Source organism: Brassica rapa, chromosome A01 (assembly GCF_000309985.2).
Source record: "Brassica rapa cultivar Chiifu-401-42 chromosome A01, CAAS_Brap_v3.01, whole genome shotgun sequence".
NCBI lineage: Eukaryota > Viridiplantae > Streptophyta > Magnoliopsida > Brassicales > Brassicaceae > Brassica > Brassica rapa.
The window spans coordinates 12452908-12693470 of NC_024795.2; the positions used below are offsets into that span (position 1 = coordinate 12452908).

General features: G+C 34.1%; 30 protein-coding genes, 3 long non-coding RNA genes, 5 other non-coding genes and 4 pseudogenes across 61 annotated transcripts; 16 read left to right on the top strand and 26 right to left on the bottom strand.

The window, feature by feature from the left end:
- Positions 1 to 3539: 3539 nt before the first annotated feature.
- On the bottom strand, positions 3540 to 6453 carry LOC103872231 (probably inactive leucine-rich repeat receptor-like protein kinase IMK2). Its single transcript, XM_009150568.3, has 2 exons — positions 4425 to 6453; positions 3540 to 4329 (listed from the first exon to the last, which is right to left on the bottom strand). The coding sequence occupies exons 1-2, from the start codon at positions 6217 to 6219 to the stop codon at positions 3707 to 3709; spliced, it is 2418 nt and encodes an 805-aa protein (XP_009148816.2). The 5' UTR covers positions 6220 to 6453; the 3' UTR covers positions 3540 to 3706.
- A 422-nt stretch (positions 6454 to 6875) lies between these two features.
- Positions 6876 to 8677, top strand: LOC117132673. The gene is made up of 2 exons (XR_004456226.1): positions 6876 to 7491; positions 7925 to 8677. It is a non-coding gene; the product is annotated as an uncharacterized LOC117132673 (long non-coding RNA).
- Positions 8678 to 10018: 1341 nt separating this feature from the next.
- On the bottom strand, positions 10019 to 14274 carry LOC103872241. 3 transcript variants are annotated; one of them, XM_009150578.3, is made up of 10 exons: positions 14075 to 14274; positions 13516 to 13767; positions 13164 to 13349; positions 12919 to 13011; positions 12477 to 12659; positions 12290 to 12398; positions 12019 to 12204; positions 10887 to 11872; positions 10456 to 10820; positions 10019 to 10371 (listed from the first exon to the last, which is right to left on the bottom strand). In XM_009150578.3, the coding sequence occupies exons 2-10, from the start codon at positions 13735 to 13737 to the stop codon at positions 10314 to 10316; spliced, it is 2388 nt and encodes a 795-aa protein (XP_009148826.1). In that variant the 5' UTR covers positions 13738 to 13767; positions 14075 to 14274; the 3' UTR covers positions 10019 to 10313. The 3 variants fall into 3 exon arrangements, with proteins under 3 accessions (XP_009148826.1, XP_009148832.1, XP_009148841.1); XM_009150584.3 differs by having other exon boundaries at positions 13516 to 13764; positions 14075 to 14270; XM_009150593.3 differs by lacking the exon at positions 10019 to 10371 and having other exon boundaries at positions 10568 to 10809.
- A 6430-nt stretch (positions 14275 to 20704) lies between these two features.
- LOC103872263 lies at positions 20705 to 23253 on the top strand. The gene is made up of 9 exons (XM_009150605.3): positions 20705 to 20957; positions 21039 to 21101; positions 21169 to 21224; positions 22000 to 22093; positions 22193 to 22253; positions 22457 to 22538; positions 22662 to 22717; positions 22819 to 22882; positions 22963 to 23253. The coding sequence occupies exons 1-9, from the start codon at positions 20805 to 20807 to the stop codon at positions 23024 to 23026; spliced, it is 693 nt and encodes a 230-aa protein (XP_009148853.1). The 5' UTR covers positions 20705 to 20804; the 3' UTR covers positions 23027 to 23253.
- Positions 23254 to 25674: 2421 nt separating this feature from the next.
- Positions 25675 to 26441, top strand: LOC103872277 (non-specific lipid-transfer protein 5). Its single transcript, XM_009150626.2, has 2 exons — positions 25675 to 26091; positions 26214 to 26441. Exons 1-2 carry the CDS (start codon positions 25748 to 25750, stop codon positions 26221 to 26223), a joined length of 354 nt encoding a protein of 117 aa, XP_009148874.1. The 5' UTR covers positions 25675 to 25747; the 3' UTR covers positions 26224 to 26441.
- Positions 26442 to 32991: 6550 nt separating this feature from the next.
- On the top strand, positions 32992 to 33892 carry LOC103872288 (non-specific lipid-transfer protein 12-like). The gene is given in 2 exon segments (NM_001302121.1): positions 32992 to 33337; positions 33610 to 33892. Coding segments are annotated over 2 exon segments (360 nt in total). The 5' UTR covers positions 32992 to 32996; the 3' UTR covers positions 33629 to 33892.
- On the bottom strand, positions 33725 to 36421 carry LOC103872761 (annotated as a pseudogene).
- Positions 36422 to 41310: 4889 nt separating this feature from the next.
- Positions 41311 to 44808, top strand: LOC103872330 (receptor-like protein kinase FERONIA). Of its 2 annotated transcripts, none has more exons than XM_018655160.2 (2): positions 41311 to 41764; positions 41853 to 44808. In XM_018655160.2, the coding sequence occupies exon 2, from the start codon at positions 41873 to 41875 to the stop codon at positions 44570 to 44572; it is 2700 nt and encodes an 899-aa protein (XP_018510676.2). In that variant the 5' UTR covers positions 41311 to 41764; positions 41853 to 41872; the 3' UTR covers positions 44573 to 44808. The 2 variants fall into 2 exon arrangements, with proteins under 2 accessions (XP_018510676.2, XP_009148931.2); XM_009150683.3 differs by having other exon boundaries at positions 41312 to 41764; positions 41849 to 44808.
- Positions 44809 to 45735: 927 nt separating this feature from the next.
- On the bottom strand, positions 45736 to 47805 carry LOC103872340 (diacylglycerol O-acyltransferase 2). 2 transcript variants are annotated; one of them, XR_004449118.1, is made up of 10 exons: positions 47476 to 47805; positions 47326 to 47400; positions 47165 to 47250; positions 46948 to 47054; positions 46705 to 46860; positions 46490 to 46576; positions 46315 to 46412; positions 46147 to 46234; positions 45808 to 46026; positions 45736 to 45776 (listed from the first exon to the last, which is right to left on the bottom strand). XR_004449118.1 is itself a non-coding variant. In XM_009150695.3 (9 exons), the coding sequence occupies exons 1-9, from the start codon at positions 47631 to 47633 to the stop codon at positions 45925 to 45927; spliced, it is 957 nt and encodes a 318-aa protein (XP_009148943.1). In that variant the 5' UTR covers positions 47634 to 47805; the 3' UTR covers positions 45768 to 45924. The 2 variants fall into 2 exon arrangements, 1 of the variants encoding a protein (XP_009148943.1); XM_009150695.3 differs by having other exon boundaries at positions 45768 to 46026.
- Positions 47806 to 48304: 499 nt separating this feature from the next.
- On the bottom strand, positions 48305 to 49264 carry LOC103872349. Its single transcript, XM_009150706.3, has 3 exons — positions 48851 to 49264; positions 48639 to 48755; positions 48305 to 48552 (listed from the first exon to the last, which is right to left on the bottom strand). The coding sequence occupies exons 1-3, from the start codon at positions 49169 to 49171 to the stop codon at positions 48475 to 48477; spliced, it is 516 nt and encodes a 171-aa protein (XP_009148954.1). The 5' UTR covers positions 49172 to 49264; the 3' UTR covers positions 48305 to 48474.
- Positions 49265 to 49553: 289 nt separating this feature from the next.
- LOC103872358 lies at positions 49554 to 50283 on the bottom strand. Its single transcript, XM_009150716.3, has 2 exons — positions 50128 to 50283; positions 49554 to 49985 (listed from the first exon to the last, which is right to left on the bottom strand). The coding sequence occupies exon 2, from the start codon at positions 49981 to 49983 to the stop codon at positions 49669 to 49671; it is 315 nt and encodes a 104-aa protein (XP_009148964.1). The 5' UTR covers positions 49984 to 49985; positions 50128 to 50283; the 3' UTR covers positions 49554 to 49668.
- A 2362-nt stretch (positions 50284 to 52645) lies between these two features.
- Positions 52646 to 55823, top strand: LOC103872367 (monosaccharide-sensing protein 3). The gene is made up of 5 exons (XM_009150730.2): positions 52646 to 53187; positions 53263 to 53829; positions 54005 to 54936; positions 55003 to 55190; positions 55272 to 55823. Exons 1-5 carry the CDS (start codon positions 53109 to 53111, stop codon positions 55729 to 55731), a joined length of 2226 nt encoding a protein of 741 aa, XP_009148978.2. The 5' UTR covers positions 52646 to 53108; the 3' UTR covers positions 55732 to 55823.
- A 318-nt stretch (positions 55824 to 56141) lies between these two features.
- On the top strand, positions 56142 to 58512 carry LOC103872371 (probable protein phosphatase 2C 47). The gene is made up of 3 exons (XM_009150744.3): positions 56142 to 56668; positions 56749 to 56913; positions 56984 to 58512. The coding sequence occupies exons 1-3, from the start codon at positions 56492 to 56494 to the stop codon at positions 57743 to 57745; spliced, it is 1104 nt and encodes a 367-aa protein (XP_009148992.2). The 5' UTR covers positions 56142 to 56491; the 3' UTR covers positions 57746 to 58512.
- LOC103872374 (phosphoinositide phosphatase SAC7) lies at positions 58372 to 62862 on the bottom strand. The gene is made up of 21 exons (XM_009150758.3): positions 62673 to 62862; positions 62439 to 62575; positions 62272 to 62355; positions 62065 to 62192; positions 61887 to 61978; positions 61653 to 61710; positions 61468 to 61524; positions 61337 to 61370; positions 61159 to 61239; positions 60681 to 60787; positions 60457 to 60543; positions 60295 to 60372; positions 60105 to 60175; positions 59920 to 60018; positions 59744 to 59843; positions 59554 to 59662; positions 59389 to 59461; positions 59167 to 59260; positions 58985 to 59077; positions 58819 to 58885; positions 58372 to 58740 (listed from the first exon to the last, which is right to left on the bottom strand). The coding sequence occupies exons 2-21, from the start codon at positions 62572 to 62574 to the stop codon at positions 58604 to 58606; spliced, it is 1785 nt and encodes a 594-aa protein (XP_009149006.1). The 5' UTR covers position 62575; positions 62673 to 62862; the 3' UTR covers positions 58372 to 58603.
- Positions 62863 to 67387: 4525 nt separating this feature from the next.
- On the bottom strand, positions 67388 to 68928 carry LOC103872381 (protein STRICTOSIDINE SYNTHASE-LIKE 5). The gene is made up of 4 exons (XM_009150771.3): positions 68479 to 68928; positions 68080 to 68390; positions 67873 to 67996; positions 67388 to 67788 (listed from the first exon to the last, which is right to left on the bottom strand). The coding sequence occupies exons 1-4, from the start codon at positions 68878 to 68880 to the stop codon at positions 67510 to 67512; spliced, it is 1116 nt and encodes a 371-aa protein (XP_009149019.1). The 5' UTR covers positions 68881 to 68928; the 3' UTR covers positions 67388 to 67509.
- A 1170-nt stretch (positions 68929 to 70098) lies between these two features.
- On the bottom strand, positions 70099 to 74518 carry LOC103872391 (protein STRICTOSIDINE SYNTHASE-LIKE 5). Its single transcript, XM_018653290.2, has 5 exons — positions 73413 to 74518; positions 73058 to 73106; positions 72428 to 72689; positions 72220 to 72343; positions 70099 to 72097 (listed from the first exon to the last, which is right to left on the bottom strand). Exons 1-5 carry the CDS (start codon positions 73809 to 73811, stop codon positions 71822 to 71824), a joined length of 1110 nt encoding a protein of 369 aa, XP_018508806.1. The 5' UTR covers positions 73812 to 74518; the 3' UTR covers positions 70099 to 71821.
- Positions 74519 to 80145: 5627 nt separating this feature from the next.
- LOC103872413 lies at positions 80146 to 81850 on the top strand. Its single transcript, XM_009150812.3, has one exon. It carries the CDS (start codon positions 80928 to 80930, stop codon positions 81762 to 81764), a length of 837 nt encoding a protein of 278 aa, XP_009149060.1. The 5' UTR covers positions 80146 to 80927; the 3' UTR covers positions 81765 to 81850.
- On the bottom strand, positions 81760 to 87745 carry LOC103872397 (protein S-acyltransferase 10). Of its 4 annotated transcripts, none has more exons than XM_009150801.3 (11): positions 83699 to 87745; positions 83516 to 83630; positions 83371 to 83445; positions 83215 to 83289; positions 82962 to 83078; positions 82872 to 82905; positions 82677 to 82786; positions 82485 to 82568; positions 82311 to 82394; positions 82175 to 82240; positions 81760 to 82048 (listed from the first exon to the last, which is right to left on the bottom strand). In XM_009150801.3, exons 1-11 carry the CDS (start codon positions 83769 to 83771, stop codon positions 81883 to 81885), a joined length of 999 nt encoding a protein of 332 aa, XP_009149049.1. In that variant the 5' UTR covers positions 83772 to 87745; the 3' UTR covers positions 81760 to 81882. The 4 variants fall into 4 exon arrangements, with proteins under 4 accessions (XP_009149049.1, XP_009149040.1, XP_033145629.1 ...); XM_009150792.3 differs by having other exon boundaries at positions 82962 to 83102; XM_033289738.1 differs by lacking the exon at positions 83699 to 87745 and having other exon boundaries at positions 83371 to 83473.
- Positions 87746 to 87978: 233 nt separating this feature from the next.
- On the bottom strand, positions 87979 to 90112 carry LOC103872431 (probable protein phosphatase 2C 46). 5 transcript variants are annotated; one of them, XM_009150831.1, is made up of 5 exons: positions 89804 to 90106; positions 89325 to 89740; positions 88875 to 89242; positions 88530 to 88766; positions 87979 to 88440 (listed from the first exon to the last, which is right to left on the bottom strand). In XM_009150831.1, the coding sequence occupies exons 2-5, from the start codon at positions 89641 to 89643 to the stop codon at positions 88216 to 88218; spliced, it is 1149 nt and encodes a 382-aa protein (XP_009149079.1). In that variant the 5' UTR covers positions 89644 to 89740; positions 89804 to 90106; the 3' UTR covers positions 87979 to 88215. The 5 variants fall into 5 exon arrangements, with proteins under 5 accessions (XP_009149079.1, XP_009149091.1, XP_009149083.1 ...); XM_009150843.3 differs by having other exon boundaries at positions 87984 to 88440; positions 89913 to 90112; XM_009150835.3 differs by having other exon boundaries at positions 87984 to 88440; positions 89325 to 89724; positions 89804 to 90050.
- A 245-nt stretch (positions 90113 to 90357) lies between these two features.
- Positions 90358 to 94610, top strand: LOC117133465. Of its 2 annotated transcripts, XR_004457299.1 has the most exons (3): positions 90358 to 93314; positions 93720 to 93768; positions 93976 to 94610. It is a non-coding gene; the product is annotated as an uncharacterized LOC117133465 (long non-coding RNA). The 2 variants fall into 2 exon arrangements; XR_004457298.1 differs by having other exon boundaries at positions 93720 to 94610.
- A 1076-nt stretch (positions 94611 to 95686) lies between these two features.
- LOC117128521 lies at positions 95687 to 97345 on the bottom strand. Its single transcript, XM_033281138.1, has 2 exons — positions 96557 to 97345; positions 95687 to 96178 (listed from the first exon to the last, which is right to left on the bottom strand). The coding sequence occupies exons 1-2, from the start codon at positions 96903 to 96905 to the stop codon at positions 95862 to 95864; spliced, it is 666 nt and encodes a 221-aa protein (XP_033137029.1). The 5' UTR covers positions 96906 to 97345; the 3' UTR covers positions 95687 to 95861.
- A 1855-nt stretch (positions 97346 to 99200) lies between these two features.
- LOC117129250 lies at positions 99201 to 99395 on the bottom strand. Its single transcript, XR_004452895.1, has one exon. It is a non-coding gene; the product is annotated as a U2 spliceosomal RNA (small nuclear RNA).
- A 2656-nt stretch (positions 99396 to 102051) lies between these two features.
- On the bottom strand, positions 102052 to 103901 carry LOC103872481 (oleoyl-acyl carrier protein thioesterase 1, chloroplastic). 7 transcript variants are annotated; one of them, XR_633696.3, is made up of 7 exons: positions 103566 to 103897; positions 103147 to 103479; positions 102957 to 103070; positions 102804 to 102873; positions 102611 to 102701; positions 102467 to 102535; positions 102052 to 102388 (listed from the first exon to the last, which is right to left on the bottom strand). XR_633696.3 is itself a non-coding variant. In XM_009150902.3 (7 exons), exons 3-7 carry the CDS (start codon positions 103176 to 103178, stop codon positions 102368 to 102370), a joined length of 327 nt encoding a protein of 108 aa, XP_009149150.2. In that variant the 5' UTR covers positions 103179 to 103277; positions 103373 to 103479; positions 103566 to 103778; the 3' UTR covers positions 102052 to 102367. The 7 variants fall into 7 exon arrangements, 2 of the variants coding, with proteins under 2 accessions (XP_009149150.2, XP_009149143.2); XR_633698.3 differs by having other exon boundaries at positions 102804 to 102852; positions 103566 to 103896; XM_009150902.3 differs by lacking the exon at positions 102804 to 102873 and having other exon boundaries at positions 103147 to 103277; positions 103373 to 103479; positions 103566 to 103778.
- A 2207-nt stretch (positions 103902 to 106108) lies between these two features.
- LOC103872510 (rac-like GTP-binding protein RHO1) lies at positions 106109 to 111171 on the bottom strand. 2 transcript variants are annotated; one of them, XM_009150925.3, is made up of 6 exons: positions 111056 to 111171; positions 110873 to 110960; positions 110673 to 110782; positions 110521 to 110584; positions 110295 to 110425; positions 106109 to 110208 (listed from the first exon to the last, which is right to left on the bottom strand). In XM_009150925.3, exons 1-6 carry the CDS (start codon positions 111152 to 111154, stop codon positions 110107 to 110109), a joined length of 594 nt encoding a protein of 197 aa, XP_009149173.1. In that variant the 5' UTR covers positions 111155 to 111171; the 3' UTR covers positions 106109 to 110106. The 2 variants fall into 2 exon arrangements, with proteins under 2 accessions (XP_009149173.1, XP_033146266.1); XM_033290375.1 differs by having other exon boundaries at positions 110673 to 110960.
- Positions 109257 to 109452, bottom strand: LOC117129251. The gene has a single exon (XR_004452896.1). It is a non-coding gene; the product is annotated as a U2 spliceosomal RNA (small nuclear RNA).
- An 817-nt stretch (positions 111172 to 111988) lies between the features above and the next one.
- LOC103872520 lies at positions 111989 to 113263 on the bottom strand (annotated as a pseudogene).
- A 201-nt stretch (positions 113264 to 113464) lies between these two features.
- On the bottom strand, positions 113465 to 116735 carry LOC103872527 (serine/threonine-protein kinase rio2). Of its 3 annotated transcripts, none has more exons than XM_009150947.3 (14): positions 116552 to 116735; positions 116272 to 116372; positions 116114 to 116160; positions 115962 to 116032; positions 115752 to 115865; positions 115489 to 115664; positions 115309 to 115397; positions 115063 to 115180; positions 114861 to 114934; positions 114709 to 114756; positions 114435 to 114603; positions 114078 to 114209; positions 113863 to 113961; positions 113465 to 113785 (listed from the first exon to the last, which is right to left on the bottom strand). In XM_009150947.3, the coding sequence occupies exons 2-14, from the start codon at positions 116353 to 116355 to the stop codon at positions 113636 to 113638; spliced, it is 1371 nt and encodes a 456-aa protein (XP_009149195.1). In that variant the 5' UTR covers positions 116356 to 116372; positions 116552 to 116735; the 3' UTR covers positions 113465 to 113635. The 3 variants fall into 3 exon arrangements, with proteins under 3 accessions (XP_009149195.1, XP_009149212.1, XP_009149203.1); XM_009150964.2 differs by having other exon boundaries at positions 113863 to 113955; positions 116552 to 116732; XM_009150955.2 differs by having other exon boundaries at positions 116272 to 116367; positions 116552 to 116701.
- A 13-nt stretch (positions 116736 to 116748) lies between these two features.
- Positions 116749 to 116820, top strand: TRNAD-GUC. Its single transcript has one exon. It is a non-coding gene; the product is annotated as a tRNA-Asp (tRNA).
- Positions 116821 to 116875: 55 nt separating this feature from the next.
- Positions 116876 to 116949, bottom strand: TRNAV-AAC. Its single transcript has one exon. It is a non-coding gene; the product is annotated as a tRNA-Val (tRNA).
- A 35-nt stretch (positions 116950 to 116984) lies between these two features.
- Positions 116985 to 119502, top strand: LOC103872549. Its single transcript, XM_009150976.3, has 2 exons — positions 116985 to 118597; positions 118718 to 119502. The coding sequence occupies exons 1-2, from the start codon at positions 118522 to 118524 to the stop codon at positions 119365 to 119367; spliced, it is 726 nt and encodes a 241-aa protein (XP_009149224.1). The 5' UTR covers positions 116985 to 118521; the 3' UTR covers positions 119368 to 119502.
- A 55-nt stretch (positions 119503 to 119557) lies between these two features.
- Positions 119558 to 123987, bottom strand: LOC117133655. The gene is made up of 2 exons (XR_004457588.1): positions 121362 to 123987; positions 119558 to 121196 (listed from the first exon to the last, which is right to left on the bottom strand). It is a non-coding gene; the product is annotated as an uncharacterized LOC117133655 (long non-coding RNA).
- Positions 123988 to 124001: 14 nt separating this feature from the next.
- Positions 124002 to 126751, top strand: LOC103872794 (F-box/LRR-repeat protein At4g14103-like). Its single transcript, XM_033275453.1, has 3 exons — positions 124002 to 125525; positions 125610 to 125955; positions 126006 to 126751. The coding sequence occupies exons 1-3, from the start codon at positions 124750 to 124752 to the stop codon at positions 126186 to 126188; spliced, it is 1305 nt and encodes a 434-aa protein (XP_033131344.1). The 5' UTR covers positions 124002 to 124749; the 3' UTR covers positions 126189 to 126751.
- Positions 125955 to 128783, bottom strand: LOC103872805 (F-box/LRR-repeat protein At3g58980-like). The gene is made up of 4 exons (XM_033290471.1): positions 128102 to 128783; positions 127514 to 127834; positions 127254 to 127397; positions 125955 to 127170 (listed from the first exon to the last, which is right to left on the bottom strand). The coding sequence occupies exons 1-4, from the start codon at positions 128723 to 128725 to the stop codon at positions 126856 to 126858; spliced, it is 1404 nt and encodes a 467-aa protein (XP_033146362.1). The 5' UTR covers positions 128726 to 128783; the 3' UTR covers positions 125955 to 126855.
- Positions 128784 to 133895: 5112 nt separating this feature from the next.
- On the top strand, positions 133896 to 135237 carry LOC103872569 (GDP-mannose 4,6 dehydratase 2). Its single transcript, XM_009150998.3, has one exon. It carries the CDS (start codon positions 133982 to 133984, stop codon positions 135062 to 135064), a length of 1083 nt encoding a protein of 360 aa, XP_009149246.1. The 5' UTR covers positions 133896 to 133981; the 3' UTR covers positions 135065 to 135237.
- Positions 135091 to 137412, bottom strand: LOC103872558 (annotated as a pseudogene).
- Positions 137413 to 137435: 23 nt separating this feature from the next.
- Positions 137436 to 137508, top strand: TRNAE-CUC. Its single transcript has one exon. It is a non-coding gene; the product is annotated as a tRNA-Glu (tRNA).
- Positions 137509 to 137701: 193 nt separating this feature from the next.
- On the top strand, positions 137702 to 149416 carry LOC103872574 (annotated as a pseudogene).
- Positions 147576 to 161290, bottom strand: LOC103872584 (crooked neck-like protein 1). Its single transcript, XM_009151018.3, has 2 exons — positions 159307 to 161290; positions 147576 to 155692 (listed from the first exon to the last, which is right to left on the bottom strand). Exon 1 carries the CDS (start codon positions 160280 to 160282, stop codon positions 159326 to 159328), a length of 957 nt encoding a protein of 318 aa, XP_009149266.2. The 5' UTR covers positions 160283 to 161290; the 3' UTR covers positions 147576 to 155692; positions 159307 to 159325.
- Positions 161291 to 169669: 8379 nt separating this feature from the next.
- LOC103872593 (protein FMP32, mitochondrial) lies at positions 169670 to 171635 on the top strand. Its single transcript, XM_009151027.3, has 7 exons — positions 169670 to 170175; positions 170455 to 170586; positions 170675 to 170734; positions 170869 to 170945; positions 171024 to 171080; positions 171171 to 171237; positions 171311 to 171635. Exons 1-7 carry the CDS (start codon positions 169939 to 169941, stop codon positions 171428 to 171430), a joined length of 750 nt encoding a protein of 249 aa, XP_009149275.2. The 5' UTR covers positions 169670 to 169938; the 3' UTR covers positions 171431 to 171635.
- An 8059-nt stretch (positions 171636 to 179694) lies between these two features.
- Positions 179695 to 181264, bottom strand: GATA1 (GATA binding protein 1 (globin transcription factor 1)). Of its 3 annotated transcripts, none has more exons than XM_018659875.2 (4): positions 181150 to 181264; positions 180974 to 181047; positions 180629 to 180862; positions 179695 to 180550 (listed from the first exon to the last, which is right to left on the bottom strand). In XM_018659875.2, exons 3-4 carry the CDS (start codon positions 180857 to 180859, stop codon positions 179921 to 179923), a joined length of 861 nt encoding a protein of 286 aa, XP_018515391.1. In that variant the 5' UTR covers positions 180860 to 180862; positions 180974 to 181047; positions 181150 to 181264; the 3' UTR covers positions 179695 to 179920.
- A 347-nt stretch (positions 181265 to 181611) lies between these two features.
- On the bottom strand, positions 181612 to 198023 carry LOC103872624 (probable methyltransferase PMT27). The gene is made up of 7 exons (XM_009151059.3): positions 196150 to 198023; positions 195921 to 196070; positions 195160 to 195541; positions 194910 to 195084; positions 194523 to 194795; positions 194233 to 194427; positions 181612 to 194158 (listed from the first exon to the last, which is right to left on the bottom strand). Exons 1-7 carry the CDS (start codon positions 197629 to 197631, stop codon positions 193951 to 193953), a joined length of 2865 nt encoding a protein of 954 aa, XP_009149307.2. The 5' UTR covers positions 197632 to 198023; the 3' UTR covers positions 181612 to 193950.
- A 4141-nt stretch (positions 198024 to 202164) lies between these two features.
- Positions 202165 to 215954, bottom strand: LOC103872632 (protein SHI RELATED SEQUENCE 1). Its single transcript, XM_009151068.2, has 3 exons — positions 214260 to 215954; positions 210354 to 213777; positions 202165 to 205298 (listed from the first exon to the last, which is right to left on the bottom strand). Exons 1-2 carry the CDS (start codon positions 214924 to 214926, stop codon positions 213371 to 213373), a joined length of 1074 nt encoding a protein of 357 aa, XP_009149316.1. The 5' UTR covers positions 214927 to 215954; the 3' UTR covers positions 202165 to 205298; positions 210354 to 213370.
- Between the last annotated feature and the right edge of the window lie 24609 nt (positions 215955 to 240563).

Sequence of the window (240563 nt, forward strand, 5' to 3'; positions counted from 1 at the left end):
ATCAAATAGCGATAGCTAGAAGCGGAAAGAAAGCAAATATCATGACGCAACACCTGTAATACAAGATATCTTAGCTCTAGCAGGATTGAATAGATTTAGTTTTCATCAAGTACCTAGAAATTTGGTTCAGTATTGTTGATCATCTAGCTAAGAGAGCCAGGTATAAAATTCAAGGATATGTAATAACCTAGTTTTAAGTATAAGCCATTGTAAAGGAATAAAATGGTAGCAAAAAAAAACGACTGGGAAAATATATAGCATAACTAGTGGCGGAGCCAAAATTTATTTTTATTGGGGTCAAAATTTAAATATTGTTAAATTTATTTATATTTTAATAGTAATATAAATTTTAAAATATGAGATTTAAAATCAATGATGAAAAAATACCATTGTAAAATATATATCATAATTTGCTATTATTTTCTATAAAATTAACAAAATGTAAAAAGTATAAAAATATTATTTTAGTCATTGTATTTTGATTATTTAGTTATATGTTTATCAAACAAACAATATTATACTAAATATGATGAATTGCGTAAAAATATTTTAACTTTTTGATGTAATATAAAAAAATGTTAGTATATCACTTCAAAACAATTAATTCTGCAAAAAAAAATTATAAATTTAATTGCTGCAATCTATTTGAAGATTAGAATTAAAATTTTATAAGCTTTCTACGTAAAAAATGAAATGTATTAGTACAAGTCTTTAAGATACCGTAAAATATCATATGGGTCCGTATGTATCACATTTATTAATTAGTGTATAAAGTAAAATTATACAAATGATCTCATTAAACAAAGAAAATTGGTAAATATATTTGAATTAGGGCTATTCAATATGGTAAAACCGAACCGTACCGAACCGAACCGAACCGAAATAGACAATATGGTTTGGTTTTGGTAATACCATATAAACCGAATGGATATAATATTATAAAAACCGTAGGATTTGGATATGGTTTGGTATATAACCGATTAAACCGAATAAACCGAACAAAACCGATTAAAAGTAGAAACACGTAAATATGTATCTATTTTATAATAATACATAAAAATCTATTTGTTACATAAGTTAAATTTGTGTTAATAACTATTACTATAATTTTATAGTAATAAAGAGCCTTAATTTGTAAAACACTTGAACTATAATTAAATAACAATACATCGCAATTTAGACATCTTATTTTCTAAGTCTTCTTTTGATCTTTTTGGTTTATTTTAGTCTTCACTAAATTAATATGAAGATTATAAATTTGATGGACAATAATTAATGGAAAATTTTTACAACTTTTTTCTTATCTGTAAACAAACAGAATTTCATGTTCAATTGAAAAAGCATGACTTTAATGAAAAATAAATAAGAAAGAGTGAAAAAACTTTTCTTTCATATTTCTGTTTTGTTTCATATTTTTATTTTCAAAATTTCAAGCTTTGATTTTAGTTATAGATTTGATTATTTTATTTGATGGTAGAAGCATTTTTACTTTTTTGTTCATTTATTTGAACATGTAATATATTTTTAATAAATGACTATGTTGACAATATGACTCTAAAATTCATATAATATGATCTCAAACTAAATAATTATGTTTTTTGGTATAAAACCGAATAAACCGAAAATCGACGGTATATGAACCGAACCGAACCGAAGTAAATATGGATTTAGAATGGTAGTTATATTTTACTAACCGAAATACCGAAAACCAAAAAAACCGAACCGAAACCGAACCGATATCCAGATTGAACACCCCTAATTTGAATACACAAAAATTAGTTAAGAAAAAAGAAAACCGAACAAAGAGAAAATGTACTGGGGCAAATAAGATATTTGATATGGAGGCAACAACTATTTTACTCAATAATCCCCTATATATTATTTGAGAAGCGTTGCAACATTTTTTGTAGCCATATATCATCACAAGAATGATTCTTAGAATCCTTAGAGAAATATGTTGGTCCATCTAAATATATAATAAATTTTTTATTAAACCACAATAAATACTTTATTAATGTGCTTCATTATTTCCTTAAATAAGATTACGGAATTGCCTAATGTGGCTAAAGTATATATGACAATTAATGATTTTAAATAATAAAGATTTGATAAAAATAAGTGTGTATTATAATTATATATGTTTAATTTTAAGCCATTAAAATAAATTAAACAATCATAGTAACCATATAATAAAAATTTAAAAAATAATTTATATATTATATTTTGAATTTTTAAAAATGAGTATAAATTACTAAAACTGTTAAAAGTTTCACATTCAAATTTTGTGATCTATGATTTAAAACTTTTGTTATGACATGATACAAATAATTAAAAAATATAAGTTGAAAGTCTCATTTAATAAGTATCAAAAATAAAAGATATATAAATATATGTATCATTTTAAATTAAACTATATGCTATATAAAAATACATAAATATCTTAATTTTGAAATTTACTTTGAACATTTTTTGATAAAAAATTGAAAAAATATTGACAACTAAAATTTTTAAAATATTATAAATTACTTAAACAATTAATCTCACAGTGAAAATTTTGTTATCGAGACTTTTTGCTATAACAGATACAAATGATAAAAAAAAATATGAGCAAAAAACATCATCTAATAAATATTAATATTAAATATATCATATATATGTTACTATCATTTAAACTTAATTATATATCATATCAAATAGAAAAAATATTTTTTCGAATTATAAAATTTATTTATATGTCCGTACCAATTTATTTATATAAGTAGTAGATAATGACTTTTTAATTATTCAATATATATTTATTATTTCATAATATGTTATAAATACATAATATATAAAATAATTTATATATATAATGTTCATTCCGCGCAAGGCGCGGATAACCTAGTATGTACTAAACTAAAAAAAATTTTGGGGGCAACTGCCCACACTTCTCAACGTACGTGTCTCCAGGTAACATCTTCCAAAATATTTGAAAAACACTTCACTTTGATAAAATAAAAGTGTCGTGGTTTTTTTTTGGTAAAAAGGTGTCATTGTTATTTTCTTAAACATGGTGTTTCTGTTGTCATTTTCTCTAATTACTCTTAACATGTTGCAGAAGAACATCATGATCTAGATAGCTTTCAAAGGTGTAGTGGCTCAACAGAAGAGCCAAGGATCGCATAAGAATGTGAGAAAAAATCGGTTGTCCTTCACCAGCTTCAGAAGAACAAGAAGCTGACCAGAATCCAAATGAAGAAAGTGACCACAATCCAAACGAAGAAGATGATGAACAAGAAACCAACAACACCGAGCCTCCATGTAGTGGGTGGGTGTTTTGTTTCACACCTGATTAAAGTTGTTCGGTGGGACCCATTATTTATCAGTAATGGAAGTTCCTGCTATTTCAGATTATTTGATTAATGAAAAGATTTGTTGATTAAATGTTTCAGTGTAATTTGCAAAATATCTTTTAGTATCTTCCAGTATTTTTGTAAGTAACTTAATAAATGCATAATAACAAATTAGCAACACATAAATAAAAAATCACGGAAATTAAGTAAATTAAAAAATATTTATTGTATTACTTCAACCAAAAAATAGACATGATTATTCCAGTACATTACTAACACAAGAAACTTCAAATCATGTTGTATAAACAAATTAAATGAATAATCAAAGAATAATTTCATGATATAATAAAAGTATGTTTTAAAAGTATATATTATTATATGCCTTCTTCTTCTTCTTTAGCTCCATCACTGCCGGATCCAATCGTCGTCGTCTCCGTCTCCGGCCTGATCTCCTCCAACTGATTGACCACCTGAATCGCTTCTGGCCTCGCCGCAGGCGACGGATCAACACAATGCAAAGCCAATTTCAAGGTATTGAGAAGCTCGTCACCAACGGTTTGGGTCTCCCTCATAAGCTCAAGATCGAACACTTCATTGGTCCACTCCTCCTTCACGATCGACGCCACCCACTGAGGCAAATCCATCCCGCTCGTCGGCTCTCCCGGAGATTTCCCCGTCAAGAGCTCCAGTATGATGATCCCTAAGCTGTACACGTCCGTCTTCGTGCTCGCGTTCTTGATCTTCGAGAACTCCGGCGCTCTGTATCCGAGAGTTCCGGCGGTTGCGACCACGTTGGTGGCGGCGGCGGCAGTCATGAGGCGGGAGAGGCCGTAGTCGGCGATGTGTGCGTTGGTCTTCTCGTCGAGGAGGATGTTGCTGGCCGTGAGATTCTCGTGGATCATGTTCTCGTTCTTGTGAAGGTGAGCTAAGCCGCGGCTGATCCCTTTCGCTATCTTCATCCTCGTTTGCCATGGAATTAGGGTTTCTGGTCCTCGTGCTGTTTTATTTTCAATTCCCAAATTCAAAATCAGAAAAAAAAAGTCCCCAAATCAATCAAAGTTAGGTTTTTTTTTTTTATGTTGTTGTGCTTACCGTGAAGAAACGCAGAGAGGGAGCCTTTAGACATGTAATCGAAGACGAGGAGCTTCTCTCCTTTAGGTCCTAAGTAGTAAGCTCTTAGTGCAAGTAGATTGGCGTGTCGAATCTTGCCTAAAGCTGTGACCTCTGCTTCGAACTCTTTGACCCCTTTGGTTGTTTTCTCTCTCAGCCGTTTCACAGCGACCTCGTTTCCGTCTTCCAGTGTCGCCTTGTATGCTGTGCCGTAAGTGCTTTTCCCCATGATCTCAGCCGTGGCGCAGAGGAGGTCGTCGGCAGTGAACACAAACGGACCATCGAAATGGACTAGCTTTCCTCCCATCTCACCTCCTGCTGTTGCTGCAGCAGTTGCGGTTGCTGTCTTTGCGGTGATCTTGTCCTTGCCGTCTTTTTGTTTCAAGGCTGCACGTTTCTTGATCAGACAGCAGAGTAATATGCAGCACAAGAGAAGGAGAAGGGCTAGAAGAGCTCCTATGGTGATTAGGATTATATCTTTGACCGAGAGTTTTCTGTGGTGTTTTCTTGGTTTTTGTGGTGAGGTAGGTGAAAGGGTGGGAGGGTGATGAGGTTTAGGAGAAGGGCAGGGAGTCGAGGAACTGTAGCCACAGAGCTGAATGTTTCCCACGAAAGAGCTTGAGTTGAACTTTCTGGAGAGGATAGGCGGGACAGGACCAGAGAGCGTGTTGAAGGAGACGTTGAATGAAGAAAGATTCGCCAGGTTGGCTAGAGAGGGAGGGATTAGACCTGTGAAGTTGTTTTCAGACAGATCAAGTTGTCTGATTCCAGATATGTTCCCGATTCTCTCTGGGATGGGACCATTGATCTTGTTTCTCTTGAGGTTAAGCACTGTCAGGTTGTGCAGTCTATCGATGGCATCTGGGATGGTTCCGTTGATTGAGTTGTAAGACAAATCAAGGCTCTGAAGGTGTAGAAGAGCCCCACATTCCTTGGGAATGGAACCAAAGAGCTGGTTATGGCTTAATGAAACCTCTTCCAGCATGCTCTGCTTGCAGAGGGACAAGGGAACAGCTCCAGAGAAGAGATTGTGGTCTAGGTTCAGCTTTTTGAGAGGGTGAGAGCCATTAACTAAAAAGTCTGGTATGGAGCCAGAGAGGTTGTTATGCCCAAGGTCAAGAAAAGTGAGGGTATGTGATCTGGGTATCATAACCGGAAGGGGGCCGGAGAGTAAATTGAAGCTGAGATTGAGCCTATAGAGCCTGGTGGACTCAGCAAGACTAGCCGGGATCATACCAGATAGCTGGTTGTTGCTAAGATCAAGATTCTGGAGAAGAGGACAGTTTCCAAGTGAAGCTGGGACTGAACCAGAGAGACGGTTGTTGAAGAGATAGACTCCATGGAGGTTCTTGAGATAGCCAAGGGAACGGGGAACCGAACCGGCGATGACGTTGTCGTGGAGGCTAAGTTTTCTGAGATTCTGAAGCTGTCCGATCTTCTCAGAGATAGTGCCACCGAGTCCTTTCCATGGGAGCTGAATGGCTACCACTTGGCCTCGAAGGCATTTGATTCCAGCCCATCCGCCGGAGCAAACACTGGTGGTGGAAGAGTCGTTCCAGCTTCTGAGAACTCCGGTGAAGTCGATGAGTTCGTGTTTGATTGCTTGGAGCGCCTGATAGTTTCCCTGAGTCACCACGATCCCATCCCAGGAGTGACCACCACCTCCACCACCTGCAACAGCTTGAGCAGACAAGAGTAAGAGACACAAGAAGATACTCGTGCAAAAATGGAAACTAATTTCATAAATCCGAAATGGGTTTTTGTGAAGCTGATTCATTTCTAAACTATCAAAGTAAAAAGAAAAAAGAAGGAAAAAATGAAAACAGAAGAAGAAAGATGAAAAAGAGCAGCAGAGTTATAGTTCTTTGTTGTCTTCTTCTTTTCGTTTGTTTTTGGATGACAGCAAAGAATGAGAGTTAGAGAGAAAGAAGTTTGATTTTTAGTGAGAGAGGGAAATGAATTTGTGAATGAGTGAGGTGTTGAGGCCAAGAGTAATTATGGTGAGAGTGGAGGAAGAAGAAGACAAAGACATAAGTTTTGTTTATGTTTATTGTAACGGCTAGTTTTACTTCTTCGGCCAAACAAAAAGAAACGGGAAGCGAGAGAAACATGACCAACGGCTATAAAGCCATTTCGACCGTTTTAATCTTAATGATTTAATTAAAATGTCTCGATAGTCGTTGGATGGTACAGAGATTGTGACCGTGGGGGTCGTCCTAATAATAATTGTTCCAAACTCGCTAATCTATAATTCTATTTTTATGTTCAGACAACAACAAACTAAAAAGATTCTATCCTATGACTCGGTCAAAAGTTTGACACTTTTTCGGCCACATCAACACTACCAGCAATAGTAAACACATATGTATACACGGTAACATTCCAAAATCCATAACGTGGCCCAATTCAAGCCCAACTCCATCGGCTTGAAAATTCGGTGATTCGGAATAGGATGTCAAATTGGATTTTCCGGAGTATATCCAGTTGATTTGTTCGAGTGAAAGGTTTATGGTTGTATAGTAAAAGATTGAAAAATTTATACTTACAGACACATTCTCACTTTTCATTTACACATAAAGACACTTTCTGCATGACACACATTTTTTTTAGATGGTTTGTCATTTCTACCCTCAACTAAGCTACCAAAATACATTTCTATTTTCCTAACTAAACACAAATTGTCCGGTTACCAAACAAATAAAGTAAAAATATACAAAAAGATTTATTCTCTCTCCTCTTTCGATTTACGATTGACTTTCAAAATCACTTTCCCAATTTTATGAACCCTAATCGTGACAATTTCTTTTCTTCCTCTCCTTCCTCTCTATGCGCTCTATTGACGTCACTGGTAACGGAGGCGTCGTCGCCGTCAGGATCTGTTCTCTCGAATCCTATCTTCATCAACAAGCTCTTCTTACCTCTCGTTCCATCTCTCAGCCATGGAGTTACCAAATCTCGTTCGTCGAATCAAAAGTGACGTCTCCAAAGTCACTGAACTCACCTCCATCAAACCCTTTGAGCTCCTCCGTGGATACTGAAGCCAGTTTGGGTAAGTGATTTTCATCGAAATCGGTGGCCAAATCCCCTCCTCACACTACACCTTCAGCTACAAAGGTTTTGGGTTCTTTGGCTTTCAATTTTTACGTATCAGTCGCTGAAGCTTTCACTTTGAACATCTTCCCCATATTCTTCTTCTTTTTTTCATCCATAAAATCCAAAGCACAATGGGGTTGTGATTCTGTTTTGTGATTCTGTTTGCTTTAAAAAACACCAGATTCTTCTTCTTCTTTTTTTCACACAATGAGTTTATGGATATGCTCTGTGATGTTTCTATTAGAGATTTTACGGATGATGTAAACTCTTGTTTGTTGACTATTATAAATCCTTCATGATTTTTAAGTGTTTACATAAGAGCTTCGTAATACAATCGGCCCTTCTCTGTTTACTGAACATGCTATTTTTGTTTGGTTAATTGGATTTAGGATGTGTTTTCACTCATGAAAACAGAGGAGAAGAGACAAAAGTTCACAAACTCTAGAATTTTTTGTAAGTAAATCCGGAGAGATGTTGCATCCACATATTAAAACAGATATTGTGTTGCTTTGTTCTAAGGACACAACAACTCTGCAGATGTCCGTTCATACTTTTTTGTATCAATGTCCACAAATTTAGTCATACTGACTAAGGAAAGAAAAACCATTAAAAGCTTTGTTGGACAAAGTTATAACCTCCAACCTCTTAAAACAAGTTCTCAACTACGAACACAAACAATTTTTGTGTTTGAGTTTTTCAAAGTTTTTCACATTTTTTATCCATCAATGTCCACATCTTTTTTTTGTTTATATATTTTTCCTATATGTTTAGATTTTTCTCATCCACACTTTTTATGTCCATGCATTTATTTATATATATTCTAAAATATATAAAAAATATGTATGAAAATAGATCTTAAAATATAGAAAAAAAGAAAATATAATTTATTGTAACAATTATATTTGTTTTGTGTATCGTAAAATCTGAGAAAAATCAAATCAAAAATAGATAAGGAAATGAATAATAATAAAAATATAAAGCAATGGTCGTAAATTGACACTTTATCCTGTACATCAACGTTAATAATTTCAGACGCCTAACTAGATAGAAAACTCCAGATGTCTAACTAAACAAAATAAAACAATTACACTCATTTGTTTTCTGTCGCTGAGAAAATGGTATTCATGTCAAAAAGACATCTAGAAAACCGTGAATGTGTGCCTCCAGCACATTGTGTCTTATAGTGTCAAAAAAGATAAAAATGTGTCTTAAAGAGAAATCAACTAGATTTAAGGACTCTTCTTGCCAGATAATAAATGGAAGAAACATCTTATGTGACCAAGGATCATGGTTGCTTGGTCCACAATTAATCTGGCTAAATACGCCGCTTCGGTGATCATGCAAACTCATAGTTGGAATCAAACCGTTTGTAAGTAGGAGAACCAACCTAGTGTTCAAGAACAATCTCAGAAATGAGAAGCAAATCTGATAGGGACATAAGTAGAAAGTGAATAACAAAAGGGAAGCTCCTATCAAAGCTAATACTTATTAGACATTGCTACTACAAGCAAGCATATGACGGGCGGATTTAAAAACGTTTCTAATCGGGGGCACAATATTAGAGACAGTAAGAAAAAGCTGTGATGAGGGCACATTTTCAATTTTCTTCAGTAAACTAACAGTAGTTCATCAAATTAATTTATGTTACTTAAGAAAAAATAAAAATTAGTAGGGGCACGTGACCCGTGCCCTTGTTAGTGCATCCACCTGCATATCTCCAAAAACAATTCTAAGGTTTTAAAAAGAGAAAATGACTAGGATAAATATAGCCTCTAAGAATAAAAATGACCAAAATAGCACTTAATGTTTTATCAAAAGAAATAAATATACACTTATACTCCAATGGTAAATTAATTTAGACGTTAGGGTTTAGAGTTAAGGGGTGGGGTTTAGGGCTTAGGGTTTAGAGTTTAGTGTTTACGGTTTACGGTTTAGAGTTTAGGTTTTAGGGTTTAGAGTTGGGTTTTGGGAATAAGATTTCAAATTTTGAAAAATAAAATAAAATTAAATTTTTCAGAAGATAAAATGTTATTTTGGTCATTTTAGTTTTTGAGAGCTATTTTTGTGACATAAACTTAGAAAGGTGTTATTTTGGAGATTTTCCCTTTTAAAAACCTATGGCCATGCTTTGGATTAATCATCGACGTTGATTCGGATTTGAACATAAAAAAAGGAATCAAGAATCAAATTTTTTTTAAGCTCCTCCCTCTTTGTTGAATAATTGTGTTACAAGTCAAACGAGATGGATTAAAGTTAAAATGGTCTGCTTAACCGATGATTGCATAATGGTTAATTTACTCGGGAATAATGGTCAGATCGACTAACTCCGCCAAATGTAAACACATTTTGCTCAACTTTTTATTTACCAAATATTTACACCCAAAAATTTAATACAATCTATATCCTCATCACTGAGAAGAATAAATCAACTCGGAAGGCATCAACGTGAAAAACCATGAGTTATGACAATAAAACAGGGAACGTTGGAAAAACAGATCCTATAATACACTCACAAACCTGTCTAAGTATAAAATACAAAGCTCTTCAAAGGTTTTGTCCACGGAGTTTGAGACTTCGATGATAAAGTTACATATAGATAAATTCTACAGCAAAAATAACATACAAGAAGGAAAGAAAAAAACACAGCCCAAAACAAACAAGTTCCATATATATTTTTCTTCTGTGGGAGAGAGCGTAGGAGATAAAACAAGTTAGAAAAGCTATACTTGTTCCTATAACGATCTAAAGAGCATGTGTTTTTGCGAGATCAGATCAGAGCTACAAGGGAGGGAACTCGTGATCATCCGCCAAATAGTATGACTGCAAAGGTGTTCCCCTAAATATACATATACCCACAATGAGTTAGACACAATGAAGTGGATTTGATGAATAGCCAAATAAAGGTAATAAGAGATTGTACCGATCTTCCTCCGTGGAGGAGGGTATAGATGTTGGGCGATGTGACTGATTATAATAACCTTCAACGCTCAGGTCACTCTGACTACTGCCCTCGGGAGGGGAGCGTAGCTCAGCCTCCGTAGATCTAAAATCTGGAGCCATCTCATGTTGATGATTTACAGACCCATTGGTATCAGAGAAGCTTTCAAACGAATCAACTTGACTCATATCACTAGAACCATTTGCTTGGTTGGAATGATGTTGATGATGAAGCTGTTGACGACGATGGTCAGAGTGAAAATGTGCCATGCTACGGCCATTGTTACGTGGCGACCTAGTTTGGTTTGAGTTTCTTCTTGGAGGGAACGGTCTATCTCTGTAAAAGTTCTGCACAAAAGAGACATTAAGAGGCTTGTTCTGACATTGTCAAAAACGGAAGCATAAGTAATTTACCGCATTGGGAAAGTACGTCCCAGTTCCTCGTGGCTTGGGCAATTCCTCGATACCAAAATTAGCATTTGGAATCATCTGAGGGTTCATATGAAAGAAAACTTGTCTCGGAACAACTCCGTTAACGTTTACTGGTCCTCCGGGGGCATTCCGTCCGAATGGCAATGCGTGTCGAACTACTTCCCATGAATTGTTGTTCGGAAGTCCATGAGGAGATAGTGGAGACAAAGGACCGTTTTGGACATATTCAAACCACCAACGCCCATACCGTAAACTGTTAAGCTGGCTCTCATAATCTCCTGTGAGGTCAGACAACAAACTTGGGGTGTCCGAAACAGAATGACCAGAATATTGAAGATGCATATCCTCTTGTATCACAGCTACTGGATCCATGAGTGAGGTGTTATGCACTGAACCTTCATGACCAACATGGTCGTTCACGTTCTCATTACTATGCACCCTTTTGGAAAAATTCTCCACCCCTTTTCCATTTAATACTTCACCATTACTGATGTGATGATGTTTACCATTCAAAGGAGAGACACTTTCCATAGCATCTTCGGAAATTTCAAGCTTTTGAAAGCTCACACTAGCCAACTCTTCTTTTGCATCTCCAGAAGGGGTTGTTTCAACATGTAATCCGCTTACATCAAGCCTAGATGTACTCAATACATTGGGTCCTCCTGCACACAACAAGTCTTCCTGGTCATGTCTACCATTCCCAGCAGCAGCAGCAGCACCAGATGAACTAGAAGATTCCGATTCATAAGCCATTTGACCATCTTGGAAATGGTTGGCAGCAGAAGCATGCGACCTATGGAACCTTACGTAGGGAACAACATCAGGCCTCTGGCCACTTCCATGTCGGTGTAGCATGTTTGAGAAGAACTTACGAAGCTCAAAACTTATGTCTTCTTCTGACTGCAAAAAGATTTGCCCAAGCTTTCGAGCACCATATGTGAATGCACTTCTTATGCGATAGAAGTTACCTGAAGTAAGACAAAGTAATAACCATCCACCTTACAATTTTACCGAAACAGAGTATTCTAGATCATAAAACTCCACGGACAGAACATACTAAGTTTAACGATTAAAAAATCTAGTGATGGTTGGAGAAAAAGAATTAGCAGTAAACCTTTGCTAACGCTGCGGCCAAGATTGTTATTTTCCTTAAGTGGATCAATTATATTGAGATGCCTCACTGGAAACACACGTGGGTTTGTCTCAAATCCTCTTGAAGGTACAGAGTACAACTCCAAACATTCCTTGAGGAACTCACTTGTCAGCAGTAGATCTTTCCCGCCATTTTCTGGAGTCTCAACTACAATAAGAAAAAAGAAAGAAATGCAGACACTGAAATTAAAAAATAATAATCTCAGTTTATAATAACTTGTGGAAATGCTTACCAACGATTTCTGGTAGTGACAGTGAGGAAAGGATGACTGGACCACTCAGGCTAATGCAATAGTTATCCCAGTCAAACTTGCTGAAGTAGTCCAAAAATTTGTATAAAACCTATAGAAAACAAAAGCTTTTGTAAATCAAAGATGAGACTTTAACCATGATTCCTCTCTTCAAAATGTACATTCTTACAGCTAGTGGGCCATCCAACGATGAGTGGAAGAGATGGAAAATATATAAGACCAACGTCTCCAGAGCATATGTTGAGATCAATCCATGTAGAGCACCGAGAATACGGCTCTCATAGTAGCACCAAGCTTTGATGAGTATGATACTTTTCTTGAAGAGATGGTCCTTTGCAATGAGGTGATCGATCTGCGTAATCAAATCGTCAACGTCAATCTTTGGCTTCTACTATTGCATCCTATGAAAATGCTCTTTAAACATGTTATTACACGCATGTGACATTGCAAAAATTTAGAATATTTAAGAAAATCTATTGAGTTAACAGAAAACCATTCATGCAATTGATATATTGAACAGATAATAAAGCATTAATCTATATATTTACCTTTAAAAAGGTTAGTTAAATTTGTTAGACACAGCATGGTGATACTGAAGAGGGACATATTACCTTCTCGAGAAAGCACAAAGTACAAATCCCACCGAGCTGATTGAAAGAGATATCTACCACAATGTTCTGCACCAGACATTTAACAAGCTTAACCTGCAAACAAATAAGAAAGGCTTGCTACTTAAGAGATTACCAACAAACAAAAAAAGAAAAGATCAACATGCATAAACACTTAACTCACGACAGAAACTAGTTTATATTTTAAAATATAAATCCTGAATAAGACAGAGAGTTGATAAGCGAACCTCAGCACGTATTAACTGGACATCCTTAATCATAAACTGAGCACCCACATTATGTTCCTCCCTCTCAAGTACAGTGAAAACTTGGTGGGCCAAATCTTCCTCGTGACACGGTCCACCAAAAGCTGTGAGATCAATATCTCCATCAGGAAGATACGTTTTCAATGGGACTGATCCAAAAGAATGTACCTGAAACACACACACATACTACTAAAGTTATACAAAGAAAGCCATCAACATAAGAATCACAAAACACAGTATACTACATGAATACTGATAAGAATCCACATGTCAATGCAAATACAGAAGCCAATGTTATAACGATATTAACAGAGGAGGTTTCAAGAGAATGAACCTCGCAACCAAGAGTCATTCTGATTAGTCTTTGCATATAATCAATTACATCTCTTCTTCGATCCTCTGACACAAGTGTTGGATGAACATGCTCTATAATTTCACGGGTAGCTTCCTCAACTCTGTTCCAGAACTCGGGCTGAACTGGGAGAGACCGAGGAGGCGGCTGAAATGAGGATGAAGTCTCTTCCAATACAGACCAATCATCAAGATCCGCCGCCATGAAAGAGTAGAACAAAAAAAAGAAAACCTGCTACAAAAATGATACCAAACACAAAAACTAATCATTACAGCATATGATCACTTAAACTCAACATCACAAAATAGATGGAAACTCGAATAAACACCCATTGGTTTTTCTAAACTTGCATAGATAAAACCGCTACGAGTTCTAACACGAAATTAACAAATAATTTTGGAAAAGTGTGATTTGAAAATTCAATCCGATTTAACATAAGGATTCAGTTCAGATAAGCGCAAAGACAAAACTGATGATGGCAGTTTACTTTTAGTTTTTTTTTTTTGGCAAAAAAAAAGAGTTAACAAGGAGAGGTCACTACCGAAAAGGAGAAGAGAATCGCTGAATACGGAGAGTTGCCCAGCAGTACGAGCACACCAAAAAAAAAAATCGAGGGATTTATATGTCCGGTGAAGATGAAGGCATCAAAACGAGATCTAGGGATTTATTGGTCTGATGAATTGATGAACGCTTCGCAGAGAAAGAGGGCAGAATATTTTAATTTTATTTCTTACTATTTCCTTGGGCTGGGCCCTTTAAGCCTCTAAAAAGGATTCTCTATTTTGTGACACATTTTGTTCAACTTTTTACATGAGCAAATGAGGAGAGAACAGTGACATTGAAACTATGTATATAAGAACATACAAACCTAAGTATAAATTACAAAGTTCTTAAAGAAATTGTAAGGATTACCAAGATCACAAGTTAATAGCCCTATTCTATAACCCTAGAGTGCATATTATGACATGCATGCTTATTTGTTTTATTTTTAACTTAGAATATCACAAACTCATCATATTTTTTACTTTCGTAATAGTATTTAAAGGTAAAATCATTTCAGTTCACCTCTATTTTTGTTTCTAAAACAGAGGTTGATATATTTTCCTTTATTTGTAAACGAAGATACATCATTCTTCTATATTTTACTCTATATTTATAAATTTGAGTTTTAAAAAATACATTAGAGCAAAATTCATTCTTATTATAATTTTTTCTATTTTAAAGATAAAAATATGGGAATATATTGGAGATTTTCTTAATGCATGCTTATTTGTTGGTGAAGCGTAATCTAGTATACATCTATTTAATGAACATGTAATGTGAGGAATTAATTAGATACTAGATAATAACCCGCGCGTATGCGTAGAGTGAGTTTTTTATATAAATGTTTGTTCATTAAATGGTTTTAACATTTTGCAACACTAAATTATTTATCTATTGTAAAATGACAAATACAAATTTTTGTCTCTTAAATGTATTATCGTTGTTGAAGAGTTGACGTATTACAGCTCTTCTATATTATTAAAACTGAAGTACATTTTGTTACTTTTGAAAACTTTGATAGTAGATTAAATGAAAGTTGTTTGGAAATAAAGATAACAGATTAAATATATTTTTTTCCATATTTAGTCACCGTATTTTTTTCTCATTTATAGATTCTGTCGTTTGGAAACTTGGATAACAGATTAAATGAGAATTGTTTGGAAACAAGGATAGCAGATTAATTATTTCTTTTTATTAGACGAATGATCAAATCTCTCATTTTTCGAACAAAATCAAAAGAAGATGATTGGAATCTTGTCATGATATTTCATTAAAAGCTTTTTAGGAATAAAAATCAAAACTAAAATATTTAATTTGAATAAAACAATATATATATATATATTGTTTCCAATATTAAAAACCACTTCAATTTGAAAAAGTGTATTTTTGGGATTATTAAGATCAAATAACATATTAGAAATCATCTATTTAAAAATAATTTACATGCATAAAACTATATACATTAGAGTAAACACATAAATCAAAACCAATATATTTTGTTTATTTACAATCATGTTTTTCGTAAATAAATCAAAACAGTTATTTTACTTACTTTATATGGTAAATAATTAAACTTTAGTGATATTGACATAGATATATATATAGTTTTTAATATAAATATTTATTATTGACACTTCCTATTCATATGATTTTATTAACATTTGTATATTTGTTGTAACAAAAATTTAAATTATTAATCACAAATTTTTTAATGTGAGATTTTTTAATAGAAATTTCAAAAATTAATATATTAAGATCACAATTATTTTTCAATGGAAACTTTAAAATTAACATAGTAATATATTTTTATATAGTATATAATTTAATTTAAATTATATTAATATAAATATATGAATATTTATTAATGAGACTTCATATTCATACGATTTATGATCATTTGTATCTTACTTGAACAAAAAACAATTAAACCTCTTATCACAAAAGTTTCAATGTGAGACTTTTTACCATTTTTAGTAATTTATAGTCGTGTTTAAAAATTCAAAATATAACATATAAGAAAAAATCTAATTTTTTATTATATGTTTAATGTGATTGTTTAAATTTCTTTTGATAACATAATTTTTTTTATCAGATATTTTTTATTCATAATCATTTATTCTGATATATATGTTATAATCATATTAGGTAATTCCACAACTTTTATTTAAAAAAGAATTGAGAATATTCTTTTGTACACTACAAATCATTTTGATAGTTAGTTTAACAAAAAATATAATATATATTTATATGTACCAACTTATTTTTCTAATGATTTTAAGAATCATCATAGTGATGACGCGTAGCTATGAATACATGTTGTAATGCTCTAGAATTAATATATAAGGGATATGAATGTTCATATTTTCAATTTCTGAATTTTAGGAACGTCTAATCTATGGATGAGAGATCCTTGTCGACTTTGCGTTATAGTGGTTTAGATAAAAAAAAATATTTTATAGACGACAGAAAAGTGATAAGAGTTTATTTTTATAGAAATTATATCAACAGCTCAATTAGATTATATGATATGCAATGTGGGTTTATATCATTGCTGTGTGTACTCAATTATCTTCTATCTATCTATCTATACTATTATTTGTGAAGTAAAGTTTCGAAATCGAGCTCTCACGTTAAAAGTTAGAGTGGTTAATAACGTTTATACCCTTAATGAATAAAATGTATAACTAAATTAAAAATAAAAACGAAATTTTAATTTATTTGATTAGATAATTGATTAAAATTAATAATAGTAAGAATTATCCAAAATCTGAAAATATAATTTAAAAAGAGAGATAATTTTTGTATATATTGTATTGTTATCTGAAAAAGTCTTTTAGAAAAAAGTTAAAAACAAGAATTATATAACTAAATATTAATCAAATAAAATGTATAACTAAATTAAAAAATAAAAACAAAATTTTAATTTTAATTTATTTGATTAGATAATTGATTAAAATTAATAATAGTAAGAATTATCCAAAATATGAAAATATTATTTTAAAAAGAGATAATTTATGTATATATTGTATTGTTATCTGAAAAATCTTTTAGTAAAACGTTAAAAACATGAATTATATAACTAAATATTAATCAAATAAAATTCTTAATTATATAACTAAAAATAGAATATTGAATTATCCAAAATCTAAAAATATAATTAAAAAAAAAGAGATAATTTCTATATATTTATATATATTGTATTGTATCTGAAAAAAATATTTTAGTAAGAAGTTAAAAACATAAATTACATAATTACGTATTAATCAAATACTTTTTTAATTATATAATTAAAAATATAATATTAAGTTATTTTAAAATTTATTTTAGTATAATGAATATAGTGTACAAAGAACTTTTCGAAAATTATGAAAATGTTTAAACCTGCATCACGGGCAAAACACCTAGTACTAAATAAACTTGTAATAGTAGAAACTCGTCATATATGAATGTTTATAGAAATTATCTTAACTATATATATTTTAGGAGGTTGAATCCAAACTAATGAAGTTTTTCTAACATAAATTATAGCGGTTATTTAGGATTTGTTTTTTAATGGATTACATTTATTTCAGGAGGACAAACATTGGTGTTGTGAACAGTGACAACTGTCATATTTTAAATTTAATGAATTTGTAATATGAATGTAAATCCATATAATAAAAGCATCTCCTAAAGAGAGTTTTTTGATAAGTATTCAATGATTAAATAAAAAAATAAAAATTAAGAAAAATGTAAGTATGGATTTCATTTGAGCAACTTTCAAAATTTCAGTAGAACTTTTTCTTCTATCTGTCAGCATTTAGCTATTTAATATCTAAAATAAATCTAAAAGAGAACTAGCTGTCTGATTAATGTTTTAGTTTTCTTTCTTGAGAATTTTTTTGGATATCTGACCGATAATCCTTTTCTGACAAAGGATGGTAACGTGTAGGACAACTGCGGAATAACTGCGGTATAGTTCTAATAGTAATAAAAATATATAGATATATAAGTATGTGTAATTTTTTTTACTATTAACGCGGAGCGAAGCGGTGCAGTTCGTCACCATTCAGAGCATATAGTTTGAGTGGTTAATAGGGTGCAAACACTGATTTGACCACCCTAACCCAATCCCAAAAAAAATTAACAATTCACTGAGGGCTTGACTGATTTTTCTGATACCATCTACAAACGCATCTTTTGTGGGTTATTAGTAGCTTTTGGTGTTTTTCAACGATCAGAAAAACATTGTAAATTGTTTCAAACTGTTGTAAACCTCTTAAAATCAAAATTTGATATCTGCTATCGTTCGTAGTTGCGAGCGATTATGGGTGAATAAATAAATATATATTTTTAAAAAAAATCTTCTAAAATTTAAAATTGAAATATTTTTAAATAATATATATACATTTATATTTATATTTAAATTCATTAACAGCATCATAATTTATATTATAAAACCTTTAAACAATGAATATTCACTATAATTTTTAAAAATCAATATATGTATATATATACATATATAGAGATATATACATATATATATAAACAAAACAAAATATATATTTTAAAGTTCTTATATGAATCTTCAAAAGAAATTTTATTGAAATAATAATTTTCATCTAAACTAAACAAAAAAATAAATATCAATATTAATTATATTATATCATAATAGTATATTTTTTTATATTTTTATATTGTTATGGTACGTTAATATCTATAATTCCTTATATATTAATTGAGTAGGATTACAACATGTTTTGGTAGCCACATGTCATCACTAGGATGATTCGTAGAATTCTTAGAAAATAGGTTGGTCCATCTAAACATATATTATACATGTTTATTAAACTAACTATCAAATTGATTAATAATGTACAAAAGAATATTCTCCATTCTTTTCTCAGATAAAAATTACGGAATTGTTGTTATGATTAATACATATAAAATACATAAATATGTTAATTTTGAAAGTTGCATTGAAAAAGCATTGAGACTTTAATATTTTAATTTTGAAATTTGCATAAAAAATCTCATATTGAAAATTTTGTGATTAATATTTTAATTTTTTTGTTACAACAAATATACAAATTCTAATAAAATCATATGAGTACGAAATCTGAATAATAAATATTTGTTTTAAAATATACTATATGTTTATGTCAATATCATTGAAATTTAATTATATACTATCTAAAATAAATAAAATGATTGTTTTGATTTATTCCAAAACAATTATTGTAAATAAACAGAAAGTATTATTTTTATTTATGTGTTTACTCTAATTTAATTATATACATAATACGTAAATGAAAAATAATTAATAATATGTAAAAATTATTTAACTTTGTACCATTCATACAAAATATTTAATAACTAGATGGTGGCCCGCACACTTGTGCGGACTAATATATATCCAACTAATTCAAATTTTAACAAATTTTTAATTTCAGTCTAAATTATTTAATTAGTTTCAAATATTAAATTAATTAGAGATATAATTATCTTTTTTTTATTACAAGATAACATAGATAATGGTTTGGTATTTGTAAAATCTTTTATTTATTCTATCACTAAACCATACATATAAAAAGTATCATCATTATAATAAGCTAAAAAAGTTTTATTATTACTTTAAAAATAATATAAAAGATAAATCTATAAATAAACCATAATTACCAAATTATCAGTGAAGCCTATGAAATCAAACCCCTCTTCATCAAAGTCTTAATTACATTTTATATGAATTTCTTTTTCATCGGAGTTCATATTAATACCTATTAACAAATTTACAATAATTAAAAACATTCTTCTATTTAATAAAAGTATATATATCTAGTATAAGGTGTATTTTTTTTTAATTTTTAACAGCGAGAGATTGTATTCTTTGGACTCATATTTTGATTGATAAGATAATTCGGTGGTATAAAAGAGAAGCAAGCTTCATTTTAAAAATAATAAATAAAATATTATTTAATATTAAAAATTAACATAAGATGAACAAAACTATAAAATTAATACTCATTAATAATATTTATCCATGAATATATTGAAAATATTCATTAAATAATCACTAAATACGTTCAAAACTAACAATTCAAAAAGTTATTTATTAAAACTAATGACTGAGCCTAAATTAAATCATGGAATATGACAAATGATGTTCTAAAAGTAAAAAGTAATAAAACATGAAAATAATAAAAATAGCCTAACTTATGGATAACATGACAAGTAAGCAAAACTAAAATTACCACCTAAAATTATTTTAAATATGATAAATAAATAAAATTACTACATAAAATTATAAAGAACATAAGAAATAATAAATAAACTAAATTATGGAGGATATGGAAAATAAGAAAAAGTATAATTATTGAAAACATAACAAATAAACAAATTATCTAAAATTATAGACAATATGACAAATAAGCAATAAACAATGATAAATAAATAAAAATTATGTAAAATCATGGAGAAGATGACAACTAAGCAAAATCACTTCATAAATAATAGTATAGATGCTGGAAACGGAAACTACCTATATCTGTAAACTTCCACAATCGCATCGGCAGTCATTGTGTTTCAACAGGTCAGGCCTGAGTTAACGTGTGTAGTTGGACCAACTTAGAAAGTGGGCTAATGCTTGTGGCCCAATAACAAATGTGAAGAAAAGACTTGTTACAATTGCTGCTGGCTCATCATCTTTCTTTCCACCTCCGAGCAAAATCACCGGCGGAGAAACCTCACCGATGAAGCAAGTTATGGCGGGCATGGTTACGCAGGCACCATTGAAGTCGTTAATTCAAGCTCTACTTCTGATATCATTATCATTTCCGCCTCTCTCCAGCGCTTACCGACCAGGAGATATCGTGGCGATGAGCAAGATGGGACAGTACCATTCGGTTCGAATCTCTCTTTACATATTTAGCTGAGATTAACTTAGAATTTGACGTAGACTAAGGATCTGTTGATTCCATGTGCAGTCGAGAACGACTTGGCATGATGTGATCGGAAAGCATTGCCCGATCTTCGCCGTTAATCGCGAGGTACTAACTGTCTGTGTATATGATATGTTCCTGGGAAATTAGATTGAATTTTCATGCCGATTTGCAGGTGCTGATCCCCATAGCGAAACCAGTTGGCTACACTGGAACAGATCCTTATAAGATGTGAGAGTGTTTGATTCCTTTAATTGAGATTGATCTGTCTTTAGCTTCTCTGAGGTTGTGAAGATAGATTCACATCTCATCTTATCTTCTTTGATTAGAGTAGGAGCCATTTTGTTGTTTGTATGGTGTAGTTAGTTCTACTCTGTTGCACTTTGTTGTGTTCTTCTTACTCTGCTGCTATGGCAACATCCTTTCTTTCTTTAGATAAGTATCTAGCAGTTTCTCTTGTTGTTGGCTCGAATAGGAGATAATGAATATCGATTCATATCTCATCTATTTTATTAGAGTATGAGTCATTCTTGTGCGGTGTATTTAGTTCTCTTCTGTTGCAGATTGTGTTCTTCTACTGCGCTGAACATGATGTACTATGCTGATACAGTGACATCTTTCCATTGTTTGTTACATTAGTCATATACTGATTTGGTGTCTGATGTGTGGTTATGGATCCTCTTACATGCAGAAATTTCTATTCGTGTGTCTTTAGCTTATCTGCCAAGTTCATTGCTGCTTTTAAATAAGTGTCTAGCAGTTTATATTGCTGCTGCTTGAATAAGAGATGGTGAAGATAGATTTACAACTTAACTACTTTGATTAGAGTAGGAGCCGTTTTTGTATGGCGTGTTTAGTTCTGTTCTGTTGCAGATTGTTGTGTACTTCTATTGTCTTCTCTGCGATGAATATGGTGTGAAATGCTGATAGGGCGACATCTTTTCCTTGTTTGTTACATTAGTCGTATGCTTATTTTGGTGTGGATATGGATTGATTTTACATGCAGAAAATTCCAAGTTGGAAGTGAGAAATATCTGATACACTGGCTTTTGGTGATAAACCGGAAGAGTTCAGAAGTTCCAATGATCGATGTCAATTTGGTATGTATTGTTAGTTAGCCTTGGGTTTTGAGTCGTTTATAAGCTTCGACTGATTAGGTGTGTGTGTGAGTCCTTTTGAGTGTGGGTTGTTTTGCACAGAGATATTCTGGAGGAGATTTGCTTGGAGTAACAGCTCAAGTTGTCGATATGCCTCTTAGCTGTACGTAAAACTCCATATCTTGTCTCTTTATTATCTGGTGAAAGTTATAATCTTCTTTGTGGCATTGGGTGCTAATATATAAATGTAGGCAGTTTGTTTACTAGTCTTTATTTGTTCTGCTGTTACCTTTATGTCAATTATACAGTAGGCTGATACTATCCATCAGGAGTTTTTGTATAAGCTGAGATTTTATCCATGAACAGATTTGAATACACACCCGGAGATCCGCAAGCAGTTCTGGGATCCTCAACACTGGCCGAAACATGTTCTTGTTCGATACACATGGTACGCTACGTTTCTTGACCACTTTCAACTCTGTTTTACCTCTCTCCTTCCTTTGCTAAATAAGATTTTGGATACGGTCGAGTCGCGATATTTAGCTAAGACACTATATTGTGATGCATGCAGGAAGGAGCAGTCAGAGATTGATGTTTCCTCTGGATTTTATGTCCTCTTTGGCTCAGGTAAATCGTTTTTTTTTTTTGGTTCTTGCTGATTAAATAAAACGGGAAAATAAATTCATACACTTAATTATTATTATTTTATGTTGTGCACTTGTGATCAGCTCTCACGTTCTCTTTCGTACTCTCCATTTACGTCTTACAATCTTCACGAGAGAAGCTGGCGAGGTAAATGATCTTCATGTCCTCTCAAGTTCAAGTGTATATCTTCCTTTTCTTGAACCTAATTCTTGAAAATGTTGTTGTAGGTTTGTAAGAGAGACGGTTGTGGAAAGCAGCTCGAATGTTGGAGAGTTTGGCAAGGTTGAGTGAGAGTCATATAGTCAAAAGCAGATATGTATGTTGTTGCTGCTGCTGCTATAGATGCTTGGACTTGATTGGTTAAAACAAAAAACAATTCCAGAAAAAGGAGATTTGATCGAACTTGAATTAGTCGAAAGCAAAGATATCATTCTGTTTGTTCCAAACCAAATCAATCAACTTGTAGATCTTGCAAAACAGAATGAAAACTTAACATATAATATGACGGCTTACTTTTATTCGAAGTTTCTCACTAAACAAACAACAAATGAAAAATCATAAACCAAAATATATCTCCAGATGCCTTCTATCTTAACATTGTTGGTGGCGGCATGGTGTGATCATGAGGATTATTAATTTATAATATGGGTTTATTAAATATATCCAACTCATAATCAATTGATAATAAATGTATTAGTTTGTACTATTTAATATATTATTATTTTCTTTCATCAACATATCTCATCTCACATCTCTCACATTTCATGTTCATACACAGGCTGTGCCTGACTTTTGGGGGCTTAGATGCAAAAAAAAAAAAAATTATTTCGCCCTTTAGTATAGCATTTGGTAAAATTGGTATCGAGGAAGAATCGAATCTATCAATAAATTGAACAAACTACTAGCCCAAAGCCACTGAATCAATCAATTTTTTTCTCAAATTAACCCCTAAAATATATTTAACTATATCGACTCTGAAGCACATATTTGATGGGATTGTACTCAGGCACGGCCCTGTAATCATACGTAAACATATTATCATCAACAAATGGTTCTAACGACTTCTACTAATAGATGGGTGGTTCCGATACTATGTTTAATTTTGCATTTTAGGTCAAAACCAATTAAGTAGATTGACTTGTGACCTTTATAAGTTACTACTAGATGATGATCCGCGTGCATGTGCATGGTGAGTTTTTATAATAATGTGTTCATTAAATAGTTTTAACATTTTGCAACACTACAATCTTTATCGATTATAAAATGTCAAATATAAATGTTGGTCTCTTATATGTATCATCGTTGTTGAAGAGTTAACATATTACATCTCATTTCAAGTATTTTTAAGATTTCATATGCACAAAAGAAAATTAAGTTTTGCAGCTGACACAAATCACCAAATCCAAATAGGCAACATCGAGTAAGATGACGAAAATATTAGGTTTTCTGCTCTCGATTTATTTACTATTGACTCTCCATAAGTGATTTCATTTTCTACCACTATAAAATTGTGATTTCGTTATTTTCTGTGTTTCATTGATATATATATATATATATATATACATATCAAGCTCTTGTTTTTTGCATTAACAAAAGTTGCATCTAAAATGTCAAAATAACAACTAAATTAGTGTCTTTCTATAAAGTTTTATCTTCAAACCTATTAATAGTTTAATCTTTTAAAAATTAAAAAACCAGTTAAGTTAAAAATATATTTAACTACAAAAAAACTTAAAAATGAATAATTTATTTATTTTTTCTTCAAAATTTAAATATCTGAACCCAACCAAAAATATATGAACCCAAACATAAAATACCCGAACCCGACCCAAAGTGTAGAAATCCGAACGGTTTCTATACCTTTATACTGAAATACCCAAAAATCTTAAATACCCGATACGAACCCGAACGTGTATCCGAACGTCCATCCCTACAATATATGATCATTTGTATCTTTCTTGAAAAAAAGAAGTTAGACCATTGATCATAAAATTTGCAATGTGAGATTTTTACCATATTTAGTAATTTATAGTCATTTTTAAAAATTTCAAAATATAGCATATAAGAAAAAATATAATTTTTTTATTATATGTTTAATTTGATTATTTAATTTTTTAATATAATATAAAATTAAACAAAAAGAGAGAAGATACAAAAATTGTTATCAAATATGCATTATTCATAATCACTAATTGTCATATATATGTTAATCATATTAGGTAATTCCGTAGCTTTTATTTAAGGAAATAAAAAATATTATTTTGTATACTACTAATTAGTTTGATAGTTAGTTTAATAAAAAGCATAGTATATGTTTATAAGGACCAACATATTTTTCTAAGAATTTTAAAAATCATCCTCGTGATAAGACGTGACTACAAAAATATGTTGTAATGCTCCATAATTAATATATAAGCGATATCATTATTGATTTTTTTTTCATTAACAACTAGAGTTTTTGTTTACATGGCTAAGATATCCAGTATCAACAATCTAAATTCAAAAATGAACTCAGAATGTTTCATGGTTTTATTGTCTTTATAAGGTTTTTTCTTCGGAATACAAAATATAATCATCTAACCGAGTGATCATCGAATGGATGTGTTTTGCTCCGTTTGAAATAACATCGTTAGTTAGAATATGTTGAGTTTTAAATGAACACTCCAAATTTCTAGGTGACACAATTATGAATTCTACTTTTATCTTCCAGTTTTTCTTACCTTCATGACGTAGTTTATAGTATACCAACGTTGACAAGTCATTGAATTGTATAAATGTGGAGCAATGACTGGTCTTTTATGTGCATACAAGAATGAACTACAGTTTTTTTTATAAGAGGCAATGCATTAAATGAAACCTACCACCAACTAACCTAACACAGTCTACTCTTACTTTATGCATTTGCCCTTTTGGCTCTTTCTATATAAACACAAACTCTATCAGCTCTCTTCATCATAAAAAATTAAACCCATTACTTACTTAAGCAAAAGAAAAAGAAAAAAGTTTAAGATTATGGAGGGCTTCATAAAGCTGTCAACATTGTTGATTGTGTGCATGTTAGTGTCAGCTCCAATGGCAGAGGCAGCAATCTCGTGTGGCGCCGTCGCCAGCAACTTGGGGCAATGCATTAACTACCTGACCAGGGGCGGATTCGTTCCTCGAGGATGTTGTTCGGGTGTTCAGAGGCTCCACAGCATGGCTCGGACCACACGTGATCGGCAACAAGCTTGTCGCTGCATTCAAGGAGCAGCTAGAGCCTTGGGTTCCAGACTTAACCCAGGCCGTGCTGCTCGTCTTCCTGGTGCTTGCCGTGTTAGGATCTCTTACCCCATCAGCGCAAGAACCAACTGTAACAAGTAATCTAACTCTCACTCTATTTATCTCATTTTACTTTAGGTTGTAATAATTTTATTTGGATTTTAATGAAGTGTTACTAACCATATATGATAATGTGTTTAATGTATTTGGTTGGTTTCAGCATCCGGTGAGCATGAGAGCATATATACGTTGAAGTGTTTTAATTTCCATAAAAATAATGTCACTAGTATAATTGTGTATCCTTTCAATGTTATGTGTTGTTTTCAGAATTGGTGTGTTTCATTTCTTTCTTTATATACGACCGTCCATTTAAGTGGCCATCTCTGTTATGTATTCCTCTAAGGCGCTAATGATGTATGGAATTACTATATGTATTGTTTCCCTGCTCTTGCCACGGTCTGCTTTTAGTGCATCACTTATTCGGCGCGGTGTAAATAAACTAGGACCGACACTAGATTTTGTAATACAGATATGATCAAACTGACTACTACTTACGTATTGTGGTAGAAATATTTTTTTTTTAATTTATAATCATTATTAAGATAGTCCAATAAACTGATAAGTATGCTTTAAGAAAATAACCATAATTGGACTTCTGATAATCATTTGATGTCCCCGACTCTTTACCATTTGATGTTTTTGTCCATTGGTTTCTTAATTGAACCATTTCCATTTTCTTTTCTCTTTTTCTTTATATCCTTGAACTATCGCTTGACCACATAAATTTCGGACTCGCACGAGTGTCCTCATATATCGTGCTTGGCCCCCTTGTTTGACATGTCCAAGTAATGTAGGCCGAATACATTAATCATATTGTACACTAGCTTAAGACCCGCGCAAGATGAATGTTATATATAAAAATAATTTTATCTGTTATTATTATTTGTATTCATTTACGTATTATGTATATAATTAAATTAGACTAAACACATAAATCAAAACAAGACATCTTGTTTATTTACGATATTTTTTTAATAAATAATTCAAAACAATCATTTTATTTATTTTATATGGTATATAACTAAATTTAAATGACATGGACATAGATATATATACTTTAGGCAATTATCAATAATAGCACCTTTTGAGTTTTTGTTTCAAAAATAGCACTAGAAGGAGAAGTCACAAAAATGACATTCATTAAAAGGTAAAATATCCCTAATACCCTTGGTTTAAAATTAAATAAACAAACAAAAACAAATAAAAACAAATAAAAAAATGAAAAAAAAATTATAGTTTCAGATTATATGTTTTTAGATTCGAAATTTTTTATAATTTTATTTTTGAATTTTTTATTTTTGAATTTTTTTTTTTTTTTGAATTTTTTTTTAATAATTCAAAAATACTTTTTGAAACTTTTTTAATTTTTAATTTTTAATTTTTTAGTATTTATTTTTTATTTTATAAAATTTTAAACCCTAATTCCAAAACCCCACCCCTTAACTCTAAACCCTAAGGTTTGGATTAATTAACCCAAATGTATAAGTGTATATTTACCTCTTTAATGAAACCTATTTTTGTGACTTTGAACCTTGAGTGCTAGTTTGGGAACAAAAACTTGGTTTGGTGCTATCGTAGTCTTTTTCTCTATATTTTAATATAAATATTTATTATTGAGAATTCATACTCATGTGACAAAATTTCTAATGTGCGATTTTCTGAATGCAAATTTCAAAATTTAAATATTAAGGTTACAATACTTTTTCAATACAAATTTAGAAATTATCATATCTAAGTATTTTTCTATGTCATATAGTTTAATATAAACTATATTAATATATAATATGAATGTCTAGTAAATGAGACTTCATATTCATACGATTTATTATCATTTGTATCTTGTTATTACCAAAAAAGTTAAACCATTGATCACAAAATTTTAGTGTGAGACATTTAACGTTTTTAGTAATTTATAGTCATTTTAAAAATTCAAAATATAATATATAAGAAAAAATATATTTTATTATTATATGGTTAATGTGGTTGCTTAATATCTTTTAATAATATAAAATTAAACAAAAAAGAGCTAAGATACAAAAATTATCCTCAAATATTTATTATTTATGATCATTAATTGTCATATATATGTTAACCATATTAGGCACTTCCGTAGATTTTATTTAAAAAATGTGCGAAAATATTTTTTTGTACACTATTTATCAAATTAATAGTTAGTTTAATAAAAAGTATAATATAAGTTAAGATGGATCAACCTATTTCTCTAAGAATTCTGAATTTCATTCTCATGGTGACACATGACTACAAAACAATGTTGTAATGTTTCTCAATTAATATATAAGGGATTTCTAACTGAATAATTTTACTTTTTCTAAAAATGATCTTTTGAAATTTTGTTTGATACATAATCTTTGGAATATTCATATGGTTTATTCCCTTGTTTATTATTACTGAAAAGTTTATAATAGAAAAAAAGAAGAAATGTTTATAGTCTCTAATATGTCGAAATATATTTTAGTTCCTATTTAAATCGAGGGGTTTGATGTTAAATCTGCATTTTTAATCATTACTAGATGATAATCCGCGCGGAGTGAGTTTTTATAATAATGTTTGTTTATTAAATGGTTTTAAAATTTTACAACATTACAATCTTTGTCGATTATAAAATAATGAATACAAATGTTGGTTTTTTAAATATATCATCGTTGTTGAAGAGTTAACATATTACAACTCATTTAAATTATTTATAAGATTTCAGATGCACAAAAAAAAATTAAGTTTTGCGACTGACACAAATCACTAAAACCAAATAGGCAACATCGATTGTATAATGGCGAAAGAGAATAAGGTTTCTGCTCTCGATTTGTTTACTATTGACTGTCCATAAGTGACTTCATTTTCTACGTCTATAAAATTGTGCTTTCGTTCTCGTCTCTGTTTCATTGATATGAATTTAGTTTATTTTTAACATCTTCTATGAATTTGGTGAATTACATAAGTATCAATTTAAAAAAAAAATGGACATCTCTAAAAATTAGTTCTACTCTATATACATATCTAAGAATAAAAAAATTGAAGAAAATCACCGGCAGACTCTATTAACATGTTAGTTTTCAAATCAAATATATCAAGTTGTAATAGTATATATGTAGAGACTCTAAATATAAATGTATGTCAGTATATATTCACTAGTTCGGTATAAAAATCGTCTAAATTCTAGAACAACAAACTACTTATATTATTAGCCAACACTTTTGAGGTTTAGTTACTTAAGAGTATGCAAAAAAAATAATATATATTACTTTACCATTCTAGTATAGGTAAATTATGTATAAACTAAGAACCGTTTAATTTATTAAATGATAAACTAGAAAACATATAATAAATAGCTCATATCTCTCATTCTTACAATTATAATAGCTAGATAGGGTATTAAGGAGAAACAAATATTAGATGAATGATCAAATCTCTCATTATTCGAATAAACTCAAAAAGAAGTGATTGAAATCTTTCATTAAAATCTTTTTAGAAATAAAAATCAAAACTAAATTATTTAATCTGAATGAAATAATATATATAGTGTTTCCAATATTAAAAATCAATTAGATTTGAAAAAGTGTGTTTCTCGGATTGTTAGGATTAAATAAGATATTAGAAACCAGCTATTTAAAAAATAATTTATATACATTAGAGTAATCACATAAATCAAAACTAATATTTTTTGTTAATTTACAATCACGTTTTTGTAAATAAATTAAAACAATAATTTTATTTAATTTATATGGTATAAAATAAAGTTTAGTGATATTGACATAGATACATAATATATTTTAATATAAATATTTATTATTGACACTTTCTACTCATATGATTTTTTAACATTTGTATATTTGTTGTAATAAAAATTAGCTGTATATTTGTACATTTGTATATTTGTTGTATGCATAAAAGCATATACATTAGAGTGGGCACATAAATTAAAACCAATACTTTTTGTTAATTTACAATCATGTTTTTGGTAAATAAATCAAAACAATTATTTTATTTACTTTATATGGTATAAATTAAACTTTAGTGATATTGACATAGATACATAGTATATTTTAATATAAATATTTATTATTGACACTTCCCACTCATATGATTTTTTAACATTTGTATATTTGTTGTAATAAAAATTTAAACCATTAATCACAAACTTTTAATGTGAGATTTTTTAACACAAATTTCATAATTAAAATATTAAGATCTCAATAATTTTTCACTACAAATTTTGAAATTAACATATTAATTTTTGAAATTAACATATTAATTTATATACTTTTATATTGTATATAATTTATTTCAAATGTTATTAATATATATATATAAGATGAATATCTATTAATAAGACTTAATATTTATACGATTTATTAGGTCTGTGAATTTTATCTGATACCCGAACCCGTGTCTGAATTCCAGCCAAAAATACAAACCGAAATAGCAAAATACACGAACGGTTATTGAATTCGGATAGATTGGATATCCGAATGGGTAATATCCAAATCGGAATGTATATCCAAAAATAACCAAACATAAGTATACTTAACCCTATATTTTTAGTTTACTTCTCTCATTTTATTCAAAATATTTATATTAATGATGTACATTGCTCAAAATTAGATTATATACAAATAATTATGAACAAAATCATTTACTACTCACTTAAAATACACATCGAGCTCTTGTTTTTTGCATTAACAAAAGTTTCATCTGAAATTTCAAAACAACAACTAAATTGGTGTCTTTCTATTTTTAAAGTTTTATCTCCAAACTTATTAATAGTTTAATCTTTTAAAAATTAGAAAGCCAATAAAGTTAAAATTATATTTGAAATACAAAGAAAAAACTTAAACAATGAATAAGTTATTTATTTTTCTTCAAAATTTAAATATCGAAACCCGACCAAAATATCTTAACCTGAACATAAAACACCCGAATCCGACCCGAAGTGTAGAAATACCCGAACGGTTTCTATACCTTTATACTGAAATACCCAAAAATCCTAAATACCTGATATGAACCCGAACGGATATCCGAACGCCCACCCCTACGATATATGATCATTTGTATCTTGCTTGAACAAAAAAAAGTTAAACCATTGATCACAAAATTTTCAATGTGGGACTTTTACCATTTTTAGTAATTTATAGTATTTTTAGAAAAATCAAACTAAAAATTCGAATTTTTTTTATTACATGCATAATGTAATTGTTTAAGTTCTCTTAATAATATAAAATTAAACCAAAAAAAAAGAGGATACACAAATTATTATCAAATATGTATTATTGATAATCATTAATTATCGTATCTATACTATTAAAGTAGAATTCATGACTTCTTTCATGTGTGATATTTTAAATGGGCCATCCCCAGAAAGTTACTTATACTTTTTTTCTTTATATTTTCATGATAAAATCCTAACAACCTATTTAATTCTCTTTTTATTACAGCAATATATTATTAGATGTACATAATTTTAAAAATATAATATTCCATCAATATATAATTATATTTGCATATAACCAGTTATAATCTACTTAATAATAATAAAATTTAATTATTCTAGAGTTTATACTTTTATATGATTTAATTAATATTAATAATAAAATTTATTATGCAAATACAATAATGTTAGAATTTTACCTTGCAAATAATAAATCGAATCAAATGTTAAAAATCCTAACACTATTGTATTTGCATAATAAATATTATTATTATTAATTATATTTTACAAGTATCAATATTTATATAGGTACTGTATTAACAAACATGTATTAAAATATATTATATTTTAAAATACAATACTATAGATTCAATCATATACTGTTTTTATAATAAATTGCTTAATATATATATATATATATATATATATACTGTTGTGATTGAAATTTTCATGCGTGATTTCATAAATTTTAAATATGTATAAATTTAAAATTTAAAATAAAAATATGTAAAGTAGTATTGTTACATAATAATGTTTTCAAAATAATTGTTTGTACAAAAATACAAATTTATAGTAATAATATATAAGCCACATAAACATAGCTATTATAAAAATACATAATATAAAACACTTAATTGCATTAAGTTATTTGTAAATTTTGTTATACTCCCTCTGTATACAAATATAGATGTTTTAGTTTTTTTTCTTTGTATACAAATGTATGATGTTTTACTTTTAACTAATGAAATTTTCTTTAAAAATAAAATATTAATCAAAATGTAAAAATTTAAGTGGTTGAATTTTTATTGGAAATCAAATAATACTTTAAACTAACTAAAATAAAAACCAAAAAGTAATAGATAAAAATAAATATTTAATTTCTCTTAATATGTGTTAACAACCTTACACATCCTATATTTGTATCAAGAGGGAGTATAAACTAAAATATTTAAGTATAGAAATAAAAAACCGCACTAATTCCGTAGCTTTTATTTAAGGAAATAAAAAAATATTATTTTGTAAACTATTAATTAATTTGATAGTTATTTTAGTTAAAAACATAGTATATATTTATATGGACCAACTTATTTTTTTAAGAATTCTAAGAATCACGCTCTTGATGACACGTGGCTACGAATATGTTGTAATGCTCAATGATTTATATATAGGGGATTTTTCCCATAAGCAATTTTACTTAGGTTTGACCATTTTGTCAACAACTTATTATAACACATTAACTTTAGTTTCTGGAAATATTTACATTCTTAGGAAAAAAACTCAAGTAACCGAAGATCGGGGAAGCATTGCATTAACATGGGAATATGTGTATTTTTGATGTTTAATTCATAGTAAATCCCGTTATTCATCAAATTTGCATGCATGCGAAGCTAAGCATAATTTACGGGTACACATGACATTGATGGAGCTTTCCCAATTATAAAAACCGCACCGACGACCTCAACAAAGTAAAACAATCAATTAAACACAATTAAAAAAAAAATGACGTTTGCTTCAAAGATCATCACATGCCTCCTCGTCCTTACGATCTACATTGCAGCTCCAACAGAGTCACACATAACGTGTGGGACAGTGACAAGCACAATGACACAATGCATCAGCTACTTGACCAACGGTGGTCCATTGCCGTCAAGCTGCTGTGTGGCAGTCAAATCATTGAACCAAATGGCTCAGACCACACCAGATCGCCGACAAGTATGTGAGTGCCTTAAATCAGCCGGTAAGGAAATTAAAGGCCTCAATATCGACCTTGTGGCCGCACTCCCTACCACTTGTGGTGTTTCACTTTCCTACCCCATTGGTTTCAACACCAATTGTGACAGGTACTTGTCCATATATAACTTTGTTTTTGGTTTTATATTAGATCGTTTTGCTTCTTTCTAGATTATCGATATAATTTTCACAGCTGTTTCCACAGTATATCTTGAAAGCTAGTTCTCGATCTACTTGACTCCAAAATATATAAAAGAAAATGGATTTGGACTAATTAAACTACCAGATAAACACATAGTTCACTATAGTCGATAGTATATTGTTGTATGGTTTGTTACCAGTGACATGATACATTATTGTTTTGTTTTTTGGAATGTTACAGTATATCGATTGCCGTGTGAAGGAGACTAGAGACGTACGAACGAATAAGAAGAGTTGGCCCAACTTTAACCTAAACAATAATTATCCCGCTGCTATTTTCTATTTTATGACTTGAGTTTCTTATTATGTAATCATCCATTTCATATGGTAATAAGTAATAACGATAAAGGAGCTCTCTCTCTCTTTATCGGCGCTTTGATGTATGTACGCCTAACATACCATCAGGAATAACACTTTGTCTTTCTCTTACATGTAATATATATGATCAAGAGGTTGCATGAACTAATGAGCTTTTACCTAACCGCATATATATAAAGTTATAGCATCCATGAAAAAGGTTTGGCATATAAACATGTTTTGCAAGGTCAATACAAAGGATATCGTTTTAGTCTTCTAAGAATGTAAATTTCATTACTATTGTATTGTATGTTTGATACAAGAGAACCTGAATCCAAAGGATATCAGACAAAATGGGTATTCGATATCAGACCACCGGTTCTACATGTATGTCAAATATTTGTTGTGAGTGTACGTTGTTTGGATTAATTTATATATATATACTAGTGGTATTCCGGCGCTACGCGCCGGGTTCATATTTTTTTATTCTTTAATGAATTCAATCATTTGCTTATAGAAATAACAGTTTTTGCATATCTTCTTGATGTTTAGTAATTAAGTTTGGGGGATCAACTTGGGGTTCCGTTTGCCAAACTAATTTATCAATACGTTTGTGCTGTTTATTAATTTAACAATTTTATTTGTTTTGTTTGGTTATTTGTAGGTTTTATTTAAAAATTAAGCTACTGTTTTATGCATTTGTATTTAGCTGGATTTTTCTATGTTATGTGCATGTGATACTAAGAATGTTGCACTCAGACAGTTTGTACCGGCTACTTATGTATTATAGCTACTATATGTGGCTTCGTATGTCATTTGGGGGTCTTAGTTATGGCTTAGCTTAGGTTGGGTTTTTTTTGACAGACACAATGAAAAAAGAGTTGTCCAAAAAAAAACACAATGAAAAAAGTTGCGATAGTAGTTAAAGTGAAAACAGAAGCAAAAGCTCAAGTAAAAAAAAACAGAAAAATTTCTAGGGAAAACTGAAACAATAGCAATGTACCAACAATCCCAAAGAAAAGTAAAAATTTATAAATATTAATTAGAATCTATATATTCGATTTGAAAATGAGTAAAATTTAATTAGACTTGTAAATATATATAAGATTTGCGAATCAATTAAATTGCATAAATGATTGACACCCTTAAACTCTTGATAAAAATAAAGTAAAAATCAAAATTGAGCAGCAAACATATGCAGAGTCGCTCTATGTAGAGATTTTCCATGGATCCATTTTTAACTCTTGAAATAGATTTAAAAAAAAAACATAAGTTTCAGAACTGATAAGCAAACTTAAGCAGCATGTTGGCCAGCGAGCCTCTTCGTGGCTTCTTCAATGATGGTAAGCTTAACACCCTAAACCTTGCGAAAACACCCACGGCTTTGACCCTTTGCCTAGCGTGAATTCCTCAACCTTGTTGCAAACTCATGTCCTGTTGAGTCTCGGATGTGGATAGTTTCAAAGCTTCACTTATGCTTCACACTGTTTTTAATCACACTAACACGCCCTCTGTTTGTACCTCCAGCCACCATGACAACATTGCCGACAGCAAACTTGATGAACTCAACAATCTTGTTCTCCTCCATGTCGATCTTAATGGTGTCATTACTAATGTGCGACCATCGTATGTGTTCAGGAAAGGGATGCCCTTTTGTTCGAACTGTATAGTTCGAACCTTAACAGAGCTTAAACTGTAAGAAAAGAAACAAATCTTGTTGGTACACATACATGTCAAGCATTAGTCTAAATTATGACAAGAGCAAGAGAGATCAAAACCTTAGCTTCCTCGTCCCTGATGGAGTGAACACGGAAACGTCCCTTGGTATTATAGAGAAGACGGAAGTTCTCGTAGCAGAAGATATACAAATGCACCACCAAGTTTGTCAAGCATCCAATGTTTAGGAGCACTGAGCCTCTTCATATGCTTATTTAAACCTCTCTCCTGTGTAATAACTAATAACCGAACATGACATAGAGCAGTACAAATGATATAGCCAGTGATAGATGTTCCATTAAGATCTAAGTAAGCCAGATCTAAGGAATAATATCCACTAAATGATCCCAACACCAAAGCCTTCTTCTAAAAGTCTTCCCTGTAAAGGAAAGAAGTATCCTACAAAACCAGTATGATGTAAGGCCAATCTAACATTTTCAGAATGAAGTCAAATAAAGATACTGGAAAACAACAGACACTCACTTTTGCAAATGATATGCAAAGCCAACCAGCAATCATCAGAGACTGTCCAAGAAAACACACAGTTAAAGGGTTGAGTAAAGCAAGGAAGATGTCACTGATCAAGATTCAAAACAGAGTAATTTAAAACTCGAAAACTAAACAATACCCCTTTTCGTCCAATATAACACATGGACAAGAGATCGAAGTCAGGAAAATAATAAACCAGACAGTTCTAGACAGAAAGATCGGTTAATTGCCTCACATACAGTTAAACTGAGATCTTTCGTGATTGCAGCTTTTGTTGGAGAAGAATAATCACACTGGACCCAAGCGATACAATCAGTCACAACTTTCTACAAATGGAAAATAAATAAGTTGAAAGGGTTGGATTTTCCTCTTACAGTGAAACCGAATTGAATATAACCAAGAGCAGCGATCAGAACACATGCAAAAACATAGATAGAGCTGTTTCTGATAACTTGAGACGAACACATCGTACTCGACTCTCTTGAACCCATCTGGTACCAACTCCCTGTGAGTACGAAAGGTCATCCCAGGGCCTCACTCTACACTCTTAATCGTAATCTATATATTAGCTTCAAGCTTTAGCTTCAAGGCCTGAAAGAAAACTCTTTTGGACTTTCTTGTTGGTATAGAGGATCTAGAAACTGGGTTTACGATGACAAAGCTTGGATATGAACAGATTAAGAGATGCCGTCTTATATAGAAAACCAATGAAATCACTTAAATGATTGGATTAATGTAAATGAAAACGGAAACTGGAAACGTCAAAGAAACGTTGGGATATGGTGAGTCCCGAAGGGGCACGGCGACGCCTCTTCGAACATGTATTGAAAGAAGCCCTTAATAAATCCTGGTTTAGTATGAGAAACAAAGTAGTGGGCCGCTGAATGACACTCAGAAACCGAAGCCCACTGAAACACAATAGAACATTGATCGAAGAATGTATGCCACGTGGCAAAAAATGCCCCATGCATATTGATGATGTGGCTTAATAAGGAGAGACCCAAGTCTCGTTTATTATATAAGATATATATATATAATCAAACACGCGGGTTCGTTATGAAAACAATCGTTAGTGAAAAAAAAACAGAGAGGGAGGAAAAAAAGAGGAAGCCATCGTCTCTCCATCTTCTCCATGGCGTCTGGCCGTTGGTAGCGTAAGAAAGTGGATACCCTTTCTTTCTTGTTTCAATCTGTTTTAACTTTTAAGTCTTGTTTTTTAGTCTAGAGGGTTTCAGATCTGGTCGGAAGATTTGGTTATTCGGATTGAAGCAGAGAGTCTCAAATAGGACTTCTTCGGATCTACGGTGTGCGGCGGTGGATTTATGGTTACCGGCTTTTTTGAGAAGAGCGTGTCTTGTAAGTTTTAAGATGGAAATATCATATTGAATACGGATTCTGTATAATCAATAACTTGAAAGCAGACACGGGAAACGCAACGGTCGGGAGGAGAAGACTAGAAGAAAGCTTGAGGACTTCTAGATACTTCCTAGCTAGGTTGGTCCGAATGGTTAAGCTTAGGACGTTTCCATGTTCCAACGTCTGTTCTCATCCAAATTTAATGGGGTTTGAAGCATGGGATTTAAATATCTATATTATTAAAACTGAAATATTTTTTGGTGATAGTTGAAAACATAGATACCATTATAAATGAGAATTATTTGAAATTATGGATATCAGTATAATATAAAAAGTATATTGTCTTTTTAGTAATTTCATTAATATAATTTCATTAATTATCTTTTCATATTTCACTCAGTTTAATAATTTTATTAATTGTATTACTTTAACAATATATCACATCATTAATTATATTATCATAATAATAATAGTGCAGATTTTTATTTAGTTAATCAACATTAATTTTGTGCCAACTATAAAATCAAGAATGTAAAATAATTGGGTTTTGCATATGGATAAACGTTCGGTTTAGTTTGTTTAAAAAAAAAAAGTTTAGTTTGTTTTACTAAATTTTGTTTTTTAATTTTAATTTTAATCGGTGCAAAATTACGTAGCCAAAAACATAATTCAAATACATGTTTTTGTGAATAAAATAATAACTTAAATCAAAATAACAAAAATATACTATATTTATTGTCACTTAATTTCCCACTCCATATAATTATTTTACTAAATAATTTTTTTTTCTTTTAATTTAGCCAAACAGATATGAATACTCATTTTTATTAGTTTATAAAACCAGTTAGACATGAACATTGTCTATCCATTTAGATATCGTTTTTTAATTAGGTCCTGTTTGAATATTATAAATTTATGTGTGGGTTTTGAGTTGGGATCTTCTGGATCTGAATGAGTTCGGTTCTGATGTATGTAAACATAAAAAAATATCTAAATAACAAATATATCTGAAACAAATTCGTATATTTGTACCAAAAATAGCTATATTACCTTGATTCGCTCCATGTCTTTTGAATAAAATTAGTTATATTACAATTCATCTAAAATATATAATTACGGAAAACAAATATCAATGTATAAAAATGTAAAAACCAATACTCGCGCGGATGTGCGGATCAATCGTTAAGTATGTTTTAGCATAGGTGAAGAATGTATATTCGGATTGAGATTAGTATTTTTTTTTTTGCGTTTTTGTTAAGTTGAGATTAGTATTTTGATGTTGGAATTGACCGTTTTGCTGAAAGAAGGGTCTAGTAGACGTATGTGACACAGTTAATGGGTTTTAAAAATTTAGGGCCCAAGATTTTGTCCTACGGCTCCTTGGAGTGGAGATGAATTGTCAAACTCAACTTGGCTCTCAGAATTCAGTTCCAGATACAACCAACTTGGCCATTGCAGAGGAGACGTGTGCCGGCAAGTCTAACTGAGAATTCATTGGTGGCGTTGATGAGTATATAAGCTGAGCTGGCACAAGAAGGCTCTTTGAATGAAGCTGAGCTGGCAACCTGAAGAAAGAAGAGACTGTATAGAGATGTTATAAATAGACTTCTTTACCTTTACTGTGAGATCATCTTGTAATTGGGATCATTAGGCATATCAGAGGAGTGTCTCTTCACTTGAAGCAAGTTCAGAGAGGTTTCTCTCTGGATTTGAAAGATCTTGGCGTTAGGGTTCATAGCCTTCACGTCTTGGTATTGTTACGGTTCATACGATAAGCAATAAGAATGACTTTTCCATCTTAGAGTTTTATGAGGCGTGCAATTTGAGCATCCTAAAAGGTACATCTCTGCCCTCTTGTACTGCTAAATTATTTTGATTCAGTTTGTGGGCACTGTTAGTGTAACATTTAAAAGTTTTGAGCTTTCGATGAAGTTGTTTAAAACGTGTTTCTATGCTGGTGACAACGAGTAGTGGAAATGTATGGTTTTTAATTCAATCACTAACTACATGAACTAGGAGACCCCTACTCAAAGCTATTGGTTCCAACTTTTATTCCAAATGACATCTCTAGCATATCATGTGCTTTGATAATGATAATGATATTGATATCCATCAAAGTTAGTCGTCTTAGCTTCTTCAGTAATAGCCGTATTGGGAAGCCTCAGCCACAGATATTAGCATATGTTTGACATTATTAGTGTGCTGTGTTAATTTGTAAATGAGTGTGATTTCAGCGACATGAAACAATTTTCACACATTATATTCCCTTGCAATTTGTAAGGTCTATACTTCATCTGTTCTGTTGTCTCCAGTAGGTTTTGCTGTAACTGTTCGTTGCTAAGCTGTGTTTTTACTGCATGTTCTTCGAAATGGTTGATTCTAGTTCAAAGCGAAGGTGAAGAATCTTTAAAAACAAAAATTGTTCTTCCAGTGAAACTCTTTACCAGAGCTGACACTGAAAAAACATCAGAATCAAAGGGTACGTGCTCTATGTTCTTCTGTGCAGATCAGATCCCATTGATATAAATAAAAATAAACCGTTATCATGGACATTTCTATCTCTGAAAGTCTGAACTACTTTGTGATCTTTGATTGATAAAACGAAAATGTTACTCTAGTGGGGATGCAACCAAAATCATAGTAGAAGCAGGGAAGGGAGAGTGTGTGCTTCACATCTATTCATCAGAAGAAAGCACACTATTATTAATGATGCACCTTCCCTCGTATGAAAAGCTAGTGACTCCCATTAACGGTTCCTCTTTCTTAATAGTATCCGTCATTATATTTGGTGGAGCTTGGGGATTTTGTCTATTTCGGAAGAATGGCCGTGCAGGCAATGGAGTGCCTTACCGTGAGCTAGAGAATTGAGCGGAGGGTCCGGGTTAGAAAGCGAGTCAGTGGTCGTCCATGACGTTGAGACAACGGACTGGGACGAGGGTTGGGATGATGATTGGGATGATAAAAATGCAGTGAAATCGCCTGGTGGTGCAGCAAATGGCTTAACAGCGAGGCGGCTGGGATCATGACTGGGACGACTAGTATATTTGTATATATTTGATCAGTAGATAGATAAACTAACTATTACTTAAAAAGAGTCATAACCACATGGATACAGATTCTTGCATACTTAAAAAGAGTCATAACCACATGGATACAGATTCTTGCAAAGAAGACAACACAGAGATACAAACAAGGTTTGTTGTATAATACCCAAATCGCTTATACGGTAACTTTTAATCTTTTTCTTTGTTGGGTTTGTAGTTTATACTTGACTCTCCCAACCAGCAGCTTTGTGTTCATGTATACCAAGGCATTCAGTTTTGTACTTGCCTTCCTTTTCACCTTTAGCACCCTCTCTGGGTTTTCTTTGAACCAACACTTAATTGAGTGGAATCTTTATGAACAGAACGGCAAGATTATACTTTTTTTTTAACAAATATTTCTAGCTTAAATCTGTATGTCAACTTTTATATTTAGAGTAAAACATGATGAATCTTTGAATCATTATGTCTTCCTCTTCATTTATATTGTTGTTAGGTCTACACTGCTGGTGATGTCAGAGACCGCCCATTGGTTCAAAAGGTGCGACTGTCTAAGCTCATCTCCCCTTCATGTTTAGGAAAATCCCTATGACTTCATTGCCTTCCTGGTTAGTAAGTTATCAAATTCTTATTAATTATGAGAAATTTCTCATTTTTAGTTTATTTTTACAAAAATAGCTCTCAATGAAAGATGACCAAAACAAGTTTTATTAAAGGGTAAAAAAGGTTTTGAGGATAGAATTTCAAATTAAAAAAAAATAAAAAATAAAATTTTAAAATTTTAAAATATAAGGAAATTATTTTAGTCTATTTTTGTGAATTTTTTTTTTAAAAAGTTATTTGAGAGAAATGACATTTTTATTTTTCAGGAAGGAAATGTAGTTTTGAGAACTTTATAAAATAAAATAAAATAAAAACAAAAGTTTCTCTTTCAGCTCAACTCTATGTTCTTTGCATTAGCCGATCTGGTACATCAATACATGTTCCTATGCCCATTCCAATCTTGTCTTATGAGTAGTTGGTCACCACCGCAGAGAGAGATAAAAATACGCGTTTTAAATTATCTTTACTCCTTAAATAATTTATAGTCAGCAATATCCTCTGACGATTGGGGATGTAATACCATTACCAGCTGTTACTCTAAGCGTAATATCGTCAACTCCACCTCTTTCTCAAAGCCGGCTTCGATGCCTCTGATTTGAGAGAGATTAATAAATTACTCAAATATTTTTAATTAAGTACGCGTTGAATCTGGCAACAAAAACATAGCTGTCTGTTGGCTTTGTCGTCTTAAGTCTTAACTAATACCCAACCTCTCCACTCTCTCTCCTCTTTAATTGTTTTTTTTTCTTCAACTCTCTCTCTCTCTAACTCTGTCTACTCTTCTCCGAAACTCACCGAGTTCATCGACAAGGGTTCTTCACCGACTCTTTTAAGGTATGTTCATATCTCTAAGAACATGTCATATCTCTGCGAGCTTTCCATTTTTGATTAAGATCTGTTTGGTTTCTTCTTTGGTAGATCAATCAAGATTCAAGAAAATCGATGGAGGGACGATGCCGTCTCTCCCTTTTGCCTCTTCTTCTTCTTCTTCTTCTTCTTCTCTTATCTGCAACTACTTTAACCTCAGCTGCTGATTACTCTCCCACCGACAACTTCCTCTTGAACTGTGGTGGTTCTTCTGATCTACCCGACACAGACAACCGTACATGGATTCCCGATGTCAAATCCAAGTTCTTGTCTTCCTCCGCAGACTCCAAAACCTCTCCCGCCGCCACACAAGACCCTTCCGTCCCCGATGTCCCTTACATGACAGCTAGGATCTTCCGATCTCCCTTCACTTACTCTTTCCCTGTATCATCAGGTCGCAAGTTCGTGCGTCTCCACTTCTACCCCAACTCATACGACGGTCTCAACGCCACGAACTCCCTCTTCTCCGTCTCCCTCGGGTCCTACACCCTCCTCAAGAACTTCAGCGCTGCTCAGATGGCTCAGGCGTTGACTTTCTCTTTCATCGTTAAGGAGTTTATAGTTAACGTTGAAGGCGGAGCATTAAACGTGACCTTCACGCCAGAGTCAACACCTTCTAATAATGCCTATGCGTTTGTGAACGGGATTGAGGTTACTTCAATGCCTGATCTTTACAGCAGCACACATGGGTCTTTGACGGTTGTTGGATCTTCTGGTGGAGTCACCATCGATAACAGCACCGCTCTCGAGAATGTTTATAGACTCAATGTTGGAGGGAATGATATCTCTCCTTCTGATGATACAGGTCTGTACAGGTCATGGTACGATGATCAGCCTTATATCTTTGGTGCGGGTCTTGGAATCACTGAGACTGCTGATCCAAACATGACCATCGAGTACCCTTCTGGGACGCCTACGTATGTTGCTCCTGTGGATGTTTACTCCACTGCTAGGTCGATGGGGCCAACACCTCAGATCAATCTCAACTCCAATCTCACTTGGATCTTCAGTATTGACTCCGGGTTTAGTTACCTTGTCAGGCTTCATTTCTGCGAGGTTGCTCCTAATATTACTAAGATTAACCAGAGGGTGTTTACAGTCTACCTCAACAACCAAACGGCTGAGCCTGAAGCTGATGTTGCTGGCTGGACGGGAGGACAGGGGATTCCGTTCCACAAAGATTACGTGGTGAATCCTCCTGATGGTAAGGGACAGCAAGATCTGTGGCTTGCTCTTCATCCAAACACGAGGGAGAAGCCGGAGTACTATGATGCTCTTCTTAATGGTGTTGAGATATTCAAGATGAATACTTCTGATGGTAATCTTGCTGGTCCTAATCCTATACCTGGTCCGAAGGTGACTGCTGATCCATCTAAAGTCTTGCGCCCACGTACTAGTCAGTCCAAGAACCACACGGCTGTTATTGCAGGTGCAGTCAGTGGTGCAGTTGTTCTTGGACTTATTGTTGGTTTGTGTGCAATGATTGCTTACCGGAGACGTAACCGTGGTGAGTACCAGCCTGCAAGTGATGCAACGTCAGGGTGGCTTCCACTGTCTCTGTATGGAAACTCACATTCTGGTGGCTCTGGAAAGACAAACACAACAGGAAGCTATGCCTCTTCCCTTCCTTCAAATCTTTGTCGTCACTTCTCCTTTGCTGAGATCAAAGCTGCTACCAAAAACTTTGATGAGTCCAGGGTTCTTGGTGTTGGAGGTTTCGGTAAGGTGTACAGAGGAGAGATTGATGGTGGGACTACAAAGGTAGCCATCAAGAGAGGAAACCCTATGTCTGAACAAGGAGTACACGAGTTCCAGACAGAGATTGAAATGCTTTCGAAGCTTAGACACCGTCACCTTGTGTCTTTGATTGGATACTGTGAAGAGAACTGTGAAATGATCCTTGTGTATGATTACATGGCTCATGGGACAATGAGAGAGCATCTCTACAAAACACAAAACTCTCCTCTTCCTTGGAAGCAACGTCTTGAGATATGCATCGGTGCAGCTAGAGGGCTGCACTATCTACACACTGGTGCAAAACACACCATCATCCACAGAGATGTGAAGACGACAAACATTCTACTTGATGAGAAATGGGTGGCCAAGGTCTCTGACTTCGGTCTGTCAAAGACTGGTCCTGCACTTGACCACACACACGTAAGCACGGTCGTGAAAGGAAGCTTCGGTTATCTTGACCCAGAGTACTTCAGACGGCAGCAACTGACGGATAAGTCCGATGTCTACTCCTTTGGAGTGGTTCTGTTCGAAGCCTTATGCGCACGTCCTGCGTTGAACCCGACACTAGCGAAAGAACAAGTGAGCTTAGCTGAGTGGGCACCATACTGCTACAAGAAAGGCATGCTTGATCAGATCGTTGACCCTCACCTGAAGGGCAAGATCACACCTGAATGCTTCAAGAAGTTTGCTGAAACCGCGATGAAGTGTGTACTAGACCAAGGCATTGAGAGACCGTCGATGGGAGATGTCCTGTGGAACCTGGAGTTCGCGTTGCAGCTTCAGGAAAGCGCAGAGGAGAGCGGGAAAGGAATATGCAGTGAGATGGACATGGATGAGATCAAGTACGATGATGATGACATCTGTAAAGGGAAGAACAACAGCGAGAAAGGCTGTGATGTGTATGAAGGGAACGTGACAGACTTGAGGAGCAGTGGAATAGACATGAGCATAGGTGGTCGGAGTTTGGCAAGTGAAGATTCAGATGGACTCACTCCAAGTGGTGTGTTTTCTCAGATCATGAATCCTAAGGGACGTTAGAGAGAGTCTTAACCGGCTCCATCCAAAGGAGACTGGTTCGTCTCTCTTTCTATTTTTTTCATTGTTAACTATTCATTATTACTGTTCTATTTGCCGTTATTTGCTTAGAATTTTGGATTGTGTATTTGATACTACTACTACCACGATGAAGAGTGTAAAAGATAAGTGTATTCTTTTGTTTTTTTTTTAACAAAACATTAAACATGAATCCTTTCGGTGTAATATTTGGTTTGTCATCTGTAATGCTTTTGTAGTAGGTGCAACCTTTATAAGCCATTACAGAGTCTAAATATAAACCAGACCCACTTAGGCACTTATGACTTATGACTATGAGGTGTTATGTTTTGCTGAATTTACATTATTCCGTGTGGTTCTTCCCACTGGTCTACCAAATGCTAGAGTGACTATTTCTTTTCCTCTTGGGGTGTGTAAGGTGTTGCCAGAACTGTTGGGCGTGATGACACAGACATAGAATGCACATTAGTTCTACTTAATGGAGAGCTGTTATATCTGCTGCAGTCAGAGGCTTTGAATTTGGACCCAACGATCTTGATCTTTGAGCGTCTCCAAAATCTCTCTTTTTTTTTATTTTTTGAAAGTAGTAGTTGAAGTAGTAGTACTGATTCTTTGAAAATAGTAGTAGTTGAAGTAGTTGTACTGATTCTTTGAAAATAGTAGTAGTTGAAGCAGGGCCGGTCCTGAGAATTTAGGAGCTCTAGACCATTTAGTAAAGATTTAAAAAAGTTTGGGATTTAAACTTTTTAAAAAAATTTGAAAATTTATTTACATATAAAACTTTTCAAAACATTTGGAAATTTAAGGCGAATGTTTTATTAGGCTTTGCTTAGAACCGGCCCTGAGTTGAAGTAGTTGTACTGATTCTTGAAGGGAGTTGTAGAATGGTATGGTGTTTTGCGTGATCCGGCTAGCTTCGTGTGATTTTGGATTTCATGTCGTTTTCTTGCAAATTTTATTGGTTTTTCAGTATTTTTTTATTTTCTTTTCCGAAAGCTGCTTACAACACGTGTGTCAATACTATCTTATGATGTGTGACATGACTCATGAGTCATGACGTGTCAGAATATGATACACATGAAGAAATTAGTTATCCAACTGTTAGATCTTTTCTGAATAACAGTTCTTACGTGTGTAACACCACCATCTATCTGCTCTACCAATAATATTTAGATAAGAGTAAATGGATCTTTATAATCCAAAGTTTTTTTTTTGGTAATCTTTATAATCCAAAGTTGATACAAACGTATAAGACATACATAGGTAAATCCAAAGCCACCTCCAAGTTAACGACAAATAGTTCAGGATATTACACAAAACCATTTTGACAAGTTGATTCAAAGAATATTCAACTGCAGATCAGAGAAGCCTGCTCTGGCCTTGTGCCTCTCAAACAGATCCTTAAGCGCTTCCACAAACTGTCCATGTACCTTAGCAATCTGACATGCACCATAAACACCACAAGTTAACAACATTCAAGGAACCATTCTACACAGTAACATCTTACAAGAAGCTAGAAAAAAACAAATATCCAAGAACAAGAGGGGGGGAACTAACACCTCTTCATCAGTTGGCTGCAGAGTTTTTCTAACTTCTATTGGTTTCCCAACCACAACATGCAGAGGGTGTCGAAATGGTATTGGGGATCTACAAATGAAAATGTGAATGGTGTTTACCTCTTTCCAAGATTTTATACTCCCAACAAAGACATATATATACACACTTACCCAAAAACACCCCAGAAACAGATGGGAGTGAACTTGATGGCTCTTGATAGTTTAAGGTAGAGGTTCCAGTCCGGCTTCCACCACTTGTACACTCGTGACTGCGGAAGAAACAAAAGACATGATGAAACAAAAAGAAACAGGAAGATAATTAAACAAGATTGTTGTATATACTTACCTGACCAAAGCAGAAAACTGGAACGAGAGGTGTCCCATGCTCCATGGCTATGCGCACAAACCCCCTTCTCGATGAAAGGAATAAGTTCTGCAATGTCAGAAACAGTTTTCAATTAAATAAACTAAACAGAGATCACGAAGTATTAACCTTATAAGTAAATCAAAAACAAAATGATAATGATCAAAAGCACAAGTGAATCCCTACAAAGTAGCTACCTCAACATCATGTTTCATGTGAAATGTCTCCTGGACACCACCAGGTACGAGGATACAACTATAGCCAGAGTCCAAATAGGAAGCGAAATTCTTCCTAGAAGCAGGGGCGAGCCCTAACCACGTCCATATTTGCCTCAGAAACGGTGTGTAGAATACCTAACCATCATTTTTTTTAGAGTTTTAAGGACACATGATTACTTACACAAAAGGCATTTCTCACATTTTTTAGAGACAGAAACTCACAGCAGTACTAGCAAGAACTTTGATGTTAGGAAGAGGCATGAACCCTGTAAGATCAGCAAGTGCAACAGCTCCAATAGGCCACACCGAATGTGGTTCATAACCAAAAACTTTAAAATGACAAGGAGCATAAGAGAAAAGGTCAAAACGCTATCATAATTAAAAAAAAAAAGAAAAAAAGGTTGGAACTTTGGAGAGTAATAAATAAAAGGAGAGAGACCATAGGCACGAGTAGGCTGGAAAGCTTCGTAATCCTCGACATGGAGAGTAACAGGAAAATAACTACACGCGTGTTTACATATGTACCTTAGCAAAACAAACAAGGATGAATTCAAGAACATGACATGGACGATGGAACAGAGAGATAAGGAGAGACAATACCTAGCGAGCATTCGACCGTATTTGCTACGATCATCGATGGGGATGAAGATTAAGAGAAAGAGCAGACCCAATACCCTGCAAAAAAAACAGAGGATTTCAAAAAGAGTAAGAACAAAGGGGGAGAGAGAGAGAGAAGGTGTGTGGATATACAGGAGGGAGAGAGAAGGGGGAAGGAAAATGAGGGAGGAGAGAACAATAGCGACGTTCAGGTGAACGGAGCCAAGCCAGATGACTATGGCGGTGATGGAGTGGAATATGTTTGAGGAGGAGGAATGTTGATCAGCACCGAACTCTCTGAATCCACCCATGTCACCTCTTTTCTTTCTTTGGTTTGTCCGCTTCTCACAGACCAACGAACAGATGTATAGAGAGAGAGATCTGTCTCTCTTTCTCTCTCTCTCTCTCTCTCTCTCTCTCTTGGGAGTTGGGAGAGAGCCCAACCATCCAACCAACCAAATCTTTAACTAACCCAGAGCCCATTCAGTTTTCATTAGTACTGTGTTAATCGGCGTGTAAAGTGTAAGGCTTTTGTTTAAAGATCTCATTAAGTACATCAGACTACTGTTGGGCCAATGTCTTGTAATATTATGTAAGCATGGTTCACAAATTTGCAGTTGACAGCTGACATTCATTTCATATGCTTTAGAAGTTTTTCCCATACCACTTAATGGATAATCTTTCACTTAGCGCTTGACTTAGTATCATCAGCTTTTCACACAAACCAATTTAACAGTGATTTTGCATGATAATCTGATTCCAGTCTCCTACCAACATTGAGAGCACCCAATATATTTCTACAACCAAGGTTGGGTCTGTACTGCTACACATTGAACACACAGTAGTAATATTACTATCATTCTCCAGCATGCAATTGTTTGTTGATCCTTATCTTTCAGAGGGATGAACAAAAGAGAGGAGCATTAAGTTGCAGGCAGCTTCTACCACTAGTTTACTCGTCTAGCTAGCTGCTGCAGTAGCATTAACTCCTTGGAACTTGACATAATAGAATTACTAACAACAATTCAAGCATAGTTGAAGTGAACTGTGAACAGAAACAATCTCTATTTAACAATGCATTAGCAGAAGTATCTTCATTAAGTATGTGGAGGAGGAGAACAACAACAATCACTTTATCAGTTGCAAAGAGTTTTAACGATATCCATCTCTTTTATCTTGTTCCGCAGCTTCCTTATTAGCAGCTTCAACTGATTTGAACCATAAGAATACCTGCCCACATATAACCCCCACTCCACTTGTTCAACTAATGAAACAACACCATAGATCAAATTAGGAGACAGAGACAAGGAACTTACAGAAGTGGGGATTCCAGTAAACGCAAAGAAACCAAGCACAGGAGTATAAAAGATACTGTCCGAGTCCAACACCCCGAACACGGGATTCTTACTCGAGTACTCAAAAACAGAACCGATCTAAAGTCACCACCAAAAGATGCATAAAGTTAACATCTTTCATATATGAATCGGTGATAAAATATAGCACAAAGTAGAGGGAGAGGAAAGCATACAGCAGCAATGGCAGTGATCGCCGAGGCTAGCAGATAAACATAGAAGGGAACCTCAAAGCTCTCTTGTGATGTAGAAGAAGGACCTTCGTTTCTAGCCCAAGGAGGTGGCTCATCCGAGTCAGGATTCGCCCATGACGGTTGACTTTCTTTAGATTTTCTAGATCCTTCAGTCGCAGCCGTCACCACCAATCTCCTCACTGTATTACGCGAGTGACCCATTAGGTTCCTCTTCACGGCAAGGGCATAGCCATGGGTGAGTGAACGCTTGCAAGACTCATCACCATGGCTAAGACATAAAGTGGTCGGAAGAGACGCGGCCATTTACAGTTTACAAAGAAGACCAAAGCACTAGAGTTTTGTCTAAAACAGATTCTCAAGCGGTGAAACGAGTCTCAGCCACACGTCTGCCGTTCTTGAAAATCTATTTTATCTTATATATCTAGCATCCTAGTATGGATGAGAGCCACGTGGTGCCCAACAAGAGGATCCTTTTGATTAACATGAAAAGACCCAAGAAGTGAGATCCACAGAACAACTCTAACCAGAAACATAAGCTACACATGACAAGACAAGTTGGCTAGCTTAAGCATCGATTATCGACTAAACCATCCATTACAAAAAGTTTGTCCGCAAGCTGTAACCATAAAGTTGTTTTGTACATAAAGTAAACATGAATGATGATTAATCAGAGGAGACAAGTTGCTAGCTTTGCTTAAGCATGACTGATCAACTAAACCTTCCATTACAACGGGTTTGTCCAAAAGATATAGAGTTTGGATTGTACATAAACTACACATGAATGAGCTAGGTTAAACCGATCAAGGATCAACTAAACCTTCCATTACAACAAGTTTGTCCAAAAGCTCAACTTTCTCATCTTCAAGTGCTTTAACCTCGACTTCGACTTCCTTCAACTCTCTCTCCAACGCGAAGCTTTCTTCCTCCAGCAGCAAATAGTTCCGCCTCAGTGCTCTATACTCGGACGAATCTGAACTAAACATCTCAGGCTGATGGGACGGTTTGATCCTCGTTGAAGCCTTTTTCGAGATTCGTGATGGCAAGGGATGCTGCTTTGGGTTATGAATCTTCTTTCTCTTCGATTCAGTAAACGGTGGGATCCTCGAGTTTTGCATCTCTGACAAGATCAAGAGAATTAACAAAGCTTTTGAGGCTTTCGATACAAGATCCTAACCATATACTAATTCAACTCAACTATATTGATCATGTATTACGTGTAAAATTGAGATCTCAGCGGAGATTGTTGGAGTGAGATTTACCTGCTATCGGCGTTTAGGGTTTCACAGGAGAGAGAGAGAATTGGGAAAGCAGATTGTGTAGTTGCGGGAAGAAGATCGAGTCGGTTTGGGTTTTATGATTTGATCTAGAACCGTCGACGTCAAACCGTAACTACCGGTTAAAATTCAACTCCCACAAATAACCGAATAGAAAGATTGGTTTAATGTCTGGTTTGATTTTAAGAACATTGACAATTCTCGGTCAGGGGCAATAAGTAGAGGTCAGTGCAGAGGGTGAAAATGTAATTAGCCACCAGTTTGTTACTCGAATGTTAGGCGGGTAAGAGCATCATTAACCTTAATTTTTTTTCTTTTTCTTGTTATTTTCTCTGATTAAAAAAAAAAAAATTAAAAACAAACCAATCGCGCGGACTGCCATGTGATAGTGGGACCCGCGAAACAGTACTAGCACAGGTGCTTAATTAGGCAGAATAAACACAGGTGCTTAATTTTTGTGTGGATCCCTCTCACTATTATATTAACTAGAGCCCGTGTCCGCGCTTCGCGCGGATTACATGTTTAATTAAAGAACAGTTTAATTAAAATTAGGAGTTTTGAAGTTTCTTAAAGTGTAAGTTAAGTTTTGTTTCTTTTATAATGCGAAGACGTTGGAAGCGGTGATCATTTTTTTTATAAACTAAAGTAAGTTTGAATAATAAATTATGTTGATGAATTTAATATTCGTAAGAGAAAATAGTATTGGAGTGTGCCTATTTAATTGATATAGAAAGCTGTAACGTAAATTTTAAAAAAGTTGACTGGTGTCATTTGCTATGAGGCTTAGGATATCAATTTATTCCTCTTTTGGAAGCGTTGTATGATATCAATATCGTTGTCAAAGTAGAAGCGCGATCCATGTGTGGTTGTGAGTGATAGTTTCTCTGAAAAAGTGAAATATTTGTAAGCATTTAGTTTGACATAAACTTTATGTTTAGTTTATTACCTTCATGTAACCGTAGAATGATACTTGTGATGATTACGATTTGGTTTTTCCTGGTAGATATGTGATTTAACTCCCTGAAATTAGACGTCTCCTTGTCCCATAAAGTTAAACGTACCAGTTTGGATCTACAAATTTTTATTGTATTATATTTCAAATTTTTTATATTTTCTATATATCTAGGGTATTAAGGTCATTTTGGGCATTTTGCTACATATCATCTCTACAATTAAAAAAATAAACATGAGACGGATAATTTTATTTAATGTTGGTAATATCTTATGCATCATCTATAAAATAAATATATATTCATATATAACATTCCAGATTTAGTAATATTATTATTTTTATATAATTATACAATTTGTATTACTAAAGCTTTTAAAAATATGCAATTTTTAAACATCTAAATATCTAATCGTATGATATTTAGTTTCTTATATATCTACAAAATTTTAAAAATATTGTTTAGGCCAAATGTTTGATAATTATACAATTTTATATCATTTTTATTAGTTTTATACAATTTGATATAATATATATCAAATCTATATTAAATTTTATTAAGATAATAGTAAAATCTATAACATTTAATAAAATTTATTTTTAAATATAAGTTAGAACAACACTAAGAACCTCAATTGAAATAGCATAATAATGGAATGCGTGAGAAGCTTTGTGATTCAACACGCCTCTGGTCACTGTGGCAAAAGACTAAACAAAAGCATGTAATTTCATAAAATAGAATGAGCTTCTTAGTTTCTTGGTATCATATACCGTAAATGGATATTGGGCTGACTTCAGTATTGACTGGGATTCAAATAAATTGTTTGGGCTTCGTAATTGACATGGATATCAGCGCAGTCTGAGATGAGCTGGTAGATTGATTGGCCAGGAATTTTCTGCCTATGTAGTACACCTTAAAAGCCCCCAAAATAGTTCCTTTTATATAGTAGGATTTTTCCCTAAGCTCTCCTCCTCTAAGCATCCCATTAATGATGCTCTAAGTTCTGGTTCAAGTACAGTATATCAAAATAAAACGTGTTGTGTAACCAAAACATAATGAAAAAGATACATATTCATAAAAATGATTGGATTTGTTACAAAAAAATTGTAGTTTTCAAATTCCTTTCTCCCTCGATTTTATATAATAAGTGTCATTTTTTTCTTGTTACACAAAAAATATTATTTTAGAATTTCAATGCAAATTATACTTATTTTCAACTGAAAATTAATTACAAACTGCATTAATTTTATAAATTTTATTTATCTAAAATACTATTGGTCAAAGATGTATAGTTAATAACAATTTAATTATATTTCAATCATTTTTTTAATGTGTGAAAAATGTCTTTTTTTGGGACAACGTGTGAAAAATGTCAAAATGACATTTACTAAGAAACGGAGGGAGTAGTATACGAGTGTGTAAACTGTAAACGATCATTTGAAAAGAAGAGAAAATATACTGTGTAAGTGTGAAACATATCATATTCTAGACTGTTTTTTGTGAAGTATGTGTGTGTTTTTAAGATACACCACAAACTATATAATCTTTTCATAGCAGTTTTGTAATTATAAGATACATATATTTACTACTGTGTTGTCGGATCCTGAAAAGCAGATATGCATCTATATTTAGAAAATTGATTATGGAGACAATCGTGTGAGATGAATCTTACCGTGTGGGGATATTGCAGAAAGTATAAAGAGTCGTAAGTTTCGTGCACAGAAGAACCGATCAAAGGACAAGTTTGTTGTATATAACCTTCCCCCTTTTATTTCTCCTATTGACCAAACTAACTTTATCTCGCCGTTATTACCGCCTCTCAAATGCTGCATGCATGCTTCTGATTAATCATCACATAAACAACTCTTGTTATCTTCCTCCCCCCCTCTCTCTCTTTCTTTATTTCTGAAAAAGAAATGATAATTGAACATTTAAGGGAGAAACATATGATGTGTTGTAAACTGGATTATTGATCAGAGGAAGTAATATCGCATTTAAAGTCACAAAAAAAAAAAGATGAGGAGCGTAGTGCTTGTTGCTTTGGCTGCTGCTATAGGGAACATGTTGCAGGGCTGGGACAATGCCACCATTGCAGGTCTCTTTCTTCTCTTTTCTTCTTTACATTTATACGAAAAGCGATGACTGATGTTTGATTGTATATTGGTGGCAGGAGCTGTGATTTACATTAAAAAAGAGTTTCATTTGGAGAAAGAACCAAAGATTGAGGGACTAATCGTAGCCATGTCTCTCATCGGAGCCACTATGATCACAACTTTCTCTGGTCCTGTCTCTGACCGAGTAGGACGCCGTTCCATGCTTATACTCTCCTCTCTTCTCTATTTCCTAAGCAGCATCGTCATGTTTTGGTCTCCAAATGTATACGTTCTCCTTTTCGCAAGGCTTCTTGATGGTTTTGGTATCGGTCTAGCCGTCACTCTCGTCCCCATTTACATCTCTGAGACCGCACCTTCTGAGATCAGAGGTCTGCTCAACACTTTCCCTCAGTTCTGTGGATCTGGTGGCATGTTTCTGTCCTATTGCCTTGTTTTTGGAATGTCCCTTCAAGAATCTCCGAGCTGGAGGCTCATGCTCGGTGTTCTGTCTATTCCGTCGATTCTCTACTTTGTACTTGCGGCCTTCTTCTTGCCTGAATCTCCAAGGTGGCTTGTCAGCAAAGGCCGCATGGAAGAAGCTAGACAGGTTCTTCAGAGACTTCGTGACAGAGAAGATGTCTCTGGTTCGTCTTTTATCAACACTAAAAATTCTATTCGAGTGACAGCTGATACGAAACTAATATTATATGTTGTGGTTTCGGGTCTTGGGGATTACATGCTTCGTCCGAACCTCCTGGTATTAAAAGAAGAAATATACTTTGTAATTAAACTAACTCTGTGTGTGTGTGTGTGATCTAGGTGAGCTTGCTCTGCTGGTTGAAGGGCTTGGGGTAGGAAAAGACACGTCCATAGAAGAATATGTGATTGGTCCGGACGACGACGAGGAAACCGAGACCGGACAAGAACTGCCGAGGAAAGATCAGATAAAGCTATACGGTCCAGAGGATGGACAGTCATGGATGGCTAAGCCAGTGAAAGGACAGAGCTCTCTAGCATTAGCGTCGCGACATGGAAGCATGTTAACGCGCGGAGGATCCATGATGGACCCAGTTGTCACTCTCTTTGGTAGCATTCATGAGAAACTTCCTTATGAGAACATGAACGCTTCATCATCTCGCAGCATGGTCTTTCCAAATATGGGAAGTATACTTGGACTTATGGGAAGGCAGGAGTCTCAGTGGGATCCGGAGAGGAACAGTGATGACAGCTCTGAACAAGATGAAAGCCTAAACAGTCCTTTGCTTTCTCCGCAAGCCACTGAGACGGATGAGTTCAACCAGCAACCCGCTGGGACCATGCACAGGCGACAGAGCAGCCTGTTTATGGCTAACATGGGTGAGAAGGCAACAGCTACAAGCATAGGCGGTGGATGGCAGTTGGCATGGAAGTACAACGAAAAGGTTGGTGCAGATGGTAAGAGGGTAAACGGAGGGTTGCAGAGAATGTACATTCACGAGGAAACTGCCAACAACAACCACGCCAGCAACATGGGGTTTTCGAGACGTGGATCGCTTCTCTCCTTCCAGACAGAAGCTGATGCTCCAGCTCAAGAGAATGGATACGTTCAGGCTTCTGCACTTGTAAGCCAAGCTTCGATGATACCTGGGATTAAAGGAGAGACTGCAATGTTGCCACAAGAGATTAAGGCTGGTCCTGGCTGGAGGGAGCTGAAGGAACCTGGTGTGAAGAGGGCTTTGATAGTTGGAGTTGGGCTTCAGATACTACAACAGGTAATGCTTTTTTTAATTGATTCTTTATAGAGTAAAAGTCATAAAGGAGAGGAAGCATGTTTGCAGTTTGCAGGAATAAATGGAGTAATGTATTATACACCACAAATACTGGAAGAAACAGGTGTGTCAAGTCTTTTGACAAACCTTGGCATAAGTGCAGAGTCTGCATCTCTCCTCATAAGCTCTTTAACTACACTCTTCATGCTTCCTTGCATTCTTGTTTCCATGAGGTTAATGGATGTATCTGGAAGAAGGCAAGTTCTCTCTCTGTTGTCCTTCTCTTTTTCTTTCACCTGAATGGTAATAAATGTAACAGTACCAAAGTGTGATTGCAGGTCTCTGATGCTTTCCACAATCCCCATTTTAATACTATCACTGATAACGCTGGTCATAGGAAGCTTGGTGAAGCTTGGAGGCACAGCAAACGCATTGATATCGACCGCTAGCGTTATGGTTTACTTAAGCTGTTTCGTGATGGGTTTTGGAGCCATTCCAAACATCCTATGTTCAGAGATCTTCCCTACCTCTGTGCGTGGCCTTTGCATCACCATCTGTGCACTCACTTTCTGGATATGTGACATCATTGTCACTTACACTCTTCCTGTCATGCTCAAATCTCTAGGCCTAGCTGGTGTTTTTGGGATCTATGCATTTGTTTGTGCAGTAGCGTGGGTTTTCGTGTACCTCAAGGTACCGGAGACAAAGGGAATGCCACTTGAAGTTATCTCTGAGTTCTTCTCTGTTGGTGCAAAACATCAAGACGCTTCAGCTTCGTTTCTCTCTGATGATGACTGACTTGTCTTTTCTTTGTTGCCTTTCTCAAGTTTTCTTGCTGTATTTTGAACAAGTTAATTAATAACAAACCATACCATAGAGGCCTTCTTGGATTTGTGATTCTGTAGCTGCAAATTGGGAGATCTTTTCCCTTTTGTAATTATGAGATGAGAACCATAGTTTTTATACTTTCTGTTGTACATCTTCAGAGATGTTAATCAAGATCACCATGAGTTTATTACATACATACAGAGTTTAATCTCGAAGTGTTGTAGCAAGAAAGAGGATTTATGAGACTTCTCTAGTGCATTGGATTTGCTGGAAATACTGAAGCTGCAAGGACTTCAACCATTAACTTAGCTATTAGGAGTGTGCAAGTGCAGTGAAATGACTGACCCCTTGAACGTTATGTATTGTGTCCTATAGAGAGCCAGCCATTGGTAACAATTCAAACGTAACCAGTGCTCATACACTAAGCAACATTGAACACGTCTAGGCCCAAGATGAAAGAAGCGTGAACAATAATGATCCATGACTCACTCAAAGCTACCTTAATCAGCAAGTTAGTGTGATCTTCTAGCAGTTTTGTATGAGATTCTGCAACGCTTCTCAGCTAACCTATCTCCCAAGGCAGCTTTGGCTATAATAATAAAGATCCAATATTAATATTCAAATAAATAAAGTTGAAAAGGGAGAGCACACGTGGAATCAAGAGAGCTAATTGGTGAGTAAAATAAGGAGGGAGAAAACTATTTCTATATTTAGTAACTAAAAAGAGATTATGATTCTGAGAAAGAAAGCAAAACTGGAAATGGCATCGTTGACCGAAGTTCCGCCGATGATTAACAACTTGGACGTCGGAGATGACAAAACGGCGCACCTGAGCTCCTCCGGCAAGCCTCCAAGAGACCTCTCTTCAATGCGCCATTGCAACAGCACTGCTTGGTTGATCGATTCCGTTGGTTCATCTCATCTCTTCTTTCCTCCTAAAATGTAACTTGATCGGATCTCTTTACATTGTGAAATGAAATGGCGCAGGAAGGAGACCAGAGATGTTGTCCGGAAGGAGACAACACCACGTTCCAACTTGTATTCAGATCTGGAAGTTGGTCGGATAAAGGACCGAAACGGTCCATGGAAGACGAGTTCATCTGCGTGGATGATCTCACAGACCATATCGGATCCACTGGAGCTTTCTATGGGGTATACATACATACACAAAGTCAAACTAGTTTAAGATTCTTTGAGATCTTATCAATGTCTTGTAATGAAGGTGTTTGATGGACATGGAGGTATTGATGCTGCAACATTCACAAAGAAGAACATTCTGAAGCTTGTAACGCAAGACAAACACTTCCCAACAAACACCAAGAAAGCTACAAGGAGTGCCTTCGTCAATACGGATCATGCTTTAGCTGATGCTCCTTCTCTCGACAGATCCTCAGGCACAACCGCACTCACTGCTCTCATCTTAGACAAGACCATGCTCATCGCAAACGCCGGTGACTCCAGAGCCGTGCTTGGGAAACGAGGCAGAGCCATTGAGCTATCAAAGGACCACAAACCCAACTGCACTTCCGAGAAGCTACGCATTGAGAAGCTTGGAGGTGTTATCTACGATGGCTACCTTAACGGGCAGCTCTCGGTGGCTAGAGCTTTAGGAGATTGGCATATTAAGGGAACTAAAGGGTCGCTTTGTCCGCTCAGCTGCGAGCCTGAGCTGGAGGAGATTGTGCTTACGGAGGAAGATGAGTTTCTTATAATGGGATGCGATGGACTTTGGGATGTGATGAGTAGCCAGTGCGCGGTGACGATGGTGAGGAGGGAGCTGATGCAGCATAATGACCCTGAGAGATGCTCTCAAGCTCTCGTCAAGGAAGCATTACAACGCAACAGCTGCGATAATCTTACTGTAGTGGTTGTATGCTTCTCTAAGGAACCGCCTCCGAGGATTGAGATACCTAAGTCGCATAAGAGGAGGAGCATCTCTGCCGAGGGGTTGGATCTGCTCAAAGGTGTTTTGAATGATTTGTGAAGGAACTGATCAAGCTGAAAAGTAAGAAGAGACTTGCTTTGTTTTGTTTTTGTTTTGTTCCTCTGTTATAACAAGAAAGGTCAGAGATTCCAAGCTGTATTCTTTTTCTCTGGTTTGTTTCCAAGTTTTGATTCTTTTTGTAAGGAAGGTTTAACCCATTTTTGTACTGTAGAGCTTACTTACCATATCTAAATGATTTTAATACTCTTTGCATATGAATAAAATGACAATTGAAGCAACTCTCTCACCTCTTACTCCCACAGCAGACAGCAACATGGATTTGCCTCATTGAACTGCTTCCTGAAGAAGAAGGCCTCTTTGGTTTGACTGGAACCTTTCCTGCTTCCTCCCCTCTTATCAAGATAGAGAGTGGTACAAGGAAAACAAGTTTCTCAACAAAGATCAGCTAATTATGAGTCGTCAAGGAGGGTCGTCTTGTGGGCTAAAACGAGAAAACGTCTTCGATATTTGTGCTTTTAGGAACCAAGAATCATGCCATTAATTTTGAGATAGTTCTACTAATGTTTTGCTCCCATTCATGCTGGTGAAGTTGAATTTGGGAGACTTGTGGTGGGTACAAGAAGTAGACATTCGAGACCATTTATCAGCCTGAGTAAACATAGAAAGAAAATAAAAGAACGATGTGTAACTGTAATTATACCGAGTTAATGGTGGCTGTGAGAGGAGTCTTAAATAGTACGGTGTCACCACCTGAGACAATTGACTCTAGATGGAGTCACAAGGTCCAACATTGATACAAAAAAAAATAACAAACGTAAAAAACTTTTGGCTCTGACTTGAGCCCCGTGTTGTAGTTAGTGATCACAATGGCCACCCCCGAATGGAGAATAAGATGAATCAGCCCCTGGGCTTGTGGAGACGAGGCCGGTTGCAGAAGATCCGCCCATTGGCCCTAACCAGTGCTGCGACGCCCACACATATGCCCGTCCACAGAAGCGAGAAGAACAAGTGCTTATGCTTATAATCACTCCCAGCTGGTCAGCAATGTGCACAGATTTAGACTAAATTTGAAGGAAATATAACCATCCCGCCAAAAGATAGATCAGTCTTACCTTGTTTCAGAGACATTGTTGCAAACCAGAAACTGATCAGAACCACCGCCAATGCCACAGGGAAATTCTGAGAAATCAGATTACTTATGTTGTTAGACTATGATTCCTTATATGCTGAGAAAGTGGGGTGGGCATAGTTTTAATTCTTAATTGATGGAATGCTTACGGCTACAGCCTCGAGGCCTCCCTTTTGAGGCACAGGGGCCATGTCTCGGCTCATAGCAACTATGTAGTGCCCTTGCAGGAGATCAATCGCATCCTTTTGCACACAGCCAAAAACGAACTAGAGTCAGGACACATTCCAGATTCAGGGACAAGTGTAGTTACTAAGAATGAAAAGCCACTGACCTGTTTAGTTCCATCAGCAAAGTTATTCAGGTAATAGCGTACGAGGGAGCTCCAACCATCTTTAAGGACACCTTGGGTAGTCCGATGCCCATACCTACAATTTAGCCCGTTTGAGACACATTAGTGGCTTGTAGCATAAATACACAAAACACTCCCTTCTTAAATTGACTGCATATTTCCTTTAAGATACGACATTTTCAGACCTGAGACTAAACATTTTACCTGACGAAATCTCCTTTAAGTGCAGGAGTACCAGAGTATTGAATGCTAACGTCATCACCGTGATTAGCCCATACTGAAAGGCGAAAGCGCATAAGCAAAATTTCTAAATTTACATCTATGTACTCTGGTGCAATATTAGATTTCCTACAAAGACAAGAGACTGACATATTTTATAGCGTTCGTCAAAGTTCAGATGCGAGCTTATGGTTTCTTCAGCGCCAAAAACACCGATCCTTTTGAGTTGAAGTTCTAACATCTTTCGACCAATCATGCTCTGCACATGGCAGGAAGTGTGCAGCGTGGTTGAACAAAGACCAATGAGTTAAGAGCAGCAGCATCATATTATATGACTAACCTGGGTGACATTTGTACGGTCTAAGCAATCTATGCAGTTTGTTCGGACAACACCCAGCTGCTCCTTCATTTTATCACCCTTTTCATTTACGAGAAAGTACCTGATAACATGCCAATTTTTAATAACTATTAATATTTCAAAATTGTATAACTAGATATGTTTAAAGAAGTACATACCCATTTTGTTCAAGAAAACCCTCAATCTGCTCGTACAGAATTGATAAGCGCTCAAAATGAACATGCCCACAGATGCGGTGGAAATCAAAGTGCAGGTATCTACAGTAGAACGCAGTTCTTTTAATGAGTTCAAGCCAATATGATATAAACGATCTAAGAAGCAGATTAGACAACATATTAACTACCTAATTTCATCCCCAGTAATGTGCTGCATAACACTAGCAAACTTCTCACTTAAGCGTCCCTCACCGCCATGCTGATTAGAGAAGAAGCAATTGAGGAATATAAAGATCAAGAGCTCGCAAACATGATGTGTACTACATCTTGAGTCGCATAAATCCACAAATATTCATGTCAATTTAAAAGAATATGTACCTTATTAACAAGATCAACTGCCAAAACTGATCCATATTTTTTCCTTAGGTCCAAAAAGTGACGCTCAGCTATACGCGTCTGCAAGAGAAGCACCCAATGCAAGTTAATTAAAAGAAGTAAAGAGCTAAAAGAGCACATTTTTAATTAGAAATTAGAACTCACGGCTTCTTCAGGTTGAACAATCTCAAACTTGGGCTTGTAAGTCAGATCTACAATTTGCTCCCACATAAAAGGCATGGATCCTCTGACCTGCAAATGGAGGACGTAAAAACGATAATGGATTGAAAAGAATATGCAAAACAAGAATGTGAATGGTATTATATAAACTGATCAAAGAATTGTAGCATAAGGGAATTCACAATATGAGAGCATGGTAAAAAAAACACCTGAACAAATGATGACGAATATCCATTCATCTGAACAATTTGCTCAGTCTCCACAAAATTAGCAACGTAGCCATCAGGATCAGCTCCTCTTCGCCACATACGCGTACCTTGTATATGATCAAAGACAAGAGGGAAGACACAATCACAACGCAATGCGTGTCATCTAAATTTCCTGCAGGCAATGGCATATACTTCTCCTATTTATCTATAAGATATAAGCTCAAAATGATGCTAAGGTGCCAACATCGGGATTTCCCATTCTAAAACAAGTCCCATCAAGTTCTGTTGAATTAGTAATCTACGAGAAAGATCCTACTATTCAAACAAATGACTGAAGTCCCAGAGACCTACTTAAAAATTCACGCTAGACATCAATACAATAAAACCTATTGAAACTTTCCCACTCTTTTGGATTTTTAGCCTCGAACTACTTAAAAGCGAAGATGTACAGGTAAGAATAGCAGGGAGAAATATGTACCGTTTCTCCGAGTGCATCTTCTTGCAATCAGAGTTATGTCAACAATATCTTTTCCAATAGCTGTTTCAAAACTATTAAAACGTGACTCAGGGTCAAGGAAAGATTCATTCAATAATAAAACGTAGTCACGTAGAGTAAACAGAAGACAAGGGAGAGAAACAAGTGATAAAAAGGATATTCCCTTGAATTACTGGAAGCAAGAACTGGTCAAGCTGCAAACGTAAGAAAAAAAAAAAGATAAGCTATCCTGCAAGTACGAAAACAAGGAGCTGTAAAAATAAGATTAAAGAACTTCCAAAATACACTCACCTTGTTATCGATAAGAACTTCCAACATGTAATTGTTCCAAAGAAACCTCGGCTCAGCCTGTATAAAAGGATACAGCACCAAAAGAAGTTACGTTATGTCACAAACTAGCAACAATGAATGACTGACTAATTAATAATGTTTATAAGGAAAACTGATCAATTTCACAAAAGTAGCAATATGATCACCTGTCTCCACAGAGGAAGCGACTTAGACTCAGCACCCAAATCATGCAAGCGTTGTGAGCTGAAAATCACAGAACAAATGATTAAACTAAAAGGAAAAAAAAACAACGGAATCTTTTAAAAGGTAGCATGTTAGAATATTTTCATATAAAATTGTTTCGTGCAAGCCTTAGAACAGTACTACAACATACCTATGCCAACATTAATATCATAAGGAAGAAGTTAGAAACCATTTACCTCAGTGTCAAGTTAACTTCATATGAGAAATAGAGACCAGTTGTCTTTTCTGCGACGCTAAGCAGCTTGGAGAACTCAGTCTCCATCTTTTTCTGCCCCAGAAATGGTATGGTCCATTGAGAGTCGAAATCCATCATTACTACTAATACAAAAGTGGAACAGAGAGTTTTTTGCTTACCTGTTCTTCAGGCGAGTTCTTAAGTGAATGGTCACAAGGAAGAACTTTTAACGATGTAATTTTGAAAATAGGATGGCCCAGAAACGACCCAACACGCTCAGTCTCCGTCACAACCACCAAGTAGGATCCTGAATCGAAAGAACATCGCAATCTAGTAAAACTCAAGATCTATTGATCCAATATGATAAATTGATTATATAAAAAAACCTGCAAGAAGCTTCAGCATCCCAACCACACCAGAGATGGAATGGATTTTAGGAACACGCAAGGATTTGCACTCCGAGACTTGATCTGAGAGACGCAAGGAAAGAGGATTAGAAAGCAACCATTGATTGATTTCAAGAAACGTTCGGAAGAGACGAAGACGAACGAACCGATGAGCTTCATGGAAGCGTCGACGCGGCTGATATCCAAACACGGAGCGCCTGAGCCATCAGCTGGCTCGATGACGTACTGATCGGGAAACTCCCATAGACGTAAACGGGAATGCAATTTGTTCCGAGATTCCATACTGAAATCAACATGGGAGATGGACAAGATTCACGAATCTTTGTAGAGGAAATCTAAAACCAAAGGAAGATGATCGAAGACGAGAATCGAAGAATCACCTGAGATCTGAAGCTTTCGCCGGGAAACGTCGGAGAGGAATTGAATTATGGAATATGCGTGTCCGAACGTGAAATGATTCTGCCTTAATCAAGTCGACCACCTCGTATTTTTAGAAGGCAGCTGCCCTGGGTTCGATTCCATCACGTTACCAGGTTGACTTTTTGATATTTCATGTTATTCCTTTTAATTAAATTCACTAGATTTTGACCCGCACGCCCGTGCGGGTGTATTTCTTTTTAAAATATGATACTATTTGATTTTTATGTCACTATTTAGGGTTGGGCAAAAAACTCGAACTCGAAGAATCAAACTGATCCCAATCCGAATAAGTAGTACTAAATCCGAACCGAAATTGATTAAATATCTAAATTATTCAAAATTTTGGTATTTGAAGAAATAAAACCTAATCCGATCTGAACCGAAGCATTTTGGATATCCAAAATAGATTTATATACTTATATATATTAATTATTTTTAGATTTAATATATATAAAGACATCCAGAATATATATGATACTTTTAAGTTTGCATAAATGTTTGAAAATATATAAAAATAATGAAACGTAAATATTTTAAATAGTTAAAAAAATACTCAAAACTCCAAAAATACGTAAATAATTATTAATTCTATATTCAATTATTTAAACCAAACCTATTTAAATTGGTTATCCAATTCCGAACCAAATCCTCAAAGATCTAAACTGGATACGAAATCCCAAAAAGACCCGAAAATGAACGCTCACCCCTAATCACTATTGTATATATATATATCCTATATGTGTCCTCATAGGTTACAAAATATGTGTTATCATATAATTAATCGTATTTTATATGTACCATCAAATAAGTTTTCTTATAATTAATAATATTTTATACATACAATCATATAAATAATCACATATATTATATTTTAAAATTTAATGTGAAATATAAAAACCATAATTTAAGTTGGTGTTTGAAATTTGGCTTTTTATTGTATTTTTATTATATATATTGAAAACATTTTTATAATAGTTTTTGGAAAATATGTTAGTAAAAATCAAATTTTGAATATATGTATATTTTTGAATGAATTTTTTATATAAATCAATTTTAAATTTTTATTTTGATTTGAATATATATATCAAGTAACATAGACCCATTATTTTTTAATATAATGTAATGGACTTTTAAATTTTTAGTAGCATAAGCCCATTATTTTTTTTTCTAACTTACTGATATCCATGTTTCCAAACAGTACTATTTTTTTAACTAGTATCCATATTGCCAAACAATCTCAATTTGTACTTCAACTTTAATAATATAGATGGGATAGAAGGGCCGGACATCATTACTTGTTACTCGACTTATACTCGTTACTTGATTCATATCCGACTCGAAAATTTAAATACTCGATGTTGTTAAGATAAGTAACAAGTCGATAATTTAATACTTGCAAGACCAAGTCAAGTATAAGTATCATTATTATTTTTAGTATTTAACTCTTTACGCCACCTTTATTTACTTCATTACTTGATATTTGTTACATAATCTATTAATTAATTATTTATATTTGTCTTTTATTTTACTTGCATTTAGGATTTAACACATATACTCATTACTCTTCTTGTACTTACTCGTATATGTCTTGATTTTTAAATATTCGTCGTCATCTAGTCAACTATTATATAGTAACAAGTATTTAAACTTTAACTACATGACTTGTTATTACATGTTACTTGTTTGTTTAGAGAAGATATTTTGTCATCATAAAAATTATACAATGTTTATAGATCGATAAATTCATATTTTTTTTTAATTTTTCTTCTTTATAATATAAACAAATATTTTGTTTAAAGTAATTTGCATGTTATGCTAAGTAAAATAAATAAAATAAACTTTCATGTCCATTTTTAATAGATTATTATTTAGTAAGTAGTTTTTAAATACTCGGAAAACCCCGTAAATAGTTCACAAATATTCGTAAATAATTCATAAGTACTCGTAAGTAGTAAGTAACAGAGCAAAGCAAGTATAATTTATTTTTAATAAAGTACTCGAAATAACAAATACTCATTTTTAACAAGTCAAGTACAAGTCAAAAATTTTATTACTCGTACAAAGCAAGTCAAGTTGTAAGTACATGCAAAATAGCGAGTACTCACCGTATGCCCAGCCCTGCCCCTTGTTTCAAATTCGATCCAAGCACTTGTCTTTTCTTCACAATACCAATTGGCAATTGATTTGAAAGTTTACTAAAATACTCTACTAGAGTGGTCTTTTATCACTTTGTGGGTGTATGCATGCTGGTCATGAGGACAGCTGAAAAAACATCTCCCTATGCTCAATATATATATTTTTTTATTTTTTTTGGTCAAACGTTCATTATATATATATTATTCGTCCTTCAAACTGTATTTGTTTCAATCTTCATTAGTCTTAAAACCAGTTTTATAGGTATTAAAACTGGTTTAAAAAGTGGTAAGGATCAGTCAGGTTCGGATCTTTACAGAAAACCGAATGGGTCGTGATATTGGAATAACGGGTCAACGGATCCGATCAAGTTTAATCTGAAAGTAAAAACCCGAATGACTACATTCCATACCCGAACGCAAATCATTTCCTAAATATTAAGGAGAAATTACATGTTTATTGTCGGTGTTGATTGAATCAAACGATGATTTTTACTCAATGTTCTCTCAACAACATAATCAATTCCTTCCTATATAATCTCAGAAATATTTAGGAAAAATGATCGCTGAGTATATGAAATATTGACCATCACATGGCTAACTATGCGAACTAAACTAATGTATGTCTAGCCACATGAAATATATGTTATGCATGACAACATCCTTCAACTTTATGATATTATGTAGTTAACATCATAAGTTTAATTTTATTCATCCAAAAACTGATGTGGATGTTATTATGTTACAGATCGTTTAAATATCTTGTTTCAACAATTAAAATATAACCGATCCGACTATAATTTAACTAAAATTAGATTTTAACCCACATTTTAACAGCGTAAGAATATTTTTAACAAAATCTAATTTACAAAATCAATATGTTTTAACATTTTTTGATAAGTAGTGTTTTAACATTTTTATTTTAGTGTATTTTTAAAACTATATAATTGTATTATTTTTATTTATATTAATCTGTTTTGTTATGAACTTTTAATAAGTAGTGTTTTAACATTTTAATTTAGTGTTTTAACATTTAAATTTTAGTATATTTTAAAACTATATAATTGTATTATTTTTATTTTTATTAATCTTTTTTATTTTTTTAATTTTTTTAATCTGTTTTGTTATGAACTTTTGATAAAAAAAATTTAGTTTCGTTTGATTAATTGTATATATATACTTCTTTGATAATTTTTTTAATTATAAAACTTATTTGCTGTCAATTTACTGACTCTAATATTTTATTTTCTTAAAACTTATATGATGTCAACTTAAACCAAACATAATCTTGCGTATATAATTACAAATTACATACTTTTAAGAATAAAAATAATCAAAGAATAAGATCTAATATGAAAGTTTTACAAAGTTTAAATGAATGGAATTTTTGTTTATGAAAAAATATAAAAAATAATTCATTAACTTAATAATTTCATATTAAACAAATAAAATGTTAGAGTCAATAAATTGACATCAATGAAGTTTTATAATATTTTTTTATCAAATAAGTATATATCACACAATTAATCAAACAAATTACATAATTTTTTATTAAAAGTTAGATTTTTATTAAAAGTTAGATTTTGTAAATTAGATTCTTACGCTTTAAAACACGGGACAAAATCTAATATTGGTAAATTACCCTTAGATACGTCACATTTTAATTGATGAAACGAGAGATTTAAACGGCCTCTGACATACACATCATTTTTTGGATGAATGAAATTAAACTTGTGATGTTAACTATATAACATCATAAAGTTGAGGGATGTTGTCATGCATAATATATACTTCGTGTAGCTAAGTACACATTTGTTTAGTTTGCATGGTTAGCCATGTGATGGTCCATACTTCATATAGTGAGCAATCATTTTTCCAAATATTTATTCCACTTCTCACCATATTTCTTTGGCCATTTTGAATTTATACCCCTAAATTCCTCATCTTTATAATCTTGCTTCGATTCCTCACAATGAGAAACCTCAATGAATCATTCTCATGCGTTCAATTTACCGGGTTCGATGTATTTTCACTTCAGGTTCATCGGATTTGGTGTATTAGCACATAGTTTTGATTTTGGTTTTCAAGTTTTGTTGTCATTACTCTCTAATTTCATTTATAAAAAAATTACAACATAACCAAAAAGAGTCCTGATAAGAGCATTTCTCCCTATTCAATTTTTTTTTGGTCTTTATTTTATTGGATCCTTATTTGGTTTTCTGGTTTAACTAAGTACAAACCAATATTTTAGAACCGAAATTCTGATTGAGATCCCAACCCGATATTCTATTGGATACAACCATTTTTTAGAAATATTATATGACTAAACTTGAACCAAATCTAAATGAACTTTTATAATATCCGAATGGGATTGAAATTCATAAATCCAAAAATCCAAAACCCAATTGCGTTTGGTATCCCGAATGCCCACAGCCCAGCTCTAGGTATTAGAGTGGGTCTTACACCGTGTACGTGTTTCGAATCAATAATTCATGCTACTAATAATCGAAAGAGAAAGAAAGTATTATCACCATTCGAATATATAAGTGTTCAAAAAAAAGTATTATCTCAATAATTTCATTATTATCATGACAAAGTGGGTTTTAAAAATGTGACAGCTAAGATGATGTATACAAACTTGTTTATTTTCCATAAACTTGATGTTTTAAAGACTTTTTTGGGCAGGATACTTCAGGAGATCAAGTCTGAGTATGCGTGAATGCAAGAGACTTCCGCAATATAGATATTTCCCAATCTTGACTCCGGTGGTTAAGTGACTAATTTTATGATCATGGTAAAAGGCGATGGGGTTTCCATCCAAATCCACCTGTAAAACGCCAGCATCCTCCGCGAACATAAGATTGAAGCCCCACTTAGCCACCATGGCTGTGACTTTTCTCAAGAGTGGATACCTCATCGACAGCTTCCACAACGTTGTTACTCCCTGTATTAATTCACAACACCTTTTCAACAGTAATCACACACACAGACACAAAAGATGATATAAGCTCATGATAAACATCAATACCTTAGGTATTGCGATCCAGTAATGTCCATCTCCATCGTACCGAATGTTATCTGGATAACCCGGTAAGCTTTGAATAAATACCTCCACTCGCTCTTCATTGATGTAATACTTGCTGCATCTTCTTCTGATAACAAAAAGAAAGCAACTTTGAAATTATGATTCAATGAATGCACATAAAGAGGAGATTACAGAGTTGAGAAAGAGGACACTGGAGTTTCGCAGAAGATCAGATGGGTTTGGTCGGGAGACATAGAGATGCCATTAGCGAAGTATAGGTCTTTTAAAAGGACCCGAGTTGTTCTTGTTGTCGGGTTAAAGCTCATGAGTCGACCATGCGGTTTGCCTTCCAGAAAGTCAAAGCTTGCTTGACTGTAATCGTACTTGTAAGAAGCATCCGTGAAATACAAAACGCCGTTATCTCCAACGGCGACTGCATCGGTGAGCTTAAATCTCACTCCTTCTGCTTCATCCGTCAACAACTCCGTCTTCCTACCGTCATCGCTTATGTTCAACAGCCCCTAACACACACACACAAATACATCATCATCATCTGACTGAAGATGCTCAAAAACATTCGAGATCCAAAAAGAGTCACGACCACCAAACCTTGTAGGCGTCTGCGACAATGACTTCTCCATGTAATCCAAAAGCGAGGCCAAGTGGTCTACCGCCAGTATTGACCCAGTCCTCTACGACAGAGTCATTACATGACTCTAGAGCCTTGACACGTTTCACCCATCCATCTAAACAGCCAGTATAGATAAGACCTGAGTCTCGGTCGTAGGCGATATCCTCGGGCTTGTTGAGAAGACCGACGCCAATAAACTCAGCGCCGGTGAGAAGTTGGTCGTTGACAAGCGGAGGGATGGAAGTAGTAGAGTAGACAAGTGCATCGGCGGGAAGATGAGATGGGTCGAAGGTGTCGAGACGGTAGAGAGTGATGGATGCTATGAAGGGGATGATGGTGGAGAAGATGAGAAAACGACGTGAGAAGAAGAGAAGAGGCATTGAGAAAGGGTTTGTGGAAGATGGTGAACAACTCCAAATATTGGTTATGAAAGACGTACACGTTTTGGACCATGTTTGGTATGCAGTCAACCGTTGACTCAGAGAATCTTTAGTTAAATCATTAAGTTTCATATTTAATGGGCTTTGACTATTTTTCCATTAGGCCCAATACGTTTATTTTTTGTCGTGTTCAGTAGGATCTGGGTGAGACTACTACATCAGCTGGCTCTGTTTTGATATGGTTAGAAGCTTTGAACCTTCCTCAGCCACAAGATTTGTTATTTCGTAACGAAACAACTGTAAACCATTTTAGGAAATGAGATTACGAAACGCAAATTAATCACTTTTCTTATACCGTTTAAGTGTATTTAAGTTTGATTCTTTTTAAAAACAAAGTTTTGTTTTAAAACGCTTTTACCATCTAAAGAATTCTCTCCTAGTAATCAATTTTTCTCTAATGTTATTTGGATATGCATGGAGTGTGGACTAACGAAATTACTCAATAGGTGATGACGTGATGAAAACAAACACTTCCTGCATGTAATACTACCAAATCATACCTCCGACCTTTAAACCAACATTTCCTGATTGGTTTTGATATTTTTCAAATCATGTTCGTTAATGAAAATCATAGGATCAGTAGTTGAAAGGAATAGTTAGTCCAGTCACTTCCTCTCTGCTAACAATAAATTAATTAATTATACAAAATCACCAATCTAGCAATTGATTTGAAATCGATGTAAAATGGATCTGGTTCTAGATCCATGATCCATAAAGTCATCATCTACAGTAGGCATGCAAATATAAAACCGGGTCCAGATTTTCGAACTGAACTGAACAGAGGTTTTCTTCTAAATTTACCTAACCGGGTCTAAAATATACCCAAATTTTCAGTATATTTTTTGTTTCATATTTTAAAATCTAAAATACCGAATAACTAGATGTTTTGCCCATGTCCGGCCTTGGGCTAAAGCCCATAAAGCAAAGGCTTTGGGCGCCAAGGTTTAACAAAAGGTTAGGGACGCCAAGTACAATCTTACTCCCTTGGTATAGTGGCTTTTGTTCCTGGAATTTAGTCCATCAGTTGTTCTGTTCGAACAAGTTCTTGCCTATTTTTTCTTTATTTTTATTTTTGTAATGATATGACAAGACAAATTCTTTTCTTAGGGTAATCATAACAAATGACATGTGATCTTTAAGATACGATGGATTTGTAAAAGATCTTAATTTCTTCCATTTCAGATAGTTTGTTTTTTTTTTAATTATATTTCCATTTGTCCACTCAATTATTTTTACTTTATATAAAGTATACAATTTCAAATAAAACTGGATAAACTAATAGTTGTTAATTATGTTTTAACGATCTGTTTGTTTTAGTTTTCAATATCTTATTTTGTTAAAAAAAATCAGTCTTTGCTAATTTAATTATTGTTGTCCACTGGACATTTTATTCTTTTTTTAGTATTTTTAAACTAAAATCTATAAAAATAAACTATGTTATATCATGTGTGAATGAGTACATACTTTGTAAAAAATAATTATTCAAAATTAATAAAAAAAATTAGAAAATGAAAAGAATCAATTCAAAAATGCTTTTATTTTTATGTAAATTATTTTTCTAAAGAAAATAAAAGTTGATAATATCTTGCATAATTTTCTTTTGAAACTAAATCAAAGATGCATAATTTTTTCTAACAAACTTAAAATATAAAATAAATAAATATAGTTAAAGGGCATTATTTTTTAATGCGCTTTAGGCACCATTCAAGTCCGGACCGGCACTGGTTTTACCCACACATGCGGGCATAATCATCTTACGAATACTTATTATTTTATGTCTTATTAATCCAAAAATCGGCAATATAAACTAATTTTTAATTATAAACTGTTTTATATCTTAGTTTTTTTAACTTTATAAGAAAAAGTATTGTTTTCAGATAACAACACAATATATATAAAAAATTTCTTAATTTTTAAATATATTTTCATAATTTTATTATATTAGTTTATAATTAATTATTTAATATAACATATAAATTTATTATTATTAAAATAAAATGTGTGTTTTATTATATATAAAATTCATTACGGGTTTTGTGAAAATTAATAAATACTCAGTTAAAAGCTAATAATAAGTCAATGACCTATATAAAAGCTTAAAACCTAATAAAATATGACAAATAAGAAAATAAGAATTTTAATATAACATATAGATTTAAATATTATTAAATCAAAATTCGTTTTTAATTATATATAAAATTCATTACGGATATTGTTTTTAAATTAATAAATTAGTGATTCAGCTAAAAATTATTAATAAATCAGTGACTAAGCTAAAACCTAATAAAAACATGACAAATAAGCAAAATTGATTAAAATCATGTAAAACAAGATAAATAAGCAAAATTGAAATAATTATATAAATTAATAAATTATATTATATAAATTAATAAATTATAGACTCAACTAAAAACTATTGATAAATTAATGACTTAGCTTAAACCTAATTAAAACATGACAAATAAGCTAAATCACCTAAAATCATGAAAATCATGACAAATAAGCTAAATCACTTTATAAATAATAGTATAGATTGAGCTGAGCTGAATATGTTACTTTGGCTAGTTTTAGAATAATTTTGAAGACCAAATTACCCACACAAATAAAAACTAAAAACATGAAAACCCGTTTTATAATATATGTTACAACTATACTAGCCTTATTCCATCAAATTGGTTTTGAATGGATCGGTTTATGTTACAAATATACTATACTGGTCCATACCATTATATATGAATTACTATGTCCTACACACTGAAAGTTTTATTGGAATCACTGTTTCACGTTACTAATATTCGAGAAAGAAAGATCATATCATCATCTTTGTCATGGACCATGGGTTTACATTGAGTGGCAGTGACATGACAATAAGCGGAGGAGTTCAAAGCCTCTTTTGTGCAGGATATTTGAGGAGATCGAGTCGGAGTATGTGTGAATCCAAAAGACTCCCACAATAGAGATATTTCCCAATCTTTACTCCACTGGTTACGTGAGAGTGTTTAGGATCATGGTACAACGCGATGGGCTTCCCATCCAGATCCACCTGCAAAACGCCAGCATTCTCCATAATGGTGTTGAAGCCGTACTTAGCCGCGAGGGCTTGAAGTTTCCTTATGAAAGGGTATCTAAACGAGAGCTTCCACAAAGTTGTTACTCCCTGATTTTTATTTTCAAAACAATTAGGAAAAAAATGATGATACCAAAGCTGAATCTTGTAGGAAGGCAAAAATCTTGATTGAAAATCATAATGTTGAAAATTTCAAATTGTGTATATAGTACCGAAGGCATTGCAATCCAGTAATGACCATCTCCATCGTACCGGATGTTATCTGGATAACCTGGTAAGCTTTCAATAAACACCTCAACACGCTCCTCATTGATGTAATACTTGCTGCATCTTCTTCTGAGAACAACAAGAACACAAGTTGAGATGAGTATTTATTTCACAGAGAAGAGATTACAGAGTTGAGAGAGAGAGAGACAGGACAAGGGGGTTTCGCAGAAGACGAGATGGGTTTGGTCAGGAGACATAGAGACACCATTAGAGAAGTATCGGTCTCTAAGTAGGACACGTGTGGTTCGTGTAATGGGGTCAAAGCTCATGAGTCGACCATGTGGTTTGCCTTCCCATATATCAAACGCAAAGTGATGGAGGTTGTATTTGTAAGAAGCATCTGTGAAATACAAAACGCCGTTATCTCTAACGGCGACTGCATCAGTGAGCTTGAACTTCACTCCTTCCGCTTCATCTGTGACAACCCATCCTCTCACTAGGAACCTAGGTTCACAGCGCTGCAGCGCACCGACCCCAACCCCTCCATTATGAGTCCTCTCTGACTCCATAATTAGGTTGTTGGTGAGACTCGAACCCAGGTCCTCACCCTTTAACAACACTCCTCCAGGATGAGTTGTCACCAATTGATCTGCAGTTCAATTGGTGACAGCTTGTCCTGTGGGAATGCTGTTAAAGGGTGAGGTCATGGGTTCGAGGCTCACCAACAACCTAATTATGGAGTTAGAGAGAACTCATAATAGAGGGGTTGGGGTCGGTGCGCTGCAGCGCTGTGAGCCTAGGGCCCATGGGCGGGTAGTTCCACGGGGCGGATTGTCACATCATCCGTCAACAACTCTGTCTTCTTCCCGTCATCGCTTATATTCAACAGCCTCTACACGCACGCACAAAATTCGTCACGTCATTCAGACACAGTGGCTAAGCCAGGTTATAAGGTGTGGGGGCACGTGCACCTAAATTTATATTAACATTCAAAATTATGTATGTAAAAACATTAAAATTTTGTTAAGCCAAAGTTCAAAAAAAAACATATGGTAAAATCTGCTTGTGCACCATTATTTTCCCATGTTCCATCCTTTTCATATGCATTTTTATTTTTATTTTATCAATAGTGTACCTATTAATTAAATAGTCTAAATTCACCCTGTTCGGACATTAAAAATAAACACGACAACTAAACCTTGTATGCGTCTGCTACAATTACTTCACCGTGTAGTCCAAAAGCGAGGCCGAGTGGTCTACCGCCGGTATTGACCCAGTCCTCTACTACAGAGTCATTAGCTGACTCGAAAGCCTTGACTCGTTTCACCCATCCATCAACACAACCAGTATAGATGAGTCCCGAGTCTCTGTGGTAGGCGATATCCTCGGGGCTGTTGAGAAGCCCAGCACCGATAAACTCAGCTCCGGTTAGAAACTGGTTGTTGATAAGCGGTGGGATAGAGTCAGTGGAGTATACTAATGCATCGGAAGGAAGAGGAGCTGGGTCAAACGTGTCGAACCGGTAGAGAACGATGGAAGCGAGGAGGGCGACGATGGCGGAGAATAAGAGAAAACGTAGGGAGAAGAAGAGAGGCATTATGAGAATGGATTGGGGTTTGTGGAAAATGTTGAACAACTCCAAACTTTCTAGTTATAAAAGAACTACACGTTACAGTTGATGTGGCAATCATCTTGTTATATAAAGTTTGGTTGTTCAAAATTGCTAATTAACATGATCTTGACACATAGTAATTATATATTTTAAGATTGTGACATGTGTTAATCTATCTCATAATTAATTATATATTTATATTAAGATATTAACAAAAACGAATTTTATTAAAAAGTAATTAAAATATTATTAAATAGTAATTTTCCTTTTTTAAAATCCTAATCAAAAGTTAATCGCAAAAAACTATTTGATAATATTTTTTCTTGTAATATTATGACATGTGTTTAAATATATAATTATTACACATATATATAATAAGATAATAAAAACGAATTTTGATAAAAAAATTTATTATATAAAGCTTGGTTTTTCAAAGTTGCTAATTATATATATATGACTTATCATATCTCCCTTATAAGCACGCAACCGCGCGGATCTTTGTTTTTATTTATTTTTATATACATATTTTGTTTTCAATTCTAAATTGGTATATATTATAATATGTGTTTATCAATTTTTAAAACATAATAAGTTTACGGTATATTTTTTCATTGAATAGATTATTTTAAACTTTTACATGTATTTGTATCTTCTACTATATATATATTTTTGGATTATTATTTCATTATTAAAATCGTAACTATGTATATAAAGATTAGTAAAATATTTTTTATTGTCATATTCAAAGATATTGTCACATTTCACAAATTTAGAATTTTTTTAAAAAATTAAACTTTTCGCTTCATAGATTTATATTATTGAGTAAATAATTAAACATTTAGTTTTTGTTTAATTTTAAAATAGACTATACAGTTTAAAATTTGTTTTCATTGGTCTAAGGTAGTAAAGATTAATCATTGTTAGATAATATGATTTTTGTTATTTTAATTTTTTTTTATAATTTTAAAAGTTAACATCGATAAATATTTAAATATTTAACATATGGAGGTTTAGTATTTCAACATTAAATTATATCTATTTAATTATACTATCTATAAATCTAATTGATCATCTATTATTTAAATCCAATTACTGATAGTCTAATAAAAATATCGGGTATGCCCAAAATTTAAATGATAAAATTAGAAATTAAATGTAACATGACTTTTTATGAATAGATCCATTAGGTTTATTTTTTAAAAAAATCACACATTAATCAAGTTTGTGACTTTTATTTTAATATACAAGATAGATACTAAGTTAAGATTTCTCTTAATAAAATAACTTTCTTAAGGGTACAACATCTTTCTCTCCGCGGTTATCTTGGGAAGCTGTCCATAACAAAAGACAAAAAAGTGAATAACGAATGGATAAAACCCTTGTTCGGAAACTCGTTAGGCGCTACGCGTGCGGCACATCCGGGCCTAGCGATTTATTAGAAAATCGGGAAAATTCGGGGAGTACGCGGGGCAGAATTTTTTGTACTTTTATATGTATAATACCTTATTTATATGTATAATACTATGTATTTATGTATATAATACATGTTTATGTATAAAATATATATGGTACTAAAATTATACATTTGTAAATACATACCAAATTAGATCACAAACATATAATTATATCTATCACAATTTAAATATAGTAATACAAGATATAAAAAACTTAGATTTCTAATAAAAAGTTTTAGTGGCAAAGTTTTTAAACAAAAGAAAAACAAATTGCTACATAAATATATAGCATATCGAAAAGCCCAACAATAATTCACAAAGTTGTTAAATTTGAAACATAGTAAAATATAAAGACTTCGAAAGCCCAACAAAAAGTCCACTAAAATATTAAATGAAAGACACAAGTGTATCTCAAAAACATCCCACATCGATACATCGGGAAAGCAATGAACGTGTACCGACACTATATATAATCATGATCTCCCCCTTTGTTGAAGTCACTCAGCAACAATTTAATTTGGGCTCACTTTTTGTTGGGCCTAACTTTTAAAAGTTAAATAAATCGGTTATTAATCGGGTTAATGGCGCCTAATGTGATTAAGCGGCCGATTATTAAACCGGCGATTTTTTTTACCGAATTGGCCTTAATCGAAACGCTAGGCTTGCGAGTAGCGTTTACGCGGGCGCGTTTGCGGCTACGCGGACGCGTTTTAGAACAAGGGATAAAACTAGAACAATGAGATTAAACAAAAAGCGTTGTACTCTGAAATGGTCAGCGAGAAATGTGCCCATGTCTCTATCTAGCTCTGGTCCTCTGAAATTGGTTTAACGTTCATAACATAGCATATAAAAGAGCCTTCAAGGCTTTCTTCATCTCCATGTCTATGCATGCCAGGCTTAATAATTTTATGGACATTCGGACAAAAAAATTTTGGACCTCTAAATTAATATTTATTTAACTTTTAAAATATTTTTTTAAAAAATATTATAAAAAATATTTTACAAGGTGTATGATGAAAAAAAAAAATTCATATAGAATATTTTTGAAAATTCGGCAAAAAAAAAACACAAACTTTGCACGAATTATCAAAAAAAAATCTGTACTCGAGCTTGGCCAAAAAAATACTTTACTTTTGTTGACTTTTTTAGTTTATAAGCAACTTAGATTGACTGACCATATTACACACCGTGAACCCACAGTTAAGGCAACGTTAACTAGACGTTAAATGTTGGCGTTAAGTGAAACGATGTCGTTTTCAAATGAGATGAAACGACGTCGTTTTATATGATTTTAAAATAAAAAGAAGTAGATCATTGATTTCGAACTCAAGTTGGTTGGAACAAATAGCAAGGCATTTTACTATTGAGCTACTGACACTTTCAGTGAGGTTACAAACACATTTAATTTTATTTGGTAATGATTGAATCTAAAAACAAATCTCTACAAACTTAAAAAGATCTTTAAAATTCCAAAAATATAAAATGTTCAAGAAAAAGTAATATTAAAATTAAATTATAAATATTTTTGATTGTTAAAAATGAAAAAATTCCAAAATAATTTTAAAAATAAAATTCCAAAAATAATTTAAAAATTCAAAGAAAATGCAAAAATTAAAGTTACAATTATCAGCTAAAAATTAAAATCGCACTCATAATGGGTACAATATTTATTTTAAGCATTTTAATTTAATTTTAATAAGTGAGTTTCTTTTTATGTGTGTATAATTAATTTCAACTTTTAGCAATTGTTTTTAAAAAAAATGAAATTCCAAAAAAATTAAAAATTCCAAAATAATTTTAAAAATAAAATTCCAAAAAATTTAAAAATTCAAAGAAAATGCAAAAAAATAAAAGTTACAATTATCAGCTAAAAATTAAAATCGCACTCATAATGGGTACAATATTTATTTTAAGCATTTTAATTTAATTTTAATATGTGTGTATCTTTTTATGTGTATATAATTAATTTCAACTTTTAGCAATTGTTTTTTAAAAAAATAAAACTTTTGGAAGATTTCTGATATTTTAAAGAAAAAATAAAATTTTATTTTTAGTTTTAGTTTCGAAATTAATTTTATAAAAAATTTCTATATTTTTTAATCTTTTGGAATTTTAAAGATCTTTATAAGTTTTCAGAGAATTTTTTTATATTCAATGAGTACCAAATAAAATGAAATGTATTAGTAACTCCATTGAAAGGGTCACTAGCCTAGTGATAAAATACCTTGTCTTTTGATCCAATCAACCTGGGTTCGAAACCAAAGATCTTTATACGTCGTTTCACTTAACGCCAATATTTAACGATATTAAATTTTTCTGTTAAATTTTTCTGTCAACCCGCCCCGCGGGTCGACTCATTTTTTTTATTCAAAACTTCGACCCGCATGACCCGCAAAGAAAGATTCACATACCCTCACCCGCCCCGCCCAAGTTTGCGGGTAACCCGCAGGACCCGCGGATAATATAAATTTTAATAAAATAATTATTTTAATTATAGTTAATTATATAATACTTATTTTCTAATAAATAATAAAATTATATATTATTTTCTGAATTTATAGTATTTTATATATTTTTTACGAAAATATATATTATTTTTCGAATTTTTTTTTTTTTTATTTTTTTATTTTTTGCGGGTTAGCGGGTACCCGCGATTCAAAATCGATCGATCCGCATCCGCTCCGCATAGAATCGACTCGATCCACACCCGTACCTGCATGTTGAATTTTTCGAATTGGCCGACCCGCACCCGCCTCGCAGCAGATCAAACGGAGCAGGACCCACAGATAAAAACTAAAATTTTCAGCTCTAGTAAAATACCTTGTCATTTAACCTAATCAACATGGGTTCGAAACTAGGGATCTACTTAGTTTTGTTTTCAAATGAAATGACGTCATTTCACTTAATGTCAACATTTAACGACATTAAATTTTTGCCGAATTCCCGAATATTTTTGGATATTTTAAACTTAATCCTCGCTTCCCACCGCTCAAGCTGAACATTCTCTTGACGTGTCAACCACATTACTAGACAGTTGCGATGCAGCGAGAAACCTAATCCTCACTCTCAGGGAGCATCTCCTCAACCTTCAATCTTTACTTAGGAGACAAGGAAAATCCATAGAAAGTTTAGATCAAAGGGTTCTTCCTCTTCAGAAGGAAGATCAAGCAAGAGACTAGCAAGCTTCTACTTGGCCTGAAGAAGCTGGATGACTCTGAGATGACCGCCTTGGCCATTTCCCCCCTTTCGATAGCTGTTCATGTTGCTGTGCACAACAACGTTGATGAAGACAGTTCAAGTTTGCTAAGACGCCGGCCCCATATATACATCGTTACACGCAACAGCTCAAGTTTGCTAACACGCCGGCCCCATTCCAATTTTATATTGTACTTATTTAATCATAAGGACTATAACAGGTTCTACTATAAACAACTGTAACAGGTTCTACAAAAAAAAAAAATAACGAGTTTATTTTTCTTGTATAGCCTGGTTTGCATTTTTGTTTTCCTAAGACAGTAACTGATAATAAATCTAGACAGCAAGCAAATTTCAATACAATATTATACTCCTATTTCATTTGTTCCCCTTCATTGTATGTGATAATTAAGATTTTCATATTTATAAATATTTCAATGGTTTATCAAGATTCATTGTAGCTTTTGTTAATATATTCTTTTAGTTAATTTATCTAAAAAGAAACAGAACTTATATGGATAAGAATAAAACTAATACAAATAACATTTTGTGAACAAACAATAATTACAGTGCCAGTGCATGGTTTTTATATAAATCACATTTCATAATTAAGTAAAGACTGGCTCATATACCATTGGTTTTGGTTTTGTAATACATAAAGAAAACATGAATGGATGAACAGAAAGGGCTTCTTCACACCTTTTATAATTCTCTCTATAATATACTATTTTTTTTTTTAACCTGAGGGTATCCCGGACCTATAGAAGGACCCAGACTAATTTCCAAAGGAAGGTGCAGCCTACGGATAGACTCTCTCTCCAAGTATGCAAATGGGCCCTAAATCATCTATAATATACTATTTTGATAACTAATATCTTGTTAGATGCTTTGTTGAATCAAGAGAAGAAAGGAAAAGACAAAGAAGAGAAAGTTATGGAGACTTGGAGAGGCGGCAAATAGAAGTGAGGTGATGGGGACAATGGCTCACCAATTATGGCAATGGTGGCACCATCATTACACAACATGACAAAACAAACAAACAAAACAAAATAAGATTGCGAATGAAAGAAACAAGTGTAATGCAGCATCACAACAGTAGTTGCTATTATTATGTAACGGAGGGCCCATCCAAGAGTAACGTAACTTCACATGGCTGATGGGCCAAATCTTTCCATGTTCATCACAACATAGTTCCTTTAAACCAACTTCTTCTATATGTTTAACAACAATAAAAACTTCTTGCATACATCTGACGTGTTTGTTGGATTGGTTATTAGTTTATTACTATAGGTTAAATATGTAAAGAAAAAGAAAGATTGATTGGATAATCGTGTGTAGGTTATTTTGTACGTAGAACCAACAACTGGATTAAGTTGGGTGATACATGCATACGATAGAAATATCTCAAAAGGAAATATCTCAAAGGAAATATCTCAAATGAAATATCTCAAAATGAAATATCTATTATGCAAACCTGAAAACATATCCAAAGGCACGGGAAGATATTACATGAGAAGCCTTTTCGATAAAGATGAAAAGCGTAATAGTTTTTGATAGATATTTGAATAAATATCTAAAGAGATGAGAGAATCAGTTTGCAGGCTGTACTTTGATAGTAACGAGTCACGTTCATGAATTCAAACTAGGTAAGGAAAGGAAGGCGGTGCGATTGTAATTGATTAATTATTATTACAACCAGGTAGTATCGTTTCCTCTGGAAGTTTTAACAAGACACTCGTGCACACGGACCCGTATATAGTATTATTCAACCACCAGCTTTTCTAAAGCATTATCAGTTTAATTATTTTGGTGTTTAGATTATGTTGAATTCCTCTGATCACACAAATATGAGAAAATATATGCCACTAATTAAGTAACATACAATCCATATATTCATGCACACGATGGTGTTTATCAATAGGGTCGGCTCTGAGATAAAACTCGAAAAGCACCCGGTTTAAGCGCTAAATTTTGTAAGAAAAAAAATTATATAGAAGTTTTAAGATATCAATTTTTTTGGTGTAATAATTTATGGCCAAAAATAATTTTTTTTTTTTGCTTTAGGCGTCTAAATACACATGACCAGACATGTTTATCAACACCCAAAGTTGGAGTCATGACACAATATTTTGATTCTTTTAATAAAAGATCTAAGTTGGCACCTCAACTATCTTTTTTACATAAAAGAGAGATAATATTAGCTATGAACCTACTTAAACATGAAATTAGCAAATTAGGTAGATGTGGAACTAAATTTTATAATTAACTGAGAGAGACATAAAAAGAAAGAACATTAAGTAGGCTTTGATTGAACAAATCAACTTTGTCCCCTTCACGTGTCTTTTACATTCACAAGTCTAAATACTATTTCATTTGACCTATCTGTCCCTAGTCTATATATATTCAACTTCAGCTTCTTTCTAGCTAAAGCTTCTCTCTATTTTCATCTTCAATGGCTGCCTCCTACCACGTTCGATCTTCTAGCTTACCATCTCGGCTACACTCAAGTGGTCTCAGTCATATCCAACTCCTCCTCAAGAAGCTACCTACAGATAATAATAATAACAGCCTCTCACTTCTGTCACAGCTTTACCACTCCGTCTCTCATCTCTTCAACGAATCACCTTCTTCATTACTACTCCCTCATCACTCCTTCTTTACTCATCTTCTTGATCTATCCCTTGTACACCTTGACTTGTGTTCCAAGCTAAGAGACATCACTTGCCGCATCAAGGACTCTCTCCGTGACCTCCGTTCTGCTTTCAGACGGAGGAGACACGGTGGAGATTCCACCATCCGCCGCCACGTTATATCCTTTATCCGCTCCAGGAAAGCGGTTCACAAGGATCTAGCTAAGCTACTCTTGTTGCTGAAACATGCCGATCACTCCTACTCAGGGCCAACTCATCATTTGATCACACTGCTCCGACAAGTTTGTTCCCAGACATGTCTTTCTTTTAGGACAGTCTTGCTGTCGTTATCCACATCAGTACCAAAGCCTAGGCCTTCTAAGTGGGCTTTAGTTACCAAACTGGTGATCAAGAACGTTACTAATACAGGTGCTCAAGTTCAGACAGGACACAGAAACGAGTACCAGTTGATGGATGAAGAACTACAAAGATTCTGCACGGCGAAAGAGATAAAGAAGGAAAGAATCAAGTCACTGAACACAAGCTTAGATAAAGTCGATATTGTAGCTGAAGATCTGGAGGAGACGCTTGAAAGCTTGTACAGGCGTATGATCCAAGCTAGAGTCTCTCTTTTGAACATAGTCTCTTTGAATATATGATTAGTTTTTATTTTTATTCACTGGAGTCCATGTGTATATATGTATACAACTTCACTCATATTTTAAGACAAAACATGTTACCTTCACTGATCAAACCCCCAAAAAAGAAAAAAAAAACTTAGCAACAGCGACATTTCAGCATATCTAAGCAAGTGTAGGATCTTGATCTATCCTCAAGTTCGTAGGCAGTGGGCAACGAGTCTAGAGTATCGTTGCCGCAACAGACGTTGTATAGATTCCTCTTGATTCCTCTGCTAAAAGGATGCACTCGTTCCGGCATATTCCTAACAAAAACATTAATAAGCTAACCAATGTAAACAACCGAGCAACAGTCACGTTTCAACATTTATACAAAGAAACTAGGTTCTCTCTAAAGTAACTTGATTACTATAGAAAATGAGTTGAGATACCTCATGTATGGAATACGTTTTCGTCTCACAAGTTCATAAGTGCTTTGATTCGTCAGAATGAGGTAGCTGCAGGAAGCCAACGTAAGCAATTAGAAGAAAACGTATAAGTATCAGGAAGATGTGAATACACACACACCTGTGAAAAAGCAAAAGAAGCAGCACAAATATCAAGGAGATCACCAATACGACAAGGAGTAGTATGATAATTGCATTCTTCCACCTGTTCACATTAATTCATGTTTCAACGCATTAGGATCTGCTTACAACTAGGCCAAAACACGAGAAGTAGATGAAAAAAAGGTATTAATACCAAGGCTTGGCTACGTTAGTCAGGAAGTCAATGTACATGATGAGTGTCCAGATGGATAGAGCACTCTCTTCACATATGTACCACCTGAGATCATGGAAACAAAACAAAACATCAAACTTAAATAACAGTCCAGCTTTGGTACCTCTTAACATGAACAGAGTGCAACTTGAGCTTTTTGTAGGGCTTCTTTACCAGAATTTAGAATGGTTCTTCTGGCCAACACAAGTTCCCAACCAAACACAGTGATGATCAAACTGAAGAACACATCGATCACAGTCATGACAATGCTTGGCTCGCGGAGGCTGCAAAACATTTAGGAAGAAAAAAAAACAAGTTGAGCAACTATAATAGGCCAAATGAAACATAAGGAGATTGAAATGTTTTTACCTGCTCCACATGGCAATACCCGCATGTCAAATTTCTGCAACAATTCAGTATCAGTAACACTCCTTCCTACTAATAAATAGTAATAGGTACCTTAAAGAGGTTCCAGGAGGGTACAAGTCCATAACCATCTTCTGCCAGGAACTTGGAGTCCTTCTGCCACCTGATGCTGATTCTCCTTCGACAGTAATCACTACGCTCCCAGTTTTTCTGGAAGCATGTTGTATGCCTTCGCTTAAATAATGACATAACGAAAAAGTATAAACACAACAACAAGAGTGTGTGACACACAGACAGAAGCTGAAGTTTCTTAGTGGACGAGAAGGATAATAATAACACGTCTTACAAAGATGTGGTAGGTGCGTTTCTGTACATTATTGCATTGGTTTCGTCAACATCCCTCATTGCATCAATAACATACCTAGAAGACAAAACTTTTAGTACCACAGGGACAGTGCTAAAACAAATGAATATATATATATATATATATAGTTTCGATTACCCAGGCGAAGAGCCAGAAGTGACGAAATACTGGACAAGTGTGGCAGAGAAGAAGAAGAAGTAAGAGGACATGTACCTGAAAAGAAAACAGAAAAAAAAGAGATCTTTAGAGGTGATTGAGTAAGCGAAAGGAGATGAGGAAGTACCATGGATGTAGCCTAGTTTTCTCGATGAATTGAGCATCGCAAACGAGAAGGAAGCCGATGAAGACGAGGTGGAGAGCAACTAGTGCCAATTTCAGAAACAGAGAAGATCTTCCTACTGCAAACAACCAATTTGGGTTTAGTGAATCACAACTTAAGATAGGAGACATTATAATTAGGGGTTACCAGGATCAGAGAGGCAAGGAAGGTTCAGGAGAAGACGGTCCCTGGTTCGAATAACAGGACAGCAAACGCCCATGGTTGACTCTCTCTCTCTCTCTCAGGCAAACATTGGAAGAGAGAGAGACAGGGAGAATCGCGCACCAAGACAGAATAAGATGCAATCTTGAAGACTTGCTGTCCAAACTCGACAGAGCGAGTAGAGATTATTAGTTGGCCATTGCCTGAATTTCTCTTGAGCCGCAAACAAGACGATGGAGATGAAAACAGATTGTGTTTGAACATCTTACTTTAGTTGGGCCTATTTTTGAAAATTAGGCCCATATAGAAAACTTGGAAAGCTATGGGCCTTTAGATTTAGTTATTTATGCAAAATGGTTCCGAGAAGCCGATTTCAACTTGGGGAGGATGAACGGACTTGAAATCCAAATCTAGCGGCCAGACAACTTATCAAAACGATACGACGGTTTCCTAATTATGTTCTGATGGTTGAGTTAGAGTCTGTTGAGTCTAAATTTCAACTGGACTGAGAACAAATATATGGAATATATAAAAAAAAAACTCTACTTATGATCAAGTGATTTTTGAGACAAAGTTAATAGTATCGTATTTATAGTTTTCAATCGATCTAAAGAAATCTTCTGTTGAGTTAAGACAATTAAATAAAATATAAAAGATGAAAGTGTTATTTATAGAAACTATTTCTCTTCCTCTTGTTCGAAGAGAGTATTTATAGTTGTAAATCTCCCTTCCTTTATTTTGTTGGCATTTATTATATAGATTTATTAAAAATATATAAAAGGAAAAAAGTACTAAAATACATATAAAATAAATCTATTTTTTGTTTGTTTTAGACTTTAGAGCCTATGATAATACTGAGCTGGGTTTCGTCCAATCTATTTGCGTATCATTTCCATGTCTATTAAATACTCGAAAATAAGAACAATGAATTTTCTTTAAAGTGTTTTAATTTAATTAGTTTGAAATATAAGCATTAGCACTTGGATTTCTGCCTAAGTACTCAGTATTAAAATAATTAAAAAATTTAAAATATATTTTTCTAAACTCCAATAAAATTATGAGATTCAAAAATATGTGTCACTTTGTGAGTTGTTTATATATATTTAAATTTACTTATATAAAAATTCGTCGAATTTAAATTGATGCTCTATTTTGTATTTGAAATATTGTTTTTTTTTACATTTTGATAAATGCATTTTAGTTAAAAACTAAAATATAAATTGAAATATATAAAAAAATTGATGGTAAACTTTACTGGAAAATATAAAAAAACTTTAACGTGATTAAAAACAAAATAATAAATAAAGTATATAATGATCGTCTTCAACTCCGGTTCAAGTCAAAAATCTAAAGAAGCTTCCTTCCTTTATTTTGTTGACAGGACTATTAAGTAAATGTAAAAAGAAGACCAAACACTTTTCTTGTCTTCAAAAGTAGTAAACAAAAGGCAAACATAATCAAGTAGAAACTAGAAAGAAACGAGCATGCGAGCACGTTCGTTCGTTAAGAATCTTAAGATAAACAAATAAAAATGGAGAGCACATCATCTCGTTCCCTTAAAGCCAACGTCTTCACTTTTATTTACTGTTTACGTTTCCTTCTCCACGTTTCTGTTTATTAAAACAAAACCAAAGCAGAAGACAAGGCTTTCCCAACATGGCCAACCCAAAAGATTGTAAGGAGGAAACTTCTTAGCCGATCTCACAGAAATATCACAACTAAAAAAGACATTGCCGCCATTAAAATCCAAGCTTACTACAGAGCTCACCTGCTAAGAGATAAACACATTTCAATTCGAAACCTTGTTTTAAGTTTTTCTTTTGGGTGCAAATGTTAAATCCTTTGTTTAAAGTTGACCATTGCTAGTGGTGTAGGGAAGGAGAGCGTTTAGAGCACTCAAAGAGGCGGTGGCGAAAGGAGTGGTTGTGAGGAGACAAGCTGCCTAGAATAGCCTCATCTTATATGCATGCTCGTGCTCGTCAGATTCTCTCCCATTAATTCCCATGAACTAACTCTAAAGTTTGCCATTGTTTCTAATTCTACCTCTCCTGTGCTTGTGACATCTACATAACACCATTGTGCTTTTAAGCAAACTCACCGGCCGCTTTGTGACTTTTGTATATGTAACTAGTTAACCCTAATAACCTGCAACTTTACTCATAAACAACATCATCAGTCTAGCTGACATTCTCTCAACTTATTTCATGGAAAGTAGTAAGAAATATACATTCTAAAAGGATCCATAGATTATATAAAGCAAAGCGAATCACAAGCAGTGGAAGAGATTTATACTTGGGACCGAAGCTAGGGGTACCTTGGATGGGAAGAAAGGGTAAGGCTTCCATGGAGAGACACTATATTATCTGGTAGTTGACTTGAATCTAAAGAATCTGAAAGTTATAAGCAAGATCAGTTACCTTTATAGAGTTTGCATCAATAAAACCATCAACAGAGTTTCTCCATTTTCAACACACATAAGCAAAACTCAATTAATATAAGAGGTAGATGATCTACAAGAAACAAAAACAGAGGTAGATCTACGAGAGAGCACTGAGATATTGGCGCGGCTCAATCAGATATCAAAGAGAATGCATATATGGTTCAAGAAGATCTGAATGAACCAGGCCAATATCAAAGGGGACTCTTTCGTGCTGGTTGAGAGGAAGCCTATAGATGAAAATAAAGAAAGATGGACAGTGTGAGGGGAAGTGTGAGGAGAAAGTGAGAATGTCTGTGGTGGGAGTTATAAAGGAGAGAGGGAATTAAATTAGGGGTATGATGAGAGAAGGCAATGGAAGGTATGGAGCATTAAAACCACATCTACTACCAATGCACAAAAGCTAGGTCACCACCCTCTTCACTCTCTCTCTCTTTACTCTCTCTCCTTATTTTAACTTCCATTACACATGTATCCATCGATTCAAACTAAACTGGCTATGCAATGAGAACCAAAACTCCTTTGTCTGTTCCTATGCCTTTCCTTCTTGAGGTTCATAACATTTTTAAAAATAATATATACTATAACCAAAAAAGATTGGAGGAAGAAGTTAAAACAACATCGAAGATGCTCTCTATAATAAATATGAGGGAATCTCGCAGAAGGAGATGGGGACACTGGCCGCCTGCAACTATTAATGGTCTTACTGCTTTCTCTCTCTCTATCTTTCTGCTTTTGAAAACCTCAAGCCAGTCATGAACCCTAATGACCGCTCTCTCTCTCTCTCTCTCTCTCTCTCTCCCCATTGAAGATTCTCAAGTGAAACCTTTTAATGCCACATTGTAACACCAGAGCTTAGTAAAAACCAGATTCTTTTTTTTTGTCTGGTTAGTATGGGTGGGAAGCGAAGAACTATTGCACACCCATATGTATTTACTTCTCTCTGGCTGCATTAACCTTCTCCGGTCCACCACCATTGCCATAAATTCATGCACAACACACGTTACCTCTCTTTTTACCCAAATATATTTCTTAAATACTTTCAAAATATATCAAAACTCTTAACTGTACCAGATCTCTTGCTCTACAGACAGATTATCAACATGCTTCATTCTTTCTTTAATATCAGTGTCTCATTAAAATAACACTAAGCAACTAAATGGGAAAATAATATGTAAAGAAATTAAATTATAATAATACTCACGTTTGAGTTCAACCTTTCTCTCTAGTCTCTACATGGCTGCAAAATATGATCTACAGTGTTGACTAGGTTTCTGCAAATCACACTTAAAATCCTCACTACTTTATTTTGAGTTCAGATATAAGCATCAAGTCTTCAACTTAGGGTCAGCCTCCTTTGTTGAATTACCCTGGATGGAAAAGTAAGAATCAGAAACAATTAAGATTTTGAATAAGTACTTTCAGAGTAAATTGACAAAAACGTGCAACATGCATGGCGTCTTATGGTAGTCATATAATGGCGTGGAATGTTTACTATTTTCTCAACGGCAACAGACACTTCCGTCTCCAGCAAGGTTTACATTAAAGATGGCGTGGATTGCATTGTAAATTATTAATTATCAAATAAACTTCAAGCCTGTTAACAAGTGAAAACTAAGGTGATGAGAGTCATGAGACACTTGTTTTAAAAACTAAGAAAAAGTCAGAAACAGAATGCAAAAATCACTATCAAACAGAATGCAACGAGGACATAGGTATTTTGAATTTCTGATGAAGCTCTCCTGTCATAAACATTACATTACACACTTGAAGGTAAATCACTATCAAACACTCCTCTGTATAGATAACTATTACAATACAAAATGTATGACATAAGAAAGGCCAACTACATTCATTCACCATCAACAACAATTACATCCTTCATTACACAAAGTTTGCTGAATAAATAAAAATTAAATGATTACTGGAATTGAGTTTCCAAACGTCAGTAGAGTGTGGCTTTCACGTTACAATTATACATTCTTATACAAACAACAAAGAGTAAAACATTTTCATACGTAGCTACAAAAGATTGGGAATCTAAAAAAGGAGGAGGAAGTAACTTTTAGAGTTTCTTGGGGAAAGTCATACCGCCGCCTCTGATAGAAACAGAGGATCCTCCTTTGGCAGAGCTCATCACATTGTTATCAAGGAAGATGACCACGACAGTGATGTCATCGTGGAAATGCCTCCTCACGCCTCTCTCTATCTTCTTCAGATCAGTATATCTCATTTCTCTTTTCTTTGCTGCAGCTTGCAGTGCCATCTTCACCAGTCTACGTGCTATCCCCTGCGTTCATTCACACAGCATAGGACATAGTCAATATTTGGTTTTGTAATAAGTTTTCAACTAGGGAGGGAGAAAAGGGTCAAGCGCACGTTTCGTGGGTGGTTCTGAACGATGTCAACAGCTTCTTGGTTGCTCATCTGTTCCCATAGCCCGTCTGAAGCAAATATCAGAAACTGATCATGTGGTTGGATCTCATGCTCTGTAATCGACGGTTCCCCACTCAAGATTGGCCTCTTCATCGGCTCGCGGAGTCTATACTTTGTGTACAATGGTTCCCTGTTGAACTCCGCCTTCTTAAGATACACGTCGCCTATGGATCTTGATATCTGCAAAGGATCAAAAAAACATATCTAAGTCTAATGGAGGAACATGCACAAGCTGAGTCTATTGAGACTAAAATCTGAATTAATTATAAATAAGATTGAGAAACGTACCTGAATAAGCCCCTTAACGCGCCACACATTGTGCTTTAACACAACAATATGCGAGTCATCTGGATGTAAGGAGTGCATTTCCTGTCTAACAGACTCTATGCTCACATTATGCTCCGCTGAGAGCTGAAGCGCAATAACCTCGCCTGTGGCCTTCACAGCCCTTCCAAGAACTGCACGGGAATCCCCAACGTTAGCGATGTAGAGCATCCCTCCGCATATGACACCGACCAAGCAGCAAGACCCAACAGCTGCAATCTGTGGCTTCACCGGCCACTGCTTTGTCACAACCCCTAGAAACCCTTCTTCAGTCGCCTCGTAGGCCTTTCTAATTACATCCATCGACATACAGGCTTCCTCTGCTGCAAATCCTACAGATTCAACAAAAGATTTTGAGTTTCAATGCGGTCGGTCCAATAAGCAAAATACAAACGATTCAGTTCAGTTGCTCACTCTTTAAATGCTGAAAGAGATGATCGTTGACAAAGCGTGAGGTCTCAGGGCCGCCGTGACCGTCATATACTCCAACAAAAGTTCCGTAAGGACCAGAATCAAGTGTGCTCAGAGGGCCAGACTCAAGTTGGCTCTGATCCTCAAGGAGATTGTTGGCCTGAACAACGGCCATAGAGAACTCACCAAGCAGGTGGTGACCAGAGTCTTTGTACCAGAGCAACCCATCTTGTCTCCCAGCAGAAGAAGAATCAGAGGACTTGCCAGAGGAGGAAGAAGGCCAGAGACAAGCACTCAGTAGTTTCATTAACGTAGCTAACATCCCTCATGTCATCAAAGAGAAACCCTCTTTTCTCTTCCTCCACATATGTCAAACAAGTAGAAAGGATTTAGCTTTATGGATCTGCAATTCAATAGAGCTAAAAGGGTATGAATAAAAAATCAAAACTTTTATCAAAATTCGACAAGTGGGGTGGGGGTACCTCAGATTCTTCTGCACAACTAAAGCTGCCAATCGAAAGCAATCTTAATCTAGACAAAGAGATTTAGGGTTTTGTAGTAACAAGAGATCAGAAGTCTGATGAAGCTTACAAGAGGACGATGGAGATCTGAGAGGGAGAGAGAGTGATAGATCCGAATCAGATCCAAATAATGAAGTAAGAAGAAGAAGGACTTGGGGGTGTGTGTCGTCGAGACGAGCCTCTCTCTCACGAAAGAAAAGGAGAAGGAGAAGGGAAAGGGCTCCACTGCTTGTAACCAGAGACAGACGGACAATCCAATCCTGATCACTGGATCAGATTTTCTACACCTAACCCTTCCTTTTCTTCATATTGACTTTTTCTGGCCTTTTTTCTTTTGCATTATGGTCCTCTATCTTTCTATTACTTTTCACTTACGGCCACTATTAACTTTTCTTTTCCGTTGCTACCGTTTTTTTTTTTCGCAACTAAAAACTATTTTATTACTCGAATTTTAATAAGTATAGATAATTATGCCAGAATAAAACAACTAATAAAACATAGATCCTTATAGAAAGACCTCACAGTCTTAGTTAAATATTCTAAAATCTGATTTTGCATTCCTAGAATATGAATGATCTTGACATTCGAAAAACATATCTTCTCTAATTATATTGCAAAGTTTGATTAAACATGGGACTCTTTAATTATGGCTATGAAATCCTTAAAATTCATTCCAAAATTCTGATATGTCGAGTGCTGGAGCATACTCTCTATCGCCTATCGTATGTTTCGAACTGAATGCAAAGCAGACTTTCGCTGTGGATAACTTCGTGTCTCCATAAGTTGAACTTTCCAGAACTATCCATCTAAACCCATCCACACTAACTGAATTATACCATAGATGTTCATGACCTATTTATCATGCATATATTACCCAAGCTCAAGACTTAAGGTTCTTTAATACAATGATCTTGTGGAATAGGTGGCACCATCTCGTTTATGTTGAACCAGGCTTGACACTCACTCTCTATATAACGAAATAGCTCCAATGGATTTTTGTCTATCCCTCCTAAAGAACTGGTCATTTCGGGCCTTTCAAATATACCGGATAAAATTGAAACATTAGATTCGTTTTATTTCATTTTTTTGGATAAAGATCCGTGTCTAATTTTTGCTCGACAATATTGTTCTTTCTCCGGAATAAATAATTCATATTAGCATAAATATTCGGCACCATAAAGATATTTGGACTTGTTGGTGTTGCTGATAAAGACTAACCTTGTAGAACTGGCAACATTCGAAGATGGCATAAATTACACTCTTCTGCCATACCACGGGCAATAGTTATTGCATTTCATATTATGCCGTATCAAATTTTTCGTTACTGTCATATAATCAATTACCATATAAGATGGCATGTTCTCTGAAGTGCTTTTAATGTCCAAGCTAAAACTTGAAGCTTAGTTATATTGGGTTCCAATACTTCTTCTTCTTCTTTAGTTTTCAATAAATTTCAAATTACCCAATATCCAAATTTAACCTAATATTATGTTTGGACTATCCATTTTGTTTTCATTATTAGTTTTCTTTTAATTTGTATATTTATTCCATTATCGTCTAGTTTTCAAATATTTTAAAATATATTCTCATAAGATATTAAATTCACAAAAATAAAACAAAAAATTAATACTCAATATATGATAAATATAAAATTTTATATATAATTAAATAATAAATAAAAATGTTATATATATATATATATGTGTGTGTGTGTGTGTGTGTGTTAGACTATGGGAGATATTTTTCTAAAAACCCCCCAAAATGATTGTTTTCTTATTCTGATTTTTTTCTAGCTGTAATAGCATAGTTATGATACCACAAGTTTTTTTTTAATATTTATGATTTGATATATTCAAATGAATACTAAATATTAACATTTGTTTTGATTAGAATTACAAATGTTCAAATTTTTTGGATCAATTCAAATAACAAAATTAATTAATTTTTTTTTGAAAAGAAAACAAAATAAATTAAATTTCGTCTATGTTTTGTCTATCCTTACTTAATAATTAATAAGTACCAAACACGTAGTAAACTCAAAACGAAAATTTGGGGGGTTATTAGAGAAGAGAAGTTCCATGAAGTAAAAGGAAAGAGAAGCGTGTTGTTGTGTTGGTCGAAGAAGATTGATAGTTAAAAAAAGGTGGAATATCTGTGAGTGATTGAGAAGAGACACGTGATTTAGTGACATCATTTAACGTTAGCTGTCTCATTAAGGACATACGTGTGCACATCAACTTCCACCTCCATCTCCACCTGCACCTGACCAGCTGCACTTCTTTTCCCGTTTCCTCTTCACTTCTCCCATGTGCTCCCCTTTCCCCTCTTCTTCTTCTCTCTATATATCATTTTAAAAATAAATAACAATGGGCCTTAGAGAGACATGATGAGCCGTATAACCAATAGTAGATCTGGGGGTTCATCTGTGGGATTCAAATTGGATATTTCAAATTTTGGTCTAATTCGTAACCCATCCTAAATATAGTAAATTAATAAATATTGATCGGGTTTAAATATAACATACGGTTTCAGTCTAATTTATATAACATCCTAGAATTCATAAAGTAATTATATATTGTTCAGATTCAGATTATATCGAATCGGTTTGGATAATCCGAAATAAAATTTAAAAGCAAAAAAAAAATATTTATTTACATAAAATTAGGTATTTAAGGTATTTATTTAAATTTTAAATATTTCTTTGGATATCGTATCAAAATAAATATGAAATTGAATATTTGAAATACATATTTATGTTTCAAATAATATTTCTATAGCATACTAATTTAGACATTCGGATCTAGTTTTTGGTTTTTTATTTCGAATTTTTTTTTTCAAGCTACTCATTCGGATTTGATTCGGTTAATAACACTTCGAGTTTGGATATATTTTGTAACACCTTATAAAATTCATTCATGTGTTTTTTTTTTAATTTCGAACCGGATACAGATCGAGTTTTTTTGTTTGGGTTCGGTTTAGGTTTCAGATTAATATGCCCGGCCTAACCAATATGTTTAACTACAAATCTATTCAAGTGGAAGGAGTAAGCAAAAAACGAGGGGGAGTGGTCAAGAAGACCAACCCTACTTTAACTCTTTACCAAGACATAGGGGAGTCACAGAAACTTCACACGTGTAAATTTGTCACGTTTTCTTTTTAGTGTTTTGTCTGAGAATAACCAAACTTCGGCTTACTCATCACTACAAATTTAACGAATTATTGTTTTTCTGTCTTGTGTATATACTATATAGAGTCACACTAAAATTCAGACTTCAGATTAACAAACGATCAATTTTAAATAAGGGACTAGCTGCTCTTTTAATTTAGAGAGGAAAAAGGGAGAAAATATGCATCATCATTCGGAGACGACGACGACAATAAATCAACCACTTTGTCCTAAGCCACGTCGTGTGTGTCCTTCTCTTCCTGATTTTCTCAAGCCTGTCTCATGTTCACTACACTCTTCGAACTGGTAACATTATATATGGTCTACTTGTTTGTATTATGTATTTTCAGTTACATTTATATGGTTGTTTGTATATATAGTTTTCAATTATATATGGTCTAGACTAGATTGTTTCTATATGTTTGTTTTCAATTACGTTTGGTGCCTTGCGTTTCCATTTTACCTTTTTCTTTTGTACGGCAACGTTTCCATTTCACAAACAAAAAAACATTTGATGAAAAAGTAGAAAATGCTTTAAAAGTTTTTATTTTCCCTAATATATGGGCAAAAAGAAGTTACAAAAATATATAGGCAAAAATAAACGTAAGCGTCGTTTTTAATTTAATCAAAGGCTATATATAATTCTCCCATGCATGCTTTTCTTTATATTTCTTGGAAATTCATCATGATATGTGTTTGTGCCTCAATCAGTCAACAAAGTTCGGAGGGAAGAAGCGGCGTTATCAACATAATCGATAAGGTCATACACCCATACTTGCTGTCTTCATCATCATAGATAATATTTCCAAGATAAATATCATTTTAATATAAGGATTCCAATATCAGTGATTATAATAAAACAAGAGAATGACATAAGTCAGATAATGACAACGGGATCCAAACTTGCGTACATCCATGGTTTCTGAGTGTTAAGTAATTAAATATATATTTATTTAAACTGTGGTAGGTTCAGCCGGTAGAAGGTGGAATAGAGTGGTACGTTGGGTCTCCACCTAAGAGAACCGGGAATCCTCTTGTCCACGACCTTCATTTCGTTCACTGCCATGACCTTCTCCCCAATTTCCCAAGCACCAAGGCTTGATCTTCACATCTTCGTTGACGATTCATGCATACACAACCGTACAAACAAAACAAACAAAGAGAAAAGAAAAGAAAAACTTTCACATAAAATGCCATATCGATCGATCTCGGGGTACAACATTAACCTCATCACCTAAACGGGTTTCTTATACAGATATGCACCAACAAGTTTGGAGTTTATTTTTTGAAGAATTGTATTAGATTTTCTTGATCACCAAGAGTACACACTGAGGTCAGCACAATTAATACTGCTTACTCAATCAGCACCCACTTCCTGAGTACACACTGAACGCATAGACTTAAATAGAACGGTTAAATACATATATGTATTAGAGCTTGGATCTTTTCTCTGTAATATGTAAATTTTCTCTTTTTAGTTTGGATGACTTGTTTTGTATCTGCCTTGTGTTTCCTTAATTTCTAAACTTCTTGTGATTATCTTTAGTTTGTTATGCCTTGTATGGTGATCTTATTGGAGCGAATGTTTGAGACATTCCAATACTTAAATAGAGCTTCGTTTCTCAAAAGACAAACAAGTGACCATGGTTGTGTTTATGGAGATCAGAGCGAGTACTCTTATATTATCTCCCCTGTTACAAGAATGTATATTTTTATTTTTTTAATGTCTCGGACATGTCAAATGCCTGCGGCAAATGCAGCAAGAGATGCATTGCCACAAACATGATTTAGAGAGATACTGGATCCAGTAAGTAGCTAATGAGATTGATACCAAAAGGGTATACTGTGATGAGCCGGATGGCTGCGTGTGGGACCTAAAGTGTATTAGGGATAAATGTCCCACATCGGATATTGGAAGGGATCCTAAGCAATATATAAGATAGATGGGTCACTCCACTTAATACCAATTGGTTTTAGGTTGGAAGTCCATCTAGCTTAACATGGTATCAGAGCCCGATCCACGCAGTCCAATCCGATCCTCAGTCTCGCCGTCATGAACAACTGGCCGTTGCGTCAACTTGACTTCAACAACGCCTTCTTACAAGGCAATCTCAACGAGGATGTTTATATGGAGCAGCCACAAGGCTTTGTCGACAAAGATAAACCAGATTACGTATGCAAACTGAACAAAGCCATCTACGGTCTTAAACAAGCACCGCGTGTATGGTACTTAGAGCTCCGTCAGTTCCTTCTCCAGTCTGGCTTCAAGAACTCAGTCGCAGATGCTTCTCTCTTCATTCTTATTGTCGGTAAAATAACTCTCTATGTCCTCATTTATGTTGATGATATCATTGTTACGGGCAATGCTCCGACAAGAGTGCAACAGTTCATTGACATTCTTGATAGAACCAAAATCGGGAAGGATCACTTTAGCTGGGTGTTGGATATGAACCGAGAAGCAAATGGCGCTTCTGGAACTGAGATGGATTGAAAGGATCGTCAAGAGATGCGGAATGACTCTTGATATACCCACGATCTAAGGCTAACCACCTAAGAACGAATGTAGTGTGTTGGCTAACCACCAAATGACACACAAAGATGATTGGCTGACCACCAAATCAACAAGCCGGTTCAAACCGATGAACTAGCTAAGAACTCTCTTTCTCTCTCTCACTCAGAGAAGAAACGAAATAAACAACCAAAATGAACTGATTTTATTCATCAATGGGACTACATATTTATAGTGTTTTGTAGTCAAAGACAATAAAAGAAAATGTGGGAAAACAATGCATAGGAAATATAAATTTGACTAGATCTAGTCAAGGCACGGAAAATAGAGAAGACTAGATCTGGTCAAGGCACGGAAAACGGAGAAGACCAGTCAAGATGTCTAGATTCATCCGAACCAGATGGATGCACGGGGTAAAGATAAGGACGCTTGCGGGACTGTCCGGATGGTCCGCCGGATGAGAATGCATGTCCGTCTTTGGTTTTTTCACCACCCAAGCTAAGTCTGGCTCGACCCAAGTCAAGTATGGCACGGTGAAAAACATGAACCTCGGTTGAAATGTTCAGAACGTCCTGAACTCCATGCTGAGCTGGTTCCATGTAATGATCCGTGGTCTGCGGCACATCATTCTCTTCCTCTTCAAAAAGATTTGTCCTCAAATCTGAAACATTAAAAGGAAAAGGATTATAAGCAAAAGAACCATAATCAGAACGTTGCTCACCTTGAGTTTGGTCCGGATTGTGAATGGAACAAGATCCTTCTCTATGACCACAATTTTGCTCTCCACCTGACCCTTCCTTCGGTTCATGTGCATAGTCATCGAAAATTGGTAAAACGTCTTCCTTTTCTGGCTCGGTTTCAACTTTTTCCAAAGTCACCAACGTTTTCTGTTTTTGGCACTTGTTGGCATAATGACCGACCTTATGGCATTTGAAACACCTGGTAGAAAGAGCCTTGCTTGTGGTTTTCACAGCCTTGCTTTTATCAGAAGACAACACATTAGTTTTCAAATCAGAATTTGAAATAGAAGAAGAATTACTTTGTTGTTTTGGTGCAGAAGAAGTGTTGCTGTTTCCCTTCTTTTTGAGTTGCCGGACAACATGAATCGCCTTATGCAACATCTTTTCCAAGCTGGCATAAGTCTGAAGCTCATTCTGATCAGGCACATCACAGTTGCTTCTCTTGGCTTTGGTGAAGGGGCGATCACGACTTTTGACCCACTTCTCATCATCACACCTGTTTTGTCTCTTCTTTTGTTTCTGCACAAAGTCAAACTCATTAGAAGCAAACTGTTTCTTATCAAAAATCAATTGCTCCTTTTCAAAAACAGTTTTAAAAGGAAAGTAGACGTCTTGTTGTGGTTTTGATTTCTTGAGAAGTCCAAACATCCTGAAAACACTTAACAAAGTTAGCAAATAAAAATCCTCACACTCTCAAGTGTTTAGCTCACGATTTTTAGATGGTCACTCAGAGTTCTTTCCACTGGTTCAAAGGATGATAGGCAGTCAACATTCAGCAATCAAAACCCAAAACAAACTTTTGTGGGAAAAAGAAAAGAGAAAGAAAGATGAAGAGATTTTTGAAATGGATCCGCCTTAACTGTCCTAAGGCTGGGTTTCTCTTCAGCCAGCAGGATTTCTCTTCCACTACTCCCCCTGGATTTCTCTTCAGAAGGTGATTCAAGCCAAAACTTTTTTTTTTCTTTTTTATCGATTTTTTTTTTTTTTATAATAGGCGATCACAAGGGAGTAAAGGAACAGCCCGGATCCAAGAAATAAGAAAAGAAAAACGTGGAGAGATGAGAAGATGAAAGATGAAAGAAAACAAACCAGCCAAAGTGGCTCTGATACCACTTGATAGAACCAAAATCGGGAAGGATCACTTTAGCTGGGTGTTGGATATGAACCGAGAAGCAAATGGCGCTTCTGGAACTGAGATGGATTGAAAGGATCGTCAAGAGATGCGGAATGGCTCTTGATATACCCACGATCTAAGGCTAACCACCTAAGAACGAATGTAGTGTGTTGGCTAACCACCAAATGACACACAAAGATGATTGGCTGACCACCAAATCAACAAGCCAGTTCAAACCGATGAACTAGCTAAGAACTCTCTTTCTCTCTCTCACTCAGAGAAGAAACGAAATAAACAACCAAAATGAACTGATTTTATTCATCAATGGGACTACATATTTATAGTGTTTTGTAGTCAAAGACAATAAAAGAAAATGTGGGAAAACAATGCATAGTAAATATAAATTTGACTAGATCTAGTCAAGGCACGGAAAATAGAGAAGACTAGATCTGGTCAAGGCACGGAAAACGGAGAAGACCAGTCAAGATGTCTAGATTCATCCGAACCAGATGGATGCACGGGGTAAAGATAAAGACGCTTGCGGGACTGTCCGGATGGTCCGCCGGATGAGAATGCATGTCCGTCTTTGGTTTTTTCACCACCCAAGCTAAGTCTGGCTCGACCCAAGTCAAGTATGGCACGGTGAAAAACATGAACCTCGGTTGAAATGTTCAGAACGTCCTGAACTCCATGCTGAGCTGGTTCTATGTAATGATCCGTGGTTTGCGGCACATCAATTCTCAGCAAAAGGTTCTCTCTCAAGGATCTTGGAGCTCTCTCATACTTCCTCGGCATTGAAACACAAAGATCGGGCTCTGGCTTGCTCCTCACGCAACGCAAATACATCAATGATCTCTTAGCTCGTGTTAACATGACTACGGTTAACCCGGTTTCCTCACCAATGATGCCTACTGATCGTCTGCAACTAACCTCTGGTACAGCTCTTCAAGATGGCTTAGAATACCGAATGGTAGTAGGCAGTCTACAATACCTACACTTCACTAGACCTGATGTCTCCTTCGCTGTCAATAAGCTCTCGCAATTCATGCATCGACCCACAGATGTACATTGGCAAGCCGCTAAAAGAGTACTGAGATATCTTGCTGGAACTCGTGATCGTGGAATCCTTCTACGCAGCAACACAACTCTGTCTCTTCATGCCTTCTCTGATGCGGACTGGGCTGGCAACAGAGATGATTACACCTCTACTAGTGCTTACATAGTGTATCTTGGCTCCAATCCTGTTGTGTGGTCGTCTAAGAAACAAAAGACAGTAGCTCGAAGTTCAACAGAAGCTGAGTACAGAAGTGTTGCAGCTACAGCAGCTGAGATACAGTGGATCGTCTCATTACTGCGAGAACTTGGAGTTCAGTCCAACACTCAGCCTGTCATTTACTGTGACAATGTGGGAGCTACTTATCTGTGTGCAAACTCTGTTTTTCACTCAAGAATGAAGCATCTAGCATTGGACTATCACTACATTAGAGAGCTTGTTCAAGCTGGATTCTTAAGAGTCTCCCACATCTCCTCCAAAGATCAACTAGCTGACGCCCTAACCAAACCTGTTTCACGGTCTCTCCTGGCCGCACATTCATCCAAGATAGGACTATCCTCTGGTAGTCTATCTTGAGGGGGCATATAGAAGATATACACAATCTCAATCACATCTTCTAAATATGTCAATTGTATATTCTTCCTTTATTGTGCATATCTCCTTAGGGCTTCATCTCTGTACTATATATATGACATCTTTGTCATCACGTTAATATATCAATCATTCATACCTTCTCTACAAAGTGGTCATAGTAATAGTTTGAACTATTGCTCTGGTGGGTTGAGCCAGCCCGTGCAGTAGTGCAAAGCATGAACGACTCATAGAAACCCATATAGCAAGCTATATTGTCAGGGTTCTTTCCTCAAAATATTGAGTTAGTATCGGGCAGGCTGATAGCCCACATATCAGATATTAAATTGATAAGAACAGATACTACACTTGATCTTAGCCAAAAGGCCGAGAAAGGTATGATTTGTAACAATGGCTCGGCTTCTATTTTATAGTGCTAAGGTTATGACTAACTTTCTTTAGCTAAGCGATGTGGAACTTGAGTGTTGACCAAAAAGAAAAGCTATGTGGGACTTGAGAAAGAGACTCTTTAACGGCTCATGTGCGGTGTACATCGAATATAACGAATCTTGGAACTTTGCAAATCTTGAAGAAGAAATCTTGAGGTGGTGTTAAATTGTTATTTAAATCTCAGCTATCTATTTCATGTGCGGTGTACGTAAGATCAGAGTCCTAACCAAAGAGGTTGCTCTTATGGTTCCGGGACTGCAAACAGAAGGTTTTGATCATCTTGAGGATCAGAACCATTGAAATAGGCAATGCTATGACAAAAGTAATAGCCAGTCTAGTTTTCCTCACCTTAATATGAATTGAAGAGATGTGCACACGCAGCCACAACGGCTTTAAGTCTTACGAGATCTCAGCTGCTGATGGCGCCACCTTATCTTCATGCTAGTAACATTCAATGCATAAGCAAAAACATCTTAGCAAAGACATATAAGGTGCTGATGATGATGATGGCGCCACCTTACGAGATCTCTGTCCGCCTTTGAAGTCATTTGTTTAAGTCATCATCTCTCCGAGGCTTGCATTGTCATGACCGGTTAACTTGTAACTTCTTGTCTATTTCAGTTCTACTCTCTCTTTTTTATATCTATTTCAAATTACATATGAGTGAATGACTCTGAGTTCAAAGTACTTTTTAGTTAAGTGAATGATCTTAATTTCATTCAATTGTTTGTGTGTATTGTAGCTAACAGTGCACAAGTATGGCGACTTTTAAATTTCCAGAAAATTCAGTTTGCTGAGCTGAACATAACTATGAACTAAGCATTGCTAATGAAGTTTTAGTGCCAGGTTTTGAAGACGAGAACATAACATCTACGATCCCTCCACCACCAGAGATTAAAGCTCTTTCACTTCGTTCTCCTCCTCCTCCTCCTTACTTTTTTTACTGCTACACCGCCCCTAGTTGACCTTCTCGACTCCAACCGAAGTCATTGCACATTTGGTGCGGCCAATATCATCCCTCTCGCATCTCAACTCCTGCTTCTCCTAGCTCTTGCGGCCTTCCTCTGGTTCACAATATTCACGTTGAATGGTTGGTTTGACCATTTAATGTTTCATTAATAAGAATCTTCCTTTTCTTGTTATAAGAAAAGGATGTATGTTTTTTAAAGGCTCAATGAACTCAATATACAAATTCTGAGGATAAAGGTGATCGTGCATTTTTTTTATTAATTTGCCAACCGTGTATTAGATAGGTGTACAATGACCTTTTTGTCCATTCATGTCACTGTTCGACTACGTAGCGTTAGGGGTCAGTTAGTTGGACAGATTTTGTATCAGTCAAAGTTGGGAGGAACATATTTGGTTGATGTCAGTTTTTTGCATGTTAAAGTTTTGAATGTATGGATATAAATGGTACGTGTGAGAGTTAATAGTAATAAGATAAGTGTCATTCATTATTACACATAAGAAGCATTCATATCGGTATATCACTATAGAAATGAATAGTAGATGTTAATTTGATATGATATGGTGGATTGTTTTATGATAGCGAGTAAATATGAATTAATGAGATTACTTGTCAAACATAATTAGCGAGAACAAATTTATTGATTAAAGACAACATTTAAAAGACTCAATGGAACAATGATTCAAAATAAAGATTTAGCTGAAAGAATAGGAGACATTGAAAGATCTAGTTTATAAGTATGTAGATTATAATAGCTATTACAATTACTAGGAGCTGAGCCCCCGCGCAAGCGCGGGGTTGTGCACATTGTTGTTGTGTTGTCTATATCTGAGGAGGAAATGAAGATTGTGTAGTTGGTGTTCTAAATATGAAGATGCTCTGACCTATATAATAAGAGTTCTGAGATTGGTTTTGAAGAGCGATGTTTTTGTCTTGGTATTGTGGTTGTGTTTGAAATGTAGTGGGTTACAGTCAGGCTAATTAATAATTTACGTTTAAAATTTGGGCTTACTTTCATTTATAATAAGTTCCACAGAAGGCATGTATACAGAGTGGACGTTTATGCAATGTTTACATGAGTTCCATATTTCTACGTAAACATGTACAGATGCATTTAGTTTTGAACATTTTCAATATGCAAGGCTTCATCAACGATATATAAAATCTTAGTCACTATCCTTTTGGTGGGAGGTAGTTTGCCGTAAAATGCAAGGAAAAACAAAACAAAGTTCAAAATAGGAAAAACACAGGTAGTTGGAAAATTTTAAAGAGACGAAAGCTGAAGATCATAATAAATGTTATATATCCCAGTATATTGATTTCCAAGATTCCTGATAGATCTTCTCTCATTTCTATACCCTGAAGATCATAATTCACTTGGGAAAGACACGATATGATCGTGGTTTGGAGAACATAGACAACATATCTTATGCGTTTGGTAATGCATTTAGAAAAGCAGCTCAAGAGAGTAGAGCTGATTACTATCATGAGCTGTTTGAGTCATCATGGATCGTCTTAGATGCTTCTGCGGTAAACTCTTTCATGATTAGATTAACTGAGAAGCTTTGACATAACTTTCAACGTATCTTTACTCTGTTTATATTTTACCAATTCTCTGTTTTCTATTTATTTACTCACATTATTTGAAATTTATGAGACTTTGTAATAGGCAGAATCTGTTATCAGTCATGTAACTTTTTTAATCAAATAACCAAAGAGGTTTATGTGAAAATGATTGGTCCTTGACTCGTAATGGCTTAGGGATTGTCTATCTGGAGGGCTTCTTTCTCCACAGGGTTGTCCCACAGTTGATCTCCTGACCATCTCCAGATAAGAACTGGCTATCGTTGTGGCTTTGTGTGCCTGATGTTGCAGAGCCATTCTTTGAGGTGGTGAGTGAATCCACCACATCGTCTTGCTGACATTCTCGTCTGTAATCCAAAGTTCATGCGTGTCTACAATCTCTTGAGTATGCTCTGACAATATCAGAAAACAAAGTCATATGGTGATTACTGAAGTTATTATTTTAAAAAGAACCTGATGATGGCACTAACCTCAAGAATCCATCCAATATAGGTGAAATTATTGACATGATGGTTCATGTCGAGATCAGCTCGTCTTGGCTGCAAAGAAACATGATTATAAAGTCCTCTAGGAATGTTGATTCCTACAAAGAATATTATTTTTCTATTTTATACCTTTAGTCCAATGATTGAGTACTTGGCTAGATCTTCGAGTGTGGGGATTTTCTTCAAGCTTCTGTTATTTTCCTCCTCAGGAAATGCTAATCTACAAAGATATACATAAAACATAGTAGTGGGCATTTCATGAATATAACGATATGATTGACCAGCAAGCATTGCATTGACCTGGACACAAAGTTCCTTTTACCTGGGTTCTTTAGGACAGAACATCAAGTGCTCGGAAATGAAAATTATATCTTTAACATAAATCCAAGTAACTGAAAGTTATATCTTTAACATAAGAAAATTTAATTCCATTGCACAAACCAATGGAGAAAGCAAAAAATGATGAGAAGGAAACCTAGTAGCACGGCCAGTGACTTCAGCGTTAGCAATGTCCTTAAGAATCCAATCACGCCTTGTCCCGATCCTTCCTTCACTCTGACACCATGTCTCTATCTCAACCACATCACCCCTGTAACCAAAATTTTCAAAAATTCAATCCATTTGTTGTCATCAAACATACAGAGCAAAAATGAAAAAAACAATACCAAGCTGGATATCTGTAGATCTCAATGTGCATTCTCGAAGTGACTCAAATGAGATTCAGTTTCCTCATGGTAGGTGTTGTCGCAATCCCATCAGTCGAAAATGCAACGCTCTGAAACTGATTACATCCCACCTCCTCACATACATCAAACCAACAACAAAGTTATTTTTTTTTTAAATATTGACCAATCAAAATTCATACATAGTTTTAACTATCTACAATCTAACCTGCAAAAGATCTGTGACGAGCGTCCACCATTAGAAACTGAATCCCCTCTTCCTCTGTCATCACCACATCGCTCCATTGGTTCGTCTCCACCCTTCGATTCTTCAACCTGCAACAAAATCAAAGCCACACATAAGAGAGATGATGAGAAAGTTAATTATTTGTAGATCTAAAAAGGAGGATGGGATCTGTTACAATTGACAGAGCCGGTAGTGGAGATGGAGAGACATGAGCAGAGATCTCGCGAGAGTGGAATCTGAGGAAAGAGAAAAAACAGATGTGGAATGGAGAGAGTCAGAGAAGAGTAGAGACGCAGAAAAAGATAGGCGGAGAGGAGCAGAGCTGTCACGATATAGGAGAGAAGGCATCACGGTGCTTGTATGACGATTACTTGAGATTAATGGTTTGGTTAGCTGGGCTGCAATTACGATTTGTTGGTCTGGGTTGCCAGTAACGTGGCAGAATGAATGGATGAGAATATTTTGCCTATGTGGCATCCTTTATAACATCCAAAATTAGTCCCTTTTATATAGTGGGATGAACCCAACCCAGAAAAATAGTTTAAGAAAAACGTATCCGTTAACATGTTAGTTAGCCGGTTTACACCTTGTATATCCTTAAATTATTAGACAAATGTACAAGTGTAAGCAAAAGATTAGTAGACAATAAGTTGAAACTATCCATAGTAAATTCTCTGACCACTGTATCAATACTATTAAAAGAGAAAGAGTCTTAAAAAATCTATCTATAAAAGTTGTTTGGACCTTTTCATTTAATTCATTTTATTTTTCTTTTACCTTAAATTTAGACTAACAATATATTACCACATATTTCTCTAACAATAATTTATTCAATTCTTTTATTTATTCAAATCTCACTCTTAAATCTTAATCATTACTATTACTATATTTACCATCTTGATTTTTAATCGTAAAAGCATTGAAATTAATGTTTTATATTATTACTTTTGTCATATAATATATGATTTAAAGCAAGAGAAGTTACACGACATATATGTGTACATTTTAACTTCATCTTTCTTTTATAATAAAGTAATCATATAATATATAAACTTTCTCACTAAAATCTCATATCATATACTAAAATTTCAACCGTCTATAGTTTGATAGATATTTTCATATTTAAAAATGAGTTTTCTGAATATTCATGTTACTTTCACAAAAATGTAGAAATTCATTGGTTATGTTAAAGCTAACTCGACTTCACGATATCAGTATTGATTATTCACGATTTTAAAAATTATTGGTTTAGATATTATACTTTTATATACTTTTCACTTAAAAACGAATCAACATTATTAAAAGAGAAAGAGTCTTAAAAAATCTAATATAAAAAAGTTGTTGAAGTCATGTATAACTATTTTTTTTTGGTAATACCATTAATCATTCTAACCATACAATATTTTAAATATTTTTAATATATTCTAATACTATTCCTTATGATACATTTACTCAGAAAAATATTTCATCAGCCATGTTTTTGTACAATAACGTTAAAAATCTATATCAAAAGGTTGTTAGAGCTGATATGGACGTAATGGGTCCAAATATGTTCGGATATTTAGGATCCTAAAATTTTTGAAATATCTAAAAAAATCTAAAAAATATTCGAAACTCCAAACAAATACGCAAAAAATTCAAATACCTAAAAATTTAAAATCTGACATGATGAACTGAAAAATACCCAATTTTTTTTTCCAAAAATTTACCTGAAATCAAAAACTATAATCGTAAACCGAAAACTTTAAAAAAATATCCATAATACCGGAAACATATTCGAAATATCTAAATACACCTAATAAACACAACATATTTATTATGAGGTCTAGGGTAGGACCCAGACTCAAACAAAGACATGCGGGTCAAAACAAAACCCAATAGGTTATCTTCTCTGGACCTGAATTAAACCTATATTTTTGAATCAGTTCGGTTTGTTTTTTTGATCCAGATATAATTCTCATGTCTAAAAGAAACTTACGTAAAAGAGTACATATAAAATCTCAAATAAACTAATTCGTAGATTATATAACTGTTAAAAATTATATTTTTCGATATAATAAGACTTTGAATTATAATATAATCCAAAAAAACTCGCGCTTTCCAAGCGCGGGTCAAAATCTAGTTGGTCATTTATAACTGGATATTACATAGATATCCAGATCAATTTTATAATAACCAGTAATATCATTTTATTAAAAAAGATTTAAATTTTGGTTCACTCCAAATAGAACCGGTAATAATTATATTATTTCGGATTAAAATACATTGAGAAGGATATGAACTTTGATAATCGGATAATATATATAATCCGGATTATGAAAGTAATAGTCAGAAAATTATTTGTGTATCTGTAATATAAATGTGTATTATATACATCATGAGTTTGGAACAAAGTATTGTAAGAGATATGAAATAATATGTACATATGAATTTTAACCAGATATTACATAATTGATCCAGATAAAACTTGCTATATCCCACAAAGGTATTTGTTATTCTTGAAATGTCGGAAATAAAACCCTTTTTTAGATGAATAATAACTTAGTATGGATTTGCAGATTTGTGGACTTTAAGAGCTTTATTATAGAAACGACAGTCTTTTGCACACTATTAATAACCACTATGAACGAAACTAGCTTCTCATAGGTTGAATCTTACAAATTAAAACCTATCAGTGTCCTCTAAGGCAGTGATGGATATGTAAGAAGACATGCCAAATAAGAGCAAATCAGACATTGTCAGACAAGATCACAAAGCATCAAAACATCGTGCTTGGGCTATTAAATCAGATATATATACCCCATTAAAATCAAAGTATACAATGGATATGGAAATTCCGAACAACGAAAACCCTTTTTTATTCGAAAAAAAGAAAAAAATAATAGAAAATCAAAGCATTGTGAGGCTCTTAAAGCCGAGGAACACGAAGATGAGATCCATCAATACTCTCAACTTATATGTTGCCTTCGCCACCAAAACAAAGAAGAAGGGCACAACTTTATTACTTGCTGATTTAGCTACTTATGACTCTGCTTAGGGCGACACCGGCTCCTCAGATGAACATGCTCACCCAGGCTGATCTCATATCCCTCCACACCGGTTAATGTGAGCGCTCCGCTGACGATCTCAAACAATGTAAGTGGTTTCCTTAGCTATGGATATAGAAGATATGGCTCGAAGATGGTAAAAAGAGGTGATGGGCTCAAGGTAGACATGGAATCTGACAAGGATATGGTCTGTCACGTGAAGCTTTGGAGATTCGTTTCTAGCAACTGCAGCAATTGATTGATTCGAGAGAAAGGAGAATTTCAGATCTTTGTTTAGAAACCAGGATAACAAATACAATGACAGATCTAATTCAGACAGTTGGGGATGAGAAAATAAGAGAGAGAGAGAGAGAGAGAGAGAGAGAGAGAGAGAGAGAGAGAGAGAGAGAGAGAGAGAGAGAGAGAGAGAGAGAGAGAGAGAGAGAGAGAGAGAGAGAGCCAACAGAGCACCACATCCTCCGAGCAGGGGTTCACAGCCCAGATTGGTGCTACAGCCCTGTATGCTTCTGTTGTGGAAATGAGGCTAGAAACTACAAGCTGAGCAGAAATTTGCGTCTCGTTTCGGTCCGGCTAATCTACAAGCAGAGCATACACCATCTTCTATTATGCTTCCTCCCAAACAGATGTGCGATAGATCCATACAGTTTTTTTATAGACTCCAAAAACAAAGGAAGAGAGAAGAAGATTTGAAAATGACGATAATAATGTAGTTTAGACAATTTATTGCATTTCCCCACATAAAGATTTGCATGAATTAGGTAGCTATATGATCTTTATTAATATTATCTGGTCAGCTTGTAGTACATGCAAGTCTATTTGTATACCAAGTTATAGGGCTATTACCGCCATTTAGAAAGTTTATCAGTAACATGTCCATTTACCTAAATACCATTCTTATTTTAGTCATCTACTCCAAATGCCTTTTTTTTTTAAAATACAAATGTTTTGTATATGTCAAGTGCCTGCAGCAAATACAGTAAGGAGGATATACATTTTCTCAAACATATTTTAGAGAGAGGGAAATCGGCCAATTCCTACATCAACAAGGATCAACGGTCCCGAGCAATACATAAACATGTTATATGTGCGAAAACATACATCAACTAGTACAAAATTTAATTTTCACACATGAACTTTCAAAATTTGGTTTTATCATACATTGACCTAATTTCCGTTAATCAAACGTTGAGTTGTCGTTAACCACCGGTAATAGAAAATCGGCTAATTCATACATCAACATGGGCCAATGGTACAGATCAATACATAAACACTTCACGTATGCAAAAACATACATCAACTAATACAAAATTTAAATTCAATACATGAACTTTTGAAATCTGGTTTTAACATACACTAAAGCTTGACATTTACCTAATTTCCACTAGTCAAACAATATCGAAGATAAATTGTCTGTCACGTGTTGATTAAGTAAGGTTTTTTATTATATTATGTGGTAATTAAACTGTATTACGTGGTAATTAAATTGTATTACGTGGTAATTGAATGAGAAAAATAAATCATGTAGGTCAAACAATTTCTTTCTTGTGTAATTCATTAGTTAGCTTTTCTCTTTAATTTTTTTCTTCAACTTTTTCAACAAAAAACACTAAAACCGAAAAAACAAAAGAAGACAAAATTGAACAGAGAGAAAAGAGAATGTCTTCGATAAGCTAAACATTCTCGTTTCTCTCTGTCAATTCCTACCTAATACGGTAATAAAAACTTTACTTAATCAACATGTGACAAACAATTTATTTCCAGTATTATTTGACTAGTGGAAATTAGGTAACTCTATTTTATTAAATTTAAGTACAAAATAAAAATAACATTATTTTCAACAGATTTATTATATATCTTCTTTCCTTATTTTCACTCAACTTAATTACTTTATTAATTGCATTTTTTTTCCAAATAATTTGACAGCATGTCTTACAGAAATATAAAACATAACTTACCTATATTTAACTGTTTTATTATATCTTTTACATTTTTTCATAGTTCTTAACTACTTCATTAATTATATCTGTCATAATAATTTGACAACGTTTATTTTACGTGCTAACCATAATAAATTCATATGTTTGAATGAATTTTCTCCATCTGCGACAAGAATTCAAACTAGTTAACAAAAAAACTTTTTCTTTCTTAACAAAATCAGTTATATATGGATATCAGGTATACGGTTGGGTATGGATTGGTTCTTTCGGATATCGAGTTTTTTTTGGGTTTTGAAATTATGTTTTATTCGGGTATTATAAAATTTCGGGTGGGATTTGAATATGATCTTTCCAGATCCGGATGGGTTCGATTTTATGTGTAGGAATAAAACAATGAACAAAAAGTTATATATTTAAAAATGTCATTAAATAATTTATAAAAAAATTAACAACAAATATCCACACAGACGCGCATGTCAAACTTTAGTGTATATTAAAACCATATCGAAAGTTCATGTATTGAATTGAAATTTTGTATTAGTTGATGTATGTGTTTTGCACATGTGAAATGTTTATGTATTGATTAAAACCATTGGTCTATATTGATGTATGAATTAGCCGATTTTCTGTTATTGGTTAACGACAACTCAACGTTTGACTAACGGAAATTAGGTCAATGTATTGTATTAGTTGATGTATGTTTTCGCACAGGTAACATGTTTATGTACTGATCGTTGGCCCTTGTTGATGTAGGAATTGACCGATTTTAGGTCCGGTGAGAGATGGAAGCAGCTAAGAGAGATACCATAAGGGTGTTAAATTGATTTGCTTGGTTTTGTGATTAGCATAAAGACTAAGTTAAAGAGTTGAACTATTGCTCTGGTGGGTTGAGCCAGATCCTTGCAGCAATGAAACACATGGGTGACTTATAGAAGCCTAGATAGCAAGCTATCATGACAGACTTTCTCTCTTAAAAAATAGAGTTAATATGAAGAAGGCGTGTGGCCAACATATCAGATATTAAACTGATAAGAACAAACACTACACTTAATCTTAGCCAAAAGGCCGAAAAAGGTATGATTTCTAAGGAGGGCTCGACTTCTATTTTATAGCGCTAAGGTTATGACTAACTTTCTTTAGCTTACCGATGTGGGACTTGAGAAATTGCCTCTTTAGTTTTGTTTAACCAAATAATACGATAATTTCACGAACCTTGAAACTTTGCAAATCTAGAAGAAGCAAATTTGAGGTGGTGTTAATTGAATCTCAGCGATCTGTCATGTGCCCATAAGAGGATCTTATCCTGTGGACTATGGTTTTATTACTTTGAGAGCTTGAGCCAAAAAAGATGGAAAACTTTAAAAGTTGTTCCTTGGAAAGCAAACATAAAAGTTTGGATCATACTGAGGATCAGAACCATGGAAACAGGCAAAGCTATGACTAAGATAATAAACCAGTCTTGTTTCCTAATTCGAGAGATGTGCACCGTATTGATAAATAGTTGTGTTGGGAATTGAAACTGATTGATAACATGGTTCTTGTGCTAATTGTGCATATGAGTGAATTGCAGAAGCAAAAGATGTTAGGTTCGAAACTCCATTAGTATTAAGAACATGAAAAAGACCAAAACCAAACTTGGGTGTTTGTCCATTAACACATTGATGGAGCGTTAACTTAGAAGATTATAATATACCAAAACCACAAATAAAATGCAGAGTTTTCCAAATCATCTTCATAGGATGGAGCATGCCTTCTGCGCTTTGCTCTTTTTCTTCTTCTGCTTAGGAGGTTGCAACACCACTCGTATGGCCGCGTCAAACACTGCCTTCACATTCTGCACTCAAAAACATTTATAAAATTAACTTTATAGTGATCAAGACTAGAAACCTGTCATGGAGTGCACTAACCAAAAAAAAATACCTCTTGAGATTTGGAACTGCATTCGATGTAAAAAGGTGCTTCTATTAGCTTCTTCAGCTCCTCTCCCTGAGCAGTAGAGATTGGGACAGCACCAGGATGGTCGATGAAGAACTGCTTATCATCTCGAAGATCTGTGAGATATATGAGCAGCAACACACACACACACATTGTGTCACAATCTATCCATTAAAACGTGAGAGATGAGCAAAATAATGAAAAAGCTCACCAAGCTTTGATCCAACAAGGATAATGGGGACACCAGGTGCGTAATGTTTCAACTCCGGGATCCACTGCAAACACACAATGGTGAATTTTGTGAGAAAGAGAGAGATAACAACAATAAGACCAAAGGAAAGATTATTGATTAAATTAAGTTACCTTTTTGGAGACGTTTTCATAACTGGCTTTACTGATAAGAGAGAAGGCCAATATGAAAACGTCTGCTCCACGGTAGCTTAGTGGTCTTAATCTGTTGTAATCCTCTTGCCCTGTTTTAATCATTAATACCCACATTTTCAAAATCTGAGATTCAAAAGCACAGGAAAAAAAAAAGAAAGAAAAGTTTATATGAAAAGAACCTGCAGTATCCCACAATCCAAGATTGACGGTGGCTCCATTAACCACCACATTTGCACTGAAATTATCGAAAACGGTGGGCACATAATCCTGTAATGTTTAGAAAAACAAGAACATGATGAGATGTTGTTGTGCAGATGAAAATCTATTTAAAGAAAGAACAGAGGTAAAAAGTTGGACAGAACCGTAGGGAAAGTGTTGCTAGTGTAAGAAATCAACAAACATGTTTTTCCGACAGCTCCATCACCAACCGTCACACACTTTACAAATCTTGAAGCGCTCATTTTCTCTACTCGAAGATTATTGGTTAATAATTTCAGGGGAAAAAAACCAAAAAAAAAAAGAGAAGAAAAGCTCGAAGATTTTGTTAATTTTCTTCTTCGTTGTCTGGATGCTCAACCTCAATCGAGCATCTTGGCATTCTTGAAAAATAAAAGAACTTTGTCCCGAAAACTAGAAATCCTATGAACCCAAAGAAAGAGGGGGGGACGTAACAACAACAACAACAAAAAGGTGACAGAAACGAGAACAAAGAGTTAGTTAGTTAGTTAGTTAGTTAGCTTTTGCCCGGGAAAAATGGTGTTGAAACGTTCTCTGTCTATTTCCGACTATTGTGGATTTCCACACCAAAAACTTATATATTATTACAAATTGTTTATGTATGTGTAATTTTATCAAGGAGTTGTGTCTTTTTTCTGCTGCCCAAATCAAATCTCATTTCAATCTTTAATAGCGAATCCTTTCTTTATTGCTTACAAATCATGACAGTTGTTTTAATTAGAGCGATATACACTCTACGGCCCTAACTAACAATGCTAACCATGGTTAGGTTGCAGCATAATTATACGCACTCCTAACGAAATGCTATATTGTTTGTTGTAAATGGGACACGCATGTGACATGTGAATAAGCAACACTTGAAGAGGTTCTTATTGAAACATTAGAAAATGGGGAACACAACTACTTGAGGGGTTTTACTCAATATCTAATGGCTTTTGTTTGGATATGCGTTAGAAAATCTCAACGTCTGTGTCTTGACTCTTGAGGTTTACATTGCTAGGGCTTCACAAAAAAAAAATGATATGACTCGTGGATCCTTCTTCTTGTAGATTAGCAAAGAACATAACTTTCAACCTTCATTATTGGTCAATGGCATTAATTGTGAAGAAGAATAAACAAAAAATGTAGCAACTTTATAAGCTGATAAAAACATTAAATTTAAATCACCAAGGAGATTAAGAGCTCATCTCCTTTTTTTTTGGCATCACCAAGTACCCACCCCCAACTTTACTTAGAAAACTAATAAATTAGAAAATAGATTGGTTAGAGATTCTGATTGAGATAACTCATCAGGCTCTTGGGCTTAGACAGGACAAAGTGATGTCCTGAAAAACTTTTAGCCTCTTCTTGTCGACCACTTTCGTCTCTATCCCCAAAACAGCCATGATCATCGCTTCTTCAAACTCCTTGTTGTCTGGAAATACACACTCTATTGCTTTCTTCTCCGTTGACAATCATCTCTTAGCGTTTGTCTCTCCCTCACCACCACTACAACTCAACATTCCCATTGTTGTTTGGCTAGAAGATCTCGTTCTCTTGAGCTTCTCGTTTTTGCTGATCATATTCGAAGAGATGAATGGTTTTGCATCGACCCTTAATGGATTGTTTACAACATTCACATTCGTCTTCACGTTATCGTCATTGTATCCATCGTTTCTCAAATCCAGCTTTGCCTTGGGCTTCACGTTAAAAGGCTGAGGCTGCTGCTGCCATATAGAGGAGGAAGACCCGAATGGTTTTGGATCGACCCTTAATGGATTTGCTAATACATTCACATTTGTCTTCACGTTCTCGTCACCATATCCATCCGGCTTTGCCTTGGGCTTCACGCTCTCTTTTCTACAAGGCTGAGGCTGCCAAAGAGAGGAAAGGAAGACCCAAACATCGCGTCGAAAAGCCTCCTCTGCTCAACTCTATCACCCCCTCCTCTCCTCATCGTTTCAGAACCAAGATCACTGAGCATCTGTTGCTCTCTCTCGTAAGCCTTTAGGTGAGAATCCACTCCTCTAGGACCATCCACCACCGCTGGCTTCACACGTCTTAGCGTCTCTTTAGCTTCATCGATCCTGCCTTGCTTCATAAGACAGATACCGAGATTACACATCTTGTTGTTGTCCGGTGCGATAGACAAAGCTCTCATGTACGCTTCTCCAGCTTCAACAAAGTTGTCTCTCTGCATCAAAGCCCATCCCAAGTTACCCAGTAGCCGAGTGGCTTCTTGCAGGAGAACAGGTACCGAGAGGCTTTGCAGGAGAACATGGAGCGGATTTGGTCGGCCTGAATACATATTTCATCATCTTTGAAGAGAGTCAATGGAAAAGAAGACAAATGAATCTCTAAGGAATAGGAAGAGAGTGCTGTGGAGAAGACGTTGAGATTTTATAAAAAAAAAAGTTTAAATTTTTTACCGTTGAGGTTCACTAGCCGTTGCTTTGTATTTTCTATTTCCGCTTAGTGAGAGAACGTTTCTCAACTACTCCCTTAACTTGCATATTACTTTCTGATTTGCCCCTCTAAAACAAAAATCAAACACATTAAGACAAAATATCATATGATATTTTCATATAGAAAGTTTGAAACATATCCATATAATTTAGATATTCGAAGATTGAGATTAAGCCCGTTTACAACATTTAAAGGCCCATTATGCAAAGTTTAGTGTAGTTTTGTTGTATCTCCCCCAAAATTGCTCTAGAAAGTTTTTATCACCAGCCGCTCATGTTGGTGTGGATCTTTGAGTTTTGGGAACGGCCTCCTTTGTCCTTGTATGTGTTTCTTGAAGACTGCGACTTTCTGCCTCCCCTGGCTGCTGCCATGGCTCTGCGTCTTTGTTTGCCCAGTTTTTTGTCCAGCTCCTGAAGCAAAGGAAGGTGCATATTTGTCAAGTTTAACTCAATACTCTCTCAGTTATTACTACACAGACAACACTAACCTCATCTCTTCCAGCTTCATCTTCATCTCCACTGCTTTCGCCTTTCTCATTATCATCCAACTCAGCTTCTGCCTCAACTCCATCTGAACTTTTCTGCTCCTACAACATCATACAAAGCATGTAGTGTTGTTAGCACGAGGAGGAAGTGCAAAAGGGGAGAATAACTTCGCCCTGTACATGTTTCTGTTATAAGATGAACTTTGAAAAATTTATACCTCCTCTTGCAGCTGTAGTGATTTCATTTCATTTAGGTTTTCTTCTTCATTGGACTCAGCAGTCTGCTCTTCATCATCAGATTCCTCATCCTCATCAGAATCTTCACTCTTCTCCAGCCCACCTTCAATAAACTACACAAGACAGAAACCACATGTTTCATTATATATTCCATTCACAAACAAAACAGAAAGTGAGCAATGCTGCATATTAGAACGCAACTAACACACTAGGCCGCCTATAAGTCAAAATACACACGCAACACCTAGAAGCAAATGGTTATATATGTGATTCTCAAGTACATACAGCCCCAGATATAGATAACCAGTAGTTATTACTGAGGTTATAGGTTCACATACTTTATCGAGGTCATTCTGCTCTTTTTTTGTGAAACCACTAGCTTCTAGTTCTCTGTCCAGAGCATTTTCATCTTTAGTTATATCATAGAAAGATGGTCTGCTGTTCTCATCCACTTCCACCTCTGTCTCATCCGCCTCATCCCTATCTTCTTGGAAAGTCATATTAAACCTTGAAGAAAGGACCAGAGTTCACAAAAATGTAAGGATGAGGTTGTTTGCGAGCAGGTATTGTGAACAGATGATATCTAACTAAATACATCAATTGGTAACTAACCTTTTCCTGAAAAACTTGAATATGCATTCGATATCACGGTCAAAGTACCTGAAAGACAAAAAAAAAAAAATACATAAACAAAACAAGAACACAGCATGAAAAATGAAAAGAGAGGCCTGAGGCACGATCCAGAGATGAGAGACATCACATACATCTGCGCATTCTGGTGTGAAACAGATACCATTTGTGGAAAGTCAATCATCGTTAACTTCTCTTCATCATCAATCTATAAACCAAAAGGTGACGATGAAAATTATTAGTAAGCAGAGGACAAAACTAGTATAATTACAGAAGTAGTAAATAACTCATATAAGGAGGCTGCTTAAAATAGACGCATAAATGTAAGTATCTCACCATCATGTTGAATTCGTTGAAGTCGCAATGAATAAGACCATGCTCAGCCAAACGAACAACAATGCCTATAATCTTCTCGAAAACTGTCTCAGGGTTCTGTAACTGCTTCACCTGAACCCTGTCATAAATGATAACGTGAAAGATGTGATTCACAGCAGCAAGGTTATAACTGTTTCTTAGTGGGTAAGTGAAGCAAATGGATCAACCTTCTAGCACCAGTGAATAGATATGAGGGTAAGTACTTACATGGGGTAGCCTTGGACAAGAGACATGATAACGCAGTGCCTATTGCAGTCAATAGCTTTGGGAACCGGAAAGTCATGTTCTTGCAAAGCCTGCTCATTCAGAAGCGAAACAAACGTTTAGACCAAAAGATGATACGGCCACAAGAATAGTGTTACTAAATCAGTGGAAGAAGGAAACAACCTTCATAAAAGCAAACTCCTTGAGAGCAGCAAGACGGGAGAGATACAACCAGCTGAAACTACTGCGATGCCTCAAGTAGTCACGCTTAGATTTGACAGCCCTAAAGGAGGTTCTCCCTAGTCTATGCAGCTTCATTGCCAGAATAGTTCCGTCTTCCTGAGCCACCTCAAATATGTCTACAAATATGCAAACAACCCATAACAATCAGCAACCGGGCCAGTCTCTCTTCAAGACACCAATGGGGATCGAAATAAAAGACTTACCAGACTCTTTGCCAACCCCAATCTGACGACCAACACCAGTAAAGACACCACGGTTGACCAATGTTTTAATGGCAAGAAAGTCGTAACCCAGATAAGTGAGTCGGAATCCATCATCTAGACAGACAATAGAGAAATAACCATGTAAATTTCCTAAGACTGACAAGCAGAAAAAAACTACTAATATGAGAGAGAGAGAGAGACTCTACTCACATTTAGATCTGTCGTGATGCAAAAGCTTATACTTGAGCAAGTTCTTCAGGACCTTGTATGTGCCTCCATGTCTGTCCAATAACAGGTATGTATGTGAGTTACACAATATGTTTCATCAAAACAAACAAGTAAGCATCAAGATGGGTGCATACTTGAGACCAGCAATGCGATCTACGAGCTCAGAAGGAACAATCTCATGCTGCAAACACGTCAAAGAAAGTATTTTCAGAGGATAAGGTCAATAAACCCTAAACCCTAAAATTCAATTCCAGGATATAAACAAAAAAAAAAAGGACAAGAGAAGACTGACGTTTCGCATGCCCATCTCCACAGCAGTGAGAACTCTAAAATCATCTTTGGATAGATATCTCAACACATTCACATCAAGCTTCATCCTTTACCCTTTCTACTCTGATAAAATAAAAAAATTAATAAAACTGATGTAATAGTGAATGAAACCCTAGAGCTGCAAGTTCAGGATAACGCTAATTACAAGTAGACGCAGACTAGACACGATTTAAATTCAGAATACTCTAGGTAAATAGTTCCGACAAGAACGGAGACAGTAAGGTCTGACGATGGATACAAACCTGAGCGATGCGAAAGCAAGTTGTTTATGTAAGAGGAAAGCCGCAGAAGCTTTCTTCACCAAAAACTTTGAAAGAGAGAGAGCGGCGCAAAGGGATGAATAAGTTTCTCTCGTGTGAACTTCCAAATCTCAAGACCAACAATTATTAATCTGATTAAATGCGTTTAATTTTATGCAGTTCCTGCATTGATCACCAAGGTCGTTGTAGTATAGTGGTAAGTATTCCCGCCTGTCACGCGGGTGACCCGGGTTCGATCCCCGGCAACGGCGAAATTTTCTTTTTTAATTTTTTAAATTACGTCTATAAAAGTTAAAGAAAAAAAATTGGCTTCGTCCAGGTTCGAACTGGAGACCTTCAGTGTGTTAGACTGACGTGATAACCAACTACACCACGAAACCACCTTGTTTGTGTGATTACTTACTTAAACAAGTATATCATTATATGAGTTGAATGGTTCTGCTTATCTGAATTTATGCCAAGTATAAGCATGGTGTAGGTATTGCTAGCATCTTACTGTTTGTTTATCGAATTTCTTTTGTGTTTAAAACTATTGTCATCCTATGCATCTTTTGGTTGTCAAAGTTAATATCAACTTAAAGAGAAGTCCACTTAAAGACCGATGACGAGTATACAGAAATGCAAAGATAGAATATTCATGAAATCTTCCACATTTATGCATAACTAGCCACAGTAAAAACTAGAAAAGTCACATGCCCAACAACAAGTTGTATCAATATTCAAGAAATCGATAAGCGGTATTAGCGATTAGGTGGATTATACGGGACCTATGCAGAGCCTATTTGTTAACAAACTAATGATTTATATTATATATAGATAGTTTTTAGGTTTAAATATAAAATTATTTTGATAAATTATCAAAATTTAATATACACAACAAAATAAATTTAAAAATTTTACAGATTTGTACTAACATTATTACTTAATTAAACTGAATTATAAGGGTCTAAACCGGTTTTAATCGTATAAATCGAATTTTAAGAAATCTGTTTCGGCTATGACTGATTTGTACCATGACCAGCTAAATTTCAACGTAAGATCTAAAGCAAGAATCAAACAAGCTAATGATCCAACTAGGCATATGCGTTTCTATCCTAAACCGAAGTCTCTACATTAACCCGAACTGAAAAACTGAATTTTATTTGAACCGTTATAAACAAATATCCGAGCAGAATTTAAGAGTTTTGTACTTTCGGATTCAGATACAATCTGAACCGAATTGAAATCCGAATTAGGATTCAAAATTAGTTAAATGTGTTAATTTTTTTATATATTTTAAGGTAATTTAGATATTTTATAGTATTTTAAAAGATTTTTGTAGTCAGACAAAAAATAAGAAGATTTTTGTAGTTTTTATTTGCTATTTTGAGTACTTCTTAATTAGTTTAAATAGCCTAACTAGATTTTATTTAGATTTTTGAATAATTTATATATTTTGAATATTTTGATAAAAAAATTTGAGATTACTTTTTGATGATAATCTGATCCGAACTGAACTTTGAAAGAATTAAACCCTACCCAAAAGTTAGAAATATCAAAATGAGACTTACTAGCAATAGTACCGAAAATCCAGATCAACCGACGACCGAATCCCAAGTTTGTCTTTGGTCTATAACAGGTTGATTAACGGGCTGGGCTTAAATGCAAGCCGTCTAAATTAGTCAAAGCCCATATCAACCTAACGGCTAGTTTACATTGGTTTACGGCTCCTTCCTTTCCGTTTAGACGCAACGGCTACTTTTTTTTTTTTTCTGAAGAACTTTCTAACGGCAACCTTTTTTCTCCCACGCCTTTTAATACTGGGACGATGCGACTTAAGAGCCTCACACTTGTTTCTCTCTGTCTGGTCTGTCTTTTTAATTCTTTCTTGCCCCCCCTCCTCAAATTGAGATTTGATTTCTTTGTCTCTCAGTACAGCTTTCCTTGTACAAAAAAAAAGGATCAAAATCAAAATGGAGACTCCATTATCATCAAGAAGAGTCGCTGGATCTCAGCCTATCTTTCCTACCAACAACTCTGATTCGTTGAGTATGTTTATCTTTCCAAAGTAGTTTCTTTAAAGGATATTAATAATATTGATAGATAGGTTCTGTTTCGATAATCTTTTTCTTTCTGAATCTTAACTTTTTCTCTTGGATTCTGGCTCAGGAAGAACAGAGGACTCAAGCTTCTCTCAAAGGAAGAAAAACAACGCACAAGAAGACAGATCGGCGCTCACCGACATAACCAACGACTCACCGATCGTGGGTCTAACGATGCAGACTCCTCCTTCAGGGTTCGTGTGTAAGAAAAAGAACAGCAGAATCATCAAGAGCACGCCTGGTTCTGGTGAAGCCCTTCTGAGAGGACAAGTCAAGACCCTTTTGGACAGGGTTGAAGAAGGAACAGAGCTTATTACCCATTCAATAAAGTCTCTCCCTTTCATCCATCTCGTCACTTCCCCGATGAGACTTCTCGCCCCAACTCCAGCAAACACTCCTCAGTTTCCAAACTTTTCAGATGATAAAGTGCAGATAAAGATCGCATCCCCCGTTGTCGCCGGACACTTGAGAACATCTCAAGTAAGCTATGTTAATGGGACTTTGAAGGGAAGTGAGATATTTGAAGAGAAGGAAGGAATGAGTATGAGCATAAGTCGTTCTTTGCTTTTTGATTTCACGGATAAGCCAGCAGCATTATGGGATGAAGAAGAAGAAGAGGTGGAGAAGACTCAAGCTGAATTTGCAGGGAAACATAGTAGATTTGTGTACAACAGTGAAGATGATGAGATTGTAGAGGCCAAAAAAGTTTGCTACTGAAGAAGAAGAAGAGTCTCCTAATCCCATAATTTCCCCCAATATTGTATTGGGCTGCTTTGTATTTTTGGTCATGAAAGAGTGATCTAAACAAAACACAGTTGTGATTTAATAACAGAAGAAGCACGTTCCAACGAACCTCTCTAGTAGTCTCTACTCTCTCTGCGTACCTCTTATCTCCGCAAAGTTACGTTTTGTGTGTAGTAAACGCCGCCCAACACATACATTTTTAAACCTATATTTTCTTTTTCTAATAGAGTAAAATAAAAGCAAGCACAATGAAAAAGTTAACAACTTCAGATTATTTTTAAAAATGAAATCCCAGAATATAGTGGAACCATCACATAATCTAATCATAACGTAGTCAGTTATACAAAATTTATCAGTTGCCACCATCCGTTTTAACAACAACAGTTAATTGGGTGATGATTTTCTTTATAAGTAATTTGATATAAGGTTTGTCATGGCATAGACTGATGGACACCACAAACGCATACAACTAAAAAAGCTCCATTCCGGTCTGTTAAATAAGAGCCATAGAAGAAAACAATGTTTTGTCTTAGCTTCTCGAAACATTAAAACAATAGCTTGAAACCACTAAGGAAAAGCTAAGCCTTAGATAACCTCAAATTCATAGATCGGTTATTGAACCGGATAGCATAACCGGTATCAAGATGAACCGGTTTGATCAAAATGAAGTTCGTGATGAGAGAAGGCGTTCGATAAAGTTTACGAATCCACCATTGTTCAAAGGTCACTGAGGGTAGAGAAGAAGAACCAAGTTATGGTGAAGAAGATGAGGCCATATTGGCTGCTTGGTCAAAGTTAACCCACTTTTAGCAATCCTTGTCTTGCGTTTGTTTACTCATGTATATGAAAAGCTAATTAAGAAGCCACTCAAACCAGGTTTTGATGCTGAAAAACTGAAAATTTTAAACCAAAACTAATTAGACAAGCAAAATGACTTTAACTCTCACAAACATTGGAACACGAAATTAGAAGGAGAACTTGTGTTATAGCATTAAATAAAAAACCCTAAATTAGGGTAACTAAAGGCGAAAGCCGTTCGATTCCTGTATTATTGGTTTGATCAGACCGGTTTTAAAATAAACAAATACAAACCGACGAAACTAATCCCGTTCCATGCAAAACCGAAGGCAAACTATAAATGGCAAACTCAGTTCCATGGGAGATATGTTTTTGTCTAAGGAAGAGAGCAAATCATATGAATAAGGATAGGAAGATTTTTAATAAAGAAACATGTAGATATATATATATATATATATATATATATTTATTATTGTTAGGAAATTGTACATCTTTATATATAAAGTAGAGTTATCTCTCTCCTGGACGCGCCACCTCAGCAGCCAGCTCAAAAAGTCAAGCTCTGTGAACGTGACACCTGTCCCAACATACAAAACTCACCGTTTCCATGCGTTTTTATTGCATCCACTCTACTGTGTCTTTTAAAAATGGGCTTCCACGAGACACTCTAATATGGATAATTCTCTCTGGGCCGCTATCCAACCAAATGCTAGGCCGTCTCTGAAATTGCATGTTGGTCCGGCGCTTTGACAGTAACTTCCAAGCCGTCTCTGTTCATGTCGTTTCGGTCTCTGTTCTTCACCTCCAACAGTTACAAATCGAATTGATTATCATTAATGGCCTCTAAAACCACGATCTTGCATTCACTGATTCTTATTGTTCATTCAGGCGGTCATTCTCACCTATAAATAAGTAAGGATTCATCCCTTTAGCATCATCTTCAAAGTTATCTCACATCTCTCAGCACTTCCTCAACGAGCATGAGCATGACGTTATTCCTCCACCTCAAAATCAGAAGATACAACAACTTTTTATGATTGAAGGAAGACAAACAAGGGCTACAAGGCTTTAGCAAATTTTTGAGATTTTAGAAAACGGCAAGAAGAGAAGGTTACAGAGGATCTAGGTTTTGTGTAGAGAAGAAAAGCATAACAGTGAGAAGATATTACAGAGATGTATGACGGCGAGCATAGGAGATGTTGTTTTGTGCGGCTGAGAAAGAAAAAGATTCAATACCGCAGACTATAATGTTTAATCTAGGGTTTTTTTCTATTTAATGGTGGGTTAGTTTAATTACATATTAGGTTTATTATTGTTCGATGGACTTCTGTAACTTAGATGGGCCAAGAATACATATTTAAATAGATCCAATGTATAAAAACTTAAAAAGATACAAATTTGGTAAACAAAAAATATCAGGTTTCAACAATATAAAAGTTCAACGATTGATTTGAGACTAACGGTAAGAAGAGAAAATACTTTTTACTATTTATCACCTATTTTCTTTGATAAAATTTCTCCCACTTAGATATTTATTTTTCTCTAAAATTTGTATTTGACATCTATACATATAGTCCAGCCAAATCGTAAAAAAAGAGCAAAATTTGATACTTCACCATTCTAAACTTATATTTTATGTTGCACTAAATCATCAAAAAAGAGCAAAATTTGATACTTCACCATTCTAAACTTATATTTTATGTAATAATATATATATACAACATCTTTTTTTTATAAGTCTATATACTAAATATTAAAAATGAATATGAATTTCTATAAAATTTAAAACAGTTTTCACCAGTTTTTTTTTTAATTAATTATATTAATATATAAATAAATTCAAAATAAATATAAAATATTGTAACCTTTATTCATTTAGATATATAAAAATTGAAAGTAATATAAAAGCCCAGCCGTGTTTTTTAGATTATTTATAATCACAAAATAACAAGATTTTATATATAGAAAGAGATGGAAGTTTGCTTCAACCATGAAAATGGTGAAGTGCATTATATTGGAGGAATCAAGCAATATTTTGCGTCGAACAAGCCCAACAAGGCCTAAAACATCTCAAGCTCTCTGCCACCAACCAATATGCTAAAGGTAACTTTCTTTGTGGAAGCACCGTAGCCTATTGGTTAAGGTTTAAAGGCTTCTACACCCAGGTTTGGGGTTCGAATTCCAGACTATGCAATTTATTGCAGATTACAGGAAATCCAGGTTTCAAGTCCCGGAGAGAGCGGTTTATTAACCAATTATGCAGACACTACAAAGGAAAGGCTTGCAAGAGATCTTCAACATGGTGCAAGTAAATCTGGTCAGGCGTGGATCTTCATAGGACGGTTCAGGTGCTGCAGTTAGGCGTAGGTCTTCATAAGGCAGGTAGTATTGTCGGTTGTCGAATCGTCTATGTAATATTTCCTATATCATAATTGTAAGATCATAATAAATCAGTGTTAAAAAAAAAAGTGGCAAACCAACAATCCAGAGCGGACAAGTGCTGGAGATAAATCAAACGATGCTGTTCCTATCATGAGGAGGAAGTCTTATAGTACAAATATAATCCTCATGATACCACCAAGAAGTTGCAAGCTCAATGATCTTGAAAGTAGATGCACTGAATGTTTATATTTCAAGCAAAATTGGAGAAGTTCTTGAAGATAGTTTATCATGTATAACCATAGACACATTTTCTTTTTACACTTTTCCACTTCATTGTTTTAAATTTTGATTAGTTTTGCTATGCTAATCTCTTCACAGTCAGTGTCTCCATTGCTTTTCATAAAAAAAAAATCAATTTCAGTTTGAACAAAATTTTATAAATAAATCAACTTAATCGGGATATTGAAAAAAATGATTATAAACAAACAGACAAAAACTAACACAAAATATACATAATTGTTACGAAATGCAACTCTCTGCAGCCCATGCCATTCATACAAATAATAAGCATAAAAACTACAAGCTCATTCTTCAGATTCCAAAATATAGCAAATCAAGTTTGACCAATCAATAATTGATTCAGCCTTATAAAAACATACAATCAGAAGACCACGTAAACTTCATCCAACCTATATAATATGATATATTCCGCAACCTCTTATTATAGACACAACCATCAAAATCAATAATAAATCTGAGTATATATAATTTTTCCACACCCAAACATTCTTAAAAACATAACGTTATTATTTATACATTATTTTTGCAAATGCTAACATAAACACACACGCAATGAAAATATATAATAATATAATTATATATAACACGTTTAAACCATATTCTGCGCGTAGCGCGGACCGACCCTAGCTATTATATAAAGTATCAAAAAGTCTTTTAGGGGGCCAGAATCTTGATATAGTTGAATCATAGGTTGTTGTTCAAAAAAAAAATTGAATCATAGGTTAAATAAAATTTTAATTTACTAATCTATATATATATAAATATGTTCGCCTCACTCCTGCTTTGCCACATCATAAAGTCGGTTCCTGACAGGTCAACACGTGTCCGGGTTGGATGATACTCACTGTTTCACTTAATCACATTTATTAATGTGCTTTTCTCTTTTTGTTAATAAATATTTCAGATCAGTGTTTTGGGCTTAACATAATTGGGTTTCTGGGCCGTAGAGTAACACATGAGAGGGTCCCACATGAGACGACTTCTTCTCCAAAAATAATGTCGACGAACGAAAGACATATCTGCTGCGTTTTAACAACTCCGGTTCAAACATACGGCCAATGAAGATTTGCTGCACCGACCACGCTGAATTCCGATCAAGATCAGTTGGAAGGCGTCGTATTTGACTGTTCGATTCTACTTCTTCTACCCTTGGTTGAATTTTGGAACTGTTATGGAAGTCGGTTGGATTCATGCATCCTCATTGACTATCACATTAAATCATTCAATGAACCTCCTCATTAAAACATTTTAACTCAAATATAAATAATCTTTCGACACCCTAAAATTCTCAAAACCATAAACATATACTTCTCTTAACAAAACATACATACAAAGGGAATATACAATTACATCACAAAAAAAAAAGAAGCATGAATTACTTTAGGAATAACTTCAAGTTTTGAGTCATATTCGCAAAAAAAAACCTTAAATAAGTTAGTTTAATTAAGAATATTATAAAACAAAACATTTGAATTAAAATAAATATTAAAAATATAATGTTATTTATCAGAGAATAGTGAAATTTACTGTCATTATAATTCAAAACAAAAAATAATTATAATGATCTCATAAGTCTTTCATTATTTTTTCGTTTATAATATTTTTTAATCTATCATAATTTTAAATTACTTCATAAATTATTATAAAATCACTTTTATTATAACTTCCCGCCCGTAGGGCGGCCCGGCCCTAGTTGTATATAAGGTACAGTGATTATTAAATGTACTATCATAATATCCTTGATTAATGATTATCCCTAATTGTACTTGGCTTTAGTTTTAGGATTGTGCAGTCCTAATTCGTTTAGGAATTGGTGTGCTTGGTATAAATTAATAAGTACCCAACCTATTCAAGTGGAGATTTAAATCAACAAATATGGATCTCAAAAGAAGGAAGCATGGAAAGGAAAACGAAGTTGGAGGTGCAATTAACAAATTACCAGAGGATCTACGTTGTCACATCTTGTCTTTCCTCTCAACAAAAGAGGCAGCTTCAACATCGGTTCTGTCCAAGAGCTGGCGAGATTTGTTTACATTACTACCTAGTCTTGATCTTGATGACTCCACCTTTATGCCTGATCAAAGACCCGAAGAATGCAAACGGACTAGCTTCATGGAGTTTGGGAACAGAGTTCTTGCTCTTCACTCCAATTCTCCCATTACAAAATTCTCTGTCAGATGCCATAAAGGTGTAGACAGCTATCTTGTTGGGGATTGGATAGTGAAAGCTCTGAGGCGTGGAGCAACAGATGTTACCTTAATATTACTCTTCCCTTCGCGCCTACTACACACATGCACTCATCCTAATATCTTCTTCCATGGCCAAAACTTGATTAAGCTAAAAGTAGGATGTGGAGGACTCGGTCCATTCCAACACAGTCTGTTTCGTGAAGACGTTATCTTTACAAAACTTAGAACGTTGCATCTCAATTCCATTGATATCAGTCGTCATTATGGAGATGTCATATTTGCTCGGCTTCTATCTAAATGTCCCGTGCTTGAGGAGTTGATTGTAAATTGTATAAAATGGCACGGTTGGATATCGGGTGCATCAGTGTCTTCCTCGACCCTCAAGAGACTAACTATTGATTGTGAACATTATTACCATGAATCGGACTATATGTTACGGCACGGTCCAGATGAGGAAGATAGGTAAGTGAAGTCATATGTAATAGCACAGTTACATTTTTTTGTAAACGTCCATGTTGTTGGGAACTTTTAACACAATTTTTTGTTTTGTTTAATCTTGAGCAGTGATAACCTTGGAGAGCCACTGGTCGTACCCGCTCACTTTGGTACCCAGAAGCCTCGCTTTGTTTCATTTGATACTCCAAACCTCATCTACTTAAACTACGCAGATTTTGTTGCGTTGAACTATGCGCTTGTCAAATTGGATTCACTCGTCGAAGCTAGGCTCGATGTTGGACCGAACCAAGGTCAGATGCGTGCAAGAGATTCAGACGAATTTGAAGCTCCTTGGGATGCCACCAATCTTATCATGGGAATACATAATGTCCAAACCCTGCACTTAACTTCTGATACGCTTGAGGTTTTCTCTTTCTTCCCTTTTAATTTTATTAATTATTAGTTGTTACTCTTGCATGGTCCAACTAGTTTTATTCATGTTTTCAGGTGATTGCAGACTTTTGTAAGATGGTTCCGGTATTCCACAATTTGAATCATTTATCTATTGAAAGTGACGATGAACGAGGATGGCATGCCTTGCCTCTCTTGCTCATCAACTGCCCCAGTCTACAAACTCTCGTCTTCCATGTAAGTCACATGCAGAACACGCACAAACTATATATGTTTTAACAATTTGTATGTTACCGTGTCTTTATGCCCCTTCCTTCCTTCCTTCCTCAGGGTCTGTACCACCGTGTTACGGATGGATGCGGAGATGCTTGTGACTGTATCTCTCCTTGGTCTTCTTCTTCGTGTTTATCATCTTGTCCTGTGAAGATCTTGAAGATATTAAACTTTGGTGCAACTTGTGGAGAGATGTCATTAGTCAAGCATTTCCTCAAGAAAATGCCTTTGCTTGAACAACTGGCCATCGTATTAGACTTGGATGCCTCCTTAGAGGAGGACTTGCGTCTCTCTCAAGTCTTCGAGGATCTGAGGATGGCCCCGAGAGCTTCACCAAATTGCAAGTTGGAAGTCGTTAACTATTAGTAGTTCTGGTTTGAATTCTTTCTGTAGCCAATAATACCTTAATTAATGTCCCTTCTTTTAAGTTTTGATTATTTAATAAAAAATCTTTCTCAACGGGTCTATCAGTAAGCTCTACTTGGATTGACGTTCATATGATCAGTTAAAAACAAAACCATCAGAGAGACTTTCGTTGCAAACAATTAATGCCTAGAATATAGCCAAGATCAGACTAAAAGATGTCCAATAACAGAAAACAAAAGAGTAACTAGTGTTAAAAGTGAACCGATAATTAATGACTTGTTGAAGTAGTAGAATCAGAGATCAGCCTTCATGTTTGAGTTGGTAGTATCAACGAAAAGAGATCTCCACCTTGCACAGATGCTCTTGGAAGCATGAGCAGGTGATTGGTGATTCTTAACTTCTCCCCGTCACTTATGCTTCCCAATGAGTGAACTTTGAGCAGTTCAAGATGTGCTAATTTGCCTAAGAAGTGCTTTATTTGCTCCATTTCTCCTTCAGCTCCATCGTCCCACAGGTTTATATCCATGAACTCCACAGCACACGACGATAGACAAGAATACTCGGAAACACACTCGCAAACATAATCAAGTGACTCAGATTTTTGAGCGTAATGCAAACCTCCCTGCAGCACCAAGGGAAGACTATAAATTGAAGATTTGAAAGTATATCATCATCTCAATGGTTTTGAAAATTCAAGGAACTTACCTCGATGTGAAGGGTCTTGAGATTTGGAGTCTTGCTAAGCAAAAAGGGAAGAAATCGCCAGCAAATGCGCATGTCACTATGTCTCATAGTTAAGTGATGCAGGTTTTCAAACAAGGGAATTGATTCACGGAAGAAGTAAAGCGTCTGTAATTAGTGAAAATCAACTAACTAGTCAGCGCAAGTAAGTTCATCAAACATTGCCCATCATATATGTAACATCCTACGAATCTTAAGATGCAATTCCATTATCAAAGACATACCTGAAAAGTAGACGAAGATGACAACGTTAGGGACTTTACATTCTTTATCCCCTCAATGAAGTTTGTGGGATTACTTGATAGATGGTCAGGATCCTCTAAAAGTTCTCCAAACCATTCCCTATCTTCCACCACCTGAAGATCTATTTTAGCTTCTTCAAGTGACTCCAAGTTGACCACTGGATAGGCATCAGGAACGAAGTTGGTGTAGTCTAGGTATCTGAGACTTGGAGTTTGGAAGCTTATCTCCTGATAATCAAAGCCATCAAACCCACTTTGCATTCTACGAGTAATAGTAAGTCGTTGAAGAGAATTATTAGACAACTATTGTATCAAACAGAAAGTTCTTGCTCAAAGATTATAACTCAAACTCAAACTCTTTATTCGCTTTAGAAAACTTCCTCAAAAACTAAAGCTCTCAACACTCACAAGTTATGCAACACCCTTGCATATCCTTATATAACTCTTTAATTATCCTAAACTCATTAGGATTAACACAACTCATTATTTCCTAATCCTTTTAGATAACCACAACACATTAGGATTAGGTAGCTTCTATCCCAAGCTACTTCAAGCTTATCTCAACAACAACATCCCTCCCCATCTCCACGTTTCCCAAAACCAACCATTTATTGTTAGATCTTTAAGCGTAGGGCAAGCTGACAGAAACGCCTGAAACGCACAATCACCAAAGGCATGGAAGCGGACAGAGTCGAGAACAAGAGTTTCAAGGGCGGGTAGAGCAGCAGTTGCGGGGACTTCACTGATCACCAAGTGACGCCCTAGTCTAAGCATACCAACACTTCTGCTATTGAACAACTCCAAGGGAAGTGGAGCACCATTATTACCATGAATGTGTAAACTAACATCCACCACCCCACGCTTCAACACATCACGTAACCACTGTGCGATGTCAGCTGGATCAAGAATAGCTCTTGCCTTCAACGAGAACCTCCTTACAAATTGATTATCTTCCAGCAAACCCAATCTCTCACTTACAAACTCGGAGAACGTACCATGAAAGTCATTTATGTCGTCCAAGTTGAGTGATCCTACAACGGTATGTAGGTTCCTGAATCTTTTTGCAAGAGTCAACACACGTGCAGCTTCTGTTGCACCATTAAAGCCCATGATCACGTTCAGCGTTTCATCTGCTAGACCACTCATTCGGTCCATCTTCTTGCACCAATGCGTTCCGTTGGGTACTTCAAACATGACGCTAAGAATTCCACAAGAAGATGAAGACGAAGTAGAGACGTATGAATAGATAGATGAAGCTCTTCTTTCGAGAAACCTTGAGCGGGAGAGGGAGCGTGACGAGAGAAAGAAAGCGATTCTTTGATGTATCTTAACTGATGGGAACTTGTGTCTCACTTCACTTATGAGGAAGTTATTAAACGCAGCGTTTTGGATTTGTTTTATCAACGTTTATTGATTTTTGCCAAGCCCTCTCGAAACTTCATCTCCGCTCAAGTTCTTTTCTTTCTTTTTTGGTGTTTTAGCAAAATCACAGATAGTTTGATCATATATATAATATAATTACAAGGTTTTTTTGGACCAAAAAATTATAAGTTTAATTTGCTAAAGATCGCATTATACAGGGGAAAAGTGTTAATTTCGACCCCAACAATTTAGGTCGTGCCAAATACGACCCGAACAATTGATCAGTGCCGAATACGACCTCAATTCAAATATAATTCGAAAAAACTACCCAAACTTCTTAAAACGTGCTTAAATCTACATTGACTCTGATAGAAGTTAGTCAATCATTAACAAGATAAAACGACATCGTTTTGATATACGAGAAAAAGTACCAATTTTGACCCCCAACACTCTCAATCGTGCCAAATAGGACCCGAACAAATGGTCAGTGCCAAAACCAACCTCAACTTTATTATAATTTAAGAAAAAATGTCTGAACTTCTTAAAACGTGCATCAATCAATATATGTATATATATCTTTAAAAAAATAAAAATAAATAATATGTACATTCCGGGACTCAAACCGTGTTGTGATACCCTTTTAAAGGGGCATACTAACAACTAGATAAAAGTAATGTTTTGAAATATTACTACAAATTTGAAATTATATAAACTACTATTTTTCTTCATTTTATCCAATTTAAAATTTTGGTGATAATTTTTTCTGATTTATATAAATACATTAACATGTTTTTTTATTTATCATATCTTTATAAACCTCTATCTTACTAAAATATAAATAATAAAATTTTTATTATTATGCGATCTTAAATATACTTACAACTTTGAATTATTTATAAACTTTTCTTATATAAATTATTTTTAATTTTTAAACTTAAGTGGACATTTTTCTATTGTTCAAGGTTAATATTATGTATTTTTGATATTTTGTTCAAAAATGTTAAAAGGCCTTTTGCCTTTCTTTCACTGAGATGAAGAAGAATAGTGGTTTATATAATGGGAAATTTCAATTTGTAATAATATTTTAAAAAGTTACTTTAGTATAGTTGTTATGTGCTCCTTTAAAAGGGTATTCCGACATGGATTTGAATCCTGGAATGAACATATTTTATATATATATATATATATATATATCAAAACGACTTCGTCTTATCTTGTTAGCGGTTGACTAACTTCTGTTAGAGTCAATATAGATTTATGCACGTTTTAAGAAGTTTGAATAGTTTTTTCTGAAATTATAATTGAGTTGAGTCGTTTTTGGCACTAACCATTTGTTCGGGTCCTATTTGGCACGACTGAAATTGTTGAGGTTGAAATTGGCACTTTTTCTCGTATATCAAACGACGTCGTTTTATCTTCTTAACGGTTGACTAACTTCTGTTAGAGTCAACGTAAATTTAAACACGTTTTAAGAAATTTGGGTAGTTTTTTGAATTATAATTAAGTTGAGATCGTATTTGGCACTGATCAATTGTTTGGATCGTATTTGGCACGACCGAAATTGTTGGGGTCGAAATTGACACTTTTCCCATTATACAGTATATTGTTCATTCACATATTTCGACCTTACACAACCCGAGACACGTTTCATCTTCTTTTTTCTTATTAAAAGACCATGTGTTATACACACAAAAGATTCATTTTTTAAGAATGGAGAGACTTCTATTTTTCTTTTTTCTTATCATGTGGTTATTATTAAAAAACTTTACGCAGGCAGTTTGGGCATTGTCCTATGTTCCTATGCCTCCCTCAGGCTGGTGGTCTCGATTTATTTTTCTCAACCTGCACCATTTGATATCTTGCAATAAAAAGAAAAATTTATTGTCTGAGGCGGGCCACAGATTCTCCTTGATCTTAGGGCATATATGGAAGGCTAGAAATAGCTTTTGCTTTGAACATACGAGATTGGATCCAGCTGTCATTCTGGAGAAGGCTAAGACAGAAGCTTAAATATGGAGAAATCTTCAGACCTCGACGCAAGATATGGTCTCCTCTTCTGTAGACCAGAATCTACGCTCTCAGGTTTGGTCTAAACCTCCTGGTAATTTGGGTTAAGTGCAATATCGCTTCTTCTTGGGTTTCTGGTGCGAGTCATAGCGATGGTGCTTGGATTGTTAGGGATACTGCAGGTTCCGTGCTGTTTCATAGCAGAAGATCCTTTAGCGAATCAGATACTGCTTTGTTGGCGGATCTCATTTCACTACAGTGGTCTGTGGAAGCTATGGTTAGCTTAAAGATTGACAAGGTGATGTTTGAAACCTTGTCTGGTGTACTTAGAGAAGCGTTCAGCAAAAGTTCATCAATTCCTTATGTCAATCAATTGGTCTAAGAGATTCTTCAGTGTCTTAACTTCTTCTCGGACGGGAGGCTAGATCATGTAGAGAAAGAGGGTAACAGAGTGGCTACTTTGATAGCTCATAGTGTTATCTCTGATCAACGACTCCAATCCTATGTAGCTACAGGTGGATCTTCTTGGATCCATCGCCTGTTAGTGCAGGAAACGACTATGTTCCCTCCGTAACTTGCCTCCTTTGCTATCCTCTTTGTGGCAAAGAGTGTTGACTGTATCACCACCTATTGGTGGTGGTTGTTACTTTTTGAATTTTGTTGCTTTGGTTTGTTGCTCTTAATTTGTTACATTGGTTGTAAACATTTGAGACCATGTTCTCACTGAAGTTTTCACCCTACTTCAGAATGATAATTTCAGTGTTAAAAAAAAAACTATGAATTAGTGTATTTGTTTGTTAGTATTGAAGTTTTGTAGAACGATAAATAAAAGTTCAAAATGAGTGATATACAAAACATATAAAATTTTAAATTTGGCTAAGTATAAAATATTTAGCAAATGTATCACTTCAGATATTTGAGTTAGAATTTGAATATGAATTTATTAATGGGACATTATGTCAATTAAAGTTTGTTGACTTGGTCAAAAACCATATAATATGTTACTTTGCAAACTAACGTACAATTGAATGATGCCTATTAGCTGACTCCACTATTGCATAACGTGTACTAATCTTTTCTATGTTAAAAAGAAGAGAGCACTTGTGTAGAAGGTAACACACAAAAACAAAGTCGTTGATATGGAAGAACGTGGAAACTATATGTCTCGCACTCCAACAACACACGACATTCAATTAATGTATGGCACGTTGTTTCAACCTTCCCTGGGCCAAAGAAGCTATAATCAACAACCTTCGTATTAGTGTGGTTTTCTTACCAAATTGTACACATTACAAATATTTTTAATTAATCAGAAACATTTGTGTCGAATCTCAGCTAATTCTCCAAAAAGACAGTAGCAATGAATAATCCGATCCCAAATTTTCAAATGAAACTTGAAACATAGCTCTATGTCATCTAGCCAAGTAGCAATAACTTTATTTCCACTAGAGATCGAACTCAAAACCGAAAGTTTACGTTTACCCCCAAATTAGCCTTTTATTACTTGATTTTCCTTCACCTACAATCAGCCCTGATGACTTCTCAACGTAGTCCAGTATAATCCTAAGCAATCATATCCAGCAAATTTATTTTAGATTATCGTAACATATATATTGCTCTCTTTCAAAAATTTGTCTACAACCCAAGAAATTTCCTTTTCTTTACTTTTCCACAAGATATTTGCTGTCTTTCTCCCCTTCTAATTCTTGATAAGTTTTTCTATTACTACCATCAATAGTACCAATACCATATTGCAAACTAACCAATATTTGGAAGTTTATATACTAATTTGACTATATATTATGTTACTATATACTGTTTTGAATATTTTCTTATAGTATTCTTCTGTAGTTATCATTATGTCGCCAACAGTTTAAACAAAATAGAATAACTTGCAAATGATTTGAACTGCACGTAGTATAATGTATGCGAAGATAAGTTAAAATTCATGATTGTTTGACCAGAAAAATAAGTTCACCAATTAAACGTATTAGGGCATCTCCAACCCTACTCCATTTTTGACTCTAAACTCAATTATGGAGTAAAATCTTCTCCAACTCCACTCCATATTCAACTCCAAAATGGAGTAATGGCTAGGGTTACTTCATTTATGGAGTAATCTTACCCATTACTCCATTTTGGAGTAAAACTTTTTATATTTATGAAATAGTTCTTTTAATCTTTAATGTTTTTATTTCATACTTAAAATAATATAATAACATAAAAAATATAATATTCCGCAAAAGATGACTTTATAGTTTACATAAAATATGCATAAACTCATAAAAGTCAAAACTAAGAATAAATAATATAAAATAAATATAATATAATATAAATAAGTAATTTAATAATTAATTCGGTAAATTGTTTTCGAAATTACCAAAATAAGTGAAGTATTATTCAAACGGAATAGATGAGTTTTTTAATCTTGTGGGTCAAAATTTTGATTGATAACATTTGTACTTGTTGAACTTGATATATGCACAAACAATAGGACCCAATACATAATTCAAATTACAAAACAAAACCTTGTTTTTTCTTCATTTTCTTTTAGTGCATATAAATATTTTGAATTCGAAAAATTGCATATGATAAAATCTGCACAAATTGAAATTAGAAGATAATCTCTAGTTGTATTTTTAATGATAAATATTTAATTTAAATAAAATAAATTATTATGGAAATTTTGTAAACATAAAATAGTTTGGGTTAATTTGTCAAATTTTTATAAGTTGAAGGTACTACTAACAATTATTAACTAAATTAAAAAATAAATATTTTGTTTGGAATAAAAAATGGAGTAATACATTGGAGTAAAACCTAACTCCATTTTGGATTTATACCATTTTGAAGTAAAATTTGGAGTAATACATTGGAGATGCAGAGATGGTCTTAGGAGTAAACATGGAAACGAATCGCATCAGACAGCAATGATATTTAATTTAAAAAGACACGACCATGATCAGACCATAATAATACTCAAAATGACCAAAATAACCTCTTCATCTCCGACAATGTCCTATATAAACAAACGAAACTGAAGAGCCCAGTTTCAACACAGATCCCAAAATAAAACCATCAATGGCGTCAGAGAACAACGGATCCACCGCCGTGGAAACGCCTCGGAAGGTAGCACTCGTCACCGGAATCACCGGCCAAGACGGATCGTACCTGACGGAGCTCCTCCTGGAGAAAGGCTACGAAGTCCACGGCCTGATCCGCCGATCGTCGAACTTCAACACCCAGCGGATCAACCACATCTACATCGACCCGCACAACGCCAACAAAGCCCTCATGAAGCTCCACTACGCCGACCTCTCCGACGCCTCCTCCCTCCGCCGCTGGCTCGACGTCATCAAACCCGACGAAGTCTACAACCTCGCCGCGCAGTCTCACGTCGCCGTCTCCTTCGAGATCCCTGATTACACCGCCGACGTCGTCGCCACCGGCGCTCTCCGCCTCCTCGAAGCCGTCAGGTCTCACACCGTCGACAGCGGCCGTACCGTCAAGTACTACCAAGCCGGGTCTTCGGAGATGTTCGGTGCAACTCCGCCACCGCAGTCCGAAACGACGCCGTTTCATCCGAGGTCTCCTTACGCAGCGTCCAAAGTCGCTGCGCATTGGTACACGGTGAACTACCGTGAGGCTTACGGTCTTTTTGCGTGTAATGGGATCTTGTTCAACCACGAGTCCCCGCGCCGGGGAGAGAACTTCGTGACGAGGAAGATTACGAGAGCCTTGGGGAGGATCAAGGTGGGTCTGCAGAGGAAGCTCTTTCTCGGGAACCTCCAGGCGTCGAGAGACTGGGGGTTCGCGGGGGATTACGTTGAGGCGATGTGGCTGATGCTGCAGCAAGAGAAGGCGGATGATTACGTTGTGGCCACGGAGGAGTCGCATACGGTGGAGGAGTTTCTTGAGGTTTCGTTTGGGTACTTGGGGCTGAACTGGAAGGATCATGTGGAGATTGATGAGAGGTACTTTAGGCCGGCTGAAGTTGATAACCTTAAAGGAGATGCTAGCAAGGCCAAGGAGGTGTTGGGGTGGAAGCCTAAAGTTGGGTTTGAGAAGCTGGTGAAGATGATGGTTGATGAAGATCTTGAGATTGCTAAGAGGGAGAAGTTGCTTGTGGATGCTGGTCACATGGATGCTCAGCAGCAACCTTGATTCAGTTCCAATCTGGTGTTCTATAGAGTTTTAAGAGTTTGTTCTTTTAATTTATTTTGCTTTGATTGTTCATTTCTTGTTTTTTTTTTTAATTGTTTCATTGTCCTTTTTTATAAAGCATAGTGAATTTTGTATGAAAAGGGCAAAAGGAAGGACATCCTCGGTTCTTGCAAGTCTTTGTCTCTCCCAAAGTTACATCAAACAAAGTTGACTCTTTTGCTTTCCCATTCGAATGAGCTCTTCTTAGTCTACATGAAAACATTACATAACTCAGAGATATCACTTAACATTTTAAAGTTGCATCTGGACTCTCTGTCTCAGACACAAATCAAAACTTGCATTTGCGAATATAGTACTGATCACAGAAGCCACATAGTTTATAGTTAGCATTGAACCACTTGGAATTTCGGATTCCCTTTAATTACAACATGGAGAGCGACAAAACGCTCCGTTTCCACATGCTATATTTCTTACTTTACAAGATGAAGGGTTATGTTATGAAACTCCCATTGAAATTGAATTTGAGATGGACATGGAACCTATAAAAGTTAACATAGTATCTATAGTACAAAAAGATTCAAGTATGATAGTACATGAGGAACATACAAACGTTTACTCAGTACTACTAACTAGTTCTATACTTGAATCATACCAAAAAAAAAAAAAACTTAACGGATTCAAATCTAAATATAAAGAAACCGAATGAAATATAGGGGCTATTTATGCTGAATTAATAGTTCAGTTCGAAGTTCTTTTTAATGATAGATTCAATTTTAAGTTATAAACTTATAACATTCAATAATTAAATGAATTTATTTTATGCTGAACAAACAAATATCTGTCACAAAAAAATGATGCAATTTCTCTAAAAATGTTTTTTTTTTTCATATAGCCGAAGCCAGAATGGTACCTAAGGTAGCTCGAAGCCACCCAGAGCAAAATGTAGCTTATGAGCGAAGACATGACTTCGAAACCTCGTGGTCCTTTGATGAACGGTGGGATCACAGATACCATCAAGAAGGTCCCAATCGGCCACGATAAGATAAAAGATCCAGTCCTGTTTCGTCACAATGTTCAATATGATCAGGTGCCAAAATGCAAAGGTTTTGGGATTATGATGAGCTTTGCTTATTACCCGTAAAGGAAAGACCAAAGCTTCTTCTTCAGCCTTTGGTGGATGAAGTAAAACGTAGCTACTACTGATAAGTGATAACAAAACCTGCAGAGTCGGTCCTTCTTCGGTCGGGAACAGAACCGTCAGAGCGCCTAGAACTGCGAAAGTGACTGCTGTCTTGACTTGACAAGGAAAGCAGTGGGAGGAGTTTGGAATCTCTCGAAAACAAAGTTCACAGCTTTGAACTGCCTCACTTGGAGCACCTTTTTCGTTATGTCGATCTTGGGGTGCTTCCTCTCATGGAACTTTTGCATGATGATGTTGTCATGAGCTGATTCGATAGCGTCAACACTGGGTTTGTGACCGGCGTACTGCTGAATGAGAAAGTTCCTGGCGCCATGAATCTCATCCTCGGAGGCCATCTTGCTTATCCCAAGGCGTTACACAGAAGAAGCATATAACCCATAGAAGAGAAATAAGTCTGTGTGTTGCTACTAGAATTATGCATAGCTCAGAGTTATATAGTTACTACCAGTTGAATCTTAACTATCACCACAAAGGAACACAAAAGGTACCACAAGTATAAACGCCAGAGGTTATGCCTAATCAGCCCGTGCTCATAGCATTAACTAGAATTATGTACTTACCGGTTGAATCGGTTTGTTATATCACCAAAGGAAGCACTCATGGCACGGACGATCATAGATATCATTACTTCTTTCTTTGTGTAGAAAATGCAAAACAATAACAACCAAAGAGAAAAAAAAAACCATTAAAATATATAAGCATGATGAGCAGAAAGAAAGAAGTAGATTATGCTTAATCGAACAAGCACAAAGAAACTACCTTTGAACAACAGGATAACCTGCATTTCGACGATTGTGTTTGGGAAGAAGAGTAAAAGATTGAGAGCTTTTCCTACAGTTATCACAATCGCTGATCAACCAATTACACAATCACTATGCATTCTAAACCTACAGTTAAAGCTAACATTCAACGAGTTATACAAACTGAATCATAATCATAATACAATGTTCGATTGAAGCAGCTTCGAGGTAACACCAAAGATAGCCTACCAGAGGAGACGAGAGCAGTGTCGCCGATGAAAAACAGCTTCACAACACCACTTTCCCTTTCCCTCCTCCTGGAAGTGGAACCTTCCACAAAGACAAAACGAAACGCTACTCCCAACGGATGGAAGAAGATAGATTTAAAGTTGTAGAAATAATATATTTCAAGTCAATAGCAGTCAACAGTTCCGTCGTAGTCTAGCTGGTTAGGATACTCGTCTCTCACCCGAGAGACCCGGGTTCGAGTCCCGGCGACGGAGACTTTTTTGTTTCTCTATACTGTATTGTTATAAGACTTGATATCAACTAAACAAGTAACCTGTTCCCAATTCGTTCTTGAGGTGATCTTGTTTCCACCTCTGTTTGCTTCTTCCTCACCCTCTCCAACTGAAAAGTAGCAGGAAATCGTATTTTTTGTTATATAAGTAAACGACAACACACATCTTACACGAAACTTCTATCATTTGCATTGCTTACCAGAGATTACAAAGTTCCACTTTATCTATAAGTTGAAATCAGAACGACCAGGGTAGTTGGTGTGAAGAACCAAACGTTTTAGCTCTGTGAGTCTATAGAAAAGTTGGAGTCAGTGATAAATACAACATATCAAGGGAGGGAACATTTTAATAAAAACATTTCAAATTTATATCATAAATACATCAATTTATGTGATTATCAATTTTCAATGAAATTAAACCAATGGTATTGTGATTATAGAAAACACAAAAGAATGTTTGGCAATTAAGAATTTATTATGATTAGATAATAAAAATTATAGAAAACACAAAAAAATGGTTTCAGAATTTTATTTTTGTAGAACTGATGTCATACAAAGAAATGAAAAAACTTTGGAATCTATAATAATAATGGCAATTCTTAATTTATATGTAAAGATACTAGTAAAATATTTAGAGATTTTATCTAGATTTTCGAGGTCAGCAATCATAAAATATTTTAGATTGTTGAATAAATGTCTTGAACCTTAGAGCAAAAACCTAAGAGCATTGGAGAGTTCTATCCATTGGAATTCTTAAAATACGTATGTGTATATATATTATATATGTGTATGTAGTTATGAGGTCTACTATTTTGTGAAGAACCCTATCTAAAGGTTCTTAAAACAATTGTAGTGGATCTCTGCTAATACTTTTCTAACTTTTTTTTGGCAAAAATTGCAACTTTTAAACTCTATGCCGACTTAAATGTATGGTTCGTTTCGTAGAAAGGTGGGGTTCGACTGATGATCATTCTGGAAACAAGAAGAACGAATAGAAAAAAAACGTAAAAGAATAAAATTACAAGAATGAAAAAGAATGATTCGATCGGTCCGACGGTCCGGTTTTCGAAACACTGCAAATATGTAACATGGAAAAGTGTATTATATATACATATATTATTTAATATGTATAAACTATAAGTTCTATAAAAAATATACACCGCGCGGATCAAAAGCTAGTAATCTTTTATATTAAGAGCGATTTAAGTAAGCCATGACAAAGAAAAACACAAATCTTCACAATATCACTATGCTCAGTCACTCTTAAAATTCATCTTTAGGATATTTGAAAAAAACTTTTAAAACAGATTAGTTTTTAATGTTGAAAAGAGGATTGATTAAAAAGGAGAGTGAAATCAAAGGTAAGAGAAAAAAATTCTTCTATTTCGATATCTACTCCCTTGTAATAAATAATAAAGGAGAAAAATTGCATTTGAAATTTTAATTCACTGTTTTGGGGATGGTGTAAGAAAGTGGCTAATTTCAGCGACTACATTGTAATACATAAAGAAAAAAAATCACACAGTGTTGCTAAATTTTAATTAACAATTAGTTTAATCAAGGTTATGTTAATTGGAGTTACTACTTTGATGATGATGATGATGTAAAAAAAAAATGTTTTATTTAGTACCCTTTCCCATCATAGTGTAAAAACAAAGCGACTAATCAGACGATTGAAGAAGGAAGTTAGAGTGTGTGAGAGCTCCTTTCTCTCTGTTACATTTCTCACAAGCCTTCTTCATCTATATCAGAGAGACTCGCGCCAGAACCTTGAGTCGCGAAGCGCGATTCAATTGACTGTTTAGACCTACGATTCCGGCGAGGCAGAGCGGGATGACGAAGGTGAGAGATGGATTGTTGCTTGGGAAGAAGACGATCCTCAAGAGCGATTATCTCCCAGCTTGTCAGAACAAGTCCGTGAATCCTCGGATCGAAAGTGCTCCAAATTACCATGAGGTTCGCTCCATTCTCTAATCTTTAGTAATTGATATCTTTAGGTATTGTCGTGAATTTCGACTATCCTCTCTGCTGCTAGTGATCCATCTCGTTGTTTTGGCCTTCTTCAGGCTCGCTCTCTGCATGTTCACGGCGTCGCTATGCCAACCGCCGTTGGGATACGAAACCTTCTTGACCACATCGGAGCTCACAAAGCCAGCAATCAAGTTCAAGTTCTTTGGATTAGTCTTAGGGAGGAACCGGTAACTCAGAGTTTCTATCAATATAGATTAGACTGTATTGTTACTTGCTTCAGCATATGTACTTATGTGAACTTGCCTTTTATGGCAGGTAATATACATAAATGGGAAACCATTTGTTCTACGTGATTTGGACAATCCTTTCACCAACATGGTAGTACATGTTATTTTTGTATGTTAATTAGCCTTTTATACATTGGTTGAACCTTTCAGTTTATGTTTATTTATGTTTCTGATCAGGGTATGAAGATGTTAAATGTAGATCAAATGGAAGAAGATTTAAGAGGAGATGCGTCTAGGTTTATATCTTAATCACTATAACCGCTTGCTCCTATAAATGATCTCTGACTTTGTTTTTTTTTTCCTGGCAGACATGGTAACAAGATCCTTGTGACTGATGAACTACCAGATGGTGAGATGGTAGACCAGTGGGAGCCAGTCTCAAATGAATCCTTAAAGACAATGCTTGAGGTAGTATTTTGTATGATACAGAGCATGCACACTGTTATGGTGATTTCAAGGATCACATCACTATACACACTTCTCTGGATCTAGGTATACCAAGAACTGCAAGCTGAAGGCTACCTTGTCGAATATGCACGTGTTCCTGTGACAGAACCCAAAGACACAGATTTTGATGCCCTGGTAAACCTTGAATGAATGATCGTATCTCTTTACTTTTGCTATTTGCTAGGTACATAACACACTATATGGGTGGTTCCTGTCATTTAAAATATTCATGTAACTGTGTGTTTGCAGATTAGGAAGATATCTCAGGCTGACATTAACACGGAGATCATTTTCAGTTGCCAAATGGGACGTGGAAATACGACGGCTGGAATGGAGATTCAACTCTCCTCTATTTCAAACGTCCTGGAGCATCAGGTACTTCATCTGCGAGTGCTTATTATTTTTTTTTTTTTTGAGACAGTAATGAAACAGTATAGATTAGCAAAGTGATCATATCTCAACCCTCTTCTCCATAGCATCTTCTTATACATATAGATGTAAGACCAGGATCCATGTTTTCTGGAACAAAATATAAACTGGTACGAGTTTCTACTAACCTGTCATTTCTTTCTTCCTTCAGACAACTCCTTTGGGAGAATCTTTACAACTGGTAGAAATATTACTTATGATCTGCCAAATTCTGAGGAGGACAAAATCCGTAGAGGGGAATATGCAGTTATTAGAAGCTTGATACGAGTCTTAGAGGTATTTAGTCCTTTCTGTGTGTCTTCGTCTGTTCATCTTGTCCTGCTGTGTCTAACTGTTTTCATGATTCCAGGGTGGTGTAAAAGGCAAAAGGCAAGTTGATAATGCCATAGACAGATGTGCATCCATCCAGGTCTCTTCTGCTCATTTTAATATCCAAGTATACGATAATGTCTATCAGATTTTATGGGTTGTAACTTCGGGTAAAATGTCTAAATTTTTTTCATCAATCAACATACAGAACTTACGAGAGGCAATCCCAACCTACAGCAGTAGTATACTGCGTCAACCCGATGAAAAGAAGAGAGAGGCAGCAGTCTCATTGTTTGTTGAGTACCTTGAAAGATACTACTTCCTTATATGCTTTTCTGTATACCTTGATTCAGAGGGTGCTTTCCTCCAAACTGGTTCGCTTGACCATGTGAGTTTTGCTGATTGGATGCAAGCTAGGCCAGAGCTCTATGGCATTCTTCGCAGGTACTGACAAGCAGCCCTTTTTTTCTGTTTCTCTCTACAACTCTTGTACCGTTATCTATCTGCTTGCTTGTAGATATGGTTGTTCTAGCTCATGTTTTTCCTTGGACATTTGAGAGGCTTTTCCTATGTTCAACTAGCTCTCTGCGGTTGTATCTCTTGGAAGCTGTTGTAAAAGAATTTGAATGCCAGAAACTAATATATGGTACTTGTGTTTCAGACTGCATATGCTTTTCAGGTGACTCATGTTTGTTCATCTTTGCCACTTTCAGGTTTCTCAGGAGAGATCCTATGGGTGCCCTTGCAGCTATGAAACCTTCTTTGACAAAGGTTGAAGAATCTACAGATGGGCGCCCTCATGAGATGAGTGAAGTCGCTGCGCTTAGAAGTGGGGTAGTACTGGGAAGTCAAACTGTTCTGAAAAGTGATCATAGTCCTGGTTGTCGTAATGCTAGTCTACGAGAGAGGGTGGACGGAGCACCGAATTTTAGGGAGGTTCCAGGATTTGCTGTTTATGGTGTTGCGAACCCAACTATAGATGGTATCCGATCTGTCATTGAAAGGGTTTGGAGTCTAAGAGGTCGCATCCGGTTTTTTGGCACAACATGAGAGAAGAACCTGTTATATATATCAATGGGATACCTTTTGTCGTACGTGAAGTTGAAAGGCCATATAAGAACATGCTAGGATATAAGGTAAACAATATGTGTTGTCTGTATATGTTTTACTCTTCTGAATTCGTTGAAAAGCTTACATAAATACCTTGCTTTAGGGAACCGATCGGGATACAGTCGAAGGAGTGGAGGCTCTTCTGAAAGAGGATATTCTTAGAGAAGCTAAACGCTATGACGGTGCGATAATGGTCATTCACGAAACCGAAGACCAAAATGTTTTCAATTGTTGGGAACATGTGGATGCGTTTTCTGTTCAAACACCGCTTGAAGTATTCAAAAACCTTGAGACTGAGGGTTTTCCAGTTAAATACGCCCGTGTACCTGTAACTGATGGTAAGGCTCCCAGAAGCTCAGACTTCGACACTTTGACATGGAATATCGCTTCTGCTTCCAAAGACACTGCTTTTGTCTTCAATTGCCAGGTTGAGTTTCCAAATCTGCTTGGTTATTTTTAAGTAAGATTTTTCTGTTCTTGACTTACAGCATTCCATTCTTTCACTTGAACATACACAGATAGGGAGAGGTCGAACGACAACTGGAACTGTAATTGCCTGCCTAGTGAAGCTTCGCATGAATTATGGGAGACCTATTAAGGTTCTGACCGATTCAATTGTGTATGGCGATTCCTTAAGTGGCGAAGAGGAACATGGCCGTGCATTTGGAATGGATGACATCCTTCTGCTGCGTAAATTTACTACACTATTTGATAATGGAGTTGAATCTCGTGAGGCATTAGATGCTGTGATCGATAGATGTTCTGCAGTGCAAAATATTCGTGAAGCTGTTCTGCATTACCGAAAAGTTTTCAACCAACAACATGTTGAGCCAAGATTAAGAAATGCTGCACTGAAACGTAGCGCTGAATATTTGGAGAGATACTTCTGGTTGATTACCTTTGCAGCATACATTGGAAGCAAAAATCTTGATGTAGCATTTGTGAAAGGAGGGTATAAGAATTGGCTGCATGAAAAACCTGAGGTTCAAGCGTTGAAGTGGAGCGTAAGGGTAAGGCCTGGACGGTTTTTTACCATTCCTGTGAGCTCGCTCCCTCATTATTCAGGCTTGGATAGCTGTAAAATATTTTGTTTTTATATTTTTTTATTGCACAGGAGGAATTGCAGTCACGACAGGGGGATGCAGTCATGGAGTCAATTATCAACAAACGGAGTGGTTCTGTCTTGTGCAAAGGTTCCATACTTAAAAAGTGCCAAAGAACTTCAAGTTGTTTGCAGATTGATGAAGAAGGTGAGGGTTCAACTGAGACAATAAGAGAAGAAGCACATGTTTACATCAACGGAATTCCATTTGTCTTGAGAGAACTGCATAAACCTGTTGATATCCTCACGCATGTTGGAATAGCAGGCGTAGTGGTAAGGCTCAAACTGCACCTGATAATAATATAATTATTGCAAATGCGATTCTGTTGATAGATATCCTCAATGCAGGTAGAAACACGGCTAAAAGAAGATATATTGTCTGAGGTTAGAGAGACTGGAGGTCGAATGCTATTGCATCATGAGGAATATAGCATGGCATCAAATCAATCTCAGGTTATTGGATATTGGGAGTATATTCAACCAGAGGGTGTGAAAACATCTGCAGAAATATATGCTGCTCAGGAAAGAGACGCATTACCTTCCAATGTAGACGCCATACATAGTTGCAAAGACGAGTGAGTATCTATCAACCATCTGCTTTCTTTTCTCTCTTCTCATTTTATATTATACGCCCTAAATTTAAACTAATGGGCACATGTTCAACACAGTTCGCTAGGCTTTGGGGCAAATGTGGATACAATCAGCAGTCTACCTGATGAGATGATTCTCATGATCGTGCGGTTTCTACCTGCGAAGGAGGCTGCTCGTGTTTCAGTTCTCTCAAAGAGATTCCAGAAGGTCTTTACCATTATACAAGATCCTGAGTTGGACGAGAATCAAGAGAATTTAAGAGGTTTCCTCGATAGAGTCTCTGCTCTGCCAGAACTTATCACCCGCATCAGAAGGTTTTCACTAAAATATAAAGAGCGCATTGATTCAGCAGACTTTGCTCTTGTGAACAAATGTATTTGTCATGTGCTGAAGCTCGGAGTGATGGATTTTCAAATGTGCTTAGATGGTGTGGAGAAAGGTTATTCACTTCCTCCGGAGCTATTCACAAGCAAGACTTTGGCCAAGCTTACTCTCGGCAAAGGGTTTGAGATCGAAGCTCTTCCCAGGGATGCTTTTCTACCGGCCCTTCAGACTCTGGTGCTTGACTCGGTCAGGTTCTTCTCTCTTCGTGGTTGTGCCTTCCAGGGGCTTCTTTCCGCTTCCCCTGAGCTTAGAGAACTGGTCATAGCAGCGATGTGTTTGGAGCACTGGGAGTGGTCAGGCATTTTATCTAGTCAGAGCCTTCGAAGAATCTCTATGGGTCGTGTCTTCTCTGCTGAATTTGATGGTCCTCTTCACCAAAGCATCAGTTTCGATACACCCAAGCTTGAGTACTTGGAGTACTCTGATCTGGTTGCACACGACTATCCAATCATGAACCTTCCGGCCCTTCAAGAAGCTAAACTTACCCTTCAGATGCTGGTGAATACTCAATGGGACAATGTTGATCTTCCCCATGATGTTGATATATATTGGAGTAATCCAAAGAAATTACTCAAAGGGATAAGAAACGTCAAGGTCTTGCATCTGTCATCATCATCAACATTCGAAGTAAGTATTTTTTTTGCTACTACTTGAGAAAATTTAAGAGAATAGGATTTTGAGGTGTTGTTGATTGTCGTTTCAGGGTCTTAACTACTTCTCCAAGTCAATTCCGATTTTAGCTGATCTCCATCATCTGACCATCACCCACGAAGACATCGAGTATTGCTGGGAATTCCTTCCTTGTTTGCTGGAGAGGTCTCCGAATCTGAAGACTCTCATCATTAGGGTATAGAATAGAGTCCTTTATAGATAATCCTTATGTTTTTACAATCACTGAGTCTCCTCCTTTTTTGAAGGGTGGATTGCACTATGGACAAGATGATGTTTGCAGGTGCTTGTCTAGCTATTCTTGTCTTGTGACCTCAGCTCTGGAGGTGGTGGAGGTTAGCTTACACGACAGCACTTCGCGGGCTGAGTGGGATCAGTTAGAGCATTTCTTAGGAAAGCTCCCCTGTCTCCAGCTGCTCAAAGTTAGATGTGGAGGAAAGATCAGCAGAGAAGAGAAGCTTCGGATGGCGAGAGAACTCTGTCAGCTTCCAAAAGCCTCGTCCAAGTGCAAGATTGTATGCACTTGAAAGGTTGGTTTGCACTTGAATCCCTTCGTACGTTCATAAACTAGTCACTAACTTGGACAATTTGTTCACTTGATGCAGCTTTGGAGGCATCACAACATACTTGCAACAAATTGCTACTAGAAACTTTGAATGTCGTCCACTTGCGTATGCTATTAAAAACTATGTACTCCTTCCTTGCAATTAAAACCGTTTATCAATAGGAGATATGAGACTCAGGTTAAAAGTAAACTGTATATCTGTAACGTTTGCTTTAGCTTAGACTGGATACTCTGAAGACTGATATCAAATCATCTCACTTCTCGAGAACACATCCGTTTTATCATATTTGGCTGAGCGATTAACAATTGCATCCATGGAGAAGCTCATCAGGTCATCTTATTATAGGTGCTGCTATATATGGCCAAGACAAAATGTTTATAAAACATATATGCACTCAAACAATAAAATTGCATATAATTAGATAAATCCATCATTGATTTTTAGAAAAAAGCAATTAAAACCGTTCATCAACGTGAGATATGAGACTAGGATCAAAATAGTAAACTGTATATCTATGGAGGAAACAAGAAATCACTTATTCTTCACTTGCAGCTACTAAGATGCAATCTGGAGCAATTTCACAAGCTCTTTACTAAGAAGAAGCAGAAGGCATCGTTTTGTAGTTTTCCAGGAGGTTGAAATGGAGTTATCAAAAGTAGCAGAGAGGCTAAATGATAGTGTTGAAGATATTAGTCTTTGGAGGAGAGCTACAGGATTTAAAGGTCAATTCTCGACGAAGGAGACTTGAAAGCTGATAAGAGTGGTGTATCTTCAAAACAGTTGGGCTCGGAGTATTTGGTTCTCGAATGCTACTCCTAAGTATGCTTTCATGTCTTGGCTGGCTACTCTGAATAGGCTCTCGACAATGGACAGAGTGGGGAAATTGAGCCAGGGAGTGGATGAGAGACTAGAAACCACCTCATCTTTGATTGTTCATTCTCTTCTCAGATTTGGAGTCATCTTATGAGAGGAATTTTGGGACATTCTTACACAACTGACTGGAATGAAGTGATAGAGTTGTTGGGGAGTACAGATAGAGATAAGAAGAAAGTGTTTTGCTTCAGATATGCTTTTCAAACTAGTATTCACATGATTTGGAGAGAAAGAAATAAAATCAAGCATGGTGAGAAGCCTCTTCCTATTGCTGCCGTAAAGAAGGTTCTTGATAAAGGAGTTAGAAACAAGCTGAGTTTGATGAGATTTAAAGGAGGCAAATGACTGGAAGGCATGCTTCAATACTGGTTTACCACAAGAGTGTAGATAAGGGTCTTTATCTTTTTGGAGTTATGAGTATATGATAGGGGTTTCCTCTTAATTAGGTCTACACTTTGTTGTAAAAAGGATTTTGATTGAATAAAATTTAACATTTATTCAAAACAAAAAAAATGGATATTCTGAAGACTGATATCAAATCATCTCACTTCTTCGGAACACAAACCTAAGTTGACTATATATATCTCATAAATATTCTGAATTGCAAAATTAATGGAATCACATTTTAAAAACATTCATCACCAAAATCCAAAAAAAAGCAAAAATTTACCACGAGTATCTATAATCTAAAAATATGTTAACAGTTAGTTTAAACATAAATTGGTGGCATTACACCCCAAAAGACATCTAATTAGCAATATAGCCTTAAGTTTTGAGTCACATTTTCATTCCTATTTTACTCTTCTGACATATCTTTTCTATGACTCCCACTTTTTTTTTTGTCTGCCAAGCCCACTGATATCCTACGCACCTATTGATAGTTTTTTATGTGTCAAATAAAAAAATTCCCTAATTTTTTTTATTTTCTGTGGAAGACCCCTTAGTCCAGTGGTTTGACTAAGAATTCATTAATGCCTCTACACCAGGAGGTTTGGGGTTCAAAGCCCAGAAAACGCAAATTATGCAGATCATGGAGAAAAAAGGTTACAAGAGGTCTTCAGCATGGTGCAATGGCGTATCATCGAACATGGTTCTCATAGAGCGTCTCGGAGCGATGCAGTCAGACGTGCATTCTCATATGATGGTAGAATTGTCGGCTGTAGAATCGTCTATGTAATATTTCTCATCGTTGTAATACCATAATTAATTAGACGTTAAAAAAATCTTTTTACTTTCCCAATCTCTCTCTTCTCCAAACTTTCTTTTTCTTTTTCTTTTATGTATTTCTTCTCCAAGCTCTCTTTCTCTGTTCCCTTTTTTTTTTAAGTTTCATTCATTACAAAATATGATGTGATTCATTTTTTTTTCCAATTTCATGTACAGAAAATATCAATTTTAAGTTATGTTATTTTTATCTAAATCACCATAAGTCTTCACTATCTCGTCAATTGAGAAACATTACTGTATAATAATTCTAACACTACTGAAATATTGAACTCCTCAATCAGTGACGTGTACAGCCAATCTCTACAAAAATAATGATATTTGTTAGAGAGGCCACAATTTCCAGATCCAAACATTTTATTGCCACTGTAACTAACGATTCCGCGATGAGTTTTTCATCCGACATGATAAAATTAATCGTTGTCACGGATGAGTTCGTGAAACACGGTGAAGGCATTTCAAGTTCTTATTGTGGTGGTTATGGTCACGAAATCGCCGATCTGGATATATGTTTAGTTAGCTGCTACAAAATTATTATTATAGGATACAAATTTTGTTAACTGATACAAAATATTTTAAAATAGGTAACAAAACAAGTGTTGTTAACAAATACATAGGATGTTAACTGCTACAAACTTGATTACAAAGTAGTGATCGTTAGTTGATTCACCTTATATTCTCAGTCTGATACAAACATAAGATAAAGGTGTAAACCACAATGAAAATAGTTATTTTTAACTGATACTTTGTTTTTTACCTTCTACATTTTCTTGTACGGCTAATAAATTAATGTATATTATTATTTTTAAATATATTAGTATGTTTTGTTAACAAATAACAAATATATTTAAGTGTTAAAAGAATCACTGCTATACAAAATAGCAAATATATATTATCACATTAAATCATGTAACATGTAATAAACAGTGTATCAGTTAACAATTGTTTTACCGGTGAACAAACGGCGTAACAATTAATTTAATACTAATTATTTTGGCTTATATGTTATGAACTAAGTTATTTCTCCATTAAATTGAATAAATTTTTGTATTGTGAATAAAAGTGAGAATGAAATATTTTCTTACAGATATACAATTAAAATGTAAGAAGAAAGAGGTGTATGTGAGTAAAAGATGTGGAATAAAGAAAAAGAGAAAAAATGTAAGAGGGTAGGAGAAAAGAGAGAGAATGTCAGAGTAGAAGTAAGAGGAGAAATTTGCGTGAATATACCCAAACACACACATATTTTGCCATCTACCCTTATAAAAGAGAAACTATTTTGTTTGACCATTTTACCCCTACAAGCTAAGGTGTCTCTCTCTCTCTTCTCTTCCCTATCTTCTAATCCTTTTATCTCTCGCAAGGTTTTTTCGTGTTTTCGATAAAGCTGAAGGGTTTTTTCGTCCGCACAGTGTCAAAATACTACTTCTTTTTTAGTTATCCACATCTATGGGTAGTTTGCGAAGTTGGTCCATCTTTGGATATATTTGACACATTGTCCCAAGTAAGAAACGTAAGTAGAAGAGAAAGAGAGTAGGAAGAGAGAGATAAAAATAAGAAATAATGTGTGGAATATCTCCAATTAAGGTCCAAATTAGCCCAAAAAGGAGTAACTTTTTGACACTGTGTGGACGAAAATGCCCTCATGCTTTGTCGAAAACAAGTAACTCTAGATCTATCAGCTAAATATTTACATAGCAGGTAACAATCTACATACCAACTAACATATCAGCTAACAATTTCAGTATCATCTAACAATCTATGTATCAAAAAAATGTATCGACTAACAAATCATATATCAGTTAATGAAACTATTAACAATTAATTAGTTATCTATTAAATAGCTCCAAATCTATTTGTAACAGCTAACACTCCATGTATCTACTAAGAATCCATTAAAATCTAAATAATGGCAGGTAAGTAATAAAATACCTAATAACATATATATTATCTAAAAGTTGATTGTGATTCGAAATTTGAAACATTGGAATTGAGGTGAGATAATAAGATTATCATTATGGGTGTCAAAAGAATCAGAATAAAAAAATAAAAATTTGTGTTGAATTAGAAGATGATTTGAAGAATTTGTACGAGAGATAAAGAGATTAGAACACATAAAAGGGAGAAGAAAGAGAGATAGAGATAAGGGTATTATAGTCATAAAAAATATTAAAAAGAAACAAGGGTATATGACAAATTACATGGGTTTCTGGGTGTATCCACGCCAATTTCTCTAAAAATAAAAGGCATTTTCTTTCCTTCATATACTCTTTTTCTTTTTATCCACACCAAAAGTTATTTCACAAATATCAGTCTCTATTGGGTATATTATGCATAATCAGTCTGGTTTAAAACAAACCAATTCGGAGGATTAACTCCATATACCCCATACCCCCTTAAATGAATTCTTAATGCCCCCTCTCTATTCTCCCTACCATTTTATCCTTGCACTCCCCAAACTAGCCTTTCATTTATTCTCCAATTAAGTAAACCAACCATAATTCAATAACCTACATGGCCCACAAAACAACCTTAACCAATCAGATTTCTCCTGACCCACATGTCTCCTTTTTCATCGTACAACCCTCTTCCTCTCATCCTCCATTAGCGTTTTTTGAAGCTAAAAAAATAGGCAATTCAGGTTCGTTTTCGATGATTTTTTTTTGTGATATTACATTTAAATATCGCGTATATGATGGGTAATGTTAAAAAAGTAAGATTTGATGAAAATTTGAGAGATTAAAAATGATTTCAAAAACTGTGTTTAGGGCTATCGGGTATTTTTAACGTCCATTTTGGATGAATTTTTTGCTGAAATGTTATTAAAACAAGTGTATATCTCGGCTAGTGTAAAAAAAAAAGAAGATCCAATGAAAATTATGAGAGATTTAAAAAGATTTTGAAAACTGTGTTTATAGATTTTGGGTATTTTTATGTGTGTTTTGATGATTTTCTGTGTGTAATTTCATTTAAGATGAATTATACATCATGGTTAATGTAAAATCCTAACAATAGGGTCCTAAAAGCGAATTAGTTAGTACAAGGATAAGTTCTTGATATTACTGGTATAACTATTTTTACTAAAGCAAAAAAGGTTTACTAGAAATACTAGGATTACTATATTGATATTTCTTACTATGATTACTAGTATTACTATGTATAGTACTGAATTACATTAGTATTAGTAAGAGAAGATTGTACAGTGTGAGAATTAATTCTAAACATCTTAATAATGAGAATTCTAATGATATTCTATTTTATTTCAGGAAAATGCAAAATCCGCATTGCACAATCATTTGTTTTGATTATGGGGGATATTATATGAAAGATGGGGCCGAAATAAAATGGATCTCGGGAGATGGTGAAGGAGAAGATGAAATCCACACGATTGTGTTAAGGAAATCAATGGAGGATATCACTTACTATGGTTTGGTTGAGCGTATTTGCAGAAAGATAAGGGTAGATGAATCTAAGGTGCAAGTGAAGATTAGTTACTTTCCAATGGTATTGTATTCGTACAAGCCATCATACATCTGGAATGATGAAGACGTTTTTGGTTATCTACTGCAAGTAAATCATGAGAAGTGTATAAGTGTTCTACATGTGGAGTTCATCAGTGAAGAAGTGCAACTTTCAGAAGAGGATGATGAAACTGATAGCTATGTCGGTCTATCTGATAGAGAGGCTACAGAGGCTGGTGATGAGGATGGTACTGAGAATGATGAAACTGATGTCTATGTCGGTCTATCTGATAGAGAGGCTATAGAGGCTGGTGATGAAGATGGTAATGGTGGTGTGCTCACTTTTCACGAAGATATTGAGATGCATGATGGTGTCAATCAGAGACGGGATGATGGTATGGATTTGGTTATAGGTCAAGAATTTATAACCAAGGAGGCAGCAAAAGTTCTTATTCAAGCAGCGTCGTATCAGAAATCTTTTGAATTTGATATAATTAAGTCCGATACTAAGAGATTTGTGGTTAAATGTCGAGGAGCCAAAGATGGGTGCAATTGGTTTGTGCGAGTTGCAATGTTAAAGAAGTCAAATATTTGGACGGTTAGAAGTTTCATCAAGCAGCATACATGTTCTGTCGTTACAAGAACACTGCCTGATAGAGAGATTAGTGATGAAGATGGTACTGAGAATGATGCAACTGGTAATGAAGGTACTGGTGGTGTGCTCACTTTTCACGGAGAGATTGAGATGGGTGAGAATGTCACGGAAAGAGATGAGCATGTGTTTGAAGATTCAGAAGTAAGACCAGAAGTTGTCTATCAGCCACGGGATGATGGTACAGGTTTGGTTTTAGGTCAAGAATTTAGAACCAAGGAGGAAGCAAAAGTCCATATTCAGACGGCTTCACATAAGAAATGTTTTGAGTTTGATATAACTAAGTCGGATATTCAGAGATTTGTCGTTAAATGCCGAGGAGCCAAAGACGGTTGCAAGTGGTTTGTGCGAGTTGCAAAGTTAAAGAATACAGATCTTTGGACGGCTAGAAGTTACATCAAGTATCATACATGTTCTGTTGTTACTACAAGAACACTGCCTAATAGAAGGAAAGGCACATCACCAATCGTTAAATCTGTTTTGGCTCAAGATTATCCTGGTACATTTGTCACACCAGTTCCCAAAGTTCTGATCGATTTGGTTCATCGAAAGGTTGGTGTGCATGTTTCATACACCTCAGCATGGAGAGGAAAAAGAGAAGCTGCTAATGAAGTGCGAGGAAGTCCAGAAGAGAGTTTTACTTTATTATACTGTTATATGCACATGCTGGAGCAGACAAATATTGGCACAAGAACTCGTGTGGTAGTGGATGAGGCCAACAAATTTAAGTATCTGTTTTTTGCCCTGGGAGCTAGCATAGAAGGGTTCAGTGCGATGAGGAAAGTCCTCATTGTGGATTGAACACACCTCAAGAATGTTTATGGTGGAGTTCTCCTTGTTGCGACTGCTCAGGATCCTGATCATCACCACTACCCAATTGCGTTTGGTGTAGCAGATGGTGAGAATGATGAAAGCTGGATATGGTTTATGGAACAGTTGAAATCAATGATATCTGAGGTCCCGGGATTGGTATTTCTTTCAGATAGAAACAAAAGCTTGATCAAGTCAGTACGTCTAGTGTTCCCTGAGGCCGAACATGGGTATTGTATATGGCATTTGTCTCAGAATGTTGAAGCCCACGTCCATAACAACAAAGATACTTGAGCAAGCAAGTTTAGAGACTGCGCACACGCTTATACGGAGACTGAGTTCAAGTACCAATATCATGCTTTTCGCCGGAGGTATCCTAGTGCAGCAGTGTATCATGACAAAAGTGTTGAAGAGAAGAAGTGGGCTAGATGTTACTTCAGAGGAGATAGGTACAATGTTGACACCACCAATTCAGTAGAATCTTTTAATGGTGTTATCAAGGAAGCGAGAAAGTATACCTTACTACCAATGTTTGATGTTATCATTGCAAAAATGTCTGAATGGTTTAACAACCATAGGAAGGAGGCAGCCGAAATACCATACACACTGAAGCTTGTGCCTATTTTGGAAACCGAAATGTCTAAAAGATGTGTTGATGCGGGATTTCTTTCAATTGACGAACTAAACAGCTTCCATCTTGAGTACAGTGTGCATGGTACTGACGGCAAGGTTTATACTGTTGACATGGCTAGGAATACTTGCAGTTGTGAGAAATTTGATAAAGACAAATACCCTTGTGTGCATGGAGTGGCTGCTGCCACATTCATGTCAAAGGCAGCGGGAAGGGAACTCCATCTATCTGAGTATTGTTCAAAATACTATTTGGTGGAGCAATGGGCTTTGGCTTATCACATGACCATATATCATGTTCTTCATATGTCTGATTGGGTTATACCAGAAGATGTTAAAGCAAAGAAAATACTTCCTCCAGATTATGACAAGAAGAAAGGAAAACCACAACAAACAAGATTTCCATTAGTAGGAGAATCCCGTGGAAGAGGCAAAAGAGGCAGAGGGGGAGCTAGAGGAGCCATAGGCAGAGGCAGAGCCAGAGGAGAAGGTATGGTATCGTATTTTGAATGTGGGAGTGGTTCAGGTACTACCTAGGGTTTACTGGAGATTACTCGGCTTATTATGTGAAATCTGGACTACTAGTGATTTCTGGTATTATTATGTGCAATTTGGATTACTAAGTTTAATTGGTATTATTATGCGTAATTCGGATTACTCGGTTTTACTGGTATTATTGTGTGCAATTACGATTACTAGGTTTCACTGGTATTATTATGTGCAATTCGAAACCAATACATATCACTAGGTTATGTGTAATTTAGACTATCTTTATATGATTATTTTCAATTTGTTGGCTATGTATATGATAAATATATAGATTATACTATTTTTGTTAATTATTTTTAATAGTTTAAGAAAATCTTAACGGTTTCCCCAAAAACTTCATTAACTTTCATTGTTAGTATGTGAATGGTAGACAATATAGTAAGGAGAATTTTACAAAATACATATTTCTGGTATATTGTTTATGTAAATGTCATCTATGACGATAATAATAGGGAAATGTCATTGTTTCTACTACCAAACCTTCATCTCTGAGATGGTTTTACTACCAAACCTTCACATCCCAACTCCTCATAGTTTGGTGGATAATCACCGCAGTCTAAGCCAGAGATGAGGGCATGCTCCCTCATAGAATAGCGGATGGGTACACCATTAACCGCAAACCATGTAACATCATCTTCTGGAGTACAAATGGTGCGCAGTAGTAACATCCACACCCCTGAAGCTTCAGGTTATCTTCGTCTGGCATGTGGAAGAAATGCCGAAAATGAGGATGGCTTGTGAACCACGCAGCCTCAGGCTTATCCTTGATGAGCTTTACTGTCTTGGTCACAAAGCACTTAGTTTGTATCTTCGAACTCTGGGGGAACTCGCTGCTTTTGAAGTAGAACTCAAGGGGTTGATTTGGTTGCATTTCCTGCAGTCAAAATACATATATACATGTTAGTAATGCTAGTAATACAAAAAGTACTAGTACTACTGCTAATTACCACTCAGCATTTCTCACAAACAATAACAATGAACACAAAATATATACCTCTCTTTCAGACCCCTCCCTATCGGACCCCTCCCTTTCGGACTCATCTGAGGCTGAGAGCGATTCTACAATCGGTGCTCTCGCTGGCTCTCTCACTGGCCTACTCTTCTTACTCTTCTTACTGATTTTCTTACTGCTCTTCTGAACTCTCGGTTCCGGCTTTCTTTGCAACCGAGTCCGGTTTTCTGTTTCTAAGAGATTGACGACGCGTTTCATTGGGGACTACCTTTTGATTTCCCTTCATATCTTTCCTGTACAAGACAATATAACACTCAATCACTCTAAATTCAAACCGCAAAACAACAACACAACATCAACTAAGTTTCCCCAATACAATTTTATTAACAAAAATTTAATACAATTTATCACTCAAATCGGAAACAATAGATTCGATGTAATATATACCTAAACAATAAATTTACCAAGTTCTTATCCAATTTCAAAGCCAATATCTAAACATAAGACACATTCAAAGTTTTCCCCAAATTTGTTTTCAAATCTACATACAAATTCGACTAAATAACATCCAAATAAAGGGAAACAAATCACTTACCACAAGGAACGAAGATGGAGCCTTGATTTCGACAAAGAAGGATGAAGAAACGAAGCGGTCTCGACTTTAGGGTTTCAGACAAGAGAGACAAAGAGATAGTTGAGACACAGACGAACAAAGAAGAACGAAGATGGATTTTCGGATTAGATGGAGAACGAACAAGGAAGAACGAAAAATGAATACTCTAGGGTTTTAATCTCCGATTTCGTAATGGAGAATGTCGAAAGGGAGAGACGACAAAATGAGATTGAAAAATGTGGAGAAGAGAATGTTGAGTAAAAAACGACATCGTTTTGGTTTAGATGGGTCGGGTTTTAGGGTTTGTTTTGTGTGGGTCGGATCTTTCCGGTTGGATCTAGTAAATATCTCATTTATGTTAGGGGCAATCCGTCTTTAGCCACTTTTTCTATTTAAAAATAATTGAAAAAGAAATTATATTATAATAAAAGGATAAATGAGGATTTTTTTTAGAGGTAGAGGGTATATGGAGTTAATGTCCACCAATTGGAGATGAATAACAAAACAGAGAATTCAAAAAAACTTGTGTTTCTTACATCTACGAGTAGGCCTGGGATTTATAACCGGAACCGGAAAACCGGACCGGAACCGACCCGATTTTGCCCGGTTCGGATTGACTTCGGTACAGCCAAAAATAACCAATGGATAATAATATAAAAATCCATGGGTAACGGGTCGGATCCGGGTTTTACCCGAGCCAAATCGGATATCCGATATATCTAGACTTTAAGTCCCGACATAACCGTTACACGCGTGGGTATGATACATCATACACAGTGTATCAGCTCGAGACAAACCCCAATTCCCAAAATACGAACCCTAGCTTTTCGATTCATCTTCTCCATTATAGCAATCGAGAATTGTGAAGGTTTATATACAAATAGAGCAACTGGTGTTATCAGAAATATTAAAGCTGGAAACATTAGTCGATTCTCTTCTCTCTCCACCGTCTGCATCTTCGAGAATTCATTCGGAGGTGAGCAACGATTTCGAATCTTCGATTGTTTGATACTTTGATCGATTAAGCTATATTGATTGTTTGATAAATGATAACTTTGATTCCTCAATCGTATTTGATAGCTTTTGATCTGATAATGTCGAATGTTGATGTTTGATAATTCTTAGACTCTTAGTCGAGTATGATTACAGTTTTGATGTTTGATTGCTACAACTTATTTATTCAAAATTTGTATCAGTTCTTAACTTGTTCTTGTATGTACTATGTAGATGGATTCTTCTCCAACTCATGAACAAGATGAAGTCAACCATCAACTAATGGATGAAGAAATATCTTCAGATGAAGATGTACAAACACCGGGTTCGGGAAAAAGGAACGAGAGAGAAGAAGATGATGGTTCTAGGTCAAAGAAAAAGACGAGGTCTGATGTCTGGAACCATTACAGCAGGCTGCCAACCAACTACAACAGATGCAAATGCCGCTATTGTAAGAAAGAGTTTAGCTGTCCAACCAAGTCTGGGACCTCTAATCTGAGGAAGCACAAGAGCGGTTGTAGGGCATACATGGCGTGGAAGGCTGCAAATAAGTCCAGAGATCAGTCACAGATAAATGTCGATGAAGAAGGTAACGTGAGTCTGTCTAAGGTGTCTGAGGAAGTGTTCAAAGAAGCTACCAATGAGATGATAGTCTTAGGCGAGTTGCCGTTATCCTTTGTGGAGAGCTTAGCGTGGAAAAACTTTTGCAAGAAAGCCCAGATGGATCCGCCGGTATGTAGGAAGACTTGCACAAAGGAGATTGCGGCAATGTATATGGCGAGGAAAGCAGAGATGAAGAAGGTGCTCGGACAGAACAAGCAAAGACTCTCTCTCACAACCGATATTTGGACTGCTCCCTACACTGCGGTTAGTTACATGGTGATTACAGCTCACTTCATTGATTCAAGTTGGAAGCTTAGAAAGATGATAATTGGGTTCAAGAATGTTGACGATCATAAAGGGTCTACCATTGCAAGAGTCCTGATAGATTGTTTAGCAGAGTGGGATATAAAACGAGTCTTCTGCATCACAGTTGACAATGCCACAGCTAACACGTCGGCCTTGAAGAAGTTCAAGGAAGAATTCATGAAACATGGTGAAGATGCGCTGGTTCTAAAGGGTGAGTTCTTGCATGTTAGGTGTGCAACACATATTCTGAATCTGATTGTGAAGGAAGGGTTAACCGAGGTGGATGATAGCTTGACTGCCATTCGGAATGGGGTTCAGTATGTGAGGTCTTCAACCAATAGACTCAAGTCTTTCGAATTTCGGGTTGATAGTGGAAAGATGACTAGAGGAAGCCTTCCATTAGACGTCAAGACGAGATGGAACTCGACCTATCTCATGCTAGACCAAGCGATCAAATTCAGAGCAGCATTTGAGAAGATGGAGGCTGAAGACAAACCGTACAATGACTACTTCTTGGAGCTTGAAAATGGAAAAAAGAGGATTGGGCCAGCGACTAGAACAGATTGGGAAGAAGCTGAGAGGTTGGTGCACTTTCTTGTCATCTTTTACAATTCAACTCTGATGCTCTCGGCTACTAAGGGCATTACGTCGCACAAGATCTACAATGAGATTGTCACGATCACTAGGAATGTCAGCAAGATAAGCTCTGCGCCTGGTCCTGATGAAACACTGCGGGTCAATGCTTTGACGATGATGGGGAAAATAAGGAAGTACTGGAATCCATTTACGGAAGAATCTGAGTCTGAGAGCAGTAAGTCTAAGAGCTGTAAGATGAACAAGCTTTTGATTGTTGCTACTGTCTTTGATCCAAGAAAGAAGATGAATTTTGCTAACCTCTGCTTTGAGAAGCTCTATGGAAAAGAAAGCATCGAGTATACTCTGCTTTCTGACTCAATTATGGAGATCATGAAGCGCTTATATGAAGAGTACACTCTTGGATACAGCACAAGTGGTGGAGGATCAGGTGGTTCACAGTCGCAAGGAGGATCGTCTTCTCAAACCCAAACTCAAGACAGTGGTGCTGGTGCAGTTTTCCAGAGTCAAGTTATAGGCAGTGGTATCGGATATGAAAGAATGGATAATCTCTATGAGGAGCTTGTACAAGAAACAGGTACAGAAGATTCTAGTAATGAGTTAGAAGTTTATTTGAGAGAGAAAGTAGAGGTTTCAAAGGGTGGTACTGGACTTGGGACCGAGTTTGATGTTTTATCGTGGTGGAGAAGAAACAGTGTGAAGTTCCCGATCTTGTCTCAGATAGCTGCTGATATTCTTGCGGTTCAAGCATCATCTGTAGCATCAGAGAGTGCATTTAGCACTAGTGGGAGAGTCTTAGACCCATACAGGAGCTGCTTAACACACTTCATGGTCGAGGTGTTAGTGTGCACAGAACAATGGTTGAAATCCGAGATTCACATCAATGAGAAAGGCATTCTTACAATAGAGCAGATACTTTCAGATGTGGAAACTCAAGATGATCTTATGAGAGGTATGATTCACTTCTTCTAAACTCTTTACATTTATAGTATAGCTTTGAATCTTGAAAACTTGAAGTTTTGAACACTTATACGTTTCTGTTTTTGTTTTCATAGAGTTTGAAGCTGGATGCAATTTAGACTAAGGAGTGGCTATGGAGTATGGAGTGTGGACGACAAAGAGTGACTGTGTCATTTGTGATCATTTGCTTCGTTTCGTTTTTTTTTCTTGTTTAAGACATCAACTTCTTTATGTTTCTGTTGTGAACTTGTGATTTGCTTGATTTGCTTTCAGTTTTTGTTCTTGTTTCAGACATCAAGTATGTTATATTCTTGTTCTTGTTTGGTTTCAAAATTGGTTTTACATGTTTCAGTCTTCAGACATGATGTACGCCATGAGTTTGGTTTCAAAATCGGTTTTATTTCGGTTACTAATTTGATTTTGGTACGGTTTTAACCGAACCGTTTTGTACCCAATTGGTTTCGGGTAAAAGTTTGGATATTTTTTAAACCGAAAAATTGGGTACCCATTTTTTTGGATTGAATATGGTTACTTTTATCGAAAGACCGAACCGACCCGGAACCGCTCGTACCCGATCCGAAACCGAACCGTAAGTGTTCCAAGTACTCATTGGATACATTTATTAAATAACCGAAAACCCGGACCCGAACGGTTCTTATCCGGAACCGACCCGAATACCCGAAATCCCAGGCCTATCTACGAGCATCATCTTGTACTAAAGTGTCCTCCTCCTCCCGACAATGGCGTCCTCAATCCCTTGCTTGTCCCCGTGCTGTTTCTCAAAGGCAATAAACCTTGTGTAGAGTTCCTCTGCTTTTCCTTTAGGGATATGATCAAGAGCGAACTTGTAGATAACCCTAGCACGTTGGAACTCATTGCATCCTTGTTCGAATTCAGCAAAGGCAAGATAGAGCATCTCTGCTTCTTCATAGTCTCCTTCAAGCTTCTCAGTGGCTCGTTCGTAGACATCCCTCGCACGGGAAACTTCACCGCACTTGACCTCAAACTCTGCATATCTGATAAAGGAAGAAGCTTTGGGATGGCAACGAAAGAGCCTCTCGTAGATGGATCTCGCACGCTCTGTTTCGTTATACCGCAGCTCGAAATTAGCAAACGAGAGCCAGCCTTGTTGATCCGGTGACCAGTTCATCCACCGCTCGAATATCTGTCTGGCTCCGGCGATGTTCCCGAGCATCTCCTCCATGTGTGAGTACTTGTACCAGAGCTGGTCCACGCGAGGGAGAAGATAAACGGCTCGATCCCAAACGTTTCTGGCAGAGTTGACGAACTTGTTCTTCATCTCCGACTCTGCGTACTTGACCCAGAGCGCGTGGTTCCGGTGATGGTCTTTCAAGGCTCGTTCCCACACGCTCCTAGCACGCGCGTAATCCTTCTGTGACTCTTCCCAACGCGCGTAGTTTACCCAGACTTGGACATCGGATCGTCCTCCCCGGCTGACCCGGTCCTCAAACTCCTTACGGCGGCGGAGACTGTAGTCGGAAAGTTCAGTCGAGTCAGTGATGCTATGCTCAGAGGGAAGGACCTCAGGCTCTTGCCTCTCTCGAGCCTCTCGGAGGAGCTGCTCGGCGGTGATTTGCACCGCCGCTGGGGACTTGTTCTTCACCCGTGTCGGCCTTGGAAGGTTCGAATCTTTTTCGCAGACGGAAACCATCGTGTTCTTGTCTTTCTTTTGCTGTTGTTCTCTTTTCAGCAGAAACCGAGCCAACTAGTTTTTTATATATATAGAACTACTCTTTCCTTTTTTTTTCTCTCTTGTTTCCTTTTTCTTTTAATCTTATTTCCTTTTCTTTTTTCGTTTTTCCTAAAACAAATTAGAAAAATAAAATAAGTAAATAAACAATCACATATCCAAACACATTGTGTTTGTTGTTTATTTTCGGTTTTTGGTTTGGTTCGAATAAGAACGTTAGGCCCTCCACCCTCGTTAAAATGTTTGAGTTCAACTCGGTTCTTTTTTTTTTTTTTTTTTTTTTTTTCCCTCAATAGATGATTTTATTACTAAAAGGGGCCAAGCCCAGAATTACACAAAAGGCCCAAGGCCCACCAACCGAAACCCTAGAGAAAACTAAAAACGGTGTCTCCGTTCGCTCACGGCGTGCCCCCGCTTTCAGCCATCCCCGGTGATCAACCCAACGATCCACCGGAAGAACCGTCACTCACTGGCATCCAAGCCTCATCGCCGCAACCACTTCCAACCTCGAGTTCCCAATAGTGGAGAGATCAATCGGTAACCCGAGATCTCACCCGCCTCCTTTCGACACCGGAACTGGTAAGAAAGCTTCGCCGGCAGAACCACACCTTCAACATCGGAGAGCTTCGATCGTCTTCCGACGCGAACCCCTCCAACTAGACCAAACCGAAACCACAAAAAACCAAGGATAAAAACAAACCCTAACAAACCTAGGGGACTAAAAGCCGGCGGCGCAAGGCAAAGACCGCCTTCACCCCCCGGAAACTGAAGCCGGCGAAAGCGGATCTAACGAAGCCTCCGCCTCCCGGAAACTAGACCGGCGGCGATGGATCTGTAGGAGCCTCCACCTCCCGGGAAACCTTAATCTGACAAACCGACATCACCCCACCTCACCCTTAACCCAGTCGCGTCGTTACTCCAGCCACCGCACCACCGCATGGATCTGTTCACTCCCCGAGTTGACCACTCCGGTTGGAAACTGGACAGAGCTCCGACAAAACGAATAGGAAGAGGAGGTGAAAAAGAAGACGGGAAACGATTTTAACCTAAAGAAAATGGGCTCCGGCGACGGCACGGACGCTCACGCGCCGGCCGTACGCCGGAACCAAAACCAGATCTGCTTTCTCTCTCTCTTTTTCTCTCGAGCATATAATCGTTCAACCAAACAGTTCAACTCGGTTCTAGTTCATTCTTTTTTTTTTTTTTTGGATTGTTTTGAATAATCTGGTAAAATCACATTTTGAATTTTGGATAAAATATCAAATAACTCGGATAAATTTAAATATTTTGGATAAAATGTTATTCAGGATATTCAGTTCTATCGAAAAATTAAAATAATTTTATTTTTTCTGAATAAAAAATAATAGAATAATCCAGTTTTTTTAGGGTAATTCGGTTTATAAAAAGTTGTATATTTTGTATTAATTACATTTTAATCTTGCTGAGTTGTTTTTTTTTTACATCGAAAGCTCCATATTATTATTAAGAAGCTACCAAGAGGTTGGCCTCATGAGCCATCCAACTTGGAAGCTGAGTGTTTACATGGGAAAAGGGTAGTCCACGAGAACGAGCTCCTTTAGCAAGGTGGTCGGCTCGGAAGTTAAGTGAACGGGGAATAAAAGAAAAGGAGCAAAAAGCAAACATAGAACGTATAAAGTGAAACTCATCGAACTCAGCCAACAGTGATGGCCATTTGTCTTCTTCATCTTCTTCGAGGATATTGACTAGCTGAAGGCAGCCTGTCTCGAAGGTCACTGCACTATGATCTAACTGAATAGAGCATTTCATGGCCCACAGTAGAGTTTGGAACTCCGCATGTAGGGGGGTTAAGACACAGTTACTAGCGAATGAACCAAATGTCGTCACCCCATCCTCTGTCGTCAAGATCATTCCTCCTCCAAAAAGAATATCTTCCTTGTGCCAGGAGGCGTCAATCGTGCATTTTGGAATGGGCGATGGGGGAGGTCGTGGGGCAGGTCATGGGGCAGTTTCTTCAACTATAGCTTCTTCCTCGTGCGGCTTCTCTATGATCTGGGTGAGTTTCCAGCTTTCCGCCTCAGACTTGGCAAGTTGGATGATCTCCAGCGGAGTGATGTCCTTGCCGTTAAAAGCTTTGTCGTTACGAGCTTTCCATATGAGCTAAATTATCCATGGGGCAGTGGCAATGATATTATCCGGTATTGCGAATTCTTTTGCTCGCCATAGGACGTGGTTCAGGTTGCTATATATTGAGCTACACGGGAATATCCCCGGAAGACGCGGCATATCCGCGAGGGCCCAAGCTTGGATCGAGGGCGGGCATTCGAATTGCAGGTGGTTTCGGGTTTCTTCGTCAGCGCCACACCGTGGACAGTTGCGCTCGGTTCCACAGTGGCGATCAGAGAGTGAGCTACAGACGGGTACGCAGTTTGAGAGAGCTTGCCAGATAAAGTGCTGTATCTTATTTGTAGTCTTAAGCTTCCATATTTTGGCTTGGAGGGTTGTGAAGCTAGGCTCAAGCACTGGTTTTGTTTCTGGGCGCTCCATCATTTCCATTGCTAGAGTATAGCCAGTTTTGACAGAGTAGGATCCAGATTTCGTATGGATCCAGCAGAAGCCATCGCCGCGGTCGGAGCGGGTGGGCTTTAGGCTTCGTATAAGAGGAATGTCTTTGGGGTCGATCAGCTCGCCTAGGAGATCGTGGTTCCAATCTTTCGATATGGGGTCTATCAGATCACTGACGCGAAGCGCGGGGTTGAAGGATGGTCCGCATGGTAGAGCCGGCCGTGCCGGCGTCGATGGGACCCATGGGTCAGCCCAGACCAGAGTACTTTGTCCCGTTCCGATCGTCTTTCGAAGACCCGCTGTTAGTAGAGGTTTAGCCGCCATTAGGCTTCTCCAGACGTAAGAAGGGTTATTTGCCTTGTTGCCATCAATTGGATTAGAGAGTCGGAAGTATCTGCCCTTGAGGACTCTTGCTAAGAGAGAGTTTGGATAGTGTATAAGTCGCCAGAGTTGCTTCGCAAGTAATGCGAGATTGAAGTTTTTGAAGTCTTTGAAGCCTAATCCTCCATTTTCTCGAGGCATACAAATCTTTTGCCATGCAATCCAGTGGAACCCTCTGTTTGCTCTCTCCCTCTCTGTTTTCTTCTTCTAATGATTGAATATTGATTGGTTTCAAGATAAAGACATCAACTTTTCAAAAAACGCAACGATAAGAAATCAACTTGGCGATGGAGATGGACATGAGATGGACGCTGATGAAACTCTGCACCGGACGGACCTCTGTCATCGACGTTGCCGCTTCAGTGGCGCAGTAAAGAAGCGAGTTGGCGAGGAACTCTGTCATTGACGCTGCAGCTTCAATGGCGTGGAAAAGAAGCACTGTCGTCTTCTACTATTCTTCAAATGATCGATTCACGACCACAGATCGAAGCTTGGGCCAAGAGCATCGAATCAAGCGGTTAGGTCTTCACAACTGGATCGATTGGACCTCCTCGTTGTCGACAGAGCCATTGTTGTACAATTTTGAGCTTTCTGCACATTGGATCCCTGTACTTTAGACATTTATGAATTTGACCCCACAATTTCTGTATAGTGCTTATTTCTCTTCTTTTCTACAAATTCAAACTCTTAGTGAAGCCTAAATACCATAATTAAATACTAAAAATTAAAGCATAAAAACCTATAAATTTATATAAAAATCAACCAGCCAACTCTCTTTGCTACACAACTTTTATGGAGCAAGCTCATGATCTATAATAGTAATCCACATGTTTTTTTTGTTTTTTCCCCACAATAATTTGTCTAAGTAAAATGGTAAAATATTTTAAAGTCATAAGACATCAACCATTTCCATCCATATCTCTTTGCTCCACATCTTTTTATTCACACATTCATTATCTACAAACAACAATAGCCCTATGATCTAATCAGACTTCCTAATAATCAAGTTAATGTGAAACCACCTTTCTCAAATCAACATTAATCCACGTCCATATTTTTGTATACATTTATCGTGTTCATGTCTACTTTTTTTTTGTCCACAACACACATGTCCACAAACATTTAATCTACAATTTTTTTTTGTGGATATGTTTTTTCATATTCAAATTTCTAAAATATACTAAAATGGATCTTAAAACATAGAAGAAATTTTTTTTATAAGTGATTATGTCTAATTTATTTATTTATATATTTTAACATGTTAAAATAACCACATAAAGAGATAGAGGGGAATTGATAACAATAATATTAAAAATTCAAATATTTCTGACCCTACGATCTTGTTTAACTTGCCACATCTAATGGTTTAAAAAACACTCTTTTCTATACTGAGTTTGGTTAATATATTTATTATGTCCGGTCATTTTTCCTTTATCCACAACATATTTGTCCACAAACAACTAATCTACAAAAAAAAACGTGGTGACATATTTTTTCATATTCAAATTTCTAAAATATACTAAAATGGATCTTAAAATGTTGAAGAAAAAAATTTATTATTTATTATATCTAATTTATTTACTTATATACTTTAATATGTCAAAATAAATCACATAAAGAAATATAAGAGAATTGAGAATATCTATATTATTAAAAGAGAAGTACAAAATAGAAATACCCCTTAGTTTTACCAGTTATTTACATTAAAATGCCATTGAAATATTTATTGAACCTATATTTAAGCATGCTTGTCTTTTTCTAATTTAAATAATAGATTTAAGCATTTAATGTCTTTTCAAAATTTAAATAATAGATTTTCTTTATCAAATCATAACCAAAATAAATTTCCGAATATATTTCGTATTAACATATTCAATATTTTCAATATTTATAAGTAATAAATAAAAAAATCACACATCATAATCAATTTATATAACATATAAATAAAATATAAAATAGTTTATTCATATATTAGTATAATGCTTTCATAATATAAGTCCAATTAGTTATAAATATTGGATTTGTTTATATGATACATTGTGATATAATAGACGATTAAAATCACAAAATATAATTATTCAAAGTAATAAATAGAATTGTTATGTTTAAAAATGTTATATTAACAATTATGTAATACATTTTAATTTACATATATATATACCATTAATACAAAAAAAATTAAAGTGAAAGCAAATATTTATACGGTCACGGATCAAGCTCTAAAAATAAATAACAACATCAAGATTATTTTTCTTTAACAAATTTATTTTAATAGAAATTATAGTTCCAAATATGTTTATATATTTTATGTATTTATAAATTTGTTTTCTTTGTCTTTAAGGAAGCTTAGATTTTGAAATTGGAAAAAAATATGACCACCTCTATATTATTTTAATTAGAAAATTGAAAATTTATATCATAATATTTTATTAATTTTTAATTTTAATTTTTATTATAACTGCATAGATTAATTTTCAATAGGAATTTATGTTTCAATATTACAAATGCATCATTTAATATAAACAAAAAAAACTAAATTTATAAAATAAATACCCGCCCGGTTGGGTGGGTCAAGGTCTAGTTAATTTTAAAAAATTCAAATAAACCCAACCCTAGGATTTAGTTTCACTTCCCACATCCGATGGCTTAAAAAAATCATTCTTTCTATATAACTACCATAATAACTTTTTCTCACAAAAACTAATTAACTCCTAACAAGTCAACCTAACTATTAACAAAAAGTAACTCATTTCAGTTCTCTTCTTTCAGTGGACAGAAGGGCAATTTCGTCACAAAACCCTCTCGGAATCCGTGAATGTGCCTCTCAGGCACAATGTGTCTTATTGTGTCAAAAACTGAAAAAGTGTCTTAAAGAGTAATGCTGGTTTGTGTCGATGTGTTACACATGTAAAAAAAGTATAACACACACTTTGGAAGAATAAATAAAAGAATGTCAAGTTAAGCTGATGTAAAATATTCACATATGTTGGTTGACGTGATAAACATTAAAAATATTATTAAATCAATAATTGGAAGATTTGGTGATTATAAAATATATGACATAATATATTAAATAATAAGAAAAATATCATTTGATATTTATTTCAGTTTTTACCTAGAAATTAGGTTAAAGCTTTTTATTTTACTCTAAATGAGAAATACTAATGGTTTTGGGATTGGGTGATTTTGCTCTATATTCATAAGAGGAAAAATAATTAAGAATATACACATACTACAGTTAAAAGCAGCGGATGGAACAATTTGCGCACAAACATGACCAAACTCTTCTTTAATGCACGTGCATGTAATATTGACACTCTAAAGCTAAAGTTGTCATATTGTACTACATACCATATAGTATAGTCATATAAAGAACTAATTTAGTTAAGAGGTTGAATTTCATCCATTACGTGACTATATATATATATGATTATGATATAGTATGGAATACTTGACACAAACACATAAGCTTTTTATTTATGTGTATGCCCATAATACCTAATTAATTGATGGGTCAAAGTTAGTGTGATAGCTTGGGAATGTTATAATAAACTATACTATATCTATTAAATAGATATGAATGAACAATATATTTACACCAATAGTACATCACGAATGAACGCTGCAGCCCGCATGTGAAATCCGCAGTACGTAACGAAGAGGAAGAATAAGAGAAAGCGAAAGCGAAAGAAAATAGAGATGAAAAAGAAGATGAAGAGAAAAAAAGATGAAACACAAAGAGAGAGAAAGTTATAGTCTTATATATATAAAAGTTTTCGAGCATTTTTCTTAAACTTGAAAAAAGAGATCATAAAATGATTGTTCTATTCTATTTTTCAAACAGAATAAACTAAAAATACTAAATATGAGTGTGAAAGGTGAATATTCAAAATCATGAAACTTATGAGAAAATACAATTTGCAGAAGGATTGAAGATTGTTGCCATGAATGATGGAGGAGAAAAACTACTACAAAAGGTGGAATAGGAGAAAAAGATATGTTGGGAAGAGGTAAGGAGATTACTGGTGGCGATGGTGGTGGTGATGAAACAATTGAACGTGGCGATGTTACATGTGGGATCTTTTGTAGTAACTGATGGTGATGGAAGAGGAGGAGGAGGACAAGATGAGGAGATGATGCAACAATACATGTTGCGTTGTACTATTTTATGTTTATCAAATGGAATAGTACAACGCAACGTGTACTGTTCATCTTCCCCACTAGTTCTACGCATCCTCTGTTTCTCAATCCACATATATCAAAAATAGTAAAATTGTAAACCCAAACAAATATATGAAGAAAAGTGACCAGACACAGTTGTTGGATCAGATGATTGCACGGCATGCGAAGTATCACTTTCCAAGAATTTCATAAAACTTGTAAATGATCATGAGATAAAAGAAAGAAAACAAAGATCAATATAAATTTTAGAAAAGATAAAATAGTTTCAGAAGAATGAGATCAACGGTGTAAATGAGAATGAAACAATGGGATGAAAGACATTTTTTGTCTTTATACATATTATATAAAGAATATCATAGCCAAAGAATTATTATGGTTATAAACTTGATTTTTGGTATTGCTATGTGTATGCAATCCAATTTCCCTTTGGGATTTCATAAATAAGTAAATCGAAACACTTGATCAATGGGTGTTGAGTCAAGCAAAGTCGATAGAATATGAATTGGTTCATATCGAGACATAGCATGACCTTGTGAAGCAGGATCCAGAACTGGCGACGATTAACCCTATTTTTACTCTTATTCCATCATATTCATTCAAAAATAAATAAAAATAAAATATTAGCTGCACATCTCATTCTCACTTACACTAACTGACGACGATCATCTTTTCCAAATCGTTTATCATCAGGCCCAATTGTTTTTTTGTAGTTTTTAGATTTTGGTCTTTGGTTTCATGTTTTTAGATTTTAGTTTTTGGATTTTAGCTTTTGGATTTGAGTTTTTTTATTTTAGTTTTTAAATTTTGATTTTTGATTTTGCCGTAGATTTAAGTTTTTCGAAAAACACAAATGGTGACTTTAAATTTAGATTTTCTTTGTTTCTAAATTCTGAATTCCATTTTCTAGATTTTGTTTTTCTAAAATTGGATTAATGATTTCTTTGACCCCTACGTGATAGGGGTCGAGGCAGAGTGATTTCTAAGAAACTTATTTCTTATGTATATACTTATTTTCCTTGATGGTTAAAGAAATTTGAAAGTATGAACACCAACTCAAAAGTTCTCAGTTCTTTGATAAAGTGAACATTTAAATCCGCAGCTATTTGAAACCAGCAAGTCTAATACCTAACATGTGATTTTATTCCATAATTAATAGTTGACTTGGCAAATTAGTGACTAAAAAAGCCAGCCATAAACGACTCTTATTTGTTTTATATTAATTATCCTTGCATTGAACCTGAATAACTCGAAATTCCCAAATTTAAACCCTAACTTTGAGTGATGACGATTTTCAGCTATGATAAAGGCGATCCCCGGTGATAAAAAAGCAAATTCGGCCTAATCACTGAAACAAATATCACCGGATATCGCATTTATCGTTGCTGGAAATCGTCTTCACTCAAAATTAGGGTTTGCATTTGATCGGTTTCTTGTGTTTCGGATAGCGGGTTCGCCTTTTTACAGTCAAATTTACAAAGCTTCAATTTTATTATTTAAAAGATATCCGAATTTGATTAAGGCCATGTTCGTTTTGCGGTCGCTAGCGTCAGCGACCTGTTCCAGCGTCTAAACGTTGTTGTTTAAAAAAATTGATCGCGAGAAATTCAGCATTGCCACCAAACACCTGCGATAAAAAAAAGAGCTTTCAAAAGATAAAGACACCCTCGATCTATCTTCAAAATCACAAAACAATACCCTTGACCCTAAAACTCTCTTACACCTCTCTACAATATCTCTCACGCCTCATATTAAAAATAAAATTGAGTAACTAAAAATGAATTTTTTAAAAAAATTAGATAATTATAATCATATTTTTGTGAAAAAATTAAATAAATAATTTAAACATAAAGATCTGGTCGCAAGCGACACTGAAACGAAAATCGATACGCGATATGAAAACGAACAACCCAGCGACAATCACCGGTGTGATCAACCACACGACATGGAAACGAACAATTATCAGGGACATCAAGTCGCAGCCGTTGGTCGCTGGTCGTTGATGCTGGCGACTACCAGACGAACAGGGTCGAATTTCTTACCAGTCAAATTTACAAAGATTTATAGTTGATTAACATGGCCAAGTTGAAGAATTTAGAGATAATCAGCACATGGGGGTACAGTGGAAATCCAAATAAACGATGATTTGAGCTGTTAGGGAAACGTGCCAGTTATGGAAAGAAAGAAAGAAAGAAAGAGAAAAGGTTGACTGACGGTTTCTCTAGCTATTCTATCGTCGTCTCGTCCGTCAGTTTCTTTTGATGGTGCGGAGACGTCTTAGCGATTTCAATGCGAAGAAAAAACAGAGATTAAAAAGAGAAAGAAAAAGACAGAGAATATCCATAAGAACCTCTTTTGACCATCTCCTTCTCTTTTCATTTTGCATGCTTTACCCGATTGGGAAGTTTCTTGTTTTTGTCCCCTCTTCACGCATTCGTACGGATCTAATCTTGTGGTCAATTAAATCTTAGCGTTCCAATTTGCTTATCACTTCTTTTGGAGTTTTTAATCTCATGGCCGCCGCGTACGCGAGTTATCTCCGGTTAGCGCGACTTGGTACGAGTTCAGGAGTAAATCTGTCGACTCTCAGATCAATCACTTGTCCAAAACCGACATTTGACAGGACTCTGTTCGATCACCACGACATTCGTTCATCATCATCTCTGTTCAGACAATCCCACGCCAGATTCATTTCACAACTTGTCAAAACCAATGGCAAACGTTTACATCTCGTCGATACACTCGCCTTGGTAAATAATAAAAACCCACTTTCTTGTCCTGCCATTTTTAATTTGCCTAAAGGGTTTCTGCATTGCTGCATCTTTAAGATGATTATTGTTTTCTCTGTCTTTGATTGATTCATCACAATTTCTCTAACTTTGCTGCTTTCGGTAAATGAGACAATAGAATGGTTATATTCCAGACCGGTGTCATCGAATGCACATGCGTCTGGTTGCTATGTTTTAGATATTGTCTTAAAGAGTTATAGTTCAAAGGAGATGTATATGTATAGTTATGTGATTTGTCAGGTTAGGAGCTTAGAAGCACAAGGACTACCTTCACAGCAAGCCGAGGCAATAACAGGTGCTATAACTGAAGTTCTGAATGATAGCTTGGGAGTTGTTTCTCAGTTGGTTGTTTGCAAGGGAGAGATGCAGAAAGTAAGTTTCACTTTGAAAGACTCAAGACACCACTTATATAGCTCTCCTTAAAAGTCGGTCTAACTTTGATCTTATTGCTTATGGTAAGGCTGAAATGACTCAGGAATCAAACTTATCCAAGTTCAAAAGTGAAATTAATAGTTCACTGGTAAGCTATGTATTCACTTTTTTAACAGAATTTATTAGAGACTACACTTCAAATGCCCATGATAGAGCCAATACGTACACTTTTTTTATAGTTCCTAAAGATTGTTGAAAACCAAAGCTGGTTTCATGTAATAGGACCACCATTTCTCTCTGCTGCAACACGAGAATGAGAAACTCCGCAATGACATTGAGCGAATCCGCACTGATATAAGGTCTGGTCTTTTTCTCTTTTTATAGGGATTGGTTTGTTATAGACTCAGTGTGAAGTGACTAAAGCAATTACATTGCAGGCATGAGATAGATAAAGTCACTGCAGGACAACGGTTGGACCTTAATCTTGAAAAAGGGTCAGAGAAACCCACCCCGCCTACTTCTTTCTCTCTTCATTAGCATCTTTTTTGGCTATATGATCCTGATATGGTTCTATGATGACGCAGGAGGATAAGAGATGAGCTAACAAATCAAAATGCCGAAACCTCTAACCTCACAAACAAGCTTGATCGTGTCAGTATCTCATCTCTAGTCTTTACTGTATTCATCATATGCAGCAGAAGTGTTTATGGTTTCTATCTTTCAGGAGATCCACACTTTGAGAGCGCAACTGGAAGCGGCCAAGTACGAGGTGATCAAGTATTGTATCGGTACACTTGTCTCCATCTCAGCCGTTGGTCTTGCCGTCCTCCGTATCGTTATGTAACTCCCATAGCTGACCAACTCCCAATCATCTTTGCTGTTTTTTTTCAAGTCTAGGATGAAATCTTGGTCTGATCTCTCCATCTTTGTGAATTATTCCGATGTTTAATGTAATTTGATTTCCTTTATTACAATATATGACAAAAGAAAGAAAAAGTTTAACCAATCTATGAGATTTGCGAACAATGTATATATGCTTATGTTTCTTTCACCTATATCTATATGAATAGTAGTAGTATGTTATTTTGTATGTGAAAAGTGTTCTTAAGATTGCGAACCAGACGCCCATCATAGATATCCATAGCCACTTCCCTCATTAGTGAGAGGGCTCTACTTCATTTTTGTCTAAATCATAACCCAGCAGGCCACACAAATTTTATTTTATACTTAAGTTTAGGCTCATAAGATAGTGTGGCTACTAGTCTTTATTAATGGACATCCCCTGACGACATGGCATAGCAAGACGATAATAACTTACCCTTGGAAATAAACTAGTTTTAGATCAATCCAACGGCTAGAGATGCGATGTTGAAAGAAAGTAGCCTCAAGAGAAAGGCATGAGCATGTGGTTTTGTTTCTGTCCTAGTTATTTACTACTGCCTTTTTCTATATAAAGGTGTTGAATGGAGAGAGGTGGAATCATGGAATTAAATTAACCCCGGCATGGATAACGCCAAGGTGCGGTTCAAAGGTGAACCGTCTGTGAAGTTCAAAAACGTAACCAAAAGCCTTTGGCTTACCCGAAAGTCTACAAATTAGGTGAGTTTGGGTGTTGTGTTGATTACTACTTCATTTTTCTTTTTATTTGTAAAGGACTTAATTAATAAACATCATGCAAGATTCTCGCAATATATGTCTTCTATTCAATAGAAGAAGCGTCAAGCTAACCTGTGAAGATTCAACACTCGATCTTCCAACGTTCTTGATCTGATTACGAATCAAAGGAGCCAAGACACGCGATATGTTGACCCGGTGTTCACCGCACCACACCGTTAACTAGGCGTGGCCGCTATAGCTCACCGGAGCTGGGATTGAACCAGCAATCACTATACCAGGCGACTCTGAACTTGAGTCACCGTGAGTTACAAGCGAACCTTGGATCTCTCTCTCTCGATCACTCTTTCTCCAGCTGCTAACAAACTCCTATCAGCTCAAGAAGATGATCTATCCTAAGAGATAACCAACTAATATATATCGCCGGTTAACTCCAATCACATACACAAACCGTATGCAATTATCTAGAAGAGAGAAACCCGGTATATTACAATCTTAACCGGACTAAACCAAATCCTAATTAATCCTATCTAAACCGATAGACTTAATCTTTGTCTACAACCTTCAAATCTCCACCTTAGACAAGATTCCATCTATGCTTATCATAAGCTTCAATGAACAACATACCTCTTTAACTCTTAACCGAGCCAAGATGCTTCTCTTCGTCTTTTACCAGACCACTGCATCCTTTACCAGACACAGCAATAAATTTCTGTCCAGCTTACTCCTTTGAAACTCGAAGCAGCCTTAGTGCTTCTCTAAACTTGAATACTGGTAACACTTTAGTGAAAATATCAGCTGGATTGTAGGCGGTAGCAATCTTTAAGACTTGAACCTCTCCAGCACTTATCAAATCACGGATGAAGTGATACTTCGTTGCTACATGCTTTGTACGCTCGTGAAATACTGCGTTTTTAGACAATGCAATTGCACTCTGCGAATCACAGTAAACCTCTACTGACTCCTGTGGAAAACCAAGTTCCTCTGCGAATCTCTTGAGCCATACACCTTCTTTTACCGCCTCTGACAAAGCAATGTACTCTGCCTCCGTTGTTGACAATGCAACTACCGGTTGAAGAGTTGATCTCCAGCTCACTGGATTTCCACCAGCTGAAAAAACCATTCCTGTAATTGACCTTCGGTGATCCAAATCTGCACTGTAATCTGAGTCGCAGTAGCCTTTTATCACGAAGTCTCCTTTCTGTTTGTAACATAACCTCACATCAACGGTTCCTTTAATGTATCTAAGAACCCATTTCACTGCCTGCCAGTGTTCCTTCAATGGCTTGGTCATGAATCGACTTATTAAACCCACTGGATAAGCTAAGTCCAACCTTGTACCGACCATTGAGTACATAATGCTACCTACTGCACTCTGGTAAGGTACTTTCTTCATACAATCTTCTTGCTCCTTTAGTTGTTGTGGAGTGCCGGACTTAAGCTTAAAATGCGCACCCATAGGAGTTGAAACTGGCTTAGACTGATCCATATCAAACTTTGAAAGAACCTTCCACAAATAATCTTCTTGTGACACCCAAAGTTCCTTGTTGTCTCGATTCCTGCTGATCTCCATGCCCAATATCTTCTTAGCATTCCCGAGATCCTTCATCTCAAACTCTGAGTTCAAAATCTTCTTCAACTCCTCTATCTTTGTCTTATCCGTAGATGCTATGAGGATATCGTCAACATATAGAAGCATGTATATGTATACACCTCTGGCATCCTTTTTGAAGTAGACGCACATATCATATTCACTTCTGATATATCCTTGAATCTTGACAAAATCATCGAACCTTCTGTTCCACTGTCTTGGTGACTGTTTTAAACCGTACAAGGATCTCTTCAGCAAACATACTTTCTGTGGAAACTTCTTATCAACAAAACCTTCGGGTTGATCCATGTAGATTGTCTCATCTAACATTCCATGAAGAAAGGCTGTCTTGACGTCCATTTGATGAAGTTCCATATCAAAATGAGCCACTGCTGAAAGGACATATCTTATGGAGACGTGCTTGACAACAGGTGCAAATATCTCCTGAAAATCTACGCCTTCTCTCTGTGAAAATCCTTTAGCAACAAGTCTTCCTTTATACCTTGGCGGCTCAACCCCTGTGATTCCTGCTTTTCTCTTAAACACCCATTTGCAGCCAATAGTCTTCTGATCCTTTGGTTTATCAACTAGAACCCAAGTTTCGTTTTTCTTTAACGAATTCATTTCTTCACTTGCAGCTTCGATCCAGAAATCACTATCTGGATCCTCCATGGCTTCTCTCCAAAAAGTTGGTTCAACTCTTGTATCTTCTGACATGTCACAGACATAACACGCATATATATCTTCACCATCTGCTGCATCGCATTCATAATCTGCGTATCTTTTAGGTGGAACCACCTGTCTTCTTGTTCTGTCTTTAGCCAACTGATACCCACTTAAATCATCGTCTTCATTTTGAACCTCAACACCACCTTCATCAGACGTTTCTGTCTCAGTAGCTCCACCTTCAGAACCAATCACCTTATCATCTGTAGTCTCAGACGAATCCAAACTGATAAAGTTTGGTTTTGCTTCAGGCTCAATCTGAACCGCAAGCTTCTTCTTGTCATCTTTATACAATATCTCCTCCTTAAAGATGACATCTCTACTAACTATAACCTTCTCCTCTTCTGGTATCCATACCTTTACTCCTTTAACGCCCTCGGGATAACCAGTGAAGTAACCTCTTTTGGCTCTGGGGTTCAACTTTCCATCACTTGTATGCACAAAAGTTAAACATCCAAACCTTCTCAAATTTCCCAAACTTGGCATAACTGATGACCATCTCTCCTCAGGAATCTCAAAGTCAATTGCTGATGACGGTGATCTGTTGATGAGGAATACTGCAGTAGCTGCCGCTTTAGCCCAAAACCGTAACTCAAAACCACTCTCGCTGAGCATGCTTCGCACCTTGTTCATTATGGTTCGGTTGAGTCTTTCTGCTACTCCGTTCTGTTGGGGAGTATACGTACATGTTCTATGTCTTACCATTCCTTCTTCTTTACAGAACGTGTTGAACCTAATGTTGCAAAACTCGAGTCCGTTGTCTGTGCGAAGCTTCTTTATCTTTCTCTCACTCTGTGTCTCCACCATCTTCTTCCAATCCACAAAACATTCAAATGCCTCGCTTTTATGCCTCAGGAAGTAAATCCATACTTTACGGGAGTAATCGTCTGTGAATGTGAGAAAATACTGAGCTTTGCTAAAACTTGGTGGTACGTTGGGAGAACCCCACAGATCGGAATGTACGTAATCCAGCTTCTCCTTAGTGATGTGTAGAGCAGGACCAAAACTCACTTTATGAGTCTTCCCTACAATGCAGTCTTCACATGAACTCATCTCTTTGCTCTTAACGTTACCGAAGCATCCCTTCTTAAACAAAACTTCCATACCCTTCTGACCTAGATGTCCCATACGACTATGCCATATCTGAATCTCTGAAGACAGACCCTGTTTGTCCTCCTTAGCATTGCTCGTTTCTCCAATAGTAAGACCTGTAGTTCTCGCAGTTGCTTGCAAGATGTAGAGGGATTGTCTTCTAACTCCTTTCATGAACACTGTGCATCCTTTGATCACTTTCATGACTCCATTTGAGCCTTTGAAGTCACAGCCTTTTTCCTCAAGACTTCCCATTGAGATGAGGTTTCTTGATATCTCGGGCATGTATCTCACGTCATGAAGAACAAAGGTGGTCTTGTCTGGATTTTCAAATCTGATGGAGCCAATTCCCTTGACTTCTGCTATGGTGTTGTTTGCCATACGAACTCTTCCACCTGATGCTGGCTTCATGTCCAAGAATAATTCTTTTCTTGGGGTCATGTGGAAAGAACAGCCTGTGTCGAGAATCCATTCTTCTCTGTCTGATTCAGTGGAGTTGACCTCTGCAACTAACAGCCCAACCAGATCCTTTGCATCGTCTTTTGCTAGTGAGGACTCCCCCCTTTCTGAACCTTGCCTCTGATTCTTGTTCTTGTCCAGCCACTTATAACATTCCTTTTTCATATGACCCTCCTTTCCGCAAATCCAGCAAACTCTTTTACCATCTTTTGACTTGAATCTGGATCTATTTTTGCCTTTTCCTGCAAAAGAGTTAGAATACCTATTCTCTGTTCTACCCCTTGCAAAATTTCCTTCACCTGATGTTCTAGAGCTAGGGGCATCCTTATATTCCATCTCCTTAGACTTAGCCGCACTTGCTACCTCATCTACCCTAATTGCTTCCCTACTGTACTTTAAGGTTTCTTTTAGGGAATCATACCTGTTTGGTAAAGCATTGAGTAGTAATATTGCTTGCACTTCCTCGGGGATTTCAATGTTGAGGTTGCTCAGGTCTGCAATCAGCTTGAGGAAGTCATCCATATTTTGATCGATGGTTCTTGAATCTTGCATACGGAATGAGTATACTTTGAGCTGCGCATGTACTCTATTTGGCAGCGTCTTTGACATGTACAGCTTGTCTAGCAATTCCCAGGCTTCCAGTGCAGTAGTGCACTTATCCAGCTTCCTGAGTACATGGTCTCCTACGCTCATAAAGATGATGTTCAGCGCTTTTTCATCTCTTTCGGATCTTGCAGTCTCGTCAAGATCGTGTTTCTTCTTTGATTCTTCGTCTTCATCATCTGTCTTTGTCACTAAAGCTTGTGACGGAGGTGTCAAGACGTCTTTCAAACCTTGGACACTTAAGTTTGCAAGCATCCTCTTCTTCCAGATCCCGAAGTCACCGGTGCCGTCGAACATCGTGATCTGGATCTGCATCTTCATCTTGTGAATCGACATCACAAGGTTCGCCTTCTTCTTAATTCCCTTTCCGATTGAGAGGTAGAGATGCTAAGATCTAAACGCCGATCTTGATCTTCGTAGTCTTCAAGAAAACCTCTGCTCTGATACCAATTTGTGAAGATTCAACACTCGATCTTCCAACGTTCTTGATCTGATTACGAATCAAAGGAGCCAAGACACGCGATATGTTGACCCGGTGTTCACCGCACCACACCGTTAACTAGGCGTGGCCGCTATAGCTCACCGGAGCTGGGATTGAACCAGCAATCACTATACCCGGCGACTCTGAACTTGAGTCACCGTGAGTTACAAGCGAACCTTGGATCTCTCTCTCTCGATCACTCTTTCTCCAGCTGCTAACAAACTCCTATCAGCTCAAGAAGATGATCTATCCTAAGAGATAACCAACTTATATATATCGCCGGTTAACTCCAATCACATACACAAACCGTATGCAATTATCTAGAAGAGAGAAACCCGGTATATTACAATCTTAACCGGACTAAACCAAATCCTAATTAATCCTATCTAAACCGATAGACTTAATCTTTGTCTACAACCTTCATAACCGAAGGAAATAATGGCAAACTCACATGTATTGTTGGGTCAAAGGATCTCCTTACAATCTTTTGGCACACGACTCGAGAAGAACGTCGCGGAAACAATTTATCTATGGGATCTCTTTATCTATATCTTTGTAACTTTTAAAACCCTACTCAACAAGAATATACAACTTTATGTGAAAATTGTTAGGACTAACTTTTCTTTTACGAAACTTAAATGATAATGGAACTAACCAATGAACCATAACAACGTAAAAGCTAGAACTGGAGTGTGTGAAAGTGGTTGAGTCGGGTGGAGAAATGCTCATCACGTGACTCCCCCCACGCCTCTCTTTTGGTTTTTCATTCTTTTTAAGTTTCAATAATTATCTCTTAGCTTTACTAATTAGTTTATCAACTTTAAAACTAAAGCATTAATGTTAGTCCTGATCACCAAGAGAAGAACAAAACCAATACTAAAGCAATTTGGTTCATAAACTAAAGTGAATTTTATTGAGAGTGGAAGAGATATCATTAGGAAATTTGTATTTTCGTTTAAACATGTTCCTGTAGTTTCAAATCTGTTGCATGCATGCAATTCGAGCATTTACTTCCATGCTTGAAACATACTCCCTCAGTTTTTTTAATATAAGTTCTTTTAAAGCAATGCACGTAGATTAAGAAAATCATTAATTTTTTTATATTTTCGAAACAAAAACATCATTAATTATTTATCTAATCACAATTTAACCAATAGAAAAATAGAAAATATATTATCATTGGTCAGAAACTATTATTTATTAATAAATATTACATAGAAAACCGAAAACGACATATAATTTGGAACAAAAAAGTTTCTCTAAAACGATATATAATTTGGAACAAAAAAGTTTCTCTAAAAAGACTTATATTAAAAAAACGAAGGGAGTATGACTTTCTTTTTAATAATTTGGTTTTTCAATAACTATATAGTAGTTTGTTAGTAAAGTTTATAACATTTTAGTTGGTATAGTTTTCTTCATGATATTCATGAAACTATTTTGATTTTTAGGCCGAGACTAAAAAGCTTAGTCAATTAAAACCAGTCGGCGAGTAACTCCCAATTTTATAAAACTTAGTGAACATTAATTATGTTACAATTTTAGTGATGCGAGCGGTGGTAATTCGTGCTAATTAATCTCAAGAGATATGTTCAACGAATATTATTATACTATAGGGTCCAAAACATTGGCTATATTGCACGTCATAAAGTCGCATTCAAGTAGCAGTCAATGAGAGAGTGTGTCCAGTACGTTAATTTGGCAGTTTCAGTTTTTAAGTTTATGCTACGTCAAAAAAGAGAAAGTGATGGCTATTTACATTCAACAACAGCAATTTGCAGCAATGAAAAAAAAATTGCGAAATGCATAGTTAAGAGTTTTCAAAATGGTGTACTGAAACTTTTAAACTTATATGTTTCTTTGGGTATACCAACACGTGTGATTTTTTCAATTGCAAATAAACTTATAAGAGTAAATTATATTAATATGAAAAAGATTCAAATAAATTAAGAGGTTTTAAACGTTTTCCTGGCATGACGTTGACTACACAAGATGCTGTAATCGGAGGTGTTGAGCACAACGACTGTGTCTGTGACAAATAACACAAGCTATTTTATTAACGAGTTTAATTTCCTTTTTTTTTCACCAACGACTTTGATTAGTCGGTTTATATTAATCCATCATAAAATCAACTTTAATATTTGTAAATAGTAACCAGTTATTTAATTAATTAATTAATTAGCTATTACTTAGGCAAATCCTTGCCAACCCTACTAAAATCAAAGCCTCCCCGTAATTTGGCTTTCCTCATTTTACTTCCAAACTATTTATCTTCTAGTTATAGACTTTGATAATTACCAATAATAAGTGAAAACAAATTGTATTTGTATCTGCATTTTCAGTAATTATCGTGCATACATTTATAACTTGATAAGGAACCACACCCGGTTACGATCATGACGTTGTATCCAATTTAAATAATGCAGAAGATAATGGGCTTGGAATATCCCCATGACTGAGCGTTGAAACTCCGAACGGTTTCGTACTCACATTCACATTTTCAAAAGTAGGTTAAAGTATATTTTAACGTTGAACGAAGCAAAAAAAAAAACCAGAAATTTAACGCGAAACGAATAATATATAAGGATATGAGTTTTAAAGTCTTAAAACCTGACCAGTTACTAAAAAACCAAAAAAAAAAAGCTACTGCGACTACGACTACGACAGACGAGAGGTAAATTTTTTTGAAAATAACAGTATTTCAGAGCAGTTAATGCTAAAACTTAACCGGGTCGGGTCGGGTCGGATCACAAATCTTCTCTACTTGTTCAAAAACTCTGCACAGCCTGAACCGTCCGGTTTAAACCGGATTCATCAACATCGGTGGACATCTCCTTTTTCTGACGCATCTCAATGACTTTACGGTGGTGGTTGGAATGCAATTCACTCGAGAAAGTTGGGCTACAAGCGGGTCTATATTCGGGTAATAACCGACCCGACTTGAAACGCACACCACACGCATTGCACAGCGTCTTCGCTCCCAATGGTCCTGCTCTCCACTGCGGCGTTTTCTGAACGCCACAATGGCTACACCGCCGCGTCTGCGTCTGCGTCTGACCACCGTTTTCCAAAACCTTCTTCTTCTGTCTTTTAACCGCTTTCTCATCAAGAAACTCAGCGCCGGTGAGCCATAGAGGACTTGACGGATTGGACGAGGACGACGAACTCGAAGACGAGTCGGTTAACGACGACGAACCAAGAGACCAGACATTGACTCCGGTTCTGGCTCGTTTGGTTCTGATTTTAACCGGAAGAGGTGCTTTGAAGCACAAACCCTCGTTAACCGGTGCTACAGGGTGTCTCCGGTCTCCGGTTAACCAAACCGGTTTCTTCGTCGGAGCCGAATACGAGTCCTCTACGAATTTGGATAGCCATTCGAGTTCCGCTAAATCATCCGTCTTAACAGAGACAAAATTTAATTAGAAATTAGATGCAATTTGGGAGAAATATGTGAGGAGACAAAACGGACTAATTACCGGTACGGCGAGCTCGCTGCCAAAATCTTCACAGGCGTGGGTGGATAATTCGTTGCTCCGGTTAAGGGTAGTTTCGTCATTCAAGGAAACAGAGACTCCTGCTGCCTTCAGTTTAGTTTCATCCTCAACGAAAACGTCGTCGTTTGAGAAGTCAAGCAAGTCGTCCACTGAGAAATCGTCGGGTTTCTCCTTCCGGTTAATGTTCTTCAGCGAAAGTTCAACACTTTCCATTTCCTAACAAAAAAAAAAAGAAACCCAGAAATTGTAGAACACACAAGAGACGCGAGACAAAAAGAAAACGAACAGAAACGTTCCTCATGAGAATTCGAGAAGAAATAGGAATACCTGAGAGTGAGCGAGAATTGTCGGTGAAGGAAGAGAGAAAGAGATGAAGTGGTGGTGTGAAGTGTGAACAACAACTACAAGAAGAGGTTTGAGTTTGGTAAAAGCATTGAATATGATGATATCACGATACTAGTGCCCAGGGGCCCTCTCTACTCATAAAAGTATGCATATAATACCATATGTGCAGCGTTAAGATGCTTTTGTAAATTTCAAAGCGTTACTGGGGGGATGGATGGTAGAGAACTTGAGATGATCCGAAATGATACGGCTCCGTTTTCCAATACGAAAACGGTTTCAACGAAGAGAAAAGAGTTTCTTTTGCTGGGCTGGGCTATCTAAATTTGACACCTTAACAAGCCCGTTAACATTTTAATCAAAGTTATTTATTTGTTTTTCTGTTTTTTCTAAAAAACTTATTTGTTTTGTTTTTCTGTTACAACACAATAATAATAATAACTTATTTGTTGGAAACACAATAAAATGGTCATACTGTAAAGCAGAAATATTTGTATTTAAAAAGTGAACTTCTAAGCGGCTTCCGCTTCGATTACTCTCTTTTTTTCTCCAAATTCTTTTTTTTTTGCTTCTGATCTCTTTTCATGGTGGATGATTGATTTATCTCATTTCCATCGGGAATGTATGCTCCTTGTCTTCCTCTTTCTTTTAATATCCATATCGTTTGGTCTTTTTCTGTTATGATTTTTAGTTATAAAGAGTTGTTCGTCTAGATTTGCGGAAGAGGAGACTTTCGGTTGGGTGTTGTGGTATTGTTATCAGGATCAACGATCTAATGGCGGTGTGCGATGTAAGAGTTGAAGAGGTTGTTCATTGTGCTTGTGTCTGGTATTTGATTTTTCCTCTATCTTTTGGCTGATTCGAATAAAGTTAAGGTGGTTGGTACAATGTAGTTTTACAATGATTTCAGAAATCTTAGTGTTGTTGCTAAACACCAAGTTTTGAGTGACTTTTGTTGCTTTTTTTGTATTTATAGTTTTGAAATCCCTTTCACTTGCAGCATCCAATCGATGCCTCTAAAAAAGATACCCATAGCTGCACTTCTGAAAACCCATGGTGCGGACAGTCCCTCTAGTAAGATCTGAATCTGATCCAAGAGTCTTTAATGCCTCAGCAGAAAATGAAGATTTTGTTTCTCATATCTTCATATCTCGCATCATAAAATAAGTTGTTCAGAAACGCGTTTTTGATGTCATTCCATATGTTCAAAGATCCTGGTTGCAACTGCTTGAGCCACTAAGCTACATCTCCATACATAGAGTAGTAGAATAGCTTGCAGAAAATATAGTTTACAAAGACTCCATTGCACTTGATGCTAGATGCCAAGTCTTCAACCTGTCAAGATGGTCCACGGGATTTTCATGAGGAAGACCGTGAAAGAGATGTTGTCTCAAAAGAGTGAAGTAGACGGGTTTCAGTTCAAAGTCATTCCTCTAGAATAGAAAAAGATGAATTGCAGACCTGTTAGCATAAAATTGACCAGACATGTTGTAGTATGCAAGTGTTCTCTGTCAAACCACTGCATCATTTCCTACCTTTGCTGCATTTCTCAACAACAACAATTTCACCGAGCATTACATTCCCAACATCATCAACCCTCTACCTATCTACATTATAAGAAAGACCCTCTTGGTCTCGTAGCACCCATTGTTCATCAGCCACTAGCACAATCAGATTAACCATATATGCTTGTTCGATTAGGGTGTCGTTCGACACCAGAGGGGTGTCATTCGATGCTTTTGCTCGACTGGTGCCGTTCGATGCTTGAGGGGTGTCGTTCGACACTAGTTTCTTTGACTTGCTGTTCATACGTTCCAACTCAAACAGCTTATGGTTGGACATATCCAAAAAGCTCTTATTCCTTGTTGCTTCTGGTATTTGCAATGCATAAACCGGAAATACAAGAAAAGAAAGTACGTAAAATAAAAATAAAAACCTAGAAAAAATTACATATAGTCTAATGCTGATGAGAATCCTTGGCAATGGTGCCAAAATTTGATATGCTCAAATTTACCCTTAAACTACTCTGCAATATCAGAGGTGCAGTGCAATACTTAGGGTTTGAATCCTCATAGACTCAATATTTCACACAATAGACTATCAGTTTTAAATTAAACTAGATTAATATTAAAAACAATAAAGAATGCAGTAAATCGGTTTGTAAAGCCAATAGGAAAAACACAAAATATAGGGAATAAAACATGTAAGTAAGAATTTCAAGTAATAGAATGCTACTGGTTTATGAACAAAAGTTCTCGAACTCAGATTCACAATAACTAATCAACCATCTTTCGTTGCAGAGACTAATCCATGTCTAGATCCTAGAATTTCAAACCTCTGTGTGAATTTAATAAGTTAAGACAAAAATTAAGAACAATCTGATAAGTTCACTAAATTCATAAACCAAATCTATTGGAGATTAGTTGTTTAGTTCATCAAAGATAGCTTCAAGTAAACATTCATGTTGTCGCATCTAATCAATTATCCTATGATCATGATTTTAGTTAGTTACTCTAGAATTCAACATTAAGAACAACCAGTGATGAAGAAATCAATGGATAACCATACGAATGAGTTAGTTACTCTATCAACTTAACAATTCATTGTAAACTATAGAAATCCCTAAATCAAACAAGGTGATTACTCAGATATGATCAAAGAAAACATAATCAAAGACTGAATAAATTGCATTAAGATAAAGATAGAAATACTGGAGTTCTAAATCAATCTATGAATGAGTGCTAATCTTTCTCTCCAAAACTCACTAAAAGTAAATTAAGCGTAGGCCAAACAAAGTCCTAAGAAAACATAATATAGGTAAAAACACAATCATGGATTTTTTTTTTGCAAATAAAGAAACTTATAGGCCTAAGTGTAATTTCTTGAAACATCATTAGACACGTGTCGGTTTGCTTGATGATATACCATGGATTTTACCAGCTTTTAGCCATGGTATATAACTGTTTTAGAATCTATTTATTATATTTTGGAGTCTTTTTAGAGTATTTACATGTTCATGTACGTTTTGGAGTAATGTAGTGATTTTGGAGAATTTTAGAAATCAAGACAGAAGAAACTCCTAGCTGTTCATGGGACCAGCCATAGTCGACATTCATAGTCAACCGTGATCGACAAACACCACTTGTCGTCGATCAGCAGAGAAGCGCAGAAGCGGGCCGCTTGTTTATGACCGACTTGAAGCCCAAAATTCAACATATTTATAGAATTACCTCTAGCCGACTTTAACCTAATATTTATGTGCTCTGCCATTGTTATGGACAACATACACTTTCTTATTTTCATACCACACAGTTTAGAGTTTTTAGTCGTTTGGAAAGAAGATCCAAGACTCTTTCATAGCTTTGTATTGGAACTCCAATTTTTTTAGCTTATTATATTTATGCAGTTTATTCAGATTATTGTCATGTCTTTGCTTGATTATGTCTGAGTAAATCACCTATTAGATTTGGGGATTAATTAAGCTTATGAAGGATTACCCCCAACTATATAATTTCTAAGATGATAGATATCTTTTAAGGAATTGCTTGTAATTCTGGTGTTATAGAGTACCTAACTACAACCCTGATATTAGGATTGTGGACAACTACGCCGGTAGGTTCTGCACCAGAATAGATTCTCTTGAGCTAGAATTGCTAGAAACATGCGACATCTGATTTAGTTAAGACTAGGGAACCTATCGATCAACTCGCTAACGCTTGCCTAAGGAAGCATTGGTCGATGCTAAGTCAATATCATCGATCGCGCTTGATCCGTATCAACAAGCGACAACTAAGATATTAGACTTAGTCAATAGAATTGATTCACAACGGAATCTGGATACCTTTTGCATTAGACTTCGAGTTCTAGGATTGCCAACATAAGTATTATATATCGTTATAATCATGATTACCTGAAACCCTAGATTTATCCATTCCTCTCAATTGTGTACATCCTCAAATCAATCAACTGAAAAATTGCTTGTTCACCTTGCTTTCATTATTCATTGCTTTTAAATTGTTTGCCTAGCTTTATCACAACTGCTTTAGATCTATTGTGTGCCCTCGCTCTTTGTGGATTCGATCCCTAAGTACTAAAACTGAAACTCTTATTTGAGAGAGTAAAAGTCACTCCTTATGATAATTTGAGTGATATCACTTCATCTCCACGAGTGTTGACCGATACCATCTTCAATAGTCAAATCCGACTTGCAGTTTTCAGCATCACAACTCTCATGGCTACAAATAGCTCTAAAATCTGCAAAGTTCTCAAAAAATTCACTTGAACCTGCAAAAACTTTAAAACAGACTCGAAACATATAATCTAGACTCTAAAACTAGACTTATACCATGGTTAAAACCTGTAAAAGCCATGATATATCATCTACCTTACAGATGTGGTTATAAGCTTCTCACTACCTAAGAGAAACCATAGCTGAAACTTGTCTATACTATGTTTGAATCTTCTTAGTCTATTTACCTGAAGAATCTTTTTTCTTCATGTTAGCCGCAGCCAAGCTCGGAACTGCCTCGTCGCAGCCATCTCCATTCTTGCAATATCTGCAACTTTTATGTTGCCAGTGCGTAAAATATGAAAAGTCACTCAGACTATGTTAAAGTCCTTATTTATCTTATATCATAAGTACAGTTTGTACCACTGCTCCCTTGGAACAAGTATCCTCATCTTTGACATGGAGCTTGGTTTAGATTTGTAACATCTCGGGCCCCTGCCAAAAGGAAACCCAACTTCTTGAGGTCCAAGAGGGAGAAACTCTAGTTAACTCCTCTTATATTCCTTGTAAAAGGAGGGGCCCCCTTAGGTTAAACCCACAAGAGAGACAACAAGCGTAGCCCTTCCATAACAAATCCCCACCATCGCCTCTGATTAACACTGACCACCCTCGCAGACCACTCGCCTCTCGCCGCTGGGCGCTGCACATGTAGCCCGAGTCGACGTCCACAAAACCCTAGCCGCCGTCTTCTCTAGTATGCTGCTTGTAACCACATGCAGTCTCATCCATAAGGTAAGGATTATATTCTACCCTCCTTTAGTCATGGATATGACATATATGAAACCTAAACCCCCACCGTGTCTCTTTTGTGATTGAGAACACATATCCGTAAGTTTGATGGCTTCCTTTTCACTTCTCTAGATCCAGATCCACGTCAACAAACAAACTAAGGTAAGGACCCGGTCGTGAACTTATCTCATGTAGAGAAATCCGTGGGGACACTAGTCCCTTGTTGATCGGATCTAGGATTTGATGTGATGATGTGATGTGTGCTAGATCTAGGTTAATTGTGATGTTGTGATGTATGATGATGTGATGAAAAGCACCTGGATAAGATGAGCTAATGATGTGTTAATGACGATGATGTGTTAATGATGAGTAATGATGATGAGCTAATGATAAGTTAATGATGAGGTTATGATGAGCTAATAATGAGTTAATGATGAGTAATGATGATGAGCTAATGATAAGTTAATGATGAGGTTATGATGAGCTAATAATGAGTTAATGATGATCTAATTATGAATTAATGTGTAATGATGAATGACGTGATGATTGAGACACCAAGAACGGATGTCATCTAATATGTAATGAGTTAATGTGTAAGGATGAATGACGTGATGATGGAGTCATGCTGAGTTGTGCCAGATGCGGCTGCAAGTACCGCCGCACAGATAGTGTCGAAAGGAGCCAAATGGCTGCGGCTGGGCAGTTGCGTAGGTAGCCTCGAGACCGTTGTTAACGTAAAATCTTGGGGATGGACCGTCACGAGGAGGGATGTCCGTAAGCGTGCCATATGTCCTTAGAGTCTAGCTTGTTTTCTGCATAATAGATCTTATTAACTTGTGATTGTGATGGTTGTTTACTTTTCTTGATCTGAGTTTGTAGGTTCCTTGAACCTACCCTCTCTGAGTAATCAATACTCACCCTTCTCTTTTTAGGTATGGTCGAGATAGAGCAGGAGTAGGAGTCCATATGGTGCCAGCGTTTTGGGTTTTCTTTATCTTCCAGTACTTTTACTTCAATTTTCTAAGACTTATGTTTGGTTACTCGGCTTACGCGTTTAAGTTTGGTTTATGTAAGACGATGGTTTTAAATAGAGTTTTTATCGAACGGAAAATGAAATAGTTAAGGTTGAAAGTAAAATTCTAGGGATAGGGCAGTTACAAGTTTAGTTATTGTTGTGCAGGTTTATCGAGTGAAGTTTCGTCAACTCTCTTCAGCTACATTTGACAAATAGACAACTTATAAGAGTTTTATTATCACATATGCATTGTTTAAAACTCTTATAATCAATTAATAATGTTTTAAAACTAATTTATAAATCCTTACACATTAGTTTGTCAATCTTATAACCGATTTATTAAGCTCTCTAAATATTTTAATACATTTAAATTGATTAATAACACTACAAGAAAACATAGAGATTCTCGATGGAATTTCCAAAGGAAAAGTCCATCAGAAATTTTACGGATTTCTGACCAAGTATCGACGGAATAAACAACTGTCAAAAATTCCCAATGGTTTCAAATTCTTCAGAAATCCATCAGGAATTTCCGACGAATTACCTATGGATTTAAGTAAATATTTATTTTTATTAATTTTGTCGATAATCTGTCAGAATTTCCTGAGGGATTTAAATAAATATTTAGTTAAATAATCTTGTCAGTAATCCGTCATAAATTCCCGACTGATTCCAAACGGATTTAAGTAAGTATCTGTTGGTAGTATGGAGAGATTACAGATGGAATTTATTTGATGAGGTTTAAATAATTATTTATTAAATTCCCAATGAATTACTAATGGATTTAGGATTGGTGTTTAAAATAAAGTGTAAAATACATTAAAATCTGATTTATTAAATATCTATGAGTACTATAATTAACTTTAAAAGTTCATATCATAATAACATATGCTCAATAAACGAATATTACCAAATTTACATAAATTAGATCATAAGAATCAACTTGAATGTTAAAGCATATACTTACATGAAAGATTTTGAGAATTTTTCCAAAGTATTTTCAAATCTATTTTACAAGTGATTCTGAAGGTGTACCTCATTAAATCATTTTTCTAATGAATACGGATATTGTTGATATTTTTTCTTTGTATTTGGTAACTTTAAACTCCAAATCGTCAGGAATCCATCACGAATTCGTTGAGAATCCATCGGGAATTTGTCGAGAATTTCGGATGGATTTCCGACGAAACGGGTTTAGGATCTTGTTGAATCGGTAATCCTTCAATAATCTGTCGGTAATCTAAAAACTTACTCGGGAAAATAAAGCGCCACTTTTTTTTTGTAAACGCCTAAATAAAAAATTTCTGTGCGATTTCCAACGGATGCTATTCCATCGGAAATTTTTTAATACATAATGGGGAATTTGCTACAAATGACTCAAAACTCGATTTGAAATGAAAAAGTATACCAAAAATTGAATCAAGTGCAAAAATTATCCAAAAGGCTAGTGATATTACAACTAGCCCCCTTATGACCAAACAAAAAACATGTATGCACTTTTACGAATATAGCCCCATGAAGTCTTATCTATGGCTACTGAAGTCTTCTTGAACAAGAATTCTCGGGAAGTCTTCTCATGTATTAGATATTTAAAATAATATATAAATTTTCTAAAAACTATTTTAATGGGGAAAAATTAAAATCATGTAATTATAAAAATTTCTACATAATGTAAATTTATATTTACTAAAATTGAATTATTTTTAACATAGATGAGTGAATGTAGATTGAGTCATGATAGTTTTTGGTTTAGGGTTTGTGTACATTAAACATTTTTAAGTTGATAGTATAAGTTTAATAAAGTGTTTTTTGTTATTTAGTTAGTTATTTGATTATAGGTTTGGAAGACTTGCCAAGAAGTCTTCTAACATATAATGCACTAGAAGACTTCCTGAAATACTTCACAACAAAGTGTACTATTTCCCGCTTAAATTTTAGTTTAATTTAGATTTTCCCCCTTAATTTTTAGTTTAATTTAGATTTCCCGCCTAATAGTTAATTTAGAAATTCAGTTTCCCGCCTAATGTGAAGTCTTCCAAAAGTTTTCCAGAAGTTAAGTTTTCTCATGTATTATATCTTAAAAATAATTTTTTAAATTTTATTAAATATATTTTTATAGGAAAAAATCTAAATCACATAATTATAGATATTTTTAAGTGATGTAAATTTAGATTTACTAAAATTGAATTATTTTCAACATAGGTGAGTGAATGTAGATTGAGTCATGATAGACTTTGGTTTAGGGATTCGTAACATATGTTATAGTATTGTTTAAATTTTTATGGTTAGATTTTGGAATCTAATTTTTTTTTAATATTTTTTTTTAAATTTGACTCATATGTGTTTAGTTTTGTGTATAATAAACACTTTAGTGGATCATATGTTTAATTATGTTTTTGTTGCTATTTAGTGGTACAAATTTTGGATATGTATTTTTGTGTGTTTTATTTATTAGATTCTAAAAAATCATTGATTCAACCTGATGTAACTGTTTTGTTTATTATTTATACATAAATATTTTTTGAAGTTTTTTTTCTGTTTTGAAGTCATTTGAATGTTTTTGAATATGCGGATTTTTTCAGATTTGAGTTAGACTTTGGAAGACTTCTCATAAGAAGACTATCAGAAGACTTCTTGGGTTGATTTTAAGTGGATTCCAAGCTTATCTATGTCGAAGAATGATATCTAGCTTCATATGTAATAGTTTTGTTTATGGTCTATTTATGATTTGTATGTGTACCATTTTAGTTGTAAATTTTTTTTTTTTAACTTGAATAGATGTTAATGAAAAGAATTTCGTAAATATGTTCATATTTTGCCAAAAGTACATAACCTTATTGAAGTTATTAATACAACATACCAAGAAACATTTTAATCATTTTAACAATACACAACAACACAAAAACTTAGTCAAATATTACTAAAACTAAGGGAGAAGACTTCTAAAAAAACTTGGTCAAATTTACATAACATCAAATTTGAATTTTAAATGAAAGTTAAAATTTTAAATCTCATGAAAGTTAAAAACTATATCTTATGATCTAAGAAGACACATTAAACCACATGACTTGATATTCTTGAACTGGTTGGTTGAAAGCAGCGGGCACTTGGCAATCTATGCTCACGATTTAGGGTATAAAGGCCAATTTTCTATTTCTAAAATCTCTGTTAAGTTTAGCTTTAGTTTCAAATTTCAGCTTTCGATAAGGGGCTCCAATGTGGGTTTTAGTTTTTTTTTTCTTTTAGAATTTAGTCTATGAGGTTTATAGATTTTTCGCCAGCTTTTGTATCCGGCCATGTATTTCATCTTTGGTCTATTATTATCGTATGAAAAAATCATAAATAAATTATCTTTCCAAAATCTCTTTTTCGAAATTTTTTTGTCACAAATTATGTTTTCATTAATATGATGAATAACTCTATCGTGTATGACCAAATTTCGGATTCATAACTTCCTCCATTTTATAATAAGTGTCATTTAAGGTTCTTGCACACAGATTTAGAAATTTAGTAATTTTCTGTTTTACTCATATTTAATACACTGTTTTGTTTGATTTTTGTTCCCTTAAAAATAAAGATAAAAGCTGGAAATTTTATTTAATATGTGTATTAAAATATAATAGAAAGAAGTCTACATATATGTAGACCTCCTGAAGTCTACTGTGTGTAGACTTATTCTGTAATTTACAATGTAATTTGATCTAATAATTTAATTTTAAAAATGTATAAAAATAATTATTGTGATATTTTTAATTAATCATCAATATAATGATCAATATGAAGTAAATAAATAAAAAATTTATATAATTGAACAATTTCAAGGAATATACTCTAATTTGGTAACCATGTGTTAGACAATATGATTTAGAAAAAAAAGGTTATAACATGTTATTTATTCTAGTGGTAGATTTCTTAGGGTTAGATTTTGATTTTTTTTTTTTGTTTTATTGACTTAAATTTGTATATTAATGTATAGTAGTTTATATTTTCTATAATTTGATATTTGATACAGTAATTAAGATTTTATAATAAAGCAAAATATTTAGGGTTTGAGATTTGTGGTTTAGGGTTTTGTAAACCTACAATAAAGTCTATTTAGCTGGAGATGTCTTTTTTAGTCTACATTTTTCAATTTTGTTTACAAAAAATCATTATATTTAAATTAAGTTGAGTTCCTTAAGAGTAAAAATGTGAAATCATATACTATAACTACTAAAAAATAAATAAATAAATTTAGTGAATCATATATTAAAATTATTAAAACAATAAATAATAAACAACAATAATGAAATTATTATATTAGACTTCTAAAAAGGTCTACTATGCTACAATAAAATCTAGTCCAAATTTTTAATTTTAGTATACTTCAAAAGAAGTCTACAATGTCGTAATTTTTTAACGTAGTTACATTTTTGTATCGCTATATTAATGAAATTTATACAATCTCTCTATAAAATGGCTGCACAAGTTTTTAAAACTCTCCACTTCTCTCTAAAGCTCTCTCCCTTCTCTCTAAAACTCTCTCATTTCTCTTCTTTCACTCTAAAATTCTCTCAAGTCTTTCTCTTGTCATTTTAGGTATTATGATTCATGGTTTTCATATTCTTCTTTAAAAATGTAAGTTTTAGATCTATAGATTTTAAATGTGTATTTTATGTTGTTTATTTCTCACAATATTTTTTTTCTAGGTATTATCACTCATGGATTTCATCTTCTCCTCTAAAAATGTAAGTTTTAGATTAAAAGCTTTTAAATGTGTATTTATATGTGTATATTCAATATATCAAGTCAGTGTATTAATTTGCTACTATTTATCTTATAAATTCTATTTTGTAAAGTATTTTCAGATTTAAAATTATTTTCACATTTCAAAATATATAGATTTTTTCAGATCTGAAAATTATCAGACAGTGTAGACATCTAAAGAAGTCTGCTTATAATCTAAAACTAATAGACTTCATATGAAGTTTACTAAACCACAAAGTTTAAGCAAACTTCATTGGAAGTTTACAAAAATATAACTTCAATTCTTTTTCTATGTTTTTTTTAATAATTTTATCTTATTTTGCATTTATTTTCTTCCATGGTTGTTCTCTTCTCCTCCCAAAAGTGCAAGGTTTACATCTATAGATTTTAAATATGTGTTCTAGTATTTATATTTAAATAAAGTTACATATTCAAAATCTATGTCTTTAATTTATTACTATTTTTTCTATTAGATTATATTTTTTAAAGTTTTTTAGATTTAAACTTATTTCATATTTTCAATGTATATAATTTTCAGATCTAATTTATTTTAGATAGAGTAGACTTCAAATGAAGTCTACTTAAAAGTGAGGGCTGTTAGACTTCACTTAAAGTCTACTAGCCTTGATTGTTAATCATATTTCATTAGGAGTTTACTTAAATATGAATTTAATTTTTTATCTTGTTTTTCATAATTTTATCTTATTTTGGAGATATTATCTTCCAAAATTTTCAAATCATCTTCCCAATAATGTAAGTTTTACATATATTCATTATAGGATATTTTTGTGTTTATATTTAACTAAATTTATAGATTCATACTTTATGTTTTTGCTTTGTTACAAGGTTGACAAAAAACTATTTTGAAATATTTTCCAGAACAAAGTATTTTCAAAATTTTTAAATGTACACTTTTAGATATGAAAATTTTCCATTAGTGTAGACTTAAACTAAAGTCTACTAAACAATAACTTTACGTAGACTTAATAAAAAGTCTACTAAAATATGATTTAATTTTTTAGCTTATGTTTTTTCTCATAATTTTATCTTACTTTGCAAGTACTCTTTTTCAAGACTTTATTTGAGGCATCAAGATTAAGAAAAATCAAACACACTCAAGAATACTTTTTAATATATTACTCTGCAATAATTTCTCATAATAAAATATTAATTTGTAAATAATTTTTTAATGCATAATCTATAAACATTTTATTCATTTTTAGTTGTATTTCACTTGTATGATATTATCATTTTTTTTTGTTAGATATCAATTTTTTCACAAGATTTAATTAACCAAACAAGTAAACCACCATAAGCTAAAACAATAACTAACACACATGTGAGAAGAAGAAAATCTATACAACATTTCCAAGAAGTTTCAAGAGTAAAACTAGTCACAAATTTTTGCAATAAGTTTCAAATGTATAATGTCGAAAACCATGTAAATAGTTATTTTTCTGGTGTAAAGTTCGTTTTCAACCTTCTCAACCGTCCAAACTCCAAATATGAACAAAAAGAACCGCATTTGACAATTCACTAATGAAGAAACTCGAAAATATGAAGTTTGTGCTTATGAAAATGAAAGATATGAAAGTTTTTTAGATGGAAATGTAGAGGAAATGGTGATTTGTTGGCTTAAAATGAGAAAAAATGGTTCAAAATTGAATTCATGAGCTTTAAGAGTTCAAAAATGGTGGATTCATGATGGTTGGAAAAATTGATGATAATGATATTATTGTAAATAAGGAGAAATGGTATGGGTGTATTTGGTTTTTTGTGAATTTCGAAATTAATAAAAATAATAATAATAATGACAATTTAGTAAATAATTCAAAAAATATAGGGATAATATAGAAAATTCATTGATGAATAGTAATGACAAAAAAGAAGAGATTGGTTTTGGGTTTGACTTGAAAAGATGGGTTAGTTTTGAAAAACTCCCATGATTCATAGTCATAGCAGTTACATGAGAAGAGTATAACTATGTCAAATACATAGCAAGTATGAATTGAAAATATGTTCTAATTAGTCTATAGTTCAAGAAGATAAACAACTATTTCTTATAGTTAACAAATTTTTAATCAAATTCTAGAAACATGAAATGATTTTTGGCCTTATAAATAAATGTATATTATATAATGCTGCTTCAGTTGCAGATTTCATAAATACTATCTTCTTAATATTTCAGGGAGAAGTATCTGGTCTCCAGAATCCTTTTTGTGCACTTAATATTCCTTCTTGGTGCTTAGAGAATGTTAGATGAACATCCCAGTGCAATGACTTCAACATGTTCTCTATCTCTCTTATCACATTGGCTTCATCACGAACTATTAGTTTACCTCCTGGTCTTACTATTCTATCCACTTCTGCCATTACTGGAACAAGATTGCACCTTCAAAAGAGAATTTGTCAGGATTGCTGATGAAAATAGCCAAAAGGTGTGGAAAAGGCTTAAGCTTGTAGTACCTTGGTCTCAACTTGGAGAAGAGATGATCTGCATGCAAGAGATCATAACTCCGAGGGTACGTGCTAAAAGATTCACACCAGTCATGATATATTCCGAACAAGCCTCTCTCGTAGATTATCGGTAATGTATCTGGTGAGTTAATGTTTACTACGTTCATGACCCACACTTGCAAGTCCTTTAGAGCTGCTGCAAACCTGTTGTACGTTTGAAATGTTTTTTAAAAAGCTTCAGTTTTAGTGATTGAGTCCTATCTCTTTCATCTCTTTTAGTTTTTCTCGTTGATGCTTACCCTCCGTAGACAGCTCGCATGTCCATTACATTCCTCACATTAGACCAGCTGAGCCCTATCTCGTTCATGTATACTTTGCTAACAACGTGCTTCCAGTGTTCATAATCTGTAGTGAAGTCTCGAGGAGCTGGTTTCCCATAGATCCCCATTTGAGAGCTGTTTAGCCAGTAAGGAGGTGTTTGAAGCCTACGTGGCCAGTTCACAGGCCACTTGCACCCTCTCTCGACCACATTGGTGGGAACTTTATGCATGCATGCTTGTAGCGGTACGTACCTGAAATTATCATTTGAGCCTTAATTTTCTTTGCTCTATTGAAGATTTATAGGTTTTTCATTATTTACTTTTAAATTTACGCTATTTTTATTCATATTATGGAAATAGTCATACCAGGCTGCATTTGCATCATCATTATTTTTGCACATGGGAGGCCTGTTTCGCTTTCGTTTCTCATAACATTCATTCGTGGTAGGTTTCTGGTAGATGGCAGCACCAACACCATTGAGTTTATCCTTGTTGATTGTCACAAGTTCCCAACACATGGATTTTGTCAGCGCAGACATCTCTACATAACTCAAAAACATGTCAGCATCATTGAAACAAACAAAGAAACGAGAACACTTTTTAGTTCAAACCATACCTTTCCAGATTTGAACATCTTCTTCGAGCTTCTGGTATACTGGTGTTGCTGACCAGACAAAATAACCTCCTGGGCGAAGCATCCGATTCAGTTCTAGAAGAAGCATACCGCCTTCATTGTGCCAAGGGACTCTGCAACGTGCACAGTGGATAAGGTCAAACACTCTACTCGGAAAGGGTAATCTCTTAGAACCCATCACCGCAGAGATGGCTGGAATCTTCCTTTCAAGAGCAAACTGAACCTGAGCCTCATGTTCATCTTTTGGTGCAAGAGACATGGCTATAACATCTCTTTCAAATAAGAAACCACCAAAGCTCGCCACTCCACATCCAACATCTAATACAACTCTGGTACGTTTACCCCACGCAATATTTTTCAAAGCCTGCCATAGGAGAATAAATAGGCATTATATTTACAAAATATTTATAGGACAAATCACTTAGATAGCACAAAAAAAAGCTGTGACAAAAAATAGCATTCGAAAAGAAAACCCTCAAAATAAAATTAATTAAAATGTAAAATGACCAAATTACTCCAAACTATGAACTCTTACTTAACTTTACTCCTAAATACTATTAAATCATAATCGATAAACTCAAAACTCAAATGTAAAATAAATAAAAAATATTTTTCTAGTTTTAAGTTATGCTATTTTAGTTTTCATTTTTGTGTGCTATTTTTTTGAACAAACATTTTAGTGTATCCTAAAGTATTTCTCAACTTTATATATTTATATTTGGTACAGTTTTGAATGAGTTCACCTGCTGAAGGAAATCGATATAGTGGAGAGCTCCATGGATGAACTGTGTTCCACCTCCAGGAAACGTTAAGAACTCACCAGTGACCTTCACCCAGTTCTGATGACCTTTCACCTCTGCTAGCTTTGTGTGTGGGACATTGTGGTACCATATCTACTAGATCACATGCAAGTCAACTTTTATCCATCATTTCACCTCAAGAAAAAAAAATTATTTGGATCAGATCTTTTACCTTATTTCTGCTTTCTGGCCACTTGATGGACTCCTTATACCCATCTGGGAGGGAGACAAGACACGTTGGTGGGTCTTCTGGGCAATGCCTCTCTCTGTGCTCAAAATGTCTTCTACTTGTTAGTTTTTTTATAGCTGCTTCGTTATCTAGGCATGGTATATAATCATAACCAGCAGTTGCATTGCACAACTCCCATGCCTTTCCAACCATTATACTCTCTATGGTATTTGATTCTGTCGTCTGTCTTTGTTTCTCGTCCTTAGATTCTGTTGCTTGACTCTTCCATGATTTTTGTGATTCTGCTGATTCTTTTGGTATTCCAGAACCGAACCCGCTTGCTTCTGAACTCTCTTGTCTTTTCTCTTCTTTTTGCTCTTCTTGTTGTTGCTCCACATTGTCTTCCTTTGTTGTGCTTTGTTCTTCTTTGCTTCCGCTTTCGTCTTCTGTTGTGTTATGTTCGTCTTGTTGTCCGTTCTCATCCTTTGTGCTCTTCTGCTCCTTTTCGTTTTCTTCACTAGTTGTATTGTTCTCCATATTTTCCTCCTTACCTGAGTTTTGATCGTCTTGTTGTTGTTGTTGCTGTCCGTTTTCTTCATTCTTTGAGTTCTCTGATGTACCACCCTGCTCCGTCTCCATAGGTTGTTCTTCTTTGGTCTTATCTGTGTATGTCACCTCTGCGTTGGAATCCTGATCTTTCTTTCCTTGTTCCACGTCCGGAAACTCTTTTCCTTGTCCTTGCTCTTGCTCTTGCTCTTGCTCTTGTGTTCCTTTGTTGTTACCTGATTGAGCACCAGAGTCCTCGTCGCGTTGTTCTTTCTGTTCCTTCTCAAACTCCTTGACCACTTGTTTCACCCGACCCTCATCACTCTCTTGCATTATCTTGTTGTTTTTTTCTTTCTCTTCAGGAATCTTTTCATTGTCCTGTTGTGTCTCTTGGCTTTGGGTCTCTCTTTGTACCTCGTCTCTTGCCTTTGAGCTCGTCTTTTCATTCTTCTCTTTAGCTGACTTTTGCTGTTCGTATTCTGACTTTATGGCGTCGTCTGGAAGCTTTCCCGGATTGTCCTCAAACGTTGGATGCTCATCAGACTCTTGTCTTGTTGGTTCGGGTTCATCGTTACCGTTTGAAGAGGCAGACACATCAGCCCTCTCCGTCTCTGATATAACCGTTCTTGTGTTGGCTTGTGAGATCTGTGGTGGAATAATGGAGTTGGAAGAAAGCATCCAGACACCGATGACACATAGAGCCACAAAGACGACCATTGTAATGGTCGACGCATAAGACGTCGAAGAAGAGCGTTTGTTTCCACGTCCTTTTCCAAACGCCATTTTTTTATGTTTGTGGAGAGAAAAGAAAAAAACGATGGAGAAGAAAGAAAACAAATGAAGGAGTAAAATGGGAGTTGAAGGAAGTAAAAATAGAAGAAAAGAGAGGTTGTGAAGAGAGAAGACTGAATCAAAGATCCAACAGAGTCGGACATGCATACGACATTCAGTATTGTCTTTCTGTCTAATTTTAGTTTATGGTCTTTCTTTGTGTCTCATGTTTTGTCTATACAAATTATACCCCATGTAACGAGATGATGCTAAATGGTGGTAACGTCTAGTGAAGGAAATTAAACATGATAAGATTTTTTTTCTTAATTTTTGGCATATTATTAGGCATCAATTATTGAGAGTTTCTTAAAGCGAAACCTTTTACAATGTGAAAATAATATTAATATTTAACTAATTTCTTTTTGAAAAACACTTTTGAAAATATTTTTGTCAGCTAAATTCTCCTATACATTAAAAGAGAAGTCACTTTAATGATTTCTGCTGACATGGCATTAATATAGAGCTTCTCAGAAAAATTGTTATAATTCTATTGGTCGATTTTTTTGAATTTTATTTTTCATTTATTTTAATCAATCGCTTATGTAGACAAACTCAAAACTATTGTCGATTTCGTTAAGCCCATTAGCTAGGGGATAATAATTATCGATTTAGTTTAGCCTTGGGCAAGATTTAGAACTAAGAAAAATATTAAAAACTTTCCTTATTATTCAAACAGTAAACTTGCGCATGTTGATATCATATTAATTACATTTGTTTAGAAAATATTTTAATGTTTCTAATTAGTAGGGGTGGGCGTTCGGGTCGGATATTTCGGATTTTCAAGTATTTCGGTATAGAGGTGTAGAACTCGTTCGGGAATTTCTGTATTTCGGGTCGGGTTCGGGTATTTTTAGTTCGGATTTGGTTATTTCAGATCGGGTTCGGATATTTAGATTTTGAAAAAAAATTAAAATTTTCATTTCTCAAGTTTCTTATATTTAAAAATATAACTTTCAGTTAACTAATTTTTATTTTTAATAGATTGAATGGTTAATAGATTTGGACATAACATTTTAAAACTAAAAAGGCATTAATTTAGTTATTTTAAAAAAAAAATTGGATGTAACTTTTTGTTAATTTTTTAAATAAAAAACTTGACATGCATTTTTGGATCGGGTTCGGGTGCCACTTCGGATATCGGGTAAAGTGCCCACCCCTACTAATTAGGTTGTTTGTTTTTAATAACTTACCTTTCTAATATGGATTACTTGCGCAAGTTGAAATCATTAAATATGCAAATAACTTATTGACAAAATTTGTTTTTAATAACTTACCTTTCTAATATGGATTACTTGCGCAAGTTGAAATCATTAAATATGCAAATCACTTATTTCACAATATGGATTACTTGTGCAAGTTGAAATCATTAAATATTAGTTTACCCTTGGGCAAGATTTATAATTAAGACAAATATTAAAAACTTTCCTTATTATTCAAACGGTAAACTTGCGCATGTTGATATCATATTTATTACATTGCTTACAAAATATTTTAATGTTTTTAATTAGGTTGTTTGTTTTTAATAACTTACCTTTCTAATATGGATTACTTGCGCAAGTTAAAATCATATCATATCCAAATCATTTTTTGACAATACACATTTAATATCGTTCTTTAAACGATTTCATTATTTATTGTGCAAAATATTGTGTGTCATTAATATGAGAAATAAATCGACTGTATATATATAGGAGACACCCAAGGTCTTAAAATACAAACATTATCTTTTTATTTTTTAAAGTATTATTCACAAATCTCTCCTCTCATACTATTAAGGTATTACGACGATGATGCTTGTGTGCTAAGAAAAATGTGTTTAGACGCAAAGGCTCCTCATCTTTCATCGTCTCTGCCACCCACTTTGCCTTGGAAGTTCAATAAACATGTACAGCCTAATAAAGGACTAACCCGCCAAGGCAATGGGAACTCACAAGAGCTACGTTGTGTCATTAATGTTATTCGATAGTATGTTTTCTTAGCATATAAATCACATTTATCTCTTCTATATTTCTATCTGTTAAAATTTTGTTATTACATGACAGTGGCGATCGAACTCCAAAACAGAAGGTGAAACTAAATGTTACAGAGGAGAAACTGTTAAACCTGATGCTGAAGTACAATGGTGGAAAGCCAAGAGCTGAGGTGCGAGAGGCTCCAGCTTTTCTATCATCCATCTTTTATCAGAGCCTTGATTCATTTTATATATATTTTTTTCTTTTTGTAGACAAAACTAAAAAGTGCAGTCCAGTTGCAAGACCTATTAGATGCAACAAGAATGTTAGTTCCCCGTACAAGGTAGAACCATGAACTCAACTCTTTGTGTCTTGTCTCTAAAAAGCATGTCTGATCTATCCTTTCCATGTGTTGAATACTGGTAACGACAATATGGTCTTCCTTTTTTTATATGTAGACCAGGTCATGAGAGTGATAGTGATCCAGAAGATCTTGAACATGCTGAGAAGCTTCGTCAAGTTAAAGCAGTTATTGAAGAGGTTCTTTAGTACTTTCTCTTTTTTTTTTTTTGAATATAGTCCGGGGAAAGTATTACATAGTATCATTTAGTAATACTATCTTATATCACTTTTTTGTTGAATATACTATCTTATAAGTAAGCTAGCATTATGCATTTTTTATTTAATTCATGAGGTCATTTTCAAAGCAGTCAAACAACCTAGAAAATTAATAATCGAACCAACTACCTTTTTTTATTAGACCGGATATTAGTTTCACCAATAATCATGGTCAACGTACCAACATGGTGCATATATGTCAAATTGACAAATATACGTTTAAGTAACCCCAACCTGTAAGGAATTTAGATTTTTATTGTGAATCTCGTGGACTGATCTATCGCAGATTGGAGTTCATAGGTGAAGTTTCAAGAAATTGTTATAATTTGATTGGTCGATTGTTTTTAATTTTTATTTATTTAATTTAGATCTAAAAATTTAAGATAAGTCTAAAATCATTTAACATCACTTGCCATATAATCTAACGAATATTACAAATAACAATTTATGGATACTAATTCTCGAAATTATAGAAAGATTAATAATGTTTTATTTATTACTTTTAATATTTATAAACTATAAAATACAATGAACGAAATTTTATATAAGATAATTATAATAGTTTTATACTCTACTTGATGAATTGTGTTCGAATATAATTATATAATAGCTATTTTAAATATTACAAAATCCAAAAATGTTTATTAATATTATTTTTAAATTATTTATCATTGTTTAAAGAATAAAGTTATAATAATTTTAAAATAATTTATAAAATGCTTACAAAATGCAAGGCAAAGTTGCACTTTCAAGAGTTAAGTCGAGATCTGGATTAAAAATCCTAATAACTGGTAAAGAAGGGAAGCCGCAGACAAAAATATTGAATGTTGTCTACAAACAAGTTTTTCAGAATATTCCGTAGTCACGGTACGTAATTTTAATCTACTTTTTTTTTCAAATACAAATTTTAAAATAAATAAACTGTTACAATTATTTATTTTTTGTATTTGCTAGATGGGTTGTGATGAGTTAGGAGAACGATGACGGTATGTCAATTTAATATTATTTCATGTTCAATAAAATTTAGAAATTTATAAATCTATCAAATAATGTTAACCCGTCAAATTACTTACAAAATTTATATAATTTTTTGAAAGTTTCTAATTGAATTTGCTTTCTTTATCGAGAAATGTACTTCATAATTTATATTATTTATGGATAATATTTTGATTTTTATTATATTTTCTTGTAATATGTCTACATAAATGTTTGTTTATTATTTATGAAAAAATAATATAATTCACCTAAAATAAAGAATTGCGAAACATATACAATACAATTCTAATTAATGATAATATAAAATCTGTTACTTCTAAAACTATACACTATTTATTCCATTTTTTTGAATGAAAGTATCTTCGTAAACACACAAAATATTTTGTTACACACAATATCTGCCTCTTCATACTGACGTTACTGTGTTCTCTCTCGTGAGATACGAACCGAAAAGGAACACAGGGTACGGGCCGGTCATGTTCTTATGCCCGCACAGGGTGCGGGCCGGTCACCTAGTTACTATTGAAACTGAAACGCATAATTATATAGAAAGAGCTTTGGTCAGCGTCACAATCTGTTGAAACGTCGTTAACTAAATACAACTTGTGAGAATTTAAGTTGATAACTAGATTTTTGGATTATAAAGAAAAAACACAATTTGATATGAATTATCATTTTGAGATTGTTTTACATTATTACGTTACAGAGTCGTATTATATCAAAGAAAGATATTTATTTAGATTTAATTAGCTTATTTGAGATTCTCTATGTACATTTTTATGTAAATTTCTATTAGGCATATGTACTTTATCCGAACCCAAAAAATTGAACCAAAACTGATCCAAAAATATATATTCAGTTTGGTCAATTTCTAAAACAAAGTACTTATTGGGTATACTTTTGAACCCGCGGGTCTCGGTTAGGTCCGAGTTTTATCTGAGACTCGATCGGCTAAACAAAGTACCCAATTGTTTTGTGTATATTAGGCATATCTGGATATTTAAGATTGGTATTATGGATATTTTAAGTTAAAAGGTGATGCTATCAGAATTTACTTATATATTTCAGGTATTCAAATAAAATTTTGGATTTTTTTTTTTTGACAGCCGTAAAATTTTGGATATTTTCTGTTTTTTAGTTTATATTTTGGGTAAAGTTTTGGGTTATATAAATTATTTGAACTTTTAAGAGTTTTGTTTGAGTTTTCAAAAAATTTCATGTTTCAGGGATTTTTGTATTTTCGGGTATTTCAAATCTTTTCGGGTTTTAAATATTCAAATCGGTCAAACCCGTCATGTAACCAAAAATTATAGTTATTTGAATTACGAATCTGAACCGATCCGGAACCAACCCGAATCCGAACTGAAATTTTCAAATATCTAGTTGGTTTAAATGTCTAGGACATAAAAAGAATCGATCCAACTCGGCCCGAAGACCCAAATATTAAACTTTACTCTCTCTCGTTATATTTGGTGTGCATTTTATAATATTTTTATTTGTTGAGTTGATAAGACTTAAGATTTATTTAGCATATTTTTTTTATTTAGTATTGCAGTCCCAAATATATAATCTAATAACACAATATGAAACCTTCTATATTGTCCACAATGTCTGATATAATTTGTTTTGTTAATAGTGTTGATATTGGTATAGCACGTTAGTTAACGGTAGATGTTATAAGTTGTAGATCCTATAAAGGTCAATTACGTTTGGTATTATATGTAGATAAAAAAGTGGATCCAAAAAAATGTTAGAATTAAAAGAGAGATTACAATATATTTCTAAATGTTGGAAAATATTATTTGGTTGCTATATAATAGGAGTTCAGTTATAATATCTAGTTATATATAATAGGTTGGACTAAAAATGAAAGGGTGCATTAACTTTGTATAAGTAGATTTTTCAAAAATACTTCCCTTTTAATAGAATAGATTTCTTAGTGGCCGACGTTTACTTTTGAAGTTTGGTTTTAGTTCTAGAATTATAGTAACATACACATAGGTTAATATATGGTTGTGTTTCAGTTTTGATTATATTCAGTGCTGGTCCATTTAAGATGCCCTAAGTAAAATTCTAATAACATATTTTATAGTTTTTATTATACATATTTACAATATAAATAGCATTATACTTTCATAAACTAATTCAAATTTTATTATTAATTGATGAAGGTAAGTTAGGTAACTTATGAAATAGCAATGTTAGTCAATGTTTATATAAACATTTAACTATATCGATAATTTTTTTTAATTAAAATCATTCACTAATACAGAATTTCAAATGTAAATTATAATTATCTAACGATATAATTTTTATATATTTGTTAATAAATGTTCTATAAACAATGGTACATTTTTATAAAATTATTATTGTACAAAAATTAGAAATATTATTTTCTTATAAACAATAACAAAAATATCTAAATAAAAATATATTCGTCAAATTATTATGTCATAAACATTCGTTTGGTTTGTCCTTTGAACTGATTCGGGCTGTATTTTAAGAAAATCAGTGAGTATTTGGTTTACATTCTGTTTGTGTAGGGCTTATATTTAGTTTATTGTTAATTAAGTTGGGGTTGTTGTGTATAACTTGTTTTTTGTTTTTGACTAAATGTTAAAATTGTTGTATAAGAGAAGTAGTTTAGAAAGGTTCGACAGTGATTGAGTTGTGTTTCTTGATTCACTTTCTTGAGTGTCTGTGACTTTGTGAGTTAAATCTATGAGTAAATGCTTTAATTTACTATAATTTAATACATTCCCAATTTCAATAATTTTTTCTCGCAAATCAAAATGGTTTATTGTAATGTTGGTTTGGAATTCTAATAAAATGTATCCACAATATATGTAAATTTTGATTCAACTTGTTATCTTTTTTTATTCGAACCAAAATTTTGAATATCCATAATTTACAAAACAATGCAAATACTAATATGCAATATCCGTAAAAAATAAAACAATTAACAAATACTAATATCTTTAGGAATGAATATCCTGTCTGATCTCTTATATGCATATATATATATACATATATTTAAATACTTATATATATAATTATTATATATATATTAAAATTTTGCAATATCTTATTATTAAATGGATTATTTTAGTTAGTAGAGTTTTCTGAAAAATAAATTTGTAACAAAATATTATTATTTAAATTATTTTAGTTTTTTAATACTTTTTATTTTTATTTTCTTACGTATCGAACCAAATTTCAAATTAAAAATATAAAAAAAATAAATATATGGACATTGAATATCAATGTCAGTGCATAGAGGATCAAATCAGATAATTAATTATTCGGACGAAATATATTGGATCACGAATACTGATAAAAACCTAAATATTTGAGTCATGTCTACCTCTAAGAGCAAACTTCATGGTAAGATACTCATTAAGTATATATTACTAATATAATATTATTATTTTAAGTAGAAATTAAGTTAAGAAACTATACCAAATTTTTCAGCTCCATTGGTAGATATCCATTAAGTTTCTTATCATTATAATAATAGTTTTATTTTATTTTATTTAGTAATTTAGTTTAGGACAAATATTTTAAAAACTTATCTTAAACTTAAATATAATAAAAGAGTTATAATATTTTAAATAACACAAACAAACATAAATCACATAACAACTTCTAAAAATAAAACCTAAGAAAACGAAAAGAAAGAAAGAGATACACAATGTTATGAGATTTTATAAGCTAAATATGAAGGCTATATATAGAGAAAAAATAATAATTACACTAATTATTTTTATGTCTCAAATCTTAGTAATATTTTATAATTTTGAAATTTATAGCTTTTGGTACTATTATATTAATTAAAAATCTATTATACTATTATTGTATTGAACTTCAATCATTTCAATTTAAATTTGTATTAATATATAATTTTAATCTATGAATAATGGATCTTGTTACATATAGATAATTTTATTTTAAGATTTATAAAAATGTTAAAATATTTTAAATATCATATGAAGTATATATTTAAAATTTAAAGTATAGGTGCTTTTAATGTTGACCAACTACAAAGTGACATGTGTCATATTCATAAGATTTTAAAAAGGTTCTAAACCTCTTAAGGATCGATTCTAACACTATCCAATTAATTTTTATTTTTTCATTTATTTTTATTACATTATTTTCTTAGAAACTCCTTCACATATTTCATGGTTGAAGCTGCTCTGATAAAATGTACTGTTTAAAATGGGACATTTGCTAAAACCAACCCAAATATTCAAGTCAAATGTAAAAGTATACCCCACTTTCAGTCAAATGCAAAACCAATCAAAAGGAGTAGTGAAAGTACTATTTAACCCTTATGACCAAACAAAAAACAGAAATGTATTTTACGTTTCTATCCTTTGGAAGTCTACACGTAATAAAAGAAGTCTACATATATATAGACTTCCTACGAAGTCTACTTTATATACTTGTTTTGTAGTCTACACTCTAATTTGATCTAATAATTTAATTTTAAAAATGTATAAAAATAATTATTGTGATATTTTTAACTAATCACCAATATAATGGATAATATGAAGTAAATAAATTAAAATTTCATATAATCGAACAATTTTGAAGAATATATACTAATTTGGTTATCATGTGTTAGACTATGTTCATAGTTTACAAACAAAAGGTTCTAACATGTTATGTCTTTTAGTAGTTGATTTCAAAGGGTTAGATTTTAGATTTTTTTTTTGTTTTATTAACTTAAATCTGCATATTAATGTTTAGTAGTTTATATTTTGTATAAATGAGACTTTTTGATTATCAAGCAAAACATTTAGGGTTTGAGATTTGTGGTTTAGGGTTTCGTAGACCTACAATAAAGTCTATTTATCTGAAGACGTCTTTTTCAGTCTATATTTTTCAATTTGTTTTACAAAAAATCATTATATTTAAACTAAGTTAAGTTCCTTACGAATAAAAAAGTGAAATCATATACTATAACTATTAAAAAATAAAAAAATAAATTTAATAAATCATATATTAAAATTATTAAAATAATAAAGAATAAACAACAATAATTAAATTATTATAGTAGACTTCCAAAAAGGTCTACTATGTTAAGGTAAGATCTACTCCAAAATTTTAATTTTAGTAGACTTCAAACGAAGTCTACAGTATCGTAAATTTTAACCTAGTTACATTTTTGTCTCCCTATATAAACAAAATTTATACAATCTCTCTCTAAAGTGGTTGCACAAGTTTTTAAAACTCTCTCCCTTCTCTCTAAAACTTTCTCTCTTCTCTCTAAAATTCTCTCAATTGTTTCTAAATCTCTCTCATTATCTTCTTTCTCTCTAAAATTTTTTCAAGTCTTTCTCACAATATTATCTTGTCATTTTAGATATTATGATTCATGGTTTTCATCTTCTCCTTTAAAAAATGTAAGTTTTAGATCTATAGATTTTAAATGTGTATTTTTATGTTTATTTCTCACAATATTATCTTTTTTTGGTAGGTATTATCACTCATGGATTTCATCATCTCCTCTAAAAATGTAAGTTTTAGATTAATAGATTTTAAATATGTATTTACATGTTTATATTCAAATAAATTTATAGATCAAGCTCTCTACATTAATTTGCTACTAGTTTACCTTATAAATTTTATTATGTAAAGTATTTTCAGATTTAAAATTATTTTCACATTTCAAAATATATAAATTTTTTCAGATCTGAAAATTATTAGACAGTGTAGACTTCTAAAGAAGTTTATTAAAGCGTGCAGACTTCATATGAAGTTTACTAAACCACAAAGTTTAAGCAGACTTCATTGGAAGTCTACAAAAATATGACTTTAATTTTTTTTTCTATGTTTTTTTAATAATTTTATCTTATTTTGCAGGTATTTTCTTCCATAGTTGTTCTCTTCTCCTCCTAGAAATGTAAGGTTTACATCTATAGATTTAAAATATGTGTTCTAGTATTTATATTCAAATAAAGTTACATATTAAAATTCATATTAATATGTCTTTAATTTATAACTATTTTGTCTATTAAATCATATTTTTAAAAGTTTTTTAGATTTAAACTTATTTCATATTTTTAATGTATTTATTTTTCAGATCTATTTTTTTTATAGAGTAGACTTCATTTGAAATCTACTTAAAACTTACGGCTGGTAGACTTCAAATGAAGTCTACTACCCTTAACTTTTAAGCATATTTCATTAGAAGTTTACTCAAATATGATTTTAGTTTTTATCTTATTTTCATAATTTTATTTTATTTTGCAGGTATTCTCTTCTAATGTTTTCAAATCATCTTCCCAAAAATGTAAGCTTTCCATATATTCATTATAAGATATTTTGTGTTTATAATGAACTAAATTTATAGATTCATACATTATCTTTTTGCTTTGTTACAAGGATGACAAAAAACCATTTTTGAAATATTTTCCAGAACAAAGTATTTTCAAATTTTCTAAATGCACACTTTTAGATATGAAAATTTTTCATTAGTGTAGACTTCAACTAAAGTCTACTAAACAATAACTTTACGTAGACTTAATAAAAAGTCTACTAAAATATGATTTTATTTTTTATCTTATGTTTTTCTCATAACTCTATCTTATTTTGCAGGTACTTTTTCCAAGACTTTATTTGAAGCATCAAGATTATGAAAAATCAAACATACTCAAGAATACTTTTTAATATATTGCTCTGTAATAACTTTCATAATAAAATATTAATTTTTAAATAATTTTTTAATGCATAATCTATAAACATTGTATTCATTTTTAGTTGTTTTCACTTGTATGATATTATTAATTTTTTGTTAGATATCAATTTTTTCACAAGATCTAACCAACCAAACAAGTAAAACCACCATAAGCTAAAATAATAACTAACACACATGTGAGAAGAAGAAAATCTATACAAAATTTTCCCAAAAATTTTCAAGAATAACACTAATCAAAACAATTTGCAATAAGTATCAAGTGTATAATTATAACATATTAAATTGTGAAATTCATCCAAGACCATTAAAATTTTACTAACGTACACTGTAAAATAATTAAATCATGAAAAAATATGATGAATAATACACAAATACACTTTTAATAGAATTTACGACGTAGACTTCAACTGCAGTCTACATTTGTAGATTTACAAAAACGTCTACACTTATTATCTAACATATAGTCAATCCAAAAATTTTTAGTGTATTTGGCGTAGGCTTGATACACAAAGACGTACAAAGTGTGTCTTAGATAACTCGATCAAGTTCCGTACTTGTCGATTATTCGTGACAGGCATAAGAGGAGTATTTTCCTATTCGGGGTCATTTGTTTTAAATGATGTTTGGTAAGAAATAGGTTAGCACCATCTTCTCAATTTTGTTGTCCAGATCATAATTTTCTTGTGTCATTTCAAGAAGTTTACCATGTGTACAACCATCATGCATAATGAACATTCTTCAACCTTTCCGATTTTTCATCCTTTTCGAATATTTTGTCATCTAAAATGTCTTTGGCCCATGCTTCACACTCGCTCTAAGTTTCCAACCACATCCTTGAACACGACACTTAGCCACATACAGAGTTTTCGTTGTCTTATATGCTGAGAATGTAAATTTATATTCCACAGTCACCGACTTCAGCTTTGAAACAAGCTCAGCCTTACTAGCAAAACTATAAACGAAGACTTACAAATACGTCTACAATTATTAGCTAACAACATTGTCAAATCAAATGAATTATACCTTCATAATTATTAAAAAAAATCTTTTCAAAATCACTCAAACCCATTAGGATTAACTAACACACACTGTCAAACAAAAAATCTAGAAAAAATTTAATGAATAATACACAAATTCACATTTTTATAGATTTTTCTATGCAAACTTAATATTCAGTCTCTGAAGATGTAGACGTTCTTTTCAGTTTACAGACGTAGACTGCCAAATAGGTCTACTCTTTGGGTTGGTTTTTGCAATTGACCATTTTACGGGTTGCTTTCTATAGTTGAATAAAAGTTGTGATTTTGTACATGTAGACTTTCTTTTCGGTCTACAATTTAAAAAGGTTACTTTTTGTAATTGACCAGAATTCATCCAAGATTTGACTTTCAGAACTAGACTTCATATGCAGTCTACATGTTTGAATTTTTTTGAAAGAGGTTAGTTTTGCAATTGACCAAGTTTGACTTAAATCAGTAGAATGAAATGAACGTCTACGGGTGTGTAGACGTCTTGTGAAGTCTACTCTTAAATCCGACGGGCTGGTTTTGCATTTGACCAAAATAAAAAAGTAGACTTTATACGCAGTCTACATTTTTTTTTTTAAGATAAGAAGACTGCATATAAAGTCTACAATTTAATAAATTTTTGATTGCTTTTTAAACTTTTTGGTCAAACACAAAACTAACCTATTCCACGAAGTCAAAGTTTTGGTCAAATGCAAAACTGACCTTTTATAGACTTCAGTGGCAGTCTACATTCTGTAGAGTTCCGTTGAAGTCTATTTTGAAAAGTCAAAAGTTCGGTCAAATGAAAAACTAACCTCTTTTAGGTAGACGTCTTAGTAAGTCTACCGAAAGTTTTATTTTTGTTGTCAAAGGTAAAGACGGAGACTACTGGGAAAGTCTGCGTTAGAAAAAAAATTTGTCTGGTCAATTGCAAAACTAACCCGTGCGTTGACAAATAGACTGCATCGTAAGTCTCCACGGAGGCGTAGACATACAAAACAGTCTACCGTCGCGACACAGATCTGAAAAAAGAACGAAAACCATGTAAATAGTTACCTTTTTCATGTGTAAAGCTCGTTTCCAACCTTTTCAACCGTCCAAACTCCAAATATGAGCAAAAAGAAGCATCTTTAACGATTCACTAATGAAGAAACTCGAAAATATGAAGTTTGTGATTATGAAAATGATAGTTATGAGAGTTTTTTAGATGGAAATGTAGTGGAAATGAGAGGAAATGAAGTTTTTTGGGTTAGAATGAGAAAAAAAAGTGGTTGAAAATTGAATTCTAGAGCTTTAGAGCTCAAAAATGGTGGTTCATGGTGGTTGGAAAAATTGATGATGATGGCATTTTTGTAAATAAGAAGAAATGGTTAGGGTGTATTTGGTTTTTTGTTAATTTCGAAATTAATAAAAAAATAAATAAAAATGGCAATTTTGTGAATAATTCAAAAACATAAGGATAGTATGGAAATTTTATTGATGAATAGTATGAACAAAAAAAAAGGGGTTTGTTTTGGATTTGACTTGAAAATATAGGTTGGTTTTGATAAACACCCGTTTAAAATAGTGTTGGGGACCTTAGCGTTCGTAAATCGTAGTAATATGTATCATATCTTGGATATCAATGTCGAGCTAATGAAAAAAAATAAGATGATGATGATTACGTAAATGTCAATTCGGTGCAACACATGTCGTATGTTTTTGGGTCAGTGAAATCCAGTTGACTCACTTCGATCTTGATTTTATTTTATGTAGGGTGAAACCAGTAATTTTATGATTAATAAATGTCTGGACGATAATAAATTTTAGAATTTAGGCCTTGGAATTTCTTCAAAAAATAATACTCCATGTATTTTAAGATGTAAAAATACTAATATTAAAACTTGTTACTGTTTAAAAATTCAAATTATAATAAAAATCATACATAATTAATTTCCAAGTACAAAAAGTACATTAAAGTAAAATATTAAAATTATTTATATTTTTAAAAACTTCAAAAATTATTTATATTATGAAATAGAAAGAATATAAATCTTTTCCGAATACATGACATGACACGGACTATACATATAAAAGCATTACAACTTATCCAGACCCAGAATGACCCAATTCAAAATCCACACATAAATTTATAATATTCTAGTGGGACTTAATTTCAAAACAAAAAAAATAACGATACCCAAAAAAAAACTTGTACCTAAATAGATAGTCAATGTTCATGTCTAACTGATTTTATAAACTAATAAAAAGAGTTTTTTCTATGTGTTTGGATAAATTAAGTGAAATAGAAAGAGTTTTTTTTTATTTAGTATAATAACTATATGGAGTAGAAAATTAAATGACAATAAATGTAATACACTTTTTATTATTTTGATTTAAGTTATTATTTTATTCAAAAATTATGTCTTTGAATTATGTTTTTGGCTACATAATTTTCCACATAATTAGACTAAAATTTATAAAAATGTTTTAGTAAAACAAAATCCAGTTATTTTACATTTTCTTTATAATTGGCACAAAGTTAATATTGATTACTAATAAATAAAAATCTCCACTATTCTTATTATGGTAATATAATTAATGATGTGATGCATTATTAAGGTAATATAATTAATAAAATTGCTAAAATGAGTGAAATATGGAAAGATAATTAATGTATTTATATTAATGAAATTACTAAAAAGACATTATACATTTTTTTTATAATGTTATTCATGTTTCCAAACAATTTTCATTTATACTGTTATTCATGTTTCCAAACTGTACCAAAAAATACTTTAGTTTTAATAATAATATAGATTTGAAATATTATACTGATATACATGTGGATCAGTGTATGTACCAGTAGCGGAACTACCTTGTTAGCATGTGGGTCAATTGACCCATGTGAGTTTATGAATAAAAAAAATTTACATGTATATTTCTTTGGAAATCTGGGAAATAATGTAAAATTTAGTAAATTGACCCCTATGATATATGGTAATTATGAATTTGACCCCCTTGACAAATTTTCCTAGTTCCGCCACTGGTATGTACTATACATATGATAATTTGTTGGATATAAGAAAAAGTGGGATATGGCACGGAGTAAAAGTCAGAACGAGTTGGCCGATTGGATGGCAGCACTATTTCAGAATGGACCAAATCGGTCGATCACGCAATCCGAATTGCATTTGGGATTTAGCTTCACCAACTCCACAAAACTCATAAAAAACAAGATGAGGTTACAAATCATACCGCACCCATTCTTCCCCATAATAAATATCATTTGACATTCCAATTCATAGTAGGTGCATGATATATATAGCTCAAGAAAGCTTACTCAAAATTATTGTGAAATATCTCTCTCTATATATAAACGTAATACGTATATATATTATTGTGTGAGTGTATGACATATCATGTGTAGAAGTGTATACATACATTGTGCATGCAATAAAAGAACATGTATATATCAACGTAAGGTTACATGAACTTGTGGGCGTGGCTATTTTTGTATGGACAATAAAGATATATAAAAACTTCCCTTTTCAAAGTAATTAATAGCTTTACTTAATTTTCATACGGAATAAAAACATACATTTGTTATACTCTTACAAAATGAATTATTAACTCATGAAATTCTTTTTTGTCAAAAAAAAAAACACATGAAATTCAATTATGGCCTTATAGGTTAGAATTGGTTCATTTTAACTAGAAACAAATAATATATTTTCTAATAAAATTAAATTATTATTTTTTAATTGTGTGACAAATACACTCGGATCATTGAACAACACTTTTGAAACCAGCGATTTTACCATTGAACAACACTTTATAAGTCACACATTAAAAAAAAAATTGTAGAGTTAAACTTAATTTTTTCTTTTTTTTAGTAATCAAAGGAATGATGGACGGATTGAGGAATGGTTAATAGGATTAAACAAGGTACATTCTCATGTCACATGATCTACATGTCGCTCGTCTAACATACAATTACCATGTAGTAATCTTTTCTCTGATTCTATCACATGTCAATTACTAGTAGTAATAGTAAGTAACGAACCAATTAAATAATACAAATTGAAAATCATTAAATGCTTTGGATGGGCAACGCAGACCATATAATAGTCGCCATAATTGAAACATTGGTTGAGGAAATTAAATGATAAAGCTAGTATATGCAACATATATAACGAAATTTTCTATTGGTTTGGTTAGAAGAAGACACAGAAGGTGACATAAAGATGATAAACATTATCTCCGGATTCTAAGGTTACGTGTTACGCAATCAAGAAACATACACATTAATGAAACAAAGATTCAGCCATTCAGGCAACATTTAAATAACACTATATCCTCACACAATCATTATAATAAGATGATGATATTATTTAGTTAAATTTCCCTTTTAAAACCCTAGAATTGCAACGACTTTGAGTGTCCAGAAGAAGCATAAACAGATCCACTTTCCTCCTAATTTTCCCCCTTTTACATCTTTATGTAATATGGACCCAACAATTCATGACTTGTAAAACCCTAATTCTATTCTAAGAATTCAAAAGAGTTATTCTGCATTATGTCATATAACATCATGATCTTGGGTTAGGAAAGAACTGTGTACCGGCCATGAAAGTGTTAATCGGAGTTGGATAAAGAGAGGATGGATCATTGTAAGACGCAGCGGAGGAGCTGCCTATACGACCGGCGTTTGGAGTGGAGGAAGAAGCCGTTGCGACAGTCACAGATCCAGCTGTTATGAGATTCAGCTGGTGTCCTCCTCCGCCACCAGAAGAGCTCTCACCCGTGGCGATTGCGTTGTAGCCGCCGCTACTTCCAGGACCCTTGTCGTAGAGAACGCCTTTAAAGATGTGACCACCGATGCTTACGGCTGTTTGGTAAGCAAGCTCTTCTTCTCCATCTTCCACAGAGCTCACTCGCACGCATCTAAACACTGCCGGTGAGCACACCTCCGTTGGGAAATCTCCAACCTCTAAACCTAGATTTTTATTAAAGACAAAGTAACAGTGTTTTCTCAGAGATTAATCAGATGTTTGGTTATATTATTATATACTTATATATAATAAATAATATATATATATATATAATAAAACGTTAATATTCATTTATTCATCGAATATACAGGCCACTGAAAAGAAGGTGCAGAGAATTAGAGAAAGAACACAGATTTTAAGATCGATGAGAACAGCTTGTTCCTGTCAATCTAAAATAGTCAGAGTTTACTCCAAAACAGTACTTTCACAAAAACAAAACTATATCACAAATATGAAATATGTATATATATATATATATATACAGATACGTATATAAAAACTCATTTTATAAAACTGATAAACAAAATAGGGTTTTATTTGGATCTTTTAGGCTGATCCGAATCGTTACTTATCTTTATAAAAAATGATTCTTGAATCATTATTTCACGACCTTAAATAATTAACATCACACTGATATATATAATACCTGAAGCGTTGTGGGTAGGTATGCGAGTGCAGACAAGAGCAGAAGAAGTTGCTGGTAAGTTCTCACGTTGGCGTTTGGGTACGCCGCTGTCACCGCGTGGCTGGTGCGTTTGAGGCTGAACCGTGGCTAGCTGATGTTGTCTCTCACGGCGTTTTGCGGCAGGAACCCACGTGCTCCTCACGTGCGTAGGACAGTCGAAGCCACGGCTCTTGCAGCAAGTTCGACACCTAACGTGAGCACAGTCTTTCTTCGCCTGATTCCCACAGTCTTGACAGCTCGCACCGTTTCCTCCTCCGCCGCTTCCGCCACTCCGCATCATCATGAGCGCCGCTGCTCTCCCGGCGGCGGCGTTTGAGGTTTCGCCGGAGATATCGAATTGACTATGGTTGCTTGGTCCGACTCCTAAACCAGCGGCTGAGGAGTAAAGATCTAACCTTTGTTGATGTTGTTGATGCTGGAACATGATTTCTTGCTGATTGTGGTTTTGCCATAGCTCAAGTGTGCCTAAAGCAGCGTTTGAAGAGGAAGGGGCGTTTGCGTTTGTGTTAGGGTTTCTGTACCAGAGCCAAGCCTCTGATACAGGCGGAGGAGGATTCCGGTGTTCTTCTTGGCTGTTTCCTCCCCCTCCGCCTCCTCCTCCACCGCCTAACGAGAAAAACCCCGCCATTCACTCGCAACACGACCACTATCCATATATACTATACCACGCTCTAAAGATCCTCTCTAAAAATCCTATCTCTCTCTCTCTCTCTCTCTCTTTTTTTTTTTTAATTTTCTCCCTCTAGATCTTCGAGACTATTGAGAGTAAGAGGGTTACTAGGGTTTAGGTAGAAGTATTCATTCTCTGAGTTTGGAGTGTATTGAAGTTGAGTAGCTTTTAAGGGTCTGGTAAAGGCAGAGCTCGTTTGTCGGTACGAGAGAAGAGTGAGTATTTAAAAAAAGGGGAAAAAGAGTTTTTAAAAAACACACAGAGAGAAAGGGAAAGAAGAAGAGAGATCAGAGAGATGTTTAATCACCTTTCTCGCGCTCTGCAACGCCGCCATAACCTTAATAATCCCTCTCTCTCTCTCAGTCTCTCCCCTGTACACCTCTAATTTAATTCTCTGTCTCCTTCTCTCTCATCTTCTTCTTTCTTTGCTTATCAAAAAGAAAAAAAATCTTCTTCTTTCTTTTTGTTTCCAGATTTTACAAAAAAAAAAAAACAATTTTTACATTTTTTCTTCTGTTTTAATTGTTTTTAATTTTCTCTCTCACTACCAACTCGCCACACTCGAGAGAACATTCATCTCTCATCGTTCAATTTATAATCGGACGGTTTCTGTTTTCCCCCCCTTTTCTCTTACATTTTTCAGACTGTTATATGTTTTTTTTTCTTAGTATGAAATACAGCACATAACTAAAATAAAGGATGGTAGCACAATTCTATTTTTGATTATCCTAAGATAGTTCTATATTTCGGGACCTAATAGTTAGACCTCCTAATCATGTCTTAGAACTGACGCCAAAACTAAAAACCTTGTCAAAAGTCCATAGGTATTTTTTGGTATTTGTGAGATTAACTGTATCAGACCCTTCAAATCAGTTATTTTTTCTTTGTGAGTGAGATAAAAAACATAAACATGTGTATTAAACAAGGGAAATTCGGCCAAAAAAAACCTCAAATTTACACGAATTGCCAAAACAAACATGAATTTTGGGGCTTGCCAAAAAAACACCAAACTTTCATTGACTTTAGAATTAATTAACAATGTTTTCGCTGACTTGCCAATTTAGCACGCCGTCAACAAATTTAACAGAAATATTTGACGTCGTTTATTGTTGACGTTAAGTGAAACGACGTCGTTTTCAAATGAGATGAAACGACGTCGTTTTCAAATGAGATGAAACGACGTCGTTTTACACGATTTGAAATTAAAAATATGTAAACCCCTGGATTCTAACCCAGGTTGGTTGGTCAAATGGGAAGGTATTTTACCACTGGGCTATTGGCACTTTCAATATATTTACTAACATGTTTACTTTTATTTGGTACATATTAAATATAAAAAATTCTCTAAAAACTTAATAAGATCTTTAAAATTCCAAAAAATTAAAAAATAAAGAAGATTTTTATAAAATTAATTTAGAAATTAAAATTAAAATTAAAATTTTATTTTTCTTTTTAAAAAATAAAAACTCTTCCAAAATTTTCTAAAAACTTAAAAAGATCTTTAAAATTCCAAAAAATTAAAAAAATAAAGAAATGTTTTATAAAATTAATTTTGAAATTAAAATAGAAAATAAAATTTTATTTTTTCTTTTCAAAAAAATAAAAAATCTTCCAAAATTTTCAATTTTTTTAATACATTTGCTAAAAGTTGAAATTAATTATACACACATAAAAAGTTGATAATACTAACTTTAATTTTTTGCATTTTATTATAATTTTTAAAAAATTTGGATTTTCTTTTAAAAAATGAAAATTTTGGAATTTTTTTGATTTTTTAAAGAAAAACAAATATTTAATTTTAATTCAAAATTAATTTTATGAAATTTTTGGAAGATTTTTTTATTTTTTTTTAAAGAAAAATAATTTTTTATTTTTTTTAAAGAAAAATAAAATTTTATTTTCAAATTTAATTTCAAAATTTATGTTATAAAAATTTTCTTTATTTTTTTCAATTTTTTGGAATTTAAAGTTCGTTTTAATTTTTTAGAAAATTTTGGAAAAATTTTTATTTTTTAAAAGAAAAATAAAATTTATTTTCAATTTTAATTTCAAAATTAATTTTATAAAAATCTTCTTTATTTTTATAATTTTTTTGGAATTTTAAAGATCTTATTAAGTTTTTAAAGAATTTTTTGTATTTAATATGTACCAAATAAAAGTAAACATGTTAGTAAGTATATTTAAAGAGCCAGTAGTCCAGTGATAAAATACTTTCCCATTTGACCAACCAACCTGGGTTCGAATCCAGGGGTTTACATATTTTTGATTTCAAATCGTGTAAAACGACGTCGTTTCATCTCATTTGAAAACGACGTCGTTTCACTTAACGTCAACAATAAACGACGTCAAATATTTCTGTTAAATTTTTTGACGGCGTGCTAAATTGGCAAGTCAGTGAAAACATTGTTAATTAATTCTAAAGTCAATGAAAGTTTGGTGTTTTTTTGGCCAGCCCCAAAGTTCATGTTTGTTTTGGCAATTCGTGTAAAGTTGAGGTTTTTTTTGGCCGAATTCTCATTAAACAAGTCACTACTTTTTTTTATCAACATGAAACTAAGGTAATAAAACAATCTAACTCAATTCGGCGAGTCAAATCGGAGGTACTAAACTAACATCTGTCACAGTTGAAACAAGTCATTAAATATTTTAAATTTGTGAGGATTATCCGCACTAATTCCCATAATACTTTAAAAGACTAGTACTCAATTTAGGTTCAGATTGCACTCTGTGGCTTAAATTTAGCGTATAAAGTTATTGATTTGTAAATCCTTTAACAAAAAAAAAAGTTATTAATTTGTAGCTGGAAAGCAGATACTTTTGTCCATGTTTATTGTTTCCGAGGAAAGAAAATTACTATGATATACACATTTGTGCATATATGTATTATACTAGTATATGCTAATTATATTTTTTTTTTTGGTAAGCGCTAATAATATTTTTTTGGTCAAACACTATATGCTACTAATATTTATACTTTTTTCTCAACAAAAAAATTATTTATATTTGCAAAATTTAAAAAAAAATGCACGTAAACACACCCTCCCTTGTAGAGAGACAAACGTACGATTTTATTGCGGTGCCCTATGTCTGTATTGTTTTTGTATAAATATAAATGTTCACACAGTTATATAGTAGTATATATATAGACAAACACACACCTCTATGCCCGTGCCGTGAGCATCATGGATCCTAATTAATTAACTAACCATTATAATTATCATAAATCCTTGAGTTGCCTGAGAAAAACGGCACGAACAATCATGCGTGTTAGATCAAAATCTAGAGACGCTAGTATGTATGTTAGTCATGTGAATAAAAGTTAATAAGATAAATAAAAGTTAATTAGAGATGGGGACATTTAAAGGATTTTTAGCCAAAAGGATGGAGAGTTGACTAATTGGGAAGGGGTAAATTAGTTATTTCAAGATATTAGATTCTTTTTTTTAATTCAATTTTGGGTATTGACTATTGAATGAATAGTTTGATTACAGGCTAAAAGTATCACCTCGCCGCCCTAGGACCGCTTCTTGATTTATTTTCAACTCCCATTTAAGTTTTCTCAATAATTCAAAGCTAATAATCAATCAATTTATTGTTTTACAATCGTAAACTGTGGTTGTTTTTTTTTGGGTGTAAACTGTGGTTGTTTTACCTCTTGCGTTATGGATTTGTATATGTCCGTCGTATAATTGCGTTATGGATTTGTATATGTCCGTCGTATAATTGCGTTATGTATTTGTATATGTCCGTCTTATAATTGCGTTATGGATTTGTATATGTCCCTCGTATAGCACAATATATCGAATAAAAGTTAATAAAGGCAGGATTAATTAATTCAAATGGGGTTGTGATCGATACAATACAGTCGAGGCAATGACCCTCTCCTCTCTCGTAGTCTATTCTTTTTATTTTATTTTTTTATTTTTTTTGCTAACATTTGGGTCTATTCTTTTTAGAGAACTCTTCTTTTTATTTGCTACGCTACAAATCTATTAATATCACATTATATTAAACATCATTTCCACATAATAGTTTCAGGCAGAACTAACACGTTAAATGGTTAACCGAGTTTGAAGTTATAGAATAGACTGATGGAACTGATAAGCCTATGAGTATGGAGTAGATTTGGACTATCACGAAAATTAGGATGTTATCAAAACATTCATGCGCACTCCCGTGTGTATATTATTACATTTTTTTTGGGTCAAAATGTGTATATTATTACATAAAAATGTGAAGTTATGCATGAGTCATGTGATGCAGCATCATGATAACTTCACCATCAAGCAACGATCATCTATATTGGCTTTTTAGGATTTCCTTTTCTTACTTAATGTTTAATTTCCTTTTTATTAGTTTTCCTATTTCTACAAGGATTAGGAGATTTTAGCCGACTCTTGAGACTTATATAAGTCTTTGTACCTTTGCTTTTGATACTCAGTTTTTGAAAGTTATTAATCAAGAGATTTCTCTTAAGCCTTGTGTTGATTCGATTAAATTCATCAATCCGAGAGCCTTGCATTGATTCGATTCAATTCATCAATACAAGAAGTCAGGTCTCTAGAGATTTAAAACCTAAATCCCTAGATTTGAGCTGAGTTATAAACCCTACGCTGCGCCAGGTTGGTATCAGAGCCGAGCAACGATTCCTAACGATGGGCAAAGCTAAGAAAAAATCCCTTCCCACTGAGGCAGAGTTATTTGTGTGTCTTAAAAAAGATATACAACAGCTTAGCAAGGCGGTGCAGGATTTTGTTATCCAGGTTAATTCTAATCACGAAGATGTTTTTGACAACTTTAGTGACGGCCAAGAAATTTTTTCAGAGCAGAAAATTGATCCAAGCCATGGTCTATTCGATGAAGACAACATAAAAGGAGATGAGTGCTATTTTGTCGATCAGATTGGCGATCCAATATTTGACGTGTACGGCGAATACAATGCTATATATGCTGACCCAATATTTGAAGACGACTCGAAAAAATATTTTTGCATTGGTCAGTTTGGTGATGACGTGTTTGATGCAGAAAAAAATCCAGTTTTTGACGTGGTTGACGAAGACGAGGCAGAAGCTATCCCAATATATGACGTGACTCTAGAGACCTGACTTCTTGTATTGATGAATTGAATCGAATCAATGCAAGGCTCTCGGATTGATGAATTTAATCGAATCAACACAAGGCTTAAGAGAAATCTCTTGATTAATAACTTTCAAAAACTGAGTATCAAAAGCAAAGGTACAAAGACTTATATAAGTCTCAAGAGTCGGCTAAAATCTCCTAATCCTTGTAGAAATAGGAAAACTAATAAAAAGGAAATTAAACATTAAGTAAGAAAAGGAAATCCTAAAAAGCCAATATAGATGATCGTTGCTTGATGGTGAAGTTATCATGATGCTGCATCAGGTGGCAACGTATATTGCTGGTATAAATAAAAAAAATTGTGTATATATAGGTTATAATGTGTAGAACATATAATTTGATGGAATTTAAATTAGCATAAGAGATGATAAGACTTTCGTGACCTCCCCTCATTTTTCCCATTACATTTTCTACGTATTAATTTTTATTAATTATCATTATTTTTGTATGAAATGTAAAATTTATTTATCAAAGTAAAAAAAAAATAGACATTTACAAGAGACTAATGGAACCTAAGAGCACTTTCAGTGGAGAGGTTTTACTCGTTGGACTTCTAAACTTACCATATATATATATATATATGTATATATTGTATATGTGTATATAGTTGTTTGGTTCATTATTTCGTGGAGAATCCCCTCTAAATACTTAAATCTTTGTTTTAGAATTTCAATGGGTTGTGTTCAAAAAAAAAATTCCAATCGATAGAACCCCCACAAAATAATGGACCCCACAACTACATACACATATACAATATATACATATATATATATGACAAGTTTAGAACTTCAATGGGTAGAACCCCTATTAGAAGTGCTCTAAAATGAAAATAAACAAGGCTAAAAAGATTTTTTTCCTCTATGTATTAAGTCGAGATTTTGAACCATCATTGCATCAGTACAACATACTTATGATCAGCCTTGTATCGAAGAGATGTAATTCTATTGTGCATTACCTTATTTATGATATGAACAACTTGATCCACCGTACGGAATCCAATCTTATGTCTCCTCTCACTTCTCTCCTTCTATACATGGTAAATGCAACTCTGAAACACTATTTTTTGCAGTATCCGGTCCAAATTTAGAGATTATTCCTACTCACAAACCGCAAGGAAATCATCTAGTTTGGGTCTGTTATATTTCTACTCAATATGTTTGCACCTTATTCCAAACCATAAAAAGTAGGGACAAGCAAAGAATACATGATCTAATGTCTCGTCCCGCTCTCCACAAAAAAACACAACCATGTTGGATGCCCCAAGTTCCCATCCTATCTCATGTTGACAATATGTTTCTCACAGCCAACCAAACAATAAAAGATAACTTTGGCACTCCATATGCAAACTAAACACTCTTACTCCAAAAAATTGTTGCTCTCCTTTCTTTGATTTGGTCTCAAGTTCTTGTTGATGAAAAACAAGGTTTATAACGATCATCATAGTGCTTCCAGAGCACAGTATCCCCACCTAAATTGTCATCAGGCACTGGCACACTCTGAATACGAGCATGGAACTCATGAAAATGTTGAATTCTATTTTCCCTAACCATCCAACGAGCTTGCGTAGCCGCATCACATACCCGACCATTGCGAGCAACACCAAGATAACATGTACCAACATGACCTGTGATGTATATAAGCCTTTCCATTCGCGGCTAATCATCAAACTAGAAAAAGCGGTCTTACCATCATTTACCTCAAATCGCAAAAACTGGTATACTTGTGCTCTCAGCTTCAAGAGTTTTCTCCAAAACCAAAAACCTTTCCCATCCACCTTGACATACCAAATAGAATTATATCTCAGAAAATATTGTTGAATCCAAGAGACCCATAGAGAACTCGTGTGCAAAAAGATCCACCATATTAAACTCATTGCAAACACTTTAGATGAATCCCACAGCTTCCGAATGCCAAGTCCTCTTTCTTCTCTAGGACAACAAAGATCTTTCCAAGCCACCTTAGCCTTATGGGTCTGATTAGGAGATCCAGACCATAAGAAAGTGCTAGACATGCTCTCAATCTCAGATATACATGCTTTAGGGATAATGAAAGCTTGACTCCGTGATGGAATTAATCAGAATCTGTTAAAACTAATTGTAAACTAAGTTATAACAAATTAATGTTTCTGCATAGTGCATAGCAGTGCTTTTAAACCCCCGACCGATCCGATGGTTAAATCGGATTTGACCATGAACCGGTTACATAGTCGGATTAGATTTAATAATTGGTTTGGTCATGAACCGGTCACGTAGTCGAATTGGATCTTAGAGTTATTAAACCGATAAAAACTACTAAAACTATCAAAAATCTATAAATCATCCATATAAACATAAAACTAGTTATATTAATAAGTTTTATGTTTTAAATTTATTTATATTTTAGTTATGTATCATATTTACTAATATTACCTTTAAATTTATACACTAAAAATACATTAAACCAGACTATTAAATCAAATTTGATCTGGTCATACCTTATTAAACCGTGATCCAAAAATTATTCATTTAAGAAATTAATAAAATAACATTGGTGCACTGCATAGTAGTACTACGTAAGAAATACTTCATCTGTTTTCGAAAGTAAGATTTTCTAGAGTGTTCGCATTTATTAAGAATATAATAAATTTTTACAATTTAGTTTTCAGTTTATTTTTCAATACACTTTCTAATAACTATCAACCAATAAAATTTAATCAATTCAAATATTCACAATTAATTTTTCTCAAAAATATACAAAAAAACCTTAAATATAGAAAATCTTTTTTTTTTGGAACAAGAATAAATTATAGAAAATCTTACTTTCTGAATAGAGAGAAAATAAATAGTGAATATAGGAATATTTATTAAATAGAGGAAGGATGGGAACCAGATTTGACGTGGAGGAGAAAAGGAGAGGGAGTGAATGATATGAAGAGTGAGTCCCCCCAAAAAAGGGTATAAGCCGCAGTGTCTTGTCTCTTCTCGAGCCCTGTGTTGTGTAACTTGTCTACCTCTTTTTTTTGTTCTTTTAATTCTTAAATTTTAAATTTAAAATTTTCACAAAGTATACATTACATACGTATACAATACGATGAGATTCATACGACTAATAAACCATCCAAGAGACTTCAACCACAATATGCTGTTACTCGCCAGAGTTCGTTAATTACGAGCTATTCGTGAATATAAATAAGGGTTTAGCTTGGAGGATACTTATTCAAATAAATGAAATAATAGTGTATGATATTTTTATCATAACTATTTTATACCGAGCATTTATGTATGTAGAGAGATTTTGGAGTATAGTGCTTGGTGGCTTCTCATCACTGTTACTTAACAGATCTTTCTTACCGAGACAGGGAGAGAACAGTGTTTCTACAACGAGCCATGCTTTCACTGTCATATCATTTATTGCTCCGTCATATCCATTTTCTGTTCCTTTTTTTCAATATCAAATCTATATGTATATAACGTTAGAACCAAAGAAGCAAAAGAAGAAACGATTAGGTGAGTTACTTTATTTTTATGTTTTGTTTTTATGGCAAAAGCTAATACATAAAGACGAGCTTTTGGTTTCTTACATTCTATTTGGTGCAAGAGTAGTTATTGTAGAGAGAGAGAGAGGTAAGAAGAATGTAGAGTTACAAACTTGGTTTAGGTTCTGTTATGTTCTGTTCCTCTGTCTTCTCTCTATCTCACTTTCGTTTCAGTTCCATATCTAATCAGAAGCTGATGGAACTTCTTCACATGGACTGTGTTCTCAATTGGTCCCACTTGGCTTTCACTTCGTATACATACAATCATGGTTTCTTCATATAAATAGGGTTCTTGTAGGAACGACGATAATCATATAAATAAATGTATATTGTTATTTTTGCCCAAAAATGTATACTGTTATTTCAATTAACTTTGTGATTTTAAATATGTCTATTATTTTAGATATATTAGATTAGATTGTATTAATAATATTTCTTTTGGTAAAAATGCATTAATTTTTTAAACTGATTAATAATTTACAAATTAAGTCACTCAAATAAAAAAAATTATATATACAGTTAGGTTATTCATTGTAAAATTTTAAATTTATTCTTGTGAAATATTTTATAATCTGGTATATGTTATTTTAATAAAACACAAAATATATAATGATAACTGATTTAAAGTTCTTAAAGAGAAATCGTATTGTATAACCATCAAAAAACTATAATTTACCCTATAACCATATCAAACTCATGGCTAGAATATGCTATATATATTATTGAATAATACAATATATACCCCTAATTAATCACGAACCCTCATCTTTTTTTTCGTTATTCATTTCTTCTTTCCACCTCTTATTTGTTTTGATCTATATATATCCTTTTACCAATATGATTTGAACAAATTTTTATATCATTAAAAGCATACATATTATTCTGCATATGCCATTCTTTGAATCCTTTAAAACAGATATATATGGTTCGATCAAATTATCTATTTTATTAATATTTCATATATTGTTTTTGAAATGGACCCTTTCTAGAAATTCATATTTCATTTATTACTTAATAACATTTTATGACTTGCTAAATCAGTGCATATATTCGTTAAAATATTAACTACATACGGCTATAAAAATGGTTGGGTTAACCCAACATATATTTGCATAATTAATGAATCACATATGACAGCCCTGGTAAAAACGTATACTGATCGACACCGTTTTCCATCTCATCCAATTTCAGAAACTATATCTATTTAGTTTGACCTTCTTCTATCTATATTGGCTCCGAATGGTGACTGCGGGTTGAGCGGTGCGGGATAAGCGGTTTAACTGCGGTGCGGTTCTAACAGTTATAAAAATATATAGATATAGGGTATATATAAAGATTTTTGTTACTGTTAACTGCGGGGCGAGGCGGAAAGCGGGTTACCATTCGAAGCCATTGACTATTATATACTTACATTTTATACTCTAAAAAAATAAGAAAATATCTGTACGTTTGGGCGGATCAGTGCTTAGTTATACCATTAAAAGAAGATACATACTATTAGGCCTGGGCACGGATCGGATATCCGGATTTTTGAAGGTATTTGTGTTTTGCTTCGTATGTCACGGATATTTAATTTTTCGATTTGTTTTGCTTCGAAAAAATACGAAAATTCGGAAAAACGGATATCCGGAAAATAAATAGATATTTGCGGATATTTACGAATACTTACGGATATCTCATATGTTTTGATTAATACAAATAATCTTATGTTTTGTAAAATATTTTTTTGCAGGATATACATGATAAAAATTAAAAGAAGTAGTGAATCTACATAGTTTGTAAATTTTTTCAACTTAGTTAACAATTATAATAACAAAAAATTTAAGACAAAAATAGTATTGTCATAAATGTGTGCTCTTCCTTTTATGTAGTACTTTTATATAAGTAATAATGTGAATAGAATTTATCAAATCATATGTTAGAACAATAATTATATAATTTTATACATTAAAAACTTCAAATATAATCAAAATATACATGTATTAATATATTACCGGATCGGATCGGATATCCGCTTTCCAAAATTTTAATATTTGTGATTTGCTTCGATTTTAACGGATATTGATATTTAGTATTTGTTTTACTTCAAAAGTTTACGGATATCCAGAATTTTCGGATCGAATCGAAACGAATAACGATTCGAATCAAATTTAACGGATAAAATGTCCAGCCCTACATACTATTCTACAGATGCCATACTTTGAATCCTTTAAAACATTTATATATTTCTCTTAAATTTTTCAAGATACATATATCTCTTAAAATAGATGAGTAGCTTTAAATAAGATATATTTATATAAAGCTATAAATAATCTTTTATTTATATAAGATGATGTTCATATCACATCCCCATCTTTTTTTTGCTTGATTATTCTTTAGTCGTATTTATATGTTTTCTATGAATATCCTATACTATTTTCGACAGATCCTCACTATTATATATATAAAATCTGTTGAATAAAAGAAAAGGTTATTTTCGACAATATCCTTACTTAACAGTAAGAAAAATGGTTACTTGGTACAATATCTAATATATATGGCTATATTCTTTATTTTTATTTCCATTATAGTTATCAAGCAAATTAACCCTTTTTTAAACGTACCAGACAAATAACATTTTGAAAGTTAATTGATTGGTTAGGGATCTGAATGAAATGGTAACCAAAAATGAATATGTTTGATTAGTCCAGTCAAAATGACAACCATACTTTTTAGTTCTATATTTTTTATTTTTTATTTGATGATAAATTAGTTATAATATGAAACAAATTAAAACAAACATAATTTGAAGTTATAGGATTAGTTTTAAAGTTTTTTTTAGGGCTGGGGAATCGGGTTTCAATCAGGCTTTGGTTCGAATTCATTTGAGTTTTGGATTTTCGGATTCATGGATTTCAGCCCCATTCAAATATTATAAAAGTTTGGGTTGAATTCGGTTTAGATTTAGTTTGAGTTTGGTTACATGTCCAAGATCCAATTGAACCCGAAATAGTTTTGGTTTCAGATATTAATCGGGTTATCGGTTATAAAAATATTAATTTATACTAGATTAAATTTTATGAACTTTTCAATAAATTTGTGTATTTGGCTTCCTCAAACCATATTATTGTCTTTCAAAACAACTTCAAGAAATTCGTCTATCAACAATATAAGACTCGTCCTTGAACTATACGTGACAACATTAGATAAATCATGATTCATGACAAACCAAAACCTTATACATAATGAAATGTGAACAAATTAAAGTTAACAACTAGCAACTCTATACACATTAAAAACACTGTTAAAACTAAAAAAGAAACAACAACATTGTTTAAACTTCAAAAGAAAACTTATTCATAATTGGACTTCAATTGCAATTATCACAACATAATAACATTATATTGACCAAAAAAAAAGTATTTGAGTTATTTATCAATGTATCATATAACTATTTTAGGTATTCAATAATATCTTAGTACGATTTGGATACATATTAGGGATTGAGATCAGGTTTGGCATAAGTTCTTTTTTGAGATTTTGAATTTTTTTTGTGGGGGGGGGGGGGGGGGGGGGGGGGTGGGGTGGGGTTTCAAATATCTATTTGGATTCGGGTTTGGTTTGGGTAAAATCCATAGTCCAAAATACCATAAAATAAGATCCATTCAGTATTCATGTCGGGTTCAGTCCGGTCCAAATTTATTTATATCGAGTCGGGTTCGGTTCGGATTTTCGGATTCGGTTTATTTGCTTAGCCATAATTTTTTAATTTTATCAAAGATACATTTATAGTAATCTATATTACATGTTCTTCTTTCAATAAATATTATGTTATTTAAAATTTTCAAATAAGTAAGTTGAATTTGTTGACTACAAGCATAATTATTAATTAATTTAAAATTATAAGAACTTAATTATTTATAAGAAATGATAACTTTAAAATATCATATATATGGAGGTGAAAAACTGTTTTAACCACATTATGTAGAAAAAGATAATTACATTTTTATAAATTTTATGATATTTTATTTTTTTGCTGTTAAAAAAATTTAGAATAAACATCAGAAATTGAAATAAAAATATATTAGTATTGGAATTAGTTTAAATAATTTTCATAAGGTATCTATGTAATTTTTATTTATAAAGTTAACGTGAGGTAGAACATTTCTCAAACTATAATATAACTTTTAAGAGATTTTTCTTTTCTCCATAAAATAATTTGAAATTAACATTGTTAAATAAAAAAAATTAACTAAATACATTATATGGTTATACCCAATTCAAACATAATTACTGACACAGTATTTTGACACTTGTATAAAATGTTAGGATACATGTCTTGATTTATATACATCTACCGTTATTTTTAAACGATCAAAGTAGCTTAATGTATAGATACCATATATTTGTAGAGCATTTAAGGCTGTTTGTTTGCATCTTGTTGTTAGGTATCTCGAGGATGGGTACATGTTGTACATAAGGCTTAATAGTGATGGGTTTTCGTCAATATTAGTAGAAAATAAATACCTAGCCAAACCAAGTGAAATCAATTTGGCAAACAAAGTTAAACCAACCGGATTGACCTGAAAGGGCTGGACCATACAGTGTGGAAAAATATGGCAAAGGTGGATCGTATCGAGTCTGATGGTGGCTGATAACAAGTCCCCACGCTAGAAACCAAGGGTGTGGATCAAAGTTGAAAACACACTTAGAGGGTGCAATAAAAGGACCACTACTTTTCTTCATTATTATGTTATTGTTCTTATTGTTCCATCTATAGAATTTATAAACCCCTAGCTAGATAATTTATTAGGACATATATTAATCAAACACATGTATGTTATTTACTTAAATGTTTCCCTGACCACAAACTCTACGGTTGTTGTCTTCTTCATTTAGGGTTTTAGCTATTGGTTTTAGTACACTACATATGCATACGTACAAACGTTAATAAATAGAGGCTTGTAATTAATATTGATATGTTTCAGGGGTGGATTGGATATAATTTCATTATACTCACCATCTATGCAATTGATGTTTGGTGTGTCGACAACTACCAGTTTCCATCTTTGCTTTCTCAACATTAATTGATCAGTTTAACAAACATGATAAAGTTTTTTTTTTTTGCTAACAAACAAACATGATAAAGTTCATAAATAATATTTGGTTAAAAAAGGTTCATAAATAACTAAAGGGGTACGAAGGGCTAAAAAAGAAAATGGAAATAGTGTAGTGCGGCTGGTGCCCATATTAACCTATGTCGTGAACCTCTTTGCATCCCTTTATTAGAAACTAGGTGATCACCCGCGCCATGCGCGGAGTGAGGAAACTTAAAGAAATTATAAGTTTGAATATATAGATATTAGAAATGTAAAAGTCATAGATACAAATATTACATGTTATTTATGTTAAGGGATTCAACGAAATTGTGGATATGTAAATAAAGTAAGCTTCAAAGTTTTTTAAAACTTGTGTTATTTGTTTTGTGTGATTGAAGTATAGTTCGAGAAAATGAATCTATAAGAGTAAACAAAAACTTATATAAAATTAATTATGATATAAAGATAAAACAAAATATATGCAATATCATTATTGCTTTCAGAAAATAAAATATGAATATAAGATAAAACGAAACATAGGCGATAAAATAAAATAAAATGTGAAAGCATATCCTATATAATAAGGAAACAAAATAAATAAATAAAAACTAAGAAAACTACGACTGCTGTGAAAAGTGTCTTCAAAACTCTTCGTTTACAATCCTATAAAGTCCACCATTGGTTTACTTCTGGTTTTGTTAATGATGATTTAGAAAGAGTGATGTGGTGAGGAGCTGTGTTGCAGACACTGCGTATTTATATAGAGTTTTAATGATGAAAACAAATAGCCAAAATTATAGTCGCAAATATTTACTAATTAATATTTCCATACTTGCCGTACAATTTACTTTAAAACTGATCTTTTCACATGTTTTTTAAAAAAAGCGCAGCTCTCAAATTAGGCAAAATTTGGATCTTGAATCGTATATGGAAACGTGTTTCTCAACGACTATAACTAAGGTAAATTACTTGATGGTTTTAAAAATTCATTTAGTGAAGATTATGAATTGATTATAAACTTGATAAATAGTACTGTACAGCAAGGTTTGCATTATGGCGAAAGAGAATATTCAGTATCCATATTCTTAGGTAATCCCAAATAAATTTAATTTGTAAAATAAGGAAATCTGAGGAAATAAAGTTAGCCGATAGCATTAATATGTTTGTAGTATATGACCAAATATTCACATTCCCTATAGATTATAAATTACAAATATTTATACCAGAAATAAGAAATTAATTCAAACCATATAGAAACAACTTAAATTTGGGACGTATAAAATAAGGAAATCTGAGGAAGTAAACCTTGTCAATCTAAATATTAAACTGTTTGTAGGCCAAGGGAAAAATATTGACTTGATTTTCAAAATCATCGGAAGAAAATCAATTATGAATTGATTCCACACTTGACTCCAAAATTTAAGATCTGAACTGGCCAAATCTTTTATTTTCTTCCGATGATTTTGATAATTAATAATTTGATTGTATCAAATATTATGAATTGTTTACGAAAATTTAATGTATTTTCCTAAATTACTGTCGATTTTAATTGCTTTTCTAACTAAGATTAATAATTTTGAACATATATGTAGTTTCAAATATTTCATAGTTTTATGATTGGTCGAAATATTGCATAGATTTATGCATAACTTGATCATGATCTTCGAAGTATTAAAATAAAAAAAATTGATTTTAAAGAATTCTTATTTTTATATTGTTCACTTCATAGCTTTGTTATAAATATTTTTAAAGCAATATATTACATGTTTGGGAATTTTTTTTCGAATCTGATGTAAAAATGTTGCACTTAGTCTTTCACAAAATTAAACGATCTCTTCAACGAATATCTATCACAGTATTTTGAAAAAGAGTATTGAATTAAATATTGTTCACTTCATAAATCTGTTATGTTTTTTTAAGCAATATATGATCTAGTCACGCAAATTTAATGTAAAAATATCTTCTGTTGCAAAAAGTATGTATAAATCAACGATGGACAACATGTATTCGTAATAACTTTGACGTGATAAAACCGTATTCAAATAACAACTATGCAATATCCGTTAAATCCCTTATATAGGAAACTCCTCTTTTCACGTCAATTTTGTTTCCATTATCACGCTAACATTGCCATTGACAATAATGTATTTGATCCCGTGATTGACAATTCAAATTTGAATCATATGTTATGGGAAAAATCAAAATGGTAATGTATTAAATTGTATTGCCTTGAATTTAAACTATCATAAAATGATCGTCGACTACAATTGCATTGATAATTATGAAAACGATAAACATGGTTAACATGCAATGGAGAAGATTTGAAACTATTATTAGCTCTTAAAAATATAATATATTAGATCGTTTTATGTCATTTAAAAAAAAGTGTATGTATATATCTATTACATTTTGCCATTATGTAGTAATTCTTCAACATTGCGATTGTGATTGGTATCTTTATCTAATACGGAGAAGAGTTGCAGCAACACATATATAAGTAGATATGTAGATACATACGTAGACAATGAATTTTATGTAGTCTAACTATATAGAAAGGCATTAATATTTAAGTCAGACTATATAACAAAATCGATCATTACGAAGAATCTCAGGTTATGGCAATAAAATCTCTGCGTATTTAAAGATCCAACCGTTTGTAATTGAAGCTTAGCAAGTAAGGCACAGGTTTATTTTTTTTTTTTTAGTCAATACTCAATAAGCTTATAGTATATACCAATTTTTTAATGTAATGATCAATGGCAAATTTTGTAATTAGTCTAGTTAAGAAAGGGTTTTTGAATATATGAGGTGAGAGAGCTTGTGGTGCTGACACGTAGGAAATGACACATATGTAATAAACACATGAATGAAAGGTTAGTTATATACAATGCTCCTCAAATAATAATAAAGGGATGTGCTTTTCCCGTCACCTACGTTCCTCATTACATATAACGTAGAGTTGGTTGATTCTAAAAATAAAAAAATTTGTTAAATTTCTAAAAAGTTCTAAAGAATTGTTCATATTAAAATTTTTTTTTATCAAAAATGCTAGAATAATGATTTTAATAAATTATATGTTCACAAAGTTTATATCGACAAACGAATTAAATTCAAGACATGTCTTATTACTTTTTAAAAAAAAAATACATGTCTTATTAAGCGTATACAAGTAGTATGTAACTAATCAATCCAACAAATTTTAAAAGAAAACTAATCAATTCATTACCAGGAATATGTAAAAACTTATGGTGAAGATCATACTCTCTCTCTAAAAACGCTATAACCTCTCTCTAGAAAAAAGTAAAGTCGTCGAATTGCTGCTTCCGGTATGCGGTGGCATGTGATCCTCCTCCCTTTCGTCTTGTTTTCTTCTTTGCCTCCTTATCCTCTCTTGTCTGCTTGCCGATATGCTTATACCCTGGCTGTGACAGCGGGTTCTAGGGTTCAGATCTGTGGCCACAGAAATTGTCGCCTTTCCAATTATCGGAAGCTTGTGTGGCGGTGAGGCTTGTCTTGACGGGAAAGCTTCGGGGGTCGGATTTTTAGGGTTGCATTGTAAGGGAAACCCGATTTTCAGATCTGTTTTGGGGTTTCACTTCTTCATCGGCTTAGAGGCGCGTGTGGGTTTGTGTAGTCTCTCCCGGCTTCGATCTCGCCTGGGTTCATCGTCGGTTTAGAGTGGTGTTGTAAGAATCTCCCCCTTTGTCTTGGTGTCTCGACAAAGGCGATTCCTTCAACCAAACTCAGGTAGGAATTTTTCAGTCTCAGCTGTTAGGATGTGTGTTGGGTCGATTCCCCCTTGGCGGTGTTAGGCAGAAATCCCAGTGTCGCGTGAAGCTTCAGGGCTGGGCTCGGCACGTGGAGACGTCTATGCTCAGGCGTCACTAGCTGGAAAAGCTTCTCCTTCCCTGACTTTTCTTCCTCACGGTAATGGTACATTCTGTCTCCCTCTCCGGCCTTGATCTCGTCACGGACTTTGGGTTTTGTTTGTTCCTATTGGTAGACATCGTTCTATCTCGTCCCTGCCTTCCGTATTGTTTTCGAATTTCACTCTTGTTCTAAGAGTAGAACTGGGTGCGGTTGTTCTGAGTTTCGTTGGTCTCGAGCTTGGTCTTCCGTTTCGATGGCGCGGTTTAGACTTATCTCATCCAGTATCGTAGTTGGCTGCCGCTGTCATAGACAGGGGTAGTCTATCTATATGTGGTGCTGGCTCCCTCTTCATCATTGTAATTGCAGCCTCTCTCGCCAAACCCGACTTCTAGTTTTTATGTTATGGTGGTTTGCATTAGCTCTGAAGTCGAACTGAATAAGTGCGACACTTGAGTTCTTGGTGGGACTATCCTGATGGCGCTCGCTCCTGGAGGTTCTAGTTAGAGAAGAAGTGGGTGATTTTTGGAGCTCTATGTTCCCCTCTGCCAGTGGTGGTCCGAAGGCATGGATTTCCATCGACTGACATAGCAAAGCTGTCCGGAGTTGATACTAATCAGTTGGAGCAGCGTTGCGGAAAAGTCAAAATTACCATGACGTTGTCTCATGCATCATCAAAGGAGCCGGCCCCGTTTGGCAATGCTACACTTGGTCAAGCTCCTGCTTCTGGTTCTGCTAGTTTTCTCTATTGTTAAATTATGTTAAATGTCCCTTAGAACTTAGGAGTTGCTTCATCTTTCTCTCCATGTTGTTGTTTTTTTTCTACTTCTTGTCTTCAATATATCTTCTCTCAAAAACTAAAAATGATATACAACTTTAACATTTGTACCAAAAAAATGTAAATACTTATTGTTATACTTGACCACTAAATATGTTGTTGCAATCCGTTTACTTTGGTGAATATCATCATCGGTAACTTTTTAAGAATATTGATTATTAAAAATAAAAAAAATCGAAAGGAAAAAGAAAAATGAAAATAAAAAAAAGAAAGACGAAGAGAAACAATTTGATTTGAATTTTATACAAAAAGAGATATTTTAGAAATTTTGTTATTTGTCACTGGGGAATATACAGTAAATAACATCACCCAAAATAAACTTTATCGGGTAAATATACGCCTTTATCGAGTATATATTAGTATTTTAAGAGTAAATCACTATGCCATTCGTGCCTCCCACATTCCCTGTTGGGAATTGAGATTACATAGGCTCTGAATGGAAAAATTGGATCAAGCGTTGCGGATCTAATAGATCAAGTGGATCGAACGGAACAAAAGTGCATCAAGTGGGTCGAGCGGAACAAGAGTGGATCAAGCAGATCTAGCGGTCTAAAATATACGTTTGAATGAGGAAAGTGGATAAAAAATTGTCCAAAATATTGTAAAAATTTTAATATAGTTTATATTATATATATTGTTTTATTATTAAAAGTAATAAATTATTTTTGAGCATTAATATTAACTAACATATCAATTTAAAATATTTAAATGCTTTTCAAAGAAAAAATACATTTTTAATATACTACAGAAACCCTATCCCACCCCTCAACTCTAAATCCTAAGTCTAGATTAGTTAACCCTAGGTGTATAAGTGTTTTTTACCTTTCATTAAAAGTGAGGGTTAAAAGTGATTAGTGTAAACATGAAAAGTGGTACTATGAATGTGATATTTGTGTCAATTTCCCAACAAATTTTCTACGACAGTCTTTTATATTAGTGATAAAGTTTATTAGTTTATATTTTTCTAGGATAAACAACATTAATAACTGATAAAATTATCACCAAACAAAAGAATATAAACAATATTTTATAATAAAAATTTATAAATTATATAATATTATATAGTTTATTTTATGTATTATGTTATGGGGAAAATAATTCATATATCTATAAACTATTCTAAATAATTATATATATATATATATATATATATATCTTTAAAATGGTTTTCATTTTATTTTGAATAAAATTTTATATATAACTGCATTTAGAAATTATTTTTTAAGACAAATATTTTTTATTTTGTTATGAAAAAACTAAATTATGAATTTTTATATAAATTATTTTAAATATGTACAGTAACCATTTTTTATCCACTTTCACTATTCAAACATATGTTTGAACCGCTAAATCCACTTGATCCACACTTGATCTGCTAAATCCACTTGATCCACACTTGATCCGCTAAATCCGTTCTTGTTCCGTTCGATCCATTTGATCCGCTAGATCCGCAACGGTTGAACCGCTTTTCTCATTAGGAACTTTTGGTGTTCCAAGTTCCACATGCGTATCACTAATGTTGGTCTTTCTACGACCCACATGCCCAAGCGGAGTTAATGCCTTAGACCATCTCCAACCCACTCCTATTTCTATCTCTATGTTTTTCTCAAAAATAGAGAAACTCTATTATAGAGGTGAAAATGATCCAATGTATGCCTCTATATTAAAGTTCCTCTATTTATAGGGAAAAATATAGAGATATGTAATTTTCACCTCTAAATATAGAGGCAAAAAGTAATTTTCCTCTATATTTTCTTTTAAAATAAAATAGAGGAACTCTATTATAGAGGCATACATTGTAACATTTTCACCTCTATTATAGAAATCTCTATTTTAGACGAAAATATAGAGATGTACATTAGAGATGCTCTTAGGTGTAAGAACCACTTTTTATGTGCTTCCCACTAGTTCAAAACTCATCATTAACTTTTAATCACGCCGCTGCATTTTTTATTACTTGAATATAAACATATTTACTCCCTCCATATATAAATATAAAAGATTAATGCTTTAGTTTTTTACTTGTATATAAAATATTGATGTTTAAATTTAATTAATGTATTTTATTTTAAAACTAACACAGAAACTAAAATATAAAAAATTGAGTGATAGAACTTTATTCAGAACTAAATAAATATAATAAAATTAATAAATTAAAAATAATATAAATAAATATATATTTTAATTTCATTAATATATGTGCAAATGATGACAAACAAAATTAATATATGTGCAAATTTTAAATATTAATCACTTAAATTCAGAAAATATTTACTTTAATTTATTGTGTTATTTGTTAAAAAAAATATACGATGAATGCATGAATAAATAACAATATATTTTTAAAACAATTGTTCCTTTTTTCATTTTTTCTTAATAAAATAAATGCCACAGCAACCTAAATCCGTTAGAACATCAAAGAAAGAAACATAGGTTTTGATTTGTAACATGTGTTAGAGCATCTTTAATTCTAATTTATTTTTTATTTTAAAATGGAGTTTGGAGTAAAAATGGTCAAATGATATTCTACTTTTCACTCTATAACAGAGTAAAAATAGGTTCACTCTATAAATAAAATATTTCATTTATTTTTTTGTTCATCACTCTAACTATATTATAGAATTGTTCTATTTTTTTAAAACAATAGAGTGAATCACTCGAGATGGTTTTATACTTGATTTAATTTGAATTAGACATATAATTTATGAATATTATAAATCATGAACTAGTTTTGAATTTTTTTACAATTATGAATTAGATTTCATAAAACCGATAAATCAAATATTAGATTAAAATTAACAAAAATCTCATGTATTAAGACATGAGTTAAATATTTTTTGGGAAATTCTTACAAATACCATTCATAGTATCATTTTTCATATTTACACTAACCACTTTTACTTTCACTTTTAATGAAAGGTAAAAGACACTTATACCCCTAGGGTTAACTAATCTAGACTTAGGGTTTAGAGTTGAGGGGTGGGGTATGGTTTTTGGAATGTTAAATTTAGGATTGTAATAAATATATAAATAAATACTAATTTTTTTTAAAAAAATAGTTTCAACCATAAATTTTGAAAAAATATGTTTTCGAATTTACTTTTAGAAAGTTTTTTTTTTAAAATGTCCCTTTAGTGATGGTAAAAATGAAAAGTGGTACCATGAAAGTGGTAAACGTGAAATTTTCCTAATATTTTTTGGGTTTTCTTTTAACTGCCCACGTCCTGTTTTGAGTATTTTTAACAAATTTAACAATTTACAATACATGATCGTATAGTTGAGTATGTTTAGTTTTATTAATTAATATAATATATTTAATAATTTAATGTACTTGTTAGCCAAATATCACTCATTTTGTTTCGCTTCAATTAGTTATTTAAATTATTTCTATATTTTAATTGTTAGTTTTCTTTGCTAACTAATAAGTTATGTAAATAAATCATATGTATATATTTTTATTAAATGTTATTTATATTCTTCTCTATAATATTAATAATTTACAACAATTTTATACATTGGAATAACTTACCGATCAATAATATTGATGAAATAATAACTCATATTTTTATAACAATCTCACAACATCAATCTATAGTTTCTACCACACAGTTTTTATCTTATATATTAAAACATAAGTCACTACTTTTTTTATGTGTAATTTTTTTATGGTGGGACATCTTTTAAATAATTCATTAAATGTATTTTATCTATATCTATCTTATTAAAGTATTTATACTTTAATCTTTTGTTTGGTAACATAGATAGCAGTTAAAAAAAAGTGTTGTATAGAAATATGGATAACACTAAATTAGGAAAAAAATTGGAAGTCCATTACATTATATTAAAAATTAATGAGTTTATGTTATTTGATATACATATTCAAATCAAAATAATAATTAAAAATTGATTTATATCAAAAATTCATTCAAAATTTGATTTTTACTAACATATTTTCTAATAACCATTATAAAAATATTTTCAATATATATAAGAAAAATACATTACAAATCTTAATTTCAAACACCAACTTAAATTATGGTTTTTATATTTCACATTGAAATTAATAAATAATATATGTGATTATTTATATGATTGTACGTATAAGAAAACTTATTTGATAGTACATATAAAATGCGATTAATTATTTGATAACACATATTCTTTGTAACCTATGATGACATATATATAGGAAATATAATAGTGATTAGGGGTGGGCGTTCGGGTTCTTTTTCAGGTCTATTTAGTATTTCGTGTTCGGTTCAGATCTTTGAAGATTCGGTTCAGATTTGGATTACCAATTTAAATTGGTTTGCTTTAAATATTTGGATAGAGAATTAATAATTATTTAAGTATTTTTGGAGTTTGAGTATACTGTAACTATTTTAGATATTTACGTTTGATTACTTATATATATTTTCAAGTATTTAAACGAACTTAAAAGTATCATATAAATTCTGGATGTTTTATATATATTAATTCTAAAAATAATTAATATATATATATATATAAGTATATAAATCTATTTTGGATACCCAACATACTTCGGTTCGGATTAGATTAGGTTTCAGTTCTTCAAATACCAAAATTTTGAATAATTCAGATATTTAATCAATTTTGGTTCGGATTTGGTACTACTTATTCGGATTGGGATCAGTTCAATTCTTCGAATTCGAGTTTTTTGACCAACCCTAAATAGTGACATAAAAAACTAAATAGCATCACATTTTTTTTAAAACACACCCACGCGGACGCACAGGCTCGCGGGTCAAAATCTAGTATATTATTAAAAGTGAAGTACGTTTTGGTATTGTTTGGAAACATGAATAACAGTATAAATGATAATTGTTTGGAAACATGAATAGTAGTACAAAAAAGAAGTATAGTGTCATTTTAGTAATTTTATTAATATAATTACATTAATTGTATTTCCATATTTTATTCATTTTAATAATTTTATTACTTATGTTACGTTTACTATAAACCCCATCATTAATTATATTACAACAATATAAGTCAGTCAACATTAACTTTAGTGCCAATTATAAAATAAAAAATGTAAAATAACTGTGTTTTGCATATGATTAATTGTTTGGGGTAGTTTGTTTTACTCATTTTTTTTATTTTAGTTTCAATCGGTGAAAAATTACTTATCGAAAAAACATAATTCAAAGACATTTTTTTGTGAATAAAATAATAACTTAAATCAGAATAATAAAAATGTATTAATTTTTTTGTCTCTTAGTTTTCCACTCCATATAACTATTTTATTAAATAAAAAACTCTTTCATTTTCACTTAATTTAGACAAACCATAGAAAGAATAATTTTTATTAGATTTTTTTATTTAAGTTATTATTTTATTCACAAAAATATGTCTTTGAACTATGTTTTTTTTGCTACGTATTTTTTTCACCGATTGAAAGTAAAATAAAAAAAATAGTAAAACTAATTACCCCGAACATTTAACCATATGCAAGACACGGTTGTTTTACATTTTTGATTTTATAATTGGCACAAAGTTAATGTTGATTGACTAATAAATAAAAATCTATACTATTATTATTATTGTTGTTGTAATATAATTAATGATGGGGTGTATAGTAAACGTAATATAAGTATTAAATTATAAAAATGAATAAAATATGGAAAGACAATTAATGTAATTATATTAATAAAATTACTAAAATGACACGATACTTTTTTTTATATTACTATTCATGTTTCCAAATAATTTTCATTTATATTGCTATTCATGTTTCCAAACAGTACCAAAAGGGACTTCACTTTTAATAAAATACTAGATTTTGACCTGCGTGCCCGCGCGAGTGTATTTTTTAAAAAAATATGATGCTATTTATTTTTTATGTCATTATTTAGGGTTGGGCAAAAAATTTGAATTCGAAGAATTGAACCGATCCCAATCTAAATAAGTAGTACCAAATCCAAACTGAAATTGATTAAATATCCAAATTATTCAAAATTTTGGTATTTGAAGAACTGAATCCTAATCCGATCCGAACCGAAGGATGTTGGGTATCCAAAATAGATTAATATACTTATATATATATTAATTATTTTTAGAGTTAATATATATAAAAACATCCATAATATATATGATACTTTTAAGTTCGTTTAAATACTTGAAAATATATACAAATAATCAAAAGTAAATATCTAAAATAGTTTAAATGTACTCAAAACTCAAAAGATACTTAAATAATTATTAATTATCTATCCAAATATTTAAACCAAATCAATTTAAATTGGTTATCCAAATCTGAACCGGATCCTTAAAGATATGAACCGAACACGAAATCCTAAATAGACCTGAAAACGAACCCGAACGCCACCCCTAATCACTATTATATTTTCTATATGTGTCATCATAGGTTAAAAAAATATGTGTTATCAAATAATTAATCGTATTTTATATGTACCATCAAATAAGTTTTCTTATAATTAATAATATTTTATACGTACAATCGTATAAATAATCACATATATTATATTTTTAAATTTCAATGTGAAATATAAAACCATAATTTAAGTTGGTGTTTGAAATTGGGCTTTGTATTGTATTTTTCTTATATATATTGAAAACATTTTTATAATGGTTATTGGAAAATATGTTAGTAAAAATTAAATTTTGAATATATGTATATTTTTGACTGAATTTTTGATAAAAATCAATTTCAATTATTTTTTTAATATGTATATCAAATAACATAAACCCATTACTTTTTAATATAATGTAACAGACTTTCAATTTTTTTTAATAGCATAAGTCCATTACATTTTTTCTAATTTAGTGCTATCCATGTTTCTAAACAACATTATTTTTTTAACTGTTATCTATGTTTGCCAAACCAAAACTTAAAATACTTCTATTTTTATAAGATATATTTATTAATTTATTTGTCACTTAGGTTTCCACTCCATATAACTATTTTATTAAATAAAAAAACTCTTTCGTTTTCACTTAATTTACACAAAACATAGAAAGATACATTTTTATTAGTTTATAAAATCAGTTAGGCATGAACATTGGATATCCATTTAGGTACAAGTTGTTCATTTCGGATATCATTTTTTTTTGTAATTAGGTTCCGTTTGAATATTATAAGTTTATGTGTGGGTTTTGAGTTGAATCCTTCTGGGTC

What these genes read in the sequence shown, in the direction of transcription:
- LOC103872358 (XM_009150716.3), bottom strand. Translation starts at nt 49,983, where the DNA reads ATGCAAAACTCGAGGATCCCACCGTTTACTGAATCGAAGAGAAAGAAG.
- LOC103872593 (XM_009151027.3), top strand. Translation starts at nt 169,939, where the DNA reads ATGGCCGCCGCGTACGCGAGTTATCTCCGGTTAGCGCGACTTGGTACG. An exon ending in GCAAGGGAGAGATGCAGAAA is followed by an intron (nt 170,587 to 170,674) that starts GTAAGTTTCACT and finishes GCTTATGGTAAG; the next exon opens with GCTGAAATGACTCAGGAATC. An exon ending in GTGAAATTAATAGTTCACTG is followed by an intron (nt 170,735 to 170,868) that starts GTAAGCTATGTA and finishes TTCATGTAATAG; the next exon opens with GACCACCATTTCTCTCTGCT.
- LOC103872397 (XM_009150792.3), bottom strand. Translation starts at nt 83,771, where the DNA reads ATGGGCGTTTGCTGTCCTGTTATTCGAACCAGGGACCGTCTTCTCCTG. An exon ending in TCCTTGCCTCTCTGATCCTG is followed by an intron (nt 83,631 to 83,698) that starts GTAACCCCTAAT and finishes GGTTGTTTGCAG; the next exon opens with TAGGAAGATCTTCTCTGTTT. An exon ending in AAACGTATTCCATACATGAG is followed by an intron (nt 82,049 to 82,174) that starts GTATCTCAACTC and finishes TGTTTTTGTTAG; the next exon opens with GAATATGCCGGAACGAGTGC.
- LOC103872632 (XM_009151068.2), bottom strand. Translation starts at nt 214,926, where the DNA reads ATGGCGGGGTTTTTCTCGTTAGGCGGTGGAGGAGGAGGCGGAGGGGGA. An exon ending in ACCTACCCACAACGCTTCAG is followed by an intron (nt 213,778 to 214,259) that starts GTATTATATATA and finishes ATAAAAATCTAG; the next exon opens with GTTTAGAGGTTGGAGATTTC.
- LOC103872349 (XM_009150706.3), bottom strand. Translation starts at nt 49,171, where the DNA reads ATGGCCGCGTCTCTTCCGACCACTTTATGTCTTAGCCATGGTGATGAG. An exon ending in CGATCACTGCCATTGCTGCT is followed by an intron (nt 48,756 to 48,850) that starts GTATGCTTTCCT and finishes TGGTGACTTTAG; the next exon opens with ATCGGTTCTGTTTTTGAGTA. An exon ending in TTACTGGAATCCCCACTTCT is followed by an intron (nt 48,553 to 48,638) that starts GTAAGTTCCTTG and finishes ATATGTGGGCAG; the next exon opens with GTATTCTTATGGTTCAAATC.
- LOC103872481 (XM_009150902.3), bottom strand. Translation starts at nt 103,178, where the DNA reads ATGCACATTGAGATCTACAGATATCCAGCTTG. An exon ending in ATCTACAGATATCCAGCTTG is followed by an intron (nt 103,071 to 103,146) that starts GTATTGTTTTTT and finishes TTTTGGTTACAG; the next exon opens with GGGTGATGTGGTTGAGATAG. An exon ending in ATATTGGATGGATTCTTGAG is followed by an intron (nt 102,389 to 102,466) that starts GTTAGTGCCATC and finishes TGATATTGTCAG; the next exon opens with AGCATACTCAAGAGATTGTA.
- LOC103872431 (XM_009150831.1), bottom strand. Translation starts at nt 89,643, where the DNA reads ATGTTAGCTACGTTAATGAAACTACTGAGTGCTTGTCTCTGGCCTTCT. An exon ending in GCGTTAAGGGGCTTATTCAG is followed by an intron (nt 88,767 to 88,874) that starts GTACGTTTCTCA and finishes GATCCTTTGCAG; the next exon opens with ATATCAAGATCCATAGGCGA. An exon ending in TTCAGAACCACCCACGAAAC is followed by an intron (nt 88,441 to 88,529) that starts GTGCGCTTGACC and finishes GAATGAACGCAG; the next exon opens with GGGATAGCACGTAGACTGGT.
- LOC103872231 (XM_009150568.3), bottom strand. Translation starts at nt 6,219, where the DNA reads ATGAATCAGCTTCACAAAAACCCATTTCGGATTTATGAAATTAGTTTC. An exon ending in CCTCTCTGCGTTTCTTCACG is followed by an intron (nt 4,330 to 4,424) that starts GTAAGCACAACA and finishes AAAATAAAACAG; the next exon opens with CACGAGGACCAGAAACCCTA.
- LOC103872374 (XM_009150758.3), bottom strand. Translation starts at nt 62,574, where the DNA reads ATGGAATCTCGGAACAAATTGCATTCCCGTTTACGTCTATGGGAGTTT. An exon ending in TTGTTCAACCTGAAGAAGCC is followed by an intron (nt 60,373 to 60,456) that starts GTGAGTTCTAAT and finishes CTTCTCTTGCAG; the next exon opens with ACGCGTATAGCTGAGCGTCA. An exon ending in TTGCTGATGGAACTAAACAG is followed by an intron (nt 59,078 to 59,166) that starts GTCAGTGGCTTT and finishes TGTGTGCAAAAG; the next exon opens with GATGCGATTGATCTCCTGCA.
- LOC103872413 (XM_009150812.3), top strand. Translation starts at nt 80,928, where the DNA reads ATGGCTGCCTCCTACCACGTTCGATCTTCTAGCTTACCATCTCGGCTA.
- LOC103872549 (XM_009150976.3), top strand. Translation starts at nt 118,522, where the DNA reads ATGGAGACTCCATTATCATCAAGAAGAGTCGCTGGATCTCAGCCTATC. An exon ending in CAACAACTCTGATTCGTTGA is followed by an intron (nt 118,598 to 118,717) that starts GTATGTTTATCT and finishes ATTCTGGCTCAG; the next exon opens with GAAGAACAGAGGACTCAAGC.
- LOC103872330 (XM_018655160.2), top strand. Translation starts at nt 41,873, where the DNA reads ATGGAGGGACGATGCCGTCTCTCCCTTTTGCCTCTTCTTCTTCTTCTT.
- LOC103872794 (XM_033275453.1), top strand. Translation starts at nt 124,750, where the DNA reads ATGGATCTCAAAAGAAGGAAGCATGGAAAGGAAAACGAAGTTGGAGGT. An exon ending in GGTCCAGATGAGGAAGATAG is followed by an intron (nt 125,526 to 125,609) that starts GTAAGTGAAGTC and finishes CAATTTTTTGTT; the next exon opens with TTGTTTAATCTTGAGCAGTG. An exon ending in TCCCTTTTAATTTTATTAAT is followed by an intron (nt 125,956 to 126,005) that starts TATTAGTTGTTA and finishes TCATGTTTTCAG; the next exon opens with GTGATTGCAGACTTTTGTAA.
- LOC103872805 (XM_033290471.1), bottom strand. Translation starts at nt 128,725, where the DNA reads ATGTTTGAAGTACCCAACGGAACGCATTGGTGCAAGAAGATGGACCGA. An exon ending in CGTGGAGATGGGGAGGGATG is followed by an intron (nt 127,835 to 128,101) that starts TTGTTGTTGAGA and finishes TTGATACAATAG; the next exon opens with TTGTCTAATAATTCTCTTCA. An exon ending in CATCTTCGTCTACTTTTCAG is followed by an intron (nt 127,398 to 127,513) that starts GTATGTCTTTGA and finishes CACTAATTACAG; the next exon opens with ACGCTTTACTTCTTCCGTGA.
- GATA1 (XM_018659875.2), bottom strand. Translation starts at nt 180,859, where the DNA reads ATGGAAAGTGTTGAACTTTCGCTGAAGAACATTAACCGGAAGGAGAAA. An exon ending in GCAGCGAGCTCGCCGTACCG is followed by an intron (nt 180,551 to 180,628) that starts GTAATTAGTCCG and finishes GTCTCTGTTAAG; the next exon opens with ACGGATGATTTAGCGGAACT.
- LOC103872381 (XM_009150771.3), bottom strand. Translation starts at nt 68,880, where the DNA reads ATGCCTCTTCTCTTCTTCTCACGTCGTTTTCTCATCTTCTCCACCATC. An exon ending in TTGTCGCAGACGCCTACAAG is followed by an intron (nt 68,391 to 68,478) that starts GTTTGGTGGTCG and finishes TGTGTGTGTTAG; the next exon opens with GGGCTGTTGAACATAAGCGA. An exon ending in ACTGGATCGCAATACCTAAG is followed by an intron (nt 67,789 to 67,872) that starts GTATTGATGTTT and finishes GAATTAATACAG; the next exon opens with GGAGTAACAACGTTGTGGAA.
- LOC103872263 (XM_009150605.3), top strand. Translation starts at nt 20,805, where the DNA reads ATGAAGCAAGTTATGGCGGGCATGGTTACGCAGGCACCATTGAAGTCG. An exon ending in AGATGGGACAGTACCATTCG is followed by an intron (nt 20,958 to 21,038) that starts GTTCGAATCTCT and finishes TTCCATGTGCAG; the next exon opens with TCGAGAACGACTTGGCATGA. An exon ending in TGTCGATATGCCTCTTAGCT is followed by an intron (nt 22,254 to 22,456) that starts GTACGTAAAACT and finishes ATCCATGAACAG; the next exon opens with ATTTGAATACACACCCGGAG.
- LOC103872510 (XM_033290375.1), bottom strand. Translation starts at nt 111,154, where the DNA reads ATGAGCGCTTCAAGATTTGTAAAGTGTGTGACGGTTGGTGATGGAGCT. An exon ending in CTAGCAACACTTTCCCTACG is followed by an intron (nt 110,961 to 111,055) that starts GTTCTGTCCAAC and finishes TAAACATTACAG; the next exon opens with GATTATGTGCCCACCGTTTT. An exon ending in CCTTGTTGGATCAAAGCTTG is followed by an intron (nt 110,426 to 110,520) that starts GTGAGCTTTTTC and finishes TATATCTCACAG; the next exon opens with ATCTTCGAGATGATAAGCAG.
- LOC103872371 (XM_009150744.3), top strand. Translation starts at nt 56,492, where the DNA reads ATGATTCTGAGAAAGAAAGCAAAACTGGAAATGGCATCGTTGACCGAA. An exon ending in CTGCTTGGTTGATCGATTCC is followed by an intron (nt 56,669 to 56,748) that starts GTTGGTTCATCT and finishes GAAATGGCGCAG; the next exon opens with GAAGGAGACCAGAGATGTTG. An exon ending in CCACTGGAGCTTTCTATGGG is followed by an intron (nt 56,914 to 56,983) that starts GTATACATACAT and finishes CTTGTAATGAAG; the next exon opens with GTGTTTGATGGACATGGAGG.
- LOC103872391 (XM_018653290.2), bottom strand. Translation starts at nt 73,811, where the DNA reads ATGCCTCTCTTCTTCTCCCTACGTTTTCTCTTATTCTCCGCCATCGTC. An exon ending in TTGTAGCAGACGCATACAAG is followed by an intron (nt 73,107 to 73,412) that starts GTTTAGTTGTCG and finishes GCGTGCGTGTAG; the next exon opens with AGGCTGTTGAATATAAGCGA. An exon ending in ACTGGATTGCAATGCCTTCG is followed by an intron (nt 72,098 to 72,219) that starts GTACTATATACA and finishes AATAAAAATCAG; the next exon opens with GGAGTAACAACTTTGTGGAA.
- LOC103872277 (XM_009150626.2), top strand. Translation starts at nt 25,748, where the DNA reads ATGGAGGGCTTCATAAAGCTGTCAACATTGTTGATTGTGTGCATGTTA.
- LOC103872569 (XM_009150998.3), top strand. Translation starts at nt 133,982, where the DNA reads ATGGCGTCAGAGAACAACGGATCCACCGCCGTGGAAACGCCTCGGAAG.
- LOC103872624 (XM_009151059.3), bottom strand. Translation starts at nt 197,631, where the DNA reads ATGCATGTCCGACTCTGTTGGATCTTTGATTCAGTCTTCTCTCTTCAC. An exon ending in GGCCAGAAAGCAGAAATAAG is followed by an intron (nt 196,071 to 196,149) that starts GTAAAAGATCTG and finishes GTGATCTAGTAG; the next exon opens with ATATGGTACCACAATGTCCC. An exon ending in GATGATGCAAATGCAGCCTG is followed by an intron (nt 194,796 to 194,909) that starts GTATGACTATTT and finishes TGATAATTTCAG; the next exon opens with GTACGTACCGCTACAAGCAT.
- LOC103872584 (XM_009151018.3), bottom strand. Translation starts at nt 160,282, where the DNA reads ATGGTTTCCGTCTGCGAAAAAGATTCGAACCTTCCAAGGCCGACACGG.
- LOC103872527 (XM_009150947.3), bottom strand. Translation starts at nt 116,355, where the DNA reads ATGAAGCTTGATGTGAATGTGTTGAGATATCTATCCAAAGATGATTTT. An exon ending in TGGAGATGGGCATGCGAAAC is followed by an intron (nt 116,161 to 116,271) that starts GTCAGTCTTCTC and finishes ACGTGTTTGCAG; the next exon opens with CATGAGATTGTTCCTTCTGA. An exon ending in GATCGCATTGCTGGTCTCAA is followed by an intron (nt 116,033 to 116,113) that starts GTATGCACCCAT and finishes GTTATTGGACAG; the next exon opens with ACATGGAGGCACATACAAGG.
- LOC103872241 (XM_009150578.3), bottom strand. Translation starts at nt 13,737, where the DNA reads ATGGCGGCGGATCTTGATGATTGGTCTGTATTGGAAGAGACTTCATCC. An exon ending in GAATGACTCTTGGTTGCGAG is followed by an intron (nt 13,350 to 13,515) that starts GTTCATTCTCTT and finishes TGTGTGTTTCAG; the next exon opens with GTACATTCTTTTGGATCAGT. An exon ending in TCCAGTTAATACGTGCTGAG is followed by an intron (nt 13,012 to 13,163) that starts GTTCGCTTATCA and finishes ATTTGTTTGCAG; the next exon opens with GTTAAGCTTGTTAAATGTCT.
- LOC117128521 (XM_033281138.1), bottom strand. Translation starts at nt 96,905, where the DNA reads ATGTTTGGACTTCTCAAGAAATCAAAACCACAACAAGACGTCTACTTT. An exon ending in TTCTGCACCAAAACAACAAA is followed by an intron (nt 96,179 to 96,556) that starts GTAATTCTTCTT and finishes TTAATGTTTCAG; the next exon opens with ATTTGAGGACAAATCTTTTT.
- LOC103872340 (XM_009150695.3), bottom strand. Translation starts at nt 47,633, where the DNA reads ATGGGTGGATTCAGAGAGTTCGGTGCTGATCAACATTCCTCCTCCTCA. An exon ending in ACATGAAACATGATGTTGAG is followed by an intron (nt 46,577 to 46,704) that starts GTAGCTACTTTG and finishes CTGACATTGCAG; the next exon opens with AACTTATTCCTTTCATCGAG. An exon ending in CAGTTTTCTGCTTTGGTCAG is followed by an intron (nt 46,413 to 46,489) that starts GTAAGTATATAC and finishes TTTCTTCCGCAG; the next exon opens with TCACGAGTGTACAAGTGGTG.
- LOC103872367 (XM_009150730.2), top strand. Translation starts at nt 53,109, where the DNA reads ATGAGGAGCGTAGTGCTTGTTGCTTTGGCTGCTGCTATAGGGAACATG. An exon ending in GGACAATGCCACCATTGCAG is followed by an intron (nt 53,188 to 53,262) that starts GTCTCTTTCTTC and finishes TATTGGTGGCAG; the next exon opens with GAGCTGTGATTTACATTAAA. An exon ending in ATGGATGTATCTGGAAGAAG is followed by an intron (nt 55,191 to 55,271) that starts GCAAGTTCTCTC and finishes GTGTGATTGCAG; the next exon opens with GTCTCTGATGCTTTCCACAA.